Source organism: Chlorocebus sabaeus, chromosome 2 (assembly GCF_047675955.1).
Source record: "Chlorocebus sabaeus isolate Y175 chromosome 2, mChlSab1.0.hap1, whole genome shotgun sequence".
Taxonomy (NCBI): domain Eukaryota; kingdom Metazoa; phylum Chordata; class Mammalia; order Primates; family Cercopithecidae; genus Chlorocebus; species Chlorocebus sabaeus.
The window spans coordinates 90,123,440-90,386,780 of NC_132905.1; the positions used below are offsets into that span (position 1 = coordinate 90,123,440).

Consider the following 263,341-nt stretch of genomic DNA (forward strand, 5'->3'; position numbering starts at 1 on the left):
GTCTGTGGGGACACTGGTGTGTTGTGTGAGGGGTACTTTGATGTGTGTGTGGAGGTCGCTGTCCTACTGTGGGGGGGCTCTGATGTATGTGTAGGGGTCGCTGTCCTATTCGGGGCACAGATGTGGGGTCGCTGTCCTATTTTGGGGGCACTGATGTGTGTGGGGGTCGCTGTCCTACTGTGGGGGGCTCTGATGTGTCAGATGGTCGCTGTCCTACTGTGGGGGGCTGTGATGTCTGGGGGAGTCGCTGTCCCATTGCGGGGGCCGCTGATTGTGGGGGGGTTGCTGTCCTATTACGGGGGCCGCTGATTGTGGGGGGCTCTGATGTGTGGGGGTCACTGTCCTATTGTGGGGGCGCTGATGCATGGATAGACAGTGGGCTGGGCTGGAGAAAGATGCATTGTTCCTGCTCCTTCCTTCCTCCGTTTTTTTCCCTTTAGTTCCCACAGGGCGTTCTGGACTGTGGACGGTAAAACAATCCTTTCACAAGGGATTCCTGACAAGGCTGTTCAAATATCAGCCCACAAGTCACGAGTTCTGCTACGGGTTCCCCCTCGGGACAAAACCTGCTGCCCAGCATTTACCTATAGTATGGAAGGCAGCAGCCGACCACCAAGGAGAAGCCAGAATTGCCTCTCTGGACCCCAAGGGCCCCGGCCAGGAGTTTCAGTGAGAAAGCCATTTTCACAGAATTACAGACCTATTTCCTCAAACATCACTGCCAGCCTCCAGACTTCACACCCTCCACAGAGGAGGGCCTATTCTATGCTTAGCTGTAAAAAGTATGGAGGAATGCCTCCAATCATCCTTAACTTCTTGCGGTCTGTCCCCTCAGGCCAAGTCAGCAGTTGGAGGTTTACCACCCAAACTCAGAACCAGACACCAACAGGGGTGCGAGTCTTTAGGAGCCTCAGGCACACCCAAAGCACCAGCAAAGAGAAAACCAAGAAAGATGGCAGGGGGCGTCCGGGGAGGGCGGTGGTGATTAAAGAATAAGGAAGAAAACAGCGCCATTGGTTACACAGCAGTGCAAGCTGCCTCTCCCTAGGTGGGGAAAGATGGGTTTGCTGCCCTCAGAATGATTTTACAAGAACAGCTTGCCATTGGAGTCTTGGAGTCCAAAACAAAAGAGCAGCCAAAAGAAGTGTGTGGAGCCACAGGTTTCTTGCAAAGGGTCTGTGACTTCACATAACTAGCATTGTCTACAGTCTCATACTACTATTCTTTAAATGCAGATCTGCTGTGCCGACAGAGTATTACTCAGCTGTAAATAAATGCAGATCTGCTGTGCCGACGGAGTATTACTCAGCTGTAAATAAATGCAGATCTGCTGTGCTGATGTACTCTTACTCAGCTGTAAATAAATGCAGATCTGCTGTGCCAACGGAGTATTACTCAGCTGTAAATAAATGCAGATCTGCTGTGCCGACGGAGTATTACTCAGCTGTAAATAAATGCAGATCTGCTGTGCCGACGGAGTATTACTCAGCTGTAAATAAATGCAGATCTGCTGTGCCGACGGAGTATTACTCAGCTGTAAATAAATGCAGATCTGCTGTGCTGATGTACTCTTACTCAGCTGTAAATAAATGCAGATCTGCTGTGCCGACAGAGTATTACTCAGCTGTAAATAAATGCAGATCTGCTGTGCCGACGGAGTATTACTCAGCTGTAAATAAATGCAGATCTGCTGTGCCGACGGAGTATTACTCAGCTGTAAATAAATGCAGATCTGCTGTGCCGACGGAGTATTACTCAGCTGTAAATAAATGCAGATCTGCTGTGCCGACGGAGTATTACTCAGCTGTAAATAAATGCAGATCTGCTGTGCCGACGGAGTATTACTCAGCTGTAAATAAATGCAGATCTGCTGTGCCGATGGAGTATTACTCAGCTGTAAATAAATGCAGATCTGCTGTGCTGATGTACTCTTACTCAGCTGTAAATAAATGCAGATCTGCTGTGCCGATGGAGTATTACTCAGCTGTAAATAAATGCAGATCTGCTGTGCCGACGGAGTATTACTCAGCTGTAAATAAATGCAGATCTGCTGTGCCGACGGAGTATTACTCAGCTGTAAATAAATGCAGATCTGCTGTGCCGATGGAGTATTACTCAGCTGTAAATAAATGCAGATCTGCTGTGCCGATGGAGTATTACTCAGCTGTAAATAAATGCAGATCTGCTGTGCTGATGAGTATTACTCAGCTGTAAATAAATGCAGATCTGCTGTGCTGATGGAGTATTACTCAGCTGTAAATGTGTCTGGGTAGCTGCTTTTTGTCACTGTGTTTTTAAATTTTTATTATTTTGAGAGACAGGGTCTCACTCAGTTGTCGCCCAGACTGGAGTGCAGTGGCGCAATCCTGGCTCACTGCAACCTCAAACTCCCGGGCTCTAAGCCATCCTCCTGCCTCACCCTTCCGAGTAGCTGCGGCTACAGGCACGGGCCACCCCGCTTGCTTATTTTCTAAATTGTTTTATGGGAGGGGTGGGGGAGGCTCATTATGTCACCCACGCTGTTCCTGGACTCCTGGGCTCAAGAGATCCTCCCCCCTCAGCCTCCCCTAGAGTGATTACAGGTGTGAGCACCGCACCCGCCCATTGTGCATTTTTTCTAATCACTAGATGAGGAAAGTACAATGGCCATGTAGGGCCTGCAAAGTTTTTAATGTTCAAGGGGCTGTCCATTTTGAAAGGTGTAAAGGGATGAACATATTTAGATGCATTCACAGGGAAGAGGAGAAAGAAATTCTGGCACAGCACAGGAGTCAGGAAACTTAGGGCCCACCACCTGTCATTGTCAATAGGTTCCCGGGAGCCCAGCCTTGCAAGTGGTTGACATGCTGCCGATAGCTGCTCTGCAGAATCGCTGGGACTAAGGCCACAGGTCCAGAAAGCTTCAAATGGTCACTACCAGGCCCTCCACAGAAGAGTCTGCCCACTCTCCATACAGTGTATGATGAAATACACTGCATTATACTGAATATTGAAAAAAAGAAATATACTGCAACTGTTGAAACATAAAAACAAACTGTATATACAAACAGGGAAAGATGTTCAATAAATCATGAGAAAGTTTTATTTTAAACTCTGCCTGCCTTCTGAGGCCAGCAGGCCCCGTTCATTTGGTTTCGCTGGGCTCCAGTGAGAAAGGAATTTCAGTTCTTGGGAAGAATGAACCCTGGGAGGGTAAACAGGACCCTGGGCAACACTGTCTACGCAGCGTCTCCGGCATGGGCCTGAACAGGACCAGCAGCCCCTGCGTTACTTATGCAGGCAGTCCTGAGGCCACAGGCAGCTGAGAGCTGTGCAGGAAGCGCCCCTTTTCCCCACCCAGGGTCTGAGCAGGATCAAAACTCAAGAGTAAGAACAGAGGCCAAACCATCACCGTGGTTTGCAATCAGCTGACCTACACTGAACCCCAGAATCAAGCAGACAGGCCCACCGCAGATGGGCCAGCTCCCCAGGTTGGAAGGCCTGCCCAGGACAGCCGCCAGAACAAAGCAGAAAGGGCCGCTGGCTAAGCGAGTCATTCTTCCTAAGTGAATAATTAGACAAGCGCCGCCTTGGGAGGCCAGGAGCATGTTTAGAGGACATTCCCTCCTCTTGGAAGCCCTGTGTCCCCTAGGGGACTCTTCAACGCCCACCTCAGTGCAGTCACACAGGGAAGGGCTGGCGGCTGGGCCACCCTGGCAGGAACCCAGGACTACCTCACACTTTCTCACACTCACCGCCCAAAGCCACCCACTGCCAACCTGCCCCAACGGTATCAGAGCATCTTAAAAGCACAACCGCTAGACTCTGAGAGCTGCTGTGTCAGATAAGAAGCAGGCCCCGTGGTGACAGACCACACACGGACGCAGCTGGCTCCTGGCTCCCTGGCAGTCCGCCTCTCTCCTCACAGTTCAGCACTTTATTCGGAAGAGCATTAGACGTGCTATCCAGACAGCTTGTCCACCTTCACTCACAGCCTCACAGTCCCAGAACCTGTGCTGCCCCCTGCAGAAATCCTGCACGTCCTGGGGGCAGCCACCGCCCCAGGCCACGATGACGCTCTTCAAATTAACTTCTGTTTCTGTAGGAAAAGCAAAAAGAAAAGGATGAAGTTCCTAATTGTTGAGCAGATGCCACTCTCAACTCTAAACTATATAAATTTAGTCCATCAAACCTTAGTCTAAAATGTGTGACTAACACCCACCAGAGGAGGTGACCAAACGCGCTTTGGTGAAATTATGTAAAAGCTGTTTGCAAACTGTGCAGGGTCTTGGCAGATGCCCTGAGAATCTTTAACTCTTCCGTCCACAAGGATTCCACCAAAGTTAGTTGGTTTATTAGGGCCTCTTTTTCATCCTTCATATGAGACACCTGAAAGATGTTTTTTAATTATTGTTATTGCAGTTATATATATATATCACAGAATGTACCTTTTTAACTAATTCTAAGTGTACGGTTCAGCAGCATGAAGTACATTCGCACTGTTACAGATTCACCACCACTCTCCAGCTCCGGAACTTTTTCTATCACCCTAAACAGAAACTCTATAACCATCTATCAATAACCCTATTCCCCTCTTCCCCAAACCCCCAGTTACCTCTACTCCACTCTCTGTCTCTATGAACTTGCCTGTTGTAGGAACCTCACAGAAGTGAAATCATACAGTATTTGTCCTTTTGTGTCTGGCTTATTTCATTTCCATAATGTCTTCTACATTAAAATCACTCTTTAAATCCCAGGCATGTTCTCATACGAATGAGCTGATTTCTCATTTAACTAAAACATTTACTGAACAAACACATCAATAAGAAAAAATGCTTGAAGTCATACAGTAACTTTTACTTTTTACCTTTTAATAAAAGGTAAAGGCAAAGATATGGAGTCAACCTAAGTATTCATCAACAGATGAAGAAAGAAAGAAAACGTGGCATATATACCCAGTGAAGTACATTCAGCCTTATTTAAAAAAAAAAAAAAAAGGAAATTTTGTCATTTGTGACAACATGGATGAACGTGGAGGACATGTTGTCACATGGCAATAAGCCAGCACAGAATGACAAATATTGCATGATCTCATTATATGTGGACTCTAAAATCGTCAAACTGATAGAAGCAGGGAGTCAAATTGTGGTCACCAGAGGCTGAGGGGTTGGAGGAGGATTAGGGAAATATTGATCAAAAGACAAAATCTCAGCTGGACAGAAGATTAGTTCAAGAGGTCTACTGTACATCGTGGTGACTAGTTAGTAACAACATATTATGTACTTGAAAATTGCTAAGAGTAGATTTTAAGTGTTCTCACCACAAAAAAATAAGTGTATGTGATCATGCATATGTTAAATAGCTTCATTTAGCCATCTACAATGTATATATATTTTAAAACATCATGTGATACACTATAAATACATACAATTAAAAATAAAGAGGCCAGGTGTGGTGGCTCATGCCTGTAATCCCAGCACTTTGGGAGGCTGAGGTGGGTGGATCACCTGAGGTAAGGAGTTCGAGACCAGCCTGCCCAACATGGTGAAACCCCATCTCTACTAAAAACACAAAAATTAGCCAGACATGGTAGTGGGCGCCTGTAATCCCAGCTACTCAGGAGGCTGAGGCAGAAGAATCGCCTGAACCCAGGAGATGGAGGTTGCAGTGAGACAAGATTGTGCCACTGTACTCCAGCCCGGGAGAAAAGAGCAAGACCCTGTCTCAAAAATAAAATAAAATAAAATAAAATAAAGAAAACAATTGAGAGAAAAAGCATAGGGACAAGGTTAACAGTCAAAAATGGAGGCCGGACACAGTGGTTCAGGCCAGGTGCAGTGGTTCACACTTGTAATCCCAGCACTGGGAGGCTGAGGTAGGTGGATCACCTGAGGTCAGGAGTTCGAGACCAGCCTGGCCAACATGGTGAAACCCTATCTGTACTAAAAATACAAACATTAGCTGGGCATGGTGGTGGGCACCTGTAATCCCAGCTACCTGGGAGGCTGAGGCAGGATAATTGCTTGAACCTGCGAGGTGGAGGTTGCAGTGAGCCAAGATCGTGCCATTGCACTCCAGCCTGGGCAACAAGAGTGAAACTCCATCTCAAAGAAAACAAAAATAGAGGTAATTACATCAACATTTATTTATTTAAGGCACTAAACAATGCTCTTATGAAATGCACTATCCCTAATAACATGTATAAAACAAGGAACTGCTGAATCCAGACACTTCTTTAAGGATGTCACATTCTGGAAACATACCTTTTGAAGCACAGCATTAGTCTCTTCCATGAAATAATAGCATATTTTCTGGGCTATGTCCAAACTTGTCTTCTCATTCGTATCTGAAATTACTTCCCCAAGAAGTACTTTTTTCCAGCATGTACTAGAACCAAAATGTTCCATGACACAATTTTAGCAGGCTCTCAAAAAGCAGACTTTTCTATTTCAATGCAACACGTAAACTCCTTCTCCTGTTTCTCCAGGAGCATAATACAACTCATTCCATAAGCAGACTCCCCAGACCTCCACGCCACTTGTAGCTCCTGTGTGGAAGCCGACCAGGTAATAAGAAAGGAGGAGGAGGAGCTGAGAAGAAAAAGCACGAGGGGTGGGTGCTCTCTGCAGGCAAGGACTGAATGTTATCATCATGACAAGCCTGTGTCTGACCCATAAGTGAATGAAGTCCTGCCCCCGGCCATGGGAACGAAGCCAGTGACAGAACAGGAGGGCGAGTCCACAGCCAAGAGGCAGAGGACTAAGGAGCAAAGGTAGGAGTTTTCCTTCTCTTCAAGTGACAGTCTGTCCAAAATAGTAGCAAACTGGGACACAATTCACAAAGCCAAATGCTCTGCGTCTGGAAGGAGGAATCTACAGCAAGCCTCTATCCCCAAGCAAGTCATTCCAATGCCCTACTACAAAGGCTCGCAGGAAATGGGGCTCAGTCAGCAGGCAGGGCCCACTCTGGCAGGTCTGCTGTGGCAGGTGCAAGGGAGCCACAGCAGGATGCGGAGCAGAGGCGGCAGCACCAGACCTAGACACTAGAAAGAACTACCGGGAGAAAGAGGATGGAGGACCGGATTCTGAACACCGAGAATCTGGAAGTGGAAGTGGCTTCGAAGGGGAGGAAAGATGGCTGCTGTGGAAGTAAACAGGAGCCCATTAGAATTCAGAACAGCTGGCAAGACACAGCCCGGAATAGTCTCAGAAGGCTTCAGCATCAGAGATGACAGGTGAAATGAGTTCTCAGGAAAGAAAAAGGAAATGATTGTGTCAGGCATGGTGTTCATGAATAACCATTATCTAATTTAATCTTCACAGTTACCTAGCAAAGAAAGCACGATTATCCCCATGCCAGGGCTCACTCAGGAAAGTTGAAGCACCCACCCTAAGTGACAGAGCTAATGAGAGGCAGAAAGAACTGCAAACACGCATCAGCCAGAGCCCACACATGTTTTCTCCACCACCCACTCAGTAAGCAGTAACTCAAATGGAAGAAAAGAGGCCTAAGGAAGACCTCTGGGAAACAGCCAGTTGTTGTATTTAATTTTAGGCTGAAGTGTCCAAAAAGGACTCATACCTTGTTGCCAGAAGGATTTAAAGAAGCTTACATGAATGCACACGAAATAAAAGGTAAGATGAATGAAGGCAGAAAACAAGACAAAGGAAGAAGGGGGGAGAAAAGACAAGACACAGCAGGAATGGGCCAGTGTGAAACCACACGCCCTAACATTAGGTACATTTGGATGGACCTCAGATTTGCCTCTCAGTTTTCCAGTGAACAAGAAAAAGAAGGAAACATCAGTTAAAGAATTCACAGTATCTGTAAGATAAAAACACTCCATTTGCTAAGAATAAAAATAAAAACTATGTTTGGTGTTGAGACCAGGGAGAAATTTTACTCCAAAAGTTCCTAGAGAAAAAGAAGGAAGCAACATCATCTCATCCACAAGAAGAACAGGCATCACGGAAGGGGCACCGACTGCTCCCAGGCACTGTGCCTCATCTCAGTCAGTCCTCCCAACTGCTCAAGGACAGCCTGCACCATCTTCAAGAGGTTCTCCCTGGATATCTAGCAGCAGAAGGTTGAAGGCTGCTCTCCCTGCCAGGGACTCAGGCCGAAGCTGCCCCTGCACTGGGTACAGCACAGCTGGATGTGCCGACAGGTGGCTGCGGGGAGCAGGACTGACAGCAGGCAGGAACATGAGGGAGTCTGGCCAGGATGCACACCCACACCGGGGGCTCCCCAACCTGCCTCCCCCATGGAAAAGTCCAGCTCTTCAGCCAGGCTTCTGGATCTGCCCCAGGGCAGGACCGATGTTAGGAGCTCGAGCTCTACTTGTCCCGGCAAAACCTACCTACTCTCAGACTTTCCTCTGAACGGTGCCAATGCCCACACTTTCTAAAGGATTTCAGGTCACCAGGAGGAAAATGAGTAGAAACAAAAAAATTATCAGAACTATGTATTCCGATTATGATTCTAAAACCAGAATTCCAAAACGGTTAAAACTGAGAAATGAAACATTCACTACATGGGCAAGTTGCATAACAAAAAAGCAACCTCAATGTAGGACATTCCTTTTTCCTCCCTGGTTGGGTATCTGAATGCAAGCCAAAACACAAACAAACCCTCCAAAGTTATATCTAGCCTGTTGCCTCAGCTTCAGACCAACACATGTGAAACTTACAATTTTTCAGCTTCCAGACATAACAACTTAAGGGCTGTGAGTAGCCTCCAAGATGGTCCATCCCATCCGAATGTCAAATTTCTGAAGCAGAAAAACAAATAATGACAAATCCGTCATTTCAGTATTTCATGACCTCACAGCAAATGACTGAAGAGTCCAACACATTTTTAAAGGGGTTGCTAAATGTCATGTAACCTGCAATCTTGGTCAAAGGACAGGAGAAAATCAGTGTGCAAATACTTAAAAAGAAAGCCTAAGTAACAGAAAATTCTCTCCCCATTTTTTTTTAAAGAGTAAACAGCTCTTTTCCAATAATTTTAGTAAGAAGCTTGAACATGAATGAGGGGCCTGAGGCAGGGCCCATGAGCAGGAGTTCCCAGTAAGAGAAACGCTTAAGAACTGGAACTACCCAGGCATCCCACAGATGGCAGCCACCACTGCCAGGCTGCTCTCACACTATGGCGGGATCATTTCAAACTTAATTTCATCCAGAAAAGAAAATCCAAAAGGGAGAGCCTTGAACCCCGTTTAGCCACTTGGCATGGAATCACCTAGCTACCCACCTACCCCAAGAGCCTGCACCATGGTGCCAGGTGCCTGGGCTCTCCTGAGGGCCAGCCTGGCCTTTCCACATGACCACAGGGTAGACAGACTCATCCTGGGCCACCCATCAACACATCCAAGCTCTCTTTTGGTACCGTAATTTAATATTTCTAGCTTGTACCTTATGTCCCTAAAGAAGTTTCTTTCAAGTGTCTTCTACTCCTTATGTCCTCCACAACATCAAGCACAGTTTTACTGCACACAGTAAGTGCTCAATACCTACCCGTCAGCTGACACAGGGTCAAGAGTTGTCTCACCCCCATGGAAAATTTAACCCCAGGTTTTCCATGAACATTTCCTAAAGGAATAATTCTAAGAGGGAAAGAGAAACACTTACTCTATATAGCCATGATCCTTTAGAATAGAAATCTTTTTGTCCATCTGTTTATCTCTTGATGGAAGATATTTAACAAGTATTTCTATATTTAAAAAAAAATCCGACTGTTAGGGCATACATTTGGACGAAAGTATGTCTTCCTTTCCTTCTCAACTCACCTCCTTTCCCCTTAGCAACCCAGACATGCACAAACAGTTCCACCTAATTCACAAGGAAGTCTACTCTTCAAGTCCAATTTAGTCACATCAGTACTGAGTCCCTGAAAGGCCATCAGAATTCCAAGGCTGGAGGACTAAACACGCATAACCTCAGCTCATGCTCCCACTAAGTAAATCCACCAAAAACAAGCAGGTCATTAGGACATCAGCATGACTGTTGGAAAATTACAGTCAACAAAAGTAGAGGCCCTGCAAAAACATGAGGAAAGGTTTACAATACTGAGCTTTTTCCAAACCAGAATTCAAAGTAGTCTGGATATTAGTAACTGCAACTACAAAAAACTTAAAAACTAACTACAAAGCACAAACTAACAAAGCTATTTGGAGAAGCAAGGTAATGAGAGATTTTTCTATTTTACTTTTAAAATGTAAATATAACTAAAATATAATTTTTGCTCAAATTAATTTATTCAACAAATGAATACTTCATGGACATCAATATTAAATTTATCAGGATTTTGAAAACATGAAGCCAATCTCAAAGCTGGTTTTCTAGCAGCAAGACCCAGTTTTTGCTTTTCTATTTTTATTTTGAGAAATCACATTATTATTCTGCCTTATAAGATGGAGTAGTAACAGCTTGGCCAAGTTTCTATTTCCAATCAAATCTATATTAAAAATGCATCAAATTATGTATTTAATAAATCTCTTGCCATTTTTTCATGGCCTAGAAAACTGCTTCTCTACTGTTTCACAAAGGGAAAAATCAGTCTTGTATGTACTTTTTTAACACTATATTTGGAATTTTCACATTTTAAGTGTAATGGCTAACTTACTATTTTAAAATAATAAAACTGGGCCAAGTACGGTGGCTCCCGCCTATAATACCAACACTTTGGGAGGCTGAGGCAGGAGGATCTCTTGAGCCCAGGACTTGAAGACAGCCTGGGCAACATAACAAGTTTGTCTCTATCATATGAAAAAACAAAATTAAAAATAATAATAATAAAACCAGGCCAGGTGCAGTGGCTCACTCCTATGATCCTAGCACTTTGGGAGGCTGAGACAGGTAGATCACTTGAGGCTAGGAGTTCAAGACCAGCCTAACCAACATGGCGAAACCCCATCTCTACTAAAATTACAAAAAGTAGCCAGGCGTGGTAGCGCATGCCTGTAATCCCAACTACTCCAGAGGCTAGGGCACAAGAATCGCCTGAACCTGGGAGGTGGAGGTTGCAACAAGCAAAGATCACGCCACTGCACTCCAGCCTGAGCAACAGAGTGCGACTCTGACTCAAAAATAAAACCAATGATAAAACCAAAAATAATAAAACCAAAAACAAAAGAACATAGATGAAATCAAATGTCATCATGGCATCAACCTCCAGAAACAAGGACTATAGATTTATCTCTGTGATTAGCACAGTGTCTTACACACAGTAGGTGCTTAATAAATATTTTTTATTCATTGCTCTCTAATTCTATTGTTTTTAGTGCCAGTGACAACATCTCAGTATAAACATTTCCATCCTTTAATACTGTATTTATTTCCTTAGCAGTTTTCCTCTTCTTCTATTCTATATTTTGACCCAATGCAATGAAAACTTCTTAATTCTTCTTATCCTAAATATCAGTCAGAGCTTTGTTGTTTTTACTTCAACACTGAAATTACAGTCAGTAAGAGTAAGGCTAGGCCTACCTAGAAGAAAATTAGTGATGTGTATGTCAGTCTTACGGTTTTGATATTTTTATTAAAACTGAAAATACACATCTCCAACTGGGAAAAAAAATTATACAGTGTTTATGTTAAGAACAAAGTTGATTCCCACCTCTTGAGACATAAACACAAGCATGAGGATTATGGACGGAAACAAATCCATATTCCAGGAACAGCCGCTGATTATCGTGAGGGCCGTAACAGATGAATACCTCTTCATGCTTTCTCCAACGTGAAGTCGTTCTAATTTCGTAAGAGTGAGTTTCTTCATTAAATGCTGCTTTTACCTAGAAAGAAAAACTGTTAAAGGTTTTTTTTAAAGTAAGGTGTAAAACTACAAAACTGATTAAGTTATTATGTAATATTAATGTGAGTCAGGTGCAGCTTTCAAACACTCATCAATAAATGTAACTACACTTAGGGAACATGCCACTTCCGGTTTCATCCACCTCGACTTCACCCTGTTGATGAGGGAGGGAGTCCTGCCCTAGGGTGCTGGGGATGGCCACACCACATCACCTGACACAGCACAGATGAGATCATCAGCAGTTTATTGGTCATGTCCACTCATAGCCCAGGGAAGGAGGACATGGTGGTGCCAATAAACTTTATCTGTAAAAAGCTAGAGAGTAAACATGTTCAGCTTTGCCAGCCCTATGTGGTCTCTGTCACAAGTTGTATTTTTACAATCCTTTCAAAGTGTAAAAACCACTCTTAGCTCAGGGCTTTCGGGCCACATGCCCACAGGCTGTAGTTTGTGGTGTGGTCTTCCTACAGTAGACTATAAAATCATTGGTTTGGCACATAAATGCACCAAAAGTCCCAATAAAAATAAATCACTGCACTGGGGACAGACGGAGTTCCCATGTCTAGCATCCCATCACACTACACACCCCTGATATTATTTCATCAACATCAACCACAGAAACACTCATCTAATCCCAGGCTCCTTTGCTCCTGATTGTTAAAGATACTTCTTTCTACAAAAGTAACAAGCAGACAGCCCTTGTTCCTGGGCTAAAAAAGCAGAGCGGGAACCTCCCTAAGCTCTGATCTCATGTGGAGAGCACATGAGCTTAGCACGTGGGCTCACAAGGCATGACTGCTCTTCTCACAGTGGAATGTCATGTAAAGGTGACAGCCAGGACACGGATCCCAGCCATGTCCCTCCACAACACACCCCAAAAGCATTACAGGTGAGTCGACTGATGGACATTCTCCTGCTCTCCAAGCCAGGCCTCTACCCCTGCATGCCCTGCAAATAACACTCGTTTCCCAAATGAGCCACCTGGGGAAAAGGCTCGGGAGGATGCGATCTGTGACCACCTCCCAAATCAGGTTTCTTTCATCATTTCCCAGAACCCTTTCCCCACAAATACCCATCCATTCAATAAACATTTACTGAACACCTACTATGTGCCAGGCCCTGCCATGAGCACTGAGGTGACAAAGAGGAACAAGACAAAGACCCCATTCTCAAAGATTTCAGAGCTCAGTGGGAAAAAGATCAAGTCAGTCAGTGATCAGAGCAAAGAGAAATGCTGTGACAGCTATAACACCAAGTTTAAAAGCGACAGAGCAGGAAAGCAGGCTGGGCTTCAGTCCTGGTCTGGGAGGAGGAACGAGGGAGAAGGAAGGAGGGGTCTGCACCGCAGGCTGCTGGAAAAGACCGGACAGGGGATGCAACACGAGGTTCTGTAGGCCTGAAGAGCAAAGTGGAGAAAATGGGCAGAGGCAAGCACTGCAAGAGGGACAGTGGGGTCTGGAAGAACAACAGGAGCCTCCTGACAGGAGGCCATCCCAACAGGGTCACCTGAAGCTGCTGACGTCTCTCCCTGTGGTGTCACTCACCATCTACAGTCACAGATTCTGGGCAGTGGAAGCCTTCCTATCCAAATAGAATAGCTGCTTCCTTGTCAGCGTCTCACCTGGACATGTGGGCTATGATTCAGCAGGTCCAGGTATGGAGCGAGCGCACAGGTGTCCGGCTCTGCAGAAAGGCATTCCCGCCGCCTGGGCCTCAGGTACACGGCTCTGGTGTTGACGGTGCACCAAGCCCACAGCAGGGCACTGTAGCTGAAGATGCTGCCAACAGCCTCCACAAACAGAGGCTGCAGAGAAGAGAAAAAGTCTCTGGAGGAAGCAAAGAACTCCTGCACATGGGCTCTCTGCTCTTCAGCCTTTGCTTTTAAAGATTTGGGAAGAAGGTTCACCACTTCCGGCTCCAAACAAACAGGGCAGGTATAGGCCTTGGGTAAAATCTCCAGGTAAGGCTTCCAAAGAGATCGGTCCCCAGCATGCTTTTCTGAAACTAAAAAGGTACACAGCGCCAGCAGAGGAGACGGAGGCGGCTTCCACCTTTGAAAATTAAAAGCCGGTTTAAAGGAATTACTTTGATTCAAAATATGAAATAAGCCAAGCAGTTTGTTTTGCTGCCAGAGGGAGTGTGTTCAAACTATCAACACGCTCAGTTTACTTAACAGACTCAAAAGAGTTCCTTCCTTCCTTCCTTCCTTAAGGCTCTTCCTCTCCGGGGGAGCACAGCCCCAGTGCCAGTGCTCTGAAAGAGCCATACTTACATGTCAGAAAAACTGACGCACTAGGCCAAGTTCCAGGTTTGTTTGCAAGAGATTCCTCGTTGCAAAAAAACCTCTTTGCTTCCAACTTGGTTCTCCAGTTACAAAGCTTTTGATCTAACTCCATTTGTCTCAGCTAAATAAAGATACAAAATATGGTGGGGAAAAAATGGTGGAAAGAACTGAGACCTGCACCATCCGATATAGTAATCACTGGGTACACAGAGCTATTTAAATTTAACCGTTAATTATTTAGAATTAAATAATATTTAAAATTCAATCCCTCAGTGAGATAAGCTATGTTTTAAGTGCGCAATAGCCATTCAGAGCTAATGGCCACTATACCGGACAATGCAGAAAAAACATCTGTCATTGCTGAAAGCTCTGTTGGAGGACACCAACCTTAACCAAAATGGAATATGCTCATATACACTTGTGCAGTTCTAACGCTTTTATTCCTAAGTTTACTTGCTCTATTACAAATTATGTATCACAGTATTTTTATTTGTTTTGCACAATTGCCAATAAAAAGATCTCATGTTGCCTGAAGATATTTAGAAAAAGTTTTCATCGATCCTTCAAGGTCCAGATTCCTATACTGCCATACATTCTACTCAAAATTTCAGAATGATTCAGGAAATGTTTATAATGACAGCATCCTTGCCTCTACACAGGCCTAAAAGACCTATTCACCTTCTTCCAAAAACATGCCGGGGGAAGAAAGTCCAGAACTTACCTAACGGTTCAGAAACAGCATATGCCAGGCACAGTGGCCCTTTGCCTATATCCCAGCACTTTGGGAGGCCGAGGTGGGTGAATCACTCGAGGCCAGGAGTTTGAGACCAGCCTGGTCAACATGGTGAAACCCCATCTTTAATAAAAATGCAAAAATTAGGCACGGTGGAGCATGCCTGTAATCCCAGCTATTTGGGAAGCTGAGGCATGAGAATTGCTTAAACCCAGAAGGTAGAGGTTGCAGGGAGCTAAGATCACCACTGCACTCCAGCCTAGGCAACACAGCAAGACCCTGTCTCAAAAAAAAAAAAAAGAAAAGAAAAGAAAGAAAGAAACGGTATACTCTTTTAACCCTCGTAATTTAGAAATCCCTTCCACTGCGGGTCTCTCACTCTGTCTTCAGAGATGCCCCAAAACAAAGGCCCAGCAGAACGTGTGCCAGAAAACAGTTCTCCCACATCAGCCTCCTCTCTTCTATACCCAAATAAAACTACTTCTTTCATATTGTCAACAGCTCTTCAAAGTTCAAGAAAAACTGAAGTACAATAAGGGTAGAAATAAGAGAGAGTAACTTACATTTGTCAAGAGCTACTATGATGGAAGAGAACAGGCTACTAAGAGCCAAAGCACTCTGCTGTGATTTACATATATTATCCCATTTCATTTTTATTTCTTAGTAAGTGATAGATGGGGGTGTCACACCCACACTCCAGGAAGCCTATTAAAAACCTTAAAAATGCCATTTATAGTGAATTAAGAACAAACTTTCCGGCTGGGCACGGTGGCTCACACCTGTAATCCCAGCACTTTGGGAGGCCGAGGCGGGAGGATCACGAGGTCAGGAGTTCAAGACCAGCCTGGCCAAGATGGTGAAACCCTAACTCTACTAAAACTACAAAAAAAAAAAAATTAGCCAGGCATGGTGGCGGGCCCCTGTAATCCCAGCTACTTGGGAGGTTGAGGCAGGAGAATCGCTTGAACCCAGGAGGCAGTGGTTGCAATGAGCCAAGATCACACCACTGCACTCTAGCCTGGGCAACAGGTGAGACTCCGTCTCAAGACAGACAGACAGAGGGGAGGGGATGGGAGGGGAGGGGAGGGGAGAGGAGGGGAGGGGAGGGGAGGGGAGGGGAGGGGAGGGGAGGGAAGAGGGGAGGGGAGGGGACGGGAGGGGAGGGGGAGGAAGGGAAGGGAAGAGGGAGGACAAACTTTCTAGAACAGAGTAAACTTTTCACATCATTTCAGGTATTTATCTGCTCTAAAAGGGACTGGGTATTAATGAATTATGTCTCAAGAGACATATTCGCCAATGACAGACTTTAAGGAGAAGCACTTGCACCAGGTAAGCATGTGTGTGGTCACTTACTTAGTAATGTATGCCCCTAAGTAGCTTCGAATCACTGTGTCCGTGGTGAGCAGGCAACTCTCAGGCAACGAAATAATCATCTGTCCCTCCTGGCCAAAAGGAAAGCAAAGTTGAGGATGCCTATGCTTTGGGAAGAACCCAGGAGTATGAGTCTGAAAAAGTCTTTGATCCCACAGTCACCTACCAAGAACCCACTATAACTCAACCAAAAGCCACCAATGGAGTCGCTCCCAACTCTGCGAGTCAGCAGATGCACATAACGCTGCTCCAATGCCAGGTCCCACAACCCCAACAAAAATGAAAGCGTTGACAGGCAGTCAACCCTTCACCAGAATAAGTGGTGGAAACATGTTGACAAATCAAATTATACTGTTTCTTCTTTTTTTTTTTTTTTTTTTTCCGTGAGATGGAGTTTTGCTCTTGTCTCCCAGGCTAGTATGCAATGGCGCGATCTCAGCTCACTGCAACCTCCACCTCCCAGGTTCAAGCGATTTTCCTGCCTCAGCCTCCTGAGCAGCTGGGACTACAGGTGCCTGCCATCATGCCCAGCTAATTTTTGTATTTTTAGTACAGACAGGGTTTCACCTGTTTCTTCACTTTCTTATGCCAGGAAATAGTGCTACCAATAGCAAACAAACAGAAACTGTGGGGGAAAAGAAAGAGATCAGACTGTTACTGTGTCTATGTAGAAAAAGGAAGACATAAGAAACTCCATTTTGATCTGTACAAAGAAAAATCATTCTGCTTTGAGATGCTGTTAATCTGTAACTTTAGGCCCAACCCTGTGGGTTTAAGGGATTTAAGGCTGTGCAGGATGTGCCTTGTTAACAATATGTTTGCAGACAGTATGCTTGGTAAAAGTCATCGCCATTCTCCATTCTCTATTAACCAGGGGCACGATGCACTGCAGAAAGCCGCAGGGACCTCTGCCCAAGAAAGTCTGGGTATTGTCCAAGGCTTCCACCCACTGAGACAGCCTGACATATGGCCTCGTGGGAAGGAAAAGACCTTATCATGCCCCAGCCCAACACCTGTAAAGGGTCTGTGCTAAGAAGAATTAGTAGAAGAGGAAGGCCTCTTTCCTGCATGTCCCTGGGAACAGAATGTCTCAGTGTAAATCCAACTATTCGTTCTATTCTGAGATAGGAGAAAACCACCCTGTGGCTGGAGGCGAGATATGCTGGCAGCAATACTACTCTGTTACTCTTTCCTATACTGAGATGCTTGGGTAAAGAGAAACAAATCTAGCCTATGTACACATCCGGACACAGTACCTTCCCTTCAACTTATTTATGATGCAGATTCCTTTACTCACATGTTTGCCTGCTGATCTTCTCCCCACCATCACCCTGTTCACCTTGTTCTCCTGCCCCACTCCCCTTGCCGAGACAGTGAAAATAGTCATCAATAAACACTGAGGAAACTCGGAGACCAGCGCTGGTGCAGGTCCTCGCATGCTGAGTGTGCCGGTCCCCTGGGCCCACTGTTCTTTCTCTATACTTTGTCTCTGTGTCTTATTTTTTTTCTCAGTCTCTCATCCCTCCTGATGAGAAATACCCACAAGTGTAGAGGGGCAGCCCCCTTCAGAAACTATCCCAAAAAATTGTATTCAGTGAAATCCAAGTGGCTAGGCGATGGTCTGCTCTCTACATAACCCACGCCTAGGAGCTAAAGAAAGGCCAGCATGCCCAACATAGTAAAGGATCGAATTCTACCACTTGCAAGGGTATCGTTCTTGGTGTCTCCCACTGAGATAGAACCATAGAAGAAAAATTCGATGTAAAGTAATAGAAAACAGTTTAAATAAACACAACATGATGAAGCCAGATGTGATATTCTCCTTTAATTCTAACTGGCATCTAAGTTGGTTAAAAATCTCAGCCAAGGCCAGGCATGGTGGCTCACGCCTGTAATCCCAGCACTTTGGGAGGCTTAGGTGGGTGGATTGTTTGAGGCCAGGAGTTCAAGACCAGCCTGACTAACATGATGAAACCCTATCTCTACTAAAAGTACAAAAATTAGCCGACCGTGGTGGCGGGCGCCTGTAATCCCAGCTACTCCGGAGGCTGAGGCAGGAGAATCAGTTGAACTCAGGAGGCAGAGATGGCAGTGAGCGGAGATTGCGCCACTGCACTCTGGCCTGGGTGACAGGGCATGACTCCTTCTCAAAAAAGAAAGAAAAAAAAAATCTTAGCCAAAAAATCTTCCGGGATCAATTTCTGGTTTCCTCATCTGTAAAGCAAGATTAAGCTGGATGATCACCATGGTCACTTCCCATTCCAACATCCTATCATCTTATGATTAGAAAGATATTTGGGTAAATCTCTTTATCATCAAAATGCAAACTGTACACTTCGCTGTGCATTTCACTATATCTAAAATATGTCTCAAATTTCAAAAACTTTTGATAAAACAACCACATTTGAATGTACATGTGAAACAACGGCCAATTATTTCATGACCTAAACAAACACCAGCTGTAGTTACTGCTGCAAACATGACATTTCTCATCCCCAAATTCTCCTACAGAATAAAGTCAATTACACTTTTCTCCAAAAATAAAAATATTGCACAACAGTATGAAAGTACTTAATACTACTGAACTTCAAAATGGTTAAGATGTTAAGCTTTATGTTACATATATTTTACCACAATTAAAAAATTTTAAATGACGAAAACATTAACACAGCATAATAGAATTACAACACCAAAACATACCATTCTTTATATATTGGACTTCTTGTGTTTGTGATTTTCACCTGTTTAGGAAACATAACCTGAATTCCCTGGCTGACTATGCTTGCATTTTAAAGAAATTATATTTTCCTTTAATATTTTAAAAACTTATCTTTTTAGCACAACATTTTTAACAATTAAAATTACTTTTGGACCAGGCACAGTGGCTCATGCTTGTAATCCCAACACTTTGGGACGCCGAGGCGGGCAGATCCTCAGGTCAGGAGTTCAAGACCAGCCTGGCCAACATGGTGAAACCCTGTCTCTACTAAAAATACAAAAAAATTAGCTAGGCTTGATGGCACACGCCTGTAATCTCAGCTATTCAGGAGGTTGAGGCAAGAGAATTGCTTGAACCCAGGAGACAGAGGTTGCAGGGAGCCAAGGTCATGCCACTGCACTCCAGCCTGGGCGACAGAGCAAGACTCTGTCTCAAAAAAAAAAAAAAATTACTTTTTATCTACTAACAACAACAAAAAAAGATACCATTCCTTAGACTAAACGTATGTACACATCTGAGTATGAGTTTTAAATAAAGAATTTTTTAAAAGACAATTTTTAAATAAAGGAAGAAATTAATTTCTAGCTTTACAGAAAATCGTGCATTAGAGATCTTTAAAACAGGATCAGAAGAACGAAAAGAAACCTTGGAGGTCATCATTTACTTCCTCATTTTGTAGAGGAGGAAACAGAAGCCAAGAGTATGAGGGGTCTCGGGTTGGGGCCCCCAGGCAGCTGAAGGCAACTCTGGCCCAAGCCCGAGGCCTCATCCTCCCTTAGCTCTGGTTTCTACCTGCTGCAACACGACTGCCTCACAAACAGCAGCAGCTGCCTCAGCACACTTTAAACGTGATCTGACATGTAACATGTTGTGGCAGAGATTGCTAGTTGCCTATCCCAACACGCCTTCTCACCCCGTCCTCACTAACAGAATCCTACTTAGAGGGCACGTGGCTAGGGAAAGGCCAGCACGGCTCTCCTCCCTTGCAGCTGGCTAAGGCGATGTACCTGATCACTGCCCAAGGACAGAGGGACTGGAATTTCCTTAAAGGGAGGAAGCTTGCCCTTCCTCACCCCCTTGCTCTCTCCTGCTGCCCAAGTTCCAAGACCTGCACCCTGATCTGAGGGTACAGTTCCCTTAAGGACATGAGAGAGCTGGAAGGAGCTGGGGCCTCCACGGACCATGGGACTGCCCCACCAGCTCGGGTCAGCCTACTCCAAGCTTGTTTCTATGAGTGAGAACAAAATAAATTTCCATGCTGCTTAAGCACCTCAACTTTGGGCTTGTCCTTCATTGCAACAAACTTAATCCTAGTTGATAGAATCATATTCAAACATATCTATTATGTAAGTAAGAAATGACTGTATGTCTGAAATTTTTTTAATCCACTTCGTTTGAACCACGAAAACAAAGCAGCAAAATCTACGCTGGGTTTCAAGGATCAAAGGAAAGTTCTCACCTGCAGGGATGTTTGGCTCATCAGCCCTCTTCCTGTACCTAGGAAAGCAAAGACACAAAGAGTAAATCCTACTACACCTTCGAGGCCCTAGAGATATCATTATAAAAAAAAAAAAAATGTGAACTTCAAAATTACACAAGGCTGAAGCTGGATGTCTCTCAGTCTTTGATTCCAAGGAGAAACAGGGAGTCAGAAAGCTATTCCAGAAAATGTCTTGACCTCCAGTGAGTTATGATCCTTGAAGGGCAAAATCAGCTTCAGAGGTGAGACCTAAAGACCACCGTGGACTTGATACAGACCTACTCCTGGCCTCTTGCAGGAAGCTTTGGCTGGACTCTCTCCCCTGGGGCCTACTGGCCAATAAGGTGCTATTCCCAATGCCCAGCCAACCTCTGAGGCTAGAGCCCCAGGCCACTTATCCCCATTACCAGACTCAGCTCTCCGGAGTAAAGACCTTGAGACCCCTTTGATTGGCCGGCTGGCCAGTAAACCCCATTTAAGTCCCCATAAAGCCTGCAGACATCCTCCCCTCTCTGATCAGGTAACCCATGAGATGGGCTCTCCCATGACCTGGTGAGCTCAGCTGGGTAGGTCAGCTCCAGCGGGTGCCTGTGAGCCAAGGCTCCAGCTGGAGCACAGTCACCACAGTAACCTCAGCAGCTGCATTAATACCCCACCAACTTCCAGAAGTTTCTCCCTCCATGCCTAAGCTTCTGCTCCTGGAGCAGTCAGACGAACATTGAAAGGATGCTCAATGGCCGGGCGCGGTGCCTCACGCCTGTAATCCCAGCACTTTGGGAGGCCAAGGCGGGTGGATCATGAGGTCAGGAGATCGAGACCATCCTGGCTAACACGGTGAAACCCCGTCTCTACTAAAAATACAAAAAATTAGCCGGGCGTGGTGGCGGGCGCCTGTAGTCCCAGCTACTCGGAGGCTGAGGCAGGAGAATGGCGTGAACCCGGGAGGCAGAGCTTGCAGTGAGCCGAGATGGCGCCACCGCACTCCAGCCTGGGCGACAAAGCGAGACTCCATCTCAAACAAAAAAAAAAAAGGATGCTCAGATGACAGCTTTTCTGGCCGGCATAGGTATTACATGATCATAAGAGGCCTAGAGCATTAACGTCTCCAATTCATCATTCCTCACCTTTCCTCTCTTAGCTGGGAGGGAAAATAATTCAGCCAAGTCAATGCAGGACTACTGGGAGCTCCTGGCTCACAGTGGGAACTCCTGCCTCAAGTCTTCATCAGTTTCCCGCAACTTGGATTTGATGCTCCTGGTTCATGGTGGGAATTCCTGCCTCAAGTCCTCTATGGGTTTCCCAGCAAGTTGGATTTGACGAGTCCCAATTCGTCTCCCCTCCCAGGAGGATACTGTCTGCTCACCCAGCTGGTTCTAGTGTTGATAGCGTATTTCGTTGATTTTGTGTACCGCATTGTGGAGTTAATCATCCCTGTGTGCCAGAACTCCTCCTAGAATCAACTACTAATGGGAAGATTTTCTTCTACGTGGTTATCCTTCCAAAACCTTACGTGCTAATCTAAGTGGAAATTCTCTCCAAGCATATATGTGAACAAAAGCTGGTCTATGGAATATATCTAGAAGAGCCTTTACCTATATTTACATGATAGTGTTTAATATCAAAAAAAATATAGTAATCTACACTTACTTTCATTTTCATATTGGATATATTAGGCAAAGTAGAAGTGGCCATTAGGAGTTCGTAAGAGTAAAGCTTATTACAAATGTCTCAAAGCCTCAAAATTTCCACTATCATCAATCTACATAGGAGGCCCTGACCTGGCTAGCACTTTTGGTGGTGAAAGGAAATGCTGGGGTCAGTTCCTAAGGCAGAAAAGAAGAGAGAGTCTAAAGATGGAATCCTGCTTAGGAGATTTCCTATGCCCCTCCACAAACTAAGATGAATTCCCCAGAGTTCATACATTTTGACTGAAGCCCAAAAATGTTACCTCCTATCATACACTGATTAAGAGCTAAAAACTATATGAAGCAAGGGACAAGTTCCTCGTCCCCAGAACTGTAAGCACGAGGCTCAGGTCACTGCCAAGCCACTGTGCTTTTGCACCTGCATCGCCTGAAATCTGGGGCTGGGGCCAGGGCACGTTGTTCTCACTTTTAAAAATAGGAACTCTTTACTGCTCCAAATTACAAACAGATGACCTATTCTCAGGTATTCCATCTAAACCATCTGCTGATTCCTGTTTGATGATTTTAAACCCATCCTTCTTAGGGCAAATGACACCTGAGATGTGGGCAGGCCTTAGACATGGCAAGTCTACCGCTGACACTACTGACTCTCTTGATCATCTGGGGAAGAACTCTGTTCAGTATAATCTAAGAGTGTGGCTTTTACTGACCATCTTTGACGCACAAAAACAGAAACTCAAGCATTATGTTAGAGGCTGACAATATGGTTCATGACCATCAATTAGAAGGGGCCCTAATAGAAAATGGCTCAAATCAAGCATTTTCGTTCAAAGTCATGATGTGTAACTGACTCATGGAAAACAACTTTACACACATCACCTCACTCAGCAAGGGGCACAAGTGGGAAATCATTTGCCTTGGCGCAGGGTATATGAGGAAGTTAATTTGCTCAAAGTTCAATTACCTAACGGGTACTTGAGTAGTAATTCTAATGGACAATGGGAACATTGTGTGGTACATGCCTTAACTTTTCTGTAAGGTGCAGCCTGCCCTGTGATGTAGAACTTTGCGGCCCTAATTGCACCACTATCTCTGTGCTGCAGCAGACTCCAAATCCTTGTAAAGAGCATCTTGGTCCTCCCTGTGGTTATCTCCTGCCCACTTGTGGGAAGAGTGGAGTGGCCATGTACGCAGGCACACACCCAGAGCAAGCTGCCCAACTTCTGTGAGAGAATGTTCCAGAAGAAAGTGGTTTTTGGTTTTTGCTAGTTTTTTGAGACAAGGTCTCACTCTATCGCCCAAGCTGGAGTGCAGGGGCATGATCATGGCTCTCTGCAGCCTCAACCTCCTGGGCTCAAGCGATCCTCCCACCTAAGCCTCTAGAGTAGCTGCGACTACAGGGCACACGACCGTGCCTGGCTACCTTTTGGACTTTTAGTAGAGACAGGATTTTGTCATTTTGGCCAGGCTGGTCTCAAACTCCCGAGCTCAAGTGATCTGCCTGCCTCAGCCTCCCAAAGTGCTGGGATTACAGACATGAGCCACTGCGCCTGGCAAAATGTTAACCTAACCTCCCTAATAAGCACAAGTTTCAGAAGAGAATGTCAATCTACCTCAGCTCAGTACTGAAGCCCACAGCTCTGCAATTAACTGGCCACACACAGGGGGCTCCTCCTCCAACCCAAGGGGAGCACATACAAACCAGTTGAGGGACAATATCTGCTGAGGCCCACTTGCAAGAGTGGCCCCCGCTGTCTACCTGGCTCTCGCGTGGGAAAGGGCAGGACAGCTGAAGGCTAGATCTTACCTGGAAAACAGGCAGGCGCTAAGTTTGAATCTTGAAACTTCCTAGCTTTCAGCCACTTCCTTAGCTCTATAAATTCAGACTTGTGGCTCTCATTCACTATCAGGCAAGGAGAGAACAAATGGTGATTAAAACCACTATATAATCAGATTACCATTTTTAAAAGAACATGTCTGATGAAATGTGTCAGACAGAGTTGCACAATAGTAAGAACTGGTGTATCTAAACATAGAAAAGGTACAATAAAAACACAGTATTGGCCAGGCGCAGTGGCTCACATCTGTATTCCCAGCATTTGGGAGACCAAGGCGGGAGGGTTGCTTGAGGCCAGGAGTTTGAGACCAGCCTGGCCAACATAGAAAGACCCCACCTCTTAAGAAAAAAAAAAAAATACAGTATTGTAATCTAATAGGACCACCACTGTACATGTGATCCATCAACCAAAACATCCTTATGTAACATATGACTATATTCATTCAATGTAATCCTAATCAAAATTCAAGCAGGCTTTCGTACACAATTAACAAGCTGATCCCAAAACTCATATGGAAATGCAAAAAGCCTAGAATAGCCACGATGTCTTTGAAAGATTGATTTTAAAACTTATTCTAAAGCTACAGTAATCAAGTTACTGTGATATTGTCAAGACAGACAAATAGGTCAATGGAACAGGACAGAAAATTGGAAGAGGCCCACATGTAAATGAACAACGGATTTCTGACAAAGTGTGAAGGCAAATCAGTGGAAAAAGGTAGTCTTTTCAATAAATGATGATCCAACAACTGGATCTCCTAAAGAGAAAAAAAAAAGTGAACTTATCCATATCTTGTACCATATTCAGTTGGATTTACATACGACTTTCCAGATGGCCACTTTTGTATTGAACAAGATACAGTATCTTCTTCAGACAGGGTTACCTCGAATTTGAAGTGATAAATTTACATCCAAACACTGATATCCTACAGGTGGCTGAAGGTCAAGACCAGAAAAAGAAAGTTGGGAGTCACCCCCAGAGAAGACAGTTGAAACAATGAGTTAGCATCTTCACATTCCCACCAGGATCTAAAAGAATACAATGGCACCATTAAAGAGAGTGTTATTTAAGAAATATTCTCTTTGGGTTGGGCACAGTGATTCATGCCTGTAATCCCAGTGCTTTGGGAGGCCGAGGCAGGAGGACCACTTGAGCCCAGGAGTTCAAGACTGGCCTGGGCAACATAGTGAGACACTGTTGCAAAAACAAATTTAAAAAAACATTAGCCGGATGGAGTGGCATGTACCTGTAGTCCGAGGTACTTGGGAGGCTGAGGCAGGAGGGAGGCTAAGGCAGGAGATCACTTGAGCCTGGCAGTTCAAGGCTGTAGAGAGCCATGATCACGCCACTGCACTCCAATCTGGGTAACAGAGGTAAATAAATAAATGCCTGGTTTGGGAACAAAATCATAGCATGGGTCATTCCATTCCTGGGCCCTCTTCTAATAATATGCCTGGGACTGATGTTCTTACCCTGCCTAATTAACCTTTTTCAAAGATTTTTAACTGACAGGATCATGGCCATTTCACAAACAACTACCCAAAAACATCTATAGACGGCATTGCTCCTACAGTCAACCCAAGACCAGAAAACTCTCTGTACCCTCATCAGCAGGAAGTAGCCAGAAAGAAAATGCTGAGAGAGAGAGAGAGAGAGAAAGAAAGACAGAAAGACAGAAAGAAAGACAGAAAGAAAGACAGAAAGAAAGAAAGAAAGAAAGAAAGAAAGAAAGAAAGAAAGAAAGAAAGAAAGAAAGAAAGAAAGAAAAGCTACATATGAACAAACAAGCAATCACAAAAGGATTTCTTTTTCCATCACTGTCACTAAAACAAAAACTGTACCTCCTCTTGGTTCAGAACTTCTGCAAAGTTTTCGTCTTCTGATCCGGCTTGTTCTCCCTTTTCCTTTCTGCATGCTAAAACTGTAGTTTCTTCTTTCTGAAACACAATTCTATTTTTTCAAAAAGGACAAAACTGTAATTTCTGTGGAAATGCTCAATCTAAAATAAAAAACATTTCTTTTACTTTCCAGTTATATGATAATCACTGTTCTTTGTACCTTTAAGTATACAAATGTATATTTTGGTAAACTGTTTCTCTCAAGTGTTTTTGTAAATGAAAGGTTTATACTGTAAGCTAAATCATGATCCCTACAGTTACAGAATTCCCATTATTATCAGTCCCTCTAAAACAGTTTTATCTTGCAGACCTAGTGACTACAGCTTAATCTACTAAAAATACAAAAAACAGCTAGGCGTGGTGGCACACGCCTGTAATCCCAGCTACTTGGGAGGCTGTGGCAGGAGAATCGCCTGAACCCGGGAGAGGGAGGTTGCAGTGAGCTGAGATCACGCTACTGCACTCCAGCCTGGGCGATAGAGCGAGGCTCTGTCTCAAAAAATAAATGCATAAATAAAAATAAAAATAAAAACAAAATAAGGGCCGGGCATGGTGGCTCATGCCTGTAAACCCAGCACTTTGGGAGCCCGAGGCGGGCTGAGGTCAGGAGTTTGAGCCCAGCCTGGCAAACATGGTGAAACCCCGTCTCTACTAAAAATACAAAAATTAGCTGGGACTGGCGGCAGACACCTGTAATACCAGTACTCGGGAGGCTGAGGCAGGAGAATCGCTTGAACTCAGGAGGCGGAGGTTGCAGCCAGACGAGATCACGCCACTGCACTCCAGCCTGGGCGACAGAGCGAGACTCTGTCACAGAAAAAAATAAATAAAAATAAATCTACTTCTAAAATATACGGGGATAGAAATGAGTAAGAGACAAGAACTCCAGGCGGTATTAATACCGCAGTTGGGCAGTATAAGGTTCATTATTTGACCTAACGAAAGTCGGCTAGTCCAGCTCCAGAGGCAAGCGCGGCTGGTTCGGTCCCGGTCCCAGCGCTCAGTCCAGAGTCCGCGCCGGAAAGTGTTTCCAAGACTCCCGGGCCCTCGCGCGAGCTGTCCACCGGCACCCTGCTGAGGACCACGAGGACACCGGCGACCGCCACAGACACAGGCACCCCACAGTCCTGAAACTCTAGCCGTGAGGCCGCCCTACGGTCCCACACACACCGCTCCCGCCGCCACAGTACAGCCAGGCGGGCATCGGACCCCAGGCCTCAGGCTCCTTAGCGTTACGCAGGGCGCCGGAGCAATAAGCTCTAAGTGAACGACTCCACACGATGAGAGGTTACTACAGCGCACACGATAATGTCCGCCCTGGAGGAGACCTGCGACCTGAACTCAGTTCTTTTTACGCTGATGAATGAAAGACTAAGTAACTCACCAGCGAGACTCAGCTCCCGTTACCCGGGCAACTGGAGGCCCGACCCGGAAGTCCTACCAGCTCAGCTAGGCGCCAGCGGCCGTTTCCAAGATGGCGGCTGCAGTGGGCGGGCCCAAGGCACGTGGAAACGCCAAACGGCCCCAAGTGAACAAAAGTTAAAGGAACGGGCCAAAGCTGCAGAGAGGCTGAAGGTCGTCGCGCCCGCCTGGGGTCCTTAAGCAATCCAAGTCCTCAGTCTCCCGGGTCAGCCCCTTCCGCCGCGGGCGGCAGCTTCCGGCTCGCGCATGCGCAGTGTCCGCGGACTTGCCGCCAACGCCCAATAGTCTGGGACGAGGTCGGCATCCCTACACACGTATAACCGCTACCTCGAGTCTGGGGTTAGAAAACCCAGTAACCCGGAATTTAGGCAAGAAATGTATAATTTAAAAGTAAGTAGGCCTCCCGAGTGCTTTATGAAATGTCGCTAGAACTCTTGGCTGTACAATTTGCCTGCTTTGCAGCTAGGGAAAACCTAGGACACATGGAGTTAAATGCTGGGCTAAGCCAGACCTTATCTGCATTTCTATCTAGGTCCTAGGCTCTACACCTAGCACATCATTAAAATCGCACTTACCAAGGTTCTCAACAAAAGTAAAGGTTGCTAAAAGTTAACAGTGCAACATGTATTTAAAACTATTAAAGAGACAGTTTATGTGCAAGGGGTGCATAAGGAAAATAAAATACACTTTTGGTAAAAAGTGTATTTTGGTAGGCATAAGAACGTGGATTTTTAACCTATGTTAAAAGTTTAAAGAATTGTTTTTGAAAGTTTAAGCAAGTTTTGAATGGTTAATTGTAAAAGAAATTCTGTGTGTAAACATGTTGGCTAAAGATTGAAGGGGTGTCTCCAGCTTTTCTGTAAATTAGGCATTAAAATAAAAGCACAACAGGTTTCTCTTAAAGCACTAACCTGTTCTTTAACAAAAATTTTAAAGGGTTAAAAAGAGTCTATAAAAATCTTACCTCATGGTCAAACATTAAAATCGGGCAACCATGTCTACAAGGTTTTATTAAAATTGAGTTTAACATTAATAGCACACTAATATAAAGGTAAAATTTAGCTTATTCGGTATAAAATCATACAAAGAAGCACTGCTAAATATAAAGTGGTATTTGGTTTTCTTTGATCTATATATGATATGTTATTGATATGTTTTCCAAGGTTATAGGAGACTCTGATAATTCTGATATATCTTAGTGTACATGATCAGTAATAATTATAATTGTTATGTTAAACTTATTGTGTGCCACAGAGGTAACAGCTATCCTTGTAAATTGTGTCTTTACCTATGGCTACCCTAAAATTTTTCTCATCCATACAATTGTTGTCTTATTTCGGCGCTCCTTAAAAGGTGGTTTTGTGATCAGCTATAAAGGTCTAACAGGTGCTCTTGAATGCAGGTTTCTGATAACGTTGGAAACTGTAACATCAGAATGGAAGAAAAACGTTCAGAACTCTTGAAAAGCTAAAATTTTCGTTAATATCAAGCAGGACAGGAATTAACTGCATGAACTAAACTAATAGGAGACTGGAGTAATCTTGATGTTTCGCTTAAAATATTGCTAACCTTTTGTTTTGTTTTTCAAAGTTAAAGAAACTTTTCTTTGGAGATACTGACAGCTTTTAACAATTTAGTATGCGCCCATGAACAAAATTTGGAGCATACTTGTTTCTCTCTACCTGATTTTCTCCAGAATTTGGAAACTATCTGTGAGTATTCTTAAGTTATGGCAATATAGTTATTTGCATAAGTGCAATAAGAATCTGTTTTCTTTTGTAACAGGACACAATTGGAAAAGCTGGTTATTTTACCAAGGCTTTGACTGGAATGGTGTGCTTTCCTTTGAGGAATCAACATTTATGAAGCCAATAAAGCCCTTGGAAACTGGCCTCTTATTCTGTGTACAAAGTTCCTGTACAGGGTTTCTGATCTGTGGCAAGTAAAGAATGTCCCTTTCTAACAGGCCAGGAACCCCAAGTTATCTTGGAACCTCAAGAAGAGACAAATTCAACAACTCATAAGTATTTGATGGTACAAATCTATGACTGGGCATGCCTTTAAAAAGGTCTCACCTCAGATTCCCTCTACAGAACAAAGTTCCATCAAAGCTAATTTAAAAGGCCTATGTAACAAATAATTATTCTTGCTGCACTGTATCCAAATAATTAAGCCACACATAATAAAGCAAACTAGGCCTACCATGATTTGTCTTTTAATAAAAACGGGAAACTGGAGAAAGAAAATTGTTTCAAAAACTATAGCACACCTGTCATTAAATTCTAGTATTGCCTAATATTTTTCAATTTTTGTTATTTTCTTCATTTTTAATTAAATTCTAATTGTTCTGGCTACAAGATTCCAAAATAAGCTGTGCTTTCTTAAAGCCCTAGAAGATGAAAGCTAGATATTTCAGCAGATGCTGCCTCTAAGCCCCCCAACCATGACAGGAGAAAATCTCTTCACTGCTGGTGCTGACAACTAATAACTAAAGGTTCCCGGAATCCTTCCCACCAAGTCTAGTGAGTCCATGGAACCCAGGGTAATTAAGAGGGTATCTGTTACAGGAATCAACTCCTAAATACATCACAGGCAAGTCAAAGCCTGGAAAGCTAAGGAAGCAACCTGAGAGCCCCCCAAAAAATCTTAAATATTAATGTAAATAAATAGGAAATCTTACACTGAAAATCATAAAAGATAAGTAACTAGGCTGGGTGCAGTGGCTCATGCCTGTAATCCCAGCACTATGGGAGGCCGAGGCAGGCAGATCACAAGGTCAGGAGTTCGAGACCAGCCTGGCCAATATGGTGAAATCCCGTCTCTACTAAAAATACAAAAATTAGCCAGATGTGGTGTTGTGCACCTGTAGTCCCAGCTACTCGGGAGGCTGAGGCAGGAGAATCACTTAAACTCGGGAGGCGGAGGTTGCAGTGAGCCAAGACTGTACCATTGCATTGCAGTCTGGGTGACAAGAGCAAAGCTCCATCTCAAAAAAAGAAAATAAGTGATAAGTAACCGAGAACTACTCACCTAAGTCTCATCCCTACCTCACCAAATAGTTTTTGTCATTCCTATCTCTCCTTTTAAGTCAAATGTGAAAACTTTTTAATGGAAATTACTTACTATACCACTCTTGTGGAAACTGCTTTACTCTACTATCTGCAGTAGGACTATATACTGTAGCACTCTCAGGGTGGAATATCAGACAGAAAATCTCAATTACTGTAGCATTTTGATTGATTATTATTAAGGAAAGGGCTAAAAAGGAAGTACCAAAACAACCAAATAAATGCTTGGTTTGGGGCCGGGCGTGGTGGCTCAAGCCTGTAATCCCAGCACTTTGGGAGGCCGAGACGGGCGATCACAAGGTCAGGAGATCGAGACCATCCTGGCTAACACAGTGAAACCCCATCTCTACTAAAAATACAAAAAAATTTGGCCGGGCGAGGTGGCGGGCGCCTGTAATCCCAGCTACTCGGGAGGCTGAGGCAAGAGAATGGCGTGAACCCGGGAGGCAGAGCTTGCAGTGAGCTGAGATCCAGCCACTACACTCCAGCCTGGGCAACAGAGCGAGACCCTGTCTCTAAAAAATAAAAAAAATAAATAAATGCCTGGTTTGGGAACAAAATCATAGCATGGGTCATTCCATTCCTGGGCCCTCTTCTAATAATATGCCTGGGACTGATGTTCTTACCCTGCCTAATTAACCTTTTTCAAAGATTTTTAACCGACAGGATCATGGCCATTTCACAAACAACTACCCAAAAACATCTATAGATGGCATTGCTCCTACAGTCAACCCAAGACCAGAAAACTCTCTGTACCCTCATCAGCAGGAAGTAGCCAGAAAATGCTGTCCCTCCTCCTTTTTATAACTGTAGGGTCTGGATTGACAGAGCAGGAGCATCGTCATCTTGGACAAGCCCCTCATGCTAAAGTTCACCTTAATAGAAAACCGCCTAAATCCAAAGGGCATCAGCCGAATGGCTAAGGTCGGCATGACCATAAATCACAAGTAACATCTCCAATCAGAAACATTCCAAACTCCTTCCTGACCAGAGACATGCTAGACCCTAGATAAAGCCCCCTCCAGGCCAGGAAGATGCTGGCCCCGAGATAACCCCCCTCCAGGCCAGAAAAATGTCTGCCTCGAGATAACCTCCCCTCCTCCCCTTATGGCAGGATTCCAACCCCGCCATAAACTTCTCCACACACACACACATTCCAAGCTTGTGATAAGCCCCCTCACCCTAAAACCAATATATACTCTTAGTAAGAGAAAGGGCTCCTGACCAAAATGAGCCGTCTAAAGTAAACCTGTCTCTAACTGCCAATGTATTTTTGCTTCTTTCCTCTTTCTCTGACTCACACAAAAGCCGTAACTACAGCTTTGATTAGACAAGAGACTGATTTCAACAACTTTCTCCCGATAAGAAGATCGTGGACTATGGAATGGACTGGTTCTGGTTTACAGAGGCTGTGTACTTGCATGCCTTGATGTCCTGAAAGACTTGACAGATAGGACCTAATTGTAATACACTTAAATGTCAAGTCACCATCCCAAACTGAATATACATGAGTCGTATGTTACATGCATGTTTCTTCAATATGCATGTATCAGGTCTACCTTCATGAATATTCATAGCCCCTCATGTAACCTGTTGAATGTGTAAGTTTAGCCAACCTGTGCAGTCTAAAGCTCCTGCCTCAAAGCCTCCCCCTTCAAAGTGCCCGTCTCTGAGTTTCTGCTGGAGTCAGCTCCCCAGCCTCCAGGATGGCTACTTTGCAGGTTGTACCCCTTTAGAAGAAATAAAGTCTCCATCTCCTTTTCTAAATTTATACATTGTGAGTTGTTTTTGTTTTTCTTTCTAAAAAAAAAAATACACACAGGTCAAGACTACATGGCTAGGATGACCCTAACACCTCGTATGACTCTAGTCCCTTACTGAGAATATTTAAGCTGCCAAAAATAAATGTGGTGTTTGTAATAACCAACTTCTGACAATAGGTCCCTGACTGCCCTTTCTTAAAGCATTTACTGAAAATGGCTTACAGCTGTGAATTCTTCCTCTGACCCTTTGCGATGTATGTCCCACTCAGGAGTGTTTTTTGGCCGGGTGAGGTGGCTCACGCCTGTAATCCCAGCACTTTGGGAGGCCAAGGCGGGCAGATCACCTGAGGTCAGGAGTTCGAGACCAGCCTGGCCAACATGGTGAAACCCTTTCTCTACTAAATATACAAAAAGTTAGCCAGGTGTGGTAGCGCATGCTTGTAGTCCCAGCTACTCAAGAGGCTGAGGCAGGAGAATCTCTTGAACCTGGGAGGCAGAGGTTGCAGTGAGCCAAGATTGCACCACTGTACTCCAGCCTGAGAGAAGTGAGAAACTCCGTCTCAAAAACAAAAAGAAAGAAAAAGAAAAAGAATGTGTTTCTCAGACCTGAAAGCCATTCCTCTGAAATGTAATCATCAGAAATGATAGGACCCCTGTCTTTCAGTCTTTGTAGTGGGAGAATAGAATCCCAACTTTGCTAATTGCCAGTTAACAGACACAGCTGGCCTAACCAACATTTCCACTGAGCAATCCTTGGTAATTTGTCATTTCCCTAATTCCTCCCCCTTCCTGATCCTTCATTCTCCCTTTAAAAGGCACAGTCACCTCTGTACAAATGAAAGTTCATTTACACTAGACCCTCTTTCTATTACAGTAGTTCATTACTGACTAAAATCTGTCCTTACCACCTTAGCGTCTGGCTTTGTCTTTCACAGAATTCAGCAAATTGCCTGAGTTACATAACTACTAAGCACCTAAGCCATAGATTGATTCCAGGTCTCAAAGTCCATGGTCTGCCCCTTTAGAAAGGCTTATTGAATATCCTAAACAAACATAAAATGAAAGAGGAACACAGTCAGTGTCAAGCAGAGCTCCGTGAGGGTAAATAATCAAAGGAACAACCTGGAGAACCTCACAATTCGTAATTTAAGAATATTATTTTCCAACATCTTTTAATATATACCATGGAACTGTGTTTTAGGGTATTTTGTTTTTGTTTTTGTTTTTAGATTCAGGGGGTACGTGTGCAGGTTTGTTACATCAGTATATTGGCTGATGCTGAGGTTTGGGCATCTAATGATCCCAAGTAGAAAACATATTACCCAATAGGTCGTTTTTCAATCCTTACCCAGTCCCTCCCCCTTTTGGAATCCCCAGTGTTATTGTTCCCTTCTTTGTGTCCCTGTGTACTCAAATGTTTAGCTCCCACTTATAAGTGGGAACATGGCATTATTTGGTTTTCTGTTTCTGCGTTAATTCACCTAGCACAATAGCCTCCAGCTGCATCCATGTTGCTGCAAAGGAAATGATTCCATTCTTTTTTGTGACTGTGGGAACTGTGTTCTTTAATTGCTTTAAACTAGTGAGTAGTAGTGCTCGTTTGGGCAGCATATATACTAAAACTGGAATGATACAAGATTAGCATGGTGCCTGTAGAAGGATGACATGCAAATTCATGAAGCGTTCTATTAAAAAAAAAAAAAGTGGGTAGTAAAGATATGAATTCATTCCATAGGTTAATTGGTATTATAAAATTCTTGATCTATATAGCAGCCAATATAGTCTCAGACTTTTGATTCTCACAACTAAGGCATGTCTTCCAACTTAGTCGATAGCAGTAATAGCAGAGATCTGGAAACTCCATCTTTAAATTTCTGTTTTATTTCTTAAATTGTTCAGAATCCAGACAAGGTGCTGCCTATTGGAGGCTCCTCACATATAGCACCAGAATCAAGACCCAGATGTAACAGAGAAAACAATACAAAATCATCCAAGTAGAGCTTAATTCACAGGCTTTAAATTGTGCTTTTCAAAAACAAATTTTCAAAAAGTTTCCCATAGTCAAACCCATCAGACATTTATGATTCTTCCCCTATTTTTATGCTTATAAAATAAAGCATTTTCCCCTATTGAAAATAAAAATGTTACTTTTGTTTTCTTTTAGTTGTTTTATGGATTCATTTATAAATCACTGTTTCTCTTTCTCTCTCCAGAAATTATTTAGTGTATGTTGTAAGGGATCTTTTTTCTTTCCAATCACTATGCCCTTTCCCCAGTGCCAATTTTGGAATAATTATTTCCCTCACTAGTTGTTAAGGCCACCTTTATCATACAGTAAATTCTTGTTAATACATATTTTATATATTTTCCGGAGCATCCTGCCCAATGTACCTGTCAATTCTTATGTTGGTACCAGTCCTAAAAAAATAAACAAATCAGACTCAAACTCATGATTCATGCCCTCATAGGATTTGCCTTTTGAAACAGCAGGACCCTCACCCTGTCCAAAGTTCCCTGTACACCATGTGCTATTGCTGACTGGCCCTCTTAATAAATTTAATCCATCCCACTCTTAACACTGACTCACACCAGCTACAGAAGACAGTAGCTGATGAAGTGGAGAGAACCCAGCCAATGACAGACCCAACCCCACACCCTGGAATAGGAAAGAAAATCCAAAGCAGAGCTCTGAATTATCCTGAGTGGAAAAAAACAAAACACAAAACGAAAGACTACAAACTGTATGACTCCATCTATGTAACATTTTTGAATCAACAAACTTGTAGAAATGGTGAACAGATTAGTGGGTGCCATAAAATAGAGTCGGTTTGGGGAGTAATAGAGAGGTATGTTTGGTGATAGAAGTGCAACAGGAGGGCTCTTTGTGCTAATGGAAACATACTCATTTAACTGTAGTGGTGGATACACAAACCAACATTTGATAAAATTATATAGGACTAAATACATATGCAAAGTACACATCAAACTGGGGAAATCTGAGTATGACTGTTTTGTTGTCAATATCTTCATTGTGATGCTGTACTATACTTCTGCAGTATGTTACTATTGAGTGAAACTGACTAAAGGGTAAGGAATCTCTGTATTATTTCTTACAACTGCATATGAATCTATAATTAGCTCAACAAAAATTTCAGTTGAAAAAAACAAGGGTCTTTCCTTGATTACTAACTTGTTTTAAAGCAACTGATTGGAATCCTACCTTGAAATTGCAATGTAATTGCCATCTATTTAAAGCAGTGCTGTTCAACAGACCTTTCTGCAAGGATGGAAATATCCTAAATCTATACTGCCCAATACAGTGACCACTAACACATGCAAATATTGAGCACCGGAGATGTGGCTAGTGCAACTAAAAAATTGAATTACAAATATCGCTTAATTTGAATTTATGTTTAAAAGGCCACCTGTGATAGTGGCAACCTATGGGACAGCACAGAAATGAAACTTGACCTTATTCCCGATTCCCTTGTAAGTAGGAAGGAAGAACACTCATTTTGAAACCATGCAATTGTCCCATAGGACGGATGTTTATAGTCTTTTTTTTTTTTGAGACGGAGTCTCGCTCTGTTGCCCAGGCTGGAGTGCAGTGGCGTGATCTCGGCTCACTGCAACCTCTGCCTCTGGGGTTCAAGCAAGCAAGTCTCTGCTTCAGCCTCCCAAGTAGCTGGGATTACAGGCGCCTGCCACCACACCCAACTAATTTTTGTATTTTTTTTTTTTTTAGTAGAGATGGGGTTTCACCATGTTGGCCAGGCTGGTCTTGAGTTCCTGACCTCATGATCCACCTGCCTCAGCCTCCCAAAGTGCTGGGATTACAGGCGTGAGCCACCGCGCCTGGCCTGGTCTCCTTTAAATAAACAAATTGACTCTCCAACTCTAAAAACTTGAGAAATTTACATTTGTCTTATCTGAGTTCCTTTCTCAGGAAACTAGCCATCAAACCTCCCAGGTAGCACCTAGGAACTGAAACTTACCAGATCACCACATCTGGACAATCAGATGCCAGACCCCTCACCTCTAACAATTTCCTAACTGATGCCTGTTGATCCACTCCTCCTCCTTATCTCTCCCCAAATCCTGCTGTTTTTGCACATGCAGTTACATTTCTTCCCTGCTATATCCTAATTTTAATCAGTTGAGAAGATAGATTTGAGACTGATCTCCCCCCATAGGCTGTAGCACCCAAAAATGCCTTCTTCCCTGACAATAATGGGGTCTCAGTGATAGGCTTTCTGTGCTGTGAACCACCGGACCTAGACTGAACCCCTGGCATTTCTCTATTTCCCACCACTGAACTAAGTTATAAACTCTCAGGATAGATCTCTGTTTCTTCATTTTAAGATGGAAATTAAAAGGTACATCCTGGAGTGTTATTTTCAGTGTAAAATATGGCTGTGAAACCTCCTACACCTATGCACAGGTAAACTGATGGCCCTGCAAATGCCCAGAGAAGTCACCTTGTAAAGATTTAATGAATGTTTCCCACCATTATTGGAAAATCTGGCTAAGTCAGTAGCTTTGTTTTCATATACTTAGGGGGGAAATCAACAAAAACTTGATACCCTGTCATTTCCTTCCAGTTTCTTCTGCAACTCTAGCTCCGAAGACTGCCGTTCCTGCAGTGTGTATATATATGTGTGTGTGTATATATATATATAAATTTTTTTTTTTTTTTTTTTTACAACACCAGGGGAAAAAAAAAACCATGCAAATGTACTATTTCTTCAAACACAACTAGGAATGATTGAACAGCTGGGGGAATAGGAAGAAAACCCCTCAGAGAACCAAGGACAAGCAGTGGCACATGGCCACTACGAATGGTTCTTCACTGCTATGTGGGCAGCCGGCAGCCAGCAGCTAGAGTCCGTCCTCGCTCTTCAGCCAACAGTTCTGCAAAGTCAGGCCAGTTGGCTCTCCGCCCGCGGGCTCGCTCTTCAGCCAGCAGGTTCTGCAAAGTCAGGCCAGCTGGCTCTCGGCCCGCTCTGCACCCACGCGAAGTTCGGGTGGGGTGGGGTAGGGGTGGTTCCGCTCCGCCCCGCCCCGTGCCCGCCCCTCCCCGCTAGGGGCGGAGCCTGCGCCTGCGCGCTCAGCGGCCGGGCGTGTAACCTACGGGTGGGCTCCCCACGCCCGCCAGATTCGCGCAGTCTCTGAGATACACGCCGCGCATCTCCAGGGCCTGAGCCGGGTCTGTTCTTCACGCAGGTGTCCCGCGCGTCCCATTCAGCCATGAAGTCCGGCATCCGTGTAGCGCTGGTGACTGGAGGCAACAAGGGCATCGGCTTGGCCATCGTGCGCGACTTGTGCCGGCTGTTCTCGGGGGAAGTGGTGCTCACGGCGCGGGACGTGGCGCGGGGCCAGGCAGCCGTGCAGCAGCTGCAGGCGGAGGGCCTGAGCCCGCGTTTCCACCAGCTGGACATCGACGACCCGCAGAGCATCCGCACCCTGCGCGACTTCCTGCTCAAGGAGTACGGGGGCCTGGACGTGCTGGTCAACAACGCGGGCATCGCCTTCAAGGGTACGGGGAGGGGACGTGGCCTCCCCGACGTGGGCTGCTCCTGTCGAAGAAGCGCTGCACTGGGGCTCCTACCGGCTGCGGGATCCAGAAGGACTCCCTAGGGAGGAGAGGGAGGAGCTGGGAGATGTAGGGAGTGCAGAAACCTTAGAGAAAGGGAGTTTTCCAGCCAAAGGGAACTTTGTGTTTCCCTGGCTCGGACTTTTGGGGATCTCTTTCAGATTTTCTGCAGTTTTTCTGAATTGAGCTTTAAGGCCATTGAATGAATTTTGAACTGATTTTAAAATAAACGATAAATTGCAAAAAGAAAAAATGGTTATGCCAAGATCCAGTGTGTGCGCCCTTCATCCTCTTTCCCCCAATGGTACCATCTTACAAAAATACTAGAACGTTATCAAACCAATAGATTGGCACAATACTGTAACCAGACACAGACTTTAGACAGAAGGCACTAATTTTTTATTTTTAGTATCATTCTATAGAATTTTACCCTGTGGGTACAATGTGTTAACTATGTTCTCTTTTTCTCCTAAAAGTTGCTGATCCCACACCCTTTCATATTCAAGCGGAAGTGACGATGAAAACAAACTTCTTTGGTACCCGAGATGTGTGCACAGAATTACTCCCTCTAATAAAACCCCAAGGTGAGTCTGATGGGAAACAGCGCACCTTCTCTTTGGGGCTTGACTCTGGCCCCTGCTTGTCTGGGATTTCTCCTACAGGCTCCTGCTTCCTCTCCATGCTGCATAACCTCTGTGCTTTGTCTCCTGCCAGCTGATAGGTGCCATTCTGCCTCAGGACTTTGTCCTCACTTCTCTCACTCCCATGGCCATTCGTCCTCCCCATCCCACTGGTCTTTGCACACCTGGCTGACTCTCTTATCCTTCAGGTCTTAGCTCAAACGTCTCCTGAGAGATGCTCTTTCTTTGCTCCATGCCCCTCCGCGTGGGAGTCCATCCTGTACTCTTTCTCTGCTCTTTCAGAGAGATGTTATTCAGGCTGGTGGAACCTTTACTACCACCAGTTCATTAGGCCCTTCTAATACCTGTCACCTGTCTGGAACACTCCTTAAGCTCCCGACCACATAGTTGTCTTGCTGCCTTTCCGTCTCTTCCTGATGCCTTTCCCCACAATCTAAGATATTTCCAGAGGATCCCTGTCCTTTTCCCTAAGTTATCTGGGACACAGACCCTACCACCTACCCACCAGGATCGTGCAGGTCACCGTGCCCCACCCCTCATAATCACTTACTAGGTCCTAGGAGTTGTGCCCACCGAGTTCCTCCTGAATCCATCTCTCCGGCTTTACAGCAGGCCCTCACCTGTCCCTCTGGACAATTGCAAAGCCTCACAGGGCACCTCTGGTCTTGAGTCTTGTCTTTTCCCAGCATCCTGCATGCTGTCTGCATGGTCATGCCGCTCCCAAAAATCCTTCAGGAGGAAAGTCCAAGCCCTTAGCATGGTACACAGAGATGTCCATAATCTGCCGCTGCTTAACTCCGGGCCCATTTTAACTCCCCTTCAACGTGCTCAAGGTGCTGGCCATGACTATCACATTTCTTTGGTTGTAAACTGCTGAAATGGTTACCCTAAGTAATGGGACAGGAGATGAACCCACCCATTAAATAAAGCAGCAATTAAGCAGCTACTTTTAGAAAAATTTAAATGTGTGGCTTCGAGTTGGGTACTTGCATGTACGGCTTACTCTCAGCTTTTATCCTGTTTCCCTGTCCTGTCATCGTATTAAGTTGTGCTACTTCTAAGGCTCTGGTTCACCAGGACCTCAAAGGGCAGCTCTTCCAAATCTCACCTGACTCTACTCAGCCAAAATGTGAAGGCAGGAATGAAGTTCTTTATGCAACTACCACCACACTTGCTATGCGTATTCCTCTTAGAACTCATACTAGTAACTGTCTCTCATATGAAAATTTTCTGCTTCAAAATCCCTGCAAATTTGGCATTCACCTTTCTACAGGATTGTTGCACACCTTTCTACATAATGCTTTGTGGTGTATCTTAGGGAGAGTGGTGAACATATCTAGCATGATGAGTCTCAGAGCCCTTAAAAGCTGCAGCCCAGAGCTGCAGCAGAAGTTCCGCAGTGAGACCATCACCGAGGAGGAGCTGGTGGGGCTCATGAACAAGTTTGTAGAGGATACCAAGAAGGGAGTGCACCAGAAGGAGGGCTGGCCCAGCAGCGCATACGGAGTGACGAAGATTGGCGTCACCGTTCTCTCCAGGATCCACGCCAGGAAACTGAGTGAGCAGAGGAAAGGGGACAAGATCCTCCTGAATGCCTGCTGCCCAGGGTGGGTGAGAACCGACATGGCGGGACCCAATGCCACCAAGAGCCCAGAAGAAGGAGCAGAGACCCCTGTGTACTTGGCCCTTTTGCCCCCGGATGCTGAGGGTCCCCATGGACAATTTGTTATGGAGAAGAGAGTTGAACAGTGGTGAGCTGGGCTCACAGCTCCATCCATGGGCCCCATTTTCTACCCTGTCCTGAGTTGGTCTAAAGGGCACTTACAAAGTCATAAATATCCTTATATAAGAAAAAAAAAAATCTCTTATCAATTAGTACTCACTAATATACTACTAATTGAGCAGCCTACACACTCAGTTCACTACCTAAATCTGTCAGGTCTTTTGTGGTTTCCTCTGATGCAGGGAGAGGAAAAATTGTAATTGATGAAAATAATGAATGAAAATCAACAGATGAATAAATGGTTCTTTATAAGTGTCCATTTGTACGGATTGTTTAGATGCTAAATAATCTTTGTCTCAAGTACAATCAACCTAAAAGGGAAGGGAAGGGACAGTACAACTCGGTGAGCGAACTCAGAGAGTAAATAAAGAGCCAGTTAGTCAACAGTTTCAGTGTTGCAGGTCAAACAATGCATTGGCACTCCCCATATCCACATTATGTAACACAAGCTGACAGCACGTAAGCCTGTGAACATAGCTGGCTCTGGCCCTTCCTAGCCTCTAGGAAAACATGGACAGTACCACAAAGGCAAAGGCAGCTGACTTGGTCTCTTTAAAAAGCCAGAGTCATTGGGGAAAAACAGCTAGTTGGCAATGTGTGAAACGTGAGCGTGCACTTGCATGAAATACCGAGCTGATGAGGGACCTATCAGATCTCCATAGGAATGTTATTTATGTAGAGATGAAGTGTCATGAGGTGCACAACATAAATGTGTTTCAGCACAGCATATACAGACTGATGACCAGATAAGGCAAATGTGACAAAATGTGCACGTTGTTGAACTTTGGTGAGCGTATGGGTATCTGTTATTGTATTCTTGCAACTTTTCTGTTTGTTGAAAGCTTTCAAAACCTGGGGGTTGAGAGTAGAAACTCCTAGCTCTGCCCTCTGATTTCCTGACCTCAGGCAGAATCCTGTATCTTGCTTTGTCTCTTTCCTCAACTATCAAATTGGGATGACAGTTATAGGATTATATGTATTGAGATCAAGTGTTGAGAACAAATTAGCTGGGTGTGATGGTGGGTGCTTGTAATCCCAGCTACTCGGGAGGCGGAGGCAGGAGAATCACTTGAACCCAGGGGGCGGAGGTTGCAGTGAGCCGAGATAGCACCACTGCACTCCAGCCTGGGTGACAGAGCGAGACTTCACCTCAAAAAAAAAAATAGTGTTGAGAACAGCCCCTGCTGTCATTAGTTCCTGTAAATGGGCCTGACACCATCCCTGCTGGTAATGAGAAGTGTGTGTTTACTGTCTAACACCCAGTAAGTGCCCACGCCGTTCTCTTTCTTCCACAGAATCACACTCGTGATCTCTCACACTTCACCAGTGAGAATTAAGGCTTAGAGAAACAAAAAGCGATCGCCCGTGAAAAGAAGGAGAGACCCCTTATTTTGTCTTCTTTTTTTAAATTCTCCAAACTGCTTCAGAAGAGTACCTTATTTTATTTATTTATTTATTTGAAGACAGTCTCAAATCTCAGCTCAGCGCAACTTCTGCCTCCCAGGTTCAAGTGATTCTCCTGCCTCAGCCTCCTGACTAGCTGGGATTACAGGTGCCCACCACCACCCCTGGCTAACTTTTGTATTTTTAGTAGAGACAGGGTTTCGCCATATTGGCCAAGCTGGTCTCAAACTCCTGGCCTCAAGTGATCTGCCTGACTCAGCCTCCCAAAGTGTTGGGATTACTGACATGAGCCACCGGCCCCAGCCTAGTCCCTTATGTTAAAAGTGAGGTTTACTTTAACAAAGTTTCACCTTTCAGTCGGGGCCGTTCATTTCTTCCTAGTTTTTGTAAACAGACACCAGAAAACAACCACATCTACTACAGCAAGACTGGTATTCTCAAGTGCTACTTTAGAAATGTATACCTGTATTGCGAAGATATTTTTCCCTTAATACCTTACAAATAACACCTAGCTTCTTTAAGAGATTTAGAGAAAGCATTGTTCCAAATTCAAGTACCTGCTTACCTCTAGGGGGGAGGGGAGGAGGACACACACGTGGCTCCGTCTTTATTGCTAAGGATTTCTTATGCCGGGTGATAGGCACATGGTGCTAAAATAACATTTTCAGAAAAAGGTAAAATCATGACATACAGATATAAAAGTAGTATTCAAAAAAATGTATTTTACTCCTGAGGGAACCAGGGAAATGTTATAACTGGTTCAAAGGAAAAGCTAAAAGGGCACAGATTATATGGATATAATCAACAAATGTTGAGCTGAATTGCAAATGACGACAACATTGGTGTTTTCACAGGGAGGAGGAGGTCAATTCAGTCACCACTAGACAGGACAGCACTGTCACCTCTGTTACCTACAATTTAGAAAGAGATGCAAGAATGAACAGGGCCATAGCCCGATGCTACGAGTCTTGCCTTGCAAACACCCTTCACTCTTGAGTGAGTCTGGCAAAACACCCATCCCCAAGATTAATAACCATGCCAGCCTGCTCTAGCAGCTCTTAACACATGATGACGCTGAGGAGAAAGGAAACAAGAGACTGACTGTGCTCTTATGTTCCCACCCCAATCCCAAACGGACAGCAATTCTCCCAGCCAATGCTGTCTTTTCCCCTAATAAATTCACTCTTCTACGCTGTAAAATGATTATTCTTTCCGCATATCTCCCAGACTAATCATGCGAGAGGATGTCCTCAAATTGTTCCCTAAAAAAGAAATAGGTGCCCCTGAGAGTCGTTCAACATACCTCTAACCAGACAGCACACCATGCCCCACTTTCCTTTACAAGAAGAGGCACACTGCTTCCCAGGCAGCGCTCCCACCTGAGTCCTGGTTCGTCCACTATCGCCCTCCCAAACATTTTGTTCTTGTAATTATTCCCTTTCTTTCCTTCACCAAATTCACCTCTCTGAGGTTACCATTGCATAAAAGCATGCTTTAATATCTGTCCCAGCTTTTAAAACTAAGGAGTTGAGTCACACAAAGTAGGTTCTCTGACCACACTGGAATTACGTTAGAAATCAATAGCAAGGTAGCCAGAAAAATCCCCAAATAGTTGGAAACCAAAAAAATACACTTTCAAACACCCTTAGTCAAAAAGATATCAAAAGTTAAGAAAAAAACAAAAAATTAAAAATTTTTAAAAAAAGATACTGAAAGTTAAATTCAAAAGTATTTTGAACTGAATGAAACAAAACACAACATATCAATGTTTGTGGGATGGCACTAAAGCAGTACTTAGAGGGAAATTTATACTACTTAACACCTACACTAGAAAAGAAGAACTATCTCGGCCGGGCGTAGTAGCTCATACCTGTAATCCCAGCATTTTGGGAGGCCGAGGCGGACAGATCACCTGAGGTCGAGAGTTCGAGACCAGCCTGACCAGTATGGAGAAACCCTGTCTGTACTCAAAATACAAAATTAGCCGGGCGTGGTGGCACATGCCTGTAATCCCAGCTACTAGGGAGGCTGAGGCAGGAGAATCACTTGAACCCGGGAGGCGGAAGTTGCTGTGAGCCAAGATCACGCCATTGCACTCCAGCCTGGCCAACAAGAGCCAAACTACGTCTCAAAAAAAAAAAGAACTATCTCAAACAATGACCTCTAGTTTCTAGTAAGAAACTAGAATAAGAGCAAATGAAACCCCAAATGAGCAGATGAAAGTAAATAAAGATCAGAACAAAAATCAATATAATCAGAAGAAAGCAATGAAGGTAAAAAAAAAAAAATGAAGCCAAAAGCCAGTTCCTTGAGGGGAAAAAAAAAAAAGTGCTAAACCTCTAGCCAGACAGATCAGAAAAAGAAAAAAAAAATGAAAGACACAGATTACCAATGTCAGGAATGAGAAATAGCATCATTATGATTAATAAAAAGATAATAAGGGGTTCGGCAGTGACTCACCCCTAAAATCCCAGCACTTTGGGAAGCCGAGGCAGGTGGATCACCTGAACTCAGGAGTTCAAAGTCCAGCCTGGCCAACAGGGTGAAACCCTGTCTCTACTAAAAATACAAAAACTAGCCAGGCATGGGGGCGGACACCTGTAATCCCAGCTACTCTGGAGGCTGAGGCAGGAGAATCACTTGAACCCAGAAGGCAGAGGTTGCAGTGAGCCGAGATCATGCCACTGCACTCCAGCCTGGTCAACAGAGTAAGATTCTGTCTAAAAAACAAAACAAACAAACAAAAAAGATAAGAGCATATTACTAACAACCTCATATCATTGGAAGTAACAACTTACATAAAATGTACACATTTATTAATATTTAGAAAAACAGTCAACTCACTGAAGAAGCAATGGAAAACCTCTATGTCTGTAAAGTGAAATATCAAATACTCTCTGGAAAGAAAGAAATACTGGTTGGGGCATAAAGGGAACCACACCCAGCAGGTGCTCAGCTATTGACTTGACTTCGATAGAGAAAGTGGACTCAGGGTGGCAGGGCACAGGCAGTTCAGCCAGATCTGCTTGAGTAAAGCAGAATCATGATGAGACGGTAGCTCTCTGCTAATCTCGGAGTCACTAATCAAACACCCTCAGATCAAACACGTGGGTTACAGTGAAGAAGATGAATGAAGGAGTCCAACTGACCGTCCATACATTGACACACCTTTGGCAATTCCTTCGTTTTATGGGTACACGTCTCATGGGGAGATGCCATATATTTTACATATTAACTGTGACTTTGGATAAAACAAAAATGTAGATACTTTTAGCAAATAGGGGTTATATAACAATTAGAGAAAACATTCTAATAAATGGCTTACGGCATAGTACCAGTTTCATAAACATTCTCTCCCATTTGAGAATACTAGGAACCACACAGAGATTGCCTGCCCATGCCTGGAAGTCTAATTACAGGACATCTTTTTTCTCTAATTCTTAAGTTTCAGTTTCTCTTAAGCAAGAAAGGGGATCTAACTGCTAACTAAAGCAGTTAGTGTGTAAATAATTTCATTGCATCTTAAGATAAAGCAAACATCTGCATTTCACAGTGAGTGATGGGTGCACAACCAAGAAAATTACTTGGCACGTGTTTTCCTCCCTTTGGGATTCTCCCAAAATAGTTTTAATTCAACTGTCACCTGTCTCAGGCCCCCTACTGACCCACCATCATCAAGTTTTGCTTTCAGGGAGGTAGACCTCTTAGCCCTGCAAAGCATTGCTTGGCTCAGCCAGGATCAAAAGAGGGATGTGTCTTGGCATGACACAACACACAGCTCATGGAGACGGTAGATCCGGGAGTTGGGGCATTAGAAAACTTTCTGGAACATTCAGCCCCTCCGGAGTTGCAGCTCTGGAACAGAGCCTCAACCCAGCCATGCTGGCCTGCAACCATGAGGCACCTTCAGGCTGGAACAATTCGGAGAATTGACATCTCTGTACACACAGGTCTCAATACCACTTCTAATGTGTACGAGGTGTTAGTCTCAGATAAACAGTACTGGGCATGTTGGCTGCAAACAAAGTAGCATCTGGTGGAGCACACGGAGGTACACGAGAAAGAGGAGTTGCTCATGACATGGGGTCAGAATCCATGCCTTCCATTAGCTGGGCTACTTACTTGGATCTCCATAATCCCAATATAGGTGAGAAGGTGTCTATACCCTGTGAAGTATAATTTTGGCAGAACAAGGTACATTTCTTAGGATATGGACTATCCCAGGAAGTCCATCCCTCACAGGGATTTGCCATTCAGAACTGCCCAGTCCTGACACTAAAAGACAACAAAGGAGATTTAGGGTCACACTAGCTATTGCAGATAGCCTCTAACGTGTAATCACAATTCTATAACTTTATGTCATCTATGCCATAATTCCCATTTTGGGGAACAGTAATAGATTGAAGACTGGCTGCCAGGAAGATATGTCCATGCATCAGAATCTATGAATATTTTCTTTGGAGGAAAGATTTTTGCAAATGTAATTAAGGATTTCAAGCTGAGCTCATCCTGGATGATCTGGGTAGGCCCTAAATCAATGACAAGTGTCTTTTTACAAAACAGAGAGAGACAAGGCAGGCATATGAAGACAGGTTGGTGGAGGGATGTGGCCAAAGACCCAAGCCAAGGAAAGCCTGCAGCCCACAAAAAGCTGGAAGAGTCAAGAAAAGATTTCCCTCTAGAGACTTTGGAGGGAATGTGGCTATACTCACCGCTTGATTTCAGACTTCTGGCCACCAGAACCGTGAGAGTAAATCTCTGTTGTAAGTCACCAAGTTTGGGGTTATCTGTTTCGTTTTGTTTTGTCTTTTGAGACAAAGTCTTGCTCTGTTGCCCAGGCTGGAGTGCAGTGATGTGATCTCGGCTCACTGAAACCTCCGCCTCCCGGGTCCAAGTTCAGGAGCAGCTGGGACTACGGACACGCATCACCACGCCCGACTAATTTTTGTATTTTTGTAGAGACAGGGTTTCACTATGTTGGCCAGGCTGGTCTCCAACTCCTGACATCAAGTGATCCACCTGTCTGGGCCTCTCAGACTGCTGGGATGACAGGCATGAGCCACCACGCCCGCCCGGATGTGTTATGGTGGCCCTAGGAAAGAGAAACCGAAATCCCAACATAAGCAGATATCCTGTGACTGAAATTAACCCTCCAACAACTTCCCACTCTGGCCTTACCTAACTATAAACCTCTCTCCTCACTCATATAGACAGCCTTCCAAGTTTTATCCAGTTCTCTGGAGCCTAGAAGCAAAAACCTATGACAACCTTTTTCTTGATCCAGCAGCGAAGACCCATCCACCTCATCTCAGAGCAGCAGTAGCAGCAGCAGCTGTGCCTGAAGCCCTCTGTCACCTTACCCCTGGAGCCTCCTTTAACATAGTGGGCCCTCCAGCTGCACAATTTTTGCTTCTCACTGAAGATAGTCAACCTGATTCACCTCCCGAGACATTAGAACGAGATCTCAAATGCCTAGAACAACTGACTGCTGTACGTGTCTTCACGTTTTTGTTCCTTACATAGCTTTGTTTTTATTTACCTTTGTTCCTTATTTACCTTTGTTCCCACCCCCCCACCTTCTCTGCTGGTTTAAGGTTCTGGATTGCAAATAGCTACGTGTTATCTCCTAACTGTGTCACCCATGTGGGCCCCTGTTCCTAATACTGCCTTTGTACCCCTCGTGGCTCCATGGCTTAAACCTAATTTAACCAACCATTGGAATTATGTCCACGTTTGATATGTTTTGCTATGTCCCCACCCAAATCTCATGTCAATAATCCTCCCAGTGCTGGAGGTGGGTCCTCGTGGGAGTGATTGGATCATGGGGGCGGGTTCTCATGAATGGGTTAGCACCATCCCCCCCCCCCCCCCCCGTTGTCTCATGATAGAGTTCTCATGAGATCTGGCTGTTTAAAAGTGTGCAGCCCCTCCTCCTTTTCTCTCTTCCTTCTACTCTAGCCATGTAAGTCGTACCTGCTTCCCCTTTGCCTTCCGCCAGGATTGTAAATGTCCTGAGGCCTCCCCAGCCATGCTTCCTGTATAGCCTGTGGAACTGTGAGCCAATTGAACCTCTTTTATTTGTAAGTTACCCAGTCTCAGGAATTGCTTTATAGCAGTGAGAGAATGGACTGATACAACATCCCTTTGGGCATTTCCCAGTTTCTATTAGTACCGATCCCTTGTAGTGAATCAGTTGTGTAAATGGCAAATACTATAACAAGCCAGATGGCCAAAAACTGAGTACTCTTTATAAGGTCATGCAAAAAAATGGGAATTTTCTGTCTCAGTTAAAATGAAACGTGGGTATTCTTTCATAGAAATTAGCACTTCAACCACACTTACTAACAGAGCTTAGTAAGTAACCAACTGATGTGGGACTAACTGTACAAGTGGAAGATTCTTCTGTTACACAGATGCTTTAAGGAAGGTTTCTACTTATGCTTAGTCTCCTTGACTATGGAACTATGTGCTGATGTCTACATCTCACTGCCTGGTACTGGAGTAGACTTGTGTTGACTTGTGTCAAAGCTGTAGGACAATTACACAACATCATGGGGTATTTTGGCCAACAATGGAACGTTGGGTGGCGTCCAGTGACTGATAGTGGATTTATGCTACAAAAGCTAATTGGCTACTGCCCACAAATCGGACAGAGACTTGCCAACCCTATAAGCTGATGCCAACTATCAGAAAAGTTCCTGATATTTCTCTGAGTCCCTTTGGCCCATTGATTTCCCCTTATTTAAAAAAAAAAAAAAAAAAAAAAAAAAGTCTTCAAATCTCTTAATTCAAGATAAAGAAGCCAGGCATGGTGACTCATGCCTATATTCCCTGCACTCTGGGAGGCCGGGACAGGAGGATTGCTTGAGGCCAGGAGTTCAAGACCAGCCTGGGCAATATAGTGAGATCCCATCTCTACAAAAAAATTTAAAAATCAGCTGACCATAGTGGCACATATATGTAGTCCCAACTGCTGGGGAGGCTGAGACAGGAGGATCCCTTGAGCCTGGGAGTTTAAGGCTGCGGTGAGCTACAATCATGCCCCTGCACTCCAGCCTGGGCAACAGAGCAAGACACTGTCTCAAAAAAAAAAAAGAGAAAAGAAAATATAAGCTTCAATTTAAAACCCTAAATCTTAACCTTTGAGGAACAATTCTGTGCTGCTTTATTCTGTCTTCAGGCATACCTATTTCACACTTTAAAGAAGGCCCAAAAAGTGGCTCAAAAAACCCTATGTGCCTTGGTTCAGAGACTGACAGAGAACGAGACAGTGTAATTAAAGCCAGAGGTCTCCTTGCCTAAGAAATTCACAGGACTGGATTGACAGTGGGTTAAAAAGAGTCATTCTAGATATACTACTGCCTTCTCAAGGCAGAACAGGCACCATCTTAGAGAATGTTAAACTTCCATCCTACAGTCTTTTCTATGATCTTTAATATTATAGAGATCTGGGAAATAAAGACATTAGAAAATTCAGCAATCTGGGCTGGGTGTGGTGGCTCACGCCTGTAATCCCAGCACTTTGGGAGGCCCTGGTGGGCAATCACCTGAGGTCAGGAGTTCAAGACCAGCCGTCCAATATAGTGGAACTCTGTCTCTACTAAAAAAATACAAAAGTTAGGAGATAACACCTGGCTAATTGTGTGTTGTTTTTAAGTATAGATGGAGCAGTGCACGACTGTAGCCCCAGCTCCTTGGGAGGTTGAGGCAGGAGAATCACTTGAACCTAGGAGGTGAAGGTTGCGGTAAGCCTAGATCGCGCCACTGCACTCCAGCCTGGGCAACAGATCGAGACTCCATCTCACAAAAAAAAAAAAAAAAAGAGAAAAGAAAAAAGAAAATTCAGTAATCTGCTCGACAGTCTCACATCCAGTTCTTTGGGTTCTTCAAACACAGCAGATAGCATCAGCTTTCTTGGCTTAAATTGTGCAAATTTGGTTCCTGGCTGAGAAGTAGATGACAAACAAAGTTCTTCAGTGTTTCAGTGATCAAACATGTACTTCTACAGAATCATAAATGTTGCCACACAGTCGCTATTTTATCAATGATCTTATTGACAAAAACAAGAACACCTAATATCTATTGAAACTGAAGTGACCTCCAACCATGAATACTTCATCCAGTGCTGTACGTGAAAGATGTTTTCTCTTCCATAGATGTGGTTGAAATATGATTCAAAAATTATGTCTCAGTAATAGAAAGGTGAAGAAATTATAACTTGTCAAGCAGATTAACTATATAGAGATCACAAACTTAAAATCCAGATAGACTGGTTCAAATTCAAACGCTTTGAGTGTCAGTTTGTTTGGTGGAGTCATGTTTTAGAAAGATAAGCTCATAAACGGTTCAAATACAGACAACTTTAGCACCTCTCCTAGTTTACAAATTCTGGCCAGCCACAATTTAAACCTCAGTTATGAACTTCTGCTCCAAGATCACCCTGTGACCAACCATCCAAACATAAAACCTCGTGGCTCAAGACCCTGGGGGAGTCTATTGGGTGGAATTATTCAGCCAGTGGATCCCTTGCCTAGTAAGCTTCTAATAAAGTTAGCTTTTTTTTTTTTTTTAAATAATAATCAGGTTTTTCTGGTGGTCTTATACGAGTCTTTGAAAGCTCATTGTGTAATATTCAGGAAGCAGTAAAGAAGGCTTTTTATACCGTTGAACTCGCCTTCTTTCATACTGTTTATAGTCAATGATTCTGGGATAGATAATACAAGAATAGGGAAGTTGTTTGTTCAAATTACGTATTGCCTTACTTTCCCCACTCTCCAACAAGCTCCTGCCACACAGCCCAAAACTCAGAAGCACAACTGCAGTAAGCCAGTACCAGTGAAGGAAGTAAGTTTGCTTCTCCAGGTAGTGCTAGAGAAAGTGTCAAAACCATTGGCCATGTTGAAATCATCCATGCAAAACCATGTTAAGTTGGAGATGTGACAGTGAGTTAGTATAACATTTGCTGGGGCCAGGCACTGTGGCTCATGCCTGTAATCCCAGCACTTTGGGAGGCCGAGGCAGGTTGATCACCTGAAGTCAGGAGTTCAAAACCACTCTGGCCAACATGGCAAAATCTTGCCTCTACTAAAAATACAAAAACTTAACCGAGCCTGGTGGCACGCCTGTAATCCCAGCTACTTGGGAGGCTGAGGCGTAAGAATTGCTTGAACCTGGGAGGTGGAGGTTGCAATTAGCCTAGATCACACCACTGCACTCTAGCCTGGGCAACAGAGTGAAGCTGTGTTGCAAAACACACACACACACACACACACACACACACACACACACGCAAAACACATAACTTCAAAGAGTAGCTCTTCAAGTCACTACTCCCATCTCTCTATGCCATGTGATATCACCTGCTTTCTCGCGGGGTGAGGGTTTGGTGGGGGTGGTTACAAGGAAGAACACATCAAGGAGAAGCACCAGAGGTAGCAAGGTCACAAGTGTGGGGCCTAAAAGCGTCATCGCTGCTCACATTAGTGCTGCTGGTGCTGGTCCTCACCCCAACCCCATGTGCAAGATCAGGAGCACTAATGTTCTGCCGTCCCTCCTGCGCCTCCACTTCATGCTAGAGGCCTTAAAGGACTGCAACCACTGGAAACACAAACAGGCCCCTGGCAAGGCTGGTCTTTGGACAATTGTGAAAGACACAAAAGAAGACAGCTTCTAGGGGAGGGCGTGGTGGCTAATGCCTGTAATCCCAGTACTTTGGGAGGCCAAGGCAGGTGAGTCATATGAGGTCAGGAGTTCAAGACCATCCTGGCCAACATGGTGAAACCCTGTCTCTACTAAAAATACAAAAATTAGGCCGGGTGCAGTGGCTCACGCCTGTAATTCCAGCTACTTGGGAGGCTGAGGTAGGAGAATTGTTTGAACCTGGGAGGTGGAGGTCTAGTTTTATTCCATTGTGGTCAGAAAAGATACTTGATATGATTTATATTTTTTTGAATGTCTTCAGACTTGTTTTGTGGCCTAAGATATGGTCTATTCTGGAGAATGTTCTATGTGCTGATGAAAATGTGTATTCTGCGACAGCTGGCTGAAATGTTCTCCTATTGTGAGTTAGACCTATTAGATATAGTGTGTAGTTTAACTCTGATGTTTCTTTTTTGATTTTCTATCTGAATAATCTGTACATTAAAAGTCTTTTACTATTATCGTATTTCAGTCTGTCTTTCCCTTTAAATCTATTCATGTTTGCTTTATATACTTGAGGGCTGCAGTGTTGGTTGCATATATGTTTATAATTGTTATATATTCTTACCGAATCGATCCTTTTATCATTATATAGGGACCTTCTTTCATTTTAGTCTTTGATTTGTAGTCTATTTTATCTGATATAACTAGAGCTACTCCTGTTCTTTTTTGGTTTCCAATTGCATGGAATATCTTTTTCCACACCTACACTTTCAGTCCAAGTGTGTCTTTATAGGTAAAGTGGGTTTCTTGTTGGTAAGAAGACCCAATTTATAGGTAAAGTGGGTCTTATTTATTTATCCATTCAGCCTCTCTATGCCTTTTAATTGGAGAACTGAGTCCATTTATGTTGTTTCATTACTGACAAGTAAGAACATACTACTGCCATTATGTTGGTTGTTTTCTGGTTGTTTTGCAACTCCTCTCTTCTTTTCTCACTGTCTTCCTTTGTGGTTAAGGTATTTCCTCTGGAAATATGTTTTTATTCATTGCTGTTTATTTCTGGTGAATTTATTATAGGTTTTTGTGTTGTGGTTACCATGAAGCTTACAAAAAACATCTTAGAGGCCAGGTGCGGTGGCTTATGCCTGTAGTCCCAGCACTTTGGGAGGCTGAGGTGGGCGAATCACGAGGTCAGGAGTTCGAGACAAGCCTGGCCTACATGGTGAAACCCCATCTCTACTAAAAATATGAAAATTAGTCAGGCATGGTGGCAGGCACCTGTAACCCCAGCTGCTCGGGAGGCTGAGGCAGGAGAATCACTTGGGCCTGGGAGGCAGAGGATGCAGTGAGCTGAGATAGCGCCATTGCACTCCAACCTGGGTGACAGAGCAAGACTCTGTCTCAAAAAAAAAAAAGAAAAGAAAAGAAAAAGAAAAAGAAAATTCATAGAGCTAGAACAAGTTATTTTAAAGAGAAGACAGCTTAGATCACAAAGAAACAAAAAACGAAAGAAGTTTACATTTTAACTCCATCCCCTTCCACATATTTTGACTTTTAATTGTCTCAATTTATATATTTTATATCACCTCTTAACTAGTTGCTATTGCTATTATTATTTTTTGATAGATTTGTCTTTTGGGTTTCATATGAGAGTGATGAGTGGACCGCACACCATACTTATAGCATTAAAATATTCTGGGTCTGTCCATGTACTTAATTGTACTCATGGGTTTTATACCTTCAATTGCCTTCTCTTTTCACATTAATGTTTTTTCTTTCAAATTGAAGAACTCCCTTTAGCATTTCTAAATGCCACGGGCCTAACAGTGGTGAATTCTCTCATAATTCAGTAGTGCTTATTAGCTTATTTTTATATGTAGTAGCTTTAAAGATTTTGTCTTTCTTTGAGTGAGATCCTCTGCCTCAGATTTGATCCATGGCCATCCTTTCTTAAGTTACTAAGGCACACAGTAGGCTTGGCCTCAGCCAGCCCCCAGTGGTACAGCCCATGCCCCCAAGAGTCCCCTAGTCTTCTCCCACATCACACAGGGACACTGGAGTTGTTCCCAGGGTGTATCCTTGGACTGGGTCATTTTCTGTGTTGAGATGACATCATGGCCGGCAAACAAAGACAGTGTTATCTGTTGCTCTTTTTACACAATGCCAAGTACCAGCCTACCCAAGCCTCCATCCTACTGCCAGCCAGCGTGGAAAGGCCTCATTGGCATTCAGCACCAGGCTTCCAGACACTCAGGCAAGCCAACAGTTGCCACCATACCTCAGCTGCCTGCCCTTTCACACAGAGGAGCAAGGGCAAGTGAGAGCTCATGTTTCCCACCAAGGAAGGGATTTATCAGGCAGTGGGAGAGGGAGAAGCTTAAGAGAAGAAGAGACTAGAAGTTTCCCTCTCTTCCAGTCCCTCATTCACAACCTCTGCAACCTTCAGAGAATGGCTCCTCTGTTCCTGGATGCTGAAGGGTTAGTGGGTGACTGGACATTGCTCAGAGAGCTCGTGGCCGTCTGCCAGCTGCCCTCAGGAGGATCTGGGGCCTGCCAGAGTTAGCTGTAAAGGGATGCTGGGTTTTGGAAGGTCCAGTTGGACTTAAGAAGATAAAATAAGAAACTTACCCCAAAATCCTTTAAGGCTAAGCTCTTGGATTCTTTTCTTTTTCTTTTCTATTTATTTATTTATTTTGAGACAAGGTGTCATTCTGTTGCTTAGGCTGGAGTGCAGAGGCATGATCATATCTGACTGCAGCCTCAACCTCCCAGGCTCAAGCAATCCTCCTGCCTTAGTTTCTTGAGTAGCTGGGACTACAGGTGTAGGCCACTGTGCCTGGCCATGGGTTTATTTTATTTTATTTTTATTTTTTATTTTATCTTATTGTTTATTTTTTTGAGACAGACTCTCACTCTGTCACCCAGGATGGACTGCAGTGGCATGATCTCAGCTCACTGTAACCTCCACCTCCCAGGTTCAAGTGATTCTCAAACTCCTGACCTCAAATGATTCACCTACCTCAGCCTCCCAAAGTGCTGGGCACCCAGCCCTTGGGTTTACTTTCTAATGCTTGAGGCAGTATGTAAATATGAGTTGTCTATTTAGTTAATTTAACAAACCTCTGTGGTAGGTTAAAAGAAATGCCCTTCTCTCCCTGCCAAAAATTTCTATTTCTTATCCCCAGGAGCTGTGAACATTATGTATTGATAAAAGAGTTAAATATTACCTTACATGGCAACATGGGATTGAGTTAAGGATTTTTTTTTTCTAGATGGAGTTTCGTTCTGTTGCCCAGGCTGGAGTCCAATGGTGCAATCTCAGCTCACCACAACCTCCACCTCCTGGGTTCAAGCGATTCTCCTGCCTCAGCCTCCTGAGCAGCTGGGATTACAGATATATACCACCATGTCTAACCAATTTTGTATGTTTAGTAGAGATGGGATTTCTCCATGATGGTCAGGCTGGTCTTGAACTCCCGACCTCAGGTGATTCACCCACCTCAGCCTCCCAAAGTGCTGGGATTACAGGTGTGAGCCACGGTGCCCAGCCGAGTTAAGGATTTTGAAGGAAGAGATTAATCCTGGATTATCTGGGTCAGCCCTAACCACAATCACAGGTATCCTTATAAGGAGAAAGGAAGCAGAGGGAGTTTTTACAGACTAGCAGGAGAAGGTGATGTGAAGTCGGAGTCAGAGACTACAGTGATACAGCCACAACCCAAGGACCACCTCCAGCCACCTGCTATAGGAAAAAAAAAAACTATCTGGGGAATGTGAGCCCCTTTAAATTATCAGGCCCAGAGAGGCATTTAAAATATGACACCAGGCTAGGTGAGGTGGCTCACATTTGTAATCCCAGCACTTGGAAGGCCACCTTGGAAGTCCGAGGTGGGTGGATCACTTGAACTCAGGAATTCAAGTCCAGCCTGGGCAATACGATGAAACTTTTTAAACATAAGTTCCAATTTCAAATCATCTCTTTGTGAACACATATGACTGTATGCTTTCAGAAAAAGCCAGGTCACATTGAATGCTTTCTTCTGACAGATACCCTAAGTCATCTGTCTCAAGGTCAAAGTTCCACAGATCTCTAAGGCAGAAATAGAATGCCACCATCTCTTTGCTAAAGCATAGTGAGAGTGACCCTTGCTCTAGTTCCCAATACGTTCCTCATCTCCATCTGAGACCACCTCAGCATGGACTTCCTTGTCCACATCACTATCAGCATTTTGGTCAAAACCATTCAACAAGTCTCTAGGAAGTTCTAAACTTTCCCACATATTCCTGTCTTCTTCTGAGCCCTCCAAACTGTTCCAACCCAACCTCGGCCTGTTACCCAGTTCCAAAATTGCTTCCACATTATCAGGTTATCTTTATAGCAGTATCCCACTATCCCAGTACCAATTTCCTATATTAGTCTGTTTTCACACTGCTATGAAGAACGCCCTGAGACTGGGTAACTTACAACAAAAGAGGTGTAATTGACTCACAGTTCTGCATGACTGGGAAGGCCTCAGGAGACTTACAATCATGATGGAAGATGAAGAGGAAGCAAGGCACATCTTATGTGGCGGCAGGAGAGACAGCACAAGAGGGGGGAACTGCCAAACACATTTAAACCATCAGATCTCATGAGAACCCACCCACTATCATGAGAACAGCATGGGAGAAACTGCCTCCATGATCCAATCATCTCCCACCAGGTCCCTCCTCCGACACATGGGGATTACAATTTAAGCTGAGATTTGGGTGGGGACACAGAGCCAAACCGTATCAGCATTCTTATTCATGATTTTATCACATCTTCAGCTTTTTGGGGGACTGATTGTACAACGGGAGGCAAAAATAAGGGCTAAATAAAGGGACACTGTGAACAAGTGCACAATCACAGAGTGGCTCACACAGAGGAGGGCGCTGCGATGCCTCCTCCGCCATCAGCTGCATCTGGGACACACGGTCCCTCAGTGGCTCTCGCTGAGCTCAGAACACCCACAGGCAATTCTACATTCTGCCAACTGCATTTGAACCCACAACTTTTAAGCAAATCATTTACAGAAGTGTTTGATTCATGAAAATGAAGATCTTGGCTGGGTGTGGTGGTTGACACCTACAATCCCGACCCCTTGGGAGGGTGAAGCAGGTGGATCGCCTGAGTCCGGGAGTTTGAGACCAGCCTGGGCAACATAGCAAAACCCTGTCTCTACCAAAAATACAAAAGTTAGTCAGGTGTGGTGGCAATAGCAACAGGGGATGGCCAAATGCCTAAGCAGATAGGGATGGGTCCCCCATGAAACCCCACCTCCAAGCCAAATACAGTTTAAAACCTGAAAGCCAAGCTGCAAGTTCAATCCATGGACTAGATTGAGAGCTTGTCTTCCCCTTTGGCGCACTTTCCTCTGATTAATCCCCACCCTTCTCACCTATTTTACATATATCTACCCTCTCCTAATTGGTTTCCTATGCTGCCATGCCCACCTTTGAGTGATGTCTTCACTTTAACCTTTTTCACGTACCCACAAACCAATCAGCACACACTCCCCATTCTGAGTCCATAAAAGGCCCCAGATCCTGTGGAGTTGGGGGTAACTTTCCCACCTTTGAATAGGTGGACCAACCCCGAGTCCTCCCTCTGCTGAAAACCGTTTTCATCACTCAATAACATTTTTCTCTGCCCTCCTCATCCTTCAACGTCCTGTGTATCCTCATTCTTCTTGGATGCGGTACAAGAGCTCAGGAACCACCAAACTCAGGTACAAACTATGACACAGACAAGCTGCGGCATGCCAGCAGGGCCAAGTGTGGCCTGGGTGGGATATTGCCGGCCAGGGATCCCTGGCTTACAAAGTGATTGAGAAGAAAAATCGTACATCAGCCTATAGTTCCAGCTACTGGGGGAACTGAGACAGGAGGATCACTTGAGCCCAGGAGGTTGAGGCTGCAGCGAGCTGTGATTGTGCGATTGCACTCCAGCCCAGGTGACAGAGTGACCACACCTAGCCTGGTAATTTATTGTTAGAGTCCTTATCTCTTAGAGGAACATAGTGACTTTTCTTTTTTTTTGTTGACAGACTCTCACTCTGTTGCCCAGGCTGGAATGCAGTGTCACAATCTTGGCTCACTGCAACCTCTGCCTCCCAGTTTCAAGTGATTCTCATGTCCCAGCCTCCTAAGTAGCTGGGATTACAGGCATGTCTATTTTTGTATTTTTAGTAGAGACAGGTTTTCCCCTGCTGGCCAGGCTGGTCTTGAACTCCTGGCCTCAAGTGATCTGCCCACCTTGGCCTCCCAAAGTGCTGGGATTATGGGCGTAGGCCACTTGCACCTGGCCCATGGTGAATATTTGTGGAGAAAATAAGATATCTTTGGGTTCCCAGTGTTCCATTGTCACAGTTGGTGGGCAGTAACTGAACCAAGATGCTGTGGAATCTACTGGCTCTTTATCAGATTGTCCAGAGGACCATAAGTACTGCTTTTTGTAGGTATTTTGGAAATAAAGTTCCAGAAAAGCAAAAGCTGTTTCAGGAGGACAATGGAATTCCAGTACATTTAAAGGGTGGGGTAACTGATACCCTCCTCTACAGAGTAACTATGGTTCTTAGAGTTGGTGGGACGGCAAACGCCATAAATCTGCTGGCCATGACTTCCTTTCCCAAGAAGCAACACTGACTTCAGTTATCCCAGCAATCACTTGGTTCAATTTCATTGAGCTCTATATGGACCAATTATCTGAGCTCTTCTTTGGGTATCAGTATTTATTGACTTATACTTACCATCACCAATAAAGCAGTTTTTACCACAGGGGGTGGGAGATGTCTCTGATTTTAGAACAAATCTGTGGGGTGAAGAATGTGGGAGTGAAGGGAGATACTCATGAAACAAGACCGTCAGTGTGTTAATTGCTGAAGCCAGGATGATAGGGGATTTTGCTTATATAAAAGCCAAATGAATAGATTATTCTTAGATTTCCATAATAACATTGCTAAAAATGAGCCATTCATCAAAGAAAATTGTACTAGTTGGCCAATTTGCCAAGAATACTTTCTTTTATTAAACTTATCTCAGTGAAACAGCTGAGTCAACAGTAATTAGACCAGTCCTTGACTTCAGTCAAAATATGATAAGAGGGTAAAGGTCTAAAAACATGGCCTTTCATTTTCTATAGATATGAGGGAGGAAGGCGAGGAGAGTCCAACTGTCCCGTACTGCCCAGTTCCAAAAGATTTGATGTGCAAGTCTCAGGAAGGCAGTCTCCCAGGTCACTGCCGAGAGCCTCGACTGCAAGAGAGTTGACTCCAAGCTTGCTGTTTGGGAAGCCATCTGACTTTGAAGAATCTGAGACTCTAGGTTTAAAAAATATATATATATATATATATATATATATATATATATATGATGAATTCTTAAGATGTTTAGGCATGTTTTTAGAAAGAATATTATCAGATAGCAAGAGGATATCTGCATAGCAGAACTGCCAAAATGGGAAGTGTGGACAAGAAACTACCAAGCAAACAATTGATATGGTGAACTCATATTGATGACTTCTATACACCAAAGAAGCTGCATAAACAAAAGAAAAAACAAACAAGTATAGAGAACATTTATAGCCTCATGAATAGGACTTAATATCCTTGATAATATAAAGACCTTTGACAAATCAGTAAGCAAAGAGGGACTGTGGTAGAAATGATGAATTAGCACTGAAAACTCATGCCCATCTGCTACACGCCTTCCTGCACCTACAAAGGCCAGAAAGGTAAAAGAAGCTCTTTACATCAGCTGTCTTTAAGTAACAAACCACCCCCAAAAAACTTAGTGGCTTAAAACGGCAACAATTTATGATCTCTCAAGAGTCTCCAGCCATCTCATCTAAGCTAGGTGTACCCACAGGTCTGTGGTTGCTTGTGGAGCAGTTCATCTAGGTTGAGCTTAGCTGGATATGGCTCTAATCCATATGGTTCAATCTCTTTCAGGGACAGCAGGCTAGCCCAGGTATGTTCTCATCATAGCACTGGCAGGGGTATAAGAATAGCAAGCCTCAGCTGGTAGTAGTGGCTCACACCTATAATCTCAGCACTTCGGGAGGCCAAGCCGGGCTGATCACTTGAGGTCAGCAGTTCGAGACCAGCCTGGCCAACATAGTGAAACCCCATCTCTACTAAAACTACAAAAATTAGCCAGGCCTGGTGGCACGCACCTTAATCCCAGCTATTCAGGAGGCTGAAGCAGGAGAATCACTTGAACCAGGGAGGCAGAAGTTGCAGTGAGCTGAGACTTCACCACTGTACTCCAGCCTGGGTGACAAAGCAAGACTCTGTCTAAAAAAAAAAAAAAAAAACCAAGCCTCAACACACACACTTTTCAAAACTAGGTATCACATCTACCAATATGTCACTCACTAAAGCAAGTCATTGTAGGGGAGAGAGAAAAAAAACTTTACCCCCTCAGGTTCAATGGCTGGGGCCCTGCAAATTAAAGTGACAAAAAACAGGAGAAAAGGTTTATCATTACATGTGCATATAGAGGTCTTCATAAAAAAGTGAAGACCCAGGGCAGGGCACCCTGACTCACACCTGTAATCCCAGCACTTTGGGAGGCTAAGGCAGGCAGATCCCCTGAGGTCAGGAGTTTGAGACCAGCCTGGTCAACATAACCCTGTCTCTACTAAAAATGCAAAAATTATCCAGGCATGGTGGTGCATGCCTGCAATCTCAACTACTTGGAGACTGAGGCACGAGAATCACTTGAACCCGGAAGTGGAGGTTTCAGTGACCCAAGATCGCGCCACTGCACTCCAGCCTGGGCAACAGAGCAAAACTCTGTCTCAAAAATAAATAAATAAATAAATAAAAGAATAAATAAATAAAAGAATAGAAAAGTGAAGACCCAAAGAAGCAATTAGACCCAGTATACCATTTTATCAAAGAATGATAAATTGTGGAAACAAGACACGACAAAGGGAAAGGGTTTTGAGTTTCTATGGGGCAGTAAGTTGTGGGAAGGTAAATATATGGGGGAAAGTAATAGAAGATAAGGGTTATTTTAGTAAGGTTTATTTGCAGACTCTTCCCACTGCATATCTTTCATGGCCATAAAACCCACAACACTAAGCCACCTAGCCAGTGGAGAGAAGAAGCTCTCCTCCATAAGGAAAGGTCCTAAAACTGCTCAGGGATGGAGAGGCAACCTGGCTGGACCTGGCCTTCCCCCACACAGGGCACTGGCATGCCCCACACAGGCATGTGACTGAGGTCATCTTGGACCCTCCAGCCAACCCCAGCCAGCAATAAATATCACCAAGGAATTCCAATGAACACCACATGAAGCAAAAGAACTGGTCATCTATGTCCTGCCCAAATTCCCTGATCCACAGAAGCATAAGAATAGTTGTCATTTTAAGCCAGTACATTTTGGGGTAATTTGTTACATAGTAACGGACAGCTAGAACCCCTGACCAATATAACTCTTAGTAGGGAATGGGCAAATATCTTAAACAGATAATTCACAATAGAAGAAATATAGACTACTGAGAATATGGAGAAACTGTGTCCCAAATTCATTATTAATAATAAAGAATAAACTGAAACAAATAGACTATGTGTCAAATTGAGAAGTTTGTGTTTTTGTTTTTAATACCTGGTATTTGCAAGACTGTGGTAGAAGTGCTATTTTCTTATACTCCTGATGCTATGGTCTGAATTTTTGTTCCCTCTAAAACTCATGTTAAACCGAGGCAGGTGGATCACTTGAGTTCAGGAGTTTGAGACCAGCCTGGCCAACATGGTGAAACCCCGTCTGTACTAAAAATACAAAAACTAGCTGGGTATGGTGGCAGGTACCTGTTATCCCAGCTGCTCGGGTGGCTGAGGCAGGAGAATCACTTGAACCCAGATAGCAGAGGTTGCAGTGAGTCGAGATCATGCTACAGCACTTTAGCCTGGGTGACAGAGCAAGACTCCATCTCAGAAAACAAAACAAAAAACAAAAAACTTAACCCCCAATGTGGCAGTATTGAGAGGCGGGGCCTCTAAGAGGTGATTGGTTCATGGCCCTGTGCCACGAGTGGATTAATCCATTCATGGACTAATGGGTTATCACAGGAGTAGGACTGGAAGCTTTATAAGAGGAAAAGGGACCTGAGCTAGCATACTCACCCCACTCAGGACTCTACAGAGAGTCTCTGCCAACAAGTAGGCAGATGCACCCCTTTGACCTTGTGCTTCCCAGCCTCCAGAAATATTAGAAATAAATTGGTTCTTTACAAATTACCCAGTTTCAGATACTCTCTTATAAGCAATGGAAAATGGATTAAGATACCTGACTATGAATATGTCTGGTTCTTTTGTTTTGAAACAGGGTCTCACTCTGTAACCTAAGCCTGGAGTACAGTGGACACAGTCACAGCTCACTGCGGCCTCAAACTCCTGGGCTCAAGGGATCCTCCCATCTCGACACCCAGAGTAGATGGAACTACAGGCACACACCACCACCCTCGCCTATTTTTTTTTTTTTTTTTTTTACTTTTTGCAGCAATGGAGGTCTTGCTATATTGTCTAGACTAATCTGAAACTCCTGGCCTCAAGCAATCCTCCTGCCTTGGCCTTCTTTAAGCACTGGGATTACAAGTATAAGCCACCATCCCTGGCCCAAATATAAGGCTTTATGAAGAATTTTCTCAACAGACTTCAGCAGCCTTAGATTTTTTTTTTATATACATATATACACTCTGACTGTTAATTCTACTTCTAGGGGTTTATCCTCCCCCAGAAATAATCAGATGTGCATAATGCTTTACAGACACAATAATCCCTGATACACAATTAACCAGAGGAGAAAACTGGACACAACCTAAGAGTCCAAAAAATAGCAGTCATTAAATTGTGGCACGTCACACAATGAAGTATTTTGCCAATATTAAAAATAACGTTCAAGAAACTTATAAAAGTATAGGTGAATTTTATTTCCTTTATAGGTTATTTTTCCTCTGAAACTTTTTTCTGTTTTTTTGTTTCTGTTTTGGTTTTTTTTGAGACAGGCTCTCACTCTTGCCCAGGCTCAAGTGTGGTGGCATGATCTCAGCTCACTGTAGCCTCGACATCTCAGGCTTAAGTGATCTTCCCACTTCAGCCTCCAAAGTAGCCGGGACCACAAGGCATGCACCACCATGTCTGGCTAATTTTTGTGTTTTTTTATTTTTTATTTTGTAGAGATGGGGTGTTGCTGTGTTGCCCAGGCTTGTCTTCAACTCCTGGCCTCAAGCAATCTGCCTGCGTTGGCCTCTCCGAGCTCTTGGGATTACAGGCATGTGCCACCATGTCCAGACTAAAACATTTTCTAATTACAAAAATCGTATGCACCATAAAGCTTTAAACTTGCTTTTCAAGACAAAAAGAATTAATTTTGAAGAAATAAACTGCTACAAAAGAAAAAAGAATGGTAGGAAACGTGTAGATTAAGAGATACAGTGTATGCACCTTATTTAGATCTTAATTCAAATAAAGTGTCTTTTACAAAAGAAACAATTGTGGAAATTTAAATACTGTCTGGATATTTGATTAAGAGTTTTTCTTATTTTATTTTATTTTATTTTATTTTATTTTATCTTATTTTGAGATGGAGTTTCACTCTTGTCACCCAGGCTGGAGTGCAATGGCATGATCTTGGCTCACTGTAACCTGTGCCTCCCGGGTTCAAGCAATTCTCGTGCCTCAGCCTCCCAGGTAGCTGGGACTACAGGCACCCGCCACCATACCAGGCTAATTTTTGTATTTTTAGTGGAGATGTGCCTCAGCCTCCCAGGTAGCTGGGACTACAGGCACCCGCCACCATACCAGGCTAATTTTTGTATTTTTAGTGGAGATGGGATTTCACCATGTTGGCTAGGCCAGTCTCAAACTCCTGACCTCAGGTGTTCCGCGCCTCAGCCTCCCATAGTGCTGGGATTACAGCATGAGCCACTGCGCCCTACAAGTTAATTTTTTAAAAAAACATGAAATTATGATATTGCATTTATACTTTTAACAAGAGTTTTACTTTACAGATTAACACACACACCCCTCCCAATAAGACTAGTAGATATTTCACCTTGAGTATTTGAGGAGAAGGTGGGGATGGACCTGAGAAAGAAGACACAGTAAAAGTATTTCCCAATGAGAAATAAAAAAAATCGGCCAGGTGCGGTGGTTCACACCTATAATCCCAGCACTTTGGGAGGCTGAATGTGGGTGGATCACTTGTTGCCTGGTCAACACAGTGAAACCCTGTCTCTACTAAAAATACAAAAAAATTAGCCAGGCATGGTGGTGCACGCCTGTAATCCCAGCTACTCAGGAGGCTGAGACAGGAGAATCACTTAAACCCGGGAGGCGGAGGTTGCAGTGAGCCAAGATCATGCCACTGCACTACAGCCTGGCTACAGAGTGAGAATTCATCTCAAAAAATAAAAAATAAAAAATAAATTCTAAGCCTCTCAACGGACTAAATGGATCCTCTCTTGGCCAAGGGGACTCCAGAGAAAGCTTGGAAGCTGAGTTCACAGCCATAAGATAGGAGATCGAACACACCTCATTATACCCACTCTCTCACTAACAGTACTTAGGTTTTCTTCCACAAGGGCTAAACAGGAACCAGTCTTTGCAAAAGACTACTAGCTCATCTTCCCAGGCACAGAACAAGGACAAGATGAAACTAATCATTCCTTCATCCCTCCCCAAGACTCAGCCTTTTCTATTCGCTTTTTCTCCAGATCTTCACCTTATCGTTTGTAAAATGTTGGTTCCCTAGGCGCTAACTAAAGTCTTACAAGTATGTAATCATTTGCCTCACTGCTGCCCCAACCCCCCTTTTTTTTAAGGAAAATGTAATAAATAGTAAATTTTTTTTTTTTTTTTTTTTGTTGAGACAGAGATTCGCTCTTTTTGCCCAGGCTGGAGTGCAATGGTGTGATCTCGGCTCACTGCAACCTCCGCCTCCCGGGTTCAAGCGATTCTCCTGCCTCAGCCTCCCGAGTAGCTGGGATTACAGGCATGTGCCACCACCCCGGCTAATTTTGTATTTTTAGTAGAGACAGGGTTTCTCCATGTTGGTCAGGCTGGTCTTGAACTCCCAACCTCAGGTGATCCACCTGCCTCGGCCTCCCAAAGTGCTGGGATTACAAGCGTGAGCCACCGTGCCCGGCAAATAGTAAATTTTTTAAGAACCTCTTTGGAAGAAGCAGCCACAGATTCTATGACTCATGTTTTTCCCCTGTGCATCCTCAAGCTGGCTTAATAAACCTTGGTGGTGTGAGACTTAGTGCCTCAGTCACTCATTTTGGTTATAATTTTGGTAACCACGAAAGGATTACAGAGAAGAGATTAGCTCCTCTGACCTGCAGCAATTCTCCTGCCACCAAGAGATTCTCTCTGACTGTGCAAATTGCAAAGGTTCAAAAGCTTGCTCTCTCGAGGTTCCCTGATCTCCTGAAATTTTTGGTTTGAGATTCAAGGTTTATTTTGCCAGGGAACTCCTCTAGAAAAGGAGTTTGCTGCTTTCATGCCAACAAAGAGCAGTCTTCAGCTTGGGCTGCACCTCCAAGTAAGAAGGTGGCTTGGGATTTCATTTGGGGATTTGGTAGCTGAAGGTCAAGGTTTATTGACAGCTGGCTGTAACTTCTCCTTTATACTCAGAGATCCCAGCAATATGTAAATTTTGCTATTGCTTTTTCTGCTTTTTTTGTTTCGTCCATCTTCTGTTAGATTTGACCAATTCTTACCATGCCCCCCATGTTGACTAAAACCCCTGCAGCTGCAGAAAATTAAGTTTCAACCCTAGAAACACTGGCTGGTTAAAATAAATCAATATTCTACCCTCCAAAATATTTAAAATATATATATACACACACACACGTATATATACATATATATACATGTGTGTGTGTGTGTGTATATATACACACACATATATATATATATATATTTTTTTTTTTTTTGGAAACAGACTCTTCTCAAAGAGAAGAGGCTAGAGTTGCCCAGGCTAGAGTCCAGTGGTGCATCTCAGCTCACCGCAACCTTGACTTCCCAGGCTTAGGTGCTTCTACCACATCAGCCTCCCCAGTAGTTCGGACTACAGGTGCATGCCACCATGCCCGGCTAATTTTTTGTCTTTGTTGTAGAAATGGGGTTTCACCATGTTGCCCAGGCTGGCCAAAATATGTATCTTTGACATATTTTAAAGTAGCTCTGCCAGACTTTCTCTAGTCTGAATCTCGGAAAGGTTAGCTAAGGCCTTCATTCTGAAGGCTCCTTTGTACACACGTTAAATAAATGTGCATGCCTTTCCTCATAATCTGCTTCACACCAGTGATTTTTTTCAGTGAACTTTTAGGGGGCTAAGGGCCTATGACTCCCGCAGTGTGGCACAGCAAGCAGGGTGGCCAAAGCCATTCTTCTCTTCTGGAACCCACAGTGAAGAGAACCCAGGAGCCTGATCTGCCAGCCAAGAACTAGGAATTTCTCATCAGCCAGGCTCTCTGTGGACTCCAGCTGGGTGGATGGTAAAAATCACTGTCTCATCTCCAACGTTCTTCTTTTGTTTTGTTTTTGTTTTTGTTTTTGTTTTAGATAGGATCTCACTTCATCACCCAGGCTGGAGTGCAGTGGCGCAAACACAGCTCACTGCAGCCCCAACCTCCAGGGTTCAAGTGATCCTTCCACCTCAGTACTCCCAAGTAGCTGGGACTGCAGGCATGCACCACCATGCCCAGGTAACATTTTTAGTATTTTTTGTAGAGATAGGATTTTGCCATGTTGCCACCTGGTCTCAAATGCCTGGGCTCAAGTGATTCTCCTGCCTCAGCCTCCCAAAAGTGCTGGGATTACGGGTGTGAACCACCATGCCCAACCTCACCTGCAAAGTTTTGATTATGGAAAAAAAGGATTTGTATGATAGTCTTGCATTGTGGTGACTCTGCTGTAACTCTGGTATTTTGTGTTATGAATATTCACATCATTTGATTCCTTTTCCTCTAATATCCTTTTTTGTTGCTACTTTTCTTCTTCTTTCTGTGTCCTTCTGTCAGAATGAAACTGACCCAATTATCCCATAGCACTTTACAGTTCACCATCTCATAGATGTTTACAGTTTCTTTTGAATAAACATAGAAATTTACCTTTCCAGTCTTGAAACTTGAGAAAATTATATTCACCTTATCTGAGTTCCTTTCTCAAGAAACCAGCCACCAGGTCTCCCAGATAGAATCAAAGAACTGAAACTCATCGGATCACCACACCTGAATAATAAGATGCCAGACCTCTCTCCCTTTATGATTGACTAACCCACCAACTGCTGCCTGTTGACCAAGGCCCCTTTCCTACCCCTTCCTAATTCCTGTTTTCTTGCATGTTGTTACATTTCTGCTGTATAAACTACTAACTTTAGTCAGTGAGGAGATAGATTTGAGTCTGATCTCCCATCTCCTCTGCTGCAGCACCCAATTAAAGCCTAGCAATACTGGTTGTCTCAGTGAGTGGCTTTCTGTGCAGTGAGCAGCGGGACTTAGCCTAAACCTCTAGGGTTTCAGTAACAATAAAGGGGGGTACCATAGGGTAGAACACGGGCCTAGAACTCTTGTAAGCCCCTATAAGCCTGCTGTTCAAAACAGCACTGCTGCCTGGTCAGTCTTTTGTGGTTCTGACTGGACCAGTGTCTGTTAAGACAAACTTTGCTGTGGGTCTCTGAAACAAAAACCAGATGAAGTTTCCCAGTCTTCTTGTTTCGTGTCCTTGAGAGCTTCACTTTGTGACTAAGGGGGGATACTCTTAGTCTCTGCCATCCAGAAAATGTGATTTTTCAGGTCCTTATCTGATTTTCTGAGGGTCCAAGACACATAATATTTTAAGAAGCTCATTTTTTACTCTGAATGTATCAGGCTCTTATGGGAGTTTTGTCTTAAAATGTCCCCTCCCTACAGGGCTTTTGTCACCTTTTGCTCTCTTTTTTTTTTCTTGTTTTTTTTTTTTGAGACGGAGTTTTGCTCTTGTTGCTCAGGCTGGAGTACAATGGTGCAACCTCGGCTCACCACAACCTCCGCCTCCCGGGTTCAAGTGATTCTCCTGCCTCAGCCTCCTGAGTAGCTGGGACTACAGGTGTCTGGCACTATGCCCAGCTAATTTTGTAGTTTAGTAGAGACGGGGTTTCTCCATGTTGGTCAGGCTGGTCTCAAACTCCCAACCTCAAGTGACCCACCCACCTCAGCCTCCCAAAGTGCTGGGATTACAGGCGTGAGCCACCATGCCTGGCCATCTTTTGCTAGCTTAAGTCTATTTCTAAGAGTAAATTTTGGGGCATCATGAAGATGCCTCCTCTATACCCTTTCTAGGAATATCTCTTGCTTACATGATAAAAAAAAAAACCTGGAGAATTCTCACCTAGGCTTGAAAGGAGCTTTTGGATTGAGTCACTGTTGGAACTAAGTAAACCACTGAAAATAAAAAAAAAAATGTTGGAGATATCTTATTCCAAGCAATGTCAGGAAGTTACCCTATATGGTCTAAAAAGGAGAGGCATGAATAATTTGCCCCTTGTTTAGCATATAATCAAGAAATAACCATAAAAATGAGTAACCAGCAGCCCTCAGGGCCGCTCTGTCTATGGAGTAGAGTGCTTCTATGGTTTAGGAGCAGAGGTCACTGGAAAGGATCCTATGGGTTTCTTTAAGGTGCACTTTGTTCTCCCTCCTCCACCTCCCATGGCTGCCCCTTTCCCAAACTTATGAAATCAAACTATGACTCACCTCATGCCAAATGACAAAACCAAGGTCCCAGTAGTAGAAATAGGAGACCTAAGGCAAACCATTAAAACAGGGTATAAAAATGTAAATGCCTGGTTAAAATGGATTAAATATTCTGTCCACACATTCAACAAAGGCAACTGTTATGCTTGTGCACACGGCAGGCCAGAAACCCAGACTGTCCCCTTTCCACGAGGGTGGTCCTCTAGTTGACCGGGCATGGGCTGCATGGTAGCTCTTTTCCAGGATTATTCAGCCTGGGATAACAAGTCGTACCAAGCTCTCTGTCTGCTATATCCTGAAGTTCGACACCCTGTGGGTCAGCCCCCAAGGGCCATCCAGCTTCTGTCTCCCAACACTAAGTTCACTTCGTATCTCTTACGACCGGGAGGAAACTCAGCATTCCTTGGAGACCTGAAGGGATGCAGTGAGCTTAAGAATCTTCAAGAACTTACCAATCAGTCAGCCCTTATTCATCCCTGAGCAGATGTGTAGTGCTATTATGATGGACCTTTACTGGACACTCTGCCGAGTAACTGAAGTGGCACTTACGCTTTAGTCCAATTGGCTATCCCTTTCACCCTGGCATTTTATCAACCAGAGAAAGAAAAAATAAGATATCGTAAAGCAAAAGAAGCTCCTTATGGGTCTCTCGACTCTCACATCTATTTAGACACAATTAGAGTCCCAAAGCAAATACCAGATCAATTAAAAGCCCAAAATCAAATATCTGCAGGATTTGAATCAATATTTTGGTGGGTGACAATAAAACATAAATTGGATAAACTACATTTATTACAACCAACAGCCATCCATTAACTACATTAGAGATGCTGTTAAAGGAATAGCTGAGCAATTAGGGGCTACTAGCCAGATGGCTTGGGAAAAATAGGATAGCCTTAGACATGATACTAGCAGGAAAAGGAGGAATTTGCATCATAATTAAAACTCAATGTTGTACCTTCATCCCCAAACAACACTGCCCCTAATGGAAGTATAACAAAGGCACTGCAAGGTCTGATTGCTCTATCCAATGAGTTAGCCAAAAACTCAGGGGTAAATGACCCCTTTATAGGATGGTTAAAAAAGTGGTTCAGTAAATGGAAAAGAAAAATAGCCTCAATTCTTACTTCCCTCGCAGCCATCATGGGAGTACTTATTCTTCTTGGGTGCTGTGTCGCACTAAGGAAGGAGACCACTACTACCCCTGCTGCCCTCCTCCCCCGACCTTGCCTAGTTCACAAGACAGGAGGAAAGACAGAAAGCAAAAAGTTGGAAAGAAGCAAAAGTAAGATAAATAGTCAGACAACCTTGGCACCACCACCCGGCCCTAGGAGTTAAAAAAGTGATAATAATAACAGCAACCCCTGACCTAAACTATTTGTGTTATCTATAAATTCCAGACATTGTATGAAAAAGCATTGCAAAGCTTCCTGTTCTGTTAGCTGATGCCCTCTTCTTCTTAGTGCCTCAATCACTCATTATGGTCATTACCAGAAAGGAACTCATATTTAGCTGGAATCTATGCCAGGTAATGCTACAGAGAGTAGTAGTCAGACATGAACAGGGCAGGAGAAGGCCCCCACACCCCACCAGGAATGTCAGGTGATGGTCCAGCAGTTGTCACTCTGCCTTTCTAAAATAGTAACTGGTCTGAGCCAGCACCAGGGAAAGACAGTTTCCCAATAGATTGAAAAAACACCTGAAACTGGTGATTGGCAGCTTCCCGTTAAGATCTCAGGAATTGGGTGAGTAGGCTCAAGCATGTGCATTAAGAGGCAAAATAGCAGAGTTTAACTGGCATATGACCTTCCAGGTGCATTCCACCAGAAAAGTGAAGAACACCTACCTCAGGGGAGCATGCATACGACGGTAGCAAACACACCGCGCATGCTCACCTCCCGAGCCTAGCAGGCCACCGTGCACGCACGCGGCTCCCCCGCACTCTAAGAGAAGAATGAGGGGAAGATGCATAAGAAGCTGAAAGTATGCCGGCATCTAAATCCCTAAATCCAAGGTCAAGAGGGGCACTTGTCCTTCAGGTTGCCACTTGGGCCTCCTCCAAGTGTGCTTTCCTTTCTTTCATTCCTGTTCTAAAGCTTTGTAATAATCTTTCACTCCTGCTCTGACAACTGACCCCGTCTCTTATTCTGCCTTATGCCCTTCTGCCAAATTCTTCTGAGGAGGCAAGAATTCAGGGAGGAAGAGAGGGAGGGAGGGAGGGAGGGAGGAAGAAAGGAGAACGGAAGCAGGGAAGGAAGGAAGGAAGGTGAACGGAAGAAGGGAAGGAAGGAAGGAAGGAGAAAGGAAGCAGGGAAAGAAGGAAGGTAAAGGGAAGAAGGAAAGGGAAGGAAGGAAGGAAGGAAGGAAGGAAGGAAGGAAGGAAGGAAGGAAGGAAGGAAGGAAGGAAGGAAGGAAGGAAGGAAGGAAAGAGATATATACTTGAATAAGGATCAGTGAGGACCAAAGCCCCAAAATGACAAATGCCCCATAGGACAGAGTGGGGTAGCATTTCTAATGTGGTGCTAGCCTGTGTTCCATCAAAAATGGGTTTACTGACTGGGTGCAGTGGCTCACGCCTGTAATTCCCGCACTATGGGAGGCCGAGGCAGGTGGATCACTTGAGGTCAGGAGTTTAAGACCAACCTGGCCAACATGGTGAAACCCCAACTCTCCTAAAAATAAAAAACATTAGCTGGGCGTGGTGGTGGGCACCTGTAATCCCAGCTACTCAGGAGGCTGAAGCAGGAGAATGGTCTGAACCCACGAGGCAGAGATTGCAGTGAGTTGAGATTGTGCCATGGCACTCCAGTCTGGGCAACAAGAGTGAAACTCTGTCTCAAGAAAAAAAAAAAGTTTACAAATTCCATCATAACCCTAAGGCAATAACTTTGAGATCTGTTCACAAGAGCCATAGATTTATCATGTAACTTCACTTCATTTGATACAAACTTTGGTTTTTTTGGAGCTGGCCCCATTTGGGAAAATCAGAACGTAGATCTGGAATTTAAATATTGCCTACAAAGCTAAATAGACAAAATGCAGTTCTTTCTTACCCGAAACAAATGTTTGTGGCATCTAAGGACTGATAGGTTGGGACAGAATTAAGATAGCGTTAGGAAAGGGTACCCTAAGGTTGGATCGAGTTGCCCTTTACTAGGAAGAAGAGAGGCCTGGGAAAAATTTCTAACCAGGAAGGTAGACATTAATGTCCATAGTGAACATTAGTCAATGGTTACTTACGAGGTATGCTATTTTTAGAGATGTTTACGTACACTCTCGTTTAGTTTTAATACAGCTCATAATGAGCTGGTACTATTATAACCTCCATTTTACAGAGGAGGAAACAGGCTTCACATGTGTACAGAAATCAGTGAAGCCTGCCTGTCACCCATACTTGCTGGGTTCAACACGAATGGCCCAGGCAAGGAGAAAGCCCTGTGACCAGCGGCACCAGAAAGAGTGAAAGGGCGCCATCTAGTGACTGTCATGGTGGTTGGCAGTACAGTGGTTTTTTTTTTTTTTTTTTTTTTTTTTCCGTGGGTTTTTTTTGTGTGTGAGACAGTTTTGCTCTCGTTGCCCAGCCTGGAGCGCAATTGCTAATTATCAATTTCAGTTGTTTCTATCTATTGGGAAACTGCCTCTCCTTGGTGCCAGCTGCAGCCAATATAGACAGGCAGTATGACACCCTCTGGGCCATCACTTGATGGTCTCCTGACATTCCTGGTGGGTGGGTGGAGCTGTCTCCTGCCCTGCTCATGCCCCCACTAGCTACCTACTGTAACATTCTTGGGTATCTTGAATACAGTACTAAGCACCTGAAAAAACTCCACTGGTGGCTGGCATGGTGGCTCATGCCTGTAATCCCAGCACTTTGGGAGACAAAGGTGGATGGATCACGAGGTCAGGAGTTCGAGACCAGCCTGGCCAACATGGTGAAATCCCATCTCTACTAAAAGAAAAAATAAGCCGGGCATGGTGGCACGCGCCTGTAGTCCCAGCTACTCAGGAGGCTGAGGCAGGAGAATCACTTGAACCTGGGAGGCGGAGGTTGCAGTGAGCCGAGATCGCACCATTGCACTCTAGCCTGGACAACTAACAGTAAAACTCTAACTCAAAAGAAACAAACAGACAAACAAAACCACACACACACACAGAGGCAAAACGGCGGAGGGTAACCTTCTGGGGGCCATTCCACCAGAAATAGGAAGAACAGCTCAGGTGAGCACGCCGGCAGCTCCAGTGAACACACGCAACTCCCGCAAACATGCTCGCCTCCCAAGCGCAAGCAGGTCACTGTGCATGCGGGTGGCTCACCCTAAGGGAAGAATGAAGGGAAAGGGGTGCAAGACGCCAGAAGCAGGCCAGCATGTAAAATCCTAGGTCCAAGGTCAAACGGAGCACTTGACCTCCAAGGTGCCGCCTTAGGCCTCTTCCAAGTGTACTTTCCTTTCTTTCATTCCTGTTCTAAATATTTTTCAACTTCCACTACACTCTAAGGCTTGCCTCGGTCTCTTTTCCTGCCTTATGACACTCCATCTAATTTTTTCTTCTGAGGAAGGAAGAGTTGAGGCTGCTGCAGACCTGTACAGATTTGCTGCTAGTATCTCAGATAACTTCCACTACTAGCAAGAAAGCAAAAACACCACATCAATGAACCACCACCATGTCGCTTAAGAGCTTTAAACTTTCACTTTTTCTTTCTTTCTTTTTTTTTTTTTTTTTGAGACAGAGTCTCGCTCTGTCACCCAGGCTGGAGTTCAATGACACAATCTTGGCTCACTGCAACCTCCACCTCCAGGGTTCAAGCAGTTCTCCTGCCTCAGCCTCCTGAGTAGCTGGGATTACAGGTATGTGCCACTACACCTGGCCAACTTTTTGTAGAGATGGGGCTTTGCCATGTTGGCCAGGCTGATCTCAAACTCCCAGCCTCAAGTGATCCACACGCCTCAGCCTCCCAAAGTGTTGGGATTACAGGTGTGAGTCACTGTGCCCGGCCAATTCTTCACTTTTTCAAGTAAATAGATGCACACTGATTAAAAACCCAAATGAACGAAGGCTGGATACAGTGGGAAGTCAGCCTCCATATCCCCCAGCTACCCAGTCCTCCCCAGAAGCAACTGCTGTTACCAGCTTCCTATGTCCCCTTCCAGAGACAGTGTAAGTAAGCAAATATTTTGATACAAATAGTAGCACACCATGGTAGCCGGAATAAAGCCTCCTCACCAAGATGTCCATGTCCTAATGCCTGGGATCAGTAAATATGTGCTACAGCAATAGGGACTGGCAGCTGATTAAAGTTAAAGACCTTGAGGTGGCAGATTAGCCCGGATTATCCAGGTGGGCCCCATGTAATCCCACAAATCCTTAAAGCTGAGAACCTTCCCAGGCTGTAGTCAGAAGATGTGACTTTGGGGTTAGAGAGACCCAGAGTTGCTGTTACTGAAGCTAAAGGAAGCCAAGTAATGCAGGTGCAAAAGCACTGATTCTCTCCTTGGTCCCCGGTAAGGCAGGCAGCCCTGCTGGCACCTTGGTCTCAGGCAGGTGAGGCTTGTGTCAGACTTCCTACCCTAGAATCAGAAGGTCATAAGTTTGTGTCTTCAGCCCCTAAATTTGAGACCATTTGCTACGGCAACAATAGAAAACTAATAAATACACTAGTACCCTTTTCTTTCTTTCTTTCTTTCTTTTTTGTTTGTTTTTTTGACGGGGACTTGCTCTGTGTTCCAGGCTGTAGTGCAGTGACGTGATCTCGGCTCACTGCAACCTCTGCCTCCCAGGTTCAAGTGATTCTCCTGCCTCAGCCTTCCAAGTAGCTAGGATTACAGATGCACAACACCACACTTGGCTGTTTTTTTTGTGTGTGTATTTTCAGTAGAGACATGGTTTCACCACATTGGCCAGGCTGGTCCGGAACTCCTGACCTCAAGTGATCCACCCACCTCAGCCTCTCAAAGTGCTGGGATGACAGACATGAGCCACTGCGCCCACCTGCTTCTCCTTCTTCTCCTTCTCCTCCTTCTCTTTCTCCTTCTCCTCCCCATCCCCTTCTCCTCCTTCTCCTCCTCCCCTTCCTCCTCCCCTTCCATCTCCTCCTCCCCTTCCTCCTCCTCCTCCTCCTCCTCTTGCTTTGTTGCCCCGACTGGGTGCAGTGGTGCAATCATGGCTTATAGCAGCCTCAAACTCCTTGGCTCAAGCGACCCTCCTGACTCAGCCCCGGGAGTAGCTGGGACCACAGATACGCACCACCACACTCAGCTAATTTTTAAAAATTGTTTGTAGAGATGGGGTCTATGTTGCCAAGGCTAATCTTAAACTTCTGGCCTTAAGCAATCCTCCCACCTCAGGCTCCCAAAGTCCTAGGATTAGAGGCGTGAGCCACTGTGCCCCACCTCCTTTCCTCACTTAATACATTTTGAAGCCTCTTCCCTTTTACAATATTTAGAGCTGCCTCATTCTTTTTAATGGCTGCATAGCATCTCATCATGTGAGTATTTAATCGTTCTATTAAGGATGGTCATGGGGCTATTTGAGATGTATAAATAAGTTATAAATAAGTCTGTAATGTCATATTTCCCAATTATTCTCATCTCTTAGCACACACAAATATGTTAATATTTATATAACACACTGAAGCAAATTGAAGGCACTGAGGTCATTTACCTTGGACCTTGATGGAAAAGGTTACTAATAATATATTTTCTTTTTTTAATGAGACAAGTTCTCATTCTGTTGCCCAGGCTGGAATGCAGTGGCATGATCATGGCTCACTGCAGCTTCAGCCACCCAAGTACCTGGAACCACAGGTGCACACCACCACACCTGGCTAATTTTTTATTTTTAGTAGAGACAAGGTCTTATACGTTACCCAGGCTGGTCTGGAACTCCTGGGCTCAAGCGATCCTCTCACCTCAGCCTTCCAAAGTGCTGGGATTACAGGCATGAGCCACCATGCCCAGCCTATATTATTTGTATTATATAGTTTTGTTAGTTTTTTCAGACAGGCTCTCTGTCACCCAGGCTGGAGTGCAGTGAAATGACCTCAGCAACCTCCCCTCCTGGGCTCAAGCTGTCCTCCTGCCTCAGCCTCCCAAGTAGCTGGGACCACAGGCATGCACTACCACACTTGGCTAATTTTTGTATCCTTTTGGTAGAGACAGGGTTTCACCATATTACCCAGGCTGGTCCCAAACTCCTAGACTCAAGCAATCCACCTGCCTTGGCTCCCAAAGTGCTAGGATTACAAGTGTAAGCCGCCACACCTGACATATAGTTATTAAACGCACAAACATACATACAGGAAAAGATATTGATATTGAATTTATATATAAAACTTTTTTTAACCAAGGATCCCACTCTGTCACCCAGGCTGGAGTACAGTGGCATGATCCTAGCTCATTGCAACCTCAAACTCTAGGGCTCAAGGGATCCTCCCACCTCAGCCTCTCAAGTAGCTAGGACTACAGGTGTGCGCCACCGCACCCATGTAATTTTATTTTATCTTTTTGGAGTCAGAGTCTCTATTGCCCAGGCTGGTCTCAAACTCCTGGGTTCAAGTAATCCTCCTACTTCAACTTCCCCAAATGTTGGGATTACAAGCATGAGCTACCACACCTGGCCTATACAAAACTTCTAAGTCTTTAATTATTTTGAGGAAGTTGATTTTTTTTTTTTTTAATTTTTAAATTTATAATATCAGGCTTTATAAGATTTAATATTTTAAATATCAGGCTTTATGCCTGAAATAGTTGATTCTCATTATTCACCACAGTTATGTTCTATAAAGTTACTGCAAACACTGAATCTGTTAATACTAAATTATTGCTCCTAGTGGAAATACAGGGTTAAGTTCCTATGAGCCTCTGGCCACATTTTTGTTAACTGGAATGCCACTTGTGGTATAGGTTCATTTGCCAACTTTCTTGCATAACAAACCAGTTTCATTAGCATTGAAAACCTGTTCTTCCACAGGATGCTTTTCCTGTATAACACTCGGCAGGTATTTTAAAAATTCTTCCAGTCTCCTGATCTGCAGAACATGCCTCACCTGCAACTTGATGTTTTTCACTCCGTGTCACCTTCTGAAACGTGCTGCTGACCAGCAATGGCTGAGAAGGGTTTAACAATGTTCTGATCCTGTATTGCGTGACTGGAAGTTTCTTGGGCTTTCAGCTTCCCAGTGCTGTCTGCTATGGTTGGTTAAATGGGTCGTCATCTCAGGAATCCACAAATGTAGCCACTTCTCCATAGCTTCATCATAGATTGGCAGTCTTCCTCTTCCTTTTTCTGGATGGACTGTATTGTTAACTCATTCACGCTGAACTCACAGCCAACAGCACTACAACTCATGCCTGACACGAAGACTATCGAAGGCCCATCCCAGCCTTCCTGTGCCAAGGAATGCTGGACAGCACTTCAGCACTCTGCATGGAGCCATTTTGAACAGGTACAGTGGCTCACGCCTATAATCCCAACACTTTGGGAAGCCAAGGTGGGTGGATCACTTGAGGTCAGGAGTTCGAGACCAGCCTGGCCAACATAGTGAAACCCCATCTCTACTAAAAATACAAAAATTAGCTGGGCGTGGTGGTACACACCTGTAATCCCAGCTACTAGGGAAGCTGAGGCAGGAGAATTGCTTGAACCCCAGAGTGTAGTGGTTGCAGTGAGCTGAGATTGCACCACTGCATTCCAGCCTGGGTAACAGAACAAGATTCTGTCTCAGGAAAAAAAAAAAAAAAAAATCACCACCAAAAGGCACAAAAATGTGAAAAATGTGGCACTAAGACCACAAAAAGGACACTGATTTACAATATGAGTGCAAAAGAAGAAGGCAGGGTGTCACCTTATTTGACTTCATCTGCGAACATACATGTTAGGTGATAAAAATTTTTGCCACTCTGTGCATATCTACAAACAGCTGCAAAAGTGTCAGGAGAACTGATTTTGGAGTTACAAGTAAATTTTAGTGAGTAGTTGAATTCACAAAATGGAGTTAATGAATAATGAGGACTCTCTAGATGCAATTCCTGATCAAGATAACTTTTTAAAGATGATCGCTTCCATTTTTTTTTTAGAGTTACCATTGATTAGAAAATGTGTTTGCAGGCCGGGTGCGTTGGCTTATGCCTGAAATCCCAGCACTTTGGGAGGCCGAGGCAGGCGGATCATGAGGTCAGGAGATCAAGACCATCCTGGCTAACACAGTGAAACCCCATCTCTACTAAAAATACAAAAAATTAGCTGGGCGTGGTGGTGCGCGTCTGTGGTCCCAGCTACTCAGGAGGCTGAGGGAGGAGAATGGTGTGAACCCAGGAGGAGGAGCTTGCCGTGAGCCGAGATTGCACCACTGCACTCCAGCCTGGGCAACAGGGCGAGACTCCTTCTCAAAAAAAAAAAAAAAAAGAAAAGAAAATGTGTTTGCTCAAGTAGGTGGGAACAAACAGGAGACTGTTTATCCCTATTTAAACATTTCCTGTTCTTGCCATTAACTAGATTTCAGATAATTTAATCTATTTAATTCATAGTTCAAAGCAATAGTCTAGTCCTGAAATCTAATAGCTTTTCTTTGCATTCACAAATTGATATTGTCTTGTGATATTGTCAATGAATTCTGAGTCCAGGCAAACTTTTCCATTTCAAATCATCACTAACCAAAAGAAACAGAATTTCAGCTACAAATGCAATCATGTCATTTCAAATTCTGTAGTCGCACATTACAGTAAAAAAGAAACATGTGAAACTAACATTTTGGCCGGGCGCGGTGGCTCAAGCCTGTAATCCCAGCACTTTGGGAGGCCGAGACGGGCGGATCACGAGGTCAGGAGATCAAGACCATCCTGGCTAACCCGGTGAAACCCCGTCTCTACTAAAAAATACAAAAATCTAGCCGGGCGAGGTGACGGGCGCCTGTAGTCCCAGCTACTCGGGAGTCTCGAGGCAGGAGAATGGCGTGAACCCGGGAGGCGGAGCTTGCAGTGAGCTAAGATCCCGCCACTGCACTCCAGCCTGGGCGACAGAGCGAAACTCCACCTCAAAAAAAAAAAAAAAAAAAAAAAAAAAAAAAAACTAACATTTTAACATTTAATTTCACCCAACATGAAATATCATTGGAAAATGATGTATTTTGCAGTACGATCAGCATGAAAAACATTAGCGAGGTACTTAACAATTTTCTGTACTAAGTCTTTGGAAGTGTATGTTGATGCCAACATCTCGTTCAGGCTGGTAACATTAACAGTAAGTGCTTGCTATGTGAAGACCTTGTTGAACAGCACAGTTTTATTTCAAAAACAACACTCGAGCCATTCCTCAAGTACATGTAAATATTATTCTAGTAGCTATAACTTTTTTTAGAATTAAATTTGTATTAATAACACTGGCTAGTAGCTACTAGTAAACAATTCCTAAACTCACTTTTCCAAAGCTGAATTTTTGCTTTGGAAACACACACTTTTTCAATACACATTTGTATCTGTACATACATATGAAATATGTTCACATGATCCATGCAGTATTCTTTTCTTTCTTTCCTTCTTTTCTTTCTTGTCTTTTTGTTTTTGTTTTTATATTTTTGGAGACAGGGTCTAACTCTCATTGCCCAGGCTGGAGTGCAGTGGTATGACATGATCTTGGCTCACTGCAACCTCCACCTGCCAGGCTCAAGTGATCCTCCCACCTCAGCCTCCCAAGTAGCTGGGACTATAGGCGCGCACCACTGCACCTGGCTAATTTTTTGTCTTTTTTAAAGAGATGGAGTTTTACCATGTTTCCCAGGCTGGTCTGGAACTCCTGGGCTCAAGCTATCTGTCTGCCTCAGCCTCCCAAAGTGTTGTGATGACGGACATGAACCACTGTGCTTGGCAATATTAATTTTTAAAAAAATGTGTTAGGATCAGAGGGTCCCTCTGTCACCCAGGATAGAATGTGGTAGCGTGACGATAGGTCACTAGCAGCCTCAAGCTCCTGGGCTCAAGGGATTCTCCTGCCTCAGTCTTCTAAGTAGGTAGGACTACAGGTGCACATCTGGCTAACTTTTTAAAATGTTTTGTGGAGATGGCTAATTTTTAAAATTTTTTGTGAAGATGCGGTCTCACTGTGATGTCCAGGATGGTCTCAGACTCCTGGCCGCAAGTCATCCTCCCGCCTTAACTTCATAAGGTGCTGGGATTACAGGTGTGAGCCACCGCGCTCCGCCTCCCTAATCTTTACTGTATTACCTACTGGGCAATGTAAGTGATTTTTTGACTGCCAGTCTAGGGAGTCAGATGACTGTCCAGCTTGTGGTGGCCGGCCTCCAAGACCGTCCCATGATCCCTGCCTTCTGTTCTTCAGACCCTGGGTAGGCCCTTCCCACACTGGATCAGACTTGCTCTGTGTGACCAGCAGACATGCGGAAGGAATGGTAGAAGTAACTAGGTCATAAAACACAGTTTGGCTTTCTTCTTTCTCCCTCTTTTGGTTCACTCACTCTGGAGGAAGCCAGATGCAGTGTCTTGAGGCCACCCAAGGAGGGACCCTCTTGGCTAAGAGCTGAGGCCTCCAGCCACAAGCTTTCTGCCCCTAGATGACCGCAGCCCCAGCTGACAGCAAGATGGCTCACGAGAGGCCCCGAGGCGGAACTACCCAGCTAAGCTACTCTCATTCCTGATCTACAGAAACTGAGAAAATAAATGTTTTAAGTCACCGAAGTTTGAAGTAACTTGTTATGTAGCAATAAGTTACTAACACACAAACTTAACTTTAAAAGTTATATTTAGCTGGGCACGGTGGCTCATGCCTGTAATCCCAGCACTTTGGGAGGCTGAGGTGGGCAGATCACCTGAGGTCAGGGGTTCGAGACCAACCTGGCCAACATGGGAAACTCCATCTCTACTAAAAATACTAAAATTTGCCGGGCATGGTGGCGGGTGCCTGTAGTCCCAGCTACTCGGGAGGCTGAGGCAGAAGAATTGCTTGAATCCAGGAGGGGGAGTTTGCAGTGAGTGGAGATGACGCCACTGCACTCCAGCCTGGGCGACAGAATGAGACTCCGTCTAATAATAATAATAATAATAATGTTTAGATATATAGAATGTTATATTTAGAAGACAGAATGTTATATTTAGATATAAAGAATTTAAGAGACTAAAGACTTTTCACAGTTTTTTTCAAACTTTTGAAATTTGATATTTCAAAAAATAAATCTTGGCCAGGCACAGTGGCTCATGCCTGTAATCCCAGCATTTTGGGAGGCTGAGGTTGGCAGATCACTTGAGGTCAGGAGCTCGAGACCAGCCTGGGTAATGTGGCAAAACCCCATCTCTAAAAAAATACAAAACACTAGCCGAGTATTGTGGTGCATGCCTGTAGTCCCAACAACTTGAAGAGAGACAGGAGGTTGAGGCTACAGCGAGCCATGATCATGCCACTGCACTCCAGCCTGGGCGACAGGGTGAGTCTGTGAATCAATTAATCCATCTTACATCAGCCACTTCTTAGGAATGCTTTAAACCAACTCAACCTTTTTAGATTGAGCATAGATGAGTGAAATACAATATGGAAATATTAGTTTTACTTAAAATTCTGAAAAAGCGACAAAATATTATATTCATATAGAATCAATTGTGAAAAAACCTGATTCCTGAAGTCACAAAGTCTATTCCTTTATTGTATCAACTTGATGTTCAATTAATATTTTTCAGAATATTTCTATGAACTAAAAATTCATTATAAATCCTATCAAGAATCAAACTTACTAAATGTTAACTTTAAAAGCCATTAAGATGCTACAACACAGATGAACCTTGAAACATACTAAGAGAGGCTGGGTGTGTTAGCTCATGTCTGTAATCCCAGGACTTTGGGAGGCTGAGGCGGGCAGATCACTTGAGCCCAGGAGTTCGAGACCAGCCTGGCTAACATGGTGCAACCTTGTCTCTACAAAAAAATACAAAAAAATGAGCAGGGCATGGTGGTGCACACCCATAGTCCCACCGACTCAGGAGACTGAGGTAGGAAGGTCACTTAAGCCCAGGGAGGTAAAGACTGCAGTGAGCTATGATTGCACCATTGTGTCTAGCCTGAGCAACAGAGTGAGACCTGGTCTCAAAAAAGAAAACATACACACACACACACACACACACACACACACACACAGTATGTGAAAGTCACAAAGGGCTACATCTTACTGTTTCATTTATCTGAAATGCCTAGAATCAGTAAGTCTATATAGATGGAAAGCAGGTTAGTGGCTGCCTAGGGATGAGGGCATGGAAGGAAATGGGGAATGACTGCTAATGGCTATGGGGTTTCTTTTAGGGGTGATGAAAACATCCCAAAATAGTGGTAATGGTTATACAATTCTGTGAAATACTATCAATCATTGCATTGTGTACTTTAACTGGGATTTAATTCACATTACATCTCAATAAAACTATTTTTTGAAGAAGAAAATGTTCAAAGAACAAGGGTTGCTAAATAACAGAGGATAACTGTTGTTTGACAGCAGCACAAAGATTCTTCCCCAAAAAGTGTAATGTCCCTGCAGAATGAGTGCAACAGGATCTTCTCTTGAACCTGGATAGCTGGCTGTCCTGAAGGCGGTGACACAGAACTGAAAGCAACAAGACAGCTATGAAGGAAAAAGAAAATCAGTGTGGCTACCAAGACATTTTAGTGTCTGCTTTCAAGAGGGTCCCCCGCATGCTTGGCTCATGATATGGGGTAAGTCTCTTGTTAGAGTGGAACGCACAGGTCATTGTGAAGTGTTGAGAGCAGCACCTGACTCTCAGCAAGAGCTCCATGAATATTAGCTTTCTATTTTTAAAAACCCACTAAAAGTCTGGGCACAGTGGCTCATGCCTGTAATCTCAGCACTTTGGGAGGCTGTAGTGGGTAGGATCATTTGAGCCCAGGAGTTTGAGACCAGCCTGAGCAATGCAGTGAGAACCCATGTCTACCAAAAATTTATCCAAGTTTGGTGGTGCACACTTGTAGTCCCAACTGCTCAGGAGGCTTGAACCCAAGAGTTTGAAGCTGCAGTGAGCCAAGATCATGCCACTGCATTCCAGCCTGGCCAACAGAGGGAGCCTGTCTCAAAAAAAAAAAAAAAAAGAAAGAATAAAAAAAATGAAGCCACTAACAAAGGAAGGTAGGAAATAGTTAACAATCCAGTTATATTCTCTTTAGAGACACCCAATACCAGATAACAAGAACAGTAAAGATGGCTATCTTAGTCCCTTTCCTGTTGCTATAACTGAATGCCTGAGACTGGGTAATTTGTAAAGAAAATACATTCATTTCTTACAGTCTGGAGGCTGGAAGTCTAAGGTCAAGGAGCTGCATCTGGTGAGGGCCTTCTTGCTAATGGGGACCCTCTGCAGAGTTCCAAGTTGGTGTAGGGTCACATGGCAAGGAGTACACAAGAGAATGCCAACTGGCTTTTACAACAGACTCGGTCTTGTAATAACTAACCCATTCCCAGGATAACCCATTAATCCATTAACCCATTAATCCATGATATATTAATCCATTGGTGAGGACAGAGCACTAATGACCCAATCACCTCGTACAGGCTCCACCTGTCAATATCGTTACATTTGGGATTAAGTTTCAACGTGAGTTTCAGAGGGAAGAAGCATTCAAACCATAGCAAACTCCTATGATGATAGAAAAATATAAGAGCAAACTGTACCAAAAGGAAACTAAATTTTATATATGCTGCTGTAGTTTGAATTATGTGTCCTCCCAAAATTTATATGTTGAAACCTAATCACCAAGATGATGGTATTAGAAGGTGGAGGTTTCAGGGAGGTGATTGGGTCATGAGGGCTCTGTCCTCACAAATGGGATTAATGACCTTATAAAAGATATATAAGGGAGCTGCCTCCCTCCTTTCGCCCTTCCACCATGTGAAGACAAAGCATCCATCCCCTCTGGAGGGCAAAACAACAAGGCATCATCTTGGAAGTACAGACCAGGCCCTCACCAGACTTCCTAGAACCTTGACCTTGGACTTTCTAGTCTCCAGAACCACAAGAAATAAATTTCCATTGTTTATAAATTACCCAGTCTCACGTATTTTGTTATAGCAGCACAAATGGACTAAGACATGCAGACAAGAATTTTCGATAGGCCAGGCACAGTGGCTCATGCCTATAATCCCAGCACTTTAGGAGGCCGAGACGGGCGGATCTCCTGAGGTCAGGAGTTCGAGAACAGCCTGACCAATATGGTGAAACCCCATCTCTACTAAAATACAAAAATTAGCTGGGTGTGATGGCAGGCACCTGTAATCCCAGCTACTTGGGAGGCTGAGGCAGAAGGATCGCTTGAACCCAGGAGGCGGAGGTTGCAGTGAGTTTAGATCGTGCCACTGTACTCCAGCCTGGGCAACAGAGCAAGACTCCATCTCAAAAAAGAATTTATGATAAACAAGTCAGGCTGTCCAGATGCAATGGCTCATGCCTGAAATTCCAGCACTTTAGGAGTCCAAGGTAGGAGGATTGCTCTAGCCCAGGAGTTCAAGACCAGCTTGGCCAACATAGCAAGACCCTGCCTCTTAAAAACATATATAAAAATAAAAAGTTGTCCAGGCATGGTGGCACATACCTGTAGTCTCAGCTACTCAAGAGGCTGAGGTGGGAGGATCGCTTGAGCCTGGGAGGTCAAGGCTGCAGTGAGCCATTATCATGCCACTGCATTCCAGCCTGGGCAACAGAGCAAGACACTGTCTCAAAAAAGAAAAAAAAAATTCAGGCTAAGTAATATATTAGACCATTTGAAAGGGATCAATAGAAACATTAAAGAAAGATTCTATAGTGGGTTAATTCTGTAGTGTCCCCTCAAAATTCACATCCACCTGCCACCTCAGAATGTGCCCTTTTGGTAATAGGGTCTTTAGAGATGTAATTACTTAAGATGAGATTGTGCTGGAAGACTCCTTATAAGAGGAGGAGAAGGGTCAGGCACTGTGGCTCATGCCTGTAATCCCAGCACTTTGGGAGGCCGAGGCGGGTGGATCACTGGAGGTCAGGAGTTTGAGACCAGCCTGGCCAACATGGTGAAACCCTGTCTCTACTAAAAATACACAAATTAGCTAGGCATAGTGGCAGGTGCATGTAATCCTGGCTACTCGGGAGGCTGAGGCTTGAGAATTGCTTGAACACAGGAGACGGAGATTGCAGTGAGCCAAGATCTTGCCACTGCACTCCAGCCTAGGAGACAGAGTGAGACTCTGTCTCAAGAAGAAGAAAAAAAAAAGAAGTAAGAGGAGAGGAGAAGACACACACAGATGCCCAGCAGAGACAGCAGCCGTGTGAAGACAGAGGCAGAGGTTGGTATGTATGATGCTGCCCCGAGAAAAGGAACGCCAAAGATTGCTAGCAACCACCAGCAAGTGGAAGAGGCAGGGAAGGATTCTTTCCCAGCGCTTTAAAAAAGAGCATGGTCCTGACAACATTTTGATCTCGGACTTCTGGCTTCCGGAACTATGAGAGAATGAACCTCTGCACCCGTATTTGCTGTTTAGTTATGGTGACCCCAGGAAACTGATACCTATGCCATGTAGTGCAGCCACTCAACCACAAGGGGCACTGTCTGGCAGCAAGTTCTACAAACACAAACGGTCCAAAATAATTACTGAAGTTCACAGAGAAAGCCATACAAATAGCATTCAAATATTTTTAACAATGATCAACAGGCTACAATTTATCATTTCAAAAAAACATAAAACCATTATCATCTCGCTGAATAATTTGTGACCTTTGTAACAAACTGGCTGGGAACCGCTTTTAAAGAACATCCTGGTCCTGCTGTCGTTACACACATGGGAGGGTATCTGTAGGATAAATTCCCCCAACAATTCCCTTTCCAGGAAGAGATGCATATTTTTAATTTTGATAGACAACAGCTGAATTGCCCTCCAAGGAGGAGGTACATTACACTCACCAGAAATATATATGAATGGCTGTTTTCCCCAGCCTTGGCAATACTTTGCCAAGCTAAGAGGTAAGAACAGGCTTTAAAACAAACCCCGATGCAGTTCCCAAGGACAGGACTAGGGCCCTCGGACCCACATTTCCCAGCACAGGTGCTTCACCAGCCTGCCATGGCCCCTTCTCCGTCCAGTTTAGCAAGGGCGTGGCAGATTTCCTTTCAGGCACAGAGCCCAGCCTTCCAGACATCACACTTAAACTGGTTCCTACCACATCTGCAAGGAGAATCTCTTCCTCCAAGTCAGCAGTGTTTACAATAAGCAGTATGCTTTTCCCTGAGTCACTCTGAATATAGAGACTAGAAACCAATTCCAGGGTAGCAAAGGGACAGCCACCATGGTGACCCCAAGCATACAAATCACACACCTGCTTGTCCTGCCTGGTGAAGCCCTGTTGGGACCATGCATAGTCCTGTCCTCAGCGCTCAGACACAGAACACTTAGGAGAGGAAGGGGAGGTTTTAGCTGCATGAGGTGGCATTGTAGGAACTGTCTTCTCCCTGACACCCCCCAATGGCACTCAACTCACTGTCCTGACCCTAAACCACTTTGTGATCCACCCCTGAGAAGGGCAGGCAGTGAAGAGCTACGGATAGAGAAGAGGAGTTGGGGAGTTACCAAGCTGTTTGCTGACCTCTTCGTTTGACTCAACCTGACCTTAATCTCACTTCCAGAAAAACAATGGGCCCCATTCCTGCCCAAGCTTGCCTTCTGCAACCCAGACTATCTTAGAACGCGATGGGAGTCGAGAACGCTTTCTTTAAGGTGAAGCTGTAGACAGGTTCCCCTCACCTCCCACCTCTGCCCACATTATCTGCCTCTAGCAAATAATGGTAGTCATGACTGTACCTGTTACCCAGGAGAACACCAATCAATGGTTGTAAAGACATGAATGTATGGTTTTAGATGGTGTCTGCCTGCCTTTGCTGAAAAAGGTAAGAAGAGCAAACATTTATATATTACTGTTTGTCAGTACTGCTCAAAGCACTTTTATAATATTAAACATTCATGCTGTACTCCTTACAGCAATCACAAGAGCAAGGCACTAAAACTATTCCCATTGTACAGATGAGCAAACTGAGACACTGAGAGATTGGGAACTTTGCCCAGTGAGTAAGTAGGAGATACAATAAGGAGCCACGAGGGCAGGGAGCTCCACTCCTGCCCTCCCCAGCCCTCTGTTCACTCCTGAGCATGACTGGTACCTCACAGGTGCTTAGACAGCCGCTGGATGCAGATGAGGGAACAGCTGTGGACATTCAGTCCCTCAGACCACAAAAGGACTTTGGAAGGAGAAGAACCCTGGAAGAATGCCATGTTACTGGCAAAGGTTTGGGTTCTTACCCTAATGATTTGTAAACACAAAGGGACAATAGCACTAAGTGATAGCAAAGCCAATCTAAACAGAATCACAGCAGTTAACCACAAGAACCCACAATGTTTCTTTTTTCTTTTTCTTTTTTTTGAGATGGAGTCTCACTCTTGCCAGGCTGGAGTGCAGTGGCACAATCTCAGCTCACTGCAACCTCTGCCTCCCGAGTTCAAGCGATTCTCCTGCCTCAGCCTCCCCGAGTAGCTGGGACTACGGGCACGCACCACCACACCCAGCTGATTTTTGTATTTTTAGTAGAGATGGGGTTTCAGCATGTCGGTCAGGATGGTCTTGATCTCTTGACCTTGTGATCCACCCGCCTTGGCCTCCCAAAGTGTTGGGATTACAGGTGTGAGCCACTGTGCCCGGCCCAGTCTTTTTCTTAAAAGATCTGCTCACAATTCCAATTATTTGTGCAAGCCTGTACTAAGTACAAGAGAAAAGTGTTTCCTCTCAGCCAGGACAGAAAGTAGGAATCTTCCTCTAACTGTAGTCCTTTTCTATGGCCACTATAACAAATTACCAAAAACTGAGGGGGTGTGAGACAACATACACGTATGATCTTACCGTTCTGGAGGTTGGAAGTCCTAAAGTCAAGGAATCAGAGCCGTGCTCCTTCCAGAGTCCCTGAGGGAGGAACCCCTCTGCTGTCCTGCCAACTTCCGGAGGCTGTGTTCCTTGGCACAGGCCCTTCCTCCATCTCCAAATCTCACCTGACCTCTACTTCTACCACATCTTCGTCTCGGACCCTTCTGCCTCCCTCTCACAAAGACCCTTGTGTCTACACTGGGCCCACCTGGATAACCCAGGCTAGTCTCCCCACATCAAGATCTGTAATCACTTCTGCAAAGTCCCTCTTGTCAAGGAAAGCAACATTCACAGTCTCTGCGGATTGGAATGCAGACCTCTTGGGGGAGGGGCATTATTCTGTTGATGGCAATAACCAGAGCCATTTCTTTTTCTTTTTTTTTTTTTTTGAGACAGAGTCTCACTCTATTGCCAGGCTGCAGTGCAGTGGTGTGATCTCGGCTCACTGCAACCTCCCCCCCCCCCACCCCCTTCGAGTTCAAGTGATTCTCCTACCTCCGCCTCCCAAGTAACTGAGACTACAGATGGATGCTACCACACTTGCCTTTTTTTTTTTTTTTTGAGACAAGAGTCTCGCTCTGTCGCCCAGGCTGGAGTGCAGTGGCGTGATCTTGGCTCACTGCAAGCTCCACCTCCTGGGTTCACACCATTCTCCTGCCTCAGACACCCAAGTAGCTGGGACTACAGGTGCCTGCCACCATGCCCAGCTAATTTTTTTTTTTTTTTTTTTTTTTTTGTATTTTTAGTAAAGACAGGGTTTCACCATGTTAGCCAGGATGGTCTCAAACTCATGGCTTCAAGTGATCTGCCTGCCTTGGCCTCCCAAAGTGCTGGGATTACAGGTGTGAGCCACTGTGCCCAGCCCCTACCATTCTTTTTAGAGCCTAGAAAAAAAAAAAAAATCACTTTCCCAATCTGCAAAATGACTACTGTCCTCAATTTCCCCAAACTAATGCCTCTCAATTATGACCTCAAATCTGTCACCCTCCAAAGAGATAGCAGATGCCCTCAGGAAGGCCTTAGTTTCCCCAACATGCTTGGGTCTAAACCCACACACTCTGCCTTCCCTTCTGTTACAAGAGAAGAAGTGCACTGCTTCCCCCTCCACGCTCCCACCTGATTCCTGGATCCACCGTGCTTGGTCTTCCCACACATTTTGTTCTTGTAATTCTTCCTGTTCTTCAACTGTGTTCTCTCTGAGATTATTATCATTACATAAAAACATGCTTTAAATATCTCTCTCAGCTTTTGAAATTATTTAAGAAGTAGTTAAGTTGTACAATGTAAGTTCATTGACCACAATGGATTTAAGTTAGAAATCAATCACAAGATAGCTTGAAAAATCCCCAAGTAAATTGGAAACTAAAAAATACACTTCTAGCCAGGCATGGTGGCTCACGCCTGTAATCCCACCACTTTGGGAGGCCAAGGCAGGCAGATCACTTGAGGTCAGGAATTCAAGACCAGCCTGGCCAACATGGTGAATCCCCGTCTCTACTAAAAATACAAAAATTAGCTGAGCATGGTGAAAGGCGCATCCCAGTTACTCAGGAAGCTGGAGCACAAGAATTGATTAAATCCAGGAGGTGGAGGCTGCAGTGAGCTCAGACTGCACCACTGCACTCCAGCCTTGGTGACACAGCAAGACTCTGTCTCAAAAGATAAATAAATAAGAATGAAAATAAAAATAAACTGAATGAAAGTGAAAACATCAATGTGAGATGCCACTAAAGTCATACTAAGAGGGAATTTACACCACTTACTGCCTACATTAGAAAAGAAGTCTCAAATCAAAACAAATCAATGACTTCCGCCTTTACAGTAAGAAACTAGAAAAAGAGCAAATAAAATCCAGTAAGGAGAAGAAAGGAAACAAAGAACAGAACAGAAATTAATATAATCAGGAAAAGAGAGAGAGAGAGAGACTCATCATAACCAAAAGTTTGAGGAAAATCAAAACAATTGATAAACCTCTAGCCAGACAGATCAGAAAAAAATACGAAAGACACCAATCTCAGACAGGTAGCATCACTACCAATGGTAAAAGGATAAGGGCATATTATGAACAACTTTGTATCGATAGAATCAACATCTTAGATGAAACATATAAAAATTTTGAGCTCTTTCTTAATGACCAGGGCCTGCGCTTAGGCATAGACGGGCAAGTGGAGCCAATATGCCAGCGGCCCGGAGCTGGGTTTGTCGCAAAACTTACGTGACCCCGCAGAGACCCTTCGAGAAATCTCATCTCGACCAAAAGCTGAAGCTGATTGGTGAGTATGGGCTCCAAAACAAATGTGAGGTGTAGAGGGTCAAATTTACCCCGGTCAAGATCCACAAGGCTGCCAGGGAGCCGCTGACACTTGATGAGAAGGACCCACGGCTTCTGTTTGAAGTCACTGCCCTGCTGCAGCAGCTGGTCCGCACTGGGGAGCTGGTTGAGAGAAAGATGAAGCTGGATTACATTGTGGGCCTGAAGATCGATGATTTCTTAGAGAGATGCCTACAGACCCAGGTCTTCAAGCTGGGCTTGGGTAAGTCCATCCGCCACGGTTGTGTGTCCATCCGCCTCGGTTGTGTGTCCATCCGCCACGGTTGTGTGCTCATCCGCCAGGTCATATCTGTGTCCATGAGCAAGTGGTGAACATCCCGTTTTTCACCGTCCGCCTGATTTCCCAGAAGCAATCGACTTCTCCCTCTGCCTCCCTATGGGGGTGGCCACCCCAGCCACGTGAAGAGGAAGAATGCCAAGATGGGCCAGGGTGGGGCTGGAGCCAGAGATGACGAGGAGGAGGATTAATCCTGCTTGTCCCCTCCTGGGCTGGTGGATTGTCTAGTTTTCCTGCCAAGTGATAAAACAGGATCAATGCTTTATTTAACAAACTAAAATAGTGAAAAACAGAAATTAAGGTCACTCAAGGAGAACTGGGCCAGGCACGGTGACACAAGCCTGTAATACCAGCACTTTGAGAGGCCGAGGAGAGAGAATCGATGTAGCCCAGGAGTTCAACCAGCCTGAGCAACACAGTGAGACCCCCATCTCAAAAATAAAAATTAAAATAAAAATTTTTTAAAATTTAAAAATTAGCCAGGCATGATTGTGGCACACCTGTAGTCCCAGTTACTGGGGAGGCTAGAGGGGAGGATCACCTGAGCTCAGGAGATTAAGGCTACAGTGAGCCATGACTACAGCACTACACTCCAGCCTGGGTGACGGAGAAGACCCTGTTTCAAAAAAAAAAAAAAAAAAAATAGAAGTAGAAAACCTAAATAGCCCCATATCCTTAAAACAAGGTTCCAAATGACTGTTTTTTTGTTTTTTGTTTTTTTTTGAGAAGGAGTCTCACTCTGTTGCACAGGTTGGAGTGCAGTGGCATGATCTCGGCTCACTGCAACCTCCGCTTCCCAGGTTCAAGCAGTTCTCCTGCCTCAGCCTCCTAAATAGCTGGGATTACAGGTACATGCCACCACACCCACCTAATTTTTGTATTTTTAGTAGAGATGGGGTTTCACCATGTTGGTCAGGCTGGTCTTGAACTCCTGATCTCGTGATCCACCCGCCTCAGCTTCCCAAAGTGCTGCGATTACAGATGTGAGCCACCGCGTCCAGACCAAATGATCTTGAGGAGAAAAAAGGAAATACTGGGAGAAGCACAGTAGGAGATCACAGCAGGGGCCCACCTCTGGAACCTCAAGTAAGGACCTGAGAGAGAGGGTGGAGTCAGAGTAACAGAGATACAGGCAGGTTAGCCAGTTCTGCATGGAGAAGACTGAGTCGTGATGATGTCACAGTTCTCCCCAAATCTCAAAGTCACTGATCAAACAACTCAGTTTACACTGAAGACGATGGATGGGGCTCTAATTTTGTGCCCACAGCTTGACACACGTTTGGGAATTTGGTTTCAGTTTAACTTTCTTTGCCGGTACACAGATCTCACTGTGAGAATATATGATCAATCCAGATCTCTATGGATCTATATCCTCATTTGGCAAACCTAAATGCAGACATTTTTAGCACCCATAGGAGTTAAGTCAGGATTAAATAAGAACATTCCCTCCCACTTGGGGGCACATTCACTGGGAATCCCAGAGCGATGTCGCCTGCCCACACCTGCTAGGCGGGCTCACAGGGCATCTAATTCCCTCTCCTGAGTTCCTTTTAAGCAAGCAAGGGGATCTAAGTCCAGAGAAGCAGTTACTGTGTCTAAGTAAATTACTGCATCTTGGGAAAAGGCAAACATTCGCATTTTGCAGTGCATGATGGGCGCACACCCAAGAAAATTACTCAGCACTTGTTTTTCTCACTTTGGGGTTTTCCCAAAATAACTTCTTCAGTCCAGCTGCCATGAATCTGGAGCCTCCGACTGACCCATCAAGGTTCGATTTGGCTTCAGACACCCTGCAGATCACCCCGCGGCTCAGAGCCCGGATCCTGAAGGGCGCAGCGTGGGCAGGGGGCGGGCCCGGGAGTTGGAACAGAAGGCACAGACGGCCCCTCCTCGGAGGGGAGGGACCGAGGCCGGGGCCTTGTTCTTTAAGACTCGCAGCGCTGGATCCCAGAACTTAGTCTGCGCGGCGGCATTGACACTAGCTGGGCTCCTCGGGGCGCGCCCCAGGTGGTCCGAAGCCTGGTCCGCCCTCCACGCAGGTGTCCCGCGCGCCCGGGTCAGTCATGTCGTCCTGCAGCCGCGTGGCGCTGGTGACCGGGGCCAACAGGGGCATCGGCTTGTCCATCGCGCGCGAATTGTGCCGACAGTTCTCGGGGGATGTGGTGCTCACCGCGCGGGACGTGGCGCGGGGTCAGGCGGCCGTGCAGCAGCTGCAGGCGGAGGGACTGAGCCCGCGCTTCCACCAACTGGACATCGACGACCTGCAGAGCATCCGCGCCCTGCGCGACTTCCTGCGCAAGGAGTACGGTGGGCTCAATGTGCTGGTCAACAACGCGGCAGTCGCCTTCAAGAGTAGGTGCAGGGCTTGGGTTGGGGCCCCCTGGAGCGCTCCAAGGGTGCGGGGCGGCCAGCCGCAGGCTCCCCACCCATCCACTTGAGTGACCGAGGAGGGTGGCGCCGGCCCCTAGGGATGCGCTCAGCCCACCCCTCCCGCGAGGCGGTTTTCGCTTTTCGTGATTCGCTGAACCCCAGGCGGGCCCGGGCGACAGACACTGCGCGCCCCGCCCGCCGGCCTGTGTGGGCCTGTGCGCGGAACGGGGCCCTCCCCGAACTGTCAGCCGCTGCTGTGTGCAGGAAAACTGGCCTCCTGGGAGGCGGCAACGCCCTGCTGGAGTTCATCGGCTTTCCTTCCAACGCAAGAAACATTTTCTCTGCAGAGTATCCGCTCGCTTTGGGCTTTCGCTTTCCTTGAAAGGGCGCATTCATAGATGCCCGGAGGCATTTGCTTGGGGAAGGAAATGAATCGCTAGAACAGGATTAGCGCGCACTTGCACTTGGTGGACTTCACAATTTGTGTAATGCTGAGCTTTGATAGGCTCTGACCAAAAGGAAGCGAGCCCTCTCGTTCCCTCCCCCGGGGAGCTTATGTTTGTTATAAAACATGTGTGTGTGGTCTTAAAAGCACCTTCCTTAAGGAGAGGGGCGGGGATCAGGAGATTACTTATTCTAACTACTACTGAAGAAAATTACAGGACGGGCGCAGTGGCTCACGCCTGTAATCCCAGCACTTTGGGAGGCCGAGGCAGGAGAAACGCTTGAACCTTGGAGGCAGTGAGCCGAGATCGCGCCACTGCACTCCAGGATGGGCGACGGAGCGAGACTCCGTCTGAAAAAAAAAAAAAAAGTTACTACGGAGAAATAAACAGGCCGGCTTCACCTCCAACCTAGTTGGGGGGAAAAGCCTAAGAGGGAGTGAAATGAAGGATGGGGGAGCAGAAGTCTCCACTCATCCCTTTGGCCCTAAGCACTCCGCATTGTACATGGGGACCTGAGACTTTCTTTGACCCGCACCGGCAACTCAGCTAGCCGGCTTTCTGGGAGCTGGGGTGCAGGAGTGGGGATTAACACTCCCTAAAGCAGCCCTCAGCCATGGGCTGAGAAATTGGCGGATAAATACCCGGCTTCCTGGACGACAGGCGGAGGGACTCCCCCTTGCCTTTCAAAGTGTAGGGAATGGACCAGCAGCAGCTGCAAACCCGGGTACTCATGGCAAGGCAGAATCTCCCGCCTTGCCCCCCACCTGCTGAATTAAAATCTGCATTTCCGCTGGACCCAGTGGCTCACGCCTGTAATCCCAGCACTTTGGGAGGCTGAGGCAGGCAGATAACCTGAGGTCAGGAGTTCAAGACCAGCCTGGGAAACATGGTGAAACCCTGTCTCTACTAAAAATACAAAAATTAGCTGGGCATAATGGCTCACTCCTGTAATCCCAGCTACTCGGGAGGCTCAGGCACAAGAATCACTTGAACCCAGGAAGCAGAGGTTGCACTGAGAGGAGATCATGCCCCTGCACTCCAGCCTGGGCAACAGAGCGAGACTCAGTCTCAAAAAAAAAAAAGAAAAAAGAAAAAAGAAAAGAAAAAATATATATATCTGCATTTCAACAGAATTCCCAGCTCCCTCCTATGCACCTTTGAGAAATGGTAGTCAAAGCCAAGTGTTCTCAAGGTGTGGCTAGAGCCCAATAGCTGTCACATCATCTGGGAATTTAGCAATGCAAACTCAGGCCAGGTGCGATGGCTCACGCCTGTAATCCCAGCACTTTGGAAAGCCGAGGCGGGTGGATCACTTGAGGTCAGGAGTTGGGGACCAGCCTGGCCAACATGGCAAAAACCCATCTCTGCAAAAAATAAAAAAATTAGCCAGGCGTGGTGGCATGTGCCTGTAATCCCAGCTACTCCAGAGGCTGAGGCAGGAGAATCGCTTGAACTCCAGAGGTGGAGGTCACAGTGAGCCGAGATTGTGCCACTGCACTCCAGCCTGGGTGACAGAGTAAGACTCCATCTCGAAAAAAAAAAAAAAAAAAAGAAAGAAAGAAAAAGAAAAAAGAAAGAAAAGAAATGTAAATTCTAGAGCCCTACTCCAGCCCTTTGCAATCAGAAACTCTGATGGTGAGGCCCAGAAAGCTGTGTTTTAACAGCTTACAAGTGATTCGGATGATTCACTTATGATTCGGTGACTCTACAAGTGATTCAGATGCACACTAAAGTTTGAGAATCACTGACCTCGTTTTTAAAAATTGTTTTAAAATTAACTTTTTTTTCCCTTTAGTTGTTCGGAGTTAGGATCCAGATTGTCATGTGAGTTTCAGGGGGAAAAATATGACTTTCTTTTTGTTTCTTTCTCTTTCTCTTTCTGAAAGGTGATGATCCAATGCCCTTTGACATTAAAGCCGAGATGACACTGAAGACAAATTTTTTCGCCACTAGAAACATGTGCAACGAGTTACTGCCGATAATGAAACCTCATGGTAAGCCCAGTGTGTGGACAGTCGGGTTGCTTCCCTCAGTAAGAAGTGGGCCACAGGCTCCTCGGAGCAGGGCTGCCCTGCAGAAATCACTCAGGGGTGCTAGTTCTCTGAAGGGGCAAAAATAGAAAATGGCTTCATTTTCCCAGTGTCTGGCTTCTCACTCCAACATTTTAGGTTTTGTTTTTTGTTTTTTGTTTTTTTTGCAGGGGTGTGGGTGGTGGGAAGAAATTTTGCTCTTGTGCAGGCTGTAGTGCAATGGTGTGATCTTGGCTCACTGCAACCTCCACCTCCTGGGTTCAAGCAATCCTCCTGCCTCAGCCTCCCGAGTAGCTGGGATTACAGGCACCGACCACCACCACCACACCCGGCTAATTTTTTATATTTTTAGTAGAGATGCAGTTTCACCATGTTGGCCAGGCTGGTCTCAAACTCCTGACCTTCAGGTGATCCACCCACCTTGGCCTCCCAAACTGGTGGAATTACAGGCATGAGCCACTACACCCAGCCTTAGCTTTAAATTTCAAAGGTAAGTGTGACATATCACAATGCTTTGGGATCCATGTCATGAATTCAATCCCAGAATGATAGAATGTTGCGAGTTCCCAAAGGCCTCTTGCCTCTGGTCAATTTCATGAGTCCTCCAGCCCTCCAAGGTGATGGGCCCACATCTAGCTCATCTCTGGACCTTGGTATCTGTTCTAGCATTACGACTTTTCCTATATTCCTTTCTTCTTGTACCAAACTTTCTCAAATTGATTCAGAAAATCCAAAAGAAGTTTTCATTCTTTTTTTTTTTTTGAGACAGAGTCTCGCTCTGTCATCCAGGCTAGAGTACAGTGGCGTGATCTTGGCTCACTGCAGTCTCCACCTCCCAAGTTCAAGGGATTCTCCTGTCTCAGCCTCCCAAGTAGCTGGGATTACAGGTGTGCACCACCATGCCCTGCTCATTTTGTATTTTTAGTAGAGATGGGATTTCACCATGTTGACCAGGCTAGTCTCAAACTCCTAACCTCAAGTGATCCACCCGCCTCTGCCTCCCAAATGCTGGGATTACAGGTGTGAACCACCGTGCCTGGACTAGAAATTTTCTTTACTAGGAAATATCTTGCCTATACCTGCAGGTGTTCAATAAATGTTACTGTTATACTTTTCCTACAAATATTGGAGTGCCTGCCATATTCCAGGCATTATGCTGGGTTCTGGGTGTGCAATGGTGAGCATTATAGACAGGGACCATCTCATTTGTGGAGCTGAAAGTCTAACAGGGGAGACAACCATTAGCAAAGAATCTGAAGTGTGAAATGACAGCTGGGCTGGGGGACAGGGAAGCTTGCTTCCTTGAGGATTTTCTTCCCCAAGAAGTTAACTGTGGATTCTTAGAACTGTGGTTCTTATTAAAATTGTGCTTTTTTTTTTTTTTTGGCAGAGTCTTGCTCTGTTGCCCAGGCTGGAGTGCAGTGGCAGGATTTCAGCTCACTGCAACCTCCACCTTCTGGGTTCCAGGGATTCTCCTGCCTTAGCCTCTTGAGTAGCTGGGACTACAGGCATGTGCCACTATGCCCAGCTAATTTTTATATTTTTAGTAGACACAGGGTTTTGCCATGTTGGCCAGGCTGGTCTTGAACTCCTGACCTAAAGTGATCCACCTGCCTCAGCCTCCCAAAGTGCTGGGATTACATGCGTGAGCTACTGCACCTGGCCAGAAGTGTGCTTTTCTTAATTTAACATTTTGAATAATGATTATTGACTGGGTGTGGTGGCTCATGCCTGTAATCTCAGCACTTTGGGAGGCTGAGGCAGGAAGATCACTTGAGCCCAGGAGTTTAAGACCAGGCTGGAAAACATGGCAAGATCCTCATCACTTTTAAAAAAACAACCAAACAAACCAAACAAACAAAATTATCTCTGGATGCAAAAACTTGTTTTTTTTCTCTTGAGACAGTCTCCCTCTGTTGCCCAGGCTGGAGTGCAGTGGAACAATCTCGGCTCACTTCAACCTCTGCCTCTCAGGTGCAAGCGATTCTCCTGCCCCAGCCTCCCAAGTAGCTGGGGTTATGGGTGAGCACCACCACACCCAGCTAATTTTTTTGTATTTTTAGTAGAGACGGGGTTTCACCATGTTGGCCAGGTTGATCTCGAATTCCTGACCTCAGGTTATCCATCTTCCTTGGCCTCCCAAAATGCTGGGATTACAAGCTTGAGCCACTACACCCAGCCGTAAAAACTTCTTAACCTAAGAAGGTGAATGCTGACAGATGCATTTGTACTCTCTCAGTTTCTTAGTGGGATGAGATCGTAGAAAGCCTGTAGGGAGAACTGCCGAAGCTTTGAATGGGGATGGAGTTTCTAAATGCAAATCTAAGCCAGTGTAAATGCACATTTTAAAAACTCTCCTTTTTACACAAAAGGTAACATTTCATACAATGTTCGCCACTTGGCTTTCTTTACTCCCTATGTCTGGGGCTCTCTCCAGATTTGGTCACGAAGCTTTTCTCTTTTTTGTGGCTGCATAGGGACGCAGCCATTGTAGGGATGTCTTTTACTCAGGGTTGGGAAGTTTTCTCCCGATAAATTTTTGAATGGGAACTTGAGAGCTGCAAGCTATTAAAGACACCTTTAAAACTCCATCCCCTTTCAGAGCACCTGCAGTTCTCCCCGCAGGCTTTCTACAATCCCATCCCACTAAGAAACTGAGCAAGTACAAGAGTACAAGTGCAATTCTCACCATTCACCTTTTTAGGTTAAGAAGTTTTTGCAGCCAGGTGCGGTGGCTCACACCTGTAATCCCAGCACTTTGGGAGGCCAAGGCAGGTGGATCACGAGATCAGGAGATCAAGACCATCCTGGCCAACATGGTGAAACCCCATCTCTAATAAAAATACAAAAAAAAAATTAGCTGGGCGTTGTGGTGGGCGCCTGTAGTCCTAGCTACTCGGGAGGCTGAGGCAGGAGAATAGCGTGAACCTGGGAGGCAGAGCTTGCAGTGAGCCGAGATCATGCCACTACACTCCAGCCTGGGCGAAGGCGCCACATTCCATCAAAAAAAAGGAAGGAAGGAAGGAAGGAAAGAAGGGAGGGAAGGAAGGAAGGAAGGGAAAATAAAATATCATAAGAATGCACTTAATCCTGAGTAACATAGGGAGACCCCATCTCTACATAAAAAATGAAAATTAAAAGTTAGCTGGGCATAGCGGCATGCTGCAGCTTCTCGAGAGACTGAGGTGGGAGGATCGCTTGGGCCCTGGAGGTTAAGGCTGCAGTGAGCTATGATTGCGCCACGGTACTCTAGCCTGGGTGACAGAGCAAGACCTTCTCTCAAACAAACAAACAAACAAAAAAATGCATTTAATGCATCTGACCTACCAAACACCATAGATCAGCCTCACGTAGCTTTAAAGTGCTTTGAACGCTTACGTTAGCCTATAGTCCAGCAAAGTCATCTAACACAAAGCCTATTTTATCATAAAGTGTTGAGTATCTTCTGTAATTTATTGAATCTGTACTGAAAGTGAAATGCAGAATGGTTGTATGGGGGCTCCAAATACAGATTCTGCAGAATGCATATCGCTTTCCTCACCCATCAGTGAAATCAGTAAGTCCTAAGTGGAACCATCAGAAGGGAGGGACCATCTGTATTTGACTTGCTTATTTGTTCAAGGTTCTCAGTAAATAGGCCAAGCAACGACTAAGCCACTAGAGGGAGCAACTTGCCTACTCTTTCTAGAGTAAGGCAGCAGGTGTTTCGGGACTGGTGGGGCCACCTGGACCTCAGTGGAGGGTGGTGTGGGTGCAGCCTTTCCCAGGGCGGGTGACCCACCTGGCTGACGAAGCTGACCGTCAGCCCCTGGCCTCTCTCCCAGAGGTGTGCCCTCAGATCAAAGAGGACACCTCCTTCCCTTAAGAGGATTTTTTTCCTCGAAGGCACAGCTTCTAAAATCTGTGTTTTCTTTCTTCCTTTCCTTTTTACATTTAATTCCTTGTAGCCACCAAGTTTTTGAGAACAAAGCTGTTTAGAAAGCAATGAAGAACACAGCATCACTGAGGTAGTATTCCTGGCCAAAATATTGATGTGACTCTCATCATGAGAAAATCAGACCAATTCACTTTGAGAGAAATACCACCAAATAATGGTCTACAGTCTTCAAAAAAAAAAGGTCATTGCAAACTACTCTACATTAAAATATATGAAAGAGATGAGACAATTAAATGCAATCCATGGGCCAGGCATGGTGACTCACGCCTGTAATCCCAGCACTTTGGGAGGCCGAGGTGGGCAGATCACGAGGTCAAGAGATCGAGACTATCCTCGTTAACATGGTGAAACTCCATCTCTACTAAAAATATAAAAAAATAGCCGGGCATGGTGGCAGGCGCCTATAGTCCCAGCTACTTGGGAGGCTGAGGCAGGAGAATGGCGTGAACCTGGGAGGTGGAGCTTGCAGTGAGCGGAGGTTGCGCCACTGCACTCCAGCCTGGGCAACAGAGCGAGACTCCATCTCAAAAAAAAAAAAAATGCAATCCATGATCCTACTTTGGACCCTGGATTAAAACAAACAAAAACTATGAAAGAACGTTACTGGGACAATTTGGACACATTTGAATATGGGCTATATTTTAGATAATAGTGTCATATAATGATAAATGCCTGGCATGTGGTCATAACTGTAGTAATGTAGGGGAATGCCCTGGTTACCATATATAATACTAAAGTGTTTACGATGAAGGTTTATGATATCAACAACTTGGAGAGAAAAAGGGACAGAGAGGGAAAAGCAAACATAGCAAAATATTAACAATTAGTGAACTTAGGTGAAGGGTATAGGGTGTTTATCGAACTATTCTTGCAACTTCTCTGTAACAGGAAAGAAATACATACATTCACTTCATCTTTGAAGGTGAGGGAGAGAAGGAAGGAAAGAAATACTGAATAGTACTAGGTATCTGGGGGGATGAGTGAGGTGCTAGTTTCCAAGGACAGAGTGAGGGTCTCTCTTGTGGGATTGGGGTCCACGAGAATGTGCAGCTCCCCTGCAATGGGAACCTGCGGGGAATGCCAATCAGAAAATGAAATAAAATCTACAGATCCGGCCAGTGTGGTGGCACACGCCTGCAACCAACCCCAGCACTTTGGGAGGTTGAGGAAGGCAGATCACCTGAGGTCAGAAGTTTGAGACCAGGCCGGCCAACATGGTGAAACTCCATCTTTCCATCTCTACTAAAAATACAAAAATTAGCTGGGCGTGGTGGCACACACCTGTAATCCCAGCTACTTGGGAGGCTGAGGCAGGAGAATTGCTTAAACTCGAGAGATGGAGGTTGCAGTGAGCCAAGATCATGCCACTGCACTTCAGCCTGAATGACAGAGCAAAACTCCATCTCAAAAAAAAAAACAAAAAAACTACAGATCCTACTGGACACAAAGAATATGCATTCGGAATAATATGTAAGAAAAGAACTCCCTAAAATTAGTGGGGTTTGATGCTGATGAAATGTGTAAATTAACACATTTACTGGTTTTTGGATTTCCACCAGTACTTCAAATTGTTGTAAAATGTTTGGCCTGCATATTTGTTTCTGTGGGCACGATTGTCTCTTTAGTAGCTGTGAATTATGATCAACATGAATATTCATAATCTAATGAATATTAATATTATCAAATAGGGACTACAAAGTAATGAAATTGGGCCCGATGCAGTGGCTCACGCCTGTAATCCTAGCACTTTGGGAGGCAGAGGCAGGCAGATCTCCTGAGCTCAGGAGTTTGAGACCAGCCCAGCCAACATGGAGAAACTCCATTTCCACGAAAAATACAAAAATTAGTCCGGCGTGGTGGTGTGTGCCTGTGGTCCCAGCTACTTGTGGGGCTGAGGCAGGAGGATCACTTGAGCATGGGAGGTGGAGGCTACGGTGAGCTGAGATCTTGCCACTGCACTCCAGCTTGGGTGGCAGAGTGAGATTCTGTCTCAAAAAAAAAAGTAATGACATAAAAACCAGGATGGAAAAACAGCCCATTCCACATGTGAAGTGTCCATAATGAAGGACAGACAGAGTCATCCCCAGGGATTCCTTACTGCTGCTGGTTGTAGCACTAAGGAATTGGGGTGGCTGCCCACGGTCCTAGGAAATTGGGTGTGCCTAGGAAATTGAGAGCGTTAGCCCTTAGGGTGAGAGCACTGTCCCTCAGAAAGCAGGTTTATAAGTACTTGGAGTGTGTATGCTGGCAAGGCGTAGTTTTCTAAAACTGCCAGGGGCTGGGCACACGGTGGCTCACACCTGTAATCCCAGCACTTTGGGAGGCCAAGGCAGGCGGATCACTTGAGGTCAGGAGTTCAAGCCCATTATGGCCAACAGGTGAAACCTCATCTCTGCTAAAAAAAAATACAAAGATTAGCCGGGCGTGGTGGCGCACACCTGTCGTCCCAGCTACTTGGGAGGCTGGTGCAGGAGAATCACTTGATCCTGGGAGGCGGAGGTTGCAGTGAGCCGAGATTGTGCCACTGCACTCCAGCCTAGGCGACAGAACGAGACCCTGTCTCACCAAACAAAATTTAAAAATTTTAGGCTGGGTACAGTGGCTCACACCTATAATCCTAGCACTTTGGGAGGTCGAGGCTAGCAGATCACTTTAGGTCAGGAGTTCAATACCAGCCTGGCCAACATGGCAAAACCCCGTCTCTACTAAAATTACAACAATTAGCTGGGTGTGGTGGCGGGCACCTGTAATCCCAGCTACTTGGGAGGCTGATGCAGGAGAATTGCTTGAACCCGGGAGTCAGAGGTTGCAGTGATCTAAGATTGCACCATTGCACTCCAGCATAGGTGATAGAGCAAGACTGTGTCTTAAAAATCAATCAATCAATCAATCAATCAATAAATTCAAGTAAAAGTAAAAATAAAACTGCTTGGGGAATCTACAAATTTACTACTGATAGAGCAAGACTGTGTCTTTAAATAAATAAATAAATAAATGTAAGTAAAAGTAAAAATAAAACTGCCTGGGGAATCTACAAATTTACTACCTCACCCATCTCTCAGAGAATCCCTGAGAAAGGGAGCCCCTCTTACTGATGGAGGTGTGTTCTTCCCCTTGGGAGCATAGGGCCAAAAAAATATCAAAACCCATGGGTGCATAGATTTTATGCCTTCTATAGTCACATTTTAATTTTTTTTTAAATTTGATTGTTACTTTTTGAGAAAGGGTCTCATTCATGTCACCCAAGCTGGAGTGTAGTGGAGTGTAGTGGTGTGATCATGGCTCACTGCAATCTCTACTTCCTGGATTCAGGTGATCCTCTTACCTCAGCTTCCTGAGTAGCTGAGACCACAGGCACACGCTACCACACCCAGCTAATTTTTGTATTTTTAGTAGAGATAGAGTTTTGTCACATTGCCCAGGCTGGTCTTGAGCTCCTGGGTTCAAGTGATCCACCCCTCTCGGCCTCCCAAAGTGCTGGGATTACAGGCATGAGCCACAGTGTCCAATCACTTTTTTGTTTTTAATCAGCAATTAAACCTGCACAATGGCCAGGCGCGGTGGCTCACACCTATAATCTCAGCACTTTGGGAGGCTGAGACAGGCAGATCACTTGAGATCGGGAGTTCAAGACCAGCCTGGCCAACATGGTGAGACCCTGTCTCTACTAAAAATACAAAAATTAGCCAGGTGTGGTGGCGTGCACCTGTAATCCCAGCTACTCAGGAGGCCGAGGCAGGAGAATTGCTTGAACCTGGGAGGCGGAGTTTCCAGTGGGTCAAGAGGGCATCACTGCACTCCAGCCTGGGCAACAGGGTGAGACTCTATCTCAAAAAAAAAAAAAAAAAGGCGAGGTGTGGTGGCTCATGCCTATAATTCCAGCACTTTGGGAGGCCGAGGCGGGCAGATCACGAGGTCAGGAAATCAAGACCATCCTGGCTAACACAGTGAAACCCGTCTCTATTAAAAATACAAAAAAATTAGCCGGGCGTGGTGGTGGGTGCCTGTAGTCCCAGCTACTCGGGAGGCTGAGGCAGGAGAATGGCATGAACCCGGGAGGCGGAGCTTGCAGTGAGCCGAGATTGCACCACTGCACTCCAGCCTGGGCGACAGAGCGAGACTCCGTCTCAAAAACAAGCAGACAAACAAACAAAAAAAATCCTGCACAATGACTCAATTATATGTTTGGTATATTCAACCAATGGTTGTATCTCTGTGATATGCTTTCATATTTTTCTCACTCTGTTTCAGGGAGAGTGGTGAATATCAGTAGTTTACAGTGTTTAAGGGCTTTTGAAAACTGCAGTGAAGATCTGCAGGAAAAGTTCCGCAGTGAGACACTCACAGAGGGAGACCTGGTGGATCTCATGAAAAAGTTTGTGGAGGACACAAAAAATGAGGTGCATGAGAGGGAAGGCTGGCCCAACTCACCTTATGGAGTGTCCAAGTTGGGGGTCACGGTCTTATCGAGGATTCTGGCCAGGCGTCTGGATGAGAAGAGGAAAGCCGACAGGATTCTGGTGAATGCGTGCTGCCCAGGACCAGTGCAGACGGACACGGATGGGAAATACAGCATCAGGACTGTGGAGGAGGGGGCTGAAACCCCTGTCTACTTGGCCCTCCTGCCTCCAGATGCCACTGAGCCACAAGGCCAGCTGGTCCATGACAAAGTTGTACAAAACTGGTAAACATCTGCTTCGGAGCTTGATGCTTAATAAAGGTTGGTGGAATGAATGAATGATGTTGTGGTTTGATTCCCTTTCTGTTCTTTTTCTTTTTTTTTTTTTTGAGATGGAGTCTCGCTCTTGTCGCCCAGGCTGGAGTGCAGTGGCGCGATCTCAGCTCACTGCAACCTCTGCCTCCTGGGTTCAAGCTGTTCTCCTGCCTCAGCCTCCTGAGGAGCTGGGATTACTAAGAGTCTGCCATCACGCTTAGCTAATTTTTGTAATTTTTGTAGAGACGGGATTTCACCATGTTGGCCAGGCTGGTCTTGAACTCCTGACCTTGGTTTATCTGCCTGCCTCGGCCTCCCAAAGTGCTGGGATTAAAGGCGTGAGCCACGACACCCAGCCTTTTTTACTTTTTCTTCTTCTTTGTTTTTGTTTGTTTGTTTTTGTTTTTGTTTTTGAGATAGAGTTTCACTCTTGTTGCCCAGGCTGGAGTGCAATGGCATGATCTCGGCTCACCGCAACCTCCACCTCCCAGGTTCAAGTGATTCTCCTGCCTCAGCCTCCTGAGCAGCTGGGATTACAGGCATGTGCCACCACACCTGGCAAATTTTGTATTTTTAGTAGACACAGGGTTTCTCCATGTTGGTCAGGCTGGTCTCGAACTCCTGACCTCAAGTGATATGCCTGCCTCAGCCTCTCAAAGTGCTGAGATTATAGGCGTGAGCCATCACACCCAGCCTCTTTCTGTTCTTGAAAAGGAATGTTCATAAGAATCTCCCTGGGAGAAAGGTGTCTAGTTCTGGAATCTGGAGCTGAACAACATTGCTATGCCCAACTCTTTAGCCTGAGAGGGAGAAGAACATAGTCTCAAATTTTAGTGGGCATCAGAACCACCTGAAGGGCTGATTAAAACAGATTGCTGGTTCCCCTCACCACACCAATTCACTTCATTTCTAACAAGTTCTCAGGTAGTACTGACACTGCTGGTCCTGGGACTGCACTTAGAACCACTGGTGTAGCAAGTGGTTTTAGAACTATGGAGCCATTTTCCAGCTGTTCCTTGCTGTTTCCAGTTTTTTGATTCTGTAAGGGTGATGCTTTATCCTCTATTTCCTTAGCTCTGCAAGCTTTCTTTGCATCTCATTCTGTTTTATTTGAGTATATTTTTATTGGTTCTTATACTTTTTTTTGTTTGTTTGAGACAGCGTCTCAGTCTGTCGCCCATGCTGGAGTGCAGTGGCACAATCTCAGCTCACTGTAACCTCCACCTCCTGGGTTCAAGCCATTCTTCTACCTCAGCCTCCCAAGTAGCTGGGACTACAGGCACCCGCCACCACGCCCGGCTAATTTTTTGTATTTTTAGTAGAAATGGGGTTTCTCCATGTTGGCAAGGCTGGTCTCAAACTCCTGGCCTCAAGTGATCTGCCCACCCCAGTCTCCCAAAGTGCTGGGATTACAAGCAAGAGCCACCACACCTGGCTGGTTCTTATACTTATGAAGTAGTAGAGCTTGAGGGACTCAGAAGGAATATCTTCTTTAATTGGGACATGATTTCTTCTAGATTTTTCAGCTGGGTTTTGCATTCTGCATTCCTTCCCAGAATGTTTGCAAGGTTGCCCAGCCACCGCAACTGTATCTCTTTACTTCTTTACTGAAACACATGCAGATATCTTCTTCTTAACCTGTGTACACCCCCTGTGAACTACAGCCCAGAGTGATTCTTCAGTGGCTCCCTATTTAATTTGAGACAGGGTCTTGCTTTATTGCCCACGCTGGAGTGCAGTGGCATCATCATGGGTTACTGCAGCCTCGACCTCCAGGGCAAGAGACTTCCATGACTAAAACTTCAAGTGATCCCCCACCTCAGCCTCCTAAGTAGCTGGGACTACAGTCATGTGCCATCATGCCCAGATAATTTTTTAATTTTTGGTAGAGACAGGGTCTCACTATGTTGCCCAGGCTGGTCTTGTACTCCGGGACTAAAGCAATCTTCACTCCTTTGCCTCTTGAAATGCTGGGATTCCAGACATGAGCCACCGCACCCACCCTTTTTTATAATTTTTTTTTTTTCAGATAGTCTCGCTCTGTCGCCTGACTGGAGTGCAGTGGTGCCGTCTTGGCTCACTGCAACCTCCACCTCCCATGTTCAAGCAATTCTCCTGCCTCAGCCTCCCAAGTAGAGTGGCTGGGATTACAGGTGTGCACCACCACGCCTGGCTAATTTTTGTATTTTTAGTAGAGATGGGGTTTTGCCATGTTGTCCAGGCTGGTCTTGAACTCCTGACCTCAGGTGATCCACCTGCCTCAGCCTTCCAAAATGCTGTGATTACAGGAGTGAGCCAGCACCTCTTTTATAATCTTTATGACAATAGGTGAGTTCACATTCCCTGCTTTCAAATGGGATTGGTTTTGCAACAGGCCTCCTGGCTTCAGGTTACACCCTATAGAAAAAAATACTTGGAGACCAAGGAGCCTTCTGAAAAAGAAGAAATGTAGTTGCAAAGGTTTGCAAGAGTGTCAAGGCTTCGACAAGAATGGTTGGTCAAACAACAAAAATTTAGTGGAATTTAAATTCTGGCTGGCCACAGTGACTCAAGTCTGTGATCCCAGAACTTTGGGAGGCTGAGGCAGGAGGATCACCTGAGATCAGGCGTTTGAAACCAGCCTGGGCAACACAGCAGGCCTCCATGTCTGCAAGCAAAACAAACAAAAATTAGCCAGGCATGTTGGCACACACCTGTAGTCCTAGCTACTTGGTAGGCTAAGGTGGGAGGGTCACTTGAACCCAGGAGTTCAAGGCTGCAGTGAGCTATGGTAATACTGTTATCAGGGGGTCCTTGCTCTCAGAGCTCCCAAGGTGATGGCCTCGTGCTCTCTGACCTGGGGTTCTTGGCCTCACGGACTCCAAGGAATGGAATATTGGGCCATGCAGTCAGTGTTATAGCTCTACTAGAAGCCCTGGGTCATGGAAGAGAACCGTGGAACCCAGTGACTAGTGTTCAGCTCGAGTAGGACGAACCCGGGCACTTAGCTGTGCAGGAACAACGGCAAGCCTTTAGCCTGATCGGGAGTGGCAATGGGCGCCTTGCTGGATCAGGAGCACAGTGGACACCCTGCCAGATCCAGAGGGATGGAAGTCAGCGGCGGGTCTGCAATGGCGGCAAATAGCAGTGGTGGACGGCAAACAACAATGGTGGACGGCCAGCGAAAGCTCAGCTCCAGCCGTAACAAACATGGACCAGAAGAGAGTGCAGGCCGGATGGAGTGGCTCATGCCTGTAATCCCAGCATTTTGGAAGGCCAAGGCAGACAGGTTGCTTGAGCCCAGAAGTTTGAGACCAGCCTGGACAACATAGCGAGACTCCTCTCTACAAAAATTCAAAAAAGATTAGGCGGGCATGGTGGTGCACACCTGTAGTCCCAGCTACTCAGAGACCGAGGTTGGGAGGATCACTTGAACCCAGGAGGTCAAGGCTGCAGTGAGCCATGACTGTGCCAGTGCACTTCAGCCTGAGTGACAGGACAAGACCCTGTCTCAAAAAAAAACTGAAACAACAACAAAAACATCCTTCAGCCTATTTGTATGTCACTGATTAAATCCAACATGCTCTTATAGTATTCATCTCAGGTCACAGCTCCTAAGACATTTTAATGGCTCCCTTCCTGGCTCTAAAAACATTTTAATGGCTTTCAATCAGCTTCCTGAGTATCTTTTATACTCTCATCTCCCTCTGCAGCCAAACTCCAGTCCTGCTAATGACGGGCAATAGCCCAGGAACCACAGAGCACTTCAGGCTCTGCCTGACAAACTCACAGACAGGAAGTGCAGGAGAAAAGGAACCGGTCCCTTTTATTTCTTCTTCCTCTTTTGTCTCTAACTAATCCTTTTTGGATAAGTGTGTAACCCACTTCCTCTTTTGTCTCTAGCCAGTCCTTTTTGGATAAGCATGTAGCTCACTTGGATGACCCTTAATTGTCAACTGCTGGTCAGAATGACATTTCTCATTCTTATGAGAAGGGTTGCCGTTGGCCCTTATTGGATGGTCTCCCCAGCACCCTCTTCCAATATATGATCTTCTGCCCTCCCCCGCCCCCCGCTTCCTTCCCATGTTTGCAGCGGCAGCAGCCACAAGGTGACCTTGCTTCTGTTGACTGCTCCAGCTATAGATCTTTCCTCTAAAAAGAACCAGTTGGATTGGATTAGAGCTGTTACTGTGCATCCCACCTCATGTGCCTAAGGAGCAGAGGGAGCCAGCCATTGCCAGAGAAGGAGGCCATCAAGAGGAGCGTTTAAGCCAGGCGTGGTGGCTCCTGCCTCCAATCGTAGCACTTTGGGAGGTCAAGGCAGGTGAATGGCTTGCGCTCGTGAGTTTGAGACCAGCCTGGGTAACATGGCGATACCCTGTCTCTACATACATACAAAACTTAGCCAGGCTTGGTGGTACATGCCTGTAGTCCCAGCTACTTAGGGAGCTGGGGCAGGAGGATTGCTTGAGCCTGGGAGGTGGAGGCTACAGTGAGCCGTGTTTGTATCAGTGCACTCCAGCCTGGATGACAAAGCGAGACCCTGTCTTGGGGGAAAAAAAAAAAAAAAAAAGAACTGACCCAAAGAGAAACTCCCTTCCCTGTCCTTAGATCATTCCTGAAATCTTGAGTTCTCAGAGATGCTCCAAGATGCCCTTGTATCCTTAAAATATATTTTCCTTTTTCATAAGCTACATTGAATTGGGTAGTTGTTGCTTGCAATCAAAAGGAACCTAACCAATAGAAGTGCATTAACATGTTTTATAGTATTGTGAGAGGAAAATAAATCTTGGGGCCCCCAAATCTCTAAGCTAAAGGGAAGAGTTAAGCTGGAAACTGCTTAGGGCAAACCTGCCTTCCGTTCTATTCAAAGTCACCTCTCTGTTCACTGAGACAAATGCATATCTGATTGCTTCATTTCCAGAGGCTCATCAGAAACTCAAAAGAATGCAACCTTTTGTCTCTTACCTACCTATGATCTGGAAGCCCCCTCCATGCTTCCAGCTGTCCCGCCTTCGCCTGGAGTTGTCCCACCTTTCCAGACTGAACCAATGTACATCTTACACATATTGATTGATGTCTCATGTCTCCCTAAAATGTATAAAACCAAGCTGTGCCCCAACCACCTTGGGCACATGTTGTCAGAACCTCCTGAGGCTGTGTCATGGTTGCCCATCCTCAACCTTGGCAAAATAAACTTTCCAAATTAACTGAGACCTGTCTCAGATGTTGGGGGTTCACTGTATGCTGTAGGAAAAAAACAACTGGGTTTGGAATCAAAAGGAGAAAAAAATCATGAATTGAGAACCTATGGCAAATTAGACCATATGTCCTGCTTAATGCTTTCCCAACATGGTTTTAGGTAATTCTGACTATAGTCCTTTGCCTTAGTTCATTTTGTGTTACTATAATGGAATATCACAAACTAGGTAATTTATAAAGAAAATAAATTTGCCTGGGCACAGCAGCTCATGCCAATAATCCCATAACTTTCGGAAGCCAAAGTGGGAGGATCACTTAAGGCCAGGAGTTCAAGGCCAGCCTGGGCAACATAGAGAGACCCTGTCTCTACAAAAAATAAAAATTAACCAGGTGTGATCATGCTCACCTTTAGTACTACCTACTTGGGAAGTTGAGGTAGGAGTATCACTTGTACCCAGGAGTTTATGGCTGCAGTGAGCTATGATCATGCCACTTCACTCTAGCCTAAGCAACAGAGACTCTGTCACTTGTCTCAAAAAAAGAAAAAAAAAAAAAAGTGAGTTTATTTCTCACAATTCTGGAGGCTGGGAAGTGCAAAAGCACGGCACTAGCATCTGGCAAGGGCCTGTTGGTGTGTCCCTACCATGGCAGAAGGCAGAAGGGCAAAAAATGCTCACAAGGTACAAGCTAAACTCATCCTTCTATCAGGAATCCACTCCACTGATAAAGGTATTAATCCATTTATGAGGGCAGAGTCTTCACTCATGATCTTGAAGGTTCCACTTTGCAACACTGTTGCCTTGGGGATTATGTTTCTAATACATGACTTTAGGGGACACATTGAAACCACTGCATCCTTTAAGGTAGGAATCAATGTCATTTTTCAAATGAAGAAATAAGGGCTTGGAGAGGTTAATTAACTTGCCCAAGATCTCAGAGCTAAAGCCAAGATCATATCCAGGACTGACTACAAAGTCCTGTGGTCTCTAGTGCTTGGCAGGTCCAGCTTCACTTTTGAGTCTAGAGAGTAGTAACTCTTTTGGTGTAAAAACTAAGGGAGATGATACATTAAATCTAAGTGTAAATTAGATTATGCTTAAAGTGTAAGTCATATGGTTATTATTAATAGATCCCCAAGTTAGCCAATATGTGAACTTTTCCATAGAGAAATGAAATATGGTTTAAATGCAGCATATTTTAAATGGATTATCTCATACAATGTGTTTTTTGTTTGTTTTATATTGTTTTTGTTGTTTTCTGAGACAGAGTCTTACTCTGTTGCGCAGGATGGAGTGCAGTGACGCAATCTCGGCTCACTGCAACCTCCAACTCCCGGTTTCAAGTGATCCTCCTGCCTCAGCCTCCCAAGTAGCTGGGAGTACAGGCACGTGCCACCACGCCTGGCTAATACAATGTGTTTTTTAGACAACAGAGGAAGCCAGCAGTTCTTTCCATATCAGCTTTTCTGTGATACATTTTTCTTTTTTTTTGAAACAGAGTTTCTGCTCTTGTTGCCTAGGCTGGAGTGCAGTGGCACCTTCTTGCCATCTCGGCTCATCACCACAACCTCCCCCTCCTGGGTTCAAATTATTCTCCTGCCTTAGCCTTCTGAGTAGCTGGGATTACAGGCATGTGCCACCACACCCAACTAATTTTGTATTTTTAGAAGAGACAGGGTTTCTCCATGTTGGTCAGGCTGGTCTTGAACTTCCGACCTCAGGTCATCCGCCCGCCTCAGCCTCCCAAAGTGCTGGGATTACAGGCATGAGACACTGCACCCGGCCAGAATACTCAAATCTCAATGTTATACATTTACTGTCAATCCTGTCAGTATCAGTATATTGTACACAGTATACAGCAATTGACAGTATACTGCCAATTATAAATTGAGTTTTTTTAACGATTTACAAATGAATTTGTCAAAATTAAATTAACCCCACCCCCCCTACACACACCCACAGTCCTTTACAGATAGGTGGTATATGAATATAAGGTACAAATTGTATGTGCATGGTGGCTTTGGCACAAATAGACTGGTTCTCTTTTTAATGTTAAGTGTAAAGCAGTTCTTTCATCTCTGTTCAGTGCAGTGTTGAATGTGACTAGGATTTGCAGAACCTTAAAAAAAAAAAAACTCACCTGCTTGCCATCTTTTTTTTCTTTTCTTTTCTTTTCTTTTTTTTTTTTTGCTGTTTTTGTTTGCTGCTTTTGTAAAACCAGTTTATCATATTCTCATTAGGAAATCAATCTTCATGAAATTAATTTTTTTTTCCTGCTAACTGTGGCCCAATCTTTTCATTTCTCTCTGCTTCTATCCTAAGAGCATTCCTCAAATTGACCATGAGAGGATTTACATCTGGGGCACTTGGCATACGCCAAATGGAGACAAAATCAGAATCAGCAGCCTGGCTGGGCCACAGGTCCAGCATCCCAAACTATTAAAATATTCTTACTGTTTCCAGGGAAGTGACAGATCCACTTTGGAATCTGATAATATACCCCTTCCCTAGAAACATGCATAAACACAAAGTGTCCTAAACAACTTCCACGTGCTCATACCTCCCCCACCTCCCAAGCTCATTGACTACTGCCTCGCCTTCACGAACTCCAGATCTGGTCTGAAGATTTCTAAAGGACGCTCGGGGGTTAAAAGGAGCGACGCCACTGCAGAAATGACAGCCTTCATCCACAAGTGGCCCGCTTCGGGTTGGCTGGAGCCGCAGCTGAGTGGGGACAGGCCTTGCACTGCCTAACAAGCACCTTCCAGGTGCGTCCAGTCCTGAAGCGGTAGGACTGGACCGTCCAGGTCCCAGCGCTCGAGAGGACGGCAGGCAGGGGCTGGGATTGTCTGGAGATGTGAATGCTTTCTAAGGTTGACGTCAAGGTCTCCTTCCTGAGCCATAGCCCACGTGACAAGCTCCGTCCAGGTAGAAATGATCTCATCTCTCCCGTCGCCCAGGGTCGGAAACCTGAGGCCCGTGCGGGCTGGGGCAACTTAGCGGGGGTCCTAAGCCGGCCGCGCCCTCTGCGCCCCAAGCGTGTGTGGAGGGCTTGGACGTGGTCCAGAAGGAAAAGATGGGGTGAACCAGGTGCCGGGCACCCTTCGAGGAGCCCCCGCTTCTCCGTTTCTGTGAATGACTCCAAAGCACCTCCGAGGGCCGATGCACACGCGGACGACCTTGGGCGGGCACTGACCATTGTCCCCTTCCACTCGGTTGTGTCGGGGGTCCCCAGGTGAGGCGCAGACGCCGCCCTACCCACCTGTACGAGGCCTTCCCCGGAGCAGCCCGGCTACGAAACGACGCCTATGGCGGGGAAGCTAAGGAAGACTCTCGGCCCTCACTCCGCGGCTGCGGCGACTGAACGGCCCCAGCACGCCGGGGCCCTCCCCAAGCTCTGCTCCCAAGCCGAAGCCCCGCCCTAACACCAATGGCCCACCTTCAGGCCCCGCCCCTGATCCCGCCTCCATGAGTCAAGCCTCGCCTTTCAGCCCAGCCCGGCCCGCCCAGGTCCCGCCCCTGCTGTTATGGCCCACCTCCAGGCACCGCCCTTGATCCTGCCTTCATGAGTCAGGCCACGCCTTCCAACCCAGCCCTGCCAGCCGAGGCCCCGCCCCTGTACCGACGGCCCACTTCCAGGCCCCGCCCTTGATCCCGCCTCCACAGGTCAGGCCCAGTCTTCTAGTTCCGCCCCGCCCGCGGAAACCCCGCCCCCGCGCGCCTATGGCCCACCTCCAGGTTCCGCCCCTAACCCCGCCTCCAGGCGTCCAGCCCCGCCTTCCATCCCCGCCCCAAACGCCAAGGCCCCGCCTCCAGGCTCCGCCCCGACTCCCGCAGTAGGAAAGAGCAGCCGCCGCTGGTTCTCAGGCGCGGCGCCTTATCGGTGGTTCTGGCTCCCGGCGGCGCCGCAGCCCCTGCCCAGTCTGTCTCCCTCAGCTCGGCGGGCTCCTCCGCGCCGCACGTGAGCGCGCCCGCCAACAGGGCCACTGCCGCGGGTAAGTCGTGCCCGCGCCCTGCCCGGCGTCCAGTCCTCAGCCGCTGGGCGAAGCCGGAGGAGCCGGACGTCTCCTCCCCGCCGGCCCGCGGGCCCTTCCCCAGGTCCAGAGGGCTTGGGCGGCGCCGTGGGGCGGCTCGGGGTGCAGGTGGCTTCCCGGCGCGCGGCCCGGGCCCGCGGCGCGCGCTGCTGCAGTGCGGGGGCGGGGAGCTCGGGGCCGTAGACCCGGAGGGCAGCTGGGAGACTGGGTGGGGTCCCCTCGGGTTACCCGACCCTGGCGCGGAGGATGTGATGCCGGCCACGCCCTCACCGAGCGGGGCGGCAGGTGCAGGTCAGGGGTGGATCGCGGCCCGCGCGCTCTCCCGGGGCGGGCCCACAGCGAGACGCTTAGCCTTTGTTTGCTCGTGCGGTCCTGGCTGGGGAGGAGACTGGGGACGCGGACCTGTGAGAACTGAGGGCTTTCCTCGTCGGGGAAGACCCCAGTCTTCCAGCCAGGCCTCAGGAGATGGTATGCGGGCCGCAGTGCGCGCTCCACCATCCTGGCCCCTGCGTCCTGCGGGGTTCCCGACTGCTCGCGGGGACTATTACCCGCAGGTGTTGCCCCACACTCGCGACTGCAGCCCCGCAATTGGGAAGACTTTGCTAGGATTTTTTTGGTAAGGTGATGGAAGACCGTGCCCCCGGCCCCACAAGCCTCCTGGCATTAGGTGGCTTAAAATTTTTCCAGTACAATTTGATTACCACTCTGAAAGACCAAATTCAAAACAGTGTGTCCCAGAGTTAAGACCATTGGTGATGAGTGTTTCTGTGCTGTAGACTAAGGATCGTTATCAATTTTATTACTAATAGTGCATATTTGTTATCTGTTGCTAAATGTTTTTGCTTATGTGGTAGGGTCACTGTGTCCTCATTTTCATCGAGCTCAGAAATGTTCTTTCATATAAACATATTTACAGTGAACTTTTTTGGGATCTGGCAGTTGGTTTTTCTCTTGAACTTGTTTTTTTCTTTTTCTGTATTATTATTACTATTATTATTATTATTATTTTGAGACAAAGGTCTCACTGTGTTGCCCAGTCTGTTCTCAAACTCCTGGGCTTAAGCAATCCTTCCTCCTCGGCCTCTTGAAGTGCTTGAATTACGGGTATGAGCCACAGTGCTCAACCCTGAATTTGATTTTCTGTGAAATTAAAAATGGGTAAAGTGAGAGATTTCTTGCTGACATTTTCGATTTTAAGGTATCTGAGTAGATACACTTCTTATGTGATTACTTCTGTGTGTCTAGTTATCTATAGGCTGTATAACTGTCGGTTTTACTGAACTGTTCAATCTCTCACAGGAGACATATCTAGGATAGATTGCAAGATCATTGGCAAAAGAGCTATTTAAGGACTGAACCAATAATTTTATCACTAGCATAATGTACTGGAGACCCCGTACTATCTCATTTCCCTGAGCTCGAATCTGGTTCTGCCAGCTGCTGGGTGTGTGACCTGGGCAATTTTCCGAATGGCCTGACTTCCTAATACCCGTCTCACAGGACTCGTGTATTGCATCAAGAAATGCATGCGGCCCAGTGAGGTGGCTCACACCTGTAATCCCTGCACTTTGGGAGGTCAAGGGGGCGGATCACAAGGTCAGGAGATCAAGACCATCCTGGCCAACATGATGAAACTGCGTCTCTACTAAAAATACAAAAATTAGCCGGGCATGGTGGCGTGTGCTGGTAGTCCCAGCTACTCTAGAGTCTGAGGCAGGAGAATTGCTTGAACCTAGGATGCAGAGGTTGCAGTGAGCCGAGATGGCGACACTGCACTCCAGCATGGCGACAGAGCAAGACTCTGTCTAAAAAAAAAAAAAACAGAAACAGAAAAAAGAAGAAAAGAAATGCATACGTGAGGCTGGGTGCGGTGTCTCATGCCTGTAATCCCAACACTTTGGGAGGCCACGGTGGGTCAGGAGTTCGAGACCAGCCTGGCCAAAATAATGAAACCCCGTCTCTACCAAAAATATTTTTTTAAAAATTAGCCAGGCATTGTAGTGGGTGCCTGTGATCCCAGTACTTGGGAGGCTGAGGCAGGAGAATCGCTTGAACCCGAGAGGCAGAGGTTGCAGTGAGCCAAGATCACACCATTTTATTCTATCCTGGGTGACAAGAGCGAGACTCCACCTCAAAAAACAAAAACAAAACAAAAAGGAGACCGGGCACAGTGGCTCACACCTGTAATCCCAGTACTTTGGGAGGCCGAGGCGGGAGGTTCACCTGAGGTTGGGAGTTCAAGACCAGCCTGACTAGCGTGGAGAAACCCCATCTCTACTAAAAATACAAAATTAGCTTGGTGTGTTGGCAAATGCCTGTAATCCCAGTTAGGAGGCTGAGGCGGGAGAATCGCTTGAACTCGGGAGGCGGAGGTTGCGGTGAGCTGAGATTGCGCCATTGCACTCCAGCCTGAGCAACAAGAGGGAAACTCCATCTCAAAAAAAAAAAAAGAAAGAAAGAAAAAAAAGAAATGCATGCATTTTCTTGGAAAATGGTGAATTTTCCAAGCTCGTCCAGAAGACTTGCTTGGTAGCATACCACATGCCCCATATTTTGAAATAAAGGAGCTTGCATGAATGACAATTTCCAAACTTCTCACCTGTGCTGGTAGTTACACCAAATAGCACTTTCTTCATATGGCCAACCATAACACTGAACCGCTCCAGCTACCTGCTCTTACCTGGCTGATGCCCTCCTTGTCATGAGCAGTGGCGTCCCTTGCCACCCCACCTTCTAAATACACACCTTATTGTCAATACACACCTTATCACAGTCCTCTTCCTGGTAACTCCAGCCGCCCACACCTCTGAACTTTGAGGACTCTTCTGCCGGTGGCTGAGTTTCCTCTTGCTATCATCAGACTCTGTCATTTTGTCCACCCTCTGTCACTTATGTGTGTTAAAAAGAGCAAGGTCACTTTTTCCACCCTCTGACACTTATGTGTGCCACATTAAACTGAGATTATGTATTTAGGTATTTTAATGTGAGCCACATTAAACTGGAATTATGTATTTAGGTACTTCTACTTTTAATAGGCTATGAATGATGAGAGTAGGGACCATGTACTTCCACTTTTATTAGGCTGTGAACGATGAGAGTAGGGACCTTGTCTTATTTATGTTTCTTTCCCCCATGTTTAGACATTTAGAAGAGTGAACAGACTGTGCCCCATTGGAGTATTGCAGTGGTTTAGAGATGCTGGGTTTCAGAACTGTGAATTTTCTGGAAAAAAAATAGTATGGACTGTTTGGATATATCAACTTCTTAGTCTTTACTTGGCAAAAGGAACAAACTACCAGCTCTCATTACCATCTTTTCCTTAATATTTTCAAAACGTGTGAAGGCAGTTATTTCAGAAAAAGGGACAGGCCTTCCCAGGAAGCATGAGTAGACGGTCTTATTTTGTGGCTGGGTGTGCAAGGTGCAGTATATTTTTGCAGAGAGGCATGAATGCAGAGGCTCTGTGGCAGGATGGGTTTGTCCTGGGGTTGGAGGGTGCAGTGAGAAGTGGGTAGAGTCTTGAAGCTGGAAAAGGGATTGTTTGGTTCTGTTTTGAGCTTTCTTTTTTTCTTTTTTTTTTTTTTTTTTTTGAGACAACGTATCGCTCTGTCGTCCAGGATGGAGTGTGGTGCCACAATCCCAGCTCACTGTAACTTCCACCTCCCAGGTTTAAGCGATTCTCCTGCCTTAGCCTCCTGAGTAGCTGGGATCACAAACATGTGCCACCGCACCTGGCTAATTTTTTGTAGTTTTAGTGGAGACAGTTTCTCCATGTTGATCAGGCTGGTCACAAACTCCTGACGTCAGGTGATCCACCCGCCTCAGCCTCCCGAAGTGCTGGGATTACTGGCGTGAGCCACTGCGCCCCGCCTTATTTGAAGCTTTATGGAAACAATTTTAAACATGGCAGTTGTATGCATTATGTTTTAAAAGGATTCTTGGAGCACTGTGTGTAAAGGCACTGGAAAGGGGCAAGTGTGGGAGAATCATTGGGAAGCTTCTGCAAACATGCAGGGAACAGGCAGCCCAGACTGCGATGCGGCGGAGATGGAGAGCAATTGAGTCAACAGGTGTTTAGGAGGAAGAGACAAAGAGGACTGGGGTTGAGTGTGGCAGGTGAAGAGAAGGAAGAGTCTAGAATGATCCCACAGGTGAAGGGGCTACTTTCTGAGAAGGGAAAGACTGGAGAAGGAGCATATTGAGCAGATGGAATTGAGAGTTTAGTAGTTTTTTTTGTTTATTTCTTTGGGACAGAGTCTCGCTATGTCATCCAGGCTGGAGTGCAATGGTGCGATCTCAGCCCACCGCAACCTCTGCCTCACAGGTTCAAGTGATTCTCCTGCCTCAGCCTCCTGAGTAGCTGGGATTACAGCCACCATGCCCGGCTCATTTTTCTGTTTTTAGTAGAGATGGTGTTTCACCATGTTGACCAGGCTGGTCTCGAACTTCTGACCTCATGTTCCACCCACCTCAGCCTCCCACAGTGCTGGGATTACAGGCATGAGTCACTACACCCGACCTAGTTTTATTTTTTAAAACAGCTTTATTGCGCTATAATTTGCAGCTCATAAAATTCATTCAAGTATGTAATTCAGTGTTGTTGTCTTTGAGACAGGGTCTTGCCATGTTACCCAGGCTGGTCATAAGCTGCGGGGCAGAAGCAGTCCTCCCACCTCAACCTCTGGAGTAGCTGGGATCACAGGCATGAGCCACTGTGCCCAGATAATTTCAGTGATTTTTTCCATACATTTACAGAGTTGTGCAAGCATCGCCATCATCCCATTTTAGCACATTTGCCTTACCTCAGAAAGATCGCCATTTCCAATGGTGGTTATTCCCTGTTTTCACCGCACCCAGGCAGCCACTAACCTACTGCCATCTCTCTAGATTTGCTTGTGGAGGGCATTTCATATCAATGGAATCTTACAATGTCTGGTCTTGTGTGTCTGGCGTCTTCCACTAAGCGTGTGTTTTCAGGGTGCATCGATGTTGCACCACGTATCAGTACCTGGTTCCTTTCCATTGCCTCAGCGTTCCTTTGTGGATAGACCATATTTTGTTGATGGATGCTTGTCTTTAGTTAATTCAGGCTGCTCCAACAAAATAGTGTAAGCTAGGTATTTCTGTTATAAGTAACAGTAATGTATTCCTGTAGTTCTGGAGGCTGAGAAGTTCAAGATCAAGATGCTGGCAGATTCAGTGTCTGGTAGGGCCTGCTAGCTGTGTCCTCACAGTGGAAAGAACAGCCAGGCTCCCTCAGGTCTCTTTAATTTAATTTATTTATTTGAGACAAGGTCTCATTCTGTTGCCCAGACTGGAGTGCAGTGGCATGATCATGGCTCACCACAGCCTCAACCTTCCAAGCTCAAGTGATCCTCCCAACTCAGACTCCTGAGTACCTGTGACTATAGGCATGTACCACCACACCTTGCTAATTTTTGTATTTTTTGTAGAGATGGGGTTTCACCATGTTGCTCAGGTTAGTCTCGAACTCCTGGAGTCAAGTGATCCACCTGCTTTGGCCTCCCAGGATTTCAGATGTGAGCCACTCTGTTCAGCTAGTATCCCTTTTAAAAGGGCATTAATCCCATTCCAAAGTCTTCACTTTCTTTTTTTTTTTTTTTTGAGACAGAGTCTTGTTCTGTCACCCTTCCTGGGGTACAGTGGCACAGTCCCGGCTCACTGCAACCTCGACCTCCTGGGTTCAAGCAATGATCATGCCTCAACCTCCCAAGTAGCTGGGACTACAGGTGTGTGCCACCATGCCCAGCTATTTTTTTTTTATTTTATTTTTTGGTAGAGATGGGGTTTCACCGTGTTGGCCAGGCTGGTCTCAAATATCTGACCTCAAGTGATCTGCCTGCCTTGGCCTCCCAAAGTGCTGGGATTACGGGTATGAGCCACCATGCCCGGCCGCCAGGGAATGTTGGTAGAGGAGGAGGAAAGAACTTCAGAGAGGTAGGTGGGAAACAAGCTCTGGGGCTGGAGGGGCCAGAGGAGTATGTGGGCCAAGCGGAGGCTGCTAGGCTGCTTGGAGAAGAAGTGGTCTGCTGCAGAGTGCTACTGAGAGGTAAAGTGAGGAAACAGAAAGGACCTCTGCCATTGGTGACTTGAAAGTAGTGGTGGTTACCAGGCGTGATGGGTCATGCCTGTAATCCCAGCACTTTGGGAGGCCGAGGTAGGAGGATCACAAGGTCAGGAGTTGAAGACCAGCCTGACCAACATAGTGAAACCCCATCTGTACTAAAAATACAAAAATTAGCCAGGTGTGGTGACACGTGACTATAGCCCCAGCTACTTGGGAGGCTGAGGCAGGAGAATCGCTTGAACCCAGGAGGCAGAGGTTGCAGTGAGCCTAGATTGTGCCATTGCACTCCAGCCTGGGCAACAAGAGCGAGACTCTGTCTCAAATAAAAAAAAAAGAATAAAAAGAAAAGAAAGTAGTGGTGGCCTGGTGAAGATTGGATTGGGTCTGGAGTGATTGGATATTGAAGTATGAGATTTCATGAAATTTTTATAACTGTGCTGGCCCGTAAATGAAAGACTCAAGCTTAAAGAACGTGTTGTACCTTCAGTTCAGTTTCTTCCATTTACCATATTTGCCTTTTTATTTGATTGACTATATCCAACTTGTTTAGCAATCTACCCAGCTAACTGCATTCACTCGTGTTTAACTATATAGCATTGCTCTGTATCTGTCTTTCCTTTCAGACTGAGTGTACTAGTGAAATACTATTTGTCCTCGTTATATCAGTTAGGATTGTGGTTGGCTATAACAGAAAACCTGATTGAACAGAGGCTTAAACAGCTGTTATGTGCAGAAAACATACACCAGACATTACAGCATCTGGAGTTGGCGTGCGGTACCTTCACCATACCATCTGGGGCTGCAGGGGCTCTGTCATTCCACTCAGCCATCGTTAGTTTGTGACTTTTGTGCATGTTTCATGACAGTTGCAAGATGTAGCTTCACTCCAACATCATGCCTTTGTTCCAGGCAGAAAGAAGAAGAATGGAGGGCAAAAGACTTATGCCAGGGAGTCTGCCTCCTTTCCAATTGCCTTTTTGACCCACAGCTTCTACTGACATCTCATTGGTCAAGAGCTATCACGTGGCCAACTAGATGCAAGGGAGTCTGGGAATTATAGTGTTACTGTGAACAAAACCAGTGCTCCCTTAGTATAGAAAAGGAGAACAAGGCATGCTGGGTAGATGCCTGCCACACTTTAAATAAAACAGCCAGGTATGGTGACGCATCCCAATAGTCCCAGCTGCTTGGGAGGCTGAGGTGGAAGGAAGGATCACTTGAGCTTAGGAGGTTGAGGCTGCAGTGACCCATGATCATGCCACTGCACTCCAGCCTGGGTGGCAGAGTAAGACCCTGCCTCCAAAAAATAAGAAATAAAAAATAAAATAAAAAATTCCATATGATAGGAGGGGCCGTGCTCATTCAAAATTACCAGCTGGCGACAACATACAGTCTAGCAGCTTTGGAGCTTTGATCCTGGAATTAGTTTTGTCAATTACTTGGAGCCCTAGCACTCTTATGCTGTCTTCTCCTGTTTCCTGTTCTCCCCCCGAATCCACGAGGGTGGGAACTGTTTATCTTTCATCTCCCACAGTGCCTGGCCCAGAAGCCTTGCTAAATATTTGAACAGGATTGCCCAGTGAGTTTGTGCACAGTAGTGTTTGTGGACACCTGTCTTCTGTAGCTCTGGGTTGGGAATGATTTGTATCCCCGAATGGCTCTCTCATGTGGTTATTTTTTGGTTTGCTTTTAGATACTTTTCTGCTGTGAGAATGTAAGATGGATCCAGAAGAGCAGGAGCTCTTAAATGATTACAGATACAGAAGCTACTCTTCAGTGATTGAAAAGGCTTTGAGAAATTTTGAGTCCTCGAGTGAATGGGCGGATCTCATATCTTCACTTGGCAAACTCAACAAGGTATGTCGGGTGTATCCTATTTGGATTGCGTGGAGGTGGGGACGTAATTGTCTTTTTATTATTACAAGAAATTACATGGTTATATTATTTGTCTTTTATAATCTTTATATTATTACATATTATGCAGTATAATCTGTATGTTATTTCAAAGAAATACCATTATATATACAAGGATGATTACAACAATTAGAAAATACAGAAAAGAAGAAAACCACTCATAATTCTGTCCTCTAGTGTTACCCACTGTTAACCTATCAATGTATGTACCTCCTTCCAGCTTTTTCTGAGCATAAAATTATATATAATGCTCATGTAGTTGAACAGTCTTTTTCTTAACAATATTTATGTCTAGACAAGATACAATTTAAAATTGTCAAATTAGGCATTCAAAGACTCTTCTTTGTATACTCCTTAGGATTTTTATTTATTTTTCTTCTTTGATCTACTTTTTTGATCCTTTTACTGCTGTCTGGTAACTCCTAGAAGAATAAAAGTTGAAATAAATATTGAAATCTGCCCAGAACTTGTGTGTGTGTGCATGTGCGTGCTTGTGCGTGCATACGTGTGTGCGTGTGTGTGTGTGTGTATGAAGTCAGATCTAGGAAAACCAAAACTGGTCAAATGTGGGCTTGACCTTGTTCTCTATATCAGGGATCCCCAAACCCTAGGCCGCTAACTGGTACCAGTCTGTGGCCTGTTAGGAACGGGGACGCACAGCCGGAGGCGAGCGATATGAGCGCCAGTCTGTGGCCTGTTAGGAGCGGGGACGCACAGCAGGAGGCGAGCGGTATGAGTGCCAGTCTGTGGCCTGTTAGGAACGGGGACGCACAGCCAGAGGCGATCTGTATGAGCGGGCGTTACCGCTTGGGCTCCGCCTTCTGTCACGTTAGTGGTGGTACTGGGTTATCCCAGGAACCCTATTGTGAACTGCACATGGGAGGGATCTAGGTTGCATGCTCTTTATGAGACTCTTTTTTTGTTTTGTTTTTTTGAGACAGTCTCACTCTGTTGCCCAGGTTGGAGTACAGTGAGGCAACCTCGGCTCACTGCAACCTTCACCTCCCAGGTTCAAGCGATTCTCTAGCCTCAGCCACCTGAGTAGTTGGGATTACAGGCGTGCACCACCACGCCTGCCTAATTTTTGTATTTTTAGTAGAGACGGGGTTTTGCCACGTTGGCCAGGCTGGTCTCGAACTCCTGACCTCAAGTGATCCACCCACCTTGGCCTCCCAAAGTGCTGGGGTCACAGGCGTGAGCCACCAAGCCTGGCCACTCTTTATGAGAATCTAACTAATGCCTGAGGATCTGAGGTGGTACACCAGCAGATCTACAGTTTTATCCTGAAACCAACCTTCTGCCCTCCCGCCCCTCCGCCACCCCATCTATGGAGAAATTGTCTTCCACAAAACCGGTCCCTGGTGCCAAAAATGTTAGGAACCACACCTCTATATAAGTGACCTGTAGACGGGAGCATTATATTTTCCCATCCTTTCTTTCCCAGAAAGAAAGTGACACAGGGACCTTCAAGTGCTCAGATGACCACTACAAGATGTGGGTAGATGATATTTGGGCTTAGAGAAACTGTACCTGGCTCTGTTGCTGTTTGAACAGGACCTGAGTTTGGAGCCCAAGCGCTAGGTGGGAGTTAGGAGATGTCTCACTCTGCAGATCTCGGCTCCCCAGGCCAAACACGCCAGGGGAACTGGGGTGAGTAAAGAATTTCAGCAGCCTGACCCTGCAGCCCCCACAGATGGCTATCAGGCATGCTGGAGATAGGCAGCTCTTACAGCTTAGCCGGTAAGCTGCTGGTCTTTTGCAAGGCATATTTACGACATGTAAATGTTACGGCCTTATGCTGGCTGGGGTGGATAAATGTTTCTAAGGTCTTTAAAACAGGAAATAAGGGCTTGCAAATTCTTTGGTTGTACAGCTCTATCTCAGGAATTCTCCAGGTGATTGAAGACTGCATTTACAGACTTGCATGAAGGTGGATTGCTCTTTTAGGGGAAAGGGAGAAGCAGTAGAACCCCATTGAGTCCCACATTCTTCTGGATGTTTCACTGTTTCAGTACTCAGCCCTCCTGGTTTATAAGAACAGCCTACTTTTTTTTTTTCTTTTTCTTTTTCTTTTTTTTTTTTTTTTGAGGCAGTCTTGCTCTGTCACCCAGACTGGAGTGCGGTGGCGCAATCTTGGCTCATGGCAACCTCAGCCTCCCAGGTTCAAGTGATTCTCCTGCCTCAGCCTCCCGAGTAGCTGAGATTACAGGTGTCCACCACCATGCCCAGCTAATTTTTTTGTATTTGTAGTAGAGATGGGGTTTCACCATGTTGGCCAGGCTGGTCTCGAACTCCTGACCTCAAGTGATCCACCCACCTCAGCCTCCCAAAGTGCAGGGATTATAGATGTGAGCCACCGTGCCCAGCCAAACAGCATATTTATTGTTAGGGAGGGAACAGTCTTCATTATTTCTGTTTTTTTCTTTTTCTTTATCAAGATAAAATTCACATAACACAAAATTCACCATTTACCCATTTTAAAGTGCACAGTTAAGTGGCCTTTAGTACGTTTACCATGTTGTGTAACCATGACTGCTCTCTAGTTCCACACGATTTCATCACTCCAGAAGGAAACCCATACCCATGCAGCCGTTCCCCCCATCCCCCTCCCCCCAGCCCCAGTGACTACAAATCTACTTTCCCTCTGTACGGACTTTTCATGGAAATGGAATCATACCATATGTGGCTTTTTGTGACTGGTTCATTTCATTTAGCATAATGTTCTTGAGGTTCATCCATGTTATGGTATGTGTTAGAATTTCCTTCCTTTTTATAGCTGAATAATACTCTGTTGTGTGGGTAAGTTACATTTTCTTTTCTTTTCTTTTTTTTTTTTTTTTGAGATGGAGTCTCGCTCTGTTGTCCAGGCTGAGGTGCAGTGGCACAGTCTCAGCTGACTGCAACCTCCACCTTCTGGGTTCAAGCGATTCTCCTGCCTTAGCCTTCCAAGTAGCTGGGACTGCGGGTGCACACCACCATAGCCAGATACTTTTTGTATTTTTAGTAGAGACGGGGTTTCACCATGTTAACCAGGATGGTCTCAATCTCCGGACCATGTGATTTACCCACCTCAGCCTCCCAAAGTGCTGGGATTACAGGCGTGAACCACCGCGCCTGGCCTCAGGTTGTTTTTTTTGACACGGAGTCTCACTCTGTCGCCCAGGCTGGAGTGCAGTTGCATAGTCTTGGCTCCTGCAACCTCCACCTCCTGGGTTCAAGCGATTCTCATCCCTTAGACTCTGGGGTTACAGGCATTAGCCACCATGCCTGGCTAAGTTTTGAATATATATATATATATATATATATATATTTTTTTTTTTTTAATACAGATGGGGTTTCACCATGTTGGCCAGGCTGGTCTTGAACTCCTGACCTCAGGTGATCCACCTGCCTCGGCCTCCCAAAGTGCTGGGATTACAGGCATGAGCCACCATGCCCAACCTATTTTCAGTTTTTTTTTTTTTTTAATGATAACCATCCTAGTGGTGTGAAGTGGTCTCTCCCTGTGGTTTTTTTAAATTAATAATATTTTAAAGGTAACTTTTATTGAGGCCCCACCAGGTGCAGAACCTGTTCCTGGCGTTAAACTCCTTCTTCCTTTGCAATTTGGTCTTTCTCGAGTGGTCCCATGAATGCTTTCTTCTCCTCCATGGTCTGGAAGTGGCCATGGCCACACTTGGAGGTGGTGTCAGTGAACTTAAGGTCAGTGTTCTCCAGAGCCCGCCGTTTGGTCTGCACCATCAAAGATGTGCAGAGAATGAGTAGTCGCTTCTTGGTTCCCACCATACAGCCTTTCAGCATGACAGAGTCATTGGTCACTTCACTGCAGTGGGCAAAGCCACCCAGAGGGTTGATGCTCTTGTCAGACAGGATGTGGTCCGTGGAGGCATTGTTCTTGATCAGTTTGCCGACCTCGGTAAGGTAGCGCTAGCCAATCTTATAGATCTTCTTGTTGATCTCAGTGTGGTGATGGTCGCCTTTCTGTCCAATGCATGCCATGGAGAAGGCCACATGGGCAGGATGCCATGCCCCAATCCAGGCCACCTTGCACAGGCAGCGGTGGATCTTGTGGGACAGCTTCTTGGTGTGCCAACAACTGATGACCTCTTTGTAGCCTTTGCCCTTGGTCACCCTGATGATGTCGATCATCTTGTCCAGCCCAAATGCTTGGTTCACAGGTACCTGCTCCTCTAGCCCCTCCTGGGCCCAGTCCAGCTTCTCAGCCATGGTGCCTCTGTTCACTTGGCTCTCCATCAGCTGGGCCTTCTTCTGGCACAGAGGAAGCAGGCGCGTCTGGGTGTGGGCAGTGACGCAGGTGACTTGGCAGTGCTTCTTCATGCTACTGAAGTCTTCTCCAGCTGCTTCTTGCCATCCTCATCCTGCCATTTCTTGCAGTACTTGGTAAAGGCCTTCTTCTTAGATTTATGCCGGTTGTTAGAGAAATGCCTTTTGCACTTATCGTTGATGTGCTCAGCAAAGATGGTCTTGAAGGTCCTGAGACCTCAAGGGGTTTCCACGTAGCCCGCAATGCCCACAACCACCATAGGTGGTGTCTCCGCAGTGGTCACGGCCTCCACCAACTCCTTCTCTTTCACCTTGGATCCTGGCCTGTCGACTTCCCGTGTGATGTGGGTCGTGCCAGCCTTGTATCCCAGGAAGGCTGTGACGTTGACCAGCTTGGAAGGGTCATCCTTAGGGAAGCTCTTTACCTTCCAATGATGCCTATAGCTGTGCTCCCATGGCAGGAAGCAGAGGGATCCACGTCTGGGAGTGGAGAACTTTCTGTGAGACATCACACCATCAGATTCCACTGGTAGAACTCTCCCTGTGGTTTTGATTTGCATTTCCCTATGACTAATAATTTTGAGCATCTTTTCATGTGCTTATTGGGCATTTGTGTATCTTTTTGGAAGAAATTTCTATTCTAGACCCGGCGCGGTGGCTCACGCCTGTAATCCAAGCACTTTGGGAGGTGAGACCAGCAGATCATAAGGTCAAGAGATCGAGACCACCCTGGCCAGCATGGTGAAACCCTGTCTTTACTAAAAATACAGAAATTAGCTGGGCATGGTGGCGTGCACCTGTAGTCCCAGCTACGCAGGAGGCTGAGGCAGGAGAATTGCTTGAACCCGGGAAGTAGAGGTTGCAGTGAGCTGAGATCGTGCCACTGCACTCCAGCCTGGGTGACAGAGTGAGACTCTGTCTAAAATCTGTGTGTGTGTGTGTGTATATATATTTTATATGTTATATTATACGTATATATGTATATATATACACAAAATTATCCAGTCGTGGTAGTGCATACCTGTGGTCCCTGCTACTCAGGAGGCTGAGGTAGGAGGATTGCTTGAGCCCAGGAGATCAAGGCTGCAGTGAGCCATGATCGTGCCACTGCACTCCAGCCTGAGTGACAGAGCAAGAGCCTGTTTCCAAAAAAAAAAAAAAGACATAATTTTTTGTTAGAGAAGTTACCTGAGGAATCCCAGCACGGTCTCCTCTTGGATCTCATTTCTTGTTCCCTGCTGCTGTGATTAACTATTGAGTTCTAGCAGCCACCTTGAAGAATTTGCAAGATACAGTTTTTGACAAAGGTGACGCTGTCAGGCCCTACCTCAGCCTCGCCTGTGGCGGCTGACATTCACGGAGAGCTCAGTGCGTGCTAAGGAGTCGATGTGCATTATTGTATAATACTTAAAATGTATCTTGAGATTCGTCTCAGTTTCAACCACTTGTGCGAGGCCACTGCCAGCCAGCGGCAGAGTGAGGGCTCAGACCCTGACCAGCCTGGTTCCAAGGCCCATGCTCATGAGCAGAGCCTCCAGCCTTCTTCACGTCAATATCTGTATAGCTCACGTAAGGGGCAAGGGCTGTGCTTCTTTTCTGCCAGGGACCCTGTCTCTGTCACCCAAATGCAATAGGTGCAATTATTAGGCCCGTTTTACCGATGAAGGTTAGCCCACTTGTCCAGTGTCTTATGCAACTGAGTGGTTATTATGGATTGAATTGTTGCCTCCATAAAAAAAAAAACCCTGGAGTCTTAATCCTTGGTACCTCAGTATGTAACTTGATTTGGAAACAGCATTTTTACAGAGCTAATCCAGCTAGAGGAGGTCATTAGGGGGTGGCCCTAATCCATTGTGACTGGTGTCCTGACGAAAAAGGGGAAATATAGACACAGACATGCATGAGGAAAGGCATCATGTGAGGATGAAGGCAGACACCAGGAAGGTGCATCTACAAGCCAAGGAGTGCCAAAGAGTGACAGCAAACTCCTAGCAGGCGGGGGAGAGGCACGGGACAGATTTTCTATGCAGCCTTCAGAAGGAAGCCACTCTCTTGACTCCTTGATTTCAGATTTAACATGAGAGAACACATTTCTGTTGTTGAAGCCACCTGGTGTGTGACGCTTCGTTATAGCAGCCCTAGAATGCTACGACAGTGGTAGGACAAGATCTGTTAACACCTCAGTGCTGGGAATAAGGCATTGAACACTAAGCCCCTGCTCTCATGGAAAGAAATGACGCTTTCTTGGCGAGAGACAGATGACAGATGACTGTGATGTCAGATGCTGAATGCTAAGAAGAAAAATGAACTGGGGAAGTGGGGTATGGAGGAAGGAGGAGGGAGTGCTATTTTAGATGGAGAGAGCACTGACAGCGTGACATTAAAGCAGAGGCCAGGGACGAAGTGAGCAAGCTGGCGGGAAGGGCCATCTGGGGCATGGGCCTGTGTCCAAGGCATGGGAAGGGGACAGGAGTAGCCAGAGGACAGAGTGACCAGAGATACAGCAGGGTCAGGCCACTGATAGGATTTTGCTCTGGCGGGGAGGGGAAGCCACTGAGCTTCCTCCCAGGGAGGCTATGAGCAAGGGAACCTCTGTCTCACCCATTGCAAGAATCCCCTGGGCTGTCACCAAGCACAAGAGCCGGTGTGGAGGCACGCACCTTTGGCCCTGAAATCAGTTCCTGCCGTTACTGGATGTGGAGGGTTTGGATGGTCCTGGAGGGAGCACGTCTTGATCATCATCAGGAATACTTGCTTCTGTGAAACTTGCAACTTCTGCATTCAAGGGTCCCTGATAGGAGCTGATATGAATAAAGAATTTTCTTCACTGGGTGCAGTGGTACATGCCTGTAATCCTAGCACTTTGAGAGGCTGAGGGCAGAAGGATCACTTGAGCCCTGGAGTTTCAGACCAGCTTGGGCAACATGGGGAAACCCTGTCTGTCCAAAAATACAAAAATTATCTGGGCATGGTGTTGCACACCTGTAGTCCAGCTACTCAGAAGGCTGAGGTGGGAAGATCCCTGGAGCCTCAGCCTGGAGCTGTTGCACCACTGCACTCCAGCCTGGGTGACAGAGTGAGACCCTGGCTCAAAAAAAAGGAATTTTTTTTAAGGCTTTGGTGATCATCACATTTCTTGGACTTATGCACAGAAATTCAGTGAGTAAGAGTTGAGAGTTGGGCGGGGTGCAGTGGCTCATGCCTATAATCCCAGCGCTTTGGGAGGTCAAGGCAGCAGATGGATCGCCTGAGGTCAGGAGTTTGAGACCAGCCTGGCCAACGTGGTGAAACCCTGTCTCTATTAAAAATACAAAAAAATTAGCCAGGCATGGTGGCGAGTGCCTGTAGTCCCAGCTACTTGGGAGGCTGAGGCAGGAGAATCACTTGAACCTGGGAGGCAGAGGTTTCAGTGAGCCAGGATTGCACCACTGCACTTCAGACTGGGGGACAGAGCAAGAGTCTGTCTCAAAAAAAAGAGTTGAGAGTTGAATTAGTAAAATTCTTTATAATACAGATTTAAACAATAATTTAGGACACAAAAGCACAACATACTTTTTTTTTAAAGGGAGGTGACTAAATGTTATAATGCATAAACCTGAGATTTGGAGGAGACTCATCCAGTCAGCTCTTTTTACAATTAAGAAAACTGCATCCCAGAAGGTTGTGGTATGTCCAGCTGTAGAAAGATTCTAATGGTATCATTTTCAAACTTGATCTATGTTTCAGTATCATTTTTAGAATTTTTCTGTGTTACGGAATAGTTTATCTTTTTTTTTTTTTTTTTGAGATGGAGTCTCGCTCTGTCGGCCAGGCTGGAATGCAGTGGCACCATCTCGGCTCACTGTAAGCTCCGCCTCCTGGGTTCAAGCAGTTCTACTGCCTCAGCCTCCTGAGTACCTGGGACTACAGGTGCCCACCACTACGTCCGGCTAATTCTTCTTTTGTATTTTTAATAGAGATAGGGTTTCACTGTGTTAGCCAGGATAGTCTCGATCTCCTGACCTCGTGATCAGCCCGCCTTGGCCTCCCAAAGCGCTGGGATTACAGGCATGAGCCACCATACTTGGCCCTGAGAATAGTTTTTTTTTTATAGTTTTTAGTTTCTTTTATAGTTTTTAGGCATATCAGCCTAAATAGGGTAATAGGAATCGGGTAACTTTTGGTTAATGGTTTGTCTGAGACTTCAAGCCGTCATCTTTCCCTGGTTATTTTAGATACATTTTAATCACCAAAATAAACACACTGGAATGCTATTCACCTTTTATTAAAGAAGGAAATTCTGCCGTTTGTGACAACATGGATGAACCTGGAGAACAGTATGTCAAGTGAAATAAGCCAGGCACAGAAAGTCAAATAACCGCATGATCTCACTTACATGTGGAGTGTAAAAAAGTTGAACTCACAGAAGTAGAATAAAATGGTGGTTACCAAGGGTCAGGGGCAGGGTGGGCTGAAATAGGGAGGGGTTGCTCAAAGGATATGAAGTTTCTGTTAGATCAGAGGAATAAGTTGAAGAGATCTGTTGTACAACATGGCACCTATAGTTAATAACAATGTATTGTATACTTGAAAATTGCTAAGAGAGGCTGGGTGCGGTGGCTCACACCTGTAATCCCAGCACTTTGGGAGTCTGAGGCGGGCAGATCACCTGAGGTCAGGAGTTCGAGACCAGCCTGGCCAACATGATGAAACCCCATCTCTACTAAAAATACAAAAATTAGCTGGGCATGCTGGCAGGCGCCTGTAATCCTAGCTACTCGGGAGGCTGAGGCAGGAGAATCACTTGAACCCGGGAGGCAGAGGTTGCAGTGAGCTGAGATCATGCCACTGCACTCCAGCCTGGGCAATAAGAATGAAACTCCATCTCAAAAAAAAAAAAGAAAGAAAATTGCTAAGAGAATAGATATTAAGTGTTTCTCATCACAAAAATGATAAAATATTGGTAATGCATGTGTTAATTAACTTGATTTAGATGTTTCACAATGTATACATATTTCATATGTTGCATATGAAAATTTTGCATAAAAAAATTTTGTCAATTGAAAAAAATTTTTTTTGTTTGTTTTTTGTTTTTTGAGACAGGATCTGGCTGTCTCACAGGCTGGAGTGCAGTAGCACAGTCATGGCTCACTGAAGCCTCAACCTTCGGGGCTCAAGTGATCCTCCTACCTCAGCTCCTGAGTAACTGGGACTACAGGCATATGTATGCCATCATGCCCACCTAATTTTTGTAATTTTTGTAGAAGCGGGATTTTGCTATGTTGCCCAGGCTGGTCTTGAACTCCTGGGCTGAAGTGATCCACCCACCTCAGCCTCCCAAAGTGCTGGGATTGTAAGCATAAGCCACGTTGCCCAGCCCAAGAAAAACATTTTAATCAAGTACCTTTTGAGTCCTGAACCCACGTGCTCTACCAAGCATGATTTACAGCTTTGATTTTGGAAATGAAGGCTCATAGAAATAAGTTAACTCTGGATTTAAAAATCCTATCATTAAAGCTTTTTTTAAAAAAAGAAAAAAGTCGTAATGGTCCTAAATGAACCAGTTTTTTTTTTTTTTTTTTTTTTTTTTTTACTGCTTTTATCTGATGACATACTACAGTTTCACAGAGCAGCCATTAATAGGAAGGGCAATATGAGGTCTGTGGTGTCACACAGTTCAGCTTCCGGAGTCTTCATCACTTAGCTACAAGCACCTCCTGTTTAAAGCAGAGCCTCCTGATTGTGGTGTTTCAGAATTAGTGCTGCAGTGTGGTGGGAAGAACATGGGCTGGAGTTTGGAGACCTGGTGAACTACTCTAGCCATTTACAGATTGGCTGCAAGACCTCTTTACCTAAAAACTTGGTGAGAGGCCTGGTGTGGTGGCTCACGCCTGTAATCCCAGCACTTTGGGAGGCCAAGGTGGGTGGATCACCTGAGGTCAGGAGTTCGAGACCAGCCTGGCCAACGGCGTGATGGTGGACACCTGTAATCCCAGCTGCTCGGGAGACTGAGGCCAGATAATTTCTTAAACCTGGGTGGCGGAGGTTGCAGTGAGCTGAGATTGCACCACTGCACTCCAGCACTCCAGCCTGGGTGACCACAAACCAAAGTAATAAATTAATTAATAAAAACTTGGTGAGTCCAACAGATTCCTTCTTTTTTTTTTTTTTTTTTGAGGCTGGTGTGCAATGGCATGATCTCAGTTCACTGCAACCTCTGCCTCCTGGGCTCCGGTCATCCTCCTGCCTCAGCCTCCCAAGTAGCTGAGACTGTAGGCAGGTGTGCACTACCACCATGCCTGGCTAATTTTTGTATTTTCTTTTTGTAGAGACAGGGTTTCACTGTGTTGCCCAGGCTGGTCTCAAATTCCTGAGCTCGAGTGATCTTCGCAAAGTGCTGGAATTATAGGCGTGAGCCACCGTACCTGTCCAGGATCCTGATTTTTTACCACTGCCTGAATCAACTCCTCTTCCCTGTTGACTAGTATTAGTTCACATAAGCCCTCTTCAGCTTGGAGACTGTGTTAGTCTGCCAGGGCTGCCATAACAAAATACCACTGGCAGAGTGAATTAAACAACAGAATTGTTTTTTCACAGTTCGGGAGGCCAGAAGTCCAAGATCAATGTGTCGGCAGGATTGGTTCCTCTGAGGCCTCTCTGCTTGTCTTGGAGATGGTGTCTTCTCCCAGGGTCCTCACAGGATCATCCCTCCGAATGTATCTGTGTCCAAATTTCTTCTTTTTTTTTTTTTGAGATGGAGTCTCACTTTGTTGCCCAGGCTGGAGTGCAGTGGCATGATCTCGTCTCACTGCAATCTCCACCTCCCAGATCCTCCTGCTTAAGCCTCCAGAGTAGCTGGGATTACGGGTGCCTGCCACCACACCCAGCTAATTTTTGTATTTTTAGTAGGGATGGGGTTTCACCATGTTGACTAGGCTGTTCTGGAACTCCTAACCTCAAGTGATCCACCCGCCTTGGCCCCTCAAAGTGCTGGGATTACAGGCGTGAGCCACTGCGCCTGGCCCAGATTTCCTCTTCTCATAAGGACACCAGTCAGACTGCATTAGGACTCACCCTAACTGCTTCATTCTACTTTGATTACCTCTTTAAAAATCCTGTCTCCAGCCAGGTATGGTGGCTCATGCTTATAATCCCTTGGCTTGTGGGAGGCCACGGTGGGTGGATCACTTGAGGTCAGGAGTTCAAGACCAGCCTGGCCAACATGGCGAAATCCTGTCTCTACTGCAAATACAAAAATGATCTGGGTGTGATGGCACATGCCTGTAATCCCAGCTACTCAGGAGGCTGAGGCAGGAAAATTACTTGAACCCAGAAGACAGAGGATGCAAAAGCCAAGATTGCGCCACTGTTCTCTAGCCTGGGCAATAGAGTGAGACTCTGTCAAAAAAAAAACAAAAACAAAAACAAAACAAAGCAAAACAAAAAAAAACCTGTCTCCAAATACAGTCTGAGTCTCAGGTGAAGGTCAGGAAGGGCTTTGCCATAGGAGTTTGAGAGGGATACAGTTCAACCATGACAGAGTGTGATGAGGAGGTGCAGGCTGTCTCTCCACCTGTAATCTGTTTACAAAGCTGATTTCTGGTGGAAGCCCAGATGGTCTTGTATCACACACCTAGTGGAGGAACAGAGGAAGTGTGATTTCTTTAGTCTTGTTCGTGGTCCAGGAGCCCAGTGAGCTTTGGCTTTGGGGTGTGTGCGTGTGTGTGTGCATGCGTGCGTATGTGTGCGTGTGTGTGCTTGTGCGTGTGTGTGCACGTGTGTGTGCCTGTGCATGTGCGTGTGTGCGTGCATGTGCATGTGTGTGTGCGTATGCATGTCCATGCATGTGTGCGTGCGTGCATGTGTGTGGTGATACAGTGACGTACCCAGAACTGCTGAGTCAAGAAAGCCTTCCAGGTGATTTGTGCCCCCTGCACTGCATGCCAAGAGCTCTGCACCAGCTTATTCATGGGGCACTGCATTGTGGGGGTATCCTGCATGTTTGCTGGGGATGGTCCTTTCAGCCTTCCTCCCCCACTGGAGCCTTGGTGCTGCTGCCACAGTTAGCTCTGCACTGCTTATCCCTGCTGGCCAGACCCTGCATTGCTCAGTGGCCTGGAACAAGGCCACCAGCCCTGCCAGCCTCCTTGTGTATGAGCTGTACCTTTCGGCCTGCGGGGTGCCTGGTTTCATCTCAGCATCTCACTTGTAGGGCCTCATCTGTTAGAGCGTGACACCTAAATTTGGGGCTGTGATTTTAGCCATTTTCCAGCAACGTTTGTTCTGATGACCTCGGTGGCTGTGACTGTGAGGGTGGAGGTGGTCAGGTAAGTGCAGGGCCAGGGTCATTGTGGAATGATAAAGGCCTGAATTGCTTGAGAAGAGACCAAATGGAAAGGATGCTGTTGATGGGAATTCTTGATGGGCTTCACATTAAACTAGATCCTGTACCTCTGCAGGAGAGGGGCCAGCCCAGCATCCATTTGTCTCTGGCAGTGTCCTGATGCTTTTGGCACCAGGATTTTAAAGATGCAGATCCAACTCCCATTTCTCTTTCTCTCCTCTCCCCTCCCCTCACCTCCCGTTTCTTTTGAGACAGAGTCTCACTCTGTTGCCCAGGCTGGAGGGCAGTGACCCAATCTTGGCTCACTGCAACCTCCTCCTCCTGGTTCAAGTGATTCTCCTGCCTCAACCTCCTGAGTAGCTGGGATCACAGGCATACACCACCATACCTGGCACATTTTTTTGTATTTTTATTAGAGATGGGGTTTCGCCATGTTGGCCAGACTGGTCTTGAACTCCTGACCTCAGGTGATCCTCTTGCCTTGGCCTCCCAAAGTGCTGGGATTACAGACGTGAGCCACTGTACCCAGCCCTAACTTCCATTTCTAAGGTGTGGCAAAGGCTGCTGAATAACTTTGCTGTCATTCTGTTGTGATTGCCATGCTGGGGCTCTGATGACATTGCAGCTTCGCCCCTTACCCCAGGTTATCTGAAGGAGCTGAGGATGTGCAAGGGCACTGCTACCCCAGGCTTGACAGCAGCCTCAGTGAGGGCCACTCACACTGCAAGGTCGAGGTGGTCTTTTTGAAAAGAGCATTTCTCTTTGCTGAAAAGAGTCTGATGTGCTTTTCAATAATTTGTAACCAGGATAGTCTATTTATTTTGTGTTTGAGTGAAGGAATATTTTTGCCATTCTTCCTTTCAGGTCTGCTGTGGGGATGGAGGTAGTCCATATTTAGAGATGAATTACTCCTCCAGTGCTGTGATTTAAATGGCCCTTCCAAAGTTCATGCTGAAACTTAACCCCAATATGACAATATTGGGGTGGGGGGGCCTTTAAAAGGTGATTGGATCATGAGGGCTTTGTTCTCATAAATGGGTTACTCGATTTATGAATTAATGCATTGATGGGTTATCCTGGGTGAGGAACTGGTAGCTAAATAAGAAGAGGAAGAGAGGCCTGAGCTAGCATTAGCATGCTCAGCCTCCTTGCCATGTGATATCCTGCGCCACTTGGGGACTCTGCAGAGAGTCTCCACCGGCAAGAAGGCCCTCACCAGATGCAGCCCCTTCAGCCTCTGTAACTGCAAAAAGTGAATTTATTTTCTTTATAAATGACCCAGTTTCAGGTATTCTGTGATAAGCAACAGAAGATAGACTAAAACATCCAGTAACCTAACAGAATTGAGTTTATGGATGAGGAAAAGGGTTTGTGACCCAGCTACAGTATGTAAATTCTGCCCAGAAAGTCGGGAGCTAGAAACTGCGTGTCAGGCCTTGGTATGGAAGGTGCTGTGGACTGAACTGTGTTTCTCCTCCTCCCCTCGAACCCATATGCTGAAGTCCTCACCCCAGTGTGGCTGTATATCAAGGTAGGATCTTTGGCAGATGATTTAGGTTAAATGAGGTCATGAGGATGAGACCCTAATTTAATAGGACTGTGGCCTTACAAGAACAGGAAGAGGCCAGGCGCCGTGGCTCACACTTGTACTCTCAGGACTTTGGGAGGCTCAGGCGGGTGGATCACTTGAGCCCAGGAGTTTGAGACCAACCTGGACAACATGGGAAAACCCCATCTCTACAAAAAAAAAAAAAAAAAAAAAATTAGCCTGGTGTGGTAGCATGCACCTGTAGTCTCAGCTACTTGGGAGGCTGAGGTGGGAGGTTTGCTTGAGCCCAGGAGTCTCTTAAAAAAAAAAAAAAGAAGAGGAAGAGACAGACATCCTCCCACCTCCCACCATGTGAGGACACAGTGAGGAGATGGCTGTCTGCAAGTCAGGAAGAGAGCTGAAACTGTTGGCACTTTGATCGTGGACTCCCAACCTACAGAACTGGGAGAAGTACATTTCTGTTGTTTCAGCCACCCACTCTGTAGTATTTTGTTACAGCAGCCTGGGCCAACTAATACAGAAGGAACTAAGTTAAACTTGTATTTTTCAGAAAAAAAAAAAAAAACACAACTGTTTGAACAGGAATACCAACATTCAAGGTTGTATTTGAGTCACATACAGGCATTCCCATTTACCTATCTTTTAAAAATAGTCTTTTCCTTTTAAATTTCTTTCCAACTTTATTGGACATACAATAAACTTCAGGCATTTAAAAGTGTATGAAGAATTTTGACATAACGTTTATCGCTGTGAAACCATCACCGCAATCAAGACAATGAGCATGGATCTGTCACCCGCGGAAGTTTCCTCCTGCTCTTTGTCCTCTCCCTCCCTCCCTTGTCCCCAGACAACTGCTGATCTGTTTTCTGTCACCATAGATTTGTTTGCATTTTCTGAAAGTTTATATAAATGCAATCCCACAGTATGTGCCTTCTCTCTCCTCTTCTGGTCTGGCTTCTTTCACTCAGCAAAGCTATTTTGAGAGTGATTCAGGCTGTTGTGTACATCAGAGGTTCCTTCTTTTTTACTGCTGAGTCAGAGTTCATGGATATGTACAATTTCTTTATCCATTTCCCATTAGTGGACATTTGGGTTGCTTCCAGTAGGTACACGTTTAATTTTTTAAGAAGCTGCCAAAGTGATTTTATCGTTTTACCTTCCCAGCTGCAGCGTATGAAAGCTCCAGTTCGCCCCCATCCTCTTCAACACTTGGTATGGTCAGTCTTTTTCACTTTGGTCATTTTAATGAGAGTGTAATACTCTCTTATTGTGGCTTCTGCATTTCTCACGTGACAGATGATTAGAAAGTCAGTAAGTGGTCATTGTAACTTTGTTTTACTTCCATAGACACATAACATAAAGATCACCGTAAGAATCTTCACTGTTTTATTGTATGTAATAGCAAAAAATTGGGAGCTACCACCCCTGGTGGGGGAGTAGTTGTGAAACAAGTCATGGAACGACAATATAATGCACACACAGCCGTGGAACCAAGTAGACTGGTAGTTACTAACATGAAAAATGCTTATAAATAAGGGGGCAAAAAAGCACAGGCGAACAGTTTACGTATAGCCCACTCAATCTCGTGTGTGTGTGAGAGAAAGGGAGGGGGTACTGTATAGGAGTGGACAAGATCTCGAAGCCCCTTATTGTTGAACTAGTGTATTTCCAGTTTTTCACGACTTTGAATAAAGCTGTGATGAACATCTTTACGCACGTGGCTATTTTTGTCAAGATAAATTGCTAGAGGTGGAATAGCTGGGTCAGTGGACATACAGTTAAGCCTCTGGACACATGGGTATGTGCTGGCCTTTATTTGCCCCACTCCTCTGCCTGCACAGATGCCAGAGTCACAGGCTGTCACCTGCTGTACTTTGTCATGTGTTTATCCAGCAGGACCACATTCTCTGCCCCAATCTTGTCACTCTTCTGATTCCAGAATTTCTCCACCACTCCCATGTTGGGAGCATTAGGATAATTTATAAATTAAAAAAAAAATGCAGGGGGTTATTGATATTAACCATTATAGATAATAACAGTTTAGACTATTCTGGGAAGAAGTGACATCTTTACACACTTGGGACCTTCCCTTTAGAAATGTGGTAGTTCCCATCATTCATTAAGATGTACTCACTTTGCTGGCCACAGTGGCTCTCACCTGTAATCCCAGCGCTTTGGGAGACTGAGCAGATCACCTGTGGTCAGGAGTTCAAGACCAGCCTGACCAACATGGTGAAACCTCATCTCTACCAAAAATACAAAAAATTAGCTGGGTGTGGTGGCGCACACCTGTTAGTCCCAGCTACTTGGGAGGCTGAGGCAGGAGGATCACTTGAACCCAAGAGGCAGAGGTTGCAGTGAGCTGAGATCAGGCCTGGGCAATAGATGGTGCTCCAGCCTAGGCAAAAGAGTGAAACTCGGTCTCAAAAAAAAAAAAAAAAAAAAAAAGTGGCTGGGCACAATGGCTCATGCCTGTAATCCCAGCACTTTGGGAGGCCAAGGCAGATGGATCACCTGAGGTCAGGAGTTTGAGACCAGCTTGGCCAACATGGCAAAACCCCGTCTCTACTAAAAATACAAAAATTAGCTGGGCATGGTGGCGTACACCTGTATTCCCAGCTACTTGGGAGACTGAGGCATGAGAATCACTTGAACCCATGAGACAGAGGTTGCAGCGAGCTGAGATTATGCCACTGCACTCCAGCCTGGGTTGTCAGAGAGAGTAAGACTGTGTCTCAAAAAAAAAAAAAAAAAAAGTATTCACTTGTGTCCTTAGGAGTTCTTCTTACATAAGACCTTCCTGTTCCTCAAGTATGTTAAGTATTTTATACATGTGTCTTTGCTATTGTAAATGGGATTGTTTTCCTCAGGTAGACAGGTGTACCATCAACCAATACTGATTTGTATTTTTATTTTTTCCTAATGTTTTGCTAGCATTTCCTGGAACAGTGTTGAATAGCAATGTTACTCTCAGTGTATTAACCATATAATGTTGGCTGCTGTAACAAAGAAGTCCAAAATCAATGCCCTTGGTATAGTTGAAGTTTATCCTCACTCATGTATCAGTTAAGCATATTATTCAGATGGATGGGCAGCTCTCTTCTACATGGTCATTTCAGAAACTCAAGCCAGGACTCTTGTCTTCTTTTTTTTTTTTGTTTTTGAGACAATCTTGCTCTGTCAGCCAGGCTGGAGTGCAGTGGCACGATCTCGGCTCACTGCAACCTCCGTCTCCCAGGCTCAAGCAATTCTCCTGCCTCAGCCTCCCGAGTAGCTGGGGTTACAGGCGTGCACCACCACACCTGGCTAATTTTTGTATTTTTAGTAGAGATGGGGTTTCACCATGTTGGCCAGGCTGGTTACGAACTCCTGACCTCAGGTAATCCACCCGCCTCAGCCTCCCAAAGTGCTGGGATTACAGGTGTGAGCCACCACGCCCAGCTCAGGACTCTGTCTTCTTGAACACATGACTTTCACGGTTTCTGTGTTCATTCCTATTCTGTCCCACAGGAAGAGAGGAGGACACAGAGAAGCACAAATACTGAGGTTTTAACAAGCCAGGTCCTGATGGCACGTGTTATGTCCACCCGTGCCTCCCAGGGAGACTGGGCAGCCATGGCCCAGCTGCAGCCCTAACTGCAGAAGAAGGGAGCCGTGATTTGGGTGGGCCAGGTCCAGTGCCTGCACTCACCTGGCGTGCACTGAGTTTAATGGAAGAGTCTGTAGTGTTTCGCCGTTATCTCTGCCCTGTGACCTCCCCTGTTTCTTGTCTCATAAAGGATCAGTTTATTCCTTGGTTACTAACTTTAATAACTACTTATCTTTATATGGCAAGAAAGGCATGTGATTTCATTACCTGATCAACATGTCAAGTATTGAATTGCTTTTTGCCAGACATCACAGTTCTGCCTTCCATATTACTCTTGTGTTTGGGGGTGATTTTTGTACTTAGGCTAGATTTTCCCATCACCTAAGATGTGCCTGGGAAGCAAATATGTTGGAAAATAATCTAATTCAGATTTGTGTAATTTGGGAAGGAGCCTGGAGTTGGAGCACCTGGGGTCATGTTCAGACTCACCACTTACTTCTGAGATTGGGGCAGACTCACTGATTACCTACCTTGATAACCATTCTCCCCTCTTCTTTCTTGCCAATAGAGAACCCCAGTTATATTTGGGGATCACGTGGTGATGTGCTCCAGCAGTAAATGTTACTGTCCTAGGACTTCATCCTAGAAATCCTGTTTTCCTTGGCAGGGATTAATTTCAAGGTGAGCACGTGACCTGCTCTTGCCCAATGAGAAATTCAGGAAAGGCTGCAGGGTGGCTGCTGGAAAGGTTTTCTTCTCATACAAAGAGACAAAAAGGAGCACACACTGCCATGACAGGGAAAGACAGGTTAAGAGTCAACTCACTGACAGGGTGTGCTGGCTCACATCTATAATCCCAGCACTTTGAGAGGCTGAGGCGGGAGGCCGGCTTGAGACCAGGAGTTTGAGACCAGCCTGGGCAACATAGCCAGACCCCATCTCTACAATAAAAGTTAAAATTAGCCAGGTGTGATAGTGTGTACCCGTGGTCCCAGCTAGTTGGGAGGTTGAGGCAGGAGAACTGCTTGAGCCCAGAAGGTTGAGGCTACCATGAGCTATGTTTGCACAACTGTACTTCAGCCTGAGCCACAGAGCAAGACCTTGTCTTAAAAAAAAGAGCCGACTCATCATTGGCAGCATGTAAGGCACCAAAATGCTTGGATCTTTTGGGGATGTCACTGAGCCCTTGCATGAACCACATGCAGAAATAAGCTCCTGTATCCCTGGTTTCCCAGCCTTGGCATGCTGTGGCATGGCAGACATTCTGGCTGCGGGTAGGTGGTGGTCTGTGCACTGCAGGATGTTTTGTTTTGTTTAAGAGACAGGGTCTTACTATATTGCCCAGGCCAGAGTGCAGGGACTGTTTACAGATGCAGTCATAGCTCACTACAACCTCACACAATCCTCTCGCCTCCGCCTCCCGAGTAGCTGGGATCGCAGGTGTGTGCCACCGTGTCCAGCTCTCTGTAGGATGCTTATTCCCATCCTGGCCTCCCTGACTTCAGTCCAGTAGATGCCAGCGTCACCCCCTCCTCCACCCAAAGTTGTAACAGCCAGAAATGTTTCCACACATTGCCAAATGTCCCCTGAAGGCAAAATTTCCCCCGTTGAGAACCACTGCTGTAGACCTTTGGTTTTGTGAGGCAATACATTTCTTCATTTAAACCTGTATGGCTGGATGGTCTGTTCTTTACAGCCCACACATGTCCTTGCTGAGCTCACAACCCTGGACCATCCTTAACCCCAGAGCCAGAGCCTGTTTCTTCTGCAGGCTGATGTAGATGTACTTGTCTGTTGACAGTAAAGGTTTTTTGTGCATCCTTAAAAGGTGCAGTGTCTCGCAGCCGTTGGAGCGGTTTCTGGCTGGGAGCAGGACTCCTACAGAGCAGTTGCGGAGGACCTTCCGTCTCCCATGGCGGAGGCACCATTCCAAGTACAGAACCTTTGTTGTGTTTTGGAGGGGGTCTTGTGCTTCTAGCACCTGCCACCTCTGCCAGCCGCAGCACTCTGCCTCTTTGTTCTGAGTGCCTGGGACGGAGTTGTATAGTTGCTGCCTTTTGGAGAGAGGAGTCAGCTTTGGGCTTGAATGTATCTGGAGATAGCCCAGCTTTCATGCCGTCTTCACATTTCCTGTGTACGTGGGTTTTGTTGTTGTTGTTGTTGTTTAGACGTAGTCTTGGTCTGTCGCCCAGGCTGGAGTGCAGTGGTGCAGTCTCAACTCACTGCAACCTCTGTCTCCCAGGTTCAAGCTATTCTCCTGCCTCAGCTTCCCAAGTAGCTGGGACTATAGGCACACACCACCACGCCTGGCTAATTTTTGTTTTTTGCTTTTTCTATTTTTTTTTTTTTTTCTTTTTTTTGAGACAGAGTCATACTCTGTCGTCCAGGCTGGAGAGCAGTGGCGTGATCTTGGCTCACTCCAACCTCCGCCTCCCAGGTTCAAGTGATTCTCCTGCCTCAGCCTCCCGAGTAGCTAGGATTACAGATGTGCACCACCACACCCGGCTAATTTTTATATTTTTAGTAGAGATGGGATTTCACCATGTTGGCCAGGCTGGTCTCAAACTCCCGACCTCAGGTGATCCACCTGCCTTGGCCTCCCAGAGTGCTGAGATTACAGGTGTGAGCCACCGCGCCTGGCCTAATTTTTGTATTTTTAGTAGAGATGGGTTTCGCTGTGTTGCCCAGGCTGGTCTTGAACTCCTGACCTCAAGTGATCCACCTACCTTTGCCTCCCAGTGGTGGGATCACAGGCATGAGCCACCGCGCCCAGCCCCTGTATATGCTGTTAAAGGCCCCTTCCCACTCAGCTGCCGAGAGCTGGTTCTTTCACAGGCCTCCTCTTCCCATGCAAGTAGCTTAGGGCAGCAGGACGAGAAAGCTCGAGGAGGAAGACCACAGACTGGATTCAGAACAGGCCATCGTGGAGAGCTGTGTGCTTCGCCACTGGCCTGAGGCTCTGCATTCTCCTTGGTGCTCAGGCTGCCCGGCATACACAAGTGCTGTCCCAGCAGGCAGCCCACATGCGCTTCAGGTGTGGGAGGCTCTGCGGGCTGCGGGGAACCGGATCACTGTGAGAGGTTGAGGCTGGAGCTCTGAACAGCCACTCTGCACCCTCTCTGCTGTAGCACTGAGGATCAGGAAGACCTCTGGGAGTTCTCTAGAAGAAGGAACTGGGGGGAAGAGATAACATCTCATTTCATCAGAGCATGCCAGTTCTGTTCTGGATGTGATTTTTGAAGAATATTGAGTTCTACCAGTAGGACTTTGGGGACTGAAACCTGTTGAGGATTCGTAATAAGACTCTGTCCCCAAGGCGTTCTTTCTTTTCTTCTGTCTCTAACAAGCAGGTTTCCCTATAAGCTTTGCTGTTTGTTAAACAGATCATTTGTATGTAGATTAAAATATGTTTAAAAATTAGAAAAATAATATTTCCTGATACTATGTCATTTTATATTTTTAATGGTATGATTACTATTATTTGATTTTCTGGTTTGTGATGATAAATGCATAAGAATGGCAGTGTTCTCTGCATCATGTACATTTCAAGGTGTAGACTGTGTTCTGAAGGGTGAGTTGGCCTCACATCCTTACCTTCTTTTCCTGTGATTTATTACAGAACTCAGCTGCCTTCACCTCCTCCTGCCATTTTTCACCACTTCTGAGACTGTTAGCTCTTAGACCCCTGTATAGAACAATTTCCTTTGTGAGCCCATATTATATGCCTGCCACCATTGTTTTTCAAACCTAGGATCCTCCAAACCCGGTGCCACTCAGCCTCTTCTACTGACGAAGAAACTGGAGTTCAGAAGCTTGCTTGCAGCTTCCCAGGTATACGACGAGTATTTCAGGTCGGCCAGCGCCTTGTGAAGCCCACACTCCAGGGTTGAGGGCAACACGGGACAATGTCGGGAAGGCTGAGGAAGTGCTGTGCCATTGCAAAAGAATAAAATAAAATAAGTCTAGAAATGCGGAAGGTACTATACAGCATCACAGCTACCTAACTTTCCTCTGTGGGAAGACAGGGAAAATAGGCGTTAGTGGCAAGACGGAGTGGCCTTGAGTCTAAGTGTCATAATAAATTCTGACAGGAGAAATAAGGGGCGGCATGTGCACGTGTGTGCTGCAGCTTACCCGCCGTGAGGCAGCGGTGAGTTTGTTGCCTTGTGTTTTAAGAAGTAATTTTCTGGGCCGGGCGTGGTGGCTCACACCTGTAACCCCAGCATTTTGGGTGGCCAAGGCGGGTGGATCACTTGAGGTCAGGAGTTTGAGACCAGCCTGGCCAACATGGTGAAACCTCGTCTCCACTAAAAATAAAAAATTAGCTGGGCGTGGTGGCGGGCGCCTGTAATCCCAGCTACTCGGGAGGCCGAGGCACGAGAATTGCTTGAACCCCAGGAGGCGGAGGTTGCAGTGAGCTAAGATCGTGCCACTGCACTCCAGCCTGGACAATAGAGCAAGATTCGTCTCAAAAAAAAAAAAAAAGAAGTGATTTTCTGATCTAGCATATGGATTCCTGAGTCATCTTAACTAAGAGATTGGGAACAGCCTGTGTTGTTGACAGGCTCTATTGCTCATGACTTGTGCATGTGTACACGTGTGGGGTGTGTGTATACGTGTGTGTGTGTATGCAGTGTATATGTGTGGAATGTGTATGTGCATGTGTATAAGGTGTGTGTGTATATGGGAAGAATGTATGTATGTATTTGTGTGCTTGCATGTGTGGACATGTGTATGCATATCCAGTGTTAACCCTGACACACTGGGGAAGTGGAAATAGAATGAATACTCTGGATGTTTCAGCTGCTTTTTGAGTTTATCCTGCGTGACCAGCTTATGAGTAGGTGATAGCACATTTTTGGTCACCTACAGTACTTCCTCAGCCTCCCCTGACATGTCTGCATGTTCCACCCGTATCCCCGGAGTGTGGGCTTTGCAGGGCACTGGCGGACCTGAAATACTCTGCACACTGGGAAGCTGCAGGCAAACCTCTGAGCTCTAGCTCGTTCTTCAGTAGAAGGGGCTGAGTGGTGCCAACTTTGGAGGATTCCAGGTTTCAGAAATAATGGGTGAGAAAGCAGAGCCTCGGAGCTATCCAGTGACTTGTGACAGGCTTGCTCAGATGAGAGCTGGAGCCTGGACTCAGATCCAGGCCTGCTGTTCGGAGCCTGGCCTCTGTCACAGTTCCCCTCCCATTGACTTCTGGAGCTCGTCTTAGGAACTCGACCAGCGACCAGTAAAACATTCCCTCCACAGCAGAGCCACCTCTGGGTAAACTGATAAAAATGAGTTTCTGAACCGGCCAAGCTGCCAAGGCTCAGGCCTTGACTTCAGCAATGTCATTTCCCCCACAGATGGTGAGTGGGTGCTGGCCACAGTCAAGCATCCACTGTGCTCTTCCCCCAAGGCCTGGCCTGGATGAGCTGGCTGCTCCGCCCCTCCCCTCCCTTCCCCTCCCCTCCCTTCCCCTCCCCTCCCCTCCCTTCCCCTCCCCTCCCTTCCCCTCCCCTCCCTTCCCCTCCCTTCCCCTCCCCTCCCCTCCCTTCCCCTCCCCTCCCCTCCCCTCCTCTCCTCTCCCCTCCATTCCTCTTCTCTCCCCTCCCCTCCCCTGTCAAGCGGGTGCTTGACTGTGGCCAGCACCCACTCACCGTCTGTTGGGGGAACGACATTGCTAAAGCCAAGGCCTGGCTTTCGACAGAGTCTCGCTCTGTCCCCAGGCTGGAGGGCAGTGGCACCATCTCGGCTCACTGCAACCTCCACCTCCCGGGTTCAAGTGATTCTCCTGCCTCAGCCTCCAGAGTAGCTAGGATTACAGGAGGCTGCTACCACACCTGGCTAATTTTTGTATTTTTTTTTTAGTAGAGACAGGGTTTCACTATGTTGGCCAGGCTGGTCTTGAACTCCCAATCAGGTGATGCGCCTTCCTCGGCCTTCCAAAGTGCTGGGATTATAGGCATAAGCCACCATGCCCAGCCTATTTATTTTATTTTTTATTTTATTTTTGAGACAGGGTCTCACTCTGTTGCCCAGGCTGGAGTGCAGAGGTGTGATCGTAGCTCACCACAGCCTTGATCTCCTAGACTCAAGTGATCCTCCTGCTTCAGCCTCCAGAGTAGCTGGGACTACAGGTGCACGTCACCATGCCCAGCTAATTTTTGTATTTTTTGGTAGAGACAGGGTTTTGCCATGTCGTTGGTCTGCAACTCTTGGACTGAAGTAGTTCACCCACCTTGGCCTCCCAAAGTGCTGGGCTTACAGGCATAAGCCACTGCACCTGGCCTGCCTCTTTTTTTTTCTGAGCATGCTTTTAAAATCTCTAGTAGGTGATATACTCAGCCTTCAGTTCTGCTCCTACTCAAGCAGCATAGTAATTTTAAGAACGTTTTAAAAGAAAAAAAATGCATATTCTAATGTGTCTCCTTACCTGATGCAGAAAATGGAGTTAGCCTGAGTGACCCATTCCTTGCTAGCAGCTTTATTGGAAGCTGGGATTTGGGGATGTGGATGTCATAACTCATGCTGAGAGCTGATTCATCGCGTGCATGGCCCTGTTAGGGTTCAGCTGACTTAGGTAAATAGAACACAATGATATTTCAGCTGTGACCTTTCAGAGAAGGAAGCTCCTTGTTTACATACGAGTTATAGCAGCATTGCTCTCCCAGTTCAACAAAAGCTGGTCTCACTGGTTACCTGTGGAACCCTGACTCCCTGAGATGGCTCTCGACAGCCTTGCCTGGTGCCTGTTTTCCAGCTTATCTCTTGCCACCACCACTCCCTCAAGCTGGCAAAGCAACTGGGTCATGCCATTTCAGGCAAGGGGGAATGCCACACCGTGAGCACTTGGGAAGTCACGGCCAAGTGCTGGTCTGTTACGGCTCTGCGTCTGTTCCATTTTCATCCTGTCTAAAGGGCACTAACAGTGCCCCCTGGCAAGTGGTTCACTAAGTGTTCGAGCCTGTGCCACCTGGCCTCCCCGACTCACTGTGCCACTGTGCAGCTTCCTTTCAGTGGCATGGAAAGAACACCCTTATAAAGATGCCTGACTTCCAGAAGGAAGACATGTCGGTGTTTCACCGTGAAAAATGCAGCTCCTCGTTCGCTCGATGGGAGACATGCTTCTACGTTGGCCGACTTACATTTCTCTCTAGACAAAGACATCTGGCGTTCTGAAGTCAGCATTGTACTCTGTGCAACAGTAGGGTGACTATCTCTGCTAGGAACTTTTAAAGGAAACATTTCACATTTTTATTTTACAGGCTAAATAAAGCATTTTAAAAATGAAACATAATTCTCTCCCCTCCCCACCCATATGGTTAAATTACTCCTTTTTAAAAGTATTTTAAATTGTGGCAAAATACATATAAACATTGTAAATTGTGGTAAAATACATATAACATAAAATTTACCATTTTAACCATTTTTAAGCATATTAAGTTTTGTATCCATGGTGTAGCCTTCTGGAATTTTTCATCGTGTGGCCTACACAGAATGCTTCTAAATCATGCCGTGTCCTGGGGACTGTCATACTGTCAGTTTGTGTAAAGTCAAAGGAAAACAAAGATATTTTCTTGAGTGGAGCAATGGCGACACTTCCTGATTTCTGTTAAGCTTGGATGTAGTTTGAATCTTTTTTTTCAAACATACTTTATACTTACATTTTAGTATTTTAAGGCCAGCCTACTGAGCCTATGAATATAATGAGGTCAAAAATATTATAATTATGTCCTAGTTATAGCTCAAGGAATGCTTTTAGAACAGTATAGTTCCTGAGTGAAATCAATAAGAAAGTTTAATTTCCTGTTTAATCAGTTTCTCCTTAAAAAAAGTGATTTTGAAGACCGAGTGCCGTGACTCACACCTGTAATCCCAGCACTTTGGGAGGCTGAGACGGGTGGATCACGAGGTCAGGAGTTCGAGACCCACCTGGCCAATATGGTGAAACACCGTCTCTACTAAAAAATACAAAAATTAGCCAAGTATGGTGGCACACACCTGTAGTCCCAGCTACTCAGGAGACTGAGGCAGGAGAATCGCTGGAACCTGGGAGGCAGAGGTTGCAGTGAGCCGAGTTCACACCACTGCACTCCAGCCTGAGTGACAAAGCGAGACTCCGTCTCAAAAAAAATAAAAAAGTGATTTTGGGTTGGGCACAATGGCTCACGCCTGTAATCCCAGCATTTTGGGAGGCTGAAATGGGTGGACCATGAATTCAGGAGTTCGAGACCAGCCTGGCCAATATGGTGAAACCCTGTCTCTAATAAAAAATACAAAAGTTAGCCAGGCATGGTGGCACGGGCCTGTAGTCCCAGCTACTCAGGAGACTGAGGCAGAAGAATTGCTGGAACCTGGGAGGTGGAGGTTGCAGTGAGCCAAGATTGCACTACTACACTCCAGCCTGGGTGACAGAGAGAGACTCTGTCTCAAAAAAAAAAAAAAAAGAAAATGTTTTGGGTTGGGCACAGTGGCTTACACCTTTATTCCCAGCACTTTGGGAGGCTGAGGCAGGTAGATTGTCTGAGGCCAGGAGTTCGAGACTAGCCTGGCCAACATGGTGAAACCCTATCTCTATTAAAAATACAAAAATTAGCTGGATGTGGTGGTGGGTGCCTGTAATCTCAGCTACTCAGGAGGCTGAGGCAGGAGAATCATTTGAACCTGGGAGGCGAAGGTTGCAGTGAACCGAGATCACACCACTGTACTCCAGCCTGGGCAACAGAATGAGACTCGGTCTCAAAAAAAAAAAAAATTCACTGTGTCATTTAAGAAATAATACCTTATCTCCTTTTAATGTTAAATATTATTACCATATTATTATTTATCTTTTTTGTATCATCTGAAAAGGAAATTTTAGGTTCTTCAGCTGTACCTCTTACATGCAGGTTTCTTCCATGACTTCAACATCTGTTAAAATTCTCGCCATATTTTGGGCCTGCAGTTGATCTCACCATCAAACATACAACAGTTTCTTTTCTAATACTATATTTTTCTCAATTTCTCTAATTAATGCCCTTGTTGCTTTTGTAACAATGAAGGACATCACTAGTAAACAACTGGGTTTCAACTGATTCTCCTAAAATGCAATGCATTTTGTCTCCTTCTTTGAATCTTCTGCTCATTTTTCAGTTTGTTATAATAAGAGGTCATGTGTGTGGATTGCTTACTTTGTGCTGGGCACTATGCTAAATTCCTTATACATGGTATCTCTTTACGCTTGTAACTTCGTGAGGTATCATGGTCTTCATTTTTATAGATGAAACTACAGTCCAGAAAGGTAACTTGCCCAGCCAGCAAATTGTGAAACTGGGATTGGAGGGTCTGGTGCCCAAGCTTGCATACTTAGACCAGGCATTAGTAATAGCCTCAGTTTCGTTTATTGGTTTGTTTAGCCTTAGTTTTGAAGCATTTGTTAAGTGCGAGGTCCATGTGGAGTGTGTAAACACTCAATCTCTGTGTGATGACAGCTCCAAGGAGCAGTCTCGCAAGTTCTGTCTGGCCAAATCCAGACCTGGTTTTGATTAGCTTTGTTCCTGATCTCTAGATCACTCTGCTCTATGCTTGAACCTGTATGCTTGAGTCAAGCTTACCTCTCTGACAGGTGAAGAAAATGGTATTTCACTATAATATTAATTTTATTTTTCTTATCACAAAGGAAAGGCATCTTTTCATTTTTCTAAGTCCTGTTGGCTCATTGCCTTTGCTCTTGCTGCATTTCTCTCTCTCTCTCTTTTTTTTTTTTTTTTTTTGAGATGGAGTCTTACCGTCGCCCAGGCTGGAGTGCAATGGTGCAATCTTGGCTCACTGCAACCTCCACCTTCTGGGTTCAAGTGATTCTCCTGCCTCAGCCTCCCAAGTAGCTGGGATTATAGGCGCGCACCACCACGCCTGGCTAATTTTTTATATCTTTAGTAGGGACGGGGTTTCATCATGTTGGCCAGATTGGTCTTGAACTCCTGACCTTATGATCCACCCACCTCTGCCTCCCAAAGTGCCGGGATTATAGATGTGAGCCACCGCACCTGACCATATCTGATTTTTTTTTTTTAAAGATGTCATTTTATTGAATTTGAGAATTCACTTAGACCACAGGTCTCTGATGAAAAAATATTCTTGTTTTCCTTACCTTCCTTTTATGTCCTACATAACCTGAGTGTGTTTTAGAGGTGGGATCGTAGTCTTTGCATACAGGAGGAAAGTTGTCACGGTCCTGCAGTCACGAGGCCGAGGGCCCACGATTCTGATGTGGATGGAATGCAGCTGGCATTGCACATGTCTTAGATGCTCTTCCTGACTGCCCGCTTTGTTCTAGGCACCGTGCAAGGTGCTGGAGACAGCAGAGAAGAGTAAGATAGTCCCTGCCCTCGCACTGCAGAGGGGAGGTCTGTTCTGCCTCCCTGAGATGGGGGCACTGAGCTAAATCACACGTGAGGAAGAGTTAGCAAGGTGGCCGGAAGGGCATTTAGGCGAGGGGCAGTGAAAGGCAGGCTGGAGCCACAGATTGCAGGCAGAACAGGCAGAAGCCGTGCTTGGGAGGCCTTTGAATGACCTTTTAAGAAGTGTGAATTTGGCCGGACGCAGTAGCTCATGCCTGTAATCCCAGCACTTTGGGAGGCCGAGGCGGGTGGATCCCTTGAGGTCAGGAGTTCAAGACCAGTCTGACCAACATGGTGAAACCCCATCTCTACTAAAAATACAAGAAGTAGCTGGATATGGTGGTGTGTGCCTGTAATCCCAGCTACTCAGGAGGCTAAGGAAGGAGAATCGCTTGAACCCAGGAGGTACAGGAGGTGGAGGTTGCAGTGAGCCAAGATCATGGCATTGCACTCCAGCCTGGGCAAGAGAAGACAGCAAGACTCCGTCTCAAAAAAAAAAAAAAAAAAAAGAAGCGTGAACTTTACCCTGTAGGCTTTCAGTAAATATTTGTGTGAGCAAATGAACTACTTATGCGGATCGTTCCCCCATAACATCAGACACTCTGTTATAAGATTAAGCTGGCTGGGTGCAGTAGATCACACCTGTAATTTTAGCACTTTGGGAGGCCGAAGCGGGTGGATCATGAGGTCAGGAGATCAACACCATCCTGGCTAACATGGTGAAACCCTGTCTCTACTAAAAATACAAAAAATTAGTCAGGCGTGGTGGCACTCTCCTGTAGTCCCAGCTACTTGGGAGGCTGAGGCAGGAGAGTTGCTTGAACCTGGGAGGCAGAGGTTGCAGTGAGCTGAGATCGTGCCACTGCACTCCAGCCTGAGTGACAGAGCAAGACTGTGTCTCAACAACAACAACAAAAAGATTAAGCCATGAGGGGCCTCCCACGCACAGAGCTCTGCCCATGGTTACTCAATGCCATGAAGGACGGCATCGATCTGTTCACACTCTCAACCTTGTCTCTTGGGTAGAGCGAGCACCCTGGGATGCTTTCCCGCAGACATGTCGTGTGTCCTGCTTACGGAACCCTAGCTCGGGACAACTCTTGCTCCAGGCCAGTGGGGTAGTGCCGTTTTCCTCCTGGGAACATGGGTCCCTCCCAGCGCCACCTCCAACTGGTAGAAATGTCAGGAGTCACATCCCGGAAGGGTCTCCTTTAATCCCAATCCATATCTTCTGGGTGAGCCCCTACTCATGGCTTCCTGAGACAGAGAACCACACGGCCCTCACCCATCATGGGCTCCGAGGTGTGACCGAGAAGCTGGCCACGTACTAAGAAAGTCGTTGTGCCTGCCTCATCTCCAGAGCTGCCAGAGCTGCCGTGGACTCTCGCCATGCAGCCCCTCTGCCCCCTTGTTGCGTGCATCTCTTTCTTGACAGCCACACCAGGGCATGGCTGCAGTCTCTCTGGCTTCAGCAGATTCACTCTCCATTATAAATATCACTGCCTTCTTCCTCATGTGTTTTTTTTCTCGTTTGACAGGCTCTTCAGAGTAACCTGAGGTACTCCTTGTTGCCAAGACGGCTCCTCATCAGTAAAAGATTAGCTCAGTGTTTGCATCCTGCCCTGCCCAGTGGTGTGCACTTAAAAGCCCTAGAAACCTACGAGATTATCTTTAAAATTGTGGGGACCAAATGGCTGGCCAAGGACTTGTTTCTGTACAGGTACGATTGCTTCTCTGCTGTGTTCCTTTTTATTACCCAAGTAACCAGTATTTCAGCTCACAAGATGAGAAAATGACAAACAGGCAAAATAAGCGTGGGGCTGTGTGTGCAACAATTAATCATAAAGCCATCATCAGGAGACGTCACTGGGCGCCTTCTAGAGTCTATCTGTCCTGACTTTTTTATAAGGGAACTTTAAGTAGGATCTGAACGTGTGGACAGCTTCATTGCCGGCTCATTACGTAACAGTGTTTTGTGACCATCTCATGTCACACACACATCGAAACCAGCAGTTTAAATGGCCAGCTGTTTGCTTGTGAAAACTCCCCTCGGCTGGCTTGTCACGTGGGACTTCTGACTGGGTATCTTATTTCTGCCCCGTTCCCTCTCGTTCTTTCTCGAAGCTGCGGGTTGTTTCCTCTCCTGGCACATGCGGCGGTGTCGGTGAGGCCAGTGCTGCTCACCCTGTACGAGAAGTACTTCCTCCCACTGCAGAAGCTGCTCCTGCCCAGTCTGCAGGCGTTCATCGTCGGCCTGCTGCCCGGCCTCGAAGAAGGCTCCGAGATCTCCGACAGGTGCGTGGGTGTCTTGTCCAGGCTGTGTTTACTCCACTGCTTTACAAGACACGGGGAAGGGGCCGGGCGCGGTGGCTCACGTCTGTAATCCCAGCACTTTGGGAGGCCGAGGTGGGCGGATCACATGGTCAGGAGATCGAGATCATCCTGGCTAACATGGTGAAACCCCGTCTCTACTAAAAAATACAAAAAACTAGCCGGGCGTGGTGGCGGGCGCCTGTAGTCCCAGCTACTCGGGAGGCTGAGGCAGGAGAATGGCATAAACCCGGGAGGCAGAGGTTGCAGTGAGCACAGATCACGCCACTGTGCTCCAGCCTGGGCAACAGAGACTCAGTCTCAAAAAAAGAAAAAAAAGACATGGGGAAGGAAGTGCAGAGACGTGGCAAGCAGCAGTAGGTGTGGAGGTCGAGTTGCTCTTTCACATTTCCTTGGTGGTTGTGATTTCAAAATGCCGTGTTCCTCCCAGGAATCTCTCTGTAGCTCTTTACCAAAGGGGAAGTCCCGAGCCTGGAGCGATGAGATCCTTTATGCGGAGAGAAATGTAGCTCATTAATAAGGGAGACCATAGTGTAGGGTTCCCATGATGTCCTGTCCCACTACGGAGTTACCTGCGGAGTCACCATGTGTGGAGGGGAAGACATACCCTCTGAGGGCCCCTAGTGTGGCAGAAATGAATGGACCCTTTCCTGGGCACTTGGAGCCTGCTTTACACACATGATCACGTTGCGTGATGAATTCCTCTGCTCCAGGAGTTACCTCCATTTACAGGTGAGGGTCAGTGGGTGAGAAGGTTTCCCACTCGCACAGTCAGGGAGCCCCAGAGCTGGGATTCTATTCCAATGTATCTATTGGACTCTTTTTTTTTTTTGAGACAGAGTCTTGTTCTATCATGTTCTATCACCCAGGCTGGAGTGCAGTGGTGCGATCTTGGCTCGCTACAACCTCCGCCTCCTGGGTTCAAGTGATTCTCCCACCTCAACCTCCCAAGTAGTCAGGATTACAGGCGTGTGCCACCACGCCCAGCTAATATTTGTATTTTTAGTAGAGATGGGGTTTCCCTGTGGTGGCCAGGCTGGTCTCAAACTCCTGACCGCAAACGATCCGCCCACCTCAGCCTTCCAAAGTACCTGGATTACAGGCATGAGCCACCGCCCCCTTCCCGTATCGGATTCTAAAGTCCTTCTTCTTTCCATTAAACTAGGCTGCTTCTAAATTAAAAAGCAAAGCCAGGGCAGGGCTTGAAAAGGCAATTTAGTGTGATGCGAAGCAGAATATCTTGACAGATTTCAGTAGCACCTTGAAGAAATCTATAACACTCATATGCACAAAAGTTCATGGTTTTTTTTTTTTTTTTTTTCCAGTCACTGCTTAGGAGTGGGAGAAAGTGTGTATCTGTTCAGACTATTGAGTATGGCTGGGCATGGTGGCTCATACCTATAATCCCAGGACTTTGGGAGGCCAAAGCAGGTGGGTCACTTGAGGTCAGGAGTTCAAGACCAGCCTGGCCAACATGGTGAAACCCTGTATCTACTAAAAATGCAAAAAAATTAACTGTACATGGTGGCATGCACCTGTAATCCCAGCTATTTGGGAGGCTGAGGCAGGGGAATAGCTTGAGCCCGGGAGGCGAAGGTTGTAGTCAGCCGAGATTGTACCAGTGCACTACAGCCTGGGTGACAGAGTAAGACTATGTCTCAAAAAAAAAAAAAAAACAAAAAAAAAACAAAAAAAAAACTATTGAGTACACACAGTGACCTTTGTTTCTGGAGAATTATAAAGTAAGAACTCACTTCCAGCTTATTAACTCTTCTGAGAGATGCCACAGTGATTCACCTCTGTTAATGGGACCTGTTTTAAGAGCCCATGTTCAGTCACTGGTGACTTTTGTGCTTGTAAAAGCTTCCATGTGATTATACAATGCACTGCTCACATTTCCCTGTGTTGGAGGCCCTAGTCAGGTCACCCTTCCTTGTGGTGTTGGCTGTGACTGAGGGGTGCAGGAGGCTGGAGTGGAACCCAGGAATCAATCCAGGTCCCTTTGCACAGCTCCCCCAGCCTCAAGTAAACCAAGTAATCAGAATGGTTTGAAGGGTTAGTCAGGAAGTGGCCAAGGGTGCATTTCATGAGCTCTATATCAGGATGTGACAGATGTAACCAAAACATTGCCCTGTAACCATTTCAAGCTCTCACATAGACCAGGTGTTGGTTTCCATTTCCCAGAGGAGAATCCACCTTTACAGTTTCTACCTTAGGAGGCAGAATCTGTCTCGTTGCAGTTTTAAGTCCAGCACCAGGCCCTGTGGCTGGTACACGGTGAGACTCGGTAAGTGTGTGTTAAGTTAATGAGCCGTCCAGGTCACACAGGAGGCAGCTGGAGGACATTACCAGACTCCATGCCAATGGACTCCTAATCCCAGGCCCTTTCTAGAAGTTCTGCTATGTTTGTGTTCTAATGACAGATATGTGAGTATATGTCCTACGTGATTTTTCCATCATTGGACGGATGAACACATTAGTTCCCTAAAGCTTACTGTGATCTTTTAAATCTGTGTGAATCACACTAGAAGTGGAAATAGTTGGAGTGTTTTTGTTTGTTTTCTTAGTTGATAAATGAAGGTTCATTTGAACAGTTGCTAAAGTTGCTTAACATTGATTTTTTTTCCCACATATTGTGGTTTCTTGACATTGAACCAAGAGCCAAGTAAAGCTTCATGAATCACTGAATTGATTTAGCTGTGACAGAAAACCAAATGCAGTGTGGCACCCAGCAGTGATTAGTTATCAGCTCTCCAAGGTGGATGCCGGTGAAAGGCTATACAATAATCTCTGAGCCAATGTGTTGCAGCCACAGTAATTGAAGTGACTGTGCAAGACTTTTTGGTTGCTGTGTCCATTTTAGTCTGAGATGGTTTGGTAACTGTTCCCAAAAGTTCTTGGGTAGCCAGGTGTGGTGACAGGCACCTGTAATCCCAGCTACTTGGAAGACTGAGGCAGAAGAATCGTTTGAACCTAGGAGGTGGAGGTTGCAGTGAGCTGAGATCGCACCACTGCACTCCAGCCTGGGCAATGGAGCAAGACTCCATCTCAAAAAGAAAAGAAAAAAAGTGCTTGGGAATTGAGTGAAACACCCCAACAAATGTGCAGAGAGCAGAAAGGGAGGGTGCAGTAGGGGGTCATGATGAGCACGTGGGTAGAAATTGCGAAGTGGTGAGTTAGGTTGAGCTGGCGAAGGCTGGGGTGGCTCACAGGCTTCATGTAGGTGGAGGCTGTTCCTGGTGTGTGCTTGTTAGTGAACCATAAGAAATGAAACTTTTGGCCCCTGTTAGGACCGATTATCCACCCTGGTTTTCTAACCCTTTGGGGTCTGCAGATAACCTATTACTGGTCAGAAATCCTTTTTTTTTTTTTCTTTTTTAAGTGCCCATGAAATAGCTACATAGCTGTTGTTTGCTGTACTAAGAAAACAAGATTAGAACACAGAAAGCACTAAACCCTTCTTCTAAGGAGATGAGGAGAGCTGAATGTTTTAAATGGTTTGTAAGAAGGCAACAGCTAGCTCACCAGATATTTCCATTTAAACCAGTAATTCTCAATCTAGTAGTACTTTTGCCTCTCAGGTCACATTTGACAGTATCTGGAGACATTTTTGGTTGTCACAACTGGGGTTGGGGGAGGTGCTACTGATATTTAGTGGGTAGAGTCCAGGGGCCTGCTGAACATTTTACAGTGCACACGGGTGCCCCACAGCAAAGACCCGCCCCTAGATGTCAGTGGGGTGGAAGTTCAGAAACCCTGACTTAAAGAGTTGAAAAATATTTATTGACTTTTCTTTTCTTCTTTTTTTCTTTTGGAGTTCATTAATAAGGGAGGCCATAGTGCAGGGTTCCCATGATGTCCTGTCCCATTACAGTTACCCACAGTGTCACCATGTGTGGAGGGGAAGACGTACCCTCTTAGGGCCCCTATTGTGGAGGAAACAAATGGACCCTTTACTGGGGACTTGCAGTGTGCATGACGCACAAGATCACATTGAATTCCAGGGTCTTGCTCTGTACCCAGGCTGGAGTATAGTGGCAGGATTATAGCTCACTCTAGTCTCAGCCTCCAGGGCTCAAACGATCCTCTGGCCTCAGCCTTCCAAAGCACTGAGATTACAGGCATGAGCTACCCCACTTGGCTGACATATCTTTTTTTTTTTTTTTTTTTTGAGACAGAGTCTCACTCTGTTGCCCAGGCTGGAGTGCGGTGGCACAATCTTGGCTCACTGCAACCTCCACCTCTCGGAAACAAGCGATTCTCCTCCCTCAGCCTCCCGAGTAGCTGGGACTACAGGCACGTACCATGATGCCCAGATAATTTTCATATTTTTAGTAGAGACAGGGTTTCACCATGTTGGCCAGGCTGGTCTTGAACTCCCGGCCTCAAGTGATCCGCCTGCCTCAGCCTCCTAAAGTGCTGGGGTTACCGGCATGAGCCACCGCACCCAGCACCAACATTTCTTTTGGTTGGTTTCAGGCACTGTGATGATGATCTGTGCTGGTTCGAGACTTTTTTTTACCCCCTCTTTAGCCCTGTTTCTGACCCGCAGTTTACAGTACAGGGCGCTGTTGTCACTGCCCTGCCTCTTCAGTTTCAGATCATTGTACCAAAACGGTGCTGTCTTGTGACCGCTTGGCTTTCCATGGTTGTCCTTTCGGCAAGCAGCTGCAGAACCAAAGTTGTGGAGTGCTTGGGGTTGGCAGTGCCCGGCCCATGCCCCTCACCTGCTCTCAGTTGTGAAGAGTGGGGCATGCCAGTGTCATTTGAAGGAGCTGTGTTTGCAGGAGGCATGAAAGAGCATAAGCCAGGATAAGTTAGGAAGGATGGAAATACTTGGGGTTTGGAAGTTTGTTTGTTTGTTTGTTTTTTTAATGTTTGTTGGTTTTTTGTTTGTTTGTTTTTGTTTTGTTTTTTGAGATAGAGTCTCGTTCTGTCTCCCAGGCTGGAGTGCAGCGGTGCAATCTTGGCACCCTGCAGCCTCCACCTCCCGGGTTCAAGCCATTCTCCTGCCTCAGCCTCACGAGAAGCTGGGGTTATAGGTGTAAACCACCATGCCCAGCTAATTTTTGTGTTTTTAGTAGAGACGGGGTTTTACCATGTTGACCAGGCTGGTCTTGAACTCCTGAGCTCAAATGATCCACCCGCCTTGGCCTCCCAAAGTACTGGGATTATAGGCATGAGCCACCGCGCCTGGCCTGTTTGTTGGTTTTGAATTAAAAGTTTAGGGTTCCCAGTGGGGCGTGGTAGCTCGTGCCTGTGATCCCAGCACTTTGGGAGGCCGAGGCAGGTGGGTTACCTGAGGTCAGGTATTCAAGACCAGCCTGGCCAACATGGTGAAACCCCATCTCTACCAAAAAAATACAAAAATTAGGCATGGTGGCAGCTGCCTGTAATCCCAGCTACTTGGGAGGCTAAGCTAGGAGAATCACTTGAACCCAGGAGGGAGAGGTTGCAGTGAGTGAAGATCATGCCATTGCACTCCAGCCTGGGCAACAAGAGCGAAACTCCGTCTCAAAAAAATAAAAGTTTAGAGTTCTGGACTGTAAACTGCACACTAATATTGGAATTTAACAACCCAGATGATCAGAGTAACTCTTGTTGAATAGGAAGTTATTTCATTTTTAACCCCAGTTATTTTGCTCTCTCGTACCAAAGATTTATCATAATTGCTGTTGTTTCTACTGTGATGTCATTTAAATTGTTAGCATGCATCCATTTTTTTAAGAATAAAATGAGACTTAAAAAATAAAACTGGCTGGGCACAGTGGCTCACACCTGTAGTCCCAGCACTGAGAGGCCATGCAGGGTAGATCACTTGAAGACAAAAGTTCAAGACCAGCTTGGGCAGCATGGTGAAACCCTGTCTACGCATAAAATACAAAAATTAGCCCAGTGTGGCAGCATGGATCTGTAATCCCAGCTACTCAGAGGCTGAGGCAGGAAAATTGCTTGAGCCCGGGAGGTCAGGGCTGCAGTGAGCTGTGATTGCGCTACTGCACTCCAGCCTGGGTGACAGAATGAGACCCTGCCTCAAAAAAAAAAAAAAAAAAAAAAAAGATGTATTTCTTTAATAGAAAGCTAGTAGCCAGTTTCAGAATATTGAAGAGATAACATAGACAGCATTTCCCAAGCTTTTTGACAGTGGAACCCCTCTTCGGTGGAACATCTCTAGTGGCCAGTGTTCCATGGAACATACTTTGGGAATATGCAGTTCTAAGCAAAGGGGGACTGTGACACTAGGGTGTGTACATTATAGTATTTGTGATGATTTCAGAGCTGGGCAAAGACAAGCTCTATTTGTTTACTCAACCTTTAATAGAAGATCAATCAATAACCTCGCCACTAAATCACCCTATGTACTTCTTCTGAACACTTAGCCATTACCTATGCCTCTTCATTTTTTTTTTTTTCTAAGAAGAGGGTACCATGCATTATTTACTACAATATTTTACAAGACCCCAAAAAGTTCAGGCTAATTTTAAGGAGAACAAAATGCATTTTTAATATAACATGATGGTACATATTTTTGAAGGAAATACAAAAAAATTATCTGAGGGATTTTTCGAGTGCCAACCTGGAGTCAGACGCTCAAATAGGCACTGGGGCTGTGACAGCAAACAGAGCGGACCTACTAGTAATTGCAGGGGACATGGCCCAAGCATTGGGTCTGTTCTCCTGGGCTGAGTTTTTTTTTTTTTTTTTTTTCCTCACTCTGTTGCCCAGGCTGGAGTGCAGTGACGCCATCTTGGCTCACTGCAACCTCCGCCTCCCGGCTTTGAGCAATTCTCCTGCCTCAGCCTCCCCAGTAGCTGGGATTACAGGCACCTGCCACCACGCCTGGCTAATTTTTGTATTTTTAGTAGAGACGAGATTTCACCATGTTGTCCAGGCTGGTCTCAAACTCCTGACCTCAGGTGATCCACTCGCCTCAGCCTCCCAAAGTGCTAGGATTACAGGTGTGAGCTACCGTACCCAGCCCAACTGTTTTTTTTTTTTTTTTTTCCCCGAGGGGACTCTCACTTCATTCTCACAACATCTCCACGAGGTCGAGGCTACCTCCCCTGTCTTTTAGCTGAGCACGGGCATGCACAGATGTTAGACTTGTCCGAGGTCCTGCAGCTAGGAGGCATCCCAGCCAGGATCTGGACACGGGAGGGCCCACTCTGGCAAGCTGGGTGAACCCACACATTCCCCTGGGTTGGTTTTTCTGTCGTTGTTTTCTGTGGTCTTTGCAGATAGGAAGCATGTGAGAAACTGAATCTTTTCAGGAAATGAGTCAGATCTTTCGTGGGGCGAAATCCCTGAGGGGGAATGTGCCTGTGCTGCTTTACTGGTAGATGCTGTCACCTAGCCTGCAGGTCGTGTGCACTGTGGACAGGGAAGGGGCCACAGTCAGCTGCAGGGACACCACCAAACAGACACAGGCCTGGCCTTGGTCAGTGTCAGTGGAAAAACGAGCCCTGATCCACTGGTGATGCTGCTTCTCTTAAAGGATGCGTGAGAAGGTGCTGACTTTGTATCATGGGAGACCTAGGTAAAGATGAGAGGTGAACAAATGCCCGGCCTCAGTACAAGAGCCCCTGGGAGCGGGAGTCAGCACTTGCAGGTGCGAACGATGCCCAGCCTCAGCACAGGAGCCCCTGGGAGCGGGAGTCAGCACATGCAGGTGCTGTGGGCAGACTGAAAGGAAATAGGCTGATGGAATTTGCAGGGTCGTCGGAAGCCCCAGGCAGATTTGCCCCTAGCATTTCTAAAGGCAGATGTTACTTGGCACATTTTTGCCTGTGCTCAGGTTGGTGGCATCTAATTGCTTAAGTCATCAGTGTCCTTGGCGTATCCTTGTTTTTGATGCACAAATGGCTTCTGCTTTTCTATGAAGTGGCTGACCTACCCATCCCTCTTATGGTGGGACCTCCCTTCTGTGAGCACCTCGGCATCCGTGGCGCGGCCGGGGTGGGGATGGGTCTCTGCCCCACCACGCACGACTGCTTAGACACTTCCCATTGGCCAGGACACCGCGCTGCCTAGTGACATTAGTTTTAGCAAATCCAGGGTCAGTGTGACAGCCAGCAGGTGGACACACACAGCAGGGTGAGAGATGGCAGCAGCTCCCGGCGGTGAGGAAGGTGGGGCTTCCCCAGCCAGACGAATCCGCTGCGGTTCTTCATGCAGCTTTCACAGAGCAGTGTGTAGCAGGACTCAGGAAGACGGGATGAGCCCTTGAACCCTCTCCTCTCTCATCAACAGAACGGACGCTCTCCTTCTGAGACTATCGCTGGTGGTCGGCAAAGAGGTGTTTTACACCGCCCTCTGGGGAAGCGTCCTGGCCAGCCCGTCCATCCGCCTCCCCGCCTCAGTCTTCGTGGTGAACCACATCAGCAGGGATGCCCCCGGCCAGGAGCAGAAGTACATGCTGGGGACCGATCACCAACTCACGGTGAGTGCTGTGCTCCTCACGGGGCATGGGGAGGGGCGACACGTGGGCACAGCATCCTCGTGGGCAGGTTGTCACTGAAGCTACAAAGGGACATCTAGGAAAGGGAAGTGCACCACGGTTGAGTCTGGGTAATGAACGGCTGAGCAAGGCGAGGAGGCCTCATGCAGTTGAGGATGGTGGTGGCTTTTTTAACATACGCATTAAGTTTTTGTTGTTGTTGTTTTGTTTTTTTGTTTTGAGACAGAGTCTCGCTCTGTCGCCCAGGCTGGGGTGCAGTGGCGTAACCTCGACTCGCTGCAACCTTCACCTCCCAGGTTCAAGCAATTCTCCTCTCTCAGCCTCCTGAGTAGCTGGGATTACAGGCACCTGCCACCACGCCCAGCTAATTTTTGTGTTTTTAGTAGAGATGGGGTTTCACCATGTTGGCCAGGATGGTCTCGAACTGCCTGCCTGGCGGCTGATCCACCCACCGTGGCCTCCCAAAGTGGCATTAAGATTTATACATTCAAATAAGTGTTCACACCCTCAGAAGTCCCTTCTGGAGGCCCCCGGCTTTGCAGAAATGTGCTTATCTGCACACGGCACTCAGAAGGCCTCTACACGCAGAGGGTCTGCCGCATTTTCGGGTCTTTGTTTCCTTCCCCTGTCCTGTATCACGGGGGCCACTACCCACTCACACGTGGCAACCCCCTCCTCCCTTGGCATCCTCCCTTTGCTCTCCTGTCTCCGTTGGCTGCTTTCAAACCTAAATTATCAGGGTTCCTCCGGTATCCATCTCCAGGCCCTTCAAGGGAAGCTTTCTTCCCTGGTAATGACATCCCTTCTGGTGCCCTTAGAAATGCTAACCTCCCAGATCCTTGTCCCTTTTCCCCAAACCTGCCTCTTGTGTTTTCATGGCTTGCTGTCTTTCGCTACCCGGTGGTGTTCCCACACTTTGATCTTAAAGTGTTTAGATCGAATTTGCAGGTGAGAAGGTCTGCAGCTGGGTGTAAATTACCCCTCTGAGTCCATTTCTCATTGCACAATGAGGGTTGTAGACCTGCCTCACAGGGTCTCTCTGAGGACAAAGTGGAAAAATGGATGAAAAGCGCCTCGCACAATGATCAGGACACAGGAGATCCCAATGAACATGTCCCTTTCCTGCCCCGTCAGTATCCCCTTTGTCTCTTTCTCTCCATTGTCTCAGCCTTGCTCTGGCTTATCTCTTACTCTTGGATCTGACTGGTTTATCCTCATCCTACTCTCTCCCCATCTAGTCCTTATCAACTGCTAAGAGATTTGGTTCTCCAAAGCCTAACTTTGCTCATATGTATCCTGTGCTTTAAAAATGATTGACTTCCCGGCTGGGTGTGGTGACTCATGCCTGTAATCTCAGCACTTTGGGAGCCCGAGGCAGGTCAATCACCTGAGGTCAGGAGGTCAAGAGCAGCCATGCCAACATGGTGAAACCCCACATTTATTAAAAATACAAAAATTAGCCTGGGCACAGTGGCTCACACCGGTAATTCCAGCACTTTGGGAGGCTAAGGCGAGTGGATCACCTTAGGCCAAGAGTTCAAGACCAGCCTGGCCAACATGGTGAAACCCCGTCTCTACTAAAAATACAAAAATTAGCCGGGTGTGGTGATGGGCGCCTGTAGTCCCAGCTACTCGGGAGGCTGAGACAAAGGAATTGCTTGAACCTGGGAGGTGGAGGTTGCAGTGAGTTGAGATTGCACCACTGCACTCCAGCCTGGGCGTCAAAGCGAGACTCCATCTCAAAAACAAACAAAATTAGCGGAGTGTGGTGGCAGGCACCTATAATCCCAGCTGCTCAGGTGTCTGAGACACGAGAATTGCTTGAACGCAGGAGGCGGAGGTTGCAGTGAGTCGAGATCACACCACTACACTCCAGCCTGAGTGACAGAACAAGACCCTGTCTCAAAGAAAATAAAAAAAAATAGCCAGGCACGGTGGCCCACGCCTGTAATCCCAGCACTTTGGGAGGGCAGATCACGAGGTCAGGAGATCGAGACCATCCTGGCTAACACGGTGAAACCCTGTCTCCACTAAAAATACAAAAAATTAGCCGGGCGTGGTGGCAGGTGCTTGTAGTCCCAGCTACTCAGGAGGCTGAGGCAGGAGAATTGCTCAAAGCCGGGAGATGGAGCTTGTAGTGAGCCGAGATTGCACCACTGCACTCCAGCCTGGGCGACAGAGCAAGACTCCATCTAAAAAAAAGAAAAATAAAATAAAAAATAGACCGGGCGCGGTGGCTCACGCCTGTAATCCCAGTACTTTGGGAGGCCGAGACAGGCAGATCACAAGGTCAGGAGATCGAGACCATCCTGGCTAACACGGTGAAACCCCGTCTCTACCAAAAATACAAAAACTTAGGCGGGCGTGGTGGTGGGTGCCTATAGTTCCAGTTACTCGGGAGGCTGAGGCAGGAGAATGGCGTGAACCCGGGAGGCGGAGCTTGCAGTGAACCGAGATTGTGCCACTACACTCCAGCCTGGGTGACAGAGCAAGATGCTGTCTCAAAAATAAAATAAGATAAAATAAAATAAAATAAATCTGACTTCCCATTGCCAACAGCTATAGTCCAAACTCAAGAGCAGTCTAACCATCTGCTCCCAGCCATGACACCTCACACTTCCCTGCAGGCCCTGCGTTCCCACACGACTGCCACTAGGCCTGGCCTCACAGTGCCTTTACTCCCAGCCATTCCCTCCTGTCCCACTGGCTCTCGATTCCTGCCCTTCTTTGCGGTCTCAGTGTAGCTCCTTCCTGTCCTTCAAGCCCCGCTTTCCTGTGGAGCATCATTGTTCTCTGCAGTTGAAAGAGCTCTCCTCTTCTGAACTCTGAGCATTTGTCTGTGGCTCTAATTTCTTATGCATCTCTAGTCTACCTATCTGTATTCAGAAAAGACACTCAAAATATCTACTGAATTGATCAGGAATTATTTTCCCATGTGTCTTCAGAGCTTTAGTTTAATCTAAGGTTCCTGCTGGATCCTTTCTGGGATCGTAGAATTTGAGATCATAGAACCTGGCCATCTGGTCCAAATCCCTCTGGCTCTCATGTGGAACAGTGAGGTCTGCAGCTGAATGTCTTCTCTGATGTCACGCAGCCTGCCGGCCTCAAGAGCTAGAACCCACGCCCTCCTGACCTGCGGCTTCTGGTTCTCTTCTGAGTGATACAACACAGTTGCAAGATTCCCGGGAAAGGTTACTTTCATTTTTATGACCATAAAAAGTAGCCTGAAAATGCTAACATCATTTGATCATTTACAGGTGAAATCTTTGTGTGCCTCCCTGTTGGACTCAAATGTTCTTGTGCAAAGAAATAATCTGGAAATCGTTCTGTTTTTCTTCCCATTTTATACCTGTTTGGTAAGTCATTTGTACTCTTCTGGTAAGTCACTGGTGTTTCCCAAGGGGTGGAATATAGATTTCAAGCAGTTTTATCCTAAGAGGACAGCTCAGCCACTCATGGGCTGGTAACCAGTGAAAAGTCCTTGTTCATTTTTGCAAGGATAGTGTTTTCATTGCACGTATTGAATAGCTTCTTTCCATAGGTAATGTGTAAGGAACCAGCCCTTTTTGAGATTGAGCTTTGTAGACCAGCAAGGAAGGCTGCATGTCAAAAAGTCACCAATCTCCCCTATCGTTCCCTTGTAGTAAACTTCTCTGTCCTTCTAATAGGATTCCAATGAGAGAGCCATTCCCCTCCTCAGATCTGACATCGTGCGCATTCTCTCAGCTGCCACCCAGACACTACTGAGAAGGGACATGTCCCTGAACAGAAGACTGTATGCATGGTTACTAGGTACTGAGCAGTATGCACCCTTTTAAAGTCAAAGTTAATGTGAAACCTTTTAGTGCTGACTTCTGGAATAAGATTTGGTCTTGGTGATGTATTCCTGAATCATGAAGTATGGAAAGATACCACAATGACTAAATACGGCACTGATCAGTTGAGGTCTGCTGCCTACACATAGCTTGGTTGTTTTGCAGTTGGTTTTTTTTTTTTTTTTTAAAGGGGAAATAATAAGTGGGATTTTTAAAATGCCAACCGAATTCCATTTTAAGAGCTTGAAATACCACCAAAACATTGTAGCAAAACCTTATTCAAGTAGAAGCCTGTTGCTATGGAGAAGTTTCATGGGATGAGGGTGTATCATGGAGAAAACTTACAAATATTGTGGAAGATATGTAAATAAAGGAGGAGGTTTTGTGTAAGTGGAAATGTTTTGGGAGACATTTGGATAACTTTGGAGATCACGAGAGCCCCAGGGCCTTGTTTCTGTGTGTCAGAGTGTGTGGACTGCCTATAAATTTGTTGGCAAAGGCCCCTTGACTGTTGGTTGGAAGGCCTCCCAGGGACAGAGTCTAGGAAATTGCAACTTAAAAGATAGCACGTTCACGAATTTTCTGAAGTCCCATATTCACACACTTAAGAAAAGGTGGTATGCAGAACAATTGTGACAGGACTTTACAGCTCTGATTAACTCCCAACATTTAGATCTTTTTTTTCCTTTTTGAGATGGAGTTTCACTCCATCGCCCAGGCTGGACTGCAGTGGTGCAATCTGGGCTAACTGCAACCTCCGCCTCCCAGGTTCAAGTGATTCCCATGCCTCAGCCTCCCAAGTAGCTGGGATTTCAGGCACCCACTACCCCGGCCGGGTAGTTTTTGTATTTTTAGTAGAGATGGGGTTTTACCCTGTTGGCCAGGCTGGTCTTGGACTCCTGACCTCAGGCGATCTGCCCACCTTGGCCTCCCAAAGTGCTGGGATTACTTGCCACTGCACTCAGCCTAGCATTCAGATCTTATCAAAGATCTATACCAAAGATCTTACCAAAGTCAAGAAGTCCTCTTCAGTCCTTCTTCCTTCTCTTCTCCCTAGTTATAAAACTTTTAAAAGTCATTGCATGGAAGCTTACTAAGGATTTTAAGAAGACTATTTATCAGCTCTTTAAGGACTTGTATGTAAAGGATGATTTTGTTAAATGCACAGCTCTGCTCTTACGGGACTTGATATGCTATGTGGAGGGCACTGGGCCTGACCACAGCGCCAACTCTGACTCACTTAGTTGCAGCCCCAGGAGCCCCATATTCTTTGCCCGTACCATGAGGGTGCACTTCCTTGCTCTGAGAATCTCGCAGACTTATCCAAGGCTCCAGCTATTGGGGGCATGTGCATGAGAATACCTTGATCTCACATAATGCTGGACAAAAAAACACTGGTTTTAAAAAATGATCCTCAGCCAGGCCTGGTGGCTCATGCCTGTAAAATCCCAGCACTTTGGGAGGCCGAGGCAGGTGGATCACCTGCGGTCAGGAGTTCAAGACCAGCATGGCTAACATGGTGAAACCCCATCTCTACTAAAAAATACAAGTGATTCTCCTGCCTCAGCCTCCCAAGTAGCTGGGATTACAGGTGTATGCCACCACACCCGACTAATTTTTTTTGTATTTTTAGTAGAGATGGGGTTTCATCATGTTGGCCAAGCTGGTTTCAAACTCCTGACCTCAGGTGATCCGCCTGCCTCGGCCTCCTAAAGTACTGGGATTACAGGCATGAGCCACACGCCTGGCCAACAGGATAAATTCTTAGAACAAACTAAATTGATACCCATTGAGATGGAATTCTGCCTGTCTGATCATTAGCCACACCCCTGTCAGAAGAAGAAAATCTGACTTGGTCTTTCTGGATCGGATTTTGGTTTTCCGTCAGAGGAATATATTTTTAAAAATATTGGAGCATGAGACTTTTGCACGATATGATGTCCTTTAAAAACATAGCTCTCTTTACAGCTCGGTGCTTGTTCTTTTATAGGCTCAGACATTAAAGGAAATACTGTTGTGCCAGAATCTGAAATCTCAAATTCTTATGAAGATCAGTCGTCTTATTTTTTTGAAAAATACTCCAAGGATCTTTTAGTTGAGGTAAAGGAGCATTTCTGGAAAGTTCAGGGCATCCCTGGTGACGATTCTCCGGTGGATTTCTTTGGGAAGCTTCCACACAGGCAGTGAGCATGTTCCTTGGCCCCTGGTTTGGGGAACTGCAGTGTATGTGTTGCATGCTGGGTGACTGGTTTGCCTTCTGTCCCAGAGTATTTAACAATTAAAATAGCCAGTAATGTTGTTACACTTTATGATATACGATATTCTAATATGTGGCTTTTTAAAAATAAATAGGGTCTGGCTGAGATACTGCATCAGAAGTTCATAGATGCCGACGTGGAGGAACGCCATCATGCATACCTGAAGCCTTTTCGCGTCCTCATCAGTCTGCTTGACAAGCCAGAGATAGGTAATGTTAGAAATGCTGCTACAATCCTATGCCGAATACAGATTACCTGTGTTCAGGGAAATACAACGCGGTGAGATACAACCGAAGTGTTATTTTGAATATACTTTAATCTTTGGAATTTCAGAACTTTGAAGTCATGTTATATGGCTCATTGATCAGATCTGTGGCCACTTAAAAGTTTTGCATGGCTGGGCGCAGTGGCTCATGCCTGTAATCCTAGCACTTTGGGAGGTGGAGGAAGGAAGATCAATTGAGCTCACGGATTTGAGACCAGCCTGGGTAACATGGCTGAAAAGCCACGTTGAAAAACCCCATCTCTACAAAAAAAATACAAAAAAAATTAGCCAGGCATGGTGGTGCTTCCCTGTAGTCCCAGCTGCCAAGTGGCGGAGGTGGGAAGACCACCTGAGCCAGGGGGTCGAGGCTACAGTGGGCCGTGATTGCACCACGGCCCTCCAGCCTGGGTGACAGAGTGAGACCCTGTCTGAAAAAAACGTTTTGCACAATAATCTGAACATTTTTGGTTGGAAAATACCTTTGAGCTCCTATAGTGTCTACAGAACGCCTGTGATATTTCCTTTTTAAGACTGTTTCTGCAGTGTCATACTTAAAATGAGCTTCGGTTTGATTTTCAATTAAGTAGGGGACCTCCTCCATCTTTTTGCCTTGGGATCCTGGGCAATCCACTGCCTTTCGCTGTGTAGAGTAAAAACATTTTCACTGTAAAATGAAGGGGAGTGAACTAGACTCTAGTCACCGAAGGCTCCCCTCTTAGAAACTATGATCGTATTAGCATAGGTTGAGAAAAGTGACCTTCTCTCACTATTTATTTATTTATTTATGAATGAATGAATGGCAGAGTCTTTCTCTGTTGCCCAGGCTAGAGCGCACTGGTACAATCTTGGCTCACTGAAACCTCCGTCTCCTGGGTTCAAGCAATTCTCCTGCCTCAGCTTCCCCAGTAGCTGGGTTTACAGGCATGTGCCACCACGCCTGGCTAATTTTTTGTATTTTCAGTAGAGATGGGGTTTCATCATCTTGGCCAAGCTGGTCTCAAACTCCTGACCTCAAGTGATCTGCCTGCCTCGGCCTCCCAAAGTGCTGGGATTACAGGTGTGAGCCACCGCCCCGGCCCTCTCCCTCACTTTAAAAAGAAATCTGTGGCCGGGCGCGGTGGCTTATGCCTGTAGTCCCAGCACTTTGGGAGGCTGAGATGGGCAGATCACAAGGTCAGGAGATCAAGACCATCCGGGCTAACACGGTGAAACTCCGTCTCTACTAAAAATACAAAAAATTAGCTGGGCGTGTTGGTGGGCACCTGTAGTCCCCGCTACTCTGGAGGCTGAGGCGGGAGAGTGGCGTGAACCCAGGAGGCGGAGCTTGCAGTGAGCCGAGATTGCGCCACTGCAGTCCAACCTGGGTGACAGAGTGAGACTCTGTCTCAAATAAGTGAATGAATGAATGAATGAATGAATGAATGAAATTTGTGGCCGGGCACGGTGGCTCATGCCTGTAATCCCAGCACTTTGGGAGGCCAAGGCAGGTGGATCACAAGTTCAGGAGTTCGAGACCAGCCTGGCCAAGATGGTGAAACCCCATCTCTACTAAAAATACAAAAATTAGCTGGGCATGGTGGCGCGTGCCTGTAGTCCTAGCTACTTGGGAAGTTGAGGCAACAGAATCGCTTGAACCAAGGAGGTAGAGGTTGCAGTGAGCCGAGATCATGCCACTGCACTCCAGCCTGGTGACAGAGCGAGACTCCATTCAAAAAGAAAAGAAGTTTGCGGCCGGGTGTGGTGGCTCATGCCTGTAATCCCAGCAGTTTGGGAAGCTGAGGCAGGTAGATCACCTGAGGTCAGGAGTTCAAGACCAGCCTGGCCAACATAGTGAAACCCCATCCCCACTAAAAATACAAAAATTAGCCAGGCATGGTGGTGCACACCTATAATCCCAGCTACTTGGGAGGCTGAGGCAGGAGAATCGCTTGAACCCAGGAGGCGGAGCTTGCAGTGAGCTGAGATTGTGCCATTGCACTCCAGCCTGGGCAACAGAGTGACACTCTGTCTCAAAAAAAAAAAAAGAAATTTGCTACCATATCAGTTCACTTTAAGGTCTACATCTGCTTATGTGAGCCCTATCCCAGGGAAAAGATCCCATCTCTGCCATTGGATTGCAAGCCTAAGAATGTCATTTCAGTGCTCCAGGTGTACCTGCCTCCTGGTAGCTGTTTGCAGAGAACAAGAAAGCTGAGGGCTGGCTGGGTACAGTGGCTCACGTCTGTAATCCCAGTACTTTGGAAGGCCGAGGTGGGCCTCACTTGAGGTGAGGAGTTCGAGACCAGCCTGGCCAATATAGTGAAACCCCATCTCTACTAAAAATTTAAAAGTTATCCAGGCATGGTGGTGCATGCCTATAATCCCAGCTACTCAGGAGGCTGAGGCAGGAGAATCGCTTGAATCTGGGAGGCAGAGGTTGCAGTGAGCTGAGTTCATGCCACTACACTCCAGCCTGAGTGACAGAGCAAGACTCCATTTAAAAAAAAAAAGAGAGAGAGCTGAGAGCTTTAGTGAAGTGGCCTCTCTCTGGCCTTGGGATGGAGGCCCTTCGCTTATCCATTCAAAAGCACAGAGCATCTGCCATGTGGCAGGGACGGTGCCCGCTCTAGGGGAACAAAAGGGGAGCAGCTTCTTGTGAAGTTACAGGGAAGGGGAGACTCCATGTTTTCCTGGAGTGTTTTCACTGTTCATTAATAATAACCATGGCTGACATTTTTTGAGCAATTATTTTGTGCCAAGTGATTTGCATACATCCTTTTATATCTGTCTGCACACACACCCCCGTCCCTCCGGCAACCCCAAGATGGGTGGTCCCACTATGCCCATTTTACAGATAGATAGACTAAGGTTGAGCAGGAGTAGGTCATTTGCCCAGGGCCAGTCAGGAGCCTAAGCTCAGTTTGTCAGCACCCCCTGATGCTTACCTGATTGCACTCAGAGAAGCCCTACCCGAGATGTTTGCTTCTGTCCCCACGTGAACTTTATTCCAAGAGTTGTGCAGCTCTCGTCGTTCTTAACTAAAGCCCAAGTATGAAGCATTTGTTCTTCCAGGCTCTGCCCCTGATGTGCTGCCTCAGGGTGTCTGCACTTTGTTCAGATTCCTCTTCCCATCTCCCCACTCCCACCTCAAACCAAACAGATTTTCCTACTAGTGTAAAGTAACTGCAACTCTGAAAAATTGTGATTTAGTCCAAAAAGTGGAACAATTATATAAATATATTGGGAGCTTGCTATGTAACTTCAGGGAAGTATTAAAAGAAGAAAATATAACTTAGCATCCTGGAGATGTGTGTTTTATGTCCAAACCATGCACCTTGTTGAGCCAAGTAAATGTTGCTGCTAACTTGGGCTCCAGGTCATATTTTCTGGAAGCAAATGAATGTCATGCTCCTGCCCAATCGTAACAGTTGTTTAATTTACTCTTTCTAATTTTTTAGCTGTCTGCAAGAAATCACACTGAGGAGGCAAAGGAGGTGGTTATATAGAACTAAAAGGCACAGGACCTTCAGTCCTGTCCATGCTTTTTGTGGCTGGGCTTTAGCCATACCTCATTTCCTCCTCTGTCAATCAAGGCCACAAAATTGCCTTCATTTTTGTAACAAGCATTTAGCATTCTTATGCTGTAGATAAAATACACAGAAAGCCAAGGCCATGTGCGGTGGCTCACACTTGTAATCCCAGCACTTTGGGAGGCTGAGGTGGGCAGATCACCTGAGGTCAGGAGTTCGAGACCAACATGGCAAACCCCACCTCTACTAAAAATATAAAAATTATCTGGGCATGGTGGCACACACCTGTAATCCCAGCTACTTGGGTGACTAAGGCGGGAGAATTGCTTGAACCCGGGAGGTGGAGGTTGCAGTGAACTGAAATCATGCCGCTGCACTCCAGCCTGGGCAACAGAGCAAGACTCTGTCTCCAAAAAAATAATAATAAATTCTATCTTTAAAAAAATACACAGGAAACTTAGCATGAAAATAGTTCTCTCAGAGACACATCTTTTGGTTTTGTGAAAAGGAAGTGTAAAAGATTGGATTAATCTGCTTTTTTGCCAGTGTTGACAGAGCTTTCGTTTCCTCTGAATTGATTGCGTGTTTCCTCCTCTGGGTACGTGGGTAAGAAGTCAGGCCCTCAGCTGCCTGAGGGTTGCGGTTTGCAGAGCAGAAATGCCCTGTCCATCCCCTGCCTGGTTGCAGTGAAGCTTCTCTAACGTGCAGCTGGTCCAGTTCTCTTGTGCCATCTTTCTCAGCATTTCAGGATGGGCATCATTTCTTTTGTGTTGCTCCAGCTTATGACTAAAGGAATTGAAGAAGTTGCCCTGCTCTCTGGATATTTCTGTTGAGTAATGTCCCTGGCCAGCAGTTTATGCACACTTAACACATGTTGTCTGCGCTGTGCTTTCATCTAGCAGAGTCTGCCTTGGGCAAGTTACTTAACCTCTCTGTGCCTCCATCTTCTTGTGTGTAATCAGCAGTACAGGATCTGTCCAGATGGCTGTTACGAGGGTTTAATACGTTAATAGATGTAAAATGCGTAGAAGGGTGTCTGGCACATAGGAAGTTCTACAAAAATGTTGGCTATTTTCATGAATGTTGTTTCCCCAGCTAAAGTTGTCACCACTAAAGTTAAGTTTCTGTATATTTTAGACTATATAAATTGTCTGTATGCACAGGTTTACTGTATATATGTCTTATGTATATGTCACTTACTGATTTAAAAGGGATTGTTCATCTGTCTCTGACCATCTTCCTTCTAATTGCAGGGCCTCAGGTGGTTGGGAATTTGTTTCTCGAAGTCATCAGGGCCTTTTATTCTTACTGCAGAGATGCCCTTGGTTCTGATCTTAAACTTAGCTACACCCAGAGTGGAAATTCGCTGATAAGGTATGAGTTTGGCCTTTAACATCACACATCTCTCTCCATCCCCGGTACTATGATTTTTCTTTTCCTCTCTTGCTTACTATAAATTGTGAAGTGGTAGAGAAAGTGGAGATGCAGCAGGTGAGACCCTTGGTTAAAATAATGAATGCCTTGAAGTCGGTCAATGGGAATTGACTGTTCCCCACTGAGTACTGTGAAGAGTTTAAAGGGAGTTTGATGTAGTCTTTCCCTAGCCTGGGATGACAGGTATTTATTGATTTTTTTATCAAGTGTGAAGTGTATTTTTGATCAAGTATGAAACAATGAAATGTATGTATTGATCAAGTATGAAACTCATTTAACAAAGACAACTTGATCTAGTATACCCAACTGGTGAGTTACAGGATGGAGAGAAGAGGGAAAATGGAGGGGAGTGTGCCTGGCAAGTGGAAAGGGGATGTGAGTCTTCAGGACAGGAGTCTGGGGTGTGTTGGGGGAGACCCAGGCAGGGCACCGGAGGGCACAGGCTCCATTGCCCCAGAGGCAGAGTGAGTGGTGTTTGGAAGACAGCAGGCACATCGGCCTCAGGTGCACAGTTACACACAAACCCTGTTTTGTTTGTTTAGTTTGTTCCTTTTAAGGGGATACAACCTTTTCCTTTTTGCTTTACTCTTAATGTAATTTCCTTCTGCCTGAACTAGCATTGGGTACATTGAAAATTTAAATCAATTTTCCTATTTTTCTGGTTTATTAGTTATAAGTGTACCAAGAGTTCTTAGTGTTTGCTTTTTTCTCCCAGAATGAAAGTGGTTTATTGTTTTTCTGAATATGAAAGTAATACATGTTCATTGTCGAATTTACTGATATTTGAAAGATCAAGAAAAAAGGTGTCACCCATAATCCTAGCACCCTTCAGAGAAAACCATAAAACATTTTTACCTCTTTTTAGACTTCTACTACATATGTAAATACATAGATGCCTGTCTTTTATTTTAAAGGTAGAATTACACCAGTTATTTAGTTGCTTGGGGTTTTCCTTTTGTTTCCTTGTTGTTGGTTTGTTTGTTTGGTTTTGAGACAGGGTCGCCCAGGCTGTAGTGCAGTGGCGTGAACATGGCTCACTGCAGCCTCAGTCTCCTGGGCTCAAGCAATCCTCATGCCTCAGCCCCTTAAGTAGCTGAGACTACAGACATGCACCAGCATGCCTGGCTAATATATATATAAAAGTATATATGTGTGTATATATAAATATATAAATATATATGTGTATATATAAAAATATATGTGTGTATATATAAATATATATGTATATATAAATATATGTGTATATATAAATATAAAAAATATATATGTATACATATAAATATATAAGTATATATGTATATATAAATACATATGTGTATATATAAATATATATAAGTATATATATGTGTATATATATAAATATGTGTGTTTGTGTGTGTGCGTGTGTATATATATATTGCAGTTCTCCATCTTGGCTCACTGCAACCTCCACCTCCTGGGCTCAAGCAATTCTCCTGACTCAACCTCCCGAGTAGCTGGGATTACAGATGCCCACTACTATATCTGGCTAATTTTCATGTTTTTAGTAGAGACAGAGTTTTGCCATGTTTGCCAGGCTGATCTCAATATATATATATTTGTTTGTTCATTTGTTTGTTTGTTTGTAGAGACGGGGTTTCACCATGTTGCCCAGGCTGCTCTCAAACTCCTGAGCTCAAGCAATCCGCCCACCTCAGCTTTTCAAAGTGCTAGGATTATAGGTGTGAGCCCCCGTGCCTGGCACTCTCTGGAGTGTCACTCTCCAGCATGACAAGGTCTCACTCTGTCTCCCAGGCTGGAGCACAGTGGCACCATCAAAGGTCACTGAAGCCTTGAACTCCTGGGCTCAAGGGATCCTCACACCTCAGCTTCCCAAATAGTCAAGATGATAGGCACACACCACCACACCTGGCTAATTTTTTATTTTTCTGTAGAGACGAGGTCTTGCTATGTTGCACAGGCTGGTCTTGAATTCTGGCCTCAAGCAGTCCTCCTGCCTCAGCCTCCCTAACTGCTGGGATTACAGGTGTGAGCCACCGTGCCTGGCCACTGCTTGTTTTTTTGAAATGCAAGTTGTAAGTAGCTCTACACTGTTCTCCTATGGGATTAGTTGCCTTGGATTTTTTTGTTAAGGATTTATCATTTAAGGCCAAGTGCAGTGGCTCACACCTGTAATTTCAGCACTTTGGGAGGCCAAGGCAGGCAGATCACTTGAGGTCAGGAGTTCAAGACCAGCCTGGCCAACATGACAAAACCTGGTCTCTACAAAAATAAAAATAAAAAGATTAGCCGGGCGCGGTGGCATGTGCCTGTAGGCCCAGCTACTTGGGAGACTGAGGTGTGTGAATCGCTTGAACCCGGGAGGTGGAGGCTGCAGTGACCCGAGATCGCACCACTGCACTCCAGCCTGGGCGACAGAGCAACACTTCATCTCAGAAAATAAATAAAAATAATAAATCTTGACTGACCAATTTTTTATTGATTGACTTTTAGACAGTTTCTGCTTTTTCAGTTTTGTTTACTTGTTTGCTTTTGAGATGGAGTCTTGCTCTGTTGCCCAGGCTGGAGTGCAGTGATGCGGTCTTGGCTCACTGCAGCCTCCACCTCCCGGGTTCAAGTGATTCTCCTGCCTCAGCCTCCTGAGTAACTGGGATTAGAGGCACCTGCCACCACGCCCAGCTAATTTTTTGTATTTTTAGTAGAGATGGGGTTTCAACATGTTGGCCAGGCTGGTCTCAAACTCCTGACCTCGTGATCTGCCTGCCTCAGCCTCCCAAAGTGCTGGGATTACAGGCATCATCCACCGCATGTGGCCTGTTTGTTTTTTAGACGGAGTCTTACTCTGTCACCCAGGCTGGAGTGCAATGGCGCCATCTTGGCTCACTGCAACCTCCACCTCCTGGGCTCAAGCAATTCTCTTGCCTCAGCCTCCTGAGTAGCTGCGATTACAGATGCCCACTACCATATCTGGCTAATTTTTATGTTTTTAGTAGAGACAGAGTTTTGCCATGTTTGCCAGGCTGATCTCAAACTCTTGACCTCAAATGATCCGCCTGCCTCGGCCTCCCAAAGTGCTGGGATTACAGGTGTGAACTACCGCACCCAGCCTTTTTCAGTATTTTTTTTTTTTTTTTTTTTTTTTTTGAGACGGAGTCTCGCTCTGTCGCCCAGGCTGGAGTGCAGTGGCCGGATCTCAGCTCACTGCAAGCTCCGCCTCCCAGGTTTACGCCATTCTCCTGCCTCAGCCTCCCGAGTAGCTGGGACTACAGGCGCCCGCCACCTCGCCCGGCTATTTTTTTGTATTTTTTAGTAGAGACGGGGTTTCACCGTGTTAGCCAGGATGGTCTCGATCTCCTGACCTTGTGATCCGCCCGTCTCGGCCTCCCAAAGTGCTGGGATTACAGGCTTGAGCGGTGGCGCCCGGCCCTTTTTCAGTATTTTTTAATGGCCTTTTAGTAGTGCACTTCTGCACACATCTGTGTACCTATGCAGGGATTTTGGTAGGATAAATTTCTTGAATAAATTTCCTGAGCCATAGAAGATAAATATTTAAGGCTGGGCTCTGTGGCTCATGCCTGTAATCCAGCACTTTGGGAGGCTGAGGCGGGTGGATCACTTGAGGTCAGGAGTTTGAGACCAGCCTGGCCAACATGGTGAAACCCCGTCTCTACTAAAAATACAAAACTTAGCTGGACGTGGTGGTGCACGTCTGTAATCCATCCCAGCTACTCCGGAGGCTGAGGCAGGAGAATTGCTTGAACCTGGGAGGCGGAGATGGCAGTAAGCCGAGATCGTTCCACTGCACTCCAGCCTAGGAAACAGTGAGACTCTTTCTCCAAAAAAAAAAAAAAAAAAAAGAAGATAAACATTTAAAATCTTAGCTAAATTTCCCTGCTGAATATCCATGTACCATGTTATCCTACCAATAGAGTATGGACTAAAACTGATTTTCTGTACAAATTCTTTTTACAGTAGCTCTGAAATTATTGTTATTGTTGTTATTATTATTATTTTTATTATTATTTTGAGACAGAGTCTCACTCTGTCACCCAGGCTGGAGTGCAGTGGCGCAATCTCAGCTCACTGCAACCTCCGCCTCCCAGGTCAAGCGATTCTCCCACCTCAGCCTCCCGAGTACCTGGGATTACAGGTGTCTGCCATCATGCCCTGCTAATTTTTGTATTTTTGTAGAAACAGTGTTTCACCATGTTGACCCAGCTGATCCACCCACCTCAGCCTCCCAAAGTGCTGTGATTACAGGCATAAGCCACCGCACCCGGCCCTGAAATTTGTTTTTAAGAGACTGTATCAATATAAATATTGTTTAGGATGGCATTATGCAAACACATAAGAACAGTAGTATTTTCATTTTTATCAGGATGTGTCAGCTCTAGAAATAAGTTGCAGATGGTGAAATTGATTACAGTTTTTTGGACACTTTTTGTAATTCAGGATTTTTTAATAGATGTATTTATTCATGTCCTCCCCTTTTACAGTGCAATCAAAGAAAACAGAAATGCCTCTGAGATTGTCAAAACGGTAAATTTGCTGATCACTTCTCTAAGCACAGACTTTCTCTGGGATTATATGACGAGGTGTTTTGAGGAATGCTTTAGGTAAGTATGCAGTTCGAGAATACAGAATATTTAGGAAGGATGAGAGGGTTTAACAGTTTTGTAGCTGCTTAGAATGTCAGATTATATATAAGTAGCTGAAGCTGAGTAGTCTTTCCTGAGTTTTAAAATTCAACTAAAACAGGATTGGAAAGAATTCACTTAAGATTCTAGCAGAATGAAAACATCTCCAATAAGAAGGTTCACATAATCTTTGCCTTGTAATTCTGAAGCTGCTTTAAAAGTCTAACTTTAGAAAATCCTCCGTGCATTTTCTGGTTACATTCATCAAATCAGCTTTCCTCTCCTGGCTGCCTGATCTATTGAAAGCAGCTTAGTTTTGTGGCTTTGTGACTGGATAGAGCGTTTTTGAAATCTTCAGTTTTCTTAAATTTTTACTGAAATTAATGTATGACTGATCAGATAAAAGCATTTCTGTTTTAAGCTATTATAATCAGCTTTACCATCTCTTTTAACCGGGTGAATTGCACCACCTCTAAATTATCTGCCGTGGCGTACCCCGGGAACACCGAGCTTTCCTGGAGAGGCCTTTCCCATGCCATTTTCTTTATGGGAGGAATAAGGTCATGTCGCAAACCCTGTTTTGTCCTATGAGGCATGCTGTAAAACTTATTTCTTGTTCATCTCCACTATAATGCTCTTGGCTGTCTTAGAGTCTTACTTCTCAGCTGCTACCAGTATGCTTTTCTGTCCAAATAAGCTCACAACCCTGGGATGAATAAGTTAATTGCAATTGGATCCACAGGCAACAGCAAGGCCATATTTTATTGAAGTTAGAGTAAGCTTTGGTCAGCCTGGCTGTTATGTTATGTTATGTTATGTTATGTTATGTTATGTTATGTTATGTTATGTTATGTTATTTTTTATTTTATGACAGCGTCTCTGTCACCCAGACTGGAGTTCACTGGCACGATCCCAGCTCACTGCAACCTCTGCCTCCCAGGTTCAAGTGATCCTCCCATCTCAGCCTCCCAAATAGCTGGGACTACAGGCACAGCCTCCCAAGTAGCTGCAACTACAGGCGCCTGCCACCACACCTAGCTAATTTTTGTACTTTTAGTAGAGACGGGGTTTCACCATGTTGGCCAGGCTGGTCCCAAACTCCTGACCTCAAGTGATCCACCCGACGTGGCCTCCCAAAGTGCTGGGATTATAGGCATGAGCCACCAAATCCAGCTATCCTGGTTATTTTTTTTAAAAAAAAGAATAAAATGTTTCTACCCAGATAGAGCTGACTCTCCACCTTTGCAACATTTTGTCCTCCTTTCATCCCAGAGTTAATCACTGTCCTGAGATTGTCTGTCTTCAGTATAACATGGCTTTGCTGTTGCCTGTGGATCCTATTACAGTTAATTTATTCATCCCAGGGTTAGGAGATGAAAAGCAGTAGATACTTTTTAACTTATCCATTTATCTAGTAGCCTGTTTATATAAAAAGAAGTCTTGAATTTCAGTTTAAGATAAGCAACTAACAGTAGTTGATTGGTGGGGTTACACTTTTCTACAGAAGCTGAAGCATTCTAGGCAACTCAGGTGCTGATAAACTCGTGGTATTACTTTGAGAGGAGTAGTCCCAGGCCACGTCCTACAGCAGGGCGAACAGCCGTGTAGACTGTGGTGTTCTCCAGCCCAGCCTCGTTCCCTTGGATTGTGCCTTTGGGCTTGGATTGGGGACCTGGGATTACATCTGTCGACAGCACCCCATGTCTCCTGGGTATGGGACCACACATGTCTGAATTGGTAGAGTTCAAGTCAGAGGGAACCTGTTTGGACACCAACAGATTCAGGACACTTATTGACACTTCTCCATGTTAGATACTTTTAGTCACCAAAATTTAGTTATGAGAACTACAAAAGCTGTCTTACTTTCATTATGTTTGAAGTAGAATAACGTTACTGGAAATTGTAAGAAATTCTTGGACTTACTGCAGGAAGAATTATTTATTTTTATTATTATTATTATTATTTTTGAGACAGGGTCTTGCTCTGTCACCCAGGCTAGAGTACAGTGGTGCGATGTTGGCTCACTGCAACCTCTGCCTCCCAGGTTCAAGCAATTCTTGTGCCTCAGCGTCCCGAGTAGCTAGGACTATAGGCGTGGGCCACCACACCTGGCTAATTTTTTTGTACTTTAGTAAAGATGGGTTTTCACCATGTTGCCCAGGCTGTTCTCAGACCCCTGAGCTCAGACAATCCGCTCATCTCAGCCTCCCAAAGTGCTAGGATTACAGGCATGAGCCTCCACGCCTGGCCCAAGAATTGATTTTTCTTTGCTGTGATTTATAGACCAGTGAAGCAGCATTACAGTGTGAGGAACAGCGTCAGCCCTCCCCCGACGGTCTCGGAGCTCTGCACCCTCCTGGTCTTTCTGCTGGATGTCATTCCCTTGGTGAGTGCTGGGGAAGAGACGGCTCAACACCCGCTATTGTTTACATTCTTACTGGTGGTGATGGCCTGCTTTATCAACCTCACATTACTGAAAATATTTTACATAAATAGGCAACACTGCTTTGATGTTTGTTTTGGCATAAAAGATACAGCTGGATGTAATCTCTTATATTTTTAATGTCTTATTTAAAAGGGGCTATGACTTTTGGGCCAGTTGTAAGTGGGCAAAGCTGAAGTTAGGTCAACCAGCTGATGGACTGGGTATCATTCCCGTACTGCAGTTATTTTAGGGGAAGAGTCAATATGTTTCCTAGTTAAATTTGTGCTATTGGTTAATTTTCTCAAAGGAAACTAATTTTCTTAATATAGAAATGTACCAATTTTATTTTCTATTAGAAAGTGTAAAGCCACTTGCGAGGAGAGGAGTAACATCCTTGACTTGTCTAGATCAAGTTGAAATACCGAGCCTAGCTCTGTGGTATGCGCTTGTAATTCCCAGCTACTCAGGAGGCTGAGACAGGAGGATTGCTTGAGCCAAGGAGTTTGAGACCAGCCTGGGCAGCATAACATGATCCAGTCTCAAACAAAAACAATAGAAGTGTTCTTTTCTCTCTCTCTTTGTGTGTGTGTGTGTGTGTGTGTGTGAGGGAGTTTTGCTCTTGTTGCCCAGGCTAGAGTGCAATGGTGTGATCTCAGCTCACTGCAACCTCCACCTCCGGGGTTCAAGTGATTCTCCTGCCTCAGCCTCCCAGGTAGCTGGATTATAGGCACCTGCCACCACGCCCAGCTAATTTTTTGTATTTTTAGTAGAGACAGGGTTTCACCATATTGGCTGAGCTAGTCTCGAACTCCTGACCTCAGGTGATCCACCCACCTCGGCCTCCCAAAGTGCTGGGATTACAGATGTGAGCCACCATGCCCAGCCTCTTTTCTCTTTTTGAGATAGGGCCTCACTGTCACCCAGGCTGGAGTGCAGTGGCATGATCTCAGCTCACTGTAGCCTCATCCTCCCAGGCTCAAGCAATCCTCCCACCTCAGCCTCCCAAGTGTCTGAGACCACAGACATGTGCCACCACATCTGGCTAATTTTAGTATTTTTTGTAGAGATGGGGTCTCACTGTATTGCCCAGGCTAGTCTCGAACTCCTGAGCTCAAGCAATCTCCCTGTGTCAGCCTCCCAAGGTGCCGGCTGGGATTATGGGCATGAGCCACTGCGCCTAATCTTCTTTTGTTTTCTGATTTGAAAATTAACGTGAAATTTATGCCCTAAAAAATTGAATTAGATGCCATTTTGAGATGCATTGTTTTTCTGATTGTAAACCAGCAATGTGGGGTTAACCCATGTGTTTATTTCACAGGAACTTTACTCTGAGGTGCAAACCCAGTATCTCCCTCAGGTGCTCGGCTGCCTGGTGCAGCCTCTTGCTGAGGACATGGAGGCCTTAAGTTTACCTGAACTCACGCATGCCTTGAAGACGTGTTTCAAGGTGCTCAGCAAAGTCCAGATGCCGCCTTCCTACCTCGACACAGAGTCCACCAGCGGAACCTCGGTGTGTGCTCTCAGGGGCAGAAATGGTTCTGGGGGCTAAAAGCAGCTTATGCCTTTATGGGAGTAGAAAGTCTTTAGGGTTGGTTAGGATAGGAATAAACACTAGAAGATACCCAGGTGATATGTCAAATATGCTTGTAAAATTCTCACTTGAAAAAGTTTTAGCACCTGGCATGGTGCCGTCGCTCACACCTGTAATACTAACACTTCCGGAGGCTGGGGCAGGAGGATTGCTTGAGCCCAGGAGTTCGAGACCAGCCTGGGCAACACAGCAAGACCTCATCTCTCTACACAATAAAAATTAGGCCAAGTACAGTGACCGACACCTGTAATCCCAGTACTTTGGGAAGCCAAGGCGGGTAGATCTCCTGAAGTCAGGAATTCAAGACCAGCCTGACCAACATGGCAAAACGCCATCTCTACTAAAAATACAACAATTAGCCAGGCATGATGGCTTGTGCCTATAGTCCCAGTTACTCCAGAGGCTGAGGTAGGAGAATTGCTTGAACCCGGGAGGTGGAGGTTGCAGTGAGCCATCAGGCCGCCGCACTTCAGCCTGGGTGACAGAGCGAGACTCCATCTCAAATAAAAATGAAAATTAGTCATGGTGGTGTTCACCTGTAGTCCCATCTACTCAGGAGGTTGAGGTGGGAGCATCGCTTGAGCCCAAGAGGTTGAGACTGCAGTGAGCCATGATTGCATGGCTGCACTCCAACCTGAGTAAGAGCAAGACCCTGTCTCTACAAAAAAAAAATTTAAGTTTTAGCACTCTTTGTTTCACCCACTCTCGTGCTACTTGCCTGCTCTGTAACTGCAGTTAATGGTTAGATATAGTTAATAACTATGTAGCCACAGTTGATGGGCTAGTTATAACTAGCCTTGCAGACTGTTTCATGTGTGTGTTTGCAGTGTGTGATTTTGGTTATTTCAAATATAAGCGAGATGAGGTACTGGATTAGTTGGGGCTGCCATAATAAAGTACCACAGACTGAGTGGCTTCAACAACAGATGTTTGTTTTCTCGTGGTTCCGAAGGCCAGGTTGACACCTCCTGAGCGCACTGGGGAAAAAGAGTCTGTCTCGTGCGTTCCCCGAGCTTCTGGTGGTTTGCTGGCAATATTCAGCATTCCTCGGCTTGTCGAAGCGTCACCCCAGTCTCTGCCTTTATGTTCACTTGGCCGTCAACCTGTGTGCATGTCTGTCTCTATGTCCAGATCTCTCCTTTTTATAAGGACACCAATCCTACTGGATTTGGGCCCATCCTAATGATCTCATCTTTTTTTTTTTTTTTTTTTTTTTTTTTTGAGAGGGAGTCTCACTCTGTTGCCCAGGTTGGAGTGCAGTGGCCGGATCTCAGCTCACTGGAAGCTCCGCCTCCCAGGTTCCCGCCATTCTCCTGCCTCAGCTTCCCAAGTAGCTGGGACTATAGGCGCCGACACCTCGCCCGGCTAGTTTTTTGTATTTTTTGGTAGAGACGGGGTTTCACCGTGTTAGCCACGATGGTCTCGATCTCCTGACCTCGTGATCCGCCCATCTCGGCCTCCCAAAGTGCTGGGATTACAGGTTTGAGCCTCTGCGCCCGGCCCTAATGATCTCATCTTAATTGGATCATCTGCAAAGACTCTGTTTTCAAATTAAGGTACATTCACCGGTACTGGGAGTTAGGACTTCAATATCTTTTTGAAGATAACATAACATACACTGTTCTCTAACTTGTTTTACTTTTTTTTTTTTTTTTTTTTTTTGAGACAGAGTCTCTCTCTGTACCCAGACTGGCGTGCAGTGGTGTGATTTCGGCTCACTGCAACCTCCACCTCGTGGGTTCAAGCAGTTCTGCCTCAGCCTCCCGAGTAGCTGGGATTACAGGCACCCACCACCATGCCTGGCTAATGTTTTGTATTTTTAGTATTGACGGTGTTTTACCATGTTGGCCAGGCTGGTCTCGAACTCCTGACCTCAAATGATCCACCCGCCTCGGCCTCCCAAAGTGTTCGGATTACAGGCATGAGCCACCACTCCTGGCCTTATGTGATTTTTCATACCTTTACTTTACCCTCAGCTCAGTTTTCTCATTGACATTTGTTAATTTGTCGGAAACAGTTCTTGCTCTGTTGTCCAGAGAACTGTGGCAGGTGATCCACCCACCTCGGCCTCTCTAAGTGCTGGGATTACAGGCTTGAGCCACCACGCCCTGGCAGAAACAACTTTTCAACAACTTTTTTGAACTCTGAAGGGTTTGTATATTTAGGCAAAAACACAAGAAAAATAGGCCCAAAAGCCAGCCTCCCCAGAGAGCGTGTGGGTCCACCAGTCTCCTCTTTGCCACCCACCCCTCTCCTTCCCCTGCTTTGGGTGCCTCCTAAATTTCATTATACGCTTGACACAGAGATTCTCTAGTCTAGAGAGTGATGAGTTTGAAAAACAGAATTGAAATATATTCATGATTTCAACCGATGCTTGAATACCTTGGTGTTAAGAGATGCACAATTCATGTCTTTTTATTTTTTACAGAGTCCAGTCAAAGGTGAAAACAACAAAATAATTTTGGAAACAAAGGCAGTGATTCCCGGTGATGAAGACGCTTCGTTTGCCCCTCTGAAGTCTGAGGACAGTGGGATCGGACTCAGTGCCTCGTCACCGGAGCTCTCCGAGCACTTGAGGGTTCCTCGAGTTTCTCTGGAAAGGGATGACGTTTGGAAGAAGGGCGGGAGCATGCAGAGGACGTTTCTTTGCATCCAAGAGCTAATTGCCAACTTTGCCAGCAAGAACATTTTTGGAGTACAGCTGACAGCGTCAGGAGAAGAAAGCAAGTCCGAGGAACCTGCAGGGAAGAGAGACCAGGGTGGGACGCAGAGCCTGGCGGCCGAGGATTGCAGCAGGAAGAACTCGTGGGAGCCCAAGCCCATCACGGTGCCTCAGTTCAAGCAGATGCTTTCGGACTTGTTCATGGCGCGAGGGTCTCCATTCAAGACAAAGAATTCGGAGTCACCGTCGTCTTCGCCCAGCAGCCCCGCCAGGAAAAGCGGGAGAGAATGGGATGTTGAACAGGTGGTCATTGACCTGAGGGGTTCCAGGGAGGAATGCAGGGAGGCCTTTGCCGCCGCCTGCCACCTGCTGCTGGACTGTGCCACCTTCCCTGTCTACCTGTCCGAGGAAGAGACCGAGCAGCTCTGTGCAACGCTCTTCCAGCTGCCAGGTGAGAGGCGGCCGTGCCGAAGTCCCTCTTCAGGAATCATACAATGAGGCGATTGATGTGGGTGGAATATCCCCTGTCCGCAATGCTGGGGACCAAAACTATTTTGGATTTCAGACTTTTTTCAGATTTTTTGAATATTTGCCTTACACTTACCGGTTCAGCATTCCTAATCCAGAAATCCAAAATCCAAGATGCTCCAGTGAGTATTTCCTTCGAGCATCATGTCAGTGCTAATAAGGTTTCAGATTTTGGATTTGGGATTTCAGATTAGAGATTGTCAACCTGTATTTAAAGACTAGCTCAAATCGTGTCAGCCAAGAAGGCGCTATTGGCCTCATTTGTTCCCTTCCTTATTTGTACTTAGGACATTTTTGACTTGTGTCTCACTACATGGCAAAGTGGTAAGGGTGGGGGGCCTATATTTTTAAGGCTTGGGTGTCCAGCACAGCCCATCAGAAGACCTAAAACATGAGTGGCATTCAGTGGGAGTAAATAGACTATTTCATGATACCTGTTGATAAAGATTTTTTTTTTGTTTTTTGAGATAGGGTCTGGCTCTGTTGCCCAGGCTGGAGTGTGATGGCACCAACTCAGCTCACTGCAACCTCCGCTTCCTAGGTTCAAGTGATTCTCCTGCCTCAGCTTCCCCAGTAGCTGGGACGACAGGCACGTGCCACTATGCCCAGCTAATTTTTTTTTTTTTTTTTTTAGCGTCTCGCTCTGTCACCAGGCTGGAGTGCAGTGGCACAATCTTGGCTCACTGAAGCCTCTGCCTCCGGGGTTCAAGTGATTCTCCTACCTCAGCCTTATGAGTAGCTGGGATTACAGGCACGTGCCACCATGCCCAGCTAATTTTTTTATTTTTAGTAGAGACAGGGTTTCACCATGTTGGCCAGGATGGTCTCAATCTCTTGACCTCGTGATCCACCCACCTAGGCCTTCCAAAGTGCTGGGATTATAGGTGTGAGCCACCGTGCCTGGCCCCCTAATTTTCATATTTTTAGTAGAAATGGTGTTTCACCATGTTGGCCAGGCTGGTCTCAAACTCCTGGCCTTATATGATCTGCCTGTCTCGGCCTCCCAAAGTGCTGGGATTACAGGCGTGAGCCACTAGGCCCTGGCCAGTATTTATATATTGGTTTGCTAGGGCTCCCTAACAAAGTACAGTAAACTGAGAAATTTGTCTCATAGTTTTGGCAGCCAGAAGTCCAAGATCAAGGTGTCAGCCAAGCCACGCTCCTCCTCTGAGACTCCAGGTGGAATATTTTTTGGCCTCTTCAGCTTCTGGTGCTGGCCAGCAACCCTTGGGGGACTCCTCAGCTTGCAGCTGCATCAGTCCCGTCTCTGCCTTTGTCTTCACAAGGTGTCCTCTGTATGTCCTGTCTTCCCTTGACATGTCCCTCTTATAAGGACACCAGTCATATTGGATTAATCAGGGCCCACCCTAACGACCTCATCTTAATTTGATTACCTCTGTAAAGACCTTATTTTCAAATGACTCTCACCAGCAGGAAGTTAGTGCACTGCTGTCCAGATGGATTTCTCAGGTAACTTCCCAGATCTAGGGAGCTGTAGAATCTGCAGACTGGGGACCCATTCTCACGTGGTTCTGCTTGTTTCTGCCTCTCCGGTGGGCTTCCTTTCAGGAGCCGGTGATTCCAGTTTTCCATCTTGGCTGAAATCCCTTATGACCATTTGCTGCTGTGTGACTGACTGCTACCTCCAGAACGTGGCCATTTCCACTCTGCTGGAAGTGATAAACCATTCCCAGTCCCTGGCTCTTGTCATTGAAGACAAGATGAAACGCTACAAGAGCTCTGGACACAACCCTTTTTTTGGCAAACTGCAGATGGTGACGGTTCCTCCCATTGCTCCAGGGATTTTAAAAGTCATTGCAGAGAAAACAGATTTCTATCAGGTATTTCCCACTGGGAACACTCTTCTTATGGCCTCCTTCTCCCCCTGAGCAAAACTCAGAACTGTATAGCTGAGGATGGGAGCAGTGGCCCACTTCTCTGGGATTGATATTCCTATAGGGCACTGGGCAGAGGCAGTAGCCTTTGGTCTTCTGAGACTGCCTCTCCCAGCATGTAACTTTCACCCTCCAGGCAAGCTATGGTGAGAGCAACTGGGGCCCCAGTATTCTGGGCCTGCCGTGACTGAGTGGAACCCCTGCCTGGGAGTGGGGTCTGGGTGGAGGCAGGGAGCCCATGACTCCTCCACTGCACTCGCCTGGATTTAGTCTCTGCCACATCAAACTCCCTACAGGGCGCATCACCTGCATAGGGTGAGGCTCGGTACCTGCCTGTTGAAAGAATGCCTCAACCCCTCTGGTCCAGTTTCCCGTTAATTCCCTTTCTGAAAGTAATGTTGAGGTCTAGGCAAGAGCTGCAGAGTTCTTGGCCAGAAACCTCCAGGTCTGACCTCCTCTGCTGCCCGGATGACTTTGGTGGGTCTTCTCTTTTCTTTTTTCTTTTTTCTTTTCTTTTATTTTTTGAGACAGAGTCTTACTCTGTCACCCAGGCCGGAGGGCAGTTGCGTGATCTCAGCATTTCAGCTCACTGCAACCTCCGCCTCCTGGATTCAAGCGATTCTCCTGCCTTACCCTCCCAAGTAGCTGGGATTACAGGGGCCCACCACCACACCTGGCTAGTTTTTGTATTTTTAGTAGAGATGGGGTTTTGCCATGTTGACCAGGCTGGGATCCTCCTGACTTCAGGTGATCCACCCGCCTCGGATCCCAGAATGCTGGGATTACAGGCATGAGCCACCGCGCCTGGCCTTTGGTGGGTTTCTTGCTTTATTTGATGGTGATGTGTCTCTGGGCATGGAGGATTCTCACATGGCAAATACAGGTGAGAGCCAGTATGTCGGGGCTGAGACTGAGTGAGGAGGATGTGAGCGGATGCTGCCTGTGTTGACATGGTCCCCCACCACCTGCCTTTTCCTTGTCCCAGAGGGTGGCTCGTGTGCTTTGGAATCAGCTGAACAAAGAGACCCGGGAGCATCACGTCACCTGTGTAGAATTGTTCTACCGGCTGCACTGCCTGGCCCCGACGGCCAACATCTGCGAGGACATCATTTGCCACGCCCTCCTGGACCCTGACAAGGTGAGCCTTTCTGGCCGCCACCTCCATCCTGCAGCACCCAGGCCCTTGTTGTACATGCGCTTGGCCGACTGACATCCATCCAGTCGAAGTCTTTCTGGGGCTGAGTGGACATCGTGATTAATAAAGTAAGCAGAGGTGTTCCAGGATTTCAATCCTGGAAGGCCACTGGAAGCTTGAGCCATTCTTTTTACAGCCCTGAAAATGTGGTTTGTGACCATATTGAGGCTCACCAGGGAAACCTGCCCAAACTTGCTGTAAGGACTTGCAGGGCTTCTGCAGGTGTTGGCAAAATAGGCAGTTGTAGGGAATTGATTGTCCCTGGAAGAACTTACTGAAGCAGGACGTGGTGGCTCACTGTGGTGGCTCACTCCTGTAATCCCAGCATTTTGGGAGGCTGAGGTGGGAGAAATTGAGGTCAGGAGTTCAAGACCTGCCTGAGCAACCACAAATAAATAAGGCCAGGCACGGTGATTCACGCCTGTAATTCCAGCACTTTGGGGGTCCGAGGCAGGCGAATCACCTGAGGTCAGGAGTTCGAGACCAGCCTGAGCAACATGGTGAAACCCTGTCTCTACTAAAAATACAAAATTAGCCGGGCGTGGTGGCACATGCCTATAATCCCAGCTATTCGGGAGGCTGAGGCAGGAGAATCACTTGAATCTGGGAGGCAGAGGTTGCAGTGAGCCGAGTTCGCACCACTGCACTCCAACCTGGGCAACAGAGTGAGATCTATCTTTACCAAAAACAAATAAATAAATAAGGCCAGGCGTGGTGACTCACGCCTGTAATTCCAGCACTTTGGCAGGCCGAGGCAGGCAGATCCCCTGAGGTCAGGAGTTCAAGACCAGCCTGGGCAACATGGTGAAACCCTGTCTCTACTAAAAATACAAAATTAGCCGGGCGTGGTGGCACGTGCCTGTAATCCCAGCTACTCGGGAGACTGAGGCAGGAGAATCACTTGAATCTGGGAGGCAGAGGTTGCAGTGAGTGGAAACCACTCTACTGCACTCTGGCTTGGGTGACAGAGCAAGACTCCGTCTCAAAAAATAAAAAATAAAAATAATAATAAACCAATGTTTTTTAAAAATATATTTTATTGAGAATTTATTGTCCTGGATCTCCTTTGCAGTCTGTTGTGTGTCCTCGTTCTTTAAGACGCTTGGGGCTGACACTTGCAAGGAAGCCATGCCCCTTTGTGTTTTCCTTTGGCTGCAGACCACAGGGGTGACCCTGGACTCCAATACTGAGCTCTGAATGTGCTGCTCTGTTAAAGTGAACAATCAGAGAGAGAGGATGCAGGTTCTCCTTTTCCTTCTGGCCGAATCAGTCAAAGCATCTTTGCTGTGGTTGCTGTCAGTCCTGCTGAAGTCTTTGATCTGTTGTTTAAATGGGGTTTATGGTGACTGAAGACAGCGGTCAGTTATGAAACCAAGTTCCTCACTCCCATTTATTTCCTCATCAAGGGAACAAGGCTGGAAGCTCTGTTTAGATTTTCTGTGATCTGGCACCTGACAAGAGAGATCCAAGGCAGTCGAGTAACATCTCACAATCGCTCCTTTGACAGGTAAGGCGGTCTTCGTTATGCTCTACCGTTAACTCTCAAGGAAACTCCACAGAGGTTCCTGCCCAACATGTGGGGCTGGGGAGGGAGAGGTACATGCAGTTGAAAACATGACCCCTATGGCCAGGCGCAGTGGCTCATGCCTGTAATTCCAGTACTTGGGAGGCCAAGGCAGGTGGATCACTTGAGGCCAGGAGTTCAAGACCAGCCTGGCCAACATGGTGAAACCCTATCTCTACTAAAAATACAAAAATTAGCCGGGCATGAGGGTGGGCATGTGTAATTCCAGCTGCTTGGGAGGCTGAGGCGGGAGAATCGCTTGAACCCGGGAGGTGGAAATTGCAGTGAACCAAGACTGCGCCACTTCACTCCGCCTGGGTGACAAGAGCGAAACTCCATCTCAAAAAAAGAACACCTGACCCCTGCTCATGACCCCCCCGAGCACAGCCAGTGGTTCCCATAAACAAGTGAATTTAGGCCAGACACATGTGAACATTTTGTTAATTTGGAATTTTGTTAATTTGGAATTTTGTTAATTTGGAATGTTAGTTAGGAATTTTGTTAATTTGTTTGGGATGTGAGGAATCCTGGCATACCCCGAAATCACCTGTGCAGCTTTTACCACATGCCCCTACGAGGGGACTTTGCAGGGAGGTCAGATGGCCTAAACCTCCCCTGGGGGAGTGACCACAATTGGTGTGTGTGCTTGTCCCATCACTGACTCATGCTGAAGAGGGGAACTTGATTGCAGCCCATTGTACTGCACATTGTTTTTCCCGAGTGCCTCTGAAACTCTAGGCATGAGGCCAGACACTCAGCCTTAGAGATGCCAGCTGATTCTGATGCCTGGGGCCCAGGCCCAGACTCAGATATATAACCCATTTGGGGTGAGGCCTGAGCATTGGGATTTTAAATGCTCCCACTGGTGATTCCAACGTGAAACACAAGTGGAGTCCCCCTTGACGTCATCCACTTGGGTCTGGAAGTCCAGCTTGGGTGGAGCTCCTGGGGGCCCTGTGTTGGGTGATGCCCTATGCCCAGTGTCCGCCATGGTGCGTGGCGCACAGGGGTGGCTGCGAGCAGACTCACTGGTGTGTTTCCCACCGCAGGTCCTTGTTCGTCGTGCTGGACAGCCTGGCCTGCACGGATGGTGCCATCAGCGCAGCAGCCCAGGGCTGGCTGGTGCGTGCTCTCTCCCTCGGGGATGTGGCTCGCATCCTCGAACCCGTGCTCCTGCTCCTGCTGCAGCCAAAAACCCAGAGAACCTCCATCCACTGCCTCAAGCAGGAGAACTCGGCTGGTGAGCAGCCTGCATGGGAACCGAGGGTGAGGGAGGAACGGGTCGGGGGCCTGGACCTCAGTAGTGATCGTTGAGGGACTGAGGCCCACTAGGTAGTTTTATTAGATGCAAATGGTGCTTTGTAAATTGTGAGGACTTCGACAATTTAAGGACCCAGTGATCTAGCACTTAGAACTATTAGTGAGTGGGTTTGCTGTTTTCACTGAAAAACCAGATTATTTTGTTATTAAGGAAAATTGGCCGGGCATAGTGGCTCACAACTGTAACCCCAGCACTTTGGGAGGCTGAGGCAGGTGGATCACCGGAGGTCAGGAGTTCAAGACCAGCCTGGCCAACATGGTGAAACCCTGTCTCTACTAAAAATACAAAAATTAGCCTGGCGTGGTGGTGCACGCCTGTAATCCCAGCTACTTGGGAGGTTGAGGCAGGAGAATCTCCTGAACCCGGGAGGTAGAGATTGCAGTGAGCTGAGATGGCTCCACTGCACTCCAGCCTGGGTGACAGAGAGAGACTCTGTCATTCATAAATAAATGAATAAATAAAATAACTTTTATTTGTGAACCTTCAACTACAAGGTAAGTAGTTTATTTTCTCTTTGTGCTCTAAGATTCTTTTAGACTATAAAATCCTGTTAATCAGATTATCAGAAATGAAGAAGAAATAAACCTTTCAGTTCAGAGAACTTCCAGAGGCATCTTTAACACAAATGTAAAAGAATATAGGTAGAAATGAGGAAAGAAAAGAAAAACTAAGCCTGATGAGTCAATTAAAATTCAATGATTAATATCGAATGCATTTTATGAACTCACATTACTTCCTACAATAGCTATATTTAATGACTTCACAATTTTCTAAGGGATGGTTTGCAAACTTTGAGTGAGTTTGTTTAGCTTGAGGCAGAAATTTAAAAATAATAACAATAATAAGTACTGCATTCATTCACTCCAAGAAAAGTAACAGACAAGGCTATAAGAAGGTTGTAGTGCCCTAGTCTAAGAAGCAAAAGCCAAGGCCCAGAATGTGGCAAGACAAGGGTTAAAAAGTAAAGAAGGGCCGGGCGGTGGCTCACCCCTGTAATCTCGGCACTTTGGGAAGCCAAGGTGGGTGGATCACAGGGTCGGGCCTGTGACCCGTGACTGTGACTGTCCTGGCTAACACGGTGAAACCCCATCTCTACTAAAAATACAAAAACTAAGCTGGGCGTGGTGGTGGGCGCCTGTAGTTCCAGCTACTTGGGAGGCTGAGGCAGGAGAATGGCATGAACCCTGGAGGCAGAGGTTGCAGTGAGCCGAGATCGCACCACTGCATTCCAGCCTGGGCCACAGAGTGAGACTCCATCTCAAAAAAAAAAAGAAGAAAAGAAAAGAAGAGGCCGGGTGCGGTGGCTCAAGCCTGTAATCCCAGCACTTTGGGAGGCCGAGTCGGGTGGATTACGAGGTCAGGAGATCAAGACCATCCTGGCTAACCTGGTGAAACCCTGTCTCTACTAAAAAATACAAAAAAAAAAAACTAGCCAGGCGAGGTGGCGGGCGCCTGTAGTCCCAGCTACTCGGGAGGCTGAGGCAGGAGAATGGCGTGAACCCGGGAGGTGGAGCTTGCAGTGAGCTGAGATCCGGCCACTGCACTCCAGCCTGGGCGACAGAGCGAGACTCCGTCTCAAAAAAAAAAAAGAAAAGAAGAGCAAATTTTCCTCTGCCTAGCAAGCTCACTTCAAGGATAGTTATAAGCTAACACTGTTCGAGAAGTTGAAACCAAAGGAATAGACTCCAGACACCCCAACTCCGGAACAAGGGGTGTAGTAGAAAAGAAAGGACAAATGTCTGTATTTAGCCAGTTTTTGTTTTTTCTTTTGACGCAGCTACAAGGCCACCAGCTATGCAAGGCCACAAGTTATGCCAAGTCATCAGTTATGCTATAGATTACGTGACCTGTCATATGATTAACTGCTTTTGTTTTGCTTCTGTAAGCCTGCTTGTAAAAACCCCGCCGCTCTGTTCAATGCTCAGTTTTTTGGATGTGAATCCACTGAGCCAGTGCATAGCATAAAATAAACATCCTCCTATTTTCTCATATCCGTCTCTCTAGTCCTCAGTTTCCCACAACAAGCTTGCTGGGTTATAAATATCCTGTGTTTATCTCAGTCTTGTGTGTGTGTGTGTGAGAGACAGAGTCTCGCTCTGTCACCCAAGCTGGAATGCAGTGGCATGATCTCAGCTCACTGCAGCCTCCACCTCCTGGGTTCAAGTGATTCTCCTGCTTCAGCCTCCTAAGTAGCTGGGATTACAGGCATGTACCACCACGCCTAGCTAATTTTTTTTTTTTTTTTTTTTTTGGTATTTTTAGTAGAGACAGGGTTTCACCATGTTGGTCAGGCTTGTCTCGAACTCCTGACCCCCAATGATCTGCCCGCCTCGGCCTCCTAAATTGCTGGGATTACAGACATGAGCCACCTCTCCTGGCTGTCTCAATCTTATCTTACAGAGAGAAGCAGCCCATCAGCTAAGTAAGCAGAGGTATATTAAATGGCTTCCTGTCTTTATAAGGCTCCTGGCCTAAACCTCTAACCTCTGGTTTTTCTTTAGGGGAAAAGCTGGCTGCCCTATCAAATAGGCCCTATCAAATTTTATTGTTCCACATTTTAAGAAAGTAAAACTGAAGTGTAAACAAAGAACCTTCTTAAAAGTTTGGCTACAATTCATGGCAGCTACATTTTTTAGTATTTCTTTTCTATTTTAAGAGGAAAGCTCTATCTCCATAGTTCCTTGGGCTTTATTATTATTATTATTATTATTATTTATTTTTTGAAGAAGAAGAAGAGTCTCACTCTGTCACCCAGGCTGGAGTGCAGTGGCGTGATCCCAAGTCACTGCAATCTCTGCCTCCCAGGTTCAAGCGATTCTCCTGCCTCAGCATCCTGAGTAGCTGGGATTACAGGCGCTGGCCACCACAGCCAGCTAATTTTTTGTATTTTTAGTAGAAACGGGGTTTCACCATGTTAGCCAGGTTGGGTCTTGAACTCCTGACCTCAGGTGATCCATCTGCCTCAGCCTCCCAAAGCGCTGGGATTACAGGTGTGAGCCACCACGCCCAGCCTTAATTTTTGTATTTTTAGTAGAGATGGGGGTTTTGCCGTGTTGGCTAGACTGGTCTTGAACTCCTGAGCTCAAGTGTTCCGCCTGCCTCGGCCTCCCGAAGTGCTGGAATTACAGGTGTGAGCCACTGCGCCTAGACTTCCTTGGTCTTTAAAAGTCACCCAGCACTACCTTGCTGCTTCCTCTAATCTGTTTCCTGCTGACCACAGAAATAGTCTGCCACATCCAAGTAGGAGAAAATGTCTTTGCTCTGCCATTTTCTTTCTCTGAAAAAAATAAGTGTCCTGCTTACCCTACCCTACTTCTGTAATCCTGTAGAAATCTATTTTTAAAATACTGCTATGCACTTCAAGCAGCTCATCAATTTCTGATATTCTTCTTCCATTTTTGATCTTACTTAATGTCCATGACATAGATTTTTTTTAAAGCTCTTTTGTGTGCCTTTATCTTGTTTGATCATCCTAAAAACCTTATGAGAATGACAGTTTTGTTTTGTTTTTTTTTTAAGATAGAGTCTCGCTCTGTGGCCCAGGCTGGAGTGCAGTGGCGCAATCTTGGTTCATTGCAACCTCTGCCTCCCGGGTTCAAGCCATTCTCCTGCCTCAGCCTCCTGAGTAGCTGGGGTTACAGGCACGTGCCTCCACGCCCAGCTAATTTTTGTATTTTTAGTTGAGATGGGGTTTCACCATGTTGGCCAGACTGGTCTCAAACTCCTGGCCTCAAGTGATCCGCCCACCTCAGCCTCCCAAAGTGCTGGAATTACAGGTATGAGCCTCCATGCCCGGTTCATGGCATAGATTTATTGAACACTGCTTATTAAAAATGTTTGACAATATCAAAGACTTTTGACTCACTTCTTTTTTAAAAAAAAAAATAGGCAGTGGTCAGTGGCCTATTTGACTTCTCCTAAAAGAGACTTGAATATTTAAAAGTGTCATATGTTTTCTGACTATAGAAGTAGTAACATGCTTATTTTTAAAATGGAAATAATGAGGACATAAAAACCTAAATGGGGCCAGGCGCGGTGGCTGAAGACTGTAATCCCAGCACTTTGGGAGGCCGAGACGGGCGGATCACGAGGTCAGGAGATCGAGACCATCCTGGCTAACACGGTGAAACCCCGTCTCTACTAAAAAATACAAAAAACTAGCCAGGCGAGGTGGCAGGCGCCTGTAGTCCCAGCTACTCGGGAGGCTGAGGCAGGAGAATGGCGTGAACCCGGGAGGCGGAGCTTGCAGTGAGCTGAGATCTGGCCACTGCACTCCAGCCTGGGCCACAGAGCGAGACTCCGTCTCAAAAAAAAAAAAAAAAAAAAAACCCTAAATGGAAGTCCTTTGTAAAGCTAGTTGATAGAACTAGGGATTGTTAATGGTTTGGCAGGTAGTCTTCCAGACTTTCCTAGTGGCTGTGTATTATACATATTCTCTCCTAACTGGGCTCATTCTATACAATACTCTTCTGCTGCTTGATTTTTTTTCCTTTCTTTCTAGAGACAGGGGTCTCACTCGGTTGCCCAAGCTGGAGTACAGTGACGCCATCATAGCTCACTGTAGTCTCGAACTCCTGGGCTCAAGAGACCCTCCAGCCTCAGCCTCCCGAGTAGCTGGGACTACCAGTGTGTGTCACCATACCTAGATAGCTTTTAAATTTTTTGTAGAGGTGGTGTTTTTCCATGTTGCCCAGGCTGGTTTGGAACTCTTGGGCTCAAGCAATCCTCCTACCTTGGCCTCCCAAACAATCCTCCTACCTTGACCTCGCACAGTATTGGGATCACAGGCATAATCCACTGTACCTGGCTTGATTTTTTCTTTCTTTTTTTTTTTGGGAGACAGAGTCTCACTCTTATGAGACAGAGTCTTGCCCAGTCTGGAGTGTAGTGGCGTGATTTCAGCTCACTGCAGCTTCCGTTGTTCAGGTTCAAGTGATTCTCCTGTCTTAGCCTCCCACGCTGGGACTACAGGCATGCACCACCACCTCCAGCTAATTTTTGTATTTGTAGTAGATGGGGTTTCTCCATGTTGGCCAGGCTGGTCTCAGACTCCTGACCTCCGGTGATCTGCCCGCCTAGGCTCCCAAAGTGCTGGGATTACAGGCATGAGCCACCGTGCCACCACACCCGGCCTCCAGTTTGTCTTTATACACACATGACATTTCGGTGAATATCCACATCCTTATGGCTTTGAAAGTCTTCTGCTGACATTTCTGCAGGATACATTTCTGTTTTTTGTTTTTTGAGATGGAGTTTTGCTCTTGTTGCCCCGGCTGTAGTTCACTGGCACAATTTCAGCTCACTGCAACCTCTGCCTCCTGGGTTCAAACGATTCTCCTGCCTCAGCCTCCCGAGTAGCTGGGATTACAGGGGACCGCCACCATGCCCAGCTAACTTTTTGTATTTTTAGTAGAGACGGGGTTTCACCATTTTGGCCAGGCTGATCTCAAACTCCTGACCTCAGGTGATCCACCTGCCTTGGCCTCCCAATTGCTGGGATTACAGGTGTGAGCCACCGTGCCCTGCCAGGATACATTTCTTGAAAGGGAATTCCTAGGAAAAAATAATACGTGTTTTTAAAAATTGCTGCCCCCAAAGAGTTATGATACTTAAGTTTACTATAACAATGTAATTAAATGATCCCATCCTTGAATGTTCTGTAAAACCTATCCACCTTCCTTTGTCTGCTTTTGTCTGTAATATAACCCGGACTCTGGTGGTGGTGGTTCATGTGAGAGTTTTAGGAAGATTAATCTTTCTGTCTGGCTTTAAGACAAAGACCGCCCTACAGCTAATGTGTCACAGCTGAGCCTTCTGTTCTAAAGTCATTTGTCATCTTGTCATTTTCAGATGACTGGCACCATTGGTTTAACAGGAAGAAAACCTCTTTCAGAGAGGCATCTGTAGGGCCCGAGCCTCAGGAGAGCGGCTCTGAAGAGCACCTGCCTCTGAGCCAGTTCACCACGGTGGACCGTGAAGCCATTTGGGCCGAAGTGGAGAAGGAGCCCGAGAAGTACCCGCCACTAGGCGAGCTGAGCGAGGAAGAGCTGCCCTACTACGTGGAGCTTCCGGACAGGACGGCCCACGGCGCCCCGGACAGCAGCGAGCACACCGAGTCCGCAGACACGAGCTCCGGCCATACGGACAGCGAGAACACGTCCTCCTTCTCCTCCCCTTCCCATGACCCGCAGGAGCTGAGCAATGAAGAGAACTGCTGTGCGCCCATCCCCATGGCGGGCAGGGCATACCCCAAGCGCTCGGCCCTGCTGGCGGCCTTCCAGTCAGAAAGCTTCAAGGCTGGGGCCAAGTTAAGCCTGGTGCGGGTGGACTCGGACAAGACGCAGGCTTCTGAGTCGTTCTCCAGCGATGAGGAGGCCGACTTGGAGCTCCAGGCCCTCACTACGTCCAGGCTGCTGAAGCAGCAGCGGGAAAGGCAGGAGGCCGTCGAGGCCTTGTTCAAGCACATCCTGCTCTACCTGCAGCCCTACGACTCTCGGCGGGTCCTCTATGCTTTCTCGGTGCTGGAGGCTGTGCTCAAAACCAACCCTAAGGAGTTCATCGAGGCCGTGTCCAGGACTAGCATGGACACCAGCTCCACCGCGCACCTCAACCTCATCTCCAACCTCCTGGCTCGCCACCAGGAGGCCCTCATTGGCCAGAGTTTCTACGGAAAGCTCCAGACCCAGGCCCCCAATGTGTGCCCCCACTCTCTGCTCCTGGAGCTGCTCACCTACCTCTGCCTGAGCTTCCTGCGCTCCTACTACCCCTGCTATTTGAAGGTCACGCACCGAGACATTCTCGGCAACCGGGACGTGCAGGTCAAAAGTGTCGAGGTTTTGATCAGGATCATGACGCAGCTGGTCTCGGTGGCCAAGTCTTCGGAAGGGAAGAACGTGGAATTCATCCACAGCTTGCTGCAGAGGTGCAAAGTTCAGGAGTTCGTCCTGCTCTCCCTGTCGGCGTCCATGTACACAAGCCAGAAGCGCTACGGGCTGGCCACCACCCACCACGGCAGGACCCTGCCAGAGGACAGCCTCTTTGAGGAGAGTCTCATCAACTTGGGTCAGGACCAGATCTGGAGTGAGCACCCACTGCAGATTGAGCTGCTGAAGCTGCTGCAGGTGCTGATTGTCTTGGAGCACCACCTAGGCCGGGCCCACGAGGAGGGGGAAAACCAGCCGGACCTGTCCCGGGAGTGGCAGAGAGCCCTGAACTTCCAGCAGGCCATCAGCGCCCTGCAGTACGTGCAGCCCCACCCCCTCACCTCCCAGGGGCTGCTGGTCTCTGCGGTGGTGAGGGGTCTGCAGCCCGCCTACGGCTACGGCATGCATCCCGCCTGGGTGAGCTTGGTCACACATTCCTTGCCCTACTTCGGAAAGTCCCTGGGCTGGACAGTGACACCCTTTGTTGTCCAGATTTGCAAAAACTTGGATGACTTGGTCAAGCAGTATGAAAGCGAATCTGTGAAGCTCTCTGTCAGGTGCGTTGTGCTCTTTGTGACATGTTTATTGCTTTAGTGATGGTTTTTATAACGAATGACTGTTTTGCCACAGATGTCGGTTGAAGGATAATTTCATCCCACCGAGAAGCCTGTTTAGCATTGTCAAGAAGGGTAGCGAGCAACTAAATGTTCTGATATTTTATTTTATATTATTTTATTTTATTATATTTTATTTTATTTTAGATTTTATTTTATTTTATTTATTTTTGAGACAGAGTCTCTGTCACCTAGCCTGGAGTGCAGTGGTGTGATCTCAGCTCACTGCAACCTCTGCCTCCCAGGTTCAAGCAATTCTCCTGTCTCAGCCTCCCAAGTAGCTGGGAGTATAGGCGCCTGCTGCCACACCTGGCTAATTTTTTGTATTTTAGTAGAGACAGGGTTCCACCGTGTTGCCCAGGCTGGTCTTGAACTCCTGAGCTCAGGCAATCCACCTGCCTTGGCCTCCCAAAGTGCTGAGGCGCTAGAGTGAGCCACAGTGCCCAGCCCTGATCCTTTATGTTAAATCCACATAGGTATCGAGTCTAGCTCAGTGTTGCAGGGCATGTCAGCTGCTCTCTACTATTTTTGCAAAACAGAAATAAAAATGTGAATCATCTTCACAGAAATTCTAAAACATTGAAACTATTTTTCCAAAGTGACTATATGAATGTAAAATTGCACAAAGGATGGTTAACATTATTATAATGATATTCCATGACGAGAGCTCCAGTTTATTTGAGATGGTGATCTCTCTCTAGTTCCGGTGTTTATATGTAGGATTAGAAACCCTTATGGCCTCATTCTTTAAAAATTCTCAAACCAATTTCTCTTTTCTTCACCACAGCACAACCTCCAAGAGGGAAAATATTTCTCCAGATTATCCACTCACCCTTTTAGAAGGTCTGACGACTATTAGTCATTTTTGTCTTTTGGAACAAGCCAACCAAAACAAAAAGGTAAATTTTTTTTTTTCCTGAGTTCAAGGCAATTTTCATGTATTTTTTTGTCTTTGGTTTATGACTGTTTCAAATAAGTAGCATATGTATGTAATGTATGTAACTAATGTGCATATGGAAGTAATGTAAATGTGTATGCAAATATTACATAAGTCATGTACACATGTATGCAAATGCATGTGTGTTAGCAATGCAAGTGTATATGCAAATGCGTATGCAAATGCATGTATATAATTAACGCAAATGCATGTGTATAAGTAATGTATGTATGTCAGCCATGAAAACATAGTTTTCTTCCTGCTGGCAATCCCTGTGCCAGCACTGTGCCCATTGTTCCATTTAGTAGCCTATGAGATAACATATAAAGCCACTTGTTTGATTTTTAGGCTTATAGTCATCTTTTTCCACATATTTTTTACTTTTTGTCATAGTGTTCGTGAAATCTGAGTTGGCAGACATTTTAGCTGTCGGTTATTCTACCCTGTCTGGGATTAAGTCTTAGAATCCATCTAACACTTTGGTTGAGTGGTTGAAAAGTTTGTAATTTGGAACATCAGACTCACAGCTGTCTCTGTGAAAGAGAACCATGGGTTGAAATGCACAGGGAAGCTTATTGCTCCCAGACCACCACATGTATGAGTTGCTTAGAAGAGACTCCAACAGCCCAGACTTAATCCCGCCAGCACTGCTGCCCTTGTGGGAAGAAAAACCATTCCATAGACAAAGCCGGCCTCATGTATTCATTTTAATTTTTAGACCATGGCCACAGGTGATCCTGCCAACTTGAGGAATGCCAGAAATGCCATCTTGGAAGAGCTGCCTCGAACTGTTAACACCATGGCCCTTCTCTGGAATGTTCTCAGAAAGGAGGAGACTCAAAAGAGACCTGTCGATCTCCTAGGGGCCACAAAGGGATCCTCTTCCGTTTACTTTAAAACCACCAAAGTAAGAGGATGTCTCTGTAGTTCTGTCATTTACTTGGTCTTGTATTGTTCCACCCAAAATAAATATGTATAGGAAAGTGTGCATAATAAACAGATGTGCTCAATGAAACCCAAGTCAGAGGTCAGAAGTAGAAATCTCTGGTTCGTTTGTTATCAGTAAGTTTCCTATACCTTAAATGGAGGAGTCCGAGTGGTTTCAGCCTGTTTTCTTCTAATTTTCCATTCACCTTATTTTGTAGTTAAACATAAAGTCTTGGCCGGGCACAGTGGCTCACACCTGTAATCTCAGCACTTTGGGAGGCCCAGGCGGATGGATCACCTGAGGTCGGGAGTTCAAGAACAGCCTGGCCAACATGGTGAAACCCTGTCTATACTAACAATACAAAAATTAGCCATGTGTGGTAGCACGTGTCTGTAATCCCAGCTCCTCAGGAGGCCGAGGCAGGAGAATCGCTGGAACCCAGTAAGCCAAGATCACACCACTGCACTCCAGTGTGGGCAACAGAGCAAAACCCCATCTCAAAAATAATAATAATAAATAAATAAATCAAATCTCTAGAGCTAGGCACGGTGGCTTATGCTTGTAATCCCAGCACTTTGGGAGTCCAAGATGGGTGATGCTTGAGCTCAGGAGTTCGAGACCAGCCTGGCTAACATGGCAAAACCCCATCTCTACAAAAAATACAAAAATTAGCTGGATATGGTGGCAGGCGCCTGTAGTCCCAGCTACTCAGGAGGCCGAGGCAAGAGGATTGCTTGAGCCCAGGAGGTGGAGGTTGAAGTGAGCTGAGATCATGCCAGTACACTCCAGCCTGAGCGACAGTGAGACCCTGTCTCAAAAAAAATAGTCTCCAGTGGTTCAAGGCGGGGGTACCTAGGTCCTCACCTCTAAATGATTTAGAGACCCAAGTCTTAAGTCTCTAGAGCATTTCTGCTGGACAGCTCATCTCTGTTCTGCTTTTAGTGGTGCCTATCAAACATGGCCCCATCAGTGTGGAATGTCAGGGTGCCTTTGAGTTCTTAAACCAAAAATGCACAACCATGAATATTTATATTATAGTTTAGTCTTCTTCCATTTTCAGTGTCTGCCTCAGAAGGCCGTAGGCGCAGGACTCGGTCGCTCACCATCTGTGTTACTGTGTGTGGTGTCTCAGAATTATCTGCCACATCTGACATCAGTTGAGTGCCCCCAGGTGCCATCTGTGGCCTCAGGGATGAGCCTTGCCATCCTGCGTTTAGGTACCATGGTGCACAGGTGGCCTCCAGACATTCTGTCGATTCCAAGGGTGCCCTAGAAGGGAGTTCTGTATTTCAAGCTTCTACAAGAACCTGCTCTTAAAAAGATTCAGAAAACCTTTTTTCTCACTCAGAAAAAAAAGATTTTCTAAACCTTTTTTAGAGGAACTTCCTGTAGCACTCAGGCTCTCTGAGCCTTCATTTCCTCTTCTGTTAAACCAGGCTGTGGCTAGCATCCTATCCTGATGGGTTGATGGAAAGAGTAATTACGATAAAGTCTGATGCTCATTGGGCATTTAACTCCTAGCCCTCCCTGAGGAACTCGGGGCTGAGAAGCGGGATCCCCTATTAGTCCCTCTAGAGCGGAAACCATGGTGGAAAGGAGGGGACAGCTCCATGCTGGCTCAGTTGTATCTAATGTGGAATAAACATGGGCAGTTGACACAGGAAGCGCTGGGTAAATCCGTCCCTTCGACAAGACGTTTTGTGCCTGCTGCCAAGCACCAGGCTCTCTTGCTTTACCAGGGGACAAGAGAGATGAAGTCCCTGCCCCCTGGCCGTGGCAGACATTAATGGGCAGTGTAATAACGATGTGAGCAAGGCTTCAGAGAAACGCAGGGTTTCCTGAGAATGTGTGAACAGGAGCCCTGGCCTGGTCTGGGGTTCCTGAGGCAGCGTGACTTAGCTGAGGCCCCAGGTGGAGAGGATTTAACTAGGGTGGGCATTTCAGGCTGGGAGAGCAGCAGGATTTACAGAGCGAGGAACGTGGCAGGAACACAGAGAAATTCGTCAGTAGCAAAGCGGAAGGTGGTGAGTGACATCGGGACCATGTTACAGGTTTAATTAAATTGATTACATGATAAAATTAGTTAAATGGTGCTTATTTCTGGAAATTGAGCAAGAACTTTCCTAATGAATATAAGCCCTCCATCGCAGCTGATGGAGTCAAGCTGAGGCTGTGGGATTTCTAGATGGAAACAGTGCTGCAAAGCCTTGCCAGCCTTCCTGCAAGACCCCTGCTGTGTTCACAGCAGCAAGGGTGAAACTCATCATCTCCCGAGACGCTCCTAGCCAGTTGTGCTGGCCCTCGCTCTTTCCACCTGGCCAATCGAGCTGGCCATCCGTCTCTCCATCTGGCCAATTGAGCTGGCCATCCCTCTTTCCACCTGGCCAGTCGAACTGGCCATCCGTCTCTCCACCTGGCCAATCGAGCTGGCCATCCGTCTCTCCATCTGGCCAATTGAGCTGGCCATCCCTCTTTCCACCTGGCCAGTCGAACTGGCCATCCGTCTCTCCACCTGGCCAGTCGAGCTGGCCGTCCGTCTCTCCACCTGGCCAGTCCAGCTGGCCATCCGTCTCTCCACCTTGGCCGCTCACTGCTCCTTTCCCCCGGCATGACACGCCACCATCACACATCCGACTCCTTCCGGAAAGGGTTCTGATTCCTCCCTTTGCTGGGATCCACCCGTCAGGGAAGCACCTCAGCACAGCATTGGGCGCGAACATGACAGGGTCCTTGATCTCGGGAATGGACAGCAAGTGCTGGTTCAATGAATGGGATGCCGTAGCCCAAATATTACCCCACAGTGACTTTTTTTTTTTCCTGTTTTCTAGACCATAAGACAAAAAATTTTAGACTTCTTAAACCCCTTGACGGCCCATCTTGGGGTTCAGTTGACAGCAGCTGTTGCGGCAGTGTGGAGCAGAAAGAGAGCCCAACGTCACAGTAAGATGAAGGTAAAGTTTAAAAAGTTAGAGGAGCAGTTAAACTTACCGTGACAAAGAAATACCACAGAATCATGTGGAATCAAAGGTGACATTGGAGGCCAGCATGGGAAACTATTGAGTTGATTTAATCATTTTATCGATTTGAGATGGAGTCTCTCTCTTGTCACCCAGGCTGGAGTGCAGTGGTGCGATCTTGGCTTGCTACAACCTCCACCTCCTGGGTTCAAGCGATTCTCCTGCCTCAGCCTCCCAAGTAACTGGAATTGTAGGTGCCCACCACCATGCCCAGCTAATTTTTGTATTTTTTAGTAGAGACAGGGTTTCACCATGTTGGCCAAGCTGGTCTCGTACTCCTGACCTCGTGATCCGCCCACCTCGGCCTCCCAAGGTGCTGGGATTACAGGCGTGAGCCCAAAGATTAATTTCAGTTTGCATTTTGCCCATTCTTTATCCACTTGACTGGTCCATCATGAAGTCCTGCAGGGGTTGGCCTACCTTTTTCAACCTCAGTCCTCTTTGTTCCCTCCCACCCCTGCTCCATCCCCTGCTCAGGGTCTGCTGCTGCACCTCCTGGACACTCCCCCAATGCTCAGCCTCTGTGGCTGACATGGGCGCCTGTTCTCTGAGGAAGGGTCAGTGGTCGGTGTCCGATGCCACCCTCCTGAGCGCCTGTGGGCTCCTTCCCTGGTGAGGAGCCTGGCGCTAGTTGTTTTTCTTCCAAATGCCCGTAACCAGGGTGTGCAGACTTATGTCATCAAAAGTATGCCTCCCATACCAGGGCTTTCCTTCCAAGGCCAGCAAATGGGAGGCTGGTTTATCTGTTTTTCCTTCCTGTCTTCATATTTTTGATTCCACCGCTTGTTTCCTTCAAATTTAGTATATATGTTTCTAAAATGCTTTCTACTAAATTCAAACATACCACTATTACAGCCCCATCAGGGACTGAACCTTTTATTCCTAATTTGTATCAAATTATGTTGTTCCCATGGGTGGAGCCTTTACTTAGTTCAATAGGAAAGGTTTGTTTAAGAGATTAAAACAGACTGGGCGTGGTGGCTCACACCTGTAATCCCAGCACTTTGGGAGACCCAGGCGGGCAGATCACCTGAGATCAGGAGTTTGAGACCAGCCTGGCCAACATGGCGAAACCCTGTCTCTACTAAAAATACAAAAATTAGCCAGGCATGTTGGTGGGCACCTGTAATCCCAGCTACTCAGGAGGCTGAGGCAGGAGAATCGCTTAAACCTGGGAGGCAGAGGTTGCAGTGAGCCAAGATCACGCCACTGCACTCCAGCCTGGGTGACAGAGCAAGACTCTGTCTCAAAAAAAAAAAAAAAGATGAAAGCAGATTGATTTCTCCAGGGACGGCTACTATAGAATACTTTTTGTACATCATCCTTATTTAAGCTTTCAAGGAATTTTTTTTTTCTTGGCAGATTATCCCAGCGGCGAGTGCATCCCAGCTGACCCTTGTCGACTTGGTGTGTGCACTCAGCACCCTGCAGACTGACACGTTGCTGCACCAGGTGAAGGAGGTGGTGAAGCGGCCACCCCAAGTCAAAGGGGGTGACGAGGTGAGGAGCCTGGGGAATCCTCTGGGCTTCTGTAGATGAGTGGGTGGCATTCGTCATAACTCTACTTCCTTATAAATTGTGTTTGGGAGGGAAAGATAGGTAACAAGAGTGAGTGGGACTGCTTGGGGTAGTGAAGTGGAGGTGCTGTTTGCTGTGCTTTGGGGGAGACCTATGAAGGTTTGGTGCTTCTTTTTTAAGGTGGGAACTGCCTGAGGTCAGGGGCTGTCATCCCTGTACCCTGCTGCTGAGGACACTGCCTGGTACACGCCTTCTGGGCACTAAATGGAATAAAATCTTTAGAAAGGGGAAAGGGCACCTGCCTCAAGGAACTTGCAGCTGTAAAGATGTCAAAGATGAACAAAACCAGACTCTAGTGAAAGGTGGTAAAGACAGATGTGATTCAGTAACCACTGCGGTAAGGGAAAGTGCTGGGTTCAGTTTAGATTTGTGTGGAGATGACTGGGAAAGGATGAGGGAGGAGGGAGGGGAAGGAGCAGGGGTTTAAGGAGAGTTGGAGAAGTAGAAAATTACAAAAGAGCAGGCAGGGAGGCTGCTCAGTCCATAGATGTGATTAGGCCATCTGGGTTTGCTAACTGGGGCTTATCCAAATGAGGTTCCTACCCTCCCACAGAGGCTGGGAGATCAAGACTCTGTCTTTCTCAGTGATTCTGTTTCAAAGGGATGGCTCCCAGGTCCTTGAGAAACACATTCCTAGGCTGTGGGAGACACATACACATCTCAAAGGGACAGAGAAAGTATTTGTCATTGTAAACTTAAAATGCTCTGAGAAAGGGAGGTCAGGGGCCTCTCTGCAGGTGTTGGCAGGAACAAACAGTAGATTCTTTGGCAACCTTGAGCTTTCTTGGGCAGGCGTTTGAAGAGGACTGGTGTCCCCATCCTAGGGATCCATGCTGGTGTTGTTTGCTCAAGTCCCTTGGTGTGGGGGTGGACAGAATCATTTGGCAAGCAGAGGGCTCAGAGGAGCCTAGCTAGAGTCAGCTCAAGGAGAGAGTCTTTGTCAAGGGCAAACTAAAATTTGCGTCCCTTTTTTTTTTTTTTTTTTTTTTTTTTTTGAGACAGTGTCTCACACTGTCATCCAGGCTGGAGTGCAGTGGTGCGATCTCATCTCACTGCAACCTCCACCTCCTGGGCTCAAGTGATTCTTGTGCCTCAGCCTCCCGAGTAGCTGGGAGTGCAGGTGCATGGAAGTCTCACTTTGTCACCCAGGCTGCAGTGCAGTGGCACAATCACAGCTCACCATAGCCTCGACCTCCCGAGGTTCAAGTGATCTTCTCAAGTAGCTGAGACCACACGTGCACACCACCACGCCTGACTAATTTTTATATTTTTTGTAATGACAGGGTTTGCCATGTTGCCCAGACTGGTCTGGAACTCCTAGGCTCAAGCAATCCTCCCGCCTCAGCCTCCCAAAGTGCTGGGATTACGGGCGAGAGCCACCATGCCTGGCTGCATAATTTTTTATAAAAGTAGAAAATAAATGTCAGAGAACATAAGTCATGATAGACACTCTGAGAAAGAGATTTCATCTGGCTGCTGTGAAACAGAAACCTTCAGGGTGATGTCATTGAACCAAGAAGTTCCTTGTAATTTTTCTGCTCAATTTCATTACAGCAGCCTGGAGGGCCCATATCGTCTAGAGAGCTTCTTCAGTTATACACAGTGGATTTAAAACAGGGCAAGCTGTGTGGTTTAATATTTGCATTCCCTTAGAGTCTTCTGTTTTTGTTTTTACCAAAGCAGACTTCATCATTGAAAGCATCAGAGCTGTTTTGCTCTTAATTTAATAAAAACCAGGGATTTATTTCAATCTTGAAATAATTGCCTTTTGTCAAACAATTTAAAATCATACAGTTAGCAAAAATTTAAGAATAATCTAAATGAAAATTAGGGGGGCTGGGCATGGTGGCTCATGCTTGTAATCCTAGCACATTAGTCCAGGAGTTCAAGACCAGCCTGGGCAACATAGGGAAACACCGTCTCTACAATAAATTAAAAAATTAGCTGGGGGTGGTAGTGCACACTTGTAGTCCCAGCTACTTGGGAGGCTGAGGCAGGAGGATCAGTTGAGCACACGAGTATGAGGTTGTAGTGAGCTATGATGGAGCCATTGCACTCCAGCCTGGGTGACAGAGTGAGACCCTGTCCACAAAAAAGAAAATGTGTACAATGGAAAAGTGGTTATTAAAAAATACAGCTTTACTTGAACAGATATTTGTGTGCCGATGTTCATAGCAGCGTTATTCACAGCAGCCAAAAGACAGAAGAAATCCATGTGTGTATCAGTGGGTGTGCAGATAACAAAGTGAGATCTGTGCATGTAGTGGGTTAGTACTCAGCTTTAACAGGAATGAAATTCTGACACGTGCTACAACATGGATGTCAGATCCTTAACATGGATGAACCTTTTTTTTTTTGAGACGGATTCTCACTCTGTTGCCTAGGCTGGAGTGCAATGGTGCAATCTTGGCTCACTTGCAGCTCTGCCTCTTGGGTTCATGCCGTTCTCCTGCCTCAGCCTCCCGAGTAACTGGGACTACAGATGCCCACCACTGCACCCGGCTAATTTTTGTATTTTTAGTAGAGATGGGGTTTCACTGTGTTGGCCAGGATGGTCTTGATCTCTTGACCTCGTGATCCGCCCGCCTTGGCCTCCCAAAGTGCTGGGATTACAGGCATGAGCCCCCGCGCCTGGTGACATGGATGAACCTTGAAGACATTAAGTTGAATGAAGTAAGCCAGTCACAAGAGGACTAACACAGTTCTGTATCTGGGGAAAAAAAAAAAAGAAACTCAACTGTGTCCTCCCTCAACAACATAACAATCAACACTGAAGACCTCTTACCGCAGATATGCGGGGAGTTCTCCCCACTAGCAGGCAAGCAATTGAGTCCTCAGTGGACACCAGTTGGGTGTCCTCCAATTCGATTCCTACTCTATCTGCTTGGAGACAGTGTCAGATCCCACAGGGTGAGGACTCAGTCCCAAGAGCACCCTCGACTTCAGACACCAGTCACGAGTCCGGGCCTCTGGAACTTCTGACTGACTAGCTTCAAGTTGGGATTCCCACGAACCCCCTCTTTGGGTTCAATTAATTTGTCAGAACAGCTTGCAGAACTCCAGAAACACGTTTACTGGTTTATTATAAAGGCTACTACTAAGGATACAGATGAAGGGGTGCATAGGGCGAGGCATGGGGGAAGAGGTGCGGAGCTCCCATACCTTCCATGGGCACAGAACCTTCATGTGCTCTGCTCTCCAGAAGCTCACCAAACCCAGTCCTCTTGGGCCTCTTATGGAAACTTCATTAGATGGGCATGACTAAAGCATGGACAACCGTGTCGAAATGTGATTGGACAAAAAGAATGTGATCTAATACTTAATACAGTGACTGGGGAAACTCAGTAGGGCCTGCTTGTTCAGATTATTCTTGGCCTGTCTGCACAGCACTCCTTCCTCCAGAGTGTAGGACAGGACCCTCCCCAGAATGAGAGTCTTATGAACCATAGTCAGATTAGAGTCCTGCCTTGGGACAGGTAAAAGGAGGGCAGGAGTTATGAACCAAGAACTGGACAGAAACACATTAAAAAAATAGGTCGGTAGGCAGGAAGATAGGTAGGTAGGTAGGTAGGTAGATAGACAGATAGATAGATAGATAGAAGGTAGGTAGGTAGGTAGATGTAGGTAGGTAGGTAGATAGGTAGATGTAGGTAGGTAGGTAGGTAGATGTAGGTAGGTAGATAGATGTAGGTAGGTAGGTAGATAGATAGATAGAAGTAGGTAGGTAGATAGATGTAGGTAGGTAGGTAGATAGATAGATAGAAGTAGGTAGGTAGATAGATGTAGGTAGGTAGGTAGATAGATAGATAGATAGATAGAAGTAGGTAGGTAGATAGATAGAAGTAGGTAGGTAGATAGATGTAGGTAGGTAGGTAGATAGATAGATAGAAGTAGGTAGGTAGATAGATGTAGGTAGGTAGGTAGATAGATAGATAGAAGTAGGTAGGTAGGTAGATGTAGGTAGGTAGGTAGGTAGATGTAGGTAGATAGATAGATGTAGGTAGGTAGGTAGATATTATGATTTTAGAATGTTAAAGGGTGGCTCACTCCTGTAATCCCAACACTTTGGGAAGCCGAAGCAGGGAGATTGCTTGAGCCCAGAAGTTCAAGACCAGCCTGGGCAACAAAGTAAAACCCTGACTCCCCCCACCAAAAAAAAAAAAACAAAGCAAAAAAAATTAGCCAGGCATGGTGGTACCCACCTATAGCCTCAGCTACTTGGGAGGCTAAGGTGGGAGAATCACTTGAGCCAGGGAAGTTGAGGCTGCATTGAGCCAAGATCAACGCCACTGCACTCCAGTACAGAGCAAGACCCTGTCTCAAAACGAAAGAAAGACTTTTTTTTTTTCCTCACATCAGATGGGTCATGTGCCGACCATTGTAACAAGGCTTGAGGGTGGCACATCTCGCACATGCGCGTGAACACCCAGTCATCACACTCATGAACTACAGATGGATCAGAAGACTTCTTTTTCAGCCTCACATATGACGCAGGGCAGCCCCCTATAGATATGTCCAGGCCCCGAGGGCGTGGCCATTGGGCGTCACCCAGCTGGTTATCCTCCAGCCCCTGGTCTCTTCGTTCCAGTGTTGATCGACAATGCCCTATGCACACTGGGTGGTGTCGTGGAGGCTAAATAGTGAAAAAAACAGTTCCTGCCCTCAGTCCTCCTATATTCTAGGTTGGCAAAGAAGAGAGAAGAGAAGCGAAGCCATCCTAAAAAATAACAACACTGCGAGGCCAGGCTATGGAGCCGGCTCAGTAACACCACCGCGAGGCCGGGCTGTGGAGCCGGCTCAGTGCTTAAGGCACCAAATGTAAAAGGACCCGGATGACTCCCACAGTATTTCTTGGGGATCTGGCCCAGGTCTCCCAATCTCCCAAGAACGTATGGTCATCCTGTTGCCTTTCACTTTTTTTTTTTTTTTTTTTTGAGACGGAGTCTCGCTCTGTCGCCCAGGCTGGAGTGCAGTGGCCGGATCTCAGCTCACTGCAAGCTCCGCCTCCCGGGTTCACGCCAGTCTCCTGCCTCAGCCTCCCGAGTAGCTGGGACTAAGGCGCCCGCCACCTCGCCTGGATAATTTTTTGTATTTTTAGTAGAGATAGGTTTTCGCCATGTTGGCCAAGCTGGTCTTGAACACCTGACCTCAAGTGATCCACCCGCCTTGGCTTCCCAAAGTGCTGGGATTACAGGCATGAGCCACCACACCTGGCCTCCTTTCACTCTTGTCCATAAATGTTAGGAGTGGGAATGACACTCCACAGGGCGGTCTGTGCCACCGCAGGCTTGGTGGCCGTAGAACCACGGGGTTCTTCGAGGGACTGTCCTGAAGACAGCTCTGCAGAGGCTGTGACAGCCAGAGCGAGTGTTTTTAGGTTGTGTTCCTTCACATTACTTGAATTTCTACAAATACCTGCAATTTCTAGTCTTTCCTGGGCTATAAAGGAACTGGATTTTATCTAGCTGACTGGTTTTTGGCGGTTCAAATAACAAAACTACATTTTGTGGTTAGTTTAGTTAATTAATAGCTGCAAATAGCTTTTTACAAGCAAGGAGAGGGGGAAACGTGTGTTTTAGAACTTGTTTCCAAGTAGTTCCAGCCACAGGGTTTTTGGGGAAACTGTCTGGGCTGGGTTTGAAGTAATCTTCTAAACTAAGAATTAGAATTTTTTGGCTGGGTACGGTGGCTCTACTTGGCAGGCTGAGGCATGAGGATTGCTTGAACCCGGGAGGCAGAGGTTGCAGTGAGCTGAGATTGTGCTAGTGTACTCCAACCTGGACAACAGAGCAAGACTCTTGTGTCAAAAAGAAAGAGAAAGAGAGAGAAAGAAAGAAAGGGAGGGAGGGAGAGAAGAGGAGAGAAAGAAGCAAAAGAAGAATTAGAATTTTGTCTTGTCTCTTGGTAATCATATGCATTCTTTGGAGTCAAGACTAGCCCTAGCTCTCTGTTTGGGGAAGTTCAGTTACAATACTGATTTTCCCTAAATGCTTCCCGATGCCTGGAATGGAAGGGGGGTACACAGGGTGGGAGATCACTGTAGAAGTCTAAGGGGGCGCGAATGATTTGGGGGCTCCTAAGACACACTTCTTTTAATTGTACATGATGGACACTATCATGTCTGTTGTTTTATCTGAAAGATTCTTTAGTCGAAAACCTTTGCTTTGTTAGGCTATAGATCTGTTTCACTTTGTATCTGAGTTCTTTTTAGCCTTATTTCCCACCAACTTGGAGTAATTGATTTTACTTTCATTTTCAGAAATCGCCCCTAGTGGACATTCCTGTGTTGCAATTTTGCTATGCTTTTCTCCAAAGGTAATATAGTCTCCCGTCCTCTAAAAACTTCCTTAAATACAGATACTGTGGCAGTGAGCATGCATAATATCTCTGGTTTTATTTCTAGACTACTAGAGAGCCATAGTTCAGAAAATATCTTAAAGTTGTCATCATTTCTTCCCGAGGTATTGGTCTATACTTTTCCTTCTCCAGAGAGTTAACATCTTAAAATCTGTGCACTGTATCTCAAACACTTTATATGAGCAAAGCTTTATGTGAGGCCTATTAAACTTTAAAAGGCTCAGATTTGCATTAAATTGATACAGAAAAAGAAAAAATAAACACAGATAGGGAAGTGTTAAAGACCTCTTTTAGAAAAAGGAGAAATGGGCGGGGTGCAGTGGCTCACGCCTGCAATCCCAGCACTTTGGGAGGCTGAGGCAGGCCGATCACTTGAGGCCAGGAGTTTGAGACCAGCCTGGCCAACATGGTGAAACCCCGTCTCTACTAAAAATACAAAAATTACTTGAGCATGGTGGCAGGTACCTGTAATCCCAGCTACTCGGGAGGCTGAGGCAGGAGAATTGCATGAACCCAGGAGGCGGAGGTTGCAGTGAGCAGAGACTGCACCACTGTTCTCCAGCCTGGGTGACAGAGCAAGGCTCTGTCTCAAAAAAAAAAAAAAGGAGAAATGATTCTTTCTGGTGACGTTCTCAGTATGCCTTCCCGTGTTTGATGCAGAGAGGTTTCTGCTTTGATTTGCTAAGTTAATATAGATATTAGGTATCTTAGCTAACAGAGCATTAAAGAGGATTCCCCAGTTTTTCCCTATGAATGAAAAATAAACTTTACTGAACCTCATTCAGATCTTACAGTGGCCGCATTCCAGGCGCAGCTCTGTGTTGCTATAAATGAGGGTGAGGGGGCTGGGTGAGGTGGCTCATGCCTATAATCACGGCACTTTGGGAGACTGAAGTGCGTGGGTCACTTGAGGCCAGGAGTTTGAGACCAGCCTGGCCAGTGTGGTAAAACCCCATATCTACTAAAACTACAAAAAAAAATTAGCCAGGGCTTGGTGGTGTCATGCCTGTAGTCCCAGCTACTCAGGAAGCTGAGGCAGGTGAATCACTTGAACCCAGGAGGCAGAGGTTGACGTGAGCTGAGATCAGGCCACTGTACTGCAACCTGGGGGACAGAATGAGACTCTATCTCAAAAAAAAAAAGGGGGGGGAGGGGTAGTGAGGGAGGTATAGACCACTTCTTAGGGAAGCCTCAGTATCCCTACATAGCCATCAGGAGTCTCACTATAAATAACTCTGACAACCAGGCACAGGCTCCTTGGTTCACAGTTAACATTCTGTGGTTATTCCTACTCACCACATTCTGAAGTTGCAGGACGGTAAATCGAGGCCTCCTGGTAGATGACCAGGGTGGGGTTAAATTCAGACCGCTTCCCCTGTGAGCATCATTGTCGTTCTTTCCTCCAGGAGTTAAAGATGAGCCCGTCACTTCCCTCCTATGACAGCTAATACATGTTGTGTTGCTGGCGAATGTTGACTGTAGGGGCCTAAGGGATAGCCGAGCTTTCCTGGCAGCTGCAGGTTAGATTTGGTGATCCTCCTTTTACTGAGGAGGAACCACCTAGGTCACACAGTAGGTAGTAAGTTGGAGAACCAGGACTTGGACCTGGGACACTCTGACTGCAGTCTGAGCTTTCACTTCCTGAGCTGTGCTGTCTCGCTTTGGAGCAGTCATCTCAGAATCCTCATCCTGAGAGCTACAGAGGGGGTAGGCCAGTTTCCTGGTGAGTGTTCCGGGACCTAATGCTTTGCAGCCTTCCGACAGGTGATGCTCTGTTACCAGCCACTTTAGGGAAGCAGAATATCAGCTCTAGAAAGGCCTGAGAGATTAGCCAGGCACGGTGGCTCACGCCTGTACTCCCAGCACTTTGGGAGGCTGAGGCAAGTGGATTTACTTGAGTGCAGGAGTTCAAGACCAGCCTGACCAATTTGATGAAACCCCATCTCTACTAAAAATACAAAAAATTAGCCCGGTGTGGTGGCAGGCACCTGTAATCCCAGCTCGGGAGGCTGAAGAATGAGAATCACTTGAACCCGGTGGGGCAGAGGTTGCAGTGAGCCGAGATTACGCCACTGCACTCCAGCCTGGGCGACAGAGCAAGACTCTATCTTTAAAAAAAGGAAAGGCCTGAGAGATCAAGGTTGATCATCTAGTTTAAGGCTTTTATTTTACAGACAAGGAAACCAGGCAGCAGTAGGATTTCAGATTCCCAAACTCCAAGTGCTCCCCAGAATACCAAAGTTTAGCTTGTGTATATTATAATTTTTTAAAAAGAAAAAAAGGTCGGTGGGGTGTGCTGTTTACCCTTTGCTTTCCAACCGCCAGGATCTTAAATGTGCTTGTAAATAAATGTTGTGTTTTGACTTGTTCATGGTTAAGTGTTTTTCCTATCTTTTTAAAAAACAGGCTTCCAGTACCAGCCTTGCAAGAGAACTTTTCTTCACTGTTGGGAGTATTGAAGGAGTCTGTACAGTTGAATCTAGCCCCACCTGGGTATTTTCTGCTTCTCAGGTATCATGTCACCACATTGTCATTGTGTAATATTTTCTTTTGGCGCATATTTTATTTCTGCAGCATTTTTAATCTGAAGCTGACTGTCTCCCGACAGCATGCTGAATGACTTTGTAACAAGAACTCCCAACCTGGAAAACAAGAAGGATCTAAAAGACCTGCAGGTTTGTATATGAAAGAGGTTCAGCCAAATGATATTACCCCAGCAGTGCTGTCCTCCTTTGGGGGATATCAGATAGCAGATAGGCAAGAGACGTTGGACAGAATCTGAGGTTAGCTTTGCACTTGTTCTCAAGTCTTTCTTCCCCCCTTGCTGTCTCTGGAGAGTTCAGTCAGACCTGGGGCCCAGGTTTTCTCATGAAGGTTCTCGTGTAATGCTTGAGCAATCGATTGTGGAACTGACAGCTGGACCCCTCACCCTCCACGCTGTATGCAGATGTATGTGGACCTCACTGTGAAACATAAGTGGAATTAGAAATCTATCTCCCACCGGACGCGGTGGCACACACTTGTAATCCCAGCACTTCGGGAGGCTGAGGCGGGCAGATTGCTTAAGCTCAGGAGTTCGAGACCAATCTGGGTAACATAGTGAGACCTCATCTCTACAAAAATACAAAAATTAGCCTAGTGTGGTAGCTACACCTATAGTCCCAGCTACTCGGGAGGCTGAGAATCCCTTGAGCCTGGGAGGTTGAGGCTATAGTGAGCTGTGATCGTGCCACTGCACTTCAGCCTGGCAACAGAGACCCTGTCTCAAAAAAATAAAAAAAAGGAAGCTATCTCCATACATGGATATTTATTTTTTTTTTCTTTTGTTTTGGTTGGGGGGTGGGAGGTTGGACAGAATCTCACTCTGTCACCCAGGCTAGAGTGCAGTGGCATGGTCTCAGCTCACCGAAACCTCCACCTCCTGGGTTCAAGCAGTTCTCCTGCCTCAGCCTCCCAAGTAGCCGAGATTACAGACACACGTCACCACGCCTGGCTAATTTTTTGCGTTTTTAATAGAGACGAGGTTTCTCCATGTTGTCTGGTCTGGTCTCAGACTCCTGACCTCAGGTGATCCTCCTGCCTCGGCCTCCCAAAGTGCTGGGATTCCAGGCATGAGCTACCACACCCAGCCTCCATACATGGATTTCTTTCCTTAAATGCCTTATCTCCCATTATAACAGTAATATATGCTCATAAAAATTTGTTTAATACTGAAAAATAAAACTCATCCATAGGAGAAGGAAAATTCAGAGTGGAGTGCCAACTAATAAATATGGAAGTTATGATGAAGTTGGGATAATCACTATTTTGCAAACCATTATAGACCTTGATTCAGTTGGCTTTTCTATCATATTTATAGCCTTGGCGATACTACTGCTAATCTTTATGATCCCTGGCATTTGTGAAAGGTATATCCAGAAATAGCCTCAGGTCTGCAGTTCTGAATCACAAAAGTACTGTATAAAGCACAGTAGGCCGGGCACGGTGGCTCACACCTGCAATCCCAGCACTTTGGGAGGCCGAGGCGGGCGGATCACCTGAGGTCAGGGATTCGAGAGCAGCCTGGCCAACATGGTGAAACCCCACCTCTACTAAAAATACAAAAATTAGCCACGCGTGGTGGCGCACGCCTATAATCCCAGCTACTCAGGAGGCTAAGGCAGGAGAATCGCTTGAACCTGGGAGGCAGAGGTTGCAGTGAGCCGAGATCTCACCACTATACTCCAGCCTGGGTGACAAGCATGAAACTTGGTCTCAAAAAAAAAAAAATACCATAAAGCATAATTGGAAAATTCCGGTGCCTCCTCCTTTGGCCTTGACTTGTAGCCAGAGAAGAAAATATCATTACAGTGCTGATGCTGCCCGTCCAGGTGCTGGGACAGCACTTGCTCAGCTAAGCCCTCCCTGCTTTTGTGGCCTGTTGCCTGTAGCAGGCCCCTCTCTCTCCAGCCTGCCTGGAGAGGGCTCTGGCCACAGACATTCCCTCTGTTGTTGCAGCTGGCACGCCTCTTCTCTGCTCCTTTTGATTGAGGGGACCAGGTGGCATCTGCTTCTTTCTTTCTATCTCATGACACCTAGCATCCCCAACACTAATTCCTTCCTACTATTTTAAGCCACACCCTATACTTCTTCCCCACTAGGGATATAGAAAAAAACAAAGTGTGATTTTCCTACCACAGTCTCATAACATAGAATACTTCAGTGACTTCGTAACCAAACTGTGTGGGAATTTCTCCCCACCAGCAACCAAGCTAGTAGTTCTGCAGTGGACACTAGATAGGCGTCGTCCAGTTCCATTCAATTCTGGCATTCTCCACCTAGAGGTATCTTCAGATCCCGCAGGTTGAGGGCGCAGTCCCACAACACTGCCCCACCCCTTCAGATGCCAATCACAAGCCCCAAGTGTCTTCATCTGTGCTTCTGACAGACCAGCTCTAAATTGGAGTTCTCCCATTCACTCCTTGGGTTCTGTTAATTAGCTGGAGTGGCTCATGGAACTCAGGAAACACATTGAACAGTTTATTTTATTTATTTATTTATTATTTATTTATTTATTTATTTATTCATTTATTTATTTTGAGACGGAGTCTTGCTCTTGTTGCCAAGGCTGGAGTGCAATGGCACGATCTCAGCTAACTGCAACCTCCGCTTCCCAGGTTCAAGCGATTCTCTTGCCTCAGCCTCCCGAGTAGCTGGGATTACAGGCGCCTGCCACCATGCCTGGCTAATTTTTGTATTTTTAGTAGAGACAGAGTTTTGCCATGTTGGCCAGGCTGGTCTTGAACTCCTGACCTTATGACCTGGCTGCCTCAGCCTCCCAAAGTGCTGGGATTACAAGCATGAGTCACCGCACCCGGCTGACCAGTTTATTATAAAGGAGATTAGAAAGGATACAGATGAATCAATGATTAGGCAAGGGACGTGGGAAGGGGCACGGAGCTTCCATGCCCTCCTTGGGCACCATCTTCTAGGAACCTCCACATGTTTAGCCATCCAGAAGCTCATTCGAACCCAGTTACTTTGGGGTTTGTGGAAGCTTCATTACATAGATATGATGGATTAAATCATTGGTCATTGCTGATCAATTTAACCTTTAACCCCTCTCCCCTTCCTGGAGGTTGGGGAGCTGAAGTTATCTGGGGGTCCGCAGCCACAGTCATCTCAGTAGCATACAAAAAGACACATATTACTTTGGAGAGTCCAAGGAATTTAGGAGTTATAGCTGGGAAATGGGGAGAAAGGCCAAAAACATTTCCACAATATCACATTCATCCACTCAGTGCTTTCATTAGTCCTTACAGGAACTCCTCTAAGCCCCTAAACCCTTTTCCTGACTTTCCAGCCCTGCCTAAGTTAGCTGATTAGCCTGTTCCCTCAAGCGCACCCACCCAGCAGGCAGGTGTACCCTGCTTCACGCCTCAACACAACTGCTGAGCCTGGGAACCTTGTGGCACAGTTGAGGTCAGGATTATAAAATTCTCAGATGTCAAGGATTATAGCCACTCTTAGCTGATGACACTTGATGACACTGGCTGAGAAGCCAGCTTCAAGTTTGTCTCTCTAGCTACTAACCAGATTCTTTACTGATCATACTCCTGAGAGTGGATGACTCCTCACTTTACCCCACTGAGTCAGTTTAACTTATTGACCTTTATTTCTTGTTATATTATTGAAAGATGCATTTCTAGGAAGAACCTGTGGTCCTAGATAAACCAGAAAGCCAATCCACTGAATACAATTTATGGCTTTTTCATCACATGCTGTGATGACTTGCAATCTCTGTATATTTTACCTACATTGGCCAGTATAGTAGCCATTAGCCACAGATGGCTGTTGAGTACTTGAAGTGTGTCTAGTCTACAGTCTGGGCAACATAGGGAGACCTCGTCTCTACAAGAAATTTAAAAATTATCCAGATGTGGTGCCATGTGCCTGTAGTCCCAGCTACCCGGGAGCCTGAGGATGGCTTGAGCCCAGGAGGTCAAGGCTGCAGTCAGTCTTTTTTATTTTTATTTTTTTGAGATGGAGTCTTGCTCTGTTACTGGGGGAACCCACCCCCAGTATTTCAACGTAGGTTCTTCTGTTTTCCATAAGTGTTGGCCAGCTGATAAATAAAAAGAGACGGTATAAAGAGAGGAAATTTATAGTTGGGCCACTGGGGGTGACATCACATATCGGGAGGACTGTGATGCCCACCCAAGCCTCAAAACCAGCAAGTTTTTATTAAGGGTTTCAAAAATGGAGGGGGTGTAAGAACAGGGAGTAGGTACAAAGATCACATGCTTCAAAGGGCAAAAAGCAGAACTACTAATAAGGGTCTAACAGAGATCACATGCTTCTGAGGTAACAGGACAAAGGGCAAAAAGCAGAACTACTAATAAGGGTCTAACAGAGATCACATGCTTCTGAGGTAACAGGACAAAGGGCAAAAGCAGAACTACTGATAAGGATCCAACAAAGATCACAAGGCAAAGGGCAAAAGCAGAACTAGTGATAAGGGTCTATGTTCAGCAGTGCATGTATTATCTTGATAAACATCTTCAAACAGAAAACAGGGTTCCAAAGCAGAGAACCGGTCTGACCACAGATTTATCAGGGTGGAGTTTTTCCCCACCCTAATAAGCCTGAGGCTACTGCAGGAGACCAGGGCGTATCTCAGTCCTTATCTCAGCCGAATAAGACAGACACTCCCAGAGTGGCCGTTTATAGACCTCCCCCCAGGAACGCATTCCTTTCCTAGGGTGTTAATATTAATATTCCTTGCTAGGAAAAGAATTTAGCAATATCTCTCCTACTTGCACATCCATTTATAGGCTCTCTGCAAGAAGAAAAATATAGCTGTTTTTGCCCGACTCTGCAGGCAGTCAGACCTTATGGTTGTCTTCCCTTGTTGCCTAAAAATCACTGCTATTCTGTTCTTTTTCAAGATGCACTGATTTCATATTGTTCAAACACACATGTTTTACAATCAATTTGTACAGGTAACACAGTTATCACCGTGGTCCTGAGGAAACATCCATCCTCAGCTTACGAAGATAACAGCATTAAGAGATTAAAGTAAAGACAGGCATAATAAATTATACAAGTATTATTTGGGAACTGATAAATGTCCACATTAAAATGAAATCTTCACGATTTATGTCCCTCTGCCACGGCTCCAGCCGGTCCCTCTGTTCGGGGTCCCTGACTTCGCGCAACACTCTGTCACCAGGCTGGAGTGCAGTGGCGCTATCTTGCCTCACCACAATCTCTGCCACCCGGGTTCAAGCATTTCTCCTGCCTCAGCTCCCAAGTAGCTGGGATTACAGGCACACCCCACCATGCCTAGCTAATTTTTGTATTTTTAGTAGAGACAGGGTTTCACCATGTTGGCCATGATGGTCTCGATCTCCTGACCTTGTGATCCACCTGCCTCAGCTTCCCAAACTGCTGGAATTACAGGCATGAGCCACCAAGCCCAGCTGCAGTGAGTCTTGATTGCACCACTGCACTCCAGTCTGGTTGACAGAGAAAGACCCTGTCCTGCCCACCACCTCCCAAAAAAAAAAAAAAAATGTGGTAGTCTGAATTGAATGTGCTGTAAGTGCAAAATACGCATTGGATTTCAGACTTAGGGCACACACAAAAGAGAATGCAAAATCTCATTAATAGTTTTTGTTTTTGTTTTTTCTTTTTGAGACAAAGTTTTGCTCCTGTTGCCCAGGCTGGAATGCAATGGCACGATCTAGGCTCACTGCAACCTCCACTTCCCGGGTTCAAGCGATTCTCCTGCCTCAGCCTCCAAAGTAGTTGGGATTACAGGCGCCCACCACCACACCCACCTAATTTTGTATTTTTGCTAGAGACAGGGTTTCACCATGTTGGTCAGGCTGGTCTCAAACGCCGGACCTCAGGTGATCCGCCCGCCTCAGCCTCCCAAAGTGCTGGGATTATAGGTGTGAGCCACCATGCCCAGCCTATTAATAATTTTTATATTGAGTGCATGTTGATAATATTTTGTATATATTGGGTTAAATAAAATATTAATTTTTTTTTTTTTGAAACGGAGTCTCACTCTGTCATCCAGGCTGGAGTGCAATGGCATGATCTCAGCTCACTGCAGCCTCCATGTCCTGGGATCAAGTGATTCTCTTGTCTAAGCCTCCTGAGTAGGTGGGACTGCAGGCATGTGGCATCGCGCCCAACTAATTTTTGTATTTTTTTTTTAGTAGACTCCGGGTTTCACCATGTTGGCCAGGATGGTCTCGAACTCCTGACCTCAAGTGATCCCCCTGCCTCAGCCTCAGCCTCCCAAAGTGCTGGGATTACAGGCATGAGCCACCACACCCAGCCTATATTATTAATTTAACTGTTTATTTTTACCTTTAATGTGGCTCCTAGAAAGCTTAATGTTACATATATGCTCACAGTTGCCTGCATTTTATTTCTATTGGACAGTGCTGTTTTAGGCACTTAACATTCTTTTCCTTAATTAACTTCCTTTCCCCGTCCTCCTGATTATTCTCAGGAAATCACTCAGAAAATCCTAGAAACTGTGGGGAACATTGCCGGCTCTTCCTTGGAGCAAACCAGCTGGCTAAGCAGAAATCTGGAAGTGAAGGCCCAACCTCAGGCCTCTCTAGAAGAATCTGATGCTGAGGAGGACCTGTATGGTAGGTGGAGACGGGTCAGCGGATGGTGCTTCTGGTCAGCGGGTGGTTCTGGCTTTTGCTTAAGAGAGATCTTGAGTGTTCTCACCACAAAAAGAAAGGAAGTATTTAAGGTAGGCTGGATGCCGTGGCTCACTCCTGTAATCCCAGCACTTTGGGAGACCAAAGCTTGAGGCCAGAAGTTTGAGACCAGCCTGGCCAACATGGCAAAACCCCGTCTCTACTAAAAATACAAAAATTAGCCAGGCATGGTGGCACATGCCTGTAGTCCCAGTTATTCGGGAAAATGAGGCAGGAGAATTGCTTAAACCTGGGACGTGGAGGCTGCAGTGAGCTGAAATCACACCACTGCACTCCAGCCTGGGCGACAGGGTGAGACTCTTCTCAAAATAAATAAATAAATAAATAAATAAATAAATAAATAAATAAATAAAAGTTGAATGTTAACGGAGAGCAGTACTTGAGTCATATGGACACAACTGGTATGAAGGGTGGGAGCTGATGGCTCACATTCATGCAGTGCTTTTGGGGACAGTAAATGGTGACCCATCCATCATAGTTAACACACAAATGCCTCTTTCTGTTCACAGATGCTGCTGCAACTTCAGCAATGGTGTCTTCATCCGCCCCTTCCGTGTACAGCGTGCAAGCCCTCTCTCTCCTGGCAGAGGTAAATACACACCTGACCTGTCACCCTTTATGGAAATGAGTGCCGTCACAAGTTGTTGCAAAGACATTTGTTCATTCTCAGGTGCCAGTGAGCGTGGGCTGCACCCTCCCAGGTGAGCTCGTCCATCAGGCAGCATTGGCCTCAAGCTGCACCGTGGAGAGTCTTGCTCTGTTGCCAGGCTGGAGGGCAGTGGCGCAATCTCGGCTCACTGCAACCTCCGCCTCCCAGGTTCAAGTGATTCCCCTGTCTCAGCCTCCTGAGTAGCTGGGACTACAGGTGCGCACCACCACGCCCAGCTAATTTTTTGTATTTTAGTAGAGATGGAATTTCACTGTGTTGGCCAGGATGGTCCCAATCTCCTGACCTCGTGATCCACCCACCTTGGACTCCCACAGTGCTGGGATTACAGGTGTGAGCCACCACACCCGGCCATGACTGCACTTCTTATTGTCGCTTGCTTCTGAGGGTTTCTAATTTCTTTTTTTTTTTTTTCTTTCTGTTTTCTTTTTTTGAGATGGAGTCTCGCTCTGGAGTCTGCACTCAGGCTAGAGGGCAGTGGTGTGATCTCGGCTCACTGCAACCTCTGCCTCCTGGGTTCAAGCAGTTCTCCTGCCTCAGCCTCCTGAATAGCTGGGATTACAGGACCTGGCTAATTTTTGTATTTTTAGTAGAGATGAGGTTTCACCATGTTGGCCGGACTGGTCTCAAACTCCCAACCTCAAGTGATCCACCCACCTCAGCCTCCCAAAGTGCTGGGATTACAGGTGTGAGCCACCGCGCCCAGCCAGTTTCTGTTTTCTTAGGGTCTTGTTCTTTTAGGTACTGGCTTCCCTCCTGGACATGGTTTATCGAAGTGACGAGAAGGAGAAAGCTGTGCCGTTAATCTCCCGTCTGCTTTACTATGTTTTTCCATACTTACGCAACCACAGGTAACGTCATCGTCGCCATTTCTTCCCACCCATACACAGAAAAATATGTCTTGAGAAATGAATCATGTGGTTTTCCTTGCACAGTCCTTGACCTTGACCCTTCTCTCTTCCCACTCCCACTCAGTGCCTACAATGCTCCCAGCTTCCGGGCTGGCGCTCAGCTGCTGAGCTCCCTGAGTGGCTATGCCTACACCAAACGAGCCTGGCGGAAGGAGGTCCTGGAACTGTTCCTCGACCCTGCTTTCTTTCAGATGGATACTTCTTGTGTTCAGTAAGAGATGCTGTCCTGATAACAATGTGCTCTGGATCCTCAGGTGGAAACTGTGTTTTGGTTTACATAATTCTCATTCCTGAAATAGAAGCAGAGCCATAGCGTCACCCCAGATAACAGGACGTCCCTGTCACAGGCTCTCATGTGGACCATGTGTTCACGGGAAAGGGATTACATCTTTTAAAGTACAAAGAGGAATTTCACTTAATTCAGAGAGCATGTTATTTCTTGGCTGGGCACGGTGGCTCACACCTACAATCCCAGCATTCTGGGAGGCTAAGGTGGGTGGATCACCTGAGCCCAGGAGTTCGAGACCAGCCTGGCCAACATGGCAAAACCTTGTCTCTACTAAAAAATTCAAAAATTAGCCAGGCATGGCAGCGCACGCCTGTAGTCCCAGCTACTCGGGAGGCTGAGGTATGAGAATTGCTTGAACCTGGGAGGTGAAGTTTGCAGTGAGTCAAGATCCCACCACTGCACTCCAGCCTGGGCAACAAGAGTAAAACTCCATCTCAAATAAATAAACAGCATAACCTGGGGTTCCAGTGATACTTGTTCTGTCTAATACTGCTTTGTCTTGTAATCACAAAGTAATTGGCCAGTGTTAAGATGATAGAGTCCACTGGGTGACCCTGGGGGTGTCTTTACCCCACTTCTTGGCTGATACTCCACAAGTTCTTACTGAGATCTTGCAGTAGCCAGGCAGAGATCCACTGAGACTCAGATGTAAGATGTGCTCCTGGGCCTTTTCCTGAGATCAAGAAAATCACTCAGGGCTCGTCATGGTGGCTCATACCTGTCATCCAACATTTGGGGAGGCGTAGGCAGGAGGATTGCTTGAGCCCAGGAGTTGGAGACCAGCCTGGGCAACAAAGTGAAACCCCATCTCTACAAAAAAATAAATAAATAAATAAAAATAATTAGCCAGGCATGCTGGCATATGCCTGTGGTCCCAGCTACATGGAAGCCGAGGCAGGAGGATCACTTGAGCCCAGGAGGTTGAGGCTGCAGTAGGCTGTGATTGTGCCACTGCACTCCAGCCTGGGCGACAGCGCAAGACCCTGGGCCCTGTCTGAAAATAACCAGAAAGAAAGCTACTCCTTTATTAATGACAGGAAGGCTCAGCGATAGAGGGTAGAGATTGGGAACCTTTTTGTATGGCATGAAAGCATGGCCACCCCCAGAGGGCTGCTGGTGGCCCTGTGGCCTCCCTCCATGTGATCTTGTTGCTCTGCTGGGGTAGCCCATTTGGAAAGAAGAGCTAAGGGTGGTATTTGTCTTCGTTGCCCCACTCTTTTCATCAACACAACTGGGTGAATATCATCCTGTATGAACATATTTAAGAATAACCCTTGAAAAAGCCAGAGTGCCTTGTCAATTTGTTTCTCTGTGGTAAACTGGAAAAAGTCATTATTCATTCCCTGTGTTAGGGTTATAAATGAAAAGCTTTAGCATAGCTTTCTTTTATATGTAAACTATTTCCATCACTAACTTCTTTTCAGAAAGCAGTTTGTTTGTTTGTTTGTTTGTTTGTTTGTTTGTTTGTTTTTGAGATGGAGTTTCGCTCTTGTTGCCCAGGCTAGAGTGCAATGGCACAATCTCGGCCCACTGCAACCTCCGCCCCCCAGGCTCAAGCGAGTCTCCTGCCTCAGCCTCCCAAATAGCTAGGATTACAGGCATGCGCCACCATGCCCTGCTACTTTTATATTTTTAGTAGAGATGGGGTTTCTCCATATTGCTCAGGCTGGTCTCGAACTCCCAACCTCAGGTGATCCACCCACCTCGGCCTCCCAAAGTACTGGGATTATAGGCGTGAACCACTGCACCTGGCACAGAAAGTAGTTTTTAATATATCTTAAGAGGGTATGTTATTTTTTTAATGTTTTGAATCAAACTATCATCCACTGCAAATTTAATTGATTTTGCTTTCTTTAATATCCAGTTGGAAGTCCATTATTGACCATCTTTTGACTCATGAGAAAACAATGTTTAAGGATTTAATGAGTAAGTTCTGTGTTACTTTTGCGTAACTCACACTTGATAGGATCAATGCCAATAGAACCAGCGTTTATCATGTCTTTCCGAACGCTACTCACACTTTTATGGTGCTGTCTAAGCCACAAAGACTGTAATGCAATGTTCATAATATGGCAGAACTAAATAAATGAGTCTTTTCCAGTTGCAATCTATTGACAAGAACGCCGTGACAGCCTTTTTCATAGTTTTATATTGGAGAAATACTGCTGAAAGCATCTAGCTTCCCATCTTGACATTTGTGCTGAAAGTAATTTCCGTAATTTACTAGGAGGACTTTTCTACACCTCAGATCCCTTCTCATGCACTATCATTAAGTATCATTAAAGAAATAAGTATTGGCTGGGCACAGTGGCTCACGCCTGTAATCCCAGCACTTTGAGTGGCTGAAGTGGGCAGATCATTTGAGCCCAGGGGTTCAAGATCAGCCTAGACAGCATAGTGAAACCCCATCTCTACAAAAAACTGGGCATGGTGGCACACACCTGTAGTCCCAGCTACTTGTGAGACTGAGGCAGGAGGATCACTTCAACCCAGGAGGTCAAGGCTGCAATGAGCTGATCCCACCACTGCACTCCAGCCTGGGCAATGAGATCCTGTCTCAAATAAGAAATAAAAAGAGAAATAAGTATTTTTTTAAATATACATGGGAACAATAATCTCATGTCCTTACTTAATAAAGATCATTATTTTTCACCAGGGAATACAGAATTACACTAGTATGAATTTCTCATCACTTACCTCCAATTGTGGTTTTCTCACTAAGTAAAACATATTTGCTGTATTTATTCTAGACATGCAGAGCAGTTCTTTGAAACTATTCTCAAGTTTTGAACAGAAAGCCATGCTGTTAAAACGCCAGGCTTTTGCTGTCTTCAGTGGAGAACTTGATCAATACCACCTTTACCTTCCACTGATACAAGGTAAGACGCTGTCTTAGTCTGTTTTATGCTGCTATAACAGAATACCTGAGACTGGGGAATTTATAAAAACAAATTTATTGCCTCACAGTTCTGGAGGCTGAGAAGTCCTATATCCAGGGCTGGCATCTGGCAAGGGCCTCCTTGCTGCGATATCCCATGGCAGAAGGTGGAAAGGCAAAAGAGCAAGACGGGGCTGACCTGCCCTTTTATTACAGTACCAATCCCATCCATGATGTGGCCTAATCACCTCTTAAAGGCCGCACTTCCCAGTAATACTACATTTACAATAAAATTTCAGCATGCATTTTGGACAGGACAAACATTCAAACCACAGCAACAGCTGACCTGCCCTCACCCCGCCGCATACAGATAGACCCATGAGGGGCTGAGATGATTAAGTACTAGAGGGGTCTACTGCGTGCTTTGGCATGATTACCACGTGTTAAAACAAGTATTCTGCAGAGTTATAGAACTTCAGAAGTATATTGGTAAATCTGAAACTTTATTTTAAAATCAATTATAGGCCAGGTACAGTGGTTCATGCCTATAATCCCAGCACTTTGGGAGGCTCAGGTAGGTGGATGACTTGAGGTCAGGAGTTCGAGACCAGCCTGACCAACATGGTGAAACCCCGTCTCTACTAAAAATACAAAATTAGCCAGGCGTGGTGGCACACACCTGTAATTGCAGCTACCTGGGAGGCTGAGGCAGGAGAATCACTTGAACCCAGGAGACCAAGGTTGCAATGAGCCAAGATTGTGCCACTGCACGCCAGCCTGGGCAACAAGAGCAAAACTCTGTCTCTAAATAAATACTTAATAAAATCAATTACAGTGTAATTAATTTTTATTAGTTTTTAAAAGTCTGACTACAGTATAGGAATAATACTTCCTCAGCACTATCCTTGCTAGAGTCCTCCAGCAGTCCAGATACTTGGTGTTTATAGTACTCCCTTAATCGCACCTTCAGTTGAGTCCAGGGAAGGGGCAAGATTTTGGAGAAGGATCTAATTTTTCCTTAACAATTTTTTTTCTTCATCCCCACTATATTCTTTGACTGCATCAAAAATAATTTATTGCTGGCTGGGCACAGTGGCTCGCACCTGTAATCCCAGCACTTTCAGAGGCCAAGGTGGGTGGATCACTTGAGGTCAGGAATTTGACATCAGCCTGCCCAATGTGGTGAAACCCCGTCTCTACTAAAAATACAAAAATTAGCCTGGTGTGGTGACTCACGCCTGTAATCCCAGCTACTGGGGAGGCTGAAGCAGGAGAATCACTTGAACCCGGTAGGCAGAGGTTGCGCTGAGCCAAGATCGTGCCACTGCACTCCAGCCTGGGCGACAGAGAGAGAATCCATCACACAAAAATAATCATAATAATAAATTGTTATTATTATTGCCGACATCATCGTATTATACATGATTGTCAGGGTTTTCTTTTTTGTTTTTTTTTTTTTCCTTCTCATAAAATGTTCAGGTGGCAAAGTTGACATTCTGTTTTGTTTTTGTTTTCGTTTTGAGGCAGGGTCTCCCTCTGTCACCCAGGCTGGAGTGCAGTGGCGCAATCTCGCCTCATTGCAACCTCCGCCTCCCAGGTTCAAGTGATTCTCCTGCCTCAACCTCCCAGCTAGTTGGGATCACAGACACCCACCACCATGCCCGGCTAATTTTTGTGGTTTTTTTTAGTAGAGACGGGGTTTTACCATGTTGGCCAGGCTGGTCTCAAACTCCTGATCTCAGGTGATCCGCCCGCCTTGGCCTCCCAAAGTGCTGGGATTACAGGCATGAGCCACCGCGCCCAGCCCTGTTCCTTCTTTCTACCCCATCTCACACTCCTCTCAAATTTGGGAGGAGGCCCAGATAGCTAAGGAGACAGCATTAGGTGTATAGAAGCTAGAACCAAAAAAATAAAGATAGGCAACAGTCATGCTCAAACAGGGGTGTGGAGAATTTGACCATGGTAGAGTTTAAACACCCAGCAATTCTGAGAAATTATTTCTCTGAGAGGGAGCAGGCAAGGGCAATATAATAGAATATACATATATATCGTACCGTATATATATAACATGCATATATAACATGTTTTACATGATAATATGTTATATAATTATATGACATTATAACATGTAATTATTATATTTGTATTATATTGACATGATTGTAATAACTAATAACTAATTCCATAAATAGTAATATTAAATATTATATAACATATAATATACTTGCTTATATTGTATATTCATATATATAATAAAGTCAGCAGAATGCTGACTTAAAACAGAGGTAGGTTTTGAGCTCTTGGGAAAGAGAAATTTTTTTTTTTTGGCGTGGGGGAACAGAGTCTAACTCTGTTGCCCAGGCTGGAGTGCAGTGGCACAATCTTGTCTCACTGCAACTTCCGCTTCCTAGGTTCTAGTGATTCTCCTGCCTCAACCTCCCAGTAGCTGGGATGACAGGCACCCACCACCATGCCCGGCTTATTTTTGTATTTTTAGTAGAGACGGGGTTTCACCATGATGGCCAGGCTGGTCTCGAACTCCTGACCTCAAGTGATCCACCTGCCTCGGCCTCCCAAAGTGCTGGGATTACAGGCGTGAGCCGCCGTGCCTGGCCGGGAAAGAAGAATTTCTAAATAAATACGCTTCATTTTGGATAGCTCAAGTGCTGTATTTCTAAAAATACTACATGTTTTAAAAAAAATAATAAGCCTTTTGCCCCGTTTTCATTTTTGATGAACTGACAGTTTACAGAGCACTTTCCTACGTGTTGTTGTCCCCAGGACGTCCGTTGGTAGGCCCAGCCCCGCTGAGTCCCGGGTTGATGGCACTCAGAGTGTCCTCTGGCAGAGTTGGAGGACACTGAACTTGCCTGGAGATGCCCTGTGGAGGGATGATGCCCACATCTGCCTCAGAGAGGTAGATGCATCCAGAAGCTCCCAAGATGTGTCCCATAGTAAATAGTCTGGGCCCAATTAAAAGAGGCAGGAGGTTGGGCACAGTGGCCTGTAATCCCAGTACCTTGGGAGGCCAAGGTAAGCGGATCACTTGAGGTCAGGAGTTCAAGACCAGCCTGGCCAACATGGTGAAACCCCACCTCTACTAAAAATACAAGAAATTAGCCAAGCATGGTGGCAGGTGCCTGTAATCCCAGCTACTCGGGAGGCTGAGGCAGGAGAATTGCTTGTACCCTGGAGGTGGAGGTTGCAATGAACCGAGATCACGCCACTGCGCTCCAGCCTGGGTGACAGAGTGAGGGAGACTCCATCTCAAAAAAAAAAAAAAAAAAGAGAAGCAGGAGTGGAGAATTTCTAACGCTTCTCTCAATAACGTTTGGGGTCCTTTTCCCCGGACACTGTTGCACCGTCAAGTAGCAGAGGAGAAGATGGTGCACAGGTGGGAGCTGAGCAGCTCTGTACATCTCGGCTCAGAGTGACAGCAGTCTCACATCTTCGGCGGCTGGGAAAGTGTAGGTGGAAGGGTACGAAGGTGCAATTATGTAGGATCAGTACGTCTAGAGAAGGCATGTACAACATGAGGACTGTCATTAATAACACTGCATATGTACTGGGAATTTGCTAAGACCTTGAGTAGATTTTAGGTGCTCCTACCACAAAAAAGAAAGGTCAAAGCCAGGCACGGTGGCTCACGCCTGTAATCCCAACACTTTGGGAAGCCAAGGAGGGCAGATCATCTGAGGTCAGGAGTTCGAGACCAGCATGGCCAACATGGCGAAACCCCATCTCTACTGAAAATGCCAAAAATTAGCTGGGTATAGTGGCAGGTACCTATAATCCCAGCTACTCGGGAGGCTGAGGCATGAGAATCGTTTGAACCCAGGAGGCAGAGGCTGCAGCGAGCTGAGATTGCACCACTGTACTCCAGCATGAGTGACAAAGCAAGATTCCATCTCAAAAAAAACAAAAAGAAAAAAGAAGAAGAAAAAAAAAAACTGACCGAGCATGGCAGCTCACACCTGTAATCCCAGCACTTTGGGAGTCCAAGTCAGGTGGATTATCTGAGGTCAGGAGTTCAAGACCAGCCTGGCCAACATGGTGAAACCCTATCTCTACTAAAAATACAAAAAATTAGCCGGGCGTAGTGGCAGACACCTATAATCCCAACTACTCTGGATGCTGAGGCAGGATAATTGCTTGAACCCGGGAGGCGGAGGTTGCAGTGAGCAGAGACTGCTCTGCTGCCCTGTAGCCTGGGCAGTACAGTGAGACTCCATCTCAAAAAAAAAAAAAAGAAAAGTTTATTACTAATATACTAATGTTCTAATGTACTACAACTGATCTTAGCCAGCATGCCTACCATTTAGCTGTTTGCTGTAGCAATTTGTTACATTCCTAGGAAATCAGAGAAAAAAAAAAGTCTCATTCTATGAACAACCATTTCAGGGGAGAAGCAGGGAAGTGTTAGGGGCTAGAGAGTTATTGGAAACACTTTTCCCTCCATAGGAATTAAAGTTTTTGTCACGGCCATCAAATTTAAACCTTGCTGAATAAATCAATTATATTTACTTGCTCCACTTCCCACCTACCACCCCCAAAATACGGTGTTGTCTGCCAGCCAGTCCATATGATTGTGTAAATCCATCCCTCACCATGGGCTGCTTGGTTTCTGCATCTCCTCATTCATATTCTTAAAAGAACATTTTAAGTGGCCATTGGTCATCCAGTGGATTTCTGGTGACAGATGTTCATGTCTTTCTACTCAGCTGTGGCAGGGGGATAGGCCATGGGAATCATTTCCTTTGAGGTTTGGCAAGAGCCGTGAACTGCTGTATTTCACAAAGAAGAGGGCTGGGGTAGACTAGTTGCACAAAAGCATCACCAACATTCTTTTTTTTTTTTTGAAATGGAGTCTCGCTCTGTCACCCTGGCTGGAGTGCAGTGGTGTGATCTCGGCTCACTGCAACCTCTACCTCCCAGGTTAAAGCGATTCTCCTGCCTCAGCCTCCCAAGTAGCTGGGACTACAGGCACCCACCACCACGCCCGACTAATTTTTGTATTTTTAGTAGAGACAGAGTTTCACCATATTGGCCAGGCTGGTCTCGATCTCCTACCTTGTGATCTGCCTGCCTCAGCCTCCCAAAGTGCTGGGATTACAGGCGCGAGCCACTGAGCCTGGCCTGTAACACTCATTCCTTACACTGGGTTGTTACCAGAATGTCAGAACAGTCACAGTTTTATTTTTCTTTGATAAGAAACCTCAAACTGCATATTTGTGTGACATCTCTAAAATCTTCTCTCCTTAGAACGCCTGACAGACAATCTCAGAGTCGGACAGACATCCACAGTTGCTGCTCAGATGTTTCTTTTTTTCAGAGTTTTGCTGCTAAGAATATCTCCTCAGCATTTGACTTCATTGTGGCCAATAATGGTCTCTGAATTGGTGAGTACAAGTATTGTAAGTTTGAAAGCAAGGTTGGAGCTTTTTAAAATGCTTTTTCGGTAACATATAACATACTATTTCATATCTATCCCATTTTATCTAAAAGTTATTTTTACTCAGGTTGGTAACACATGGTTAGCTCTTGGTTAAATAGAGAATATTTTACCCTATGATCATATTTGATCTCTCACCCTGTCAGTAATTCCAACTAACTTGTACCGTTGGATAATATTTACTAGTTTTTTTATATACTATAAATTTGGGCCAGGCGTGGTAGCTTATGCCTATAATCCCGGTACTTTGGGAGGCCAAGGTGGATGGATCACTTGAGCCCAGGAGTTCGAGACTAACCTGGGCAACATGATGAAACTCCTTGTCTACAAAAAAATACGAAAATTAGTTAGGCATGGTGGGAAGTTACATCTGCAGAAGGTTGAGGCTGCAGTGAGCCATGATTGTACCATTGTGCTCCAGACTGGGTGACAGAGTAAGACCCCATCTTATTCATTCATTCATAAATTAATCGATTTTTTAAAATAAATAAGTAAAAAAAATTTTGGGTAGGTTTAGTAGGTTTAGTCTCTCTCAGATAGTAACTTGAATGCTTTTTTTGTTTTCAGATTCAGACATTCACACAGCTTGAAGAAGATCTAAAAGATGAAGATGAGTCATTGAGGTAAGCAGTACAAGATCTGTGCACAGGAGGAAAAGATGGTCACGATTAAAGGACATCACTTTAGATGTATGGTTATCTAATGTTAAATGCTGTTTTCTTGAAGTACTTGTGAAAGGACCAGCTATTCCAAACATTTCTTAAAAGGAAAATTATTCTGAGGGATATGTCATAGGTGAATGGACTATAACAGCTCTGAATGAATTTATAACAAGCGTTTGTTTGCAAATTTACAGAAGCAACAACAAAGTAAACAGAACGAAAGGTTCAGTCCCGGATGCAAATGGACACTCAGTGGGGGAGATACCCCAGAGTGAACTCATCTTGTATTTATCAGCTTGCAAATTCTTGGACACAGCGCTTTCTTTTCCACCTGACAAGATGCCATTATTTCAAATGTAAGTCAGATAGGATCATGTGTCCTTTTTGAAGCAGGAGATTTTGTTTTTTGCTTTTAAGCACTTTCACTTGCTTTTCATGTACAGTGTATGGGAAACCACCATCTGGGTTTCTAGTGACAGCTGAGCCAGCTCGGAATACCGAGTTTCAGATTACTTGCAACATCTGTGGCTCTGCGAATTTGGCTCATAGGAGTGTTTATGAATGTGTTTCTGTGTGTGTGTGTGTGTGTGTGTGTGTGTGTGTGTGTGTGTGTGTGGTTTTTGCTACTGAATGCTTATAAAACACGGCTTACCCACTGGTGGTCCTCACCGCCTTTGTGTAGACCTTTTTGTCTGTTTAGTTAGATAAGAATGCCTTTATTTGGAGCCTGCCATCTCCGATTCACTTTGCCCCTTAGGCTTATGTTTCCTGCAGGCTTAGCACAGCTGCTCATTTGTTTAATTTCATGACCAGCCCCAGAGGCTATTTCTCTCTCTCCTACCCCCACAAAGAGAGTAAGCATATAGAAATGTTTGTGGTTAAAGAGTGGGTTCTCTTAAATGCACATTGCTAAGTGAAAGAAGCCAGTCTGAAAAGGCTACACACTGTATGATTCCAACCATGTGACATTCTGGAAAAGGCAAAACTGTGGAGACAGTAAAAAGAATCCGCGGTCGCCAGGGGTTGGGGCGAGGGAGGCAGGGATGGATGGGTGAAGCACAGAGGATTTTTAAGGCAGTGAAATTATTGCATACGGAGCTATAATGGTAGATCCATGTCATTGTCCATTTCTCCAAACCCATATAATGTACACCACCAAGAGCGAACCCTGATGTAAACTCTGGACTTGGGGGGATAATGGTGAGTCAGTAGAGGTTCTTCAGTTGTAACAAATGTACCGCTGTGGTGCAGGATGTCAATAATACGGCAGGCTTGTATGTGTGTAGGGATGGGATATACGGGAACTGTACTTTCTGCTCCATTTTGCTGTGAACCTAAAGCTGTTCCACAAAATAAAGTCTTTTAGTTTTTAAAAAGCGGGTTCAGGCCGGATGTGGTGTCTCACACCTGTAATACTAGCACTTTAGGAGGCTGAGGCAGGTGGATCACCTGAGGTTGGGAGTTTGAGACCAGCCTGACCAATATGGCAAAACCCTGTCTCTACTAGAAACACAAAAATTAGGCCGGGTACGGTGGCTCACGCCTGTAATCCCAGTACTTTGGGAAGCCAAGGTGGGTGGATCACTTGAGGCCAGGAGTTCAAGACCATCCTGGCCAACATGGTGAAACCGTGTCTCTACTAAAAATACAAAAATTAGGCCGGGCACGGTGGCTCATGCCTGTAATCCCAGCACTTTGGGAGGCCAAGGCAGGTAGATCACTTGAGGTCGGGAGTTTGAGACCAGCCCGACCAATATGGAGAAACCTCGTCTCTACTAAAAATACAAAATTAGGCTGGGCGCGGTGGTTCAAGCCTGTAATCCCAGCACTTTGGGAGGCCGAGACGGGCGGATCACGAGGTCAGGAGATCGAGACCATCCTGGCTAACACAGTGAAACCCCGTCTCTACTAAAAATACAAAAAAAAAAAAAAAATTAGCCGGGCGCAGTGGCGGGTGCCTGTAGTCCCAGCTACTCGAGAGGCTAAGGGAGGAGAATGGCGTAAACCCGGGAGGCGGAGCTTGCAGTGAGCTGAGATCTGGCCACTACACTCCAGCCTGGGCGACAGAGCGAGACTCCGTCTCAACAAAACAAAACAAAACAAAAAAATACAAAATTAGCCAGGCGTGGGGTCGTATGCCTGTAATCCCAGCTACTCGGGAGGCTGAGGCAGGAGAATTGCTTGAAACCAAAGGCGGAGGTTACGGTGAACTAAGATCGTACCACTGCACTCCAGTTTGGGAGAAAGAGCGGAACTCCGTCTCAAAAAACAAACAAACAAAAAAAAGTGGAGACTGGGCACAGTGGCTCACGCCTGTAATCCCAGCACTTTAGGAGGCTGAGGCAGAGAATTGCCTGAACCTGGGAGGCAGAGGTTGCGGTGAGCCAAGATTGCACCACTGCACTCCAGCCTGGGCAACAGAGCGAGACTCTGTCTCAAAAAAAAAAAAAAAAAAAAAAAACGGGTTCTGATATATGCGAATGTGCATAGCAGCGTTATTTATAATAGGCAAAAAGTGGAGACAACCCAAATGGCCGTCAGCTGATGAACAGATAGATAACGTGACATACCCATTCTGTGGAATACGGTTCAGCAGTGAAAAGAATTGAAGAACTGAGACATGCTGGAACCTGGATGAACCTGGAAAATATGATGCCAAGTGAAAGCCGAAACAAGGGAACACATAGTGTGTGATTCTGCTCATATGGAATGTCCACGATGAGAGAGAGTGTGGATTAGTGGGTGCCTAGGTATCAACGGCATAGGAGGTTGGGGTGGTGATGGCTGAGCGGGGCAGGATTTCTTTTTGGGGTAATGAAATACTCTAAAATTGATTGTGATAATAGACGTGCAACTCTATGAATATAATAAAAGGCATTGAGTTGTCCATATTAAATAGATACAGTATGTGGATGATATCTTAATAAAACTAATTTTAATGACATTGAAGGGCTCTTACCAGCAGTCCTGACCTTCCGTTTGTTCCCCGCAGTTACAGGTGGGCATTTATTCCAGAAGTGGACACAGAGGACCCTGCCTTCCTGTCGGATATAGAGGAGAATCACCAAGAATGCAAACCCCACACTGTCAAGATTCTAGAACTTCTAAAATTAAAGTTTGGGGTAAGTGCTTTTCTTTTCTCTCTTTTCTTTTTTTTTTTTTTTTTTTTTTTTTTGAGGCAGAGTTTCACTCGGCCACCCAGGTTGGAGTGCAATGGTATGGTCTCGGCTTACTGCAACCTCCACCTCCCAGGTTCAAGTGATTCTCCTACTTCAGCTACCTGAGTAGCTGGGATTACAGAATGTGCCACCACACGTGGCTAATTTTGGTTTTGTTTTGTTTTGTTTTGAGATGGAATCTCACTCTGTTGCCCAGGCTGGAGTGCAGTGGCGCAATCTCAGGTCACTGCAACCTCAGCCTCCTGGTTTCAAGCGATTCTCCTGTCAGCCTCTGGAATAGCTGGAACTACAGGCACATGCCACCATGTCTGGCTAATTTTTGTTTTTTTGTTTTTGGGGTTTTTGTTTTTGTTTTTTTTGAGACAAAGTCTCACTCTGTTGCCCAGACTGGAGTGCAGTGGGGGGATCTCAGTTCACTGCAACCTCCACCTCCCAGGTTCTAGCAATTCTCGCACCTCAGCTTCCCGAGTAGTTGGAACTACAGGCACATGCCACCACACTTGGGGCTAATTTTTGTATTTTTAGTAGAGACAGGTTTTCATCATATTGGTCAGGCTGGTCTCGAACTCCTGACCTCAGGTGATCCGCCTGCCTCAGCCTCCTGAAGTGCTGGGATTACAGGTGACAGCCACTGTGCCCAGCCTGCTTTTCTTTTTAAAAATTATATTCTGGCTCACGCCTGTAATCCCAGCACTTTGGGAGGCCGAGGCGGGCGGATCACAAGGTCAGGAGATCGAGACCATGGTGAAACCCCGTCTCTACTAAAAAATAGAAAAAAATTAGCCGGGCGCAGTGGCGGGCACCTGTAGTCCCAGCTACTGGGGAGGCTGAGGTAGGAGAATGGCGTGAACCCGGGAGGCGGAGCTTGCAGTGAGCCGAGATTGCGCCACTGCACTCCAGCCTGGGCGACAGAGCGAGACTCCGTCTCAAAAAAAAATAAATAAATAAAAATAAAAATAAAAATAAAAATAAAAAAATAAAAATTATATTCATGAAGCTGGTAATTCCAGCACTTTGGGAGGCCGAGGTGGGCAGATCACTGGAGGACAGGAGTTCGAGACCAACCTGGCGAACATGGTGAAACTCCATCTTTACAAAAATACAAAAATTAGCTGGGCATGGTGATGGGTACCTGTAATCCCAGCTACTCAGGAAGCTGAAGCAGGAGAATTGCTTGAACCCTGGAGGCAGAGGTTGCAGTGAGCCGAGATCACGCCGCTGCACTCCAGCCTGGGCGACAGAGCAAGACTCTGTCTCAAAAAAAAAAAAAAGGACCTTCTTAGGCGCCACATGCATGTGCTTCCCAGCCATCTGAAGCCCTCAGTAAAACCATATCATTGCTATGGGTTTGTTTCTTCTGCAGGAAATCAGTAGCTCTGATGAGATCACCATGAAGACTGAGTTCCCGCTTCTGCGCCAACATTCTGTTTCCAGCATCAGGCAGTTGATGCCATTCTTCATGACTCTAAACTGTGCATTTAAAACCCAAAGACAGCTGCCTGCTGATACCCCAGGAGCTCCATTCTTGGACTTTCCTGTCACAGATAGCTCAAGGGTCTTAAAGCAACTGGAAGAATGCATCGAATATGATTTTCTGGAACATCCAGAATGTTAACCATGTGAGAGAGAATATGTTTAATCCATGTATTGCTACTTCACTGAAAACCAGGTTATATTCTAAAGAAGAAAGAAGGCAGGATAGCGCTTTTAAACAAGCCTATTTCCATTTTGAAAGTAGATTTCAGGCTAGGTGCGGTGGCTTACACCTGTAATCTCAGCACTTTGGGAGGCCAAGGCAGGCAGATCACATGAGGTCAGGAGTTCAAGACCAGCCTGACCAACATGGTGAGACCCTGTCTCTACTACAAATACAAAAATTAGTTGGGTGTGGTGGCAGTGCCTGTAATCCCAGCTGCTTGGGAGGCTAAGGCACAAGAATTGCTTGATCTCAGGAGGTGGAGGCTGCAGTGAGCCAAGATCGCGCCACTGCAGCACTCCAGCTGGGTGACAGAATGAGACCATCTCAAAAAAAAAAAAAAAAAAGAAAGTAGATTCAGCCAATTTGCTATTCAGCAACAGGACACACCTCCCTTAATGCCTTGTAATATATTTGAATCTGATTCTGCATTTCTTCCTCAATTTGTGTAATGAAAATAAAATTAATATATCATCTAACAGTAGCACAAAATTTGCAATGTGAAGTATGAAGATAATGAAGAAGTTTTCTTTGTTGAAGCAGTTATATGGGTCTTAGTATATTTCTCTAAACTTTTAAACTTATTAAAAGAATGTTATTTTTAACCTTTCACACAAATGTCCTTTGAAGTGCTTATTTTGGTACTCCATTTTAAAACTAAAATACATTGTTTTCCGAGGACAATAATTGCCCCTTACGCATTTAGCAGAGGTAAGGTAACCTCAGTGTGTTTAAATATAACCTCAATGAATTCAACCCTCACACATTAAAAATTACATGTTTGCTGGGCACGGTGGCTCATGCCTGTAATCCCAGCACTTTGGGAGGCCAAGGTGGGCAGATCACCTGAGGTCAGGAGTTCAAGACCAGCCTGACCAACATGGAGAAATCCTGTCTCTACTAAAAATACAAAATTAGCTGAGCATGGTGGTACATGCCTGTAATCCCAGCTACTTAGGAGGCTGAGGCCGAAGAATCTCTTGAACCTGGAAGGTGGAGGTTGCCGTGAACCAAGATCGTGCCATTGCACTCCAGCCTGGGCAACAAGGGTGAAACTCCATCTCAAAAAAAAAAAAAAAAAAAAAACAATCACGTTTGCACAGTTTAACAACATAAGTACAGGGTTTTAAATTTCTGACAGCACGTTCTGTTCTGTTCTTTTTTTTTTCTTTTTTCCCCCTAAACATTTAAAATATATTTCTTAACAGAATGGGCCGATTCAGTCACAGTAACTGTTGCTCTCCATAGCAGAGCAACCCACAGAGACAGAACTGACTTTTTCCCCATAATCAGGGGTGAAAAATATACAACTTGTTTCTGAACCAAAACCACAATTTCTGCAGTTTAAAATGTTTCACTGCTAATATGGCCCTGGTAGAAATTATGTAGTTTCTTTTCTTCTTTACAAAAAAAAAAAAAATTTAAAAATTTCCCAAGGCACTAAATCCTCAATCTGTAATGTAGATTCTGATCACAAAGCGGCTCAGTTAACCTAAAAAATAAAAAATTCCCATCACCTGTCTCAGTAGAGCCTGCAAGGAGAGTAGTGTGGGGAACCCCAGCTTTGGTATGGAGAGTCACGGCCCTTTGAACCAGAGTCCGTGAGTAGCCATAGCTGGTGCTTCTTTCAGGATAAACTCGGATGTAGGAAGTTTCACCCTCATGAGAGCGGAATTTGGTGTCACCCAGTTTACGCAGGGCATATTCCATGTCTTCTTTTCTGGGATACTCAACCATCCCCACTCCATCCTTCTGCACATCAGCATAACAGACATCCGGGCTTCTCGCGTGTGATCCTTCAGGTCCTGCCAACTGCCTGATGGAGGAAGTCCATTTCTTCCATAAATAACATCCTGTGCATCTCGGGGGTCCTCGAAGCGCCCGAAGGCGAAGGGCACAAGACCGTGCCGGTTCTTGAGCTCGATCTCGCGGTTGCGGCTGTACTTGTAGCACAGGCCCTCCAGGTCCTTCTCGCGCATGTCGGTCGGAAGGATCCCCACGTCGATGCGCCCGTCGCCCTCTCAGCGGCGCTGTCCGCCCAGCCCGACACCCACCGGCACCGCCAGATGCCGCAAGCCTGCCGCAGCCCGCATCGGCCCGCATCGCTGCTGCCGCCACCTCAGCACGGTTCCCCCCGCAGCGTCTGTTTTTGTTTTTTTTCTTTTTTTAACAGAGTCTTTCTCTGTCGCCCAGGCTGGAGTGCAGTGGCGTGATCTTGGCTCCCTGCAACCTCCACCTTCTGGGTTCAAGCAATTATCCTGCCTCAGGCTCCCAAGTCGCTGGCATGACAGGTGCGCCACCATGGCCGGCTAATTTTTTTTTTTTTTTTTTTTTTTTTTTTTTTTTTTTGAGATAGAGTCTTGCTCTGTCACCCGGGCTGGATGCAGTGACGCGATCTCGGCTCACTGCAGCCTCCGCCTCCTGCAATCAAGCGATTCTCCTGCCTCTGACTCCTGAGTAGCTGGGATTACAGCTATGTACAGCGATGTCTGCAAAGATAGGGATTTAACAGCACTCATATCTTCATGTTCATAAAACAGTCCTACACGCGTGATGTACGTCTAGCTCTTTCCTTTTGTCACAGGATATAGCACAGTAGTTAAGAATATAGTCTCCGCAGTGCCTGGGTTTGACTCAGCCATGTACTGGTCTGCGCATACTTTGTGTCTCAGTTTCCTCATCTTTAAGGTAGGACTATCCATGGTAACTACCTCTTACGGTGGTAGCAACTAACCAGCTCTGCCACTCCTGTGATCTTTAAGCAGTTTTTATCACACACCCAGCAGTAAACATTAAGTTTCTCTCCAGCCCCAATATCTATAAGCTATGTGTTACGTTAATTTACTTGGGTTCCAACATGTGTATTTTATAAAACAGAGGATGGGGATTTTAAAAGTATGAGGACTGGGGCCAGGCGCGGTGGCTCACACGTGTAATCCCAGCACTTTAGGAGGCCAAGGCAGACGGATCACGAGGTCAAGCTATGGAGACCATGCTGGCCAACATGGTGAAACTCCATCTCCACTAAAAAAAACAAGAATTATCTGGGCGTGGTGGCACGTGCCTGTAGTCCCAGCTACTCAGGAGGCTGAGGCAGGAGAATCACTTGAACCCGGGAGATGGAGGTTTCAGTGAGCAGAGATCACACCACTGCACTCCAGCCTGGCAACAGGGCAAGATTCCATCTCAAAAGAAAAAAAAGTATGAGGACAGGCCAGTCATGGTGGCTCATGCCTGTAATTCTAGCTTTGGGAGGCTGAGGCAGGAGGATTACTGGAGTCCAAGAGTTTGAGACCAGCCTGGGCAACATGGCAAAACCCTGTCTCTATAAAAAATACCAAAAAAATTAGCCAGGTGTGGTGGTGCAAGCCTGTAGTCTCAGCCACTTGGGAAGCTAAGGCAGGCAGATCGACTGAGCCCTGAAGGCAAAGGTTGCACTGAGCTGTAATCACCCCACTGCACTCCAGCCTGGGTGACAGAGCAAGGCTCTGTTTCAAAAAACAGAAAAAATGAAGACAAACAAAATTACCAGTTTGTTCTTTTTAGTTTTTAGAGATAGAGTCTTGCTGTGTCACCCACGCTGGAGTAGAGTGGCATGATTATAGCTCACTGCAGCCTCGAACTCCTGGGCTCAAAGCGATCCTCCTGCCTCAGCCTCCTGAGTAGCTGGGACTACAGGTGCACAGTACCATGCCCAGCCAACTTTTTGATTGTTAGAAGAGATGGGTGTATTAGTCCATTTTCACACTGCTATAAAGAACTACCTGAGCATGGTAATTTATAAAGAAAAGAGGTTTAATCGACTCACAGTTCTCCATGGCTGGGGAAGCCACAGGAAACTTACAATTATGGCAGAAGGCAAAGGGGCATATATAGCAAGGCACATCTTACATGGTGGCAGGAGACAGAGTGAAGGGGGGAACTGTCACACACTTTAAACCATCAGATCTCATAAGAACTCACCATCATGAGAACAGCATGGGGGAAACTGCCCCTTGATTTAATCACCTCCCACCAGGTCCCTCCCGCAACAGCAACACGTGGGGATTACAATTCTATATGAGATTTGGATGGGGACACAGAGCCAAACCATATCACAGGGGTCTCTCTATGTTGTCCAGGTCAGTCTCCTGGGCTCAAGCAATCCTCCTGCCTTGGCATCCCAAAGTGCCGAGGTTACAGGTGTGAGCCACCACACATGGCCTGATATTTTTTTCTTAGTCCCCAACAATGAGCTTCTGCACCCTCTTTGGAGACAACCGCTGTAACTCAGTCTGTCCCAGAAGTAGGCCATATGGGGCCGTAGGACCAAAGAGTCGCTACACCGAGGGCAGGCAGTGTTTTGGAAGGGCTGGTGTTTGCCAAGGGTGGCTGTGGCAAACTGTGAGAACAGACTGGGAATTCTCACTGAGCAGAGAGTTGAACACACGGAGCTTCAGGGAGTGCTGGTGTGGGCATAGCCCGTGTGTATGTAGGCAAGAAATGAGCCCTACCGTAGCAGCCAGGGTGGTGCTGAGGACTTCACGTGCATGATTTTATTACCACCCCTCAGAAAGTGGGGACCCTGGCCGGGCGCGGTGGCTCACGCCTGTAATCCCAGCACTTTGGGAGGCCGAGGCGGGCGGATCACAAGGTCAGGAGATCGAGACCACGGTGAAACCCCGTCTCTACTAAAAATACAAAAAATTAGCCGGGCGCGGTAGTGGGCGCCTGTAGTCCCAGCTACTCAGGAGGCTGAGGCAGGAGAATGGCGTGAACCCGGGAGGCGAAGCTTGCAGTGAGCCGAGGTCGCGCCACTGCACTCCAGCCTGGGGGACACAGCGAGACTCCGTCTCCAAAAAAAAAAAAAAAAGAAAGTGGGGACCCTTAGCCCATTCTACAAAGCCAACAGAACTGAGGCGCAGAGAAGCAGGGTGAAGAATCGAAACCTAGGTCTCTCACTAGCGCTCTATGTTGTCAACCGCAGTGCTGAGAAAGTTAAACAGGAACCAGATAGCTGGGGCTGTCTGGTCATGTGTGGAGGAGACAGTTTCTGAGACTGCCCCACCCAGTTACAACTTCCTGCTAAACCAGCTCCTGCCAGGCCCACAGCAGAGGAGATGGGAGATCATACACGGAGAGGAGGTTCCCCGCTTACAAGGCGTGATGAGGTGTATTTTAAAGGAGAGCAAGCCTTACTTTCCAGTATTTGCACACAATGCCCAGTTGAAAATTAGTAGAAGTAGCTGGAATCATGGAGATCATTGATGAAGACTGTAAAGTTTTAAACAACTGTCTTGGGGGGCAGATAGTCTTCTGTGCTATTGATCTTAAATGCTCTGAGGTAAAAGAATGCAGCTGTCGGCAGGGCATGGTGGCTCACACCTGTAATCCTAGCACTTTGGGAGGCCGAGGCAGGAGGATCACAAGGTCAGGAGTTCCAGACCAGCCTGGCAAGTATGACGAAACCCCGTCTCTACAAAAATTAGCCAGGTGTGGTGGTGTGTGCCTAAAATCCCAGCTACTCAGGAGGCTGAGGCAGGAGAATTGCTTGAACCTGGGAGGTGGAGGTTGCGGTGAGCCGAGATTGCACCACTGCACTCCAGCCTGGGCAACAGAGCAAGACTCCCTCTCAAAAAAAAAAAAAAGTGAACAATAGTAAAAGTTGTATGTATCTTTTACTACAGTGAAAAAAATTAAAAACAAAACACTGTGGGCTGAAAGTGGGGGCAGGGGAGACAAGTGTGATTGTTCTGCAGCTGGAGAGAGCCGGGGCTCCGCCTTCTCCGAGGAGCAAGCGCCTGTCCCATCCTCAGAGGTGTTTTTCACCCCTAAGTCAACCAGAAGCAGATGAGAGGTAGCAAATGAAGCAGAAGCTTCCCTTCAATGTTTTGGCTATAGAAATGGAAGTCGCTTGACATTTTACCCTAAACTGATGTTATAATAATGACTTTTGGGAACAGATGGCCCTTCTCTCTAGCCTAGCCTCCTTCCTGGTGGCCACTTATCTGTCTCTTCTGCCTCCTTCAGCCACTCAGCATTATCATCTCTTACCCTTCATAACATATGCCATTCCATCTGCTTGATATTATTTTCTCCTCCTCCTCCACCTGGCAGAGTCCTAGTTGAGTCATTTGTTGGTTTATTTAACAAATAGATGGGAGCCAGTCTGAGATCTGGTTTTGAGAAGCTTCCTGCTCTCTTTCTGTACTTCCTCAGGTACAGGGAGGAACTTTGTCACAGGGTGGCCTTATGACTACACCTAAAACCGTAGTTGCCCACTGCTGGCTGTGAGGCAGGAGTACTTTTTGAAACAAACAGGGTCTCTATCTTCAGTTCCTAGCAGTGTCTGGCATATATAGGTGCCCGGTATGTGACTAAATAAACATGAAGATTGATGTATCTGCCCAAGGTGGTGCTAGAAGGAAGAGGGAAGGTACTAAACCAAATGTTTCATCAATTAATTTGTAGGACTAGACAGGTGGGGGGCTCAGAGAACAGTGGGTTTTCTGCCCCAAACTTGGACATTTCATCATCTTAATAATCATCTCCCCAAGGCAGAGGCTATTTCTCTGATCACCCACCTTTTGCTCACGGGGATGCTCTACCTGGCATGCTTTTTTTTTTTTTCTGAGACAGGGTCTTGCTCTGTTGCCCAGGCTGGAGTGCAGCAGCGTGATCTCGGCTCACTGCAACCTCCGTCTCCCAGATTCAAGTGATTCTTGTGCCTCAGCCTCCTGAGTAGCTGAGACTACAGGCACGCACCAGCACGCCTGGCTGAATTTTGTATTTTTAGTAGAGACGGGGTTTCACCATGTTACCCAGGCTGATCTTGAACTCCTGACCTCAAGTGATGTACCCACCTCGGCCTCCCAAAGTGCTGGGATTACAGGCGTGAGCCACCATGACTGGCTCTATTTTTTTTTTCTTTTGAAACGAAGTCTCACTTTGGCTTTGTTGGCCAGGCTGAAGTGCAGTGTGGGTCGTGATCATAGCTCACTGCAGCCTCAACCTCCCAGGTTCAGCCTCCTGTGTAACTGGGACCACAGGTGTGTGCCACCATGCCCAGTTAATGTTTTTATTTTTATTTCGTTTTATTTTTGAGATGCAGTCTGGCTCTGTTACCCAGGCTGGAGTGCAGTGGCTCAATCTTGGCTCACAGCAACCTCCACCTCCTAGATTCAACAATTCTCCTGCCTCAGCTCCCAGAGTTGCTGGGATTACAGGCATCCGCCACCACGCCGAGCTAATTTTTGTATTTTTAGTAGAGACAAGATTTCACCATATTGGTCAGGCTGGTCTCAAATTCCTGACCTCAGGTGATCTGCCCGCGTCGGCCTCCCAGAGTGCTGGGATTACAGGCATGAGTCCCTGCGCCTGGCCTGTTTTTTATTTTTTGAAGAGACTGGATCTCCCTATATTGCCCAGGCTGGTCTCAAATTCCTGGGCTCAAGCAATCCTCCCACCTCAATTTCCTAAAGTGCTGGAATGACAGGTGTGAGCCACCACACCGAGCTCCCTGACATGCTTTTTACCTCTTCCCTGCTGGTTCCAGCACTACCCAGCTTTGGTCCAACCCCACTAAAGCATCTCGGTGAAGACAGCCAGCATGAGTCCCTGCTGGTTCCAGGACCACCCAACTTCGGTCCAACCCCACTAAAGCATCTCAGTGAAGAACACCCACGCTGTCTTCACTAGGCTTGTCCATAATTCTCATGGGACCCTTTGACAAGCAAACAGAACTCGGTGAACAGCTGCACTTCTTGCAGCTCTTTGTGTTATGTGAATGGTACTGCGTTAAATAAGAAGTACTCAACCAAATATTGTTCCATGTTTCTCCTCGTATTATGTTTTGTTTGTTTCCATCTTATCCAAGATAACACTCTAAATTTCGTGGCTGGATGTGGTGGCTCACGCCTGTAATCCCTACACTTTGGGAGAGATCACTTGAGGTCAGGAGTTCGAGACCAGCCTGGCCTACATGGTGAAACCCTGTCTCTACAAAAAAATACAAACATTAACCGGATGCGGTGATGCGTGCCTGTAATCCTGGCTACTTGGGAGGCTGAGGCAGGAGAATCGTTTTAACCCAGCGGGGCAGAGGCTGCAATGAGTCCAGGTTGCACTACTGCATTTCAGTCTGGGTGAAAGAATGAGACTCTGTCTCAAAAGAATAAATAAATAATAAATAAAATAAATAAATTGTGTCAGGAAACAGACAGGTTGTTTAATGTTTTGGGAGGGGTAGTTCTTGTGGCCAGCTGAAGACGATGATTGGCCTAATAGCAACCAATTAGGTTAATACTGTTTGAAATGCTTGTTCCCCGGTGCCATAAAGAACTAGCACTTGAACATAAATTTAATTTACTCAGCAATGCCATTTTTACTTCCTGCAGAAAGGGTACAGTCACCAGCAGTTTTGCCACACGAGTACACGGAACAAAGGAGACAGGGTCATTTATACTGCTGTGTCCGGTTTCCATTGGCTGAAACGGGACCTCACATTCTGTATTTGTCCTGATTGGCTAGCAACTTAGAACTTTTTAAAAGAGGCAAAGGTAGAGGAGAACAAAGGAAAGAGGAAGGCCAGGCACCATGGCTCACGCCTGTAATCCCTGAACTTTGGGAGGCTGAGGTGGGCAGATCACGAGGTCAGGAGATTGAGACCATCCTGGCTAACATGGGGAAACCCCGTCTCTACTAAAAATACAAAAAAAAATTAGCCGGTCCTGGTGGCGGGCGCCTGTAATCCCAGCTACTCGGGAGGCTCAGGCAGGAGAATGGCGGGAACCCAGGAGGCGGAGCTTGCAGTGAGCTGAGTTCGCGCCACTGCACTCCAGCCTGGATGACAGTGCAAGAAAAGAAAGGAGGAAGTAACTTGTGGAATGCTGAGAAAGGTAAAAACACCTTCAAATAAGGAAGAGGAGCAGGCTATGACCTAATGCTTGCTTGGACCGGTATAAGCATGCCCAGGCAAATATTTAGGCTAATTTGTGGGGCTAAGAACATAAAGTACATTGATTATCGCGGCTAGCAGGTATTTGAGAGTGTTAGCACAGGTCTTTGAATACATTTTGCTTCTAAGAGAAGTTACTATTTATTCCTAATTAAATGGGGAGTAAAGTCTTCGAAGAGGAACCTCTACTTTACTTTTTACAATTTGTACACATGAAGCTAGGCAGGCACCATGACACACCTGTAGTCCCAGTTACTCAGGAGGTTGAAGCAGGAAGATTGATTGAGACCAGGAGTTGAGACAAGCCTTGGCAATGTAGCAAGACCACATCTGTACAAAAAATCAGAAAATCAGCTGGGCATGGCGGCACAAACCTGTAGTCCCAGCTACTCAGGAGGCTGAGGCAGAAAGATAACTTGAGCCCAAGAGTTCAAGGCTGAGGTGACTTATGATCGAGCCGCTGCACTCCAGCCTGGGCAACAGAGTAAGACCCTGTCTCGAAAAGAAAAAAAAAAAATCTGCATAATCAATATCACAAGCAAGGTAAAAGATAAATGGTAAACTGAGAAAAATATTTCAGACTCCTATCACAAAGAGCTTATTTCTCCAATACTTGAAGAATGCCTACCAAAAGAAAAAAAGAAAAAGAAAAATGGGCAATGGATATAAATAGGGAGTTCACCAAAAAATACAATTGGCCTTTACACATGTAAAAATATGCTGAAATTTACAATGTTAGAAACAAATAAAAATTGTTTTGAGATATTATTCACTGATCATCTGCAGGTATCAATAAGGGAAAATAGGATACCCCATATATTGCAGGTAGGAATATAAATTGGTTCAACCTCTCTGGAAGAAATTTGTCAATTTCTATCAAGATTACAAATGCATGTACATTTTGACCCAGCAAATCTATTTCCAGGAATTTATCTGATATATGTGCATATGTGCAAAATGACTTATGTACAAGTTATACATTAAAGTAGTACTGGCCAGGTGCGGTGGCTCACACCTGTAATACCAGCGCTTGGGAGGCTGAGGCAGGTGGATCACAAATCAGTCAGGAGTTCAAGACCAGCCTGGCCATCATGGTGAAACCCTGTATATACTAAAAATACAAAAATTAGCCAGACATGATGGCATGTCCTTGTAATCCCAGCTACTCAGGAGGCTGACGCAGGAGAATCTCTGAACCGGGGTATCAGAGGTTGCAGTGAGCTGAGATCGTGCCCCTGTACTCCAACCTGGGTGACAGAGTGAGACCCTGTTTCAAAATAAATCAATAAATAAAATATAAAGTAGTACTGATAGTAACATAAGTTTGGAGACAAACTCTGTGTTCTCCAGTAGGAGACTGGCTAAATAAATTGTGATACATCAATTTAATGGAATATTATGAAGCTGCAAAATACTGTGAGGAAGCTCTTTTTTTTTTTTTTTTTTTTTTCTGAGACGGAGCCTCGCTCTGGAGACTGGAGAGCAGTGGCGCGATCTTGGCTCACTGCAACCTCTGCCTCCCAGGTTCAAGCAATTCTCCTGCCTCAGCCTCCTGAGTAGCTAGGGTTATAGGCGTGCGCCACCACGCCCGGGTAGTTTTTGTATTTTTAGTAGAGACGGGGTTTCACCATGTTGGCCAGGCTGGTCTTGAACTCCTGACCTCTGGTGATCCACCTGCCAAAGTGCTGGGATTACAGGTGTGAGCACCGGCCAGAGGAACTTCTTAATAGACTTGTCTTTTGGCATACATGGGGTACAGTTTGTGCAGTGAATTGGCTGCATGTGGCCACTGCCCCTTTTGGCAGGATCATTATTCGTTTCCTTTGTATCTTTAGTAGAGGCTGGGTTTCACCATTTTGGCCAGCCTAGTCTGAAACTCCTGACCTCAAGTGATCCGCCGCCTCAGACTCCCAAAGTCCTTATCTTTGTCATCTTGGAGGCGAGGACCCAAAAGAGCAAATAGGGATTTGTTTGCTTTTTGTTTGTTTGTTTATGTTGTTTTGTTTTGGGTTTTTGTTTTTGTTTTGAGACAGGGTCTCATCCTATTGCCCAGACTGGAGTGCAGTGTCAGGATCAAGGATCACTGGAGCCTCAACCTCTCTGGCTTAATCAATCCTCCCACCTCAACCTCCTAAGTAGCTGGGACCACAGGCATGCACCACCACACCCAGCTGATTTTTAAAAATATTTTGTAGAGACAGGGTTTCACTGTGTTGCCCAGGCTGCTCTCAAACTTCTGGAATCAAGTGATCCTCCCACCTCAGCCTCCCAAAGTGGCAGGATTACAGGATTACAGGCATGAGCCACCACACCTGGGCTAGTTTTTATAATTAAAAAAAATCCTGGCTGGGCACGGTGGCTCACGCCTGTAATCCCAGCACTTTGGGAGGCCGAGGTGGGCAGATCACGAGGTCAGGAGATTGAGACCTTCCTGGCTAACAAGGTGAAACCCTGACTCTACTAAAAATACAAAAAAATTAGCCGGGCGTCGTGGCGGGCACCTGTAGTCCCAGCTACTCGGGAGGCTGAGGCAGGAGAATGGCCTGAACTCGGGAGGCAGAGCTTGCAGTGAGCCAAGATCTCGCCACTGCACTCCAGCCTGGGCAACAGAGCGAGACTCCATCTCAAAAAAAAAAAATCATTTTATACCAACCTCTTATAAGTTTAACCTCTACTTGATTGCCATCTGCTTCTCTTATATAAGTAAAACTTGGGAATGTAGAATTAATTTCACAGTATGTTATTATTGTGTTAAAAAAAATAAGTGGGGAAGTGGGACGGGCAAGAATTTGTATGTATAGGTATGTATTTACTTAGACATGAATAGACTATTTTCTATTCCTATTGCTGCTGTAACAGATTACTGCAAATTTAGTGGTTTAAGACCACAGAATTCCGGGTTCAGTGGTTCATACCTGTAATCCCAACACTTTGGGAGGCTGAGGCAGGTGAATCACAAGTTCAGGAGTTCAAGACCAGCCTGACCAACATGGTGAAATCCTGTATCTACTAAAAATACAAAAAATTAGCTGGGCATAGTGGCAGGTGCCTGTAATCCCAGCTACTTGGGAGGCTGAGGCAGGAGAATTGCTTGGACTGAGGAGGCGGAGGTTGTAGTGAGCCGAGATCATGCCACTGCACTCCAGCCTGGGTGACAGAGTGAGACTCTGTTTCAAAAAACACAAAAACAAAAACAAAACAAAACAAAAAAACCAAGACTACAGAAATGTATTCTCTTCCAGTTCTGGAGGCCAGACGTCCAAAACGAGTTTCACTAGGGCTGAAACCAAGGTGTCCACAGGGTCTTGATCCCTTTGGAGGCCCTGAGAGCTCTAGGATGCAGTCTCTTGCCTTTCTAGCTTTCAGAGCTGCATCACCTACATTCCTTGGGTCAAGGCCCCTTCTCCATTTTGAAAGCTAGAAGCGCAGCATCTTCTCATCTCTCTCTGCTTCAGCAGTCAAATAATCTTCTGTTGGCTCATGCCTGTAATCCCAGAACTTTGGGAGGCTGAGGCAGGCAGATCACCTGAGGTCAGGAGTTTAAGACCAGCCTGGCCAACATGGTGAAACCCTGTTTGTACTAAAAATACAAAAAATTAGCTGGGCATTGTGGTTTGTGCTAGTAGTCCCAGTTACTCGGGAGGCTGAGGCAGGAGAATCGCTTGAACCTGGAAGGCAGAGGTTGCAGTGAACTGAGATCATGCCATTGCATTCCAACCTGGGTGACAGAGTGAGATTTCATCTGAAAAATAAAAAATAAAAATTAGCTGGGTGTTGTGGCACATGCCTGTAATCCCAGCACTTTGTGAGGCCGAGACGGGAGGATCACGAGGTCAGGAGATTGAGACTATCCTGGCTAACACGGTGAAACCCCGTCTCTACTAAAAATACAAAAAAATTAGTTGGGCATAGTGGTGGGAGCCTGTAGTCCCAGCTACTCGGGAGGCTGAGGCAGAGAATGGAGTGAACCTGGGGGCGGAGCTTGCAGTGAGTCGAGATCTTGCCACTGCACTCCAGTCTGGGCGACAGAGCGAGACTCCGTCTCAAAAAACAAAAACAAAAACAAAAAAACAAGAAGACTCTAGCACCTTTTAAAGGTCTGAATAGGAAGCATTTGTCATCTTCGTCTCTAAGGGCAGCCAGTATAAAGACTTCAAAAGAACCTTGTTCTCCAAAATTTTTTTTTCTTTTTTTTTTTTTTTGAGATGGAGCCTCGCTCTGTTGACCAGGCTGGAGTGCAGTATGGCGATCTCGGCTCACTGCAACCTCCACCTGCTGGGTTCAAGTGATTCTCCTGCCTCAGCCTCCTGAGTAGCTGGGATTATAGGTGCCCACCACTATGCCTGGCTTTTTTTTTTTTTTTTTTTTTTTTTTGGTATTTTTAGTAGAGGTGGGGTTTCACCATGTTGGCCAGGCTGGTCTCGAACTCTTGACCTCAAATGATCCACCCACCTCGACCTCCCAAAGTGCTGGGATTACAGGCGTGAGCCCCCATACCCAGCCTCCACAATCTTTTATCTTAACCTGAACATTTCCTTTCTGTTGATCCCAGGTCTTTAGACAAACTCAACCAATTGTCAACCAGAAAATGTTTAAATTTACCTATAGCCTTGAACCCTGCCCACCACCCCACCCCACAACTTAGAGTTGTCCTGACTTTCTGTGCCAAACCAATGTATTTCTTTTTTTTTGAGATAGAATTTCGCTCTTGTTGGGATCTTGGTTCACTGAAACCTCTGCCTCCTAGGTTAAAGAGATTCTCCAGCCTCAGCCTCCCGAGGTTGCCCAGCTAATTTTTGTATTTTTAGTAGAGATGGGGTTCTACTATATTGGCCAGGCTGGTCTCAAACTCCTGACTTCAGGTGTTCCACCCACCTCGGCCTCCCAAAGTGCTAGGATTATAGGCGTGAGCCACCGCACCCGGCTGACCAATGTATTTCTCAAATGTATTTGATTGATTTATCATGCCTTCCTAAAACGTGCCCCAACCACCTTGGGCGGATGTTCTCAGGACCTCCTGAGCGTGAGGCCTGTGTCATGGGCCATGATCACTTGCATTAGGCTCAGAATAAATCTCTTCACATATTTTACAGAGTTTGATTCTTTTCGTAGACAGTCGAAAATTTGGAGACTGGGTTTTTGTTTTGTTTTGTTTTGTTTTTGAGACAGAGCCTCGCACTGTCATCTGGGCTGGAGTGCAGTGGCGTGATCTCGGCTCACTGCAACCTCCCCCTGGAGACTGGGGTTTTTTAAGGATAATTTGGTGGATGGGGGCCAGGAAGTGGGGAGTGCTGACTAGTCAAGTTGAAGATGAAATATAGGGGGTCGAAGCTGTCCTCTCATCCAGAGTCGGCTCCTGGGTGGAGACCACAAGACCAAATGAGCCAATTTATCTTTTTTCTTTTCTTTTCTTTTTTTTTTTTTTTTTTGAGACAGAGTCCCATTCTGTCGCCCAGGCTGGAGTACAGTGGCGTGATCTCAGCTCACTGCAACCTCCCTCTCCCAGGCGATGCTCCTGCCTCAGCATCTCCAGTAGCTGGGGTTACGGCCCCGCCAAAAGGTGCTAGAGTCTTAATCTTTTCAAGATTGGAAGGGTGGGGAAGAAAGAGATCCAGCTATGTTAATAGAGATTCTTTACAGATGCAAATTTCCCTGCACAAAGGATGGCTTTGCAGGGCCATTGCAAAATATGACAAAGAAACATGTTTTAGGTTAAAATTTTTCTTGTCACCTAATGTTATGCCAGAGTCAGATTGGAAAGTAAGTCATAATATATAGGGTTAAATAAAACCCATCTGATGAGAATTTATGGGTTGTAGGGCATGAATCCCCAGATCCTTTAGATAGGAATTTCGTCAAGATAAGAAAAACATTAGAGTTTAAACTAGGTGCGGTGGTTCACGCCTGTCATCCCAGCACTTTGGGAGGCCAACGTGGGCAGATCACCTGAGGTCAGGAGTTCCAAGACCAGCCTGGCCAACATGGCAAAACCGAATCTCTACTAAAAATACAAAAATCAGCTGGGCGTGGTGGAGTGTGCCTGTAATCCCAGCTGCTCAGGAAGCTGAGGCAGGAGAATCACTTGAACCTGGGAGGCAGAGTTTGCAGTGAGCTGCACTCCAGCCTGGGAAACAGAGTGAGACTCCCTCTCAAAAAAAAAGAAAAAGAAAAAAAAATTCAGAGCTTAGTCTTCACAACTTTTGGGGAGACTGATCTGAGTAATAATAAAACTCCATTCAGCCAGCTCTGTGTGAATTAAACCCTTTTTCTATTGCAATCCCTCTGTCTTGATAAATCGGCTCTATCTGGGCAGTTGGCAAAATAAACCCGTTGGGCAGTTACAATTCCCTTTTGCCATATGTGTTTACATTCACAGGTTCCAGAGATTAGGATGTGGCTATCTTTGGCTATTCTGCCTATTAAATAAAATCTATGGGGTGGGCGAGGTGGCTTGTGCCTGTAATGACAGCACTTCGGAGACTGAGGTGGGAAGATCACCTGAGGTCAGGATTTCAAGACCAGTATGGCTAACATGGCAAAACTCCGTCTCTACTAAAACTATAAAAATTAGCCGAGTTTAGTGGTATGCATCTGCAGTCCCAGCTACTCAGGAGGCTGAGGTAGGAGAATCCTTTGAACCCAGGTGGTGGAGGTTGCAGTGAACCAAGATTGCGACACTACACTCCAGCCTGGGCAGCAGAACAAGACTCCATCTCAAAAAAATAAACAAATAAATAAAAATAAATAAGAAAATAAATAAAATATATGGAAAGCCATTTATTTGGATGCAACACTGGCATTAGACCAAAATGGAGTCACTCATGCCAAAGTTACACGTCACCAAACAAAACTAAGTTGTTAATTTGACGCAAATGGGCCAGTGTCAGCCAGCGTAATAAGGAAGTCCCCTCTGTTTTCCCTTACAAGGAAGGTAACCGGAAGTAACCAGATATTAACCAATCTGCTTTTTGTATTTGCTGTTTTCTTGTTCCTGCTCAAGTTACCTTCCAAACCCAACTGTTCTGCCCAACAGAGCACCTGTGTTTTTAAATGAGATGCTCCCCATTCATGACTCACAAAAAAAGCCAATTCTATCATTAAACTAAATTTGTTGAAATGTGGTCATTTGAGAAACCTAACAAAACTGTGTGTTCAAATTGGCTCTCAATCTGTTTGACACAGTGTGGTGGTCTTTAATAGTGTCTTTGCGATCTGTTGTGACAAGAGTTTCCAGGATTCTCTTAGCAGACTTGGAATCAGTCATCTTAGATGTCTTGTTCTTTTTTTCTTCCTGGGAAAAACAAACAAACAAATAAACAGTAGGAAAATGGTATTTTGAGATTACAATCCTAATTCTTTTTATTTAGTTATTTTTTGAGACAGAGTCTCGCTCTGTTGCCCAGGCTGGAGTGCAGTGGTGCAATCTCAGCTCACTGCAACCTCCACCTCCCAGGTTCAAGCAATTCTCCTGGCTCAGCCTCCCAAGTAGCTGGGATTACAGGCACCCACCACCATGCCCAACTAATTTTTTGTATTTTTAGGAGGGACAGTGTTTCGCCATGTTGGCCAGTGTGGTCTCGAACTCCTGACCTCAGGAGATCCACCCGCTACGATCTCCCAAAGTGCTGGGATTACAGGTGTGAGCCACCACGCCCCGCCTACAATCCTAATTCTATATGTGCTCATTGCTGCTAGGTTGGTCATTGTTTCTAGGCCTTTTCAGTGAAGAACTAACAGCTAGAAAACGACTTTTTTTTTTTTTTTTTTTTTCTCGAGACAGAGTCTCCCTTTTTTACCCAGGCTGGAGTGTACTCACACAATCAGGACTCACTGCAGTGTTGCCCTCCTGGGCTCAATCAGTCTTCCCACCTCAGCCTCCCAAGTAGCTGGGACCACAGGTGCACACAACCACACCCAGCTAATTTTTTTTTATTTTTGTTGAGACAAGGTCTTGCTATGTTGCCTAGGCTGGTCTCAGTCTCCTAGCCTCAAGCAATCCACCTGCCTCAGCCTCTTAAAGTGCTGGAGGGGACCCGGTGGCTCACGCCTGTAATCCCAGCACTTGAGGAGGTTGAGGGCAGTGGATCGCTTTGAGCCTGGAAGTTTGAGACCAGCCTAGGCAACATGGCAAAATACCATCTCTACAAAAATAAAAATTAAAAAAAATACAAAAATTAGCTGGGTGTGGTAGCGCCCTGTAGTCCCAGCTACTTGGGAGGCTGAGAACTGAGAGGATCACTTAAGCGTAGGAGGTTGAGGCAGCAGTGAGCCGTGATCGCGCCACTGCACTCCCGTGTTGGTGAGAGTGAAGACTCTGTCTCAAAACAAAAACAACCCCACCCCCAGAAAAACTCTCATGAATTCATAGTGATATTTCTGATTCACAGCAAATTCAGATTTGACTTTTTGGTCTTTTTTTTTTTTTTTGAGACGGAGTCTCGCTCTGTTGCCCAGGCTGGAGTGCAGTGGCCTCATCTCAGCTCACTGCAAGCTCCACCTCCCGGGTTCACGCCATTCTCCTGCCTCAGCCTCCCGAGTAGCTGGGACTACAGGCGCCCACCACCACGCCCAGCTAATTTTTTGTATTTTTAATAGAGACGGGGTTTCACCGTGGTCTCGATCTCCTGACTTTGTGATCTGTCTGCTTCGGCCTCCCAGAGTGCTGGGATTACAGGCGTGAGCCACCGCGCCCGGTCTGACTTTTTGTTCTTTAGACTTACAAGTAAATTTGAATTTGTCTGATATGAGCAGCACAGGTGTGTGGCCGAGCAGCTCCTATGGTCAGGAAGCCCCCATAAGCCTTGATGCCTCCAGTTCACAGTCAAAACTGCTGGCTCGGTATTTACTTGACTCTATATATATTATGTTTATACAGAAGGCCTTTTTTTTTTTTTTTTTTTTTTTTTTTTTTTTTTTTTTTGAGACAGAGCCTTGCTCTTTCACCCAGGCTGGAGTGCAGTGGCGTGATCTCGGCTCACTGCAACCTCTGCCTCCCAGGTTCAAGCAATTCTCCTGCCTCAGCCTCCTGAGTAGATGGGACTACAGGCATGTGCCACCACGCCCGGCTAATTTTTGTATTTTTTTTTTGTAGAGAAAAAATACATCACGTTGCCCAGGCTGGTCTTGAACTCCTGGTCTCAAGTGATCCGCCCACCTCGGCCTCCCAAAGTGCTGGGATTATGGGTGTGAGCCACCGCGCCCGGCCCTTACATCTTTTACATCCCTGATTTTGATTTCTTCCTACAAGTAAACATATATATATATTTAAAATTCATCATCGTCTTTATGTTAATATACTTCCAGACATTTTATTTGTCTAGTGTTTGTTCTTTGGAAGATTCCTAAAAAAGAATCATAGGAACAATATTTCTTGAGTTATTGAATATTGATGACAGTTTGTGGCCTTTATCTTGAATCTCACTTTGGCTAATTATAAAATTCTTGGCGCATATGTTCTTTCCTTCAGTATATTAAAAAATATACACTATTGAGTTTTCTTTTGGCCTAAAGCACTGCTGGCAAAGTTTGACGATAGTTTGATTTTTTTTTCCTTTACAAATAACTTGGTTATTTTGCCTGGATTTGTAAGAAATTAAAGTCCAATAATTTTACTAGAGTAAGCCTTGGTATTGGTGGTTCTAGGTTAGTTTCTTCAGACATTTACTGTGTCTTTTTTTTTTTTCCGAGATGGAGTCTTGCTCTGTCGCCAGGCTGGAGTGCAGTGGCACGATGGCTCACTGCAACCTCTGCCTCCCGGGTTCAGTGACTCCCCTGCCTCAGCCTCCTGAGTAGGTGGGACTACAGGCACATGCCACAATGCCTGGCTAATTTTTTGTATTTTAGTAGAGACAGGGATTTCACCATGTTGACCAGTATGGTTTCGATCTCCTGACGTCGTGATTCGCCCGCCTCGGCCTCCCAAAGTTCTGGGATTACAGGCGTGAGCCCCTACGCCCGGCTTTTTTTTTTTTTTTTTTTAAATAGAGATGGAGTTTTACTGTGTTGTTGCACAGGCTGGTCTCAAACTCCTAGGCTCAAGCAATTCAACAGCCTTGACCTTCCAAAGTCGTGGGATTATGGGTGTGAGCCATTGCACCCAGTCAACTATGCCTTTTTTTTTTTTTTTTTTTTGAGACAGAGTCTCCCTCTGTTGCCTAGGTTGGAGTACAATGGCGCCACCTCGGCTCACTGCAATCTCCGCCTCCCAGGTTCAAGTGATTCTCCTGCCTCAGCCTCCCTAGTAGCTGGGATAACAGGCGCCTGCCACCACACCTGGCTAATTTTTTGTATTTTTAGTAGAGATGGGGTTTCACCATGTTGGGCAGGCTAGTCTTGAACTCCTGACCTTGTGATCTGCTGGCCTTGGCCTCCCAAAGTTCTGGGATTTCAGGTGTGAGCCACCGTGTCTTGCTTTTTTTTTTTTTTTTTTTTTTTCCAAACAGTCTTGCTCTGTCACCCAGGCTGGAGTGCAGTGGCATGATCTCAGCTCAATGCAACTTCTGCCTCTGGATTCAAGTGATTCTCCTGCCTCAGCCTCCCGAGGAGCTGGGATTACAGACGTGTTCCACCACACCCAGTTAATTTTTGTACTTTTAGTAGACACACCATGCTTACCAGGCTGGTCTTGAACTCCTGACCTCAGGTGATACATCGGCCTCAGCCTCGCAAAGTGCTGGGATTACAGGTGTGAGCCACCGCGCCTGGCCAACTGTGTCCTTTTAATATGTTGTTTCTTTTTTTGTTTATTTGGGGGACAGAGTCTCACTCTATCACCAAGACTGGAGTACAGTGGCAAGATCTCGGCTCACTGCAGCCCCTACCTCCCAGGCTCAAGCAATTCTCCTGCCTCAGCCTCTTGAGTAGCTGGATTACAAGCATGCGTCACCACGCCCGGCTAATTTTGTATTTTTAGTAGAGACAGGGTTTCTCCATGTTGGTCAGGCTGGTCTCAAACTCCCAACCTCAGGTGGTCTGCCCGCCTTGGCCTCTCAAAGTGCTGGGATTACAGACATGAGCCACCGCATCTGACCCAATTTAAGAAAATGTATATATATTTTTATTACAGACCGAGCCTCACCATGTTGGCCAGGCTGGTTTCAAACTCCTGACCTCAAGTGATCCACCTGCCTTGGCCTCCCAAAGTGCTGGGATTACAGGAGTGAGACACTGTGCCAGAGCTTTTTTTTTTTTCCTTTTAATTTTTTGCAAAGAGGAGGGTCTTACTTTGTTACCCAGGAGGATCTGGAACTCCCAGACTCAAGCAATCCTCCCACCTCAGCCTCCCAAAGTGCTGGGATTACAGCCATGTATTATGGCACCTGGCCATACAGTTCATTTTCTTTAAAGAGTAGTCACGTAGAGTGGTGGAAGTGGAGAAAGAACAAAGAAATCAAACCTCATTTTTATTTTTTACTTATTTATTTTTTTGAGTCAGAATCTCGCTCTGTTGCCCAGGTCGGAGTGCAGTGGCACCCTTTGGCTCACTGCAACCTCCGCCTCCCGGGTTCAAGTGATTCTCCTGCCTCAGCCTCCTGAGTAGCTGGGATTACAGGTGTCTACCACCACGCCTGGCTAATTTTTGTATTTTTAGTAGAGATAGGGTTTCACCATGTTGGCCAGGCTGGTCTTGATCTCCTGACCTCATGATCCACCTGCCTCAGCCTCCCAAACTGCTGGGATTACAAGCACGAGCCACCTCGCCTAGCCCACACCTCATTTTTATATGAAATTAGTTTTCCTGACGTTTATAGATGTCTTTTTGCCTTTGACCCTATTGATTCCCTGCTGCTCGGTTGGTTGTCTTCCCAGTACTTTCACCCCATGTAGGGCTTTGTCCTGGAAAGGCACGCTGGTTGGTTTATTTTTCAGAATCCGAGTGGGCCAGACTGCTCCCGCTCCCTGAGTCCTAGCTACAGTCTGGTGGTTCTCATTCATTGATATACGTGCCATCTTGCTGTTGTTCTTTTTTTTTTTTTTTTTTTTTAAATATACTTTAGGTTCTGGGATACATGTGCAGAACATGCAGGTTTGTTACATAGGTATACATGTGCCATGGTGGTTTGCTGCACCCAACAACCTGTCATCTACATTAGGTATTTCTCCTAATGCTATTCCTCCCCTATCCCCCTACCCCCCGATAGGCCCTGGTGTGTGATGTTCCTCTCCCTGTGTCCATGTGTTCTCATTGTTCAACTCCCACTTACGAGTGAGAACATGCGATGTTTGGTTTTCTGTTCCTGTGTTAGTTTGCTGAGAATGATGGTTTCCAGCTTCATCCATGTCCCTACAAAGGACATGAACTCATCCTTTTTTCACGGCTGCATAGTATTCCATGATGTATATGTGCCACATTTTCTTTATCCAGTCTATCATTGATGGGTATTTGGGTTGGTTCCAAGTCTTTACCATTGTGAACAGCACTGCAATAAACATATGTGTGCATGTGTCTTTAGAGTAGAATGATGTATACTCCTTTGGATATAGAATACCCAGTAATGGGATTGCTGGATCAAATGGTATTTCTGGTTCTAGATCCTTGAGGAATCGCCACACTGTCTTCCACAATGGTTGAACTAATTTATACTCCCACCAACAGTGTAAAAGCATTCCCTATTTTCCACATCCTCTCTAGCATCTCTTGTTTCCAGACTTTTTAATGCTTGCCATTCTTACTGGCATGATATGGTATCTCATTGTGGTTTTGATTTGAATTTCTCCAATAACTGGTGATGAAGAGATTTTTTTCATATGTTTGTTGGCCACATAAATGTCTTCTCTTGAGAAGTGTCTGTTCATATCCTTCACCCACTTTTCGATGGGGTTTTTTTTTTCTTTTAAATTTGTTTAAGTTCTTTGTAGATTCTGGATATTAGCATTTTGTCAGATGGATAGATTGCAAAAATTTTCTCCCATTCTCTAGGTTGCCTGTTCACTCTGATGATAGTTTCTTTTGCTGTGCAGAAGCTGTTTAGTTTAATTACATTTGTCAATTTTGGCTTTTGTTGCCATTGCTTTTGGTGTTTTAGTCATGAATTCTTTGCCCATGCCTATGTCCTGAATGGTATTGCCTAGATTTTCTTCTAGGGTTTTTATGGTTTTAGGTGTTGCATTTAAGTCTTTAATCCATCTTGAGTTAATTTTTATATAAGGCATAAGGAAGGGATCCAGTTTCAGTTTTCTGCATATGGCTAGCCAGTTCTCCCAGTACCATTTATTAAATAGGGAATCCTTTCCCCACTGCTTGTTTTTGTCAGGTTTATCAAAGTTCAGATGGTTGTAGATGTGTGGCGTTATTTCTGAGGCCTTTGTTCTGTTCCATTGGTCTATCTATCTGTTTTGGTACCAGTACCATACTGTTTTAGTTACAGTAACCCTGTAATATAGTTTGAAGTCAGGTAGCATAAAGCCTCCAGCTTTGTTCTTTTTGCTTAGGATTGTCTTGGCTATATGGGCTCTTTTTTGATTCCATATGAAATTTAAATTAGTTTTTTCTAATTCTGTGAAGAAAGTCAATGGTAACTTGATGGGGATAGCATTGAATCTATAAATTACTTTGGGCAGTATGGCCATTTTCACGATATTGATTCTTCCTACCCATGAACATGGAATGTTTTTCCATGTGTTTGTGTCCTCTCTTATTTCCTTGAGCAGTGGTTTGTAGTTCTCCCTGAAAAGATCCTTCATATCCCTAGTAAGCTGTATTCCTAGGTATTTTAGTAGCAATTGTGAATGGGAGTTCACTCATGATTTGGCTCTCTGTTTGTCTATTATTAGTGTATAGGAATATTTGTGATCTTTGCACATTGATTTTATACCCTGAGACTTTGCTGAAGTTGCTTATCAGCCTAAGGAGATTTTGGGCTGAGACTATGGGGTTTTCAAAATATACAATCATGTCATCTGCAAACAGAGACAATTTGACTTCCTCTCTTCCTATTTGAATATGCTTTATTTCTTCTCTTGCACGATTGTCCTGGTTAGAACTTCCAATACTGTGTTGAATAGGAGTGGTGAGAGAGGGCATCCTTGTCTTGTGCCAGTTTTCAAAGGGAATGCTTCCAGCTTTTGCCCATTCAGTATGATATTGGCTGTGGGTTTGTCATAAATAGCTCTTATTTTGAGATACGTTCCATCAATACCTAGTTTATTGAGAGTTTTTAGTATGAAGGGGTGTTGAATTTTATTGAAGGCCTTTTCTGCATCTATTGAGATAATCATGTGGTTTTTGTCATTGGTTCTGTTTATGTAATGGATTATGTTTCTTGATTTGCATATGTTGAACCAGTCTTGCATCCCAGGGATGAAGCCGACTTGATTGTGGTGGATAAGCTTTTTGAAGTGCTGCTGGATTCAGTTTGCCAGTACTTTATTGAGGATTTTTGCATCCATGTTCATTAGAGATATTGGCCTGAAGTTTTCTTTTTTTGTTGTGTCTCTGCCAGGGTTTGGTATCAGGATGATGCTGGCCTCACAAAATGAGTTAGGGAGGAGTCCTTCTTTTTCTATTGTTTGGAATAGTTTCAGAAGGAACAGTACCAGCTCCTCTTTGTACCTGTGGTAGAGTTCAGCTTTGACTCTGTCTGGTACTGGGCTTTTTTTGGTTGGTAGGCTATAAATTACTGCCTCAATTTCAGAACTTGTCATTGGTCTATTCAGGGATTCGACTTCTTCCTGGTTTAGTCTTGGAAGGGAGTATGTGTCCAGGAATTTATCCATTTCTTCTAGATTTTCTAGTTTATTTGCGTAGAGGTGTTTATAGTATTCTCTCATGGTAGTTTGTGTTTCTGTGGGATCAATGGTGATATCCCCTTTATCATTTTTTATTGTGTCTATTTGTAGGGTCCAGCCCTACGGGGCTTAGTGGCTGTTCTCCCCGTGTGCGGAGACAAGAGATTGTAAGAAATAAAGACACAAAACAAAGAGATAAAGAGAAGACAGCTGAGCCTGGGGGACCACTACCACCAAGGCGCAGAGACCGGTAGTGACCCCGAATGGCTGGGCATGCTGATATTTATTGTATACAAGACAAGGGGGCAGGGTAAAGAGGGTGAGTCGTCCAAGTGATTGAGAAGCTCATGCAAGTCACGTGATAATAGGACAGGGGGCCCTTCCCTTTTAGGTAGCTGAAGCAGAGAGGGAAGGCAGTATATGTCAGCGTTTTCTTTTATGCACTTATCAGAAGGATCAAAGACTTCAAGACTTTCGCTATATTTTTTCTACCGCTATTTTCTAAGAACTTTAAAGAGGAACCAGGAGTATGGGAGGAGCATGAAAGTGGACAAGGAGCGTGACCACTGAAGCACAGCACCACAGAGAGGGGTTTAAGCCTCCAGATGACTGTGGGCAGGCCTGGATAATATCCAGCCTCCCACAAGAAGCTGGTGGAGCAGAGTGTTCCCTGATTCCTCCAAGGAGCTTGACCAAGGAGCCCTCGAGTGGCTCTTATGCGGGCGTGACAGAGGGCTCACCTCTTGCCTTCTTGGTCACTTCTCACAATGTCCCTTCAGCACCTGACCCTATATCTGCCGGTTATTCCTTGGTTATATTAGTAATAAAACAAAGAGTAATATTAAAGGCTAATGATTAATAATGTCTATACTAATGATTGATATCGTCCATGATCATCTCTGTATCTAATTTATATTATGACTATTCTTATTCTAACTATTTTCTTTATTATACTGAAACAGTTTGTGCCTTCAGTCTCTTGCCTCGGCACCTGGGTAGTCCTCCGCCCATATCTATTTGCTGCTTCTCTTTTTTCTTTTTTATTAGTCTGGCTAGTGGTCTATTTTGTTAATCTTTTCAAAAAATCAACTCCTGGATTCATTGATTTTTTGAAGGGTTTTTCATGTCTCTGTTTCCTTCAGTTCTGCTCTGATCTTAGTTATTTCTTGTCTTCTGCTAGCTTTTGAATTTGTTTGCTCCTGCTTCTCTAGTTCTTTTAATTGTGATGTTAGGGTGTCGATTTTAGATCTTTCCCACTTTCTCCTGTGGGCTTTTAATGCTATACATTTCCCTTTAAACACTGCTTTAGCTGTGTCCAGATTCTGGTACATTGTGTCTTTGTTCTCATTGGTTTCTAAGAACTTACTTATTTCTACCTTAATTTTGTAATTTACCCAGTAATCACTCAGGAGCAGGTTGTTCAGTTTCCATGTAGTTGTGTGGTTTTGAGTGAGTTTCTTAATCCTGAGTTCTAATTAGATTGCACTGTGGTCTGAGAGACTGTTTGTTATGATTTCCATTCTTTTACATTTGCTGAGGAGTGTTTTACTTCCTATTAAGTGGTCAATTTTAAAATAAGTGTGATGTGGTGCTGAGAAGAATGTACATTCTGTTGATTTGGGTGCAGAGTTCTGTAGCTGTCTATTAGGTCCGCTTGGTCCAGAGCTCAGTTCAAGTCCTGAATATCCTTGTTAATTTTCTGTCTCATTGATCTGTCTAATATTGACAGTGGGATGTTAAAGTCTCCCACTATTAATGTGTGGGAGTCTAAGTCTCTTTGTAGGTCTCTAAGAACTTGTTTTATGAATCTGGGTGCTCCTGTATTGGGTGCATATATGTTTAGGATAATTAGCTCTTCTTGCTACATTGCTCCCTTTATCATTATGTAATGCCCTTCTTTGTCTTTTTTGATCTTTGTTGGTTTAAAGTCTGTTTTATCAGAGACTAGGATTGCAACCCCTGCTTTTATTTTGCTTTCCATTTGCTTGGTAAATATTTCTCCATCCCTTTATTTTGAGCCTATGTGTGTATTTGCATGAGATGGGTCTTCTGAATACAGCACAGCAATGGGTCGACTCTTTTTCCAATTTGCCATTCTGTGTCTTTTAATTGGGGCATTTAGCCTGTTTAAATTTAAGGCTAATATTATTATGTGTGAATTTGATCATGTCATTATGGTGCTAGCTGGTTATTTTGCCCATTAGTTGATGCAGTTTCTTCATAGTGGCGATGGTCTTTACAAGTTGGTATGTTTTTCAGTGACTGGTACTGGTTTTTCCTTTCCATATTTAGTGCTTCCTTCGGGAGCTCTTGTAAGGCAGGCCTAGTGGTGACAAAATCTCAGCATTTGCTTGTCTGTAAAGGATTTTACTTTTCCTTTGCTTATGAAGCTTAGTTTGGCTGGATATGAAATTCTGGGTTGAAAATTCTTTTCTTTAAGAGTGTTAAATATTGGCCCCCACTCTCTTCTGGCTTATAGAGTTTCTGCAGAGAGATTCACTGTTAGTCTGATGGGCTTCCCTTTGTGGGTAACCCAACCTTTCTCTCTGGCCGCCCTTAACATTTTTTCCTTCATTTCAACCTTGGTGAAACTAATGATTATGTATCTTGGGGTTGCTCTTCTTGAGGAGTATCTTTAAGTATCTCTGTATTTCCCGAATTTGAATGTTGGCCTGCCTTGCTAGGTTGAGGAAGTCCTCCTGGATAATATCCTGAAGAGTGATTTCCAACTTGATTCCATTCTCCCCGTCATTTTCAGGTACACCAATCAAACATAGGTTTGGTCTTTTCACATAGTCCCATATTTCTTAGAGGCTTTGTTCCTTTTCATTCTTTTTTCTCTGATCTTGTCTTCACGCTTTATTTCATTAAGTCGATCTTCAATCTTTGATATCCTTTCTTCTGCTTGATTGATTTGGCTTGTGACACTTGTGTATGCTTCACGAAGTTCTTGTGCTGTGTTTTTCAGCTCCATCAGGTCATGTATGGTCTTCTCTAAACTGGTTTTTCTAGTTAGCAATTCATCTAACCATTTTTCAAGGTTCTTAGCTTCCTTGCTTTGGGTTAGAACATGCTCCTTTAGCTCAGAGGAGTTTGTCATTACCCACTTTCTGAAGCCTATTTCTGTCAATTTGTCAAAGTCATTCTCCGTCCAGTTTTATTCCCTTGCTGGCGAGGAGTTGTGATCCTTTGGAGAAGAAGAGGCGTTCTGGTTTTTGGAATTTTCAGCCTTTTTTTGTGCTGGTTTCTCCTCATCTTCTTGGATTTATCTACCTTTGGTCTTTGATGTTGGTGACCTTCAGATGGGGTTTCTGTGTGGATGTCCTTTTTGTTTATGTTCATGCTATTCCTTTCTGTTTGTCAGTTTTCCTTCTAATAGGTCCCTCTGCTGCAGGTCTGCTGGAGTTTGCTGGAGGTCCACTCCAAACCCCGTTTGCCTGGACGTTTAATTCTGTTGAAGCTGTGCCCATAGCCGCCCCTTCCCCCAGGTGCTCTGTCCCAAGGAGATGGGAGTTTTATCTATAAGCCCCTGACTGGGGTTGCTGCCTTTCTTTCAGAGATGCCCTGCCTAGAGAGGAGGAATCTAGAGAGGCAGTCTGGCTATGGAGGCTTTGCTGAGCTGCAGTGGACTTCCCCGAGTTCGAACTTCCCTGCAGCTTTGCTTACACTGTGAGGGGAAAACCACTTACTCAAGCCTCGTAATGGTGGACGCTTCGCCCCTCACTAAACTTAAGCATCCCAAGGCAACTTCAGATTGCTGTGCTGGCAGCGAGAATTTCAAGCCAGTGGATCTTAGCTTGCTGTGCTCTGTGGGGGTGGGATCTGTTGAGCTAGACCACCTGGCTCCCTGGCTTCAGCCCCCTTTCCAGGGGAGTGAACGGTTCTGTCTCGCTGGCATCCCAGGCGCCAACAGGGTATGAAAAAACACTCCGCAGCTAGCTCAGTGTCTGCTCAAATGGACACCCAATTTTGTGCTTGAAACCCAGGGTCCTGGTGGTGTAGGCACCCAGGGGAATCTCCTGGTCTGCGGTTGCGAAGACTGTGGGAAAAGCGTAGTATCTGGGCCGGAGTGCACCGTTCCTCAGGGCACAGTTCCTCCCAGCTTCCCTTGGGTTGGGGAGGGAGTTCCCCGGCTTCTTGCGCTTCCTGAGTGAGGTGACGCCCCACCCTGTTTCTGATCGCTCTCTGTGGGCTGCACCCACTGTCCAAGCAGTCCCAATGAGATGAGCCGGGTACCTCAGTTGGAAATGCAGCAATCACCTGCCTTCTGCGTTGGTCTCACTGGGAGACAAGCTGCAGACCAGAGCTGTTCCTATTCAGCCATCTTGCCACTCCCCCCTCTTTTGTTCTTAAATGGACACACTCATGCATGTTGTTCCACTTGCTCCTGTCTTGGGGTTGATGAGGATATCTTTTAACTGTGTTTTCAATTTTTTTTGTTTTTGAGATAGAGTCTCACTCTGTTGCCCAGGCTGGAGTGCAGTGGCTCTCAGCTCACTGCAACCTCTGCCTACCAGGTTCAAGTGATTCTCCTGCCTCAGCCTCCCAAGTAGTTGGGATTACAGATGCCTGCCTCCTCGCCTGGCTAACCGGTTTTTGCATTTTTAGTAGAGATAGCGTTTCACCATGTTTTTTAGACACCATCCATGAAATTTGGTTTTGCTATTCTAATTGTTCCATGTGTTTTGTTGTTGCTATTGTTTGTTTGTTTGTTTGAGACAGGGGTCTCCCTCTGTCATCCTGCCTGGAGTGCAATGATGTGTTCTCAGTTCACTGCAGCCTCAACCTCCTAGGCTCAAGGGATCCTCCCACCTCAGCCTCCTGAGGAGCTAGGACTACAGGGGTGCACAACCACGCCAGGAACATGTTTATATATTTTTTTGTAGAGATGGGGTCTCGCCTTGTTGCCCAGGCTGGTCTCTTGGGCTTGAGTGATCTGCCCATCTCAGCCTCCCAAAGTGCTGGGGTTAAAGGCTTGAGACATGACGCCCAGCCCTCTATGTGTGTTTATGGAGGGATTTATGTAGTGGTACTTTTGGGGTGGCTCAAAAACCATGCCCCCACAGTATCTTTCCAGAATCCTCTCAACCTTAGGAAAATTTGAAGACATATTCTATGGTACAACAGGTTGTGCAGACCAGTCTGTTGTACAATAGGTTATGTCATCAATTCATCACTATCCTACTGCACTCTCTGCCTCCAATGCCAGGCTCTAATTACACTTGTCCCATTTCAGTTCCTCAAACATGAGCAGCCCTTTCCAAATCTCGAGTCCTCTGCTGCTGTTTCTCTGGAATTGCAGAGTGGTGTCTCCCTGGAATGCTGTCCCTCTGAATTCTTTGGAAATTCCTCTCTATCCTGGTTACTTACTTCCTTGGTCAGGCACGGTGGCTCACGGCTATAATTCCAGCACTTTGGGAGGCCAAATAAGGTGGATCGCTTGAACCCAGGAGTTTAAGGCCAGCATGGGCAACACAGCAAGACCCCTTTCTCTATAGAAAATATTTTAAAAATCAGCCAAGTGTGGTGGCACACACCTGTCGTCTCAACTACTTGGGAGACTAACGCGGGAGGATTGCTTGAACCCGAGAGTTCAAGGTTGCAGCGAGCTATGATTGTGCCACTATACTACAGCGTGAGCAACAGGTCTCTAGAAAGAAAAAAAATTCCTTTCTCTTTTGTTTCTGTTTGCTTTTTGAGACAGAGTCTCACTTTGCTGCTCAGACTGATCACTGCTCACATGATCTCAGTGGTGAGATCATGGCTTATTACAGCCTCAGCCTCCCAGGGTCAAGTAGTCGTCCTGACCTCAGCCTCCCGAGTAACTGGGACCACAGGCGTACACCACCAAGCACAGTTAATTAATTAATTTATTTTTTGAGATGGAGTTCCGCTCTTGTTGCCCAGGCTGGAGTGCAGTGGTATGATCTCAGCTCACCGCAACCTCCGCCTCCTGGGTTCAAGAGATTCTCCTGCCTCAGCCTCCCCAGTAGCTGGGACTACAGGCATGTGCCACCATGCCTGGCTAATTTTGTATTTTTAGTAGAGACGGGGTTTCTCTATGTTGGTCAGGCTGGTCTCAAACTCCCGACCTCAAGTGATCTGCCCACCTTAGCCTCCCAAAGTTCTGGGATTACATATGTGAGCCACCACACCCTGCCAGCTAATTCAATTTTTTTTTTTTTTGTAAAGATGAGGCCTCCTCGTGTTGCCCAGGCTTGTCTCGAACTCCTGGGTTCAAGAGATCCTCGCAATTTAGCCTCTCAAAGTGCTGAGATTACA

The 263,341-nt window shown here is 45.9% G+C and overlaps 4 protein-coding genes, 1 long non-coding RNA gene, 2 other non-coding genes and 4 pseudogenes across 21 annotated transcripts; 7 read left to right on the forward strand and 4 right to left on the reverse strand.

The window, feature by feature from the left end:
* Window positions 1–3,896: 3,896 nt before the first annotated feature.
* On the reverse strand, window positions 3,897–111,443 carry SETD4 (SET domain containing 4). 15 transcript variants are annotated; one of them, XM_073010439.1, is made up of 14 exons: window positions 111,324–111,443; window positions 89,098–89,617; window positions 46,146–46,525; window positions 25,703–25,811; window positions 23,831–23,926; window positions 20,357–20,394; window positions 16,161–16,249; window positions 13,412–13,841; window positions 11,596–11,770; window positions 9,609–9,690; window positions 8,669–8,749; window positions 6,243–6,366; window positions 4,202–4,368; window positions 3,897–4,078 (listed from the first exon to the last, which is right to left on the reverse strand). In XM_073010439.1, the coding sequence occupies exons 4-13, from the start codon at window positions 25,773–25,775 to the stop codon at window positions 4,234–4,236; spliced, it is 1,323 nt and encodes a 440-aa protein (XP_072866540.1). In that variant the 5' UTR covers window positions 25,776–25,811; window positions 46,146–46,525; window positions 89,098–89,617; window positions 111,324–111,443; the 3' UTR covers window positions 3,897–4,078; window positions 4,202–4,233. The 15 variants fall into 15 exon arrangements, with proteins under 15 accessions (XP_072866540.1, XP_072866546.1, XP_072866527.1 ...); XM_073010445.1 differs by lacking the exon at window positions 89,098–89,617 and having other exon boundaries at window positions 111,324–111,441; XM_073010426.1 differs by lacking the exon at window positions 111,324–111,443 and having other exon boundaries at window positions 88,991–89,098.
* Window positions 27,400–30,186, forward strand: LOC119619296 (uncharacterized). Its single transcript, XR_005235686.2, has 2 exons — window positions 27,400–27,571; window positions 28,967–30,186. It is a non-coding gene; the product is annotated as an uncharacterized lncRNA (long non-coding RNA).
* Window positions 33,605–33,707, forward strand: LOC119619543 (U6 spliceosomal RNA). The gene has a single exon (XR_005236007.2). It is a non-coding gene; the product is annotated as a U6 spliceosomal RNA (small nuclear RNA).
* LOC103218526 (carbonyl reductase [NADPH] 1) lies at window positions 37,078–40,284 on the forward strand. The gene is made up of 3 exons (XM_007967499.3): window positions 37,078–37,548; window positions 38,082–38,189; window positions 39,565–40,284. The coding sequence occupies exons 1-3, from the start codon at window positions 37,260–37,262 to the stop codon at window positions 39,999–40,001; spliced, it is 834 nt and encodes a 277-aa protein (XP_007965690.2). The 5' UTR covers window positions 37,078–37,259; the 3' UTR covers window positions 40,002–40,284.
* Window positions 55,794–57,741, forward strand: LOC119619298 (cytochrome c oxidase subunit 7A2, mitochondrial pseudogene; annotated as a pseudogene).
* On the forward strand, window positions 88,840–89,614 carry LOC140709947 (small ribosomal subunit protein uS4-like; annotated as a pseudogene).
* Window positions 91,285–102,901, forward strand: CBR3 (carbonyl reductase 3). Its single transcript, XM_007967556.3, has 3 exons — window positions 91,285–91,736; window positions 94,087–94,194; window positions 102,419–102,901. The coding sequence occupies exons 1-3, from the start codon at window positions 91,448–91,450 to the stop codon at window positions 102,853–102,855; spliced, it is 834 nt and encodes a 277-aa protein (XP_007965747.3). The 5' UTR covers window positions 91,285–91,447; the 3' UTR covers window positions 102,856–102,901.
* A 435-nt stretch (window positions 111,444–111,878) lies between the features above and the next one.
* Window positions 111,879–234,015, forward strand: DOP1B (DOP1 leucine zipper like protein B). Its single transcript, XM_037984775.2, has 37 exons — window positions 111,879–112,056; window positions 119,877–120,040; window positions 149,751–149,932; window positions 150,337–150,507; window positions 158,794–158,983; window positions 162,259–162,357; window positions 162,670–162,793; window positions 164,807–164,916; window positions 165,169–165,283; window positions 170,102–170,222; window positions 174,758–174,877; window positions 177,182–177,284; window positions 178,642–178,833; window positions 181,343–182,027; window positions 183,674–183,945; window positions 184,985–185,137; window positions 186,601–186,701; window positions 187,808–187,998; window positions 193,930–195,559; window positions 196,404–196,515; window positions 197,272–197,460; window positions 200,310–200,432; window positions 201,861–201,998; window positions 208,336–208,391; window positions 210,840–210,944; window positions 211,042–211,108; window positions 217,441–217,585; window positions 218,173–218,252; window positions 219,072–219,181; window positions 219,306–219,452; window positions 221,395–221,456; window positions 222,281–222,409; window positions 227,671–227,807; window positions 228,428–228,483; window positions 228,717–228,878; window positions 231,515–231,644; window positions 233,065–234,015. The coding sequence occupies exons 2-37, from the start codon at window positions 119,903–119,905 to the stop codon at window positions 233,314–233,316; spliced, it is 6,897 nt and encodes a 2,298-aa protein (XP_037840703.2). The 5' UTR covers window positions 111,879–112,056; window positions 119,877–119,902; the 3' UTR covers window positions 233,317–234,015.
* On the reverse strand, window positions 123,495–125,098 carry LOC103218571 (large ribosomal subunit protein uL3 pseudogene; annotated as a pseudogene).
* LOC119619524 (small nucleolar RNA U13) lies at window positions 206,430–206,534 on the reverse strand. Its single transcript, XR_005235990.2, has one exon. It is a non-coding gene; the product is annotated as a small nucleolar RNA U13 (small nucleolar RNA).
* Window positions 234,016–234,919: 904 nt separating the features above from the next.
* On the reverse strand, window positions 234,920–237,928 carry LOC103218566 (serine/arginine-rich splicing factor 9 pseudogene; annotated as a pseudogene).
* Window positions 237,929–263,341: the final 25,413 nt, after the last annotated feature.

Bases quoted from the DNA above. Each gene is read 5' to 3' on its own strand.
- SETD4 (XM_073010439.1), bottom strand. From the start codon at position 25,775: ATGCAGAAAGGAAAAGGGAGAACAAGCCGGATCAGAAGACGAAAACTT. The intron at 23,927-25,702 runs GTACAGTTTTTG...CTTGCCTGATAG, and splicing joins AAGTTCTGAACCAAGAGGAG to TGAATGAGAGCCACAAGTCT. The intron at 16,250-20,356 runs GTGAGAACTTTC...CCTTTTGGCCAG, and splicing joins TGAGCCAAACATCCCTGCAG to GAGGGACAGATGATTATTTC.
- LOC103218526 (XM_007967499.3), top strand. From the start codon at position 37,260: ATGAAGTCCGGCATCCGTGTAGCGCTGGTGACTGGAGGCAACAAGGGC. The intron at 37,549-38,081 runs GTACGGGGAGGG...TTCTCCTAAAAG, and splicing joins CGCGGGCATCGCCTTCAAGG to TTGCTGATCCCACACCCTTT. The intron at 38,190-39,564 runs GTGAGTCTGATG...GGTGTATCTTAG, and splicing joins CCCTCTAATAAAACCCCAAG to GGAGAGTGGTGAACATATCT.
- CBR3 (XM_007967556.3), top strand. From the start codon at position 91,448: ATGTCGTCCTGCAGCCGCGTGGCGCTGGTGACCGGGGCCAACAGGGGC. The intron at 91,737-94,086 runs GTAGGTGCAGGG...TCTTTCTGAAAG, and splicing joins CGCGGCAGTCGCCTTCAAGA to GTGATGATCCAATGCCCTTT. The intron at 94,195-102,418 runs GTAAGCCCAGTG...ACTCTGTTTCAG, and splicing joins GCCGATAATGAAACCTCATG to GGAGAGTGGTGAATATCAGT.
- DOP1B (XM_037984775.2), top strand. From the start codon at position 119,903: ATGGATCCAGAAGAGCAGGAGCTCTTAAATGATTACAGATACAGAAGC. The intron at 219,182-219,305 runs GTAACGTCATCG...ACTCCCACTCAG, and splicing joins CCATACTTACGCAACCACAG to TGCCTACAATGCTCCCAGCT. The intron at 222,410-227,670 runs GTAAGACGCTGT...TTCTCTCCTTAG, and splicing joins TTACCTTCCACTGATACAAG to AACGCCTGACAGACAATCTC.